The 288,358-nt window shown below is 37.3% G+C and overlaps 10 protein-coding genes, 2 long non-coding RNA genes and 4 pseudogenes across 16 annotated transcripts; 6 read left to right on the forward strand and 10 right to left on the reverse strand.

The window, feature by feature from the left end:
- Positions 1–5,134: 5,134 nt before the first annotated feature.
- On the reverse strand, positions 5,135–8,952 carry LOC147524181 (uncharacterized). Its single transcript, XR_015196898.1, has 4 exons — positions 8,746–8,952; positions 8,022–8,065; positions 6,786–6,922; positions 5,135–5,326 (listed from the first exon to the last, which is right to left on the reverse strand). It is a non-coding gene; the product is annotated as an uncharacterized LOC147524181 (long non-coding RNA).
- Positions 8,953–12,073: 3,121 nt separating this feature from the next.
- Positions 12,074–20,989, forward strand: LOC147524182 (cytochrome P450 78A5 pseudogene; annotated as a pseudogene).
- Positions 20,990–22,972: 1,983 nt separating this feature from the next.
- LOC147524183 (dolichyl pyrophosphate Glc1Man9GlcNAc2 alpha-1,3-glucosyltransferase-like) lies at positions 22,973–70,695 on the reverse strand (annotated as a pseudogene).
- An 8,423-nt stretch (positions 70,696–79,118) lies between these two features.
- LOC147524184 (ATP synthase subunit delta', mitochondrial-like) lies at positions 79,119–81,936 on the forward strand. Its single transcript, XM_086602390.1, has 2 exons — positions 79,119–79,574; positions 81,381–81,936. The coding sequence occupies exons 1-2, from the start codon at positions 79,311–79,313 to the stop codon at positions 81,723–81,725; spliced, it is 609 nt and encodes a 202-aa protein (XP_086458516.1). The 5' UTR covers positions 79,119–79,310; the 3' UTR covers positions 81,726–81,936.
- Positions 81,937–83,665: 1,729 nt separating this feature from the next.
- LOC147524185 (superoxide dismutase [Fe], chloroplastic-like) lies at positions 83,666–100,373 on the reverse strand. 2 transcript variants are annotated; one of them, XM_086602378.1, is made up of 8 exons: positions 100,203–100,373; positions 100,052–100,114; positions 99,791–99,979; positions 86,316–86,487; positions 86,085–86,203; positions 85,645–85,671; positions 85,511–85,534; positions 83,666–84,132 (listed from the first exon to the last, which is right to left on the reverse strand). In XM_086602378.1, the coding sequence occupies exons 1-8, from the start codon at positions 100,299–100,301 to the stop codon at positions 83,890–83,892; spliced, it is 936 nt and encodes a 311-aa protein (XP_086458504.1). In that variant the 5' UTR covers positions 100,302–100,373; the 3' UTR covers positions 83,666–83,889. The 2 variants fall into 2 exon arrangements, with proteins under 2 accessions (XP_086458504.1, XP_086458497.1); XM_086602371.1 differs by having other exon boundaries at positions 100,052–100,129.
- Positions 100,374–102,335: 1,962 nt separating this feature from the next.
- On the reverse strand, positions 102,336–104,389 carry LOC147524186 (SNF2 domain-containing protein CLASSY 3-like). Its single transcript, XM_086573795.1, has 2 exons — positions 104,372–104,389; positions 102,336–104,102 (listed from the first exon to the last, which is right to left on the reverse strand). The coding sequence occupies exons 1-2, from the start codon at positions 104,387–104,389 to the stop codon at positions 102,336–102,338; spliced, it is 1,785 nt and encodes a 594-aa protein (XP_086429921.1).
- On the reverse strand, positions 102,356–108,206 carry LOC147524187 (uncharacterized). The gene is made up of 5 exons (XM_086573800.1): positions 108,185–108,206; positions 107,289–107,515; positions 105,627–107,224; positions 104,882–105,049; positions 102,356–104,102 (listed from the first exon to the last, which is right to left on the reverse strand). The coding sequence occupies exons 1-4, from the start codon at positions 108,204–108,206 to the stop codon at positions 104,962–104,964; spliced, it is 1,935 nt and encodes a 644-aa protein (XP_086429926.1). The 3' UTR covers positions 102,356–104,102; positions 104,882–104,961.
- A 5,378-nt stretch (positions 108,207–113,584) lies between these two features.
- LOC147524188 (uncharacterized) lies at positions 113,585–117,301 on the reverse strand. The gene is made up of 6 exons (XM_086573807.1): positions 116,935–117,301; positions 116,401–116,870; positions 115,608–115,751; positions 114,386–114,901; positions 114,149–114,259; positions 113,585–114,064 (listed from the first exon to the last, which is right to left on the reverse strand). Exons 1-6 carry the CDS (start codon positions 117,299–117,301, stop codon positions 113,585–113,587), a joined length of 2,088 nt encoding a protein of 695 aa, XP_086429933.1.
- A 3,033-nt stretch (positions 117,302–120,334) lies between these two features.
- On the reverse strand, positions 120,335–135,765 carry LON2 (lon protease 2). Its single transcript, XM_086602401.1, has 17 exons — positions 135,499–135,765; positions 135,316–135,428; positions 135,136–135,229; positions 134,879–135,048; positions 133,842–133,933; positions 132,864–133,043; positions 132,646–132,729; positions 131,944–132,071; positions 130,898–131,099; positions 130,612–130,818; positions 127,399–127,529; positions 125,642–125,855; positions 123,959–124,261; positions 123,428–123,622; positions 121,923–122,168; positions 120,988–121,089; positions 120,335–120,839 (listed from the first exon to the last, which is right to left on the reverse strand). The coding sequence occupies exons 1-17, from the start codon at positions 135,603–135,605 to the stop codon at positions 120,756–120,758; spliced, it is 2,652 nt and encodes an 883-aa protein (XP_086458527.1). The 5' UTR covers positions 135,606–135,765; the 3' UTR covers positions 120,335–120,755.
- Positions 135,766–142,735: 6,970 nt separating this feature from the next.
- LOC147524190 (electron carrier/iron ion-binding protein) lies at positions 142,736–148,346 on the forward strand. Its single transcript, XM_086602412.1, has 5 exons — positions 142,736–143,070; positions 143,203–143,264; positions 144,519–144,609; positions 146,898–146,988; positions 147,103–148,346. The coding sequence occupies exons 1-5, from the start codon at positions 142,880–142,882 to the stop codon at positions 147,814–147,816; spliced, it is 1,149 nt and encodes a 382-aa protein (XP_086458538.1). The 5' UTR covers positions 142,736–142,879; the 3' UTR covers positions 147,817–148,346.
- Positions 148,347–149,461: 1,115 nt separating this feature from the next.
- LOC147524191 (uncharacterized) lies at positions 149,462–159,107 on the forward strand. Of its 3 annotated transcripts, none has more exons than XM_086563075.1 (7): positions 149,462–149,660; positions 150,094–150,524; positions 150,681–150,749; positions 150,932–151,219; positions 151,354–151,422; positions 151,863–151,919; positions 158,824–159,107. In XM_086563075.1, the coding sequence occupies exons 3-7, from the start codon at positions 150,692–150,694 to the stop codon at positions 158,847–158,849; spliced, it is 498 nt and encodes a 165-aa protein (XP_086419201.1). In that variant the 5' UTR covers positions 149,462–149,660; positions 150,094–150,524; positions 150,681–150,691; the 3' UTR covers positions 158,850–159,107. The 3 variants fall into 3 exon arrangements, with proteins under 3 accessions (XP_086419201.1, XP_086419196.1, XP_086419205.1); XM_086563070.1 differs by having other exon boundaries at positions 150,094–150,422; XM_086563079.1 differs by having other exon boundaries at positions 150,094–150,401.
- A 778-nt stretch (positions 159,108–159,885) lies between these two features.
- LOC147524192 (E3 ubiquitin-protein ligase RKP-like) lies at positions 159,886–170,414 on the reverse strand (annotated as a pseudogene). Its single transcript, XR_015202772.1, has 7 exons — positions 168,913–170,414; positions 167,107–167,932; positions 165,778–165,938; positions 165,486–165,489; positions 164,780–164,979; positions 161,108–161,312; positions 159,886–160,476 (listed from the first exon to the last, which is right to left on the reverse strand). The product of XR_015202772.1 is annotated as an E3 ubiquitin-protein ligase RKP-like (transcript).
- Positions 170,415–170,652: 238 nt separating this feature from the next.
- On the reverse strand, positions 170,653–173,950 carry LOC147524193 (pentatricopeptide repeat-containing protein At1g34160 pseudogene; annotated as a pseudogene).
- Positions 173,951–255,679: 81,729 nt separating this feature from the next.
- LOC147524194 (uncharacterized) lies at positions 255,680–256,294 on the reverse strand. The gene has a single exon (XM_086573824.1). The coding sequence runs from the start codon at positions 256,292–256,294 to the stop codon at positions 255,680–255,682; it is 615 nt and encodes a 204-aa protein (XP_086429950.1).
- Positions 256,295–267,935: 11,641 nt separating this feature from the next.
- On the forward strand, positions 267,936–269,450 carry LOC147524195 (uncharacterized). The gene is made up of 3 exons (XR_015196900.1): positions 267,936–268,064; positions 268,266–268,340; positions 269,060–269,450. It is a non-coding gene; the product is annotated as an uncharacterized LOC147524195 (long non-coding RNA).
- A 2,297-nt stretch (positions 269,451–271,747) lies between these two features.
- Positions 271,748–272,176, forward strand: LOC147524196 (uncharacterized). The gene has a single exon (XM_086573828.1). The coding sequence runs from the start codon at positions 271,748–271,750 to the stop codon at positions 272,174–272,176; it is 429 nt and encodes a 142-aa protein (XP_086429954.1).
- Positions 272,177–288,358: the final 16,182 nt, after the last annotated feature.

The following is a 288,358-nucleotide window of genomic DNA, read 5'->3' on the forward strand; positions in this document are numbered from 1 at the left end:
TTCCCAAATATCGGGATATTTTGTACTATGGTTGCAAAGACTTTATTCCGATTTCAGTACAAGCCAATGCAAAATTGGCACACAAATGATGTTGCCAACGAACACTTTCGGTCAGTTCGATCAGTTAGGTTATTTGAACTTCCCCAAATACCCTTAGTCCTTCTTGGAGCAGTTTCCTACGTGGATTTACTTGTCCATGTGTGTTAACAACTTGATTCAATCATGACCGTTAATCAAAAGAACATGTGGCTGTCTTCATCCCATTCGATCCATTAGAACCCAATTGCTCTTTGTAGTCTCATGGAAATACAAAATTGCCCTTTCTTAAAGCCCATGCAGGTTTAAACATCAAAGTCATTGTTGTTTTATCTATGGAACCTGCTTACTACCCCATTGAGCATGATTTTTGCTATGTTATGAATTGGGAATGAAGCTTTCATGAAAATGGGTTGGTAGTGTTCGTAACTGCTAATTTCAATGGGGTATTGGGAACTTCATTCTAATTTCGATGGAGTTCATGTGAATAGGTTCTGATATAGAAGCTATAATGGAATTTTCTTATAGCAAGAAAAAGGGGTGAAATTGTTTTTGATTTTTGTGTTAATTTTTATGTTAGTTGTTAGATTTTTGTGGAAAATTTTCCATGAATGATCATATCGTTTAATTTGTTATTTGATTCTAAATCCATTAATGATTTTGGAATTGGTTTTGAGAACTCGGTGATTCTTTGCACAAGATTATCAATGCAGTGTGTCGATTCTAACTATATTGAATAAAGTTTTAATTAATATATAATATTGACGATTTACCTAAAATTGACGACGGACTTTATTTTGATGTGGGTAAGTAGCCACGCTGGACTATTGAATTGAATACTACGCATGAAACTGCTAGAAACAAATGGTAAAGGTAGTTTTGGAAATGCAATCTACTTAACTGATGGAAGGTGTCATAGCATTCTCAATATAGGTGACTTTGAGGGGAAATAACAACTTGTCACCATTAACAAAAATGAAAAAACAGTCCCAATACACGAAATCCGCGTCTTGTGAGTTGCGAAGGCAATCAAGGCATAGATATATTTTACTTAATTAGACAATGTCATTGAGCCAAGAGATAGCAAGGAAAAAAGCTGCACCAAATAGAGTGAAAACAACAATACATTATGGAACCATGTGGGAAGTCGACAATACTGATTACTTAATCCTCCTGGCTTCCAATGAATACTGTTTCCTCTCACTCCCTCTATGAATACCACGTACACTCTTGCTTGTATTATCATATCACTTGACAGCTCCTCGTTCCTTTTTTAGCTTCTCTTTTACAATGGGTTTTAAATTCATGAGAAAGTAAGAAATTTCTCTATCCCTCTTTTTCAAATTTGTACTGATTGCTTCTTGTTTGTAGGTATCTAGTGAGGAATCGTTGTTTGTAGGTATATCTGGTGAGGAATCATAATGTAGATGTCCTCTATCCCACTCCGAAATTAAAACAAATCTCTTTTTCAGATTTGTACGCTGAATTGTTTCCATAACTAAGAAATGTTGTGTTTATTTAACTATAATGAGTTTACTGCTTGATCTTTGTACTTTATTAGACATTTTACACGAAAGCTCCTGTCAAGGCTCCTACACTCCCTGTGAAGCCTCCTGCCAAGGCCCCTGTTAAGGCTCCAAGCCCAGCTCCAATCAAGGCACCTGCTCCATCCATAAAATTGTTGCCTCCAATGAGCATAACAGGTGAAATAAAATGCCTTAATTCGTCTCATTTAATTAAGATCATGTGATCCGAATTCCCAAGTCCACGCTGGACCTAAGTATTACTTCACAGCTCTTAATTGGACCATTTTAAAGAGGTGATCATGGATCAGGTTTCACTTGCTACTTTTGTATTGTGACTGAAAATTTTGTTTAAAAGCCAAAGCCAATGCCAATGATGGCTAGAAATCATCGAAAGGTGTCAATTAACTTTGTAGGATGTTGATGATATTTTTCATGGTTGGCTGCGGCGTGTCCAACACTTTGTGGAGGAAGGTGCAAACTTCATTCCAGAATTAGGCACTGCACAAGAGTTTGTGTTACATGCTATCAGCGTCTCAGCGATGCAAATGTGTTCCACCTGGTACATTTGGCAACAAGGAGATGTGTGGGAAGTGCTATACTGAAATGACTACCCATGGAAATAGGCCTAAGTGCCCTTGAAGGCTGACTGCTGAAGCTTCACCGCTCTTATGCACCCTAGTCTCAATTAGTAGCAAGGACATGTGCCATGATATGTATTATGTAATAGTTCTAAATTTCTAAGTGCCATGATATGTAAAAGTTTTAAGTTTCTAATTAACAATGAAAAGTATTAATTTCATACTTTCAGCTACTTAGGTCTGTGATTTTACAGTTTTTTTTCTTCCAGTTTTTTATGTTTTTTCCATTTGTTTGTCCAAGTGCGTGCACAACCAGATGGAGTTTGGGTTTGGGACTAAAGATGAAGCATTATGCAGAGTGTGTTTAAGACTTAAGTTAGAGGCCTTTTTATTGGTAATGTGAACTTCATGGGCGGAGGTTTCAGCCTTTTATTGATCTCGACATGATTATGAGTATATAACAACTAAATGGGGATCACCAATTTTAATTTTAATTTTAATTATTATTTAATTATTTATTTTTAATGGAAGAAAGCATTCAAGCTATATGGTCCCCGTAATCTCTTATGAGTTACTTGAAAAGTATATATTATGCATCCGTAAATATTATAGTCAAGTTATGTTTTCTGACATCAACAATCTAAGAACACGAGGGGATCTTAGTATCTTCAAGCCATTTAGGCATATAGGCATCACTACTTGCAACTTTGCAAGTTACAACTTATGAGCATGCAATGTTGATTTGGGTAGGTTTTCTTTGGGGCTGAGTTTACATATTGGAAAGATAGCAATATACCCAAAACCGATATATATCGGAAAAATCGGATCGAGTTTAGAGAAATTACATATCGGAAAGATAGCGATATATATATCGGTTTTGGTCCCTATAAAATGGAATGGTGTCTCACAGGTTTTTGATAGAGTGAAGTTCGACGCTTTGCTTAGTTTAGAGAAATGGAAAATTGGGTAAAAAAAATTAAAAAAACATTAAGTCTTGTGCAAGCATACATCATAGTATTATCTGCAATGTGTGCCAAAATAATAAGGTGGTGGGTAGCTACAAAGGGCTACAAGCCCACAGGAAATCAATGCATAATACTATGATGTATGCTTGCACAAGACTTAAGAATTGGGATGACGGAACAAAACGGGCGTGCGGATCTCTGTTTCATACTAAGAAGGAGTTGGATATGCATCGTCTTAACGACTATGCTCACAAGAACAAGAAAGAAGAGTAACAGTCTGTTTTCGTTGTAATAGAGTTGGGGGAGTGGAGGTGTTTTGTTTTATTGTTTTCCTTTTGTAACAGAAGAGTTGGGGGATCAACTCTGAATCCTAGCTTGTTTATTATGTTTATTTGATATATGGTAATAGCTACTTATTAAAATATTTGTCTCTGTTCTGTAAGTTAGCATTTTAATATGAAGAAATTTAGTATCTGCTACTTATATATGCCTTTTATGAGGATCCTGATGAAATTCCAACCATCAAACTCAACATAGAAGACTTTGCATCGAACTTACAGAATTATATGCAAAAGAACATGGAACTCCAAGATGACGTGTCAAAGGCTTTAGTAGCTTTAACTCCAGAAGCTTCTTCTATCCCTACAACGAAGCTGAAGAATGTGAGCCAACTTAGAACTGAGCATCAAGTGTAAGTAGTTTATTGGTTGCACCGTCTTCCTACATGCACGCGATTTACAATTGAGAAGTTGAGAAAATAGTAATATCAGAGTTGGTAGAGAGAAGCTTGTACTCCCAGTAATAACTTACACTATCTTTTGCTGGATGTAGCTATGAACTTCCAGGCTCGCATCCTCTTCTGAAAGGGGTCAGTTATTTCTATCCACTAGTCAATTTGAGGGTAAAACTTGCATGATCTATATGAAAAACTTTTAATTGGTTTCGGTTTCTGGTTTACAGATGGATAAAAGAGTTCCTAGTGAAGTTTGTTCTTATCTTCTTGACTATAAGGAGGCAATACCATTAGATCCAATAAAACAGTTTTCATGTTAGTCACTTGCATAATAAACCATGTGGTATGTCAAACTTACTTAAATAATAAAACAGTTCTTTGTTATTTGGCCATAAATGATTGTGGTTCATTCGTTTGCGTGATGACAAATTCATCAAAGCACAACAACCATTTCATGATATTGCTCACAATGATTTCAGACGGACAACTAATACTTTACCAACCTTTTGCGACTAATTCTGTACAAATTGTCAAGTGAAACTGCTGAATCCATTCAACCACCTGAAAGATGTTGCGGTTCACAAATATCAGGTGACCTATGCAATGAGAATACATGTTTCTCATGCAACGGTATACGAGAAGCAAACGCACAAGGATTGGTTTCATCAAAAGTGTTGTCACCTTCAATCAATAATCAGTAGAATACAACCTCATAAGTTAAAAATAAAAGATGATTAGAAACACCGGCGATCAACTACGAAACAACTTCTCAATTATAAAAGTTACATTAACATCGTAGTTTTTGATGAGATATAAAACTGAGCACTGTGTGACCTACACTTTAGATGTTTCACCTAGTGCATCTTTCTCCAACAAAGTTTTTTCTTTTTTTGCATGACTTCATCATTTCTTCAATGTTCTTTTTCTCTCCCTTACGCTTGATGTGCATGATGTTTGTTAAGTCCATTGTCAATTGGCTTAACGTAGAACATGAATGTCATGGTAGGAATCAAGAAGCATGTATATTGGTGCAAAATGAAGAGGTTCTTAATAAACAAAATAAGAAAAAAGTTTCCAACAAATGAAGACATTGAAGAACTCTGTCCATTCTTTTTAATTAAACCTAGTAAGATAGATCGTCTGGGTATGGTATATAGGCAGCAAACGTACTATTTGACTATGGCTTTACTTTATACCTCCAACCAATGCAACAATTTGAAGTTCCATTACATAAAAAAAAAAAAAAATCTCAGTATAAGAAACTACTGAAATACAACACCTTAACCTTGTTGATCAAGCTAATACATTTTGAGGGAAAGAAAAGAACTTAAATCAAAATATTTAATAACATGAGAATACATTTATACAAAACTTCTACCCCGAGCACACGCAATGGATCCATCGGCACTCGTCAGTCAATTTCATTGCTCTTGACAAAATTTTCGATGGTCTTTTGGTCTACTTGTTATATGCTTGCTAAAAACCAACCTGAAAAATTAAATGAGATCAAGAACATATGTAGTGCTCATAAATATCAGCTATAACATAATAGGATGCCTATAATAGGATGCCTAGCATAGAATTATTAATGAACACAAAATTAAGTTACTTGTGCACATAGAGTGCACATAGTTAGGGTAACATAAGCGGTGAAACAGACAACTAAAATAGCAAATGGGCATCAACGTTTTACTGATGCCGTAAACCGAAAGTTAAGGTTTGCAAATCTGCAATCTATAGGATGATACGGACATTGTTTGTCCAAATTGTAGCAGTACTACAGAAACCAATCCTTTAATAAGCTTTCACCATTCAAGAACAATAGGTCAAAGTGTCAAATTATAAAAACCTTTTTGATAAAGAACTTGATTCACCCCTCAAACTTGATTCTAGAAGTTTCTTACATGCGTTTATTTCTTCCTGACATATTAATTTTATGTGACCTAAATGGAAAATGATAGCATACACACGGCCAAGGTAAATGCATATACTTTTTAGGAAAAATGATCGCTGGAAATAGAAGGTTACTAATGTTCTTTGTTTGTGTGTTTCACCTAGTTACATATAAATAATACATTTGATCAAAAAAGAAATTTCTTGTACTTGTTCAATGCAGTACATAAATAAAAACCAAAAACAAATTTCAGTCAAAGCGCCTTTTACACAAGTGTTATGAAATAGCCATTCAAGTTCCTTTTGAGTTCATTATGAGAATGAACAACAAAGCAAATGATGTTTTCGGCACACTCTTGCATGGTACAAAGATGAACAACAAATAGTTTTTAATGGGATAAAAGTGAACCATGACGCAGAGTTCTAGTGATACATTCTCAAGACTCTTCCTAAAACTAAATTGCATTATATCTTTTTCAAGGGGTAACAGTTGAAAATATAATTAATTTAACATTGATTTAAGGAAAATATATATAGAGTTTAGGGCTAAACCCTGAACCCCTATATATCATAACAAAATGCCACACCCCAATCTAAGATCATCATGCTCCAATGCACTTACAAATACTATTAGCCCAAGAGCTAAAAAGACACAAAGTCACAACAAAAACTGAACACAATCAGGAGCTGAAAATGAAGCCCATATATATAGCAATCAGGAAGTTATGCAAGAGAACACAAACATATTCTAACAAAACATTATTCTGAAAGTAACAATGTAACATGCATAACTAACACGCCACATGCTCCTAACCATTCTAGCACTAAACACTTGTACACTCTTTTTCGATGCATTTTCACAGATGTTTATGGAGCCGTGCATACTATATGGTTAGAAACATTAAAGAAAAAAAAAAGGGAACACACGCACCACATTCCCCAGGGTCATATCCGTATATATTAAAGTCGGACCTTGATATTTTGCAATAAGAGAAAAAAGGGTGGAGTTTTGTATAATCTTTAAACCTCCTTAAACAAATTGAATGAATCTAACCTGTCAAAGCTCTAGGAAAACAGAGAAAACATGATTAGAGTAGCGCGTCTTGGTTTATATGATTTAGCTGTTTATACCCTTTCCAAGTCGAAGTCGAGTTTTGATTGCTGGACTCAGCTGTAAGTTTGTCATTGGACCTGAGTTAAGAACAAACATATTAATGATAAGAATATAAATACTTCAATTAAGCGCTTCAACAAATACTCCGGATAGTTTAATTCTAATTTCATATTCAGTCAAGAAAACAACAAATTAGAAATGAAAAACCAACCCAACCTAATTACTGTCTTCTCATCTCCCACCCCCAAAAAAGCTTTTTACCTTGGATCAAGTGTTGTCCACTATACTTTATCAGGTTCCGAAAGTGTTGTTGGGGCACAGTTAGAAAAACTAACATTTTTTTAGCATTTTCATTGCTATTACGTACGCATTGGTGGCGTTGCTTGGATATTGGAAGGTTATGGAAACTAAAAGAGGATCTACATGTTTAAAACTCTCGTTGATAGTAAGATAGCCTCTAAGCTAAGATAATGGGAAGCACATCACTAAGACATGAAAATACAAAAGAATGAAGTAGATGGGAAGTAAGATGTTATATTTTGTGATTTTTAGAAAAAAAATAACAATGATATGGCCTGGCTAATAATTTGACTAACCTTAAAGACAATATGAGGTGCATGAAACTCATGGAAATCTAGTTGTTACTGCCAGTTCTTGGTATTGTCAAAATGACGCAAAAAGAAAACTAAGTTCTAACCAAGTAAACGTGATTGTTCAATGTTACGTGTAACATTAAAAACATGTAAAAGTAGCTAATTCTCTCACTCAAATTGTTGGAACAAACTTGGCATTGCTGCCAGAAATAGCAGACTGAGCAAAACATCAATGAAGCAACACTACCTATTCATCACAACACTATACTTATGCAATGATTGCTCAATAAATCAAACACGGCAGTTACATTTAACACTCTGAAGTTGCTATTAGTTTCCATTTAACAAAATTAACATAACATGTTCCAGTAAGCATAAGAAATTTGCAAAGCCTTCAAAATTCAAGTAAAAAGAATAATTCCCCACTCAGCCCATAGGAAAGAAAAGAGAAATTAAAAATGGAAGCAATTGGCAACGTTTCGATTCACCCCAGTACCCACTAAAATTCTTGCTAATTCACAAATATATAATGCAAACAATGAGAATTGATTTCAAAACAGGAAAAGAGTTTGGGATTCAGTACCTTTTTCAAGGGATTAGTTTCTCCCCATCAGGGAAGAATAATAACTGCAGCAACAATCCCTATTAAGTCAGAAGAATCAAGGTTTTTTTTTTAAGACAAAAAAACATAATTTTAGAGCTACAAAGAGGAGAAGAAATTTTTTCCGAAAGAGATTTGATCTTACTGAGTTGTTGCGTGCTCTTAGATGCTTACAAGCAAGAACTTTATGTATTAAGACCGAAAGGTCAAAGAGAAAACAGGATAATTAAATGGTTTACACGTGCACCTCCAACACATCCAGTCGATATGCCATTTTAAGTAAGGACATTGCAGACAATCCACAGTTATTGAACTATATCATCCTTTCAAAAATAGTTCAAATGTCATGATAAACTTAGCAAACTACATGTTTCTTACACTTGCAATCCAATCGCAAGAGAACCAACAAACCAGATATAATAACAATAAGTTTCCCAGCCAAGGGAGATTAGAAGTTAAAAATTGGCTAAGCAAGTCTAGGATTAACATTAGCGAGCTGAGTTGATGACCGATGGCATAAGGGAGGTTTGAAGCAGTAAATCAATTACTAACAGAAATAGATCCAGCACCACTGATATCGTTGAAATCTATAGAAATAGATTAAGCACAACTAATAATCATAAAACCCCAAAACACAGGCTTTCATAATTTGAGATGGAAACAAATAATTTCATGGAATTAGTGTAAAAATGATATCATGTTGTACCTTTCCAAAATTGGTTCAGTAAGATCGAGGGAAGTTGAAGCCAAAAATTGGGAGAGAAAAAGAGCTCCGTAGGTTTTATATAGGGAGTTGAGAGAGTTGCATTGAATGTTAGGGAAAACCCATTGTTGCTCAAATGCTAGTCATCAAAGCCCACCGATAAGTTTCTTTTTTGGTAATTATCGGTCAAATGAAGATACTTCAATTGGAAGGGGAGACCGTTTCTTTTAATTAAATGGTTTTCCTTTTAAATTTATTGTGGGCTTGGGCCGAGGCGTTGAACAAATGAGCAGATTTAACGCACGTATTACTGTATTTTAATTGATTTAAAGCCTTTAGACTTCGTTACACATGTCCACCCCAGAACATCAAGAGACCCGTTTCTTTTCTTTTTTCTTTTAAGTGATCGGGATTTGATTTATGTAAAAACCTAATAACTCATTCAATTCATTAAATGAGCATTTTAAATGTGATTGAAAATTAGTTTTAAAGGAGTTTCAAAACGATCTAAGTCATTCATCTGCTTCCATCCAACTCAGATCTCTATGCAATCTCCACCACTCTTTGTCTACCTATTTTGTTTTATTATAATAGATAAATATATTTTTTCTATTTTTTTAGGTTTGCCTAACAAACGGAATTTGCATGTTAGTTTTACACGAATGAATTGGAATAAAATATTACTAATGGATGCATGGACGACCTAGAGATTGTGGGAGACCTAGCTAGCCCTTAAATCGAGCCCTTGTAAAAATCATAAAATCTAGTAAAATTATATGGCGCAGATTGTGCTTAGAACAAATATTAATTTTAATTCAGTATCAGCATTGAAATATGAGGGTCATTAGTGATAACGTTAGATTTTTCATATATCCAGCTAGGGGTGTAATACGGGGCGGGCTGGGTCAACTGCGGGTCAAATAGTGATGGGTCGGGGCGGAGCGGGTCTAGGAGATACAAATCCAGTGGTCCCCGACGGGGCGGGGCGGGTTGAAGTGTCATGTCTTAGTACCATCACCCGACCTGTTGGGTCAGCTTACGGGGCGGATTTTGGGCGGGTCATCCGGGTCGGTGGAAATTATCATTTTAACCCAATTTCACCCAAAAAAAACTTTCTAATTCTGCAAGTAATATATTTTCAATTCACAACATAGAAAAAAAAATGGAATCAATCAATAAAAAATAAACAAAAAAAAAAAAAAAAAAAAAAAAAACTTGAACTTGAACCCAAAACCATATCTGTAAATTTGAAAAAAAAATTCTTGTGATTTACCATTTATAAATTGATTATTTTTCATAGCATGATAAAATGAAGATGGGAGCGAGGATCCAGTACAAAACAATAAAATATAAACTAAAAGAATTCAAAATTAATACAATGATGAATGATTTATCTTCTCCAAAATTCGAAAGTTGAATTTAAACTTTTGATATTTGCCCAATGTTCAAACTTGAATATGTGAAATTGATGTTGAACTCATAAGTTTGTATTCATATCTCTCAAATTCCTACAAAAGTGAAAAGAAAATATAAACAAAATACAAAAATATTAGAGTTAGAGTCTTGAAATTGTGCGGGTCAATGGGGTTGGGTCAACGGCTTTTGACACGGTCCGGGTAGGGCGGCTTGACGGGTTGGGTTTGAGCATAGAACCTACACCCATAGCCTGACCGCGTAAAAACAGTGGCGGGGCGGGGCGAGTCTGTTTTCGGGTTGGTGCGGATTTGGGTGGCGGGTGAAGACCGGGTACCCTACTGGATGATGGGTCAACGGTTTTTTTTTACACTCCTATATCCAGCACAAGTTCAATTCCTTCCAAAGGCCTTAGAGGAGGCCCAGGATGTATGTAATATAATTCTTTTGACTAGATATTTTTCTTGTTCGTGAGCCTAGACAAAATGAAGTTTTACAATATATGCAAGATACAAGACAACCTTCCTAGCAGATTTAGGTATAGACAACAAAGGTAACATAATATCGTATCAATAATCATATTTTACTTTGTGTATTTGATGACATTTATCCTTCTAAATTTAAATTAATTTAGATTTTTTTGTCAAACCTTAATTTTTCTAATATTAATGCAATGAAATAAAAATCTTTCTAATATAATTCAAATCAATTTACTAAGCTTCTTTTTTAATTCTAAATTTCCAAGTCTCAGGCAATATTCAGATTCTTTCCAGCTTAATTCAAGCCAAATAAAAGAATTTCCACATTTAAAATTAACATAAAACCAAACTCTCGCAAATATTAGTGCAGTGTTTCGATCTCTCCCGACTTAATTTTATTTTCCCATTAAATATTTCCAACTTAATCCTAATTAAAATCAATAACTTTTCATTTTTATACAAAAATTAATAAGTTTTCAATTCTTGACACAAAATAATAATATTATTTTCCGATTTGCCTAGTTTTTTGTCAAATCTTCATTTTTATAATATTAATGCAATGAAATAAAAAGCTTTCTAATTCTAATTTTCTTCAAATCAATTTAGTAAGAACATCTCTAGGTGGTAGTATCACCTCCCAAATGTCCAAATTTGCTTCCAAAACACTGAATTTTGCGGAAATCCAACTCTAGGTGGAAACAAATTCGGTCGTATCACCTGTTTAGCCGCATCCTTGGAAGTAAATAAATTTGGGATTTCGGATGTGGATGTGGAGCGACAGTGGTAATGTCGCCCCAAATTTTTTTTTTTTTTACTTTGACCAGCACTTCGCGCCATTGCTAATGTCACGTGAGTTATTTTTTTTTAACTTTTTCAATTTGGCGCGACAAGCAATATTCATATTCTTTCCAACTTAAATCGAGCCAAATAAAAGAATTTCTACTTTTAAAATTAACATAAAAGTTTTCTCAAATATTTGTGTTGGGCAATCACTCCTAACATAACTTGGTTTTCTCATTTAAGTCTTTCCAACTTAATCCTAATTAAAACCAAATAGCTTTTCATTTTTATACACAAATTAATAAGTTTTCTATTCTTGATATAAATTAATTATATTATTTTCTTTTTATTATTTCCTAAAATTGTTATATGTATAAATTAACCTAAATTGTCTTCAAATCCTTTTCTATACCATTTAAACCAAACCAAATCAATATTTTCCTCATTCTGAAACAATCTGATTAATACTTTGCTCATATTTTTGAATTTCCAATTTTATCAATCAACATATTTCTTTTCACCATTAAATGGCTTTACCATAGTTGATATTTCAAACCCCTATTTAACCGCCTTCCACACTCTCTTCATCTCTTGCGCTTCACCAGCACACTCCTCTTTTCTCACTTTCCAACTCTCTCTTTCTCTCCTAGAAACCAACAATGACTCCAGAAAGTCTCTTTTTCTTCTTGCCCATACCCGCTTCCCTTTCCTACTCGTGTTTTCTTGTTCTGCTAGCTGTCTTTGGGTTTTGGTTAACACCAGGTGGTCTTGCATGGGCTATATCCAAAATCCAAACTTCTTCTTCTTCAACAACTATGATTCCGGGTCCATCGGGTTTTCCTTTCTTAGGTTTAGTTTTAACATTCACTAGTTCTAAAACCCACAGAGTACTTGCACACCTTGCTAAAACTTTTAAAGCTTTACCACTAGTGGCATTTTCAGTCGGTTTTACTCGTTTTATTATCTCAAGTAGTGTTGAAACTGCTAAAGAGATTTTAAACAGTTCTGCTTTTGCTGATAGACCTGTTAAAGAATCTGCTTACGAACTTTTGTTTCACAGGGCAATGGGTTTTGCTCCTTTTGGTGATTATTGGAGAAACTTGAGAAGAATCTCAGCTACTCATTTATTTTGTCCAAAAAGAATAGCTAGTTTTGGTTCTTTTAGAAATAAAATTGGTCAAAAAATGATCGGGGACATAAAACATATAATGAGTGTGAATAGGGTGTTAGAACTTTTCTCTTTAAGGTGTACCTACATAGATTATACACATTACACAATTGTTTATTGTCGAACTACGTCCGAGTGACATTGAGAAGACTCACTAAACCGTGATCTTAAAGTAACATGACCGAGTCATTTACATGTCTCAAATCACACATGTCAAGTCATGACACGTGTATAAAGTGAGTATGGGCTTAACAATATGTGCAGATACTTTTTTGGACTTAAGCGTATTTCTATTATCCTGGGACCTCAACTTATATACTATGGGTGTATTTCTATTATCATGCTATAATAGAAATACACCCATAGTATATAAGTTGAGGTCCCACCCCAAACCCTATTCTAATTCTCATAAGTTTTCCATCCACTGTGAGAGAACACAAGAAGGGTTTTGGAGTGGAAGACAACAACGTTCCGCAGCTTCAGGTATGTCCTATTATAATTTAGTTTTCTTTACTCCAATTGGTATCAGTCGCCTAGATGTTAGTCATTAAGAAAACATACGGTTTATTTTCTTATACAGTTAAAATTAAAATTGAGAAAAATCAGTTTTTTTTTCGGTTTCAACGTTATTGAACCGTCGGATTCCGGCGACCGGATTTTTCTGGGGTCGGGATTTGTGGAGTCAGTACTTCATCATCTAAGGATCATATCCAACGGTGGATGATGGGTTTTGATCGCCGGTTATGGTGGGTATCGCCGTCAAAGGTTGAATTCGAAAATTCCCGAAACTGTTTTTCCTGTCAAGTTTGGACTCTTGGATCTCCTTCGGGTTTGGATGTATGATCCTGAGATTTTCAAGTATTGATCTCTTCATACCATATTTTAAATCCGTACGGTGGCTTGTAGTTTTCGATCTCAGATTCATGTAGTTAACTGATGTTAAAAGTGGTTAAAAACTCGTTTTTATATGAATCTGGCGATTTTAAAATCTATGTATCTCGGAGATGCAGTGTCTAATGGGGCTGAAATTTGGTGTGGTGGGTTGTGTGATGGTAGAGATGATATCTGACGGTCGAAACTTGTTTTGTATCGTTCAGTTGATGGGATTAATGGAGGCAGGTTGGGGTCGGAAAAAAACTATAAAGTTTTGTTTGCACTATCTGTTTTATTAGAACGTGACGATGAGTTTTTCTTTTTTTGGTCTCAAATTAGGTCAACTCACCTGGTGCAAGTTTTAGAGTTTTAAAACCGATTCCAAAATAAAACCTTTTTTATTGGTTTTTTTTTTTTTTTCAAAAAGTGTTTTTAAAAAAAATACTAAAAATAGAAATTGTGTTTTATTAAAGAACGTATGCCCCATAGCCCAAAGTCCAACCGATTCCAACCCATAAACTAGAAATAGGGTTTTATTAAAGTCCCCATGGCCCATGTTGGGTTTGCCAGTTCTGACTTTACAAAAACAAAGTTTGACTTGTGCTGACCGGGTCCGACTCATGCTGACTGGACCTAGTTTGACCCTGTTTTGGGCCTATTTGGTTTTTTTTGGGCCCAATTAACTTATTTCAGTTGTATATACCTCGTTTTAAGTCCATTTTGGACGTATGAATAGTCATATTGACGAGTTTTTCGGGCCCAATAAAGTAGATGGACTTAAATTTCAGCTTTATTATGTTTGGATTTCTTAACTTTGCTATTGGAATTTTCTTTTCTACTATTATCATTATGTTAATTAATAGAATTGAATAATAGCATGTTCCAAACATTTGAAAAAATTAGCAATCTAAACCATGAAACTTAGATAAGTTCAACGTGATACGCTGCCTAAGTGGCCTCTTTCATGGAAAATTTATTTGGTTTTAATGGTAAAGTTTATTAGATTGTATATGGTTGCGTCTTAATCCATGCAAGTAATAATCGGCCCAAAGGAAGTTTATTATTTTGGCCGGATTAAAGACGGTATAAGGTAATTAATATACGGAAAATAATTTTAGGAATTACTTATGCGTTCAATAGTCGGCCCTAAGGAAGACTTATTGTTTAGCCAAGCCTAACTTTGTTTTACATATGTCGATTAGCCTTATGTATTTAGAGAGAACCACTTACACGTTAAATGCTTGTCCAAATACTTGAATTATAATGGTATGTTAGGTTTCTCATTAAGGCCCACTACTAAAGTTTTATAAATGTTTTCTATCTTGTCATTTGTCTACTTGATTATTAATTTTCATTTAGACTAATGAATGCATGATAATATTCAAGTTTATTATTGTCAATGCATTATAGTATATGACATATATAGTAATGTGAGATATCTTTTGTGTTATGCTTCAATGAATGCACATTCTATATTTGCCAACAGTTTAGTTCTAAGTTGTTCCAACTTTGCTAATAGCAAGAGCATCTTATAATCGTTTTTTTGGATGTATGGTTTTGGGATTATGCCATGCATGTTGATGTGCCTCCTAAGCTTACTGGTACTAGTTTTGCTGATAAAAGACTACCTAGGAAAAGTGGGCGCGCTATAATAGTCTTAGTCTTATAATAATAAAGTACTATGTTTCTGAATTCTTTGTGTAATGCCCAAGATAGAAAATGCCAAGAAATTCTTAAGCCAAGTTGCATACCGATGTTGCATCGGAAAAGATGGAGGCAAGTATGCGTTTTAGTAAACTTGTCACCTTGCGGTATACTGGAATATGAATTTTTAGAGAGCATGTTATGGAAATGTCTAATCTTGTTGCTAAATTGAGGACACTAAAGTTGGAGTTTCTGATAATCTTCATGTGCACCTCATTCTAGTTTCTCTTTTAGCACAATTTGGTCCCATTGAGATGAAGTATAATACTCAAAGGAATTTAGTGAGTTCATTGCTCAATATGTGCAATAAGAGAAATGTTGAAACAAGATAAGACTAAGAGACTAGTGCTCACTTGGCAACTTTCTGGAATGACAATTAGGGCATTGAGAAAAGAAAATAGATAATAAGGGTAAAAATATTGCAGATAATGTGACTTCTTAAGTAAATGTACGTGAAAGATAAACATGATAAGGTTATCTCTGTTGCTTTCGCAAGAAACATGCAAGTCACATTTTATAAAGAATGTCCAAAATATCATAAGTGAGTCGCAAAGAAAGGTAATGAATTTAAGTTTTGTTTGTTCTAAATTTAATCTAGCTGAAGTACCATCTAAGTCATAGTGGATAGATACAGTTGCAACTATTCACATTAGTGTTTTCATGCAAAGTTGCTCAAGGAGCCGAAAGCGCATTGATACCCAAAGGTTTCATTTTCATAGGAAATGACAATAAAGATTGTGTTGAGGACATCATGGTCTTTAGATTAAAAAGTATGGCTTTTGTTTGGATTTTAATGAGACTATTAAGTAACTTCAATTTCCTCTTAGAACAAATCCAGTTATACTTGTTCTTTTGAAAAAAAAAAAAAATTCTCTAGTCTCAATAAAAAAAAAAAAAAACAAATTTTTTATAGTCCATGCTATACGGATAATCTATGTAAGTTAGACTTGGATGCCTCTCACTTAAGGTCAAAAGAAATTTTGCATGTTATTAACTATGGTATTAAGTGTAGATTAATAAATAAGAACTCCTTTACATTATGACACGAGCATTTGGGTCATATCTCTAAGGTGAGAATTGAAAAGCATGTGTCAAAATGGAGTTCTTGGTCCCCTTGTTTTTTTTCCAAACTTTTAAAGTTTGTATTGAATGAGTAAAAGGGGAAAACAAACAAACATATGGAAGTTTGGTGCCAACAAGAGAATTTTAGGCGTCTTAGATTTGGTACGTATCTACCACTATTTGTGGTTCATTCCCTACGGTTTCATGGAATGGTCAATGGTATTGTATCACTTTTATAGACAAATTTTTCTATGGGTATCCATGCTTAATTCGTGAAAAATCAGTCATTGGATGTGTTTAAGGCTTATAAAGTTAAACCATCAAACCGACCGAAGTGGTAAATACTATAGTGGGTATGATGAATCAGGCCAACATCCAGGACTATTTGCAAGATACTTGATGGAATGTGACATCGTTCTCAAAATGGTGTATTTGAGATGAAATTAGACCTTAAAAGACATGGTTATTAGAATGACAAATCATATTTTTAACCAGAGTCTCTACAGGTGAAACCTTAAAGACTGCAATAGACAACCTTAGTCGAGTACTTAGTAAAGCAGTAACTAAAACCCCATATGATGAACTATGGACTGGAAAGAAACCTAGTATAAAGCATTTACATATTTGGGGTTGTCCAGCTAAGGCTAGGCCATACAAGCCTAATAAAAGGAAACTGGACTCAAGAACTATAGTTACTACTTTATTAGCTATTCGAAAAGGTACAGGGGTTTCATGTTTTATTTCCCCTGTTCAAATACCCTATTTATTTGTGACGGATAATGCCATATTTATTGAAAATGTTGAGAATAGTGGGAGTACACAACCTAGGAATAATGATTTGAAGAAAGAACACAATGTTCCTTTAATGGATTGATCATACCTGTCTTTGGACAGTATGCGGTTGAAAATCAACCAAGTATTCCTAAGTTGCCTCCTACTTTTACAGAAAAACCTCGACAAACTCAATTAGAAGTGTCATTAAAGAATTCACATAAAGGGGAGGAGACTAACTATTTAAGGAAATTATATAGTGTATCTCCAAGAGCATAAATTTGATATAGGAACTGAAAATAATCCCATTATTTTCGTTCAAGCCAAACAACGTGCTCACTCCTTAGATTGGATGAATGCCATGTTAAATGAGTTTAAGTATATGTAAAAGACAATGACGTTTGGGATCTTATCGAATTGCGTAAAGGAGTCAAACCAATTGGTTTGCTAATGGGATTGCAAAACTAATCATGACTCAAAAAGGCAACATCGAAAGATATAAAAGATATCTTTTCTCGAAAGACTTTACTCATAATGAAGGCATTTATTATAAAGAGAAGGCTTATTATGGCACTTGTAGCTCATTATGATTTAGAGTTACACCGGATGGATGTTAAGATGGCTTTTCTGAATGGTGACATTCGTGAGACTATCTATACGTGTAGCAACCTCAGGGTTTTGAGTCCAAAGGCACAGAACATTTGGTTTGCAAGTTGAAGAATCCATCTATGGCTTAAAGCAGACATCTCGTCAGTGGTACTTAAAGTTTGATCACATTATTGCCTCTTTTGGTTTTAAGTTAAATTAACATGGATCAATGTTTATATTATAAGATCAGTGGGAGCAAATTTATTTATTATGGTAATATGTGTTGATGATATTCTACTAGCAAGAAGTGACATACGGTGTAGTAATTTTGTTATATGCATAAAGATCACTGTGATATATCACGTGATATGTTTTGGCTTTCACAAAATGCTTACGTCAATAAAGGTGCTAAGTAGTTCTGGCATGCACAACAATTTACCAGGTAATTCACGTTTTGGTAATGGTGATAAGTTAAATTTGCTTACATATTCAAAGAACGGTTTATAAGAAGATATCCCATATGCGTTAGCAGTAGGGAGTCTCATATATGCTCAAGTTTGTACGCTCCAGTTACTGCGTACGTAGTTGGAATGCTTGGCAAATACTTAATCCAGGAATGGATATGGAAGCGGCTAAAAGTTTTATGCGGTATTTGCAAAGAACAAAAGATTTCACACTCACATGCCGAAGAACCAATCATTTGGTAACCGATTGGATCTTATCGGATTCCGGTATTATGTTGTTAGTTTCATTTAGAAACTGTTAAAGATTTATTGTGATACTAAAGCCGCTAAATTTTTTCTTTGAGAATGACAAGAGTTCATATATTAGCGTCCCGTAGGACACTGATATAAAGTTTCTTGACATGAAGGAAGGGTTCAAAATTATCATTTGACAGTTGATAGTTGAGTATATTAGTACTGATCTCCAAAATATGGATTCACTTACTAAAAGCTTACCACTTAAGGCACTTAAAAGAGCTTCTAGCTTGTACAGGAGTGGTTAATTAGTCTTTGTGATATTTCATTTCAAATGGGAGTTTGTATTACTAAGTAACTCTTGACCCGTACTCAAGAATTGATGATTATTTTGAAATAAAGTTATCTACTTATTCATTTATGGTTGCGCATATACAGTTTGATTAAGTAGAATAAAGAAAATCACTATAAATCATAAGGTTGGACCAGTTGAAAATGAACATGTTCAGGGATCACATTACATGTTATTTTCATGCTACACATCCATACTTAATCTATGTCGTTGGAGATATTAGTATTGTGACCACAGATGGGTCTAGTCATGCTAAATGTGGCAAAGGCCGCTGTGATCCTATATTTTTATTTTCAATGGACCAGATTGTTTTTTTTTTGAGATGTCACTCTTTATTTCGACAGTCTAATTTTAGAGCTCTTAAGGTCAATATTGTTTAATATCAGGTTATGATCTATGTGGTACAAGTGGGAGATTGTTAGAACTTTTCTCTTTAAGGTGTACCTACATAGATTATACACATTACACAATTGTTTATTGTCGAACTACGTCCGAGTGACATTGAGAAGACTCACTAAATCGTGATCTTAAAGTAACATGACCGAGTCATTTACATGTCTCAAATCACACGTGTATAAAGTGAGTATGGGCTTAACGATATGTGCAGATACTTTTATGGGCTTGAGCGTATTTCTATTATCATGATGGGCTATAATAGAAATACACCCATAGTATATAAGTTGAGGTCCCCACCCCAAACCCTATTCTGATTCTCATAAGTTTTCCATCCACTGTGAGAGAACACAATAAGGGTTTTGGAGTGGAAGACAACAACGTTCCGCTGCTGCTTATAGGACTTGCTTGATAACGCTATGGCTTCAGGTATGTCCTATTATAATTTAGTTTTCTTTACTGATTGACATGCGATTCTGGGTATTGGAGAAATCCTCACATAGGGAAGTTGAAGTGAAGAGAGTTTTACATTTTGGGTCTCTGAACAATGTAATGATGAGTGTTTTTGGGAAGAGTTATGATTTTAATGAGGGTTCTGGTGAGGCGTTTATGCTTGAAGAGTTAGTGAGTGAAGGGTATGAGTTACTTGGGATTTTTAACTGGAGTGATCATTTTCCTGTGCTCGGGTGGTTTGATTTTCAAGGGGTTAGGAAAAGATGTAAGAAGTTAGAATGAAGAGGGTTGATGGGAAGCTGAGTGATGAAAGTGCTGGTGACTTTGTTGATGTTTTACTTAACTTGGAAATGGAAAATAGTCTCTCTGATTCTGATATGATTGCGGTTCTCTGGGTAACAAGTTCTTCTCTCTTCATTTAACTTTAGCTCTTTCTTGTTTGTTTCTTTATTAGTTACTTAATTTTTTCTTACCATTATTTGGAAACTAATTAGTACCGGGATTTATATTAATGCCAAACGATAGGCTGCACTAGATTGTTATTTTCCTCTAAGTTTTGTTGGAACTTTAATGTTGTTGCCTGTTTAGATGCTTTTCACTTGTTGTAATTGATTTTACTTCGATATTGATATCAAATGCATATTGATTTACTTGCTTCTTGATATTAAGACCAATATGGTTACGATTTTCAGGAAATGATATTTAGGGGTACTGATACAGTTGCAATCCTCTTGGAATGGATTCTTGCAAGGATGGTCCTACATCCGGATATTCAATCCAAAGCTCAATCAGAAATCGACTCTCTTGTTGGCAACGACCGATTGGTATCAAATTCTGACTTGCCCAACCTTCCTTATCTCCTTGCAATAGTGAAAGAAACCCTCCGTGTACACCCTCCTGGCCCGCTCTTGTCTTGGGCTCGACTCGCCATCCATGATGTACACATTGGAAGGAATTTTATCCCTGCTGGAACCACTGCTATGGTGAATATGTGGGCAATCACCCATGATGAGAATGTTTGGTCTGAGCCTAATGAATTCAAACCTGAGCGATTCATCAACGAGGATGTGAGCATTATGGGTTCTGATCTGAGGTTGGCTCCTTTTGGCTCTGGAAGGAGGATCTGTCCTGGGAAAGCTTTGGGTATGGCTACTGTTCAACTCTGGTTGGCCCAGTTACTTCAGAACTTCAAATGGGTTCCTTCTGATAGTGGTGTGGACTTATCTGAATGCCTTAATTATCTCTGGAGATGAAGAAGCCTCTGGTCTGCAGGGCCATACCTAGGTTTTCCGTGGAGTAACTTCTGGTGCCTGGTGGCGCTGGCTGGTTTTGAAGAATGAATTAAGGCATGGTTTTACGCTCATTTTGGTACTAGAGGAGCGCCGTCTATTTGTATTTCCTATCTAAGTAGTTTTCTGCCTACGATATTCAGTCTTTTCAATAAAAATGTTTGGGTTGAATTTAGATAACCTCTCTCACACCCTCATTCCGCATCCATCCCCTTCGCACTTTGTTATCACTTTTCTTGCTTTTATACTTTTCTCTTTACTGGTTATTTAGATATATTTTGATCGTCACAAGCTTGCTCTAATCGCTCTGCAGAAGTTTTTATTTTGAGTATCATCGAAATGATATGCATGTTTGATCTAGGTCTTCAATATCCTTTTTACAAAATTGGTAGTGGTAGTTTTTGAATCAGAAGTAGTTCAGACCAATATGAGATTTGCATCATAATCAGTTATCATTGTCATGTCTTTATAGTCGCCTTTGGTGATTTTTTGAATGAAGACAAGTTGGTTAGTTTTTGAGTGAAATTATATGTAATAATATTGTGTAACACTTGCCAAGAAGTTGTGACATTTATTTTTGTAAGGTTCCTTTAGAGAGAAAAAAGTGAGGATTGTGGACCTGTGGTATGTATCTAAAATTTTGGACTCTCTGTAGTTCAAATCTTTGGAAGAGTTTGTTCATTAACCCTCTTTATCATGCACTTTAAAATCAATTTCCAGTAACCAGAGTACCAGGCAAGTCACGACTAATTACCAGATGTACTAACTAATGCCAGTGACTGCAACCCATTTCCATTGAAACATTTGGATGTTTGCAGTTACTTTTGATGATTTAGTTGGTATTTTCTCTTCAAATGGTGATTTTTATTCGTGATACACAATATTTGGTGAACTCAGCTCTAATCTTCAAGAAAAGAGTTTGTAAGCCTGTAACATATGGGTGCTATCTGTTCTTTGAGGACGCGAATGGTCATCTTTCACTCTCGAAGCAAACTGAACCTCGTGTAGTCGTGTATGTGTATCTCCTAGCTAGGCCCATTAAACGATGATGGCCTCTCTTTTTAGTTCGGGGATTGAGCTGGGCTGTATTTATGGGCTTGGATTTCACGTATATGCTTTCGACGGCATTTCGGACATGGCATAACCTGAATTCACCAAACTACTCTTAAAGTCTTATAGCTTTCACAAAATTAGGCCCAATCCCACAAATTGAAAAATAATTATGAATTTATGATTGTAGTACTCGTTACTTTTATTTAATGGGCCAGTGTTAGTAATTATGGTTTCAGGACAGTCTTATTTTTTTTTTTCCAATAATAATCTTCTCCTCGTAAGTCCTAACATAATAGAAATTTAATATTTTTTGACTCAACCCAATCTTCATGTGAGCAAACTCTTATTCCCCAAATCTCTATTCCACTTCTATAGATCAATTTCTTTATTCTCTCATGACAAACAACTACTTTCTTCTCCATCTAAAAAAAAACATTCAACTATAAACTTGTAAAAAAATTTGAGATCCAGTTGTTTCCATGTTTTGAGCTAGTTGATTGTGTGTTGTGATTAGGTCATTCTGAATTAAAGTCTTCATTTTGATCCGAGCTTTTGAGTGAGAAAAATTCCCACAAAAATATCAAACTAACCAATAAGATTTCAGCCTATAATTGAGTGGAAAATTTATTTATTGCTAGATATCAAAATTTTCTAATATTCTAATCTTCGGTAATTGAGTAGACCCTCACGGCCTCAGCCACTTAAGATGATAAGTTGATGGTAAGTTTGAAGGAGTAATCTTAGACAAAATGGCAAATCGTATCATTAATCCAGCAATAACACAGTGCTCTACTACTATTTAAGACCCAAGCCTCTTTGGAAGTTCAGATAAAATAAACAATTTGCACAAAAAAAGCAAATAATCAGAGTGGCGCAGCGGAAGCGTGGTGGGCCCATAACCCACAGGTCCTAGGATCGAAACCTGGCTCTAATAGATGAGAAAAGGTTTTTCACACTTTTTTTTTCATTAATTTTTTGTCAATAGTAGAAATGTTTTTGGGACGAACACTAGTAGTGCACATTAGTACATGGGAATTGAACCACATATCTGTTGCGTGTCACTTTCTACATCTATATTGTTATACCAATAAGTAACAGATCCAGACATTTTCATTCCACAATCTTTAGTTGATTAATTGGAATCATCAGATATATATGAGCTTGAACTCTAAAAATACAACTTATCTAGAGCACGGCAGTAGACATGGTAGCTAGTGGCTACTAAGATTTCATGATTCGTTTTAATTTCCATAACCAAGAGTACATGACACCAAATGCACAATATGTGGACATCAACATAAGAGGCAAAAAAGGAAGCATGTCGCCAAGAAAATAGGGTTGTAAAATAAGACCCCATAGTTCAACAACAAACAGACCCACCAGATAACACATCTTAACAACGCCTACAACCGTTGCACCACCTTCCTTTGCAGTCTCTGAAGATTTTCCACTTGTTGCGATCTTTGTGTCACCTTTATCTGTCGATCGTGATGTATTTAATGCTGCAACTTTGCTATATATTGTGAAGTAAAACCTGACCACATGAGAAGTGAGTGAAAAACAAGCAACAACACTTTTATGGGATACTCCTAGGCTTCAAATAGAAAAGGGAACAATGAGTAGCTGGATACTGCATTAAGAAGACAAAATGTAAAGATCAGTCGTCGTAGCAGACTGAAAATAAATACTACTGTTTTCTCTATCATTCACAATCCAATTAATATGAAAAAAAAAGTACCCAGTATACAACTGTCCAAGTAAGAAACACAAAACCAAACAATGAAAAGAACAAACACCTCTTCTGCTAATAGTTACTTAGTAAAGTAATACGAAGCAAAGATGGTTATTAATCTATCAGAATCAACTGAGTAGTGAGTACACGTGGATACATCTCCAGCTTTAAATATAGAGCATCCTAATCTCTAAATCAATCGAAATGGATTCAAGAGTAGGGTCGAACGACGCTGCCTATTCTCGAATAGAGTACCTTCCCACAAGTATAACTGTAACACCCCCATATCTAACACACATCCCGAGGACATGGAGATGTATCTCGAGGCATTACGTCATCCTAATTTTATAAAATTTCGACAGAGTTTCATTTGAAATATCGACATTTCAAATACCTAAACCCTGTCATAACCTGAAAATCAAAATAATATAATCCTCATAGATCAATCCTTCCAAGCTACATATCTAACTTAACTTTATACATGACAGTGATAACATATATATACAAAACTGTTTGAGTGTGAACTGTTATACATATACATTAAGTATTTACAGCAAAATAAGCTAGATCCTCTCTCATCAAGCATAGTGAAAATCACCCAAGTCACCATAACCATCATCACTAGTAGTAGTAATTGTCTCCTCCATAACAGTTTCATCTTAAAGGTATAAATATAGGAATGAGCAAACAACAATGCCCAGTAGAAATGTACCTAACCAATAAATAATCTACTTAAAGCAAAACCATTTAAAACATACAGGGTTTCCATCATAATAATCAAAATATCGTGACTATATAATAAATCACTAACTAGCAGAAATCATATAAGCATACTTCTTTAATACTCAAAATAGATTTTTCACAATCATCATACAACTATTGTGGCCACTGCATCCTATTAGAATGGTGAGGATACGACTGGTACTCAGCCCCAGTCCCAAGCAATATCTCGGTTCAGTACTTCCCATTGTGAACCATGCACCGTTATTTTCCTGATTTTACCGGCAGGGAGCTGAAGTGTCATTAGTTGTGATCTTACACACAAAATCCAAAGCTTTTAGGGCTCATGTGGGCCCTATGACCACGACCCCAATACGGGTTGTCCCCTAATTACGGTGGTCAACCGTTCGACGACTACAGACTGCTCAGGATCCTGACACACGTCCTAAACTCTCACTCCTCGCGTTAAAACTTCCTCGAGGTAATGTGTAACCTCACACAAGCTAATCACGTATGTGTGAGTTCCGGATTTCCAACTAATCAAAAACCACAACAACCTATGACTCCCAATCAGGCCCAGTCATAGTAAATAACATAAAACAAATCCAAATCAATTGAACAATCCAAGAACCTCACACATAGCTTACACACAATCGGGTATCCCATACCCGCATTTCAAAAATCCATCTCCTTTTTTCCTTACTGAAAACGAGAGACGAAAACCCCTTTTCAAGACGAGTTTTTCCCTTTTAAAAAAAAAAAAAATTAATCCCAATAACCCGAATTTCACAAAACTCCTTTTTCACGCAAAAGCTGTCAATATATTTAGTTTATATCAATTTAAAAATAAAATGTGAAACATGAGTATCACATATACATGCATGGTTCGATAATCAAACTATCTTTTATCAATTTAACAAATAAATCATGCATTGAAAATTGCAGGCTATATATTGGTATGTAAGTTCCTACCTTAGCACGCTTCGTTTCCTTAATCCTAACAAGCACATAACCTTATCCAACTCCTATAAAATCATATAAGCATAACCGTAAATCTATATTTCCTTTCAACTTAAGTCAAAAGAAATAATTAACTGTTGATTATATTAACTACTAATGTAATTACTAACGTACTACCCTTCTAGTTACCAAAAGTTTTGTTCTAGACTGCTATAGGCCACCACAAGCCGCTACAAGACACTGACAGGCAGCCCAGGCCACTGCAGGCCTCCCAGGCCATCTAATAGGCCATTTTCAGTTCTTACATATATTTTATCAGTAGCTTAAACAATTCAAATGCTTCATATACAATTTCCTCCCATCCAAACACCAATTCCATTTGATAAACTCTCAATCCAAGTCCAAATTTCAACACTCTCCAAACCATAATAATTTCATCAATGAATAGGTGCGAATTTACTCTAATACATATAAACTTAGAATCATTGCTTTTATGATTCCAAGGCATATGAAACTATGAAAGTATGAAACAAAGTATTGAGCTAGAGGATATAAAAGTTTCTTACCAAATCAATAAGAATTTCTTCCTTTAGCTTTCTTCTCAACTGATTTCATTAAGCCATTACCTCTCCAAATAGCTACTGCCGAAATATAAAACCACCCCATTCAAATATCTTCAGTAATATATCAAATCCATTGAAATGAGTTTAAACTAGCTATTTGGGAAGAAGACTAGACTCACCTTTAAACTAATTAAATGGAAGTCGACGGAACTCAATCTCGCCTTGTCGCGAGAATAAAAGAAACCCCGATAGCCATACCTAAGTCATGTTTTGAAATTTCACACTTAACTTTAGTGTTTACAAGAGATGGGTTGTAGAAAATCTTAAGGTGGATAGATAGGTAAGTGAACTAGAATGGGATAAAAGAAATTTCTCTCTCTTGGTGTTATTTAAGTGTAAAAAAATAGCTATCTTGTTACTCTTTTTAGTTTCTATTAAGTATGGAGGCTAAGCATTATTTTGCCTTTACATGTTAAGTTAGTTAAAGGCCAAGGCCACAATATCTAAACTATCCCTAAGGTCATAACTAAACTTCTACCCACTAACTAATTTGACTTAACATCGTAATTATTTTTCTGCCCATCAAGCTTAATTTAATTTCCTACATCCTATCCCACCGCATGCTATAATAATAACTCACTCATGCATGTAAGTTGTTAAATCGTGCAAGCTTCGAACGCTGAAAAGCCGCTAATTAAATGACATTTTTGTCTAATTTTTGCATGAGTTTCTTACCTAACGTGGCTTATGAGTCGGAGTTAAGTTTCATTAAGTTATGTAAGTTTGAAATATAAACCCGACCGACCAAGTACGTAAATGTCCCTAGGTTTGATATATAATTTATGAAAATACCCTTAACGAGAATTCGAGATTTTACAATAACTTAACACAATAGCAAGAGAAATGTCAATCACTACTACAAAATGACACATATACCACGGTCAATAAGAACGTTTATACCACGGTTCTTCCGAAAACCATGGGAAATACTTATATACCACGGCAGAAATTTCTTTGGTCATTGGTTTACTAGTATATGTCACAGTTACATGAAAACCATGGGATAAGTTGGGCCATATACCATGGTTAGTTTTTTTTTCAGCATGAGAGTACTCCACATCCCCACTACCTTAAACATAAACAGTGGTATATAAATTTTCTACTTTCTACCGTGGTTTATGACTTTATGCCAATTGCCAAATAGTCAAATATGCCAAAAAAAATACGAAACTCATTCAAATTGGATTCCCGCTATTCTCTCGGTCTCTCCCCACAACTTCTACAGTTCTACAACTCTTAGGATTCCCGCAACAGTGAAATTGGTGGGTTTACGATTCTCACAGCCCGTTTGGATAAAAAACTGCTAGAATTGGAATTGTCGTGGACTCCCACAACCTTATCTCGTGAGAAACGGGAATTAGATTTTGGGAGAATTATCGCAAAGTTAGTTGTGGGGGTTGTTACGTGCCTATACAACTACAACTCAACTCGTCTTCTTCACATCAACTCGTCATCGTCCTCACTATTCAATCACTCGAGGTAACCATTTTCATAAAAATAGCAACTTTTTTTTTTTGCTGATTTTAACCATGTCTTCTTCACTTGCTTCTTTTAACATCTTCTTCTTCACATTTGTTTTTGTTGAAGGTGACCAACTAACCAAGTTCAAAGGATTCTGGCAGTCTCTATTTCAGGTATTTTTTTTTATGCATATATTTGTTTTTTGCGATGAGATGTGATACCCTCTAGTTTCAAGTATTTTTTTTGCGATGATTGTATACCCTCTAGTTCAGACAAGCTATATTCACTATAGTAACGACACTAGTTTCCGCTTGGCTACTGAGAACTGAGAATGATTCTCTATAGGAGGAGTGAGCCCATCTCTTGATTACTCAAGGAAACAGAGGTATTTCCTTATAGAACAAATCCTATTCAAGTAAGGTTGTTTCTATTTTATTGTTACCTAAAATCTCAATGAGATTATGATCCTAGTTTACATTCCTCCTTAGCAAAGGTAACTGTATTCTCTAAAACGTTAAACAAAAACCTATGGTTTGATTGAGCAAGGTTTCCTATTATCAACGTGAATCTAAATCAAACCGATGAGGGACAATAGCCGGGCATAGATAGTCGGGAAAAACTAAGAACGCTCCCTCGAAGTCACATCCAAATTTTCCCCTGGAAAGTGGAATGTGATGGTCGGTAGTATATTGTCATTACCCGCGACTTTCATTGCATTCGGGCCGACGCGAGTAGCACAAATCCATTCCATACATTGGTAGGAATGGCTGCTTTAGGGGTAAAAAGTACCATGCCGAGCCATTTTCACGTAATCATAGGCCTCCTGTTCCATAAAAACTAAAGGGCTTCCATCGTCAAGGACAAGTACCACCTTTACCATCACTTCTAACTCCAAATGTCCCAAAGGGTAATCAAGGCGGCGACCTGCAACAATCGATATCGATCAAGTCAACATAGTAGAAACTTTGATATACTGGTCCTTGGATCAATTGAGTAGTAAGTAGTTGTGCATCCGGTTTAAACCGAAAGCATCCGTGCGAATCTTAAAAATGTACTACTTGCTACCGATTGTCTCTATAATGTGGTATGCAAGAAGACATCGACCCTAGACTACTGAATAGGACCTAGTTGATTTAAGTGAATCTCCAATATTTTCATATGGAACATCCGAATGAACGGCTAAAGCTCCTAGGCAACGCCGTCTTTCACTCCTCGGAAGAGAATAACGTAAAAAGTATTAGGGCTATCCGTTAGGGTGAAACAACGAGACCAAAGCCCGCGTCTGAGTCGAATAATAATACCTACAGATAGGAATATTGCTATCATTATACCCAAGCCTATCTGCTCCCATTTTCCCCGTTCAAGGGGATCACCAAATTCGTTAAAGGGGGTCCCTCGAAAGCATCGAAGCCACGTTCTCGGCTACATTCTGAACTTCCACAAAATGTAGACTTTTTAAACCTGGGGCAACATAATCCATCCATAAAAATGAATCATATGAAGAGAAAGGGGCAAAAGGTTGAGCAACACCCGCATCTATGGGAACGAACGAGAACCAAGCGGTACATCCTACACCGAGGATAATAAGAACTATGATGCGACCATAGTTACCAGAATACTCGGTGAGTACCTCCACAAGGATTTTCTTGGGATTACTTGGAACTAGCTCCTTTAGACCTTGTATAGGCATTATACAATGCGTCATTGGGGCTGTATAGTAGGATAACTCCAGCGAGCTACTCAGTAATGAAAGCTTCTCAACCATTTGTGGTAGATGTAATAACTGATAAAGGGTTTCTGGATGTCCAAGTATGAACCAGAAACCAATTCCTATTTTATTGATATTGTCTACTTTATCGCTATTGTACTGAAGCGAGTCCATGAATGAAGCTAGGAGATCCACAAATGGGACCCTCAGGCTCTCAATAAAAGAATGATGCCAGGAGTTGAGATGCGGAAAACCATCAAAAGAACCGGGGTATTTGTGGGACCCATCATGAACGGGTAGAAGTGGAGCAATGGTAGAGGGTATACCTACCTCAGATTTCTCTTTCAAGGAGAGCCTCTCCAAATCCATGTTCAAAGAAAATAATTGGTTCTCGTCAAGGTAGTATAAGAAACGAGACAAAAAATCATGTGATGATTTCATCATAAGCTTTTTATTATTATTCTTCCCTCTTGGATTACACAATCATGAGTACCATGAAAAAGCATTGGTTCGTCTCCTGATTTCATAGTAATCATTTTACCTGTTAAATCTAGTTTTTTCAACAAATTGAGTATTTGGACTTGAAATACTACCTCATCAAAGCCCATTTCGATACTGATTTGAGGGATTATTATGTAAACTTCATGCATATACCTAAGATATGGTATACCTGGATATATTAATTTATATTTTGAATCTAATTCCGTAAATAAATAATTGAGAATAACATCTGTTATATATAATGAGTAAGGGAGTGGAAATTTCAATATTGAAGTCAAATCCCGACCATATGAATCATGGATAGGTAGAGTTATAAAATCTGATAGTAGTGTCATTATATCCTCATTTTTCACTATTCTTTTTAATTTCTCTATAAGATTAGACTGATTTATGGTCATAATGGAAGGTAATAGGTTGATTTTATATATCATTAACACATTATCATAATCTCATAATAAATCAATAAACTCTTGGGATGATATTTTAAAGCTTAATGAGTTAGTATTTTGAAGTATTATTGCGTTAAGCATATGTCCTATACTTAGTTGCACAATACTGTCTTCCGGTTTTGTTTCCATTTGAACATAGAGACTTGCATTTCCTACTAATGGGATTTTAGAGATCATAGGAGACATAGTGTATGTTCTAGCTTTCAATCGTTTGATAATTGATTTCATTGTAGATAACGACACTCAGCTAAAAGATGAATCCAAATTTGGCATTTGGCTATAATAATAGTAACCCACCAGATATAACTCAAGACGATCTAGAGAACAAAATGGTATAACATCATTATTTGAAATATCTTCTTGAGAGCTTTTGATATATTCTAAAATATCTACTATTCGATATTCATTCTCCATATCTGATATAATAGAAGTATCATCACTAGAAGTATCTGAACTAGAAGAATTAGAACTATCAGAATCTGAACTAGAATCATTCTCACTAGAAGTATCATCACTATTAGAACTGAAAAACTTAATACAAAAGACAAATACCAGTTGCGAGGCGGTTTGAAGTTTGTTAATAGGTGGGAGCTTTTCAGTTTGTTACCATGAGGGATGTTTTACTCTAATGTGTGGCATACTTGTAGAGGGTATAAAGAAGCTTACATGTTAGGATTTTACTTTGTTTGATACCGGTAGCTCGGCGGTTTGAAGATCGTTAACATGAGAGCTGTTTTTTTTTTCTCTATACTATGATATAGTTAGTATTGGTATTTCATCTACAATTAGATTTTTTTTTACTCTAAAGTGTGGTATACTTTATAGGGTATAAAGAAGCTTACATGTTAGGATTGACCTTTTGTTTGATACCGGTAGCTCGGCGGTTTGAAGATCGTTAACATGAGAGCTGTTTTATATCTATAGTATGGTATACTTCATTCTATAGGGGATTTTGAGTTGATATTTGAATTCTATTTATGGAATAGTCATCAGTTAGAGTTGTTTATAATTATAGAATAGTATGTTTGAAGTTATAAATACCATGATTATATAATAGTAGTCATTTATAGAATAGTCATAAATACCATTAGTTATAACTCTCTTTTTATCTAAAGTGGTGCATATTGTATAGGGTATTGAGAATAGTAGTCATTTATAAATACCATTATTATAAAATATACTATTAGTTCTATAAAGATATATATATATACTATTATTATAAAATATACCATTATATATATATATATATATATATATATATATATATATATATATATATATATATATATATATATATATATATATATATATATATTATATATCTTTATTTCTCCTAAATTAGTTCTCCGCAATTGGGTGGTAAGGCTTGACAGAGACTTGAGTTGTCTTGTTAGTTCGTTGTGGGTAATTCAAGAGAATATATTCTGCACCTCTATGCAATGATCCTTTCTTTAAAACTGTTTTTAAAAGTTAATAATACAACAGAAATGTATTGCACTCTGTTGCTTGATCAAGAACACTACTGATATATGACGTTTGGATTTTAGCTATAAGCTAGATGCTACCTAAAACTGAATGGTCTAGAGTGATGCACAGATAGATATAGTAAGTGTTAATTTGTATGTGAAGTCACCATGGATATCCATTGCCTACTACTTCCAACAGACTTAAAAAGGATCAAGAAAATGTGGACTTCAAACAAGTAGAAAATTAAGAAAATAGACTGGGAGCTTATGCAGCTTGAACTACCTAAACTCATAGAACCTGACTCCTGACGATTTAATTGTTCCATTTGACACAATGATAAAATACGAGTTTAATAGAAGTTTTTTATCCACCTACAAGAGCGGTGGTTCAAGATGCAAGATTGGTCCTTGGTGTGGCCACTTGGAACACTTCAACCTGCAGAAGGATCATATGGAAACTACTTCCTTTTGCTAGTGTGTTTGTTGTTTGCGTTCGACCATGCCTTCAACAACAAAGCAGTTAATGCTGCGAAACTAGTGATTGGCATGAATGCTACTTTCAGCTGGTACTGGTCATCACAGTAGGTTGAAAGGCATGGATACAGGTTTGACGTTTGAGAACCTTATAAGTAGCTGAACTCTACTGTTAGACCACTTTAAGTCATAAGCTTGATTTAAGATTGCCAAAGTAGTGATTGCAGTAAGTAACTTGAGAGTTATTGTAAACATTCTTCCTTTGTCTTGCAGATTCTTGGGAAAGCTCTTGGAGTTCTTGAGAATAGTACGTGTAAGGACTTGAGTGGAAACCAGTATTCTTGCTAGATATTGTTTTCTGCATTTAGTTCTCTGAACTTTTCTTTGTACTTTCTGTAGCTCCATGTAGTTGCTTGTTTTTATTTTGTGGTTACGGTGTTTAAAATGACTTATCTTTATGGGGTTTTAGGTTTTTGTTTACTTGCAATAGGAATAAGAATGGATAGGTCCTAAATGACTATGGATAGAGTAACGAACGAATTCAAAGTAGGGGTCTTGTACTTTCTTAAATGTGTTGAAAAGAGTGTAGGCCCGAAGATGCTTCATTGGATAAAATGCCCATGCTCTGTTTGTGGGAATAATCAACACCAGACTTTGATGGAGATAAAAAATCATCTATATGAAAACAGTTTTGAAGAAACCTATACAACATGGATATTGCATGGGGAAGATTCTCCTAGTGATCAGCCGCGAAGTGGTAGTACATGTCAACCTCTTTCTCAAGATTTTGATACCCCTGATGATTTTGCAGACACAACTAGAATGGTTGAGGATGTATATGAGCATTTCACTGGGGATCCTGAAAAACTTTGTAAGTTGCTTGAAGATGCGGAGAAGCCTCTGTACAAAGGTTGCACAACATTTACAAAGTTGTCATTCCTTGTCAAAATGTTCAATTTGAAAGCAAGAAGCGGGTGGTCAGACAAAAGTTTTAGCCTTTTATTGAAGTTGTTCGGAAAAGCCCTTCCGGAAATTAATGAGTTGCCAAAATCCATGTCCAACGCTAGAGATATTTTGTCTACGTTTGGAATGTGATCTGAGAAAATACATGCATGTCCCAATGATTGTATACTTTATAGAGGTAAGGAGTACAAGTCTAGAACTACTTGTCCGACTTGTGGAGCATCAAGATACCAAGAAAACAAGGGTAAAGCGCCTGCAAAAGTATTGTGGTACTTTTCACCTATCCCAAGATTTGTAAAGATGTTTCAATCGGCTCGGACAGCAAAAGATTTGGTATGGCATGCAAATGAGAGAGAAGTAATTGATGGTCAAATGTGTCATCCTGCTGATTCTCCTGCGTGGAAAGATATCGATAAGTTGTGGCCAACTTTTGCTTCAGATCCAAGGAATCTACGACTAGCTCTTTCGACAGATGGAATCAATCCACATAGTAACCTTAGCAGTAGGCATAGTTGTTGGCCCGTTATGTTGGTCACTTACAATCTTCCTCCATGGTTGTGTATGAAGAGAAAAATTTTGATGTTGACAATGTTGATATCAGTCCACGACAGCCCGGGTAATGATATTGACATTTACCTCGGACCTTTGATTAAAGATTTACGAGACTCGTGGGGGTCCTGGTGTTGAGGTTTTTGATGCCTACAAGCAGCAATCTTTTACATTGAGGGTTGTACTAATGTGGACAATTAATGATTTTCCCGCGTTAGGAAATTTAGCTGGTTGTAGCGTCAAGGGGTATTTTGCTTGTCCAATTTGCAGTGAAGAAACAGATTCCATTAGATTGAAACATTCGAATAAAAACATATATCAAGCACATCGAAAGTGGCTTCCAAAAAACCATCGGTTTAGGAAGCAAAGAAAGGGGTTTAATGGGCAACAAGAATGTCGATCAAGTCCAGAGTTGTTAACTGGGAAGAAGATTTTGGGAAAGGTCAAGGGGATCCAAGTCAAATGGGGAAAAAAAATTTGGTGATTCCGAAGCCAAAAGCATCAAAAAGGAAGTCAAAGGCATCCAATGAAAAGTCAAATACACAAAAGAGGAAGTGGCTTGCCTCGACTAATGAAAGCGAAAGTAGAACTTGTTGGAAGAAGAAGTCCATATTTTTTGAGCTCGAATATTGGGAATTTCTGCTTGTACGGTACAATTTGGATGTTATGCATATTGAGAAGAATGATTGTGATAGTATTATTGGCACACTCCTCAGCATGAAATATAAAATGAAGGATGACCTTAAAAGTCATCTTGACCTTGTTGAGATGAATATTAGGAAGGAACTGGCACCAGAAGCAAGAGAAAATCGAACTTACCTTCCACCAGCATGCCATACATTAACTAGAGAGGAGAAAGCAAAAGTCTGCAATACTTTGCTTGAGCTGAAAGTGCCAGATGGATATTGTTCAAATTTCAGGCATCGCATGGATTTGAAATTGTACGGTCTCAAGTCTCATGACTGTCATACATTGATGCAACAGCTTCTTCCAGTGGCTATACGATCAGTGTTGCCAAAACATGTGAGATATGCCATCATTAGGCTGTGTTTCTTCTTCAGTTCTCTTTGTGCCAAAGTGGTGGATGTGTCTAAGTTGCAGGAAATCCAAGACAATTTGGCGGTTACATTGTGTTTGCTGGAAATGTACTTTCCACCATCATTTTTTGACATTATGGTGCATCTCACAATTCATCTTGTACATGAGGTCGAGCTTTGTGGTCCAGTATTCTTCCGGTGGATGTATCCATTTGAGAGGCAAGTACAAGCTAATTTCTTATATTTTTCAATAATTCAACGAAGCTTCCCCTTTTTCTCTAACTCTTATAGATATTAAATTTTAGATTCATGAAGATATTGAAGGGATACGCTCAAATCGAAATCGTCCGTATGATGCATTGCAGAAAATTATCTTGTTGAGGAAGCCGTAGAGTTTCTTCTCGAAAGTACTTATCAGTGCTGCAAACCGTGGGAGTTCCTTTAGGAAGAAACATGGATACCAACAACAAAGAAAAAAAAGATACAATATCCAACGGGAAGCCTCTTGGTGGTACGAAGGTTGTTGGAGTCGAACAATACTCTTGGGAGCAAGCGCATCAGTGTGTTTTGCAAAACACAGATGACGTACAACTTTATATTAAGTAAGTTGACATTAATTATACCTAACAATGTCGTCTACAAGAAACTATGAAAGTTTCTTGCTTAATTTGGACAATTTGATGGTTACTGTATTTTCCTAATTATGTCTTTGTAGGAAGCATATGGAGCACCTAAGACGTAGTAATTCCCTTAGGTTAGCGAAATGGCTACAAGATGAGCACCACCGCACCTTTATTTACTGGCTTCGTAAAACGGTATACTAATTGAACTTGCATCACATTTAATACCATATTATAAATGTGACTAACAAGTTCCCAAAACCTGCATAAGCAAGTTGGGGAAGAGGAAATGATTCCCGGGAACGATCTCTCAGACATCTTGAAAGTTGTAGCTCAAGGACCTCGTCGAGACGTTATAAAATGCTCTGGCTATGTTATTGGCGGGTTTCGCTTTCATACAAAGGCTCATGAAGACTAGCAAACCAGAATAGTGGTGTAAGCTTAGTGGCTTCAACAGTGCAAATTGCTAGTGCCAAGGATAAAAACCCAGTCATTTCGGAGATGTGTTATTACGGTGTTATTCAAGAAATATGGTTGCTTGACTATATGACGCTTAAGGTCCCAGTATTCAAGTGTGATTGGGTTGACAGCAGAAATGGCGTCAAAGTGGATGAATTGGGTTTCACATCTGTTGATCTTGGTAGAATAGGCCATAAATCAGACTTTTTTGTTATGGCCTCCCAAGCCAAGCAAGTATTTTATGTACCCGACCAGCTCGACCCAAGATGGTCAATAACATTGAGGGCTCCTGAAAGAGACTACCATGAGGATGAGATCAACGTTGGTTGCTCTATTGACCATACAAACAGTAAAAGTTTGCCAGAAGTTGACTCTTTGGGTTCTTATGCTCGTGCAAATTGTGAAGGGATATGGGTCGATTCGACCTAAAACATATTTTCTTTCCTTCCAAAGGAGTTGGTTTATCTTGTACTAGATATTTTATCATTTTAGTTTATCACTAAGAAAAGTTTGTTTCGTTAATTTTTTTCCTCAATAAAATTTATTTGGGTTTATTTTGATTTGTTATCTTCTGCTTAAGTAAAATTGTGTAATCATTTTAGAAGTTATAGTTGTTATCTTATTTGGCTTCATGTGCTTTTATTCATGTCTACACTCTACATGAATTTAACATGGATCCAGAACAAAACTTCAATCCTAACACGGAAGTTGACGAGACTATTGACTCAGACATGGATCCAGAAGAAAACTTCAATTCTAACACGGAAGTTGACGAGACTCCCGACTCAAACATGGAAGAAAATGTGACACAACGTACTGGAGAGAAAAGGAAAGGTAGAGGAGCAGTTGTATGCTCACGTCTTACAAAGATGAAAGAGAATGAACGTGTGGATGTTATATTCAATCAAAATGGTCAACGTATTGGTGAAGGTGGGAAAGATTTGGCTAGCTACTCAGGTTTGATGGCTGCTTCTCGAGTTTCCATTGCTACTTATGACAATTGGCATGATGTCAAAGGAGAAGCGAGAGACAGATTATGGAAATTTATTAAGGTAAAAAGTTTGAAAATAAAATTACTTAATTAGATAGTCTTAATTCTTTGCTAGTTTCAAAATCTCTTGTATGTGTTTAAGGGGAAATTCAACTTGGAAGACCCCGAAATGAAAGGTACTTTGCTAGATATCGGTGAGAAATTGAGAGAATTCAAGAGCAGGCTGACCAGGTTCTACATCACACCATTTAAAGACCAACTCGAATTGCTTAGAAAACCTCCCAAAATATACGAAAAATATATCAGCCAAGAAGATTGGGACAAGTTTGTTAAATCGAGATTGACTGATGAATTTTAGGTATACTATTTTAACACTAAATTTCTGCTTATAGTTTTTTTTTTTTTTTTCTTTCTTTCTTTCTTTCTACTTGCATGAATACCATTTGGTTGTATATGAGTGTGGAAATTAGAGTCACTACATAAGAATATATGATGCTCTGCTTCAAGCTAGGATGAGTTGTTTCATTTAAGTCATAGAAGAGAAATGATAGGCTTATCTGCTTTTGATCTAGGTGGGGTGTCGGCTTTTGAACTGGAAAGAATGCCAAGTGCTTTAAAACGTATTACTTAGAAAGTCTAACTGGGGCAGGATCATCCCCAACGAGAATAGAAGTGACTCGCTTCCGGCTGGCATGTAGTCGTAGTCTTTTAGTTTCTGTAGTCGGCATTCCCATAGAAGATCTACAATGTTCCCTGACAGCTGTAGTTGTGCCAGAAAACATAGTAACATAGAAAACTTGGAAGGGTGGACAATTAGCTATAGCACCCGCTTCTCTCTGGGCTTTTTCTTTCAGAGGGTCTTGCTCTCCTGCTCTTCCCCAACTCTTATTCATGTCACGCCCCGAGACCCCAGCACACATCCCAAGGACGATGAGTGAATCTCGAGGCCGACACTATCACAGTTCTACCGAAATTTCGGCAGAGTTTCCTTTGTTTAATCGACATTCGTAAACCCTAAAACCTGTCATAAACCTGGACATTTCATAATACCCTTCCAACAACCATATATATACAAAATCTTCACCCTATACACCACTGTGATGCCCATATACATATCCCAAAATGTTTATGATGAAATACACTCCAATACATCAAATAAATACATCAAAATGAGCGGAGCTCTATATATATACAACCAAAATGACTAGACTATCTCTATACAACCAAAAGTATGAACTTGACTCTGTCCTCGTCAAGCATAAGGAAATCCTCCCAAATCACCATAACCGTCATCACTAGGGTTAGGGAAAACCTCCTCCGCAACTGGCTCGTCTGAAATGTTAAGCAGGATGAGCAAACAACTATGCCCAGTAGAAACGCATAGCCAATAAATAGTTACTTATAGAAAACATTTAAAACATGCAGGGTTTCCATAAAAGTATTCAAATATCGTGACTATATATATACATCACTAACTAGCGTAAATCATCTCGACATGCTTCATTGATATACAAAATATAGTTTTTCACAATCATCATACAACTATTGTGGCGGCCGCATCCTATTAGAATGGTGAAGATGCGGTACGACCGTCGGCCCCGATCCACGAGGCAATCTCGGTTCAAGATACTTTCCAATGTGAACCATGCACCGTTGTTTCCCGATTTTACCGGGGGAGCTGAAATGTCGTTGTTGTGTTCATTACACAAAAATCCCCAAAGCTTTTAGGGCTCAGGTGGGCCCTGTGACCACGACCCCCATACGGGCTGTCACCTAACTTACGGTGGTCAACCGTTCGACGACTGCAGACTGCTCAGGATCCTGACACACATCCAAGAGTGGACTAAACTCTCACTCCTCGCGTCTAAACCTCATCGAGGTAGCATGTAACCCCACACAAGCTAATCACCATACAGCGTGACACGTACAAGCATGGTTATCTATAAAAGTAGAAAAGGAATTCTCGGACTACATCCAGTGATGCATCCCTTTAAAGGTGGCCCACCACCTCGAAAGGTGTACACCACAGTTGGAATCCTATAGCGAACTGCCGTCTCCGGAATTGCGACAACAGTTCCTTCTTTATAAGAATTCACAATTCCTTTTCTAAATCCCCTCGTGATAAGCATAGTAATATCTATATATATACTCGTATTACCGATTGTTTTCGAATACTCTAGATACATATTTAGTTTTTCTTTTAAAACTGTTGATCCTGTAGGTGTGAGTTCCTGGATTTCCCACCATCGAGTAAAAACAACCTATGACTCCCAAACGGGCCAGTCATAGTAAATAACAACCGATGATTCCCAAACGGCAAATCATCGTAAATAACACAACCATCCCGGGAACAATCCAGAACCTCCCACCTAGTTACAAACACCCGGGTAATCCTCACCCGCATACAAAATCCATCTCTCTGTCTCCTTACTGAGACAAGAGACGCGAACCCTTCCCAAAACCAGTTTTTCTCTTTTAACAAAGAAAACAAATCTCCGCTACCCCGATTTTACCAAAAAACTCATTTCACACGAAAGCTATCTATATATATAGTTTATATCGAGGAAATACAGTGCAAAACATGAATATCATATATACATGCATGGTTGATACGCAACTATCTATTTTCTATTTAAACAATTTAAATCATGCATGAAAATAAGCAGACCATATATTGGTATGTAGGTTCCTACCTTAGCAAGCTCCGTTCTCCTCAAGCCCACTTAACTGAATCAATCCCGCTTAACCAAATCCACTCGAATTCACTCCTATAACAGCATATACATATACGTCGATTATTAGAATTGATCGAACAACGAGGAATTCTTATCTAGTGTAAGCCGAGAAGAAATCTCGACATTAAGAATTGGGTTTCGGATAAATTTTCATCTAACTACCGTTAACAGAGCTACAGGCCATTTCTGGTACTGTTACTCGGTCTCTACGGCTATTTTGGGCCATTGCAGGCCCTCATATCGACACCAATCCTATCACATCCCAATTCCAAGTCCAAATTTCAACTACAACCAATTCTACACCTCTCAATTCACATTAATTCTATTAATAAAATTGGTGGGTGTTCCTTATCCCTCGATCATTACTCAATCAAATCTTAAACAGTTATAAATTGACATAAATCTCTCAAAATTCACATTATCAGTTATAAATTGACATGAATCTCTCGAAATTGGAGTGAATAACTCAAAAATTCTTACCAAGTCGGCAAAAATCGTTCCTTGCTTTCTCCTCCACCAAAATCGCTCCACTCTATCTCCACCAACAGCTACTGTCGACATTACAAACACCCCTATTCAATTAATTCCATCCATACACCCCTATTAAATCGAAATCAAGTTTACACTATCGATTGGAGAGGAACTAACTCACCTGTCACCGCGATTTGGCTTCGGTATGCTCGAATTTCCAGGAGATTTCGAATTCTCTCGCTTCAGTTTAGTGTTTCTAGGTTTGAGTGTGAAGAATTGAGGGTTGGATCGATGGGAATTGAGAGAATTTAGGTTTCTCTCTCCTATGGTTTTTAAAAGGTGCGAAAATTGGGGAAGAAGAAGAGAATTTGGTTTCGCGATTTTGGTTTGGCCATTTTTTTTTTTTTTTTCTGTTTTTCGCGATTTTCGTTATATTTGGGCCGATATATTTAGGCCCAAGCCCAATATATTCCAATTTAAGCTTAAGGTCCTAATTAACTTCTAACCCCCACTAATTCGACTTAGCGTCTTGATTATTTTTCGGCTCATCCCGCTAAATTTAATCTTCTATATTCTATCTCACCGCAGGCTATAACAATAACCCACTCATGCGTGTAAGCTATTAACTCGTGCCAGCTTCGCACGCAGAAAACCGCTAACCGCCATTTTTGGTCAAATTTTCGTATAAGATTTGCTCATCTAACGGGGCTTAGGAGTCGGAGTTAAGTTTCCTTAAGTTACGTACGTTTGAAATATAAACCCGACGACCAATTTACATAAACGACCCTAGATTTAATATGAAATTTACAAAAATACCCTTAATAATAATTCAAGACTTTACAATTCCTTAGCTAGCTTCGTTTAGCTGACCTTTACCTTACAGGCTTTCTTTCTAATGAAAGGGCAGAAGAAGAAGGGGCGTGCGTGGGTCACATCAGTTTAGTTTGGTCTTAGCTTATCGTTAGGGTACTAAAATAAAAGGCTTGAAAGCCGGCTAGCTCGCACTTGAAATGTGCCAGGCTTCTATAACAAGGGCATTACGGGATTGAGAGCAAGTGGTACGATAAGACCTGCAAGAAGGCCCCGAGCTCACGTATCTATCGCGGCTAAAAATCAACTGAACGGAGCGGAGTTGAAGAGCAAGCTCCTTCTCTTGAAAACTCACTTCTTAAGGTTAGGAGATGCTCGCCCGTATACCGGGATTGGAGAAAGAGAAGATCTCGACTAGGACTGAGAGGGAATCTCTAGCGGATCTTTTCTAAGCCAGGAAGATGCCTCTGCTGAAGTATTGGGGTTTCAAACTGAGATTTTACTTTTTCTAGTAGGTTTACCAGATCGAAAGAATCTTGTAGCAAACGGGATTGATTCCACTTCCTTGCTGTTAAGTATGTCCCTCTTATCTCTTGCTGATTCCAAACTCCATGAGGAGAGCTGCTCAGCCGACTAAAGCTAAAAGCAGAGTTGGAGCTTGGCAATGCAGTTGATCTTCTTGCAGCTGAGAGAAACCTCCGACATTAAAGTGAAAGTCAAATTGACGTAAGAAAAGAAGATTCAATTCAAAGAAAACAAAACCTCCAGATTGATATAATAGAGAAAGAACAATAGAGTACCCTTAGGTAGACTGAACGGTCCTAAAGCAAAGAAAGTCTGGCTTGCTGCAAAAACGAGAGCGGAGCGGGCTTCTACTTGACTAAGGGTATATAATCACAGCTAGGGTAAATAGAGCGCCAAAGCTTTAGAATATGGTTACGACCTGATCAGTGTTTATCAATAGGCCGATCCATCCACTTGCTGGCTCCTAGTAGAGCCACCAGTTCTTATAGATATTGACAGAGGCCGTGGAGTGCGCATATCTTTGGATATGTTGGAAAAATGGCCCCTTAATTCATAAGAGAAAGAATGTTCTCAAGTTCTCGCCCTTGCTCTCGGTCGATGATTGAGATGATCTTCCTTGTAATAGGCTAAAGTGTCCTAACGACACTTGCCGATCGCCTTCCCCTTACGGGTTCTCGCTTTTATTCAAGAGAAGGCCGGCTAATGTTGATCAATCTTTATAGTAGTATTCCCAGCGAGACCCGAGGAAAACGAAGGCCATCCTCCTTTCGACATGAAGAGATCGCTTCCTGTCTTGTTATTAGTAGAAAGTCGGCTTACTACTTACTATTAGTGCCATTTCCTCTATCTCGGTATTGTTCTCGGTAGAGAATGTTCTCCTCTACATCGCAACTATGGCCGGTTTAAGCTTTCAGGTTGTTACTAAAGCATCTCGTAAGTCCTTGCTTCTTGGTCCGCTTTCGTACCTTGATCCTTTTATCAAACCTTGAACTTGAAAATAGCAAGGGCTTTCCCGATCAAGGTCTTCCTCTCTCTCCGCTTCGGACCATTAGGGAGGTGGAAAAGGGAGATTCTTTTTAGTCAAAGAGGCCTTCTCGTGGATTTCACCTTTTTTTGGGGCTATCTCGTGCCTCTCAATTCTGAAACAACAAAGTAGGGAAGGGAAGTGGAAACAAAGTGAAAGAAGAGACTTTTAGGAATAAAGCACCAAAGATACCTTCTGGGGTAGACATGGCGGTTTTAGCTTATAGGGCTAACTTCAAATGGGAACTTGTTCAAGAGCCTCATCGATAATGATAAAATAAAATAAGGTAGGTGCTGATAAGATAAAAATTGATTAAATAACCGGTTTTAGGAGGGGATTTTGGGAAATGATGAACTTCAGAGGAAATAATTGAAAAAAAATAGGAGGAATTGTAGGGGAAATAGAGACTAGAGAGGTCCTACACACATGCCATTGTCTGGAAGGCTGTGATTAGATCAGTTAATGCAAGTCAAATCTACTTAAAATTCTATTTTCATGCCATTGCTTATTTTATAAAATGTAATAAGCCAATGAGCTTAGAAAACTGATTCTCAATGATATGAATATGAAAAAAAGCTCGTGGAATTTTCAGAACGAACCAATCAAAATATTTCAATTAACATTTGTGAATTAATTATGTCAGAAGATAAGCTTCGTTGGCTACTACAAGATTCTTTATTATCATAAGTACAAGTGTAAGAGAGTCGAGGAGTTCGTATCTTAGGCGCATTGTGTTATCTATTTATCTAATAGTATTCGGTTAAGAGAGTTAGACTAATACAGTTTTTTTCTCACGAGCTTTTGTATATATATAATTGCTAGGGTTTGATGAGGAAGTGTATTTTTTTTTAGAGCCTGATATATGAGCATGCATCTTAGATAAACGCATTATATGTCCTTATATAGAAAAAATTTAATGCCATTCAATCAAATTAAATCAGAGAACGAACGTAACAACAATAGGTCTTAGTTATCTACTAGGTGAGACTAACCTATTATAAATTTGTCCATGTACAAGAAGATTAGAACTGTTGAAAAATTTAGCATAATGAAAAATTTGCACACAGAAAAGTAGAGTGTAGTGGAAGAAGACTGAAATTGCATAGTGATTAGCCTGGCCCATGTAAATTGTTATCCTATACATAGTTCATTAAAAACATAGAAGTTGTGTTAGATATGGTTGACAATAGGCTCCAAGGATTATGTGTATGGTTGGCGATAGGCTATACGTGCTTAGTGAAATATCGAGATTAACATGCATGTACTCATGGGCTATATAAGGCTACTGGTCAGTTGTATAAACGAGCGAGTGACATGACCCGGGGAGCTCATAATTGCTCCAGTGGGTTTCTTAGTCTATATTCTTGTTCAAACCAAGCCTTTAGGATTACCTTTAACTAGGCGGTGTACCCGGTTAGTGCTTGGTAGTAGATCTGAGTAATTTGAACCATCTTTTGATAGACACACACGCCATGGGTAAGGATTTACTATATTCCCTTTTCCATTCCGCGACTTGATTTCTGAGTAAGAACGACCTGAACCTTTGTTTTTGAAGGTCCATCTAGGGATGTCCTGTTGTGATTTATGTTGGGGTAGCTCAGTGCAACTCTAAAGTGTTGCTTCAGAGTGTTTTGTTAATTGGAATGTGTGGTAACCCAGTCAGCATCACTAAAACTATAGATTTCTATATTAGGAAATTTAGAATAGATTTTCAAACGTACTAGTCTGTCACAATTATTTCCATTCAACAACTTGCTAGAATGCTAGCTAACATAATGGAGTTTAACCTTTAGGTATGGTTTATAGTTATCTGAAATTGAATTCATTGGTGATCAATATCACACCTTGACATGAAATTTTGTCTCCCCAAGATGTACATGCTACGACTTATGAATTGTTTTATATCAAAGTGACACGATCCCGAGCAATCATCCTTACAAAATATTAACAGACAATTTTCCAAGGATATTTCTATTCATGAAAACTAGCTAGCTAGCTATCAGGAGAATTAATAATAATGAACTACATAAAAATGCATGTTGGAAGAACAAGAAACATGGTTTGTCATGCGTCATGAGTCGTCTCCAGGACCCTACTGTTGAATTGTAATCTGTCTTCTGATTTTCATTTCACTCTAATTCTAGTGGCTGATAGTTGAGAAATAGGTATATTACATTTTTTTGGGGTCATATTATCAGATTTTGAGTTTTATCGGTTGGCTTATAAGGTTTCAGGCATTGTCAGTAATCAACCTGTGTTAGTAAGTTGGTGTAAGCTCTGTATGACCTATTTTATGTTGGGATTCACTTTTTGCATAAAGATGTAATATTGTAATTAGAGTTTGATCCCAAGAAAATGTGTAGACTGAAGAGCATGTATGCAACTCACAACGTGAGTTTTCTGCTAGCATTTCTCAAAATATGGTATTCATAGAAAATACTTAATATTTATTATCAATTTTCTTGTGCGACTATATGTGTCCCTTTTCCTTTCTAAATACATCACTGATTCACTTGGACAATAGGATGTTGCGCTGCTCTCTTTCTTGAGGGCCTTTCTAAAGAAACACAGAGCAGGTGATAAGAGCCCAAAACTGTAGTTTTAACCCCTTAACAATCATACTTTTAGACCAATTATGTGAGTAATAATTAAGAGTTAATACTGATTACGTGTTTTTATGCATTTCAGGCTTCAAAGTCTATTATGTGCAGAAATGTGCCACTTTAGCGAGATAAAGGAGCAAAGGTCGGTTGCTAAGGAGTTCTGTGAATAAAGGCCAAGATTCAAGGAGACAAAGCCTTTGTAAAGCCCGATCAAAAGCTGAAAAGTCAACACACGCGTAAACAAAGATTACACAAGTCGTGAGAACTTCCGAAGGCCGTATCTTTGGACTCAGATCTCGGAATTGGGAGTAGCTTATGTCAAAACGACTGGCTCGAAAAGAGCTTTCCAATGGTCAAAGCCTTGGCCCAATCAGAGGAGCAGAAGTGGACGAAACATCTATCGAAGGCAACTGCAGCTGAAGAGCCCATTTTGGACTAAAGAAATTGGGTTTTGGGCCCGATTTTCCGACCCAAAACATGGCTCCAAGCCCATGCACGATTTTGGATCTGGAAGTATAAAAACAAAAGCTTGACTCTTTATTAATGGCAGTTAGGTTAGGAAGCTAATGTTAATGGAGTTTAGGGTTAGAAAAAGTTAGATCTAGATTAGTTAATTACTTAGTTTTCATTCCATTAATTAGTTTCATTCTTTGTTTTAGCTTAGTTATTTAAATCATTGAATATCATTCATTAGATAAATAAAATAGTTGTTATTCATTCAATCATATCTTGTTATTATTGTTCTATTAGATAAATAAAGTTAATTAGTTCTCCATAATCTAGTTTCATTTTCATTTATTTATTAGCTTAAATCCTTAGATTTACTTATTTGTCATTATTAGTTTAATTCCATTATTGCATGAGTAGTTTCAAATTGAGTTTAAACAAATAAAGTTCAAATCTTTATATTATGTCTTGTTTAGATTCAATTGTTGGGAATGGTAGAATAGAAAATTCACATCAAATCATTACGCTCATCATTGTTCCTTTTGGGTTTGATTAGTTGAATTCAATTTAAGTCTTGAGGGTTTAAGAGTGGAACGAATCTTTACTCATTATATTGCATGATTATGACTTGAGAGTAAGAAGAATTGATTTAAACGTAAGAACGGTAGGATTACGTATTAGTGTTGTTAACATTAATATTTAGGATTCTATTATTTTTACATTTATCAAATGGCGCCGCTGCCATCTTAATCTCGTTCTAGACAAGAATTCAATTGCTTGAATCCAAGGGGCAATCCCCATTCTCTACCCACCCACCCTTTTTAATTTTTCATTCTTATTTCTTGAATTTTCGGAACTGTTCATTGTTTCAGGCAGCATAGGGGCTGGCGGATTCACAGAGAAAAACACTGCAGTGAAGGTATTTCTAAATTTTCGAAAATTCTGAAAATTTTCATACATAATATTTAATGTATTGTTGATTTACTGGAATATTTTCAGATTTTTAAAAGTTGGTTTACCTTGTGAAAAAAATACGATCTTTACAGTGCTGCATTTCAGTTTTCACACCGTATGTTCTTGAAAAACAGACGAGTAAGGTTACTTAGGGAGTTCTAAAAATTCTATAATTTTTACAGGAGTATCTATCCTAAGTCAGTAGTTTGTAGTAAAAATTTGATGAGTTTTTGATTTGTTTTGACTTCTTAAATAGTAGAGTGTTTCCAGTGTGTTTCTGCAGTGTTGCAAACACTTAATATCTGGAACACCAGCCAATAAGGAGAGGTTGTAGAACTCCAATTGCTCTAAATTTTTTACAGGAACAATTAGGATCTGTCAGGAGTCTCCAGTAAACATTTGGCAATTTTTGGATTTGTTTTGATGGGTTAACCATTCGGTTGTTTGTATTGTGTTCGAAAACCGTTTCGCAAACTTTGAAGGGGTGTAGAGGGACTTTAACAGCTCCGATTGATCTGAAATTTTACAGGCTACTTGATAGACGTCTTAGAAAATTACTGTAAAAATTTCAGATGTTTTGGAGTAAGGTAAAAGGCCTAAAACTTGAAAACTCTGGAGCGCGACCCGCGCCCAAACCGAGCGCGACCGCGCCCAAAACACTGGACTTTCGACAAAACAGAGGGCACCCGCGCCCAAACAGAGGGCACTCGCGCCCTCAAGGGAAAATTCAGTGTGAACAGCCCAATTTTCATAGGTAAATGCAAATTTTTATGTCTTCAAGTTACTCAGTGTTTCTAACTTGTTAAATACACTGAGATCGCGTATACAAGACGCTATTCAAACGCGTAGCAAGGAGGCATTCAGGTACTCCTTCTTCCACTCCTCGCCTCTTCTGTCAGAGGAGTTTTAATTCTAGTATAATCAGGCTTGTTTTTCATAGAAATAAATACAACACGCCTATCTAGAATTTCACACACTACACTTGCATCAATGGCTAAAGAACAAGAGACTCCTCTCTCTGATTTTTATAAAGCCCTAAACGATGGCCCTAAGTCGTGCATCGTTCTTGCAGACCTAGTGGGGATTTTTTGAATCCCCTAATATATTTAACTTGTTACCGGTTTTCATGGTTTAGACCACGAGAAGCCTTACCAACACATCGTAGGATAGACCAAGTTCTACTACATTCCATCATCCTAGCGTAAGTCCGGATCAAGTTAAACTTAGGGTGTTTCCTTTCACCCTAATGGCCGACAAAGCGGCGTCTTGGTTAACTGCCCAAACGCGCCAAACTCGTGGACTCATGGGCTCAACTTGTTCAATTGTTCATGAAACAATTTTACCCACCACTAAAGACAGATGAAATGCTTCACAAGATTCATTTCTTCAACCAGAATCCTCATGAATCCTTTTCAGAGGCCTGGAATCGTTTCACTGATCTTCTCATTGAATGCCCGCATCATAATCTTGCGAAAGACACTCTTTTTCGTTCTTTCTTCAAGGGGCTTTCACATTATCATAAGGAGGTTCTAGATATCATGACTGGGGGTAGTTTTCTTAGTAAAGGAGCCTTGGAGGCTTATAAATTCTTAGAAGATCAATCTAAGAAGAACAACAATTGGGGAGGAACCGATTCCTCCCGCTCCTCTCCTTCTTCTCTTGAGGTTAAACATGATCCCGAGCTTAAAACTCTTATCGATGCCCTCACTAAAAAGGTAGATGTCATCTCTGTTCAACAACAACCCACTCCAGTCATGAACATTAACTCCACTCGTTGTAATGTCTGTTGTAGTCTTGAGCATTCCAACTTCTATTGTCCTCTTGTCTATGCACAAACACCACCACAACCATCACACTTCAACCAGTTAACTCAACATCAAGGACAAGGGAACTTAGGTAACCAGAATAGAGGTTTAGTACCCAGAACCCAGAACTATCAACATCAAGACATGAACGCTCAACAAGCTTTAATTCCAATACAACCATCTACAGACAAAGTAGTAGTGACCTTGTTGGAGAAACAAAATCAAATTATGCAACAAAACTCCAACTTGATGAAAGATCAGCATGATCAAAACTCTAATATGATGAAACAAACAATGCAAATGATGCAGTCTTTGTGCCAAAAGGTTATTGACATGTCTTCTAACCAAAATAATAACCAAACCGACGTGTTTCCAAGTCAAGCGATTACCTAATCCTAAGTTAACAAACACCGCCGAAATAAAAGTATTCAGATGTAATGATAATATAAACCAAGGGGACCTACAGGTGATCACTACCCCGCCGCTCGGGGAGAGTAGTTGATAACCAAGTGACTATGCCTAAAGATCACCCAAAAACTATAAATGATACCATACCAAATCACGGTCATAGAAATTGAAGACCCTACACTGTAGAGGTTCCAATATGGAAACCTAGTTGGAAAGTGATAAAAGATAAAGCAATGGTTAACAAATATGTTCCCCTCATATTAGGTATAGGGATAAAACACCGCATGAACAACTAGATTTTCCTGTAGAAGGTGAAGTTAAGTCTATTGAGAGTTTTGTATATCACATTAGTGCTTCCGGCGATGTCGTCCCTACACTAGTACATATCCTCTTATGGAAGAAGACAAAGATCACAATTTTGACTCTTTGAACATAAGCCAACTAGAGAAAGAATTTTCAACCCTACCTTCCTGACCATAGAAGAGATGGACTAAACCTCATAATAGACGAGATAAATGAATTCCTCAAAGATGGAGATGAATACCATAATTATATGGATGCGAACAACCTAGATGGGGAATTCGATGAGTTTCTAAGAGCCTGTGATGATCCACCTTCTCAAGCACTACCTAGAGCACCACCCTACCACCATCCACCTAAGTTAATCCCTCATAAAATCCAATCATTCTTCCCACCCTTTTCTTCTAACACTTATCCACATTCCAAGTATTTTCCAAAACCATTCATTTACTCACGATCATTCACTTGGACACCTTCTTATTCGACTAAGTTGCATCGTAGAAAGTTTTGGAGCTTGATTCTGTTTGGTGGTGCATTCCATGTTAACTATTTATGGAAAGATCCACAATTGTTTAGATTATTGATATATGGGAAACTGCATGTAAATACATATATATCACTTTAAGTCTAGAGAATCTGACTTTAAAAGACCCACGTTTTAAAACAAATTTTTACAAACTTGTTTTCAAAAATTTGTTTAGGGGGGTGTTTTTGTTTTTCCATGCTTGATCACTAAACTTCCTATTCTTATCCCCACCTCGCTCCCTTTAAGAGTAGCTAGATTTCTCCTTGTTTGTTGTTTTGATGTTGTTTTTTATTATCACCTGCCCAACATGAAATTTTGTCTCCCCAAGATGTACATGCTACGACTTATGAATTGTTTTATATCAAAGTGACACAATCCCGAGCAATCATCCTTACAAAATATTAACAGACAATTTTCCAAGGATATTTCTATTCATGAAAACTAGCTAGCTAGCTATTAGGAGAATTAATAATAATGAACTACATAAAAATGCATGTTGGAAGAACAAGAAACATGGTTTGTCATGCGTCATGAGTCATGAGTCGTCTCCAGGACCCTACTGTTGAATTGTAATCTGTCTTCTGATTTTCATTTCACTCTAATTCTAGTGGCTGATAGATGAGAAATAGGTATATTACATTTTTTTTTGGGTCATATTACTGTATTTTGAGTTTTATCAGTTGGCTTAAAAGGTTTCAGGCATTGTCAGTAATCAACCTGTGTTAGTAAGTTGGTGTAAGCTCTGTATGACCTATTTTATGTTGGGATTCACTTTTTGCATAAGGATGTAATATTGTAATTAGAGTTTGATCCCAAGAAAATGTGTAGACTGAAGAGCATGTATGCAACTCACAACGTGAGTTTTCTGCTAGCATTTCTCAAAATATGGTATTCATAGAAAATACTTAATATTTTGCTATCAATTTTACTGTGCAGCTATATGTGTCCCTTTTCCTTTCTAAATACATCACTGATTCACTTGGACAATAGGATGTTGCGCTGCTCTCTTTCTTGAGGGCCTTTCTAAAGAAACACAGAGCAGGCACACATAATAAGGTGGGTTTGGCTAGACTATTACCAGTCCATAAAACTAACATCCAAGTAGCTTAGAATGAAATTTTGTTATCATTCTCATCATATAACCCTGCTGAATACTATGTGATAAAAATGAATTTGAATAGTCTACCTATGAAATGAACGTTGAACTCAAAACGTAAGTAAACTAAAACTAGTCTTATGTGTCTTTATTCTTATCAAAGATTCTACTCTCAATCTTATGAGATATAGTGGAGTAGAGTGATTCGTTCCACTCCTAGTCCTTCCGCATGCTTGTTATCGCGTGTAATTACTCTACTTAAGGTCTAATGAGAGATTTACGAAAAGGCAACTAGACTACGATGCAACTACCCACGAGATGCACTAGTCAACTATTAGGACAACTAAGGGAATGCTACGTTGATTCTATGATAAGGAGTTAGAGGGGATTGAATTCCACCTTAACTCGACTTAATCCTATTAACGACGAATCGTCATAATCCGAATTGAATCTGCCCAACAATTGGTTCTTCCTAATCCCTAATTACACATGGCATTCCTACCAATTCATAACTAGCATGTGAGCGATTAAACCCATTCTCATGGTGAACTAATCGTTTCTAGAGTGGAAAGGAAATTACGACGATTCTACGATATTCGGAATCAAGCTTTCATCAAGGCTTCTCAACCCCCTCTAATGGAGGTTTAGCCGAGAATCATTACGCAATCATTTCTGATTACATTTAAACTAAACATGATATAAAGAATTGAAATTTACTTAATTAAACAATAATGAAATCTAATTTAATGACTAAAATGAAATAAGGACAGGAATTGAAATTAGATCTAGAAATGGAAATGACAAAAATCGAAATTGATAAAAATACTACTTTATTAATCTAATCAAAATGAAGAACAAGATTCAAATGTTTAATCTAATACAATAATTGAAATGGAACTAAACTTAATTAATCTACATGAAAAACTAGATCTAGAATTCATTAATGGAGGCTACTAATCTAATCTATTTCTAGGTCTAACTATCTACCATTAACTATCTACCATTAACTAAGAGCTAAGCTTTTGTTTTTATACTTTCAGATCCAAAAATCGTGCATGGGCTTGGAGCCATGTTTTGGGCCAGAGAATCAGGCCCAAAACCCAATTCTTTCAGTCCAAAAAGGCCTCTTCAGCTGCAGTTGGCTTCAATAGACTTTTCGTCCACTTTTGCTCCTTTGATTGGATCAAGGCTTAGACCATTGGAAAGCTCTTTCCGAGCCGGTCGTTTTGACATAAGATAGGCCCCATTCCGAGGTCTGAGTCCAAAGATACGACGCCGAAGTTCTCTTTGTGTCTTTGTTTACGCCCAGCGTCGACTTTTCAGCTTTTGACCGGGCTTTAGAAAGGGTTTGTCTTCTTGAAACTTGGCATTTAATCACAGAACTCCTTAGTAACCGACCTTTGCTCCTTTATCTCACTAAAGTGGCACATTTCTACACATAATGGACTTTGAAGCCTGAAATGCATAAAAACGTGTCGGTGTTAACTCTTAATTATTACTCACATAATTGGTCTAATAGTATGATTGTTACAGGGTTAAAACTACAGTTTTAGGCTCTTATCAAACCACCCCCAAACAGCATTTTGATTGTCCTCAAGCAAAGATGAGAAATTAGAATAAGTGACCAAAAATGGAGTTCTAACTACTCTCGTTTATTTGAGTCGCGATTGCATTGACCATATATAACAAGGCGCTAAACCACTAGGAATTCCCTAGTGGGCGAGTTATAACCTCGTGAGAGTTTTCCAGATGAAGGTACTCACAAACTTCATCTATACTACAACGACTAAGAAATAAAACTATTGTTTCCTTATTCATGCTCCAAATTATCTATACCTCTCATTAGCAATGTATATAGAGTAATCAAGTCGAAACCTAAGCTAATATATGCATAATAATCAATCATCTACAATAAACATATATACAATGAGTAATACTATGAAATGCAATAGCAGGTCCGTTTTCTCAAAACTTCGAATAGCGTCCTTAAGTAGGTTCTCACAATAATAGTCAAGATACAACACTCGACTTTTTCACTCAAGTTTATTTACTCTAGTCTTGATGGGCACACTTTACCTTACAATCTCAATGACAACAAGGAAGCCGGAGTCGATCAAACACATCTGCCACTTACTATCACACTAACCTATTCCTAATTGAGCTAGAGGTCTTTATTAGGTGTTGCGGGGATTAGGAGATGGTTTAAGAAGGAAGGAAATGGATATTCAAAGGACAAGTCCGAGATAATAGAGTCTTCATATTATGTAACTTAGAAAACCTTGTTATTTTCTTTTTGCTTCTATACTTTGTTTCCATCCTTAGCCATATTTTTTCCTTTTTCTTTACTTTGGCTTTTGACTCCTTTTATTCTTTTTTTTTTTTTTTTGAGTTTTTATTTTATTTCTATTTTTATTTTTCTTTTCTTTGGATGGAAACTTCTTTTCTTTATTTTTCCAAGCAATTAACTAACTTTTGTTTACCGCGAGGTTTTTTCTTCTTCTTCCTTCCTCATTCTATTCTCGGACTTATCTTAATTGGGTAGGTTGAATATTTTTTTTTTTTTTTGTAACAGGGGTAAAGGATTTGTGGTTTATGAAAGGCTAAAGAAAGGCTCGAGGGGCTTACTAGCGGAAAATAATTCATAGGTTTGAATTTCTGGCTATATCGATCCAAAGAGGGCCTAAATTCTCGCTTAGGATATGGTTTAGTGATCAAGCAAGTGGGCGTGTGATATCTCTATCCGAATTTACTTCTCCCTTGTGTCATTTCTCAAATGTTTAAATTATATAAGGCTTTTAGGCTATATTCTCACAGGATTTGTAGAATAAGTACTCTAGCCTAGATTTCCGAAACTTACTGCTAACAATCATAGATACTCATGTAATATATTTATAGATAGATGCAAAGATTATTACCTAAATATTAACCTAAGTTTCTAAAAATTATTCTGATGCAAAAGCTACATGAGATTTCTAGATTGTTAAGAGCATAGAGAAAGAAAACAATACCACTATTCCTAAGTGTATAGCATGAACTTATTTATTTATATTTTTGAATTTTTAAAATTTTAACTAGAAAACAAATGTATATTAACTCTATCTATATCCTAACAGACGCCTTAATTACATGTTTTTCTATGCCCCCAACAAGAAGCATGCGTTGTCCTCAAAGCATTTAAATAAAGAGGGTAGGAAAAATACCATTGAAACGCGTGAAATTCAGGGATATCTGCAAAACAAAGTTAGAACGTACTAATATAGGAAATAAAAACTGACGCAACTCTATACGAGTTCTACCCATTATGGGGTTAACAAGAATGAAATTGCTTGGGACATAAGCAGACACTAACTAGAATGAAAACTTACCTTATCTCCCGCATTACTCATCATCTTACTCATCCTCTTCTTCCATAAAGAAGTGAGGTTCCTTTGCGTCCTGCCATGCCATGATAATTTGCCAGGCTTCCCGCCATTTATCATCTATTATTGCTAACCTATTAAGAGCCACTTGGTCTGATGGGGTGTAGGGTGTAACCTGATGGGGTTGTATCCTCCACCCTTACCAAGTCATTGTATGGAAGGATGGAATAATACTATTGGTGGGTCGTACCGTGTCGACCATAATCCAATCCGTGAAACGTGTACAAAAAATAGGAAAGAAACATAGCATAATACGGGAAACTAGAACGGGCATAAGAAGGAACTTATGCCTCATGCTATGGGCTCGAGCTAAACTAGACATCAAGGTTCGGGGAAGGTCATGACACATACGTCCCGTGGCTAAAGCAAGGAAAACGCTGCAAGTGGCATCATTCACAGAAGAAAAATGTCATTCCCCTAAAATGTTTAGCATGATCCAAAACATAACAGTTCCTATGTTCATGGACAAGGCTACCAAAAGCGGCGTTATAGTCCCTTTGGTCCTCGATCACGAAAAATGCCTGCGCCCGTCATTTACTCATGCAAGAACTTCGTAAGTGTAGACATACATATTATCTACCCAATAGCACCATGGGTCTTGTATTTCAGCGGGCATAGCAAGTCCAAGAACAAATGCTAGCAAGAACCTGGTAATTTCCATTGGTTCATTATCAATGTTGATGGGGTGTTCTCCATCTGGTCTTTCAAAGAAAATGCAGTTATCGTAAAAATAAGATGCTAGTGTTGGAGAATAAAGCGCATCAGGTCTTACCATAAGCGGCTCCCAGCCAACGTATGTGATTGCCTCGCGAAATCAAGCACCATAAGTAGTGCTTTGGAACAAATCTTCGAAAGATTGTTCCGGTATCAATGTTGGAGATGTCATCTCAAACTTACGCTCTGAATAGCTGCGAATGATCCGGATACTTCCCCGCAGAAAAACGGAAATTTTTCTCGTCCACGAAGTCGGTAGCGAGCGCTCGATAGAAGCGAGAGTCGCGAAATAGTTGGAATTTCCAGTGTTTGGCGGGTCGCTTTCAGCTTGAAGCGCGAAAAGGCCTCGACAAAAATTCAGAAAAAAATATATGCAAAAAGCACGAAAAGCGCCGAGTTGCTAAAACTCGGAAAATGAGCCGAAACGTGAGAATCGTGGGAGTGAAAGGTGAGTGATGGAATTTAGGTGTAGTGTGAGTTGTGAGTGTAGAATGTATGAAGTTTATATAGGTTTTAAGTTGCTAAAACGGATCGGAAAGTTGCCAAAACTAATTACGGCAGTTTCCGGAAATCCTAAAATTTCCAAACCCGAAAACGAAAACAACTCATTATCTTGATTCTAATTCAAACCTAGTATCTTTTAGGTTGAATTTATGATAGAATCTACCTATTTAATCTAGATTTCATCCTACCCTTATACTTATTCCTGGATATGCCTAAACGGCCATATTTTCACTTTGACTCATAATAAATTCTAACACGAGGGTTATATAAAAAAATCATCTTTGGAATAGATAAAACCACCCCCAAACAATTTGGGAAGGTGGGATCAATATGAGACAACCACGCATAATAAAAATAACCGCATTATATTAAAATTTTCATTCGGAGTACATTTCACTACAAAATTCAAATTACGGAAATAAAACTTACATTAAAATAAATAACAATAATGAAACTACAAATAAACATAAAACATCAAACGATGCTATCCCTAACTACTCCGGGTAATCGGTAGCGGAGGGCACACGGTCCGGATCGCTCTGGGCTCTGATGGGCCAAGACCATTAGATCGCCCTTCGGCGACGACGCTCGTGCCTCGATGGTGTGTCCTCAGAAGGAGAGTCCCCGTGAGGTGGGAATAGTGTAAGCATCTCTTCCCGGAACTGGCGCTGAGCTTCTAGCTCGGCCCTCATCTGTTCCCACCTCTCATCCTCTCTCTGTGTACGGATCTCAAAGTTATGATGCATCGTTGCCTGTCGAGTCCGGAGGTCTTCGCAGATGGTGTTGAGCGAACGCATGCCACGATGAATCACAGCCATGCGTTTTGCGTCTGACCAACACCTCTCCAAGGCATCCGCATCAAAACAAGTCAAATCCTCCTCATCCTCCGAGGCATTCTGATTTCCCCCAGCCTCCTCGGCATTCTGATCTCCACCATCCTCTTCTTCTTCTCTATCCCCAGCCAACCTCCAAACTCGTTGGACGCACTCCTTATAGATGCGAGGGTTACGGTGTAGGGTGATGTAAGTCCTATCAGTCGCCTGAGCTGCTCTCAACTTCAACATGATCTTGGTTATCAACACGGGGAGAGGGCAAATGACTTCCCTACTCCCCTAATCATGCTAAGTAAAACTCCAAGATGCGTAACTCATACTTCAATTCTGCTCTCCCCGAGTATCCATAAGATGTGGAGGCGATTCAGGCGATGTCGCCGACCTTCTCCTTCCCCAGGACGTTCCGACCAATCCACTAAGGGAAGCCTAACGAACACAATGCGACCTCGCATTGTAGTTCCCTTCAGTAACTGTCTCGTTCATCAATGGCTCTACCCCATTATGTTGGGACTCCTACAACGTGACATCCAAATGGATTTTAGGCGGGATGCCTAGAATCTCAGCCAACAACCCAGTCGTCACTTCCTTCCTCCTCTTCGCCACCACAACAAAAATCCTCGTCCCTTCTAACTCCCTCGTATTATAGAACCGTCGGACTAAGTCCTTGTGGTAATAGGCTTCAGTCGAGTACCACAAGCTATTCCAGTCTCGACTGATCATTTCGTCACCGTAAAACGGCGCGAAGTGGTCGCCTATAAAAGCTTGCTCCGGGAAAATTCGGCGTTGTTGAGCCATTGGTGTTTGGAATGTAGTGGGGGTTTAAATGGGATATGGTGGTGGGTTGTTAATCGACCAACTGAAGCAAACAGTGGTGGTGGTGGAGTGGTGGTGCGGCAGCAACAAAATTTGGAATTTTCGGTGGTTTTTGCTTATTTAATTTGGTGGAGGTGGTGGTAGGGCGTGTTTGCAGTCGATTTGGGTTAGGTATTGATTGTGGGCGTGGGTTAATTTAGGTTTTCTTTTATTTTTATTTTTTTTAGGTTTTGTTTTAAGCTTTGGGCATTAATGGCGGATTTGGGGAAGATGATCGCGACTGTTGGTGAAGGTAAGGGCGCGGGTGCGCTGTCGGTGGGCGCGGGTTGGGCCCAAGCCCAAATTGAAATTTGTGATTTTTTTCGATTTTTTGCGAAACTTCAAATCAAAATTGCCGCTTCGTTACCGGTCCGATTTTTGCGAATGAGTTATGGAAATGATCAGGAGAGAATTTCCAATCCAATGATCTATAAAACACTCTATTCCGACCGTGGATGACATATAAGATAGTGGAAAATGCCTCAAAGTGCGTGCATAACGTACGTTATGCGAACAATTGGACTCTAAAATCATGGATTATGTCAACCCGAATCGTAATACAATTAAACGGCCTAAGCAACTATAATGGGACATAAACATTCTAGGACGGAAACACGAACACCCCACCCCCAAACAAATTTTTTTACAACGGAGCTTAGAAAATTTGTTTTTAGCGATAAGGTCTTTTAAAGTCTTTTCCAAATTACTATGTTTATTCTTTAATATATATATATATATATATATATATATATATATATTATTATTATATATATATATATATATATATATATATATTTATTTATTTATTTATTTTTAATTTTAAAAAGAAAACAATAAACAAGAAAGACATAATTCACCCCATAGAGAAACATGACTCAAAAAATCCGAGAAAACATGCAAGAGTGGAAAACGTGAATTATGTTTAAACGTGGACTTAGGATCTGGTACTTACAGCCACACACTCCATAGGGAGGGCCCGGTTATCTTAATGGTGCACTCACCAATATATGGAAATGAAAGGAAATGCACCAAACACAAAAGTTGAGTCATTTATAGTCAGATACTCGAGACTTTATCTAAACATATGTATGAACATGCAGTTTATCATATATCAACAACCGAAATAATTGTGGATCATTCCATAAATAAATATCACAGAAAACATATCCAAACACAATCAAGCACCAAGATTTCCTATGACGACCACCCTAGTGAAATGAAAGCGAAAGTCGGATAACCCTATTACGTAACCTAAGCGTGCACCTTCTTTTTCATTTTTTGATGAGTGGGTGTTCTAGTAAATAAGTGTGGTAAAGTGAATGGTTGTGGAGAATATGGTGGATATGGATAAGTTGTAGAAAGACACACATGTAAACAATGAGGATGTGGTTTTAGCACAAAACTCATTCATTGTGTGTGTAGGGACTGTCTTAAGTCTGAAAATGAAGGTGTCCAATGGGTTGTCCTTCTGAAGTATTTGTTTACTAGGTGGATTTAAAAAATTATGGAGCACAGGAGAAACAAAAGGATCGAGTGCAAACTCGAGATTCCTTTCAAAGGGTGGAAGGAGGGGAGTCGAGGTGGTTGTTATGCAAAGTAGTTCTTGATAAGGTGAATCATCACCTGCTCTAAGAAACTCATCGAATTGCTCATCTAGATTGGTCATATCCACGTTACTATGATAGTCCTCTATATCTCTGAGAAAGTCATCTATCTCCTCCTCATCCGTAATATGTGTATTGACTAGTGTAGGGATAGAAATGTTGGAGTCTGATCTTCCAAGGGAAAGAAATTTGGGCATACGATTATCAGGGAACGTGTTGTTGAAATAATCTCGAGCAAAGCTCTCGATCATGCTAACCTCTCCATCCATAGACGAATCGGGTAATGGCGTGTCTTTGTTTTTTAAAACATTGACTTCAACAAAGATGGCCAAAAGACATGGACATTGAACCATCGCGGCAATTAATGAGCGCGTTGGCGGTTGCGAAAAAAGATGCCCTAAGATGATCGGGAGAGTCGTTAATCGACTTACGTGGTCGAGGATGACAAAATCAGCCGGATAGTAAAAATCCTGAATTTTTACGAGAACATTTTCGACGACACCCTTAGGATACTTAATAGACCGATCGCCTAATTACAACGTCATTTTAGTGGTTTGCATCTCGCCTAGACCTATTTGTCTATACAAATAAAACGGGAGTAAGTTAACACTAGCCCCAAGTCTAATAACACGGTTAGATCGATAAGAATCTCCTAAGGTGCATTGCAAGAGGGCTGACCGTGGTCCTTGTACTTAACAATTCCATTATGTTCGATAGAGTTGGGAATTGTTCTCATAAAAAGGCGTCTTTTGGTATATTGGTCTTACGCCTAGTAGTACACAATTCCTTAAGAAACTTAGCATGGTGTGGTAGCTTTTAATAGCTTCGAGGAAGGGAAGGTTTATAGTTAGATTCTTGAAAACATCCCTAATCTCCTCATAATTTGTATCCCTAGTTAACACGGCTAATTTTTGTGGAAACGGCGGTTTCTGTTTATATTTAGCAATGGTATTACCTGGATGTTTAACCGTGGCTTCCTGTTTCTTAGGTTGTGTTGTAACTGGTACCTCTACAGTGGTAGGCTCTTCAGTTTCATTTCGGTATCTAGTAATATAGCGGTGTAGAGCTATGGTGGGGGGTAACTATAGGCATAGTTACTTTGTTATCAACCACTCTGCCAGAACGGAGAGTGGTGATGGCCTTTAGCTCACCTACATTTTCATGTTCCTTACTAGTATTATCGGTTACCTCAAAGGCTGTATTTGTTGTTTTAGGATTAGGTATTTCGTGACTTGGAAACACACCTTTGGGTTGGGCTTTATTTTGAGCCAACTGTTGGGTTAAATTATTAACGGATTGTAGAAGCTGTTGGTTAGATTGAGCCATGGTTTGGAAAAGTTTTTGGCTCACTTGTATGAAGGTGTCAAGACGATCCGGTTGTGTGGGTGTAGTAGTCACGGGTGGTGTGACTGGAACTATTTAACATGAATTATTTATGGGTGGATTTTGATAGTTATTATTTACCTAACGATACCTCTATTAGCATTATAATTATTATAACTACCTTGACTTTGTGTTTGACCTTGTCGAGGTTGCACTTGGTTGTTATAATTATTAAAATTCCCCGACCACAATCCTTGTCGTAGTGGGGCTTGGTTAAAGCCGCAGTCGTAGGCCTAACATATTGATTATTGTACCCTTGAGGTGTGAGGTTGGTTATTTCTCCAACCGGTTGGTTTTTTCTCCAACAAGCTAGGTTCACTATTTTAAAACAAGCATGTTCATTCCAATGGGAGTCGGGATGGGATGCTCGGGGGCTCCAACATAAACTACATGGATTTGAATTTACATTCATGACGGGGATTGGCTTTTTGTTGTACGAAATGGCCTCTACCTTTTTGTGAGGGATTCAATTAGAGTTTTAAGCTCGGGATCCGATTTAACCTCAAACATACTTGGTAGCCTTAATCGTTGAAGAAGAACTAGCGAGCGGGAGTAATCGTCACTACCCCCCAATTATTATTACGCTTTAGTCCGATCTTCCAAAAATTTATATGCCTCCTCGGGCTCCTTTACTTAAGAAACTACCCCCATTCATTATGTCTAGGACTTCTTTATGGTGGTGTAGAAGTCCTTTGAAAAGGCACGAACTAACGTGTCTTTGCTAAATTATGATGTGGACACTCTATAAGGAGATCGGTGAAACGATTCCAAGCCTCCTGAAAATGATTCATGAGGATTTTGTCGAAAAGAAATGAATCTTTGAAAGCATCTCATCCGTCTTTAGGGGTGGGTAAAAATGTTCCATAAACAACAACAAGTTTAGCCCACGAGTCCACGTAATTAGGCGTTTGGGCAGTTAACCAAGACGCCTTTATCGGCTAAGGTGAAAGGGAATACCACGAGTTTAATTTGTTCCGCACCAACCGTAGGATGGTGGAATGTTGTTAGGACTTGTTCAATCCCACGTGATGTATAAGGTTTTTCATGGTCTAATCCATGAAAACGGGTAACAAATTAAAAATATTTGGGGGATTCGAAATCACCCAATCGGTCCGCTATAACGATGCAAGATTTGGGGCTATCGCCAAGGCTTTGTAGAAGTCGGAGAGAGAGTCTCTTCTTCGTCGGGCATTGTGTTAGGTGATGTGTGTGAAATAGTAGCTAGAGGTGTAGTTGGTGGTATACTAGATAGACTTGTTTGTTGGCGTTGTTGTGTAATTACGTTACGTGTTTTGTTCGCCGGACCTTAATCTCATACAAGGCTAAAACCAAACTTAGCTAAACACATCAACACTCCAAACAATTCGATATACTAGTATAAACCTCTAACGAGAGAGATGGTGTGGAAGAAAGGAATACGATTAGGCCCTTGCTTTCGCTTATGAATAGCGTCTTGTTTACGTGTTCGGTGTATATAACAAGTTAGAACACTGAAAAAATTGAAAAAAACAACGTTCAATCAAACCGCCGAAATCCGAAAAAAATTAACAAGGCGCTGGGCGCCGCGATAGGCGCGGTCGCGCCCGGGTAATTTTCAAATTACAGTGTTTTAGGGTGGTCGCTCCACATGGGGCGGTCGCTCTTGTTCCAGTATAGAGGTGGGTCGCTTCGGTGTAATTTTCCCGAATTTTCCAACGTTGAAACGGATAACCACAGTATGAATCAAACACGGGTGGGTAGGTGAAATGGGACTTTAAGAAAAGTACTAACACTACGAAAACAATGCGAAAGTGAAACTAAGATGGCAGCGGCGCCATTTGATAAAAATGGAATTGAATAGCTTTACCTACGAAATAAAGATAAAACTCTAAAAGTAAGTAAAACTAAACGCTAGCTTATGATCCCCGACAGCGGCGCCATTTGATAAAAATGAATTTGAATAGTCTACTTACGAAATGAACGTTGAACTCAAAACGTAAGTAAACTAAAACTAGTCTTATGTGTCTTTATTCTTATCAAAGATTCTACTCTCAATCCTATGAGATATAGTGGAGTAGAGTGATTTGTTCCACTCCTAGTCCTTCCGCATGCTTGTTATCGCGTGTAATTACTCTACTTAAGGTCTAATGAGAGATTTACGAAAAGGCAACTAGACTACGATGCAACTACCCACGAGATGCACTAGTCAACTATTAGGACAACTAAGGGAATGCTACGTTGATTCTATGATAAGGAGTTAGAGGGGGATTGATTCCACCTTAACTCGACTTAATCCTATTAACGACGAATCGTCATAATCCGAATTGAACTGCTTCGCAGAACAATTGGTTCTTCCTAATCCCTAATTACACATGGCATTCCTACCAATTCATAACTAGCATGTGAACGATTAAACCCATTCTCATGGTGAACTAATCGTTTCTAGAGTGGAAAGGAAATTACGACGATTCTACGATATTCGGAATCAAGCTTTCATCAAGGCTTCTCAACCCCCTCTAATGGAGGTTTAGCCGAGAATCATTACGCAATCATTTCCGATTACATTTAAACTAAACATGATATAAAGAATTGAAATTTACTTAATTAAACAATAATAAAATCTAATTTAATGACTAAAATGAAATAAGGACAGGAATTGAAATTAGATCTAGAAATGGAAATGACAAAAATCGAAATTGATAAAAATACTACTTTATTGATCTAATCAAAATGAAGAACAAGATTCAAAGGTTTAATCTAATACAATAATTGAAATGGAACTAAACTTAATTAATCTACATGAAAAACTAGATCTAGAATTCATTAATGGAGGCTACTAATCTAATCTATTTCTAGGTCTAACTATCTACCATTAACTAAGAGATAAGCTTTTGTTTTTATACTTTCAGATCCAAAAATCGTGCATGGGCTTGGAGCCATGTTTTGGGCCAGAGAATCAGGCCCAAAACCCAATTCTTTCAGTCCAAAAAGGCCTCTTCAGCTGCAGTTGGCTTCAACAGACTTTTCGTCCACTTCTACTCCTCTTATTGGATCAAAGCTTAGACCATTGGAAAGCTCTTTCCGAGCCGGTCATTTTGATATAAGATAGGCCCCATTCCGAGGTCTGAGTCCAAAGATACGACCTTCGGAAGTTCTGCTGACTTGTGTGTTGTTTCTGCCCGCGTCGACTTTTCAGCTTTTGACCGGGCTTTAGAAAGGCTTTGTCTTCTTGAAACTTGGCATTTAATCACGGAACTCCTTAGTAACTGACCTTTGCTCCTTTATCTCGCTAAAGTGGCACATTTCTGCACATAATGGACTTTGAAGCCTGAAATGCATAAAAACACGTAATCAGTGTTAACTCTTAATTATTACTCACATAATTGGTCTAATAGTATGATTGTTACAGGGTTAAAACTACAGTTTTGGGCTCTTATCACTATGAAATCAATAGCTCTAAGCCTCTAACTGATTGATGTTTTTCTTTTTATAATGAAAGAATTAAAAGAACTTCAGGACATTAGAGTTAGCATAATTTTAGTGCGGCTAGCACATTAGAGTAGCATAAGAGTGCTAAGAGTAGCATAAGAGCAGCTTGTTTTTCAGCACATTAGAGTAGCATAAGAGTGCTAAGAGTAGCTTGTTTTTCAGCACATTAGAGTAGCATAATTTCAGCACTCTTATTCTACTGTTTTATTTTTTCCATCTAGATGATAATCACTGATATAGATGATTCGAGTCTAGTTGCGTGTGGGGATTGTATTGTCAGTTTTAGCAGGCTTCTGTCCTCACCCAAATGAGATGATAAGTGTAGAATTGTTTTGCAGGAAATTAGCAAGCTCAATTCACAGCGGCGGGCAGCAAAAAAATATAACCACCAGACGGGAAAGATGAGTTTGGCTAATCTTGGCGAAAATTTAGTACGTGCATTGTTAACATTTGTCTAGATTCCACAGACACGTATACACCATGCAAATATGTTCTGACTAAGTTGTTTGCATGGTTATTGCTTAACCATAGAAAAAAGAGTTGGGACCAGCTTTTGATCCATCTGATAGGACTAATATGGAAAAGATCGCACCAAACGAAAAAAGGAACATACAAAGACAATGATGCTAAAGAAGTAGATGAAAAAATCGTAAGATCCTATTAACTTTTTGTCAATACTTTTTGTGGTCCTTATCAATGCTTGTGTTCTAATATATTCCAATTCCTTTTTTATTTCAAAAAATATATATTAAGGATGTGCTGAAAAAGCAAGTTACATAGGGGAAGGTATCTACTCAAGGAAGCAAAGACGTCTTAACTTTAGCATTAGGCACACCCGAACATTCTGGTCGTGTGATATCTGCAGGGAAGGGGGTTATACCCACCACGTACTTCAGCCTCATGAAACGTGGCTCACGGAAACACATCGCTAACCTTGAGTCAACAATTCAAGAGGACCAAGAAAGAATACAAGAATTACAGACCCAAAATTTGTTCGAACAAAACCAGAACTCAGGACTTCAAAAAGAATTAAGGATGGTGTTAGAAAGAGTCCAAAGGTTGGAGAATGGAGGCTCCAAAAAGATCTCTTCAAACAACGTTACTAGTGTCAGTAGAGATCATATGGTACGCTCTTCTACTGAACATCAAGGGCATAAAGTAGTGAGAAAATTTCAGCAAGTAAGTATTTTTGTTTATCATGATCCACAGCTTTCTTTTTTGTTCCATGCGTAATAATTTGTTTTTTTTTGACATATAGTCCAAAGACAAGGCCAAAACAACCCAACCATCATCAAAGCTGAAACCTAATCATGTAAAGAGAGTAGATAAGAAAGGAATAGGTCAATCACCTTCTTTGGGTCCCAAATCTGGTCTAGGGAAGGTAAATTTTAATTAACTTTTTGCAATATAGAAATAATTTGATTTGGTTCCAATATGATTTGCTTGGTCAATTCACAGAACAAGAGTGTAGTTTAGCTGTGAATTCTAGAACAAATATTGTTGCTAAAGGATTGGTCTATGAGGAGTGTGGACCAAACGATAAAATTCACGGTCATCTTTTGGGATCTGGGAATTTTCGTGTGGCGGTTAAGTCACTTGTTTCTAAGGATGCTGGTCGTTGCCATCTTCCTATACAAGTGAATGATGAGATCATGTATGTGGAAGATGCAGTTGGCACACAAGTTCCATGGCCAAAAGACTTTGTTCTGCTTAAGGACGACATTGAGGTAAATTGAGAAAGCTTTTTATATGCAATTATTCATTTTTCCATGCATAATAATTTGTTTTTTTTTTACATGTAGTCCAAAGACAAGGCCAAAACAACACAACCATCATCAAAGCTGAAATCTGATCATGTAAAGAGAGTAAATAAGAAAGGAACAGGCCAATCACCTTCTTTGGGTCCCAAATCTGGTCTAGGGAAGGTAAATTTTAATTAACTTTTTGCAATATAGAAATAATTTTCTTTGGTTCCAATATGATTTGCTTGGCTGGTTACAGGAGCAAGAGTGTAGTTTAGCTGTGAATTCTAGAACAAATATTGTTGCTAAAGGATTGGTCTATGAGGAGTGTGGACCAAACGATAAAATTCACGGTCATCTTTTGGGATCTGGGAATTTTCGTGTGGTAGTTAAATCACTTGTTTCTAAGGATGTTGGTCGTTACCATCTTCATATACAAGTGAATGATGAGATCATGTATGTGGAAGATGCAGTTGGCACACAAGTTCCGTGGCCAAAAGACATTGTTCTGCTTAAGGACGACATTGAGGTAAATTAAGAGAGCCTTTTATATGCAATTATTCATTTTTCCATGCATAATAATTTGTTTTTTTTTACATGTAGTCCAAAGACAAGGCCAAAACAACACAACCATCATCAAAGCTGAAATCTGATCATGTAAAGAGAGTGAATAAGAAAGGAACAGGCCAATCACCTCCTTTGGGTCCCAAATCTGGTCTAGGGAAGGTAAATTTTAATTAACTTTTTACAATATAGAAATAATTTGCTTTGGTTCCAATAGGATTTGCTTGGCCGGTTACAGGAGCAAGAGTGTAGTTTAGCTGTGAATTCTAGAACAAATATTGTTGCTAAAGGATTGGTCTATGAGGAGTGTGGACCAAACGATAAAGTTCACGGTCATCTTTTGGGATTTGGGAATTTTCATGTGGCGGTTAAGTCACTTGTTTCTATGGATGCTGGTCGTTACTATCTTCCTATACAAGTGAATTACGAGTTCGTGCATGTGGAAGATGCAGTTGGCACACAAGTTCCATGGCCAAAAGACCGTGTTCTTTTTAAGGACGACATTGAGGTAAAAGAGCCTTTTATATGCAAATTTTTAATTTCCGATTTGCTATGATTTTAACGCCTGGTTGGTTTGAATTTTCAATAATTTAGGAAGAGACAAGTAAAAGTAGTGCTAGTCGTCATCAAGGTCCAATTGATTCTTTCAAGGGATTGCTCAATATCATGCTTCCCGGAACCCATGGTGTGGTATTTTTTCCAGTTGGAAAAGAGTTGTTTGGAGAAGATATAGAAAAATTTGTTATCGAGAAATGTGATTTGTTGGATGTGTGTAATATGGATAGCTTAGAAGTTGTTTGTTTAATTGCATACATGAGGTAAGCATATCTTGAAGGTTTTATTATTGGTGATTTTAATCAAATATTAGTTATTTAAATTTATTTATGACAGTGATTTTTTCCTTTTAGAATCCTTTATAGTGAATTTGTGAGCTGCTGCCGTGACATCGTTGGATTTGTTAATCCTTTATCCTTTACAAGAGCAGATGGAACTGCTAAAACTGAAATCATTGTAGAAACATTGCGGAATGCAAGTGGAAAGAAAATTGTTCTCATTCCTTACAATCGGAAGGTAAGAACATAAACGATCCTATCACAGTGTATTGTTTAAATTGATAAAACTATCAATTATACTGATTGTTTTCCATTCTCTTTTTTCCCCCTTCTTTTCTTTCATAGCGGCCATTGGATTTTAATTGTCATTGATCTATCACGTATGTCTTTCATTTGGTTGGATTCGAAGCATGGTGAACCAAGCTCAGATATAGCAATATATTTTAGGAGGTGAGCATAGCTATATTTTTTGACATATCTTAACTTTTTGAGGTACTACCATAGTGAAGGTACATAAAGGATTAAATTAAATGAAGTACTAAAAATGTCTCCAATTAGACTTCCCACTAGTGATTGTGAATTAAATGTTTTGCATTTATCTTATTGTGAAGTGCGGTCCTCACATTGCAAAGGGTTGATGGGAAACGAGTTCCGCTGAAGTGGGACAAGATCAAGGTAAACAAATTCTACACATTATTGTCTTTTTCTTTGAAAAGTATATGTTTACATATGTTGTGAGTCTATATGTTAGGGCCCATATCAACCAGGTGGCACAAAGTGTGGGTATTATACAATGAAGTTTATGAGGGAATTAGTAGATCGAAGCTTGTTCAACTGGATCATTTGAAAATAAGGTATTCGAAAGTTTTGACAAACACTTTATTTGGCTCAATTCAACGACTTCGCCTTATTCTTATATAGTAACTCTACATGTTGTGCTTTGACTCATCCAGATAACAAATTTAGAACTGAAAGAGACATACACGCAAGATGAACTTGACGGTGTTCGGCTCGATATTATTCAGTTCATCTAGGAAAATGGGGTGTTTCAAATTCGAGGTTTAATGAGGATGAGTTTTAGCTATGTTCGACCCTCCAATTTAATTTATGAGTCTTACCTTTTTAATTTATGAAAAGGAATTTGAAGTTTGTTTTCTTAGTGCACTCAAAAATTTAATGGAAGTTTTTTTTTTATTATTATTATCTTTTTTTGCAATGTTTGATAGTTTATTGTACATTTTGGAATTTGTTGGGAAGATGGAAATGTTGTATGTAGGCCTTTGTAAATTTTGTTATGCATTTTGGTTTTAAGTGGAAGACTGTTATTAGCATTATTTTATTTATATATATATATATATATATATATATATATATATATATATATATATATATATATATACCATGGTTTGGCATAAACCGTAGTGTTTAGTATAACTATATACCACGGTGTTATAACACATACACTAATATAAACCACGGTTTCAATAGCTTATATGCCACGGTTCTATTGACAACCGTGGTATATAATGGGCATACAAACCACGGTTCTTTGAAAAACCGTGGTATCCATTAAATATATATACCACAGTTTTGCTATTATTATATACCACACCACCTATTGTCACGGTTGTATAACAGTGGTAAATATATTTATACCACACTTAAAAACAGTGGTATAAGTGTCATTCTGTAGTAGTGAATAGTCATAAAGTCCTACCTATTGACACCAAAAAATAGTGTCTCACATCTTCCAGGCTTTGTACTGCAACAACCGCAAGGGGAACCACAAAATGAAGGGAGGCCTTCTCATGAACATGCCAACCGAAAACAAAACCATAGGTATAAGCATAGGCTACCCATCTCGTGATAAGTTCTCGACAGGGCTCTTTCCATGCCTTAATGAGAGATAGAGACAATGCAACTAGCACTGATATGAATGTTATCAATGGAGTCACCTGTCATTCAACAACATTCAGATGTGAGAGATTAGCTTGTGACACTTGCATACCTGAAAGACGTAAAAAAAAACTATATTATAGATCACATGTGAACCCTTCACCAGCCTATCAATCCCATGTGTAAATGTGAAACACATTACGGAGGGTTGTAGCCTTATATAAGATCTAAACTCGTCTTACCATTAAACACAACATATATGATTTGACCATTCAAGACAAAATGGATCAAGCTCTGGGATGATCAAAGACAGTTAGATAGATTAGCAGGATTTCATGTTATGGTTTCAGACCAAGCTCCAATGGAAGGCTCATCATCTAAATAGCATATTACAAAACTCAAGATTTGGTACAAACAAGTATTGTCGTATACCATGGAGGCCAAGTTCATCAAGTATGATTGATCATTTTTGCATAAGATCTGATGAATATAAGTAATCCATATGGGAACAGCATTACCTGAGGAAGCACAAGAAATGGTGAGGAGTCCCCAACTAGCCCCCCGGTGAATGAAGCCACTGGTGCCTTGATGTTGAGACCCAGTTTTCTGAGCATGAATGCAAGGCCTTTATCAATAATAATGTAAAATACCCAAAAATTTGGCGCCCAGTATGCATGGCAGAGTCCCCTACCAAAGGGAAACAGGCGATGTAGCACTTGTTCAATCTGCAAAAAAAAAGGTTAAAAAATCAATACATAGTGGGAAAATGTCCAAAAGAACATTACGACTAATTAGTTGTTTTCATCATAGTCTGAACAAACAATAGGTATTCATGTTAATATATAGTTCATAATGTGTAACCCATCATTGTGGACTAGGATAGGAGCATGTTTATAACAACACAACATGAGAATTACAAGAGATAGAACATATAAAACATATCAGTGTATATAATTCCCATTTCGTAGAGGCTGTTTTCCGCCATATCGGTTTAGTGTTTAAACCACCACAGGGTCACAAAGCAAATGTCAGCAGTTGTCTATATCTACGTGTTTGGCTGGTGCAACATACATATTTTTTTGTGATCAACCACCATCACAACTTATACACACTAGCATTACCACCATGTACCAAAGCAAAAATGAGTACGAGTATATCAATTATCTATTTGGTGTTATTACTGCTAAGTTGGTCATAGTAAAGCAACTATAATTCTCTCCGAGGTATAATCATTTCACTTTATCTTATGTTTTTTGAAACACTTCCTACTTACAAAGCAAACACTCTAAAGAGTAGTAACCAATAAATTGAAAAATAAAATACTCCGAGATCAATGAAACAATCTGTCCTTCTCTTCAAATACAAGTTCCAATAATAAGTTTTTTTTTTATGAATTTTTAATGTTTGGAAGATGGCACCCTGCAATGCATGTACAGTCCTACATGCAAAAGGTCCATGAAGTCACAAGGACACCTCAATAAGCAGAATCAATGGTGCTAAATTCAAAACAGTCTTTCACAAATGTGTAAGTTGTTCAACATCTATTAGAAAGACAAATGGATTAAACAAGTGAAGTATATGGGCTCTAAAACATGTAAACGGACGCAATAACTGGACTTTGACAGTAATTACCATAATCTCACTATTTAGCTTGAAAAATCATTGCCTATTCCATACATAGTGTAGCATTAGCCCATTTCGTTGAGCAAATGCAAGTAGGCAACTGATGTAGTACATCAATTCATAACAATTGATAACTAAGTTTCACACATATCCGACCAAATGAACCAAATTGCATCTTCGAAGATAATATCCACACAAATTTATGATGAACAATGATATACATCTCAATCATATTGCGAAAAAATAAACAAACTTGAGAGCATTAGTGTTGAGTAACATGTCAATAATTCCCAAAGATGATAATCAGAAGAGTGACGGTGTGAATAGCCCATAGTACAAAAATGGAGCAAAAGCAAGAACGAAAACCATCCCAACCACTCCCATCATCAAAAACCTCCCAAAACCTCTAAAAAAATCCTCCTCTACAATAATGTCTCAACAAATACACAAAGTACACTGGTGCCGCCACGGCAAACAAATGCTTCAAACACAACAACAATGCAAAAACAAAACCAACCCAACAAATCTCTTCCTTCCTCCAAAAACGAAAGTGATATCAACAAAAAACCAAGAAGAAACCCATTATACTGAAAATGCATGTGATCTACAATAAATAAAGCCAGAGACCACACAATCAAAACCAAAAGCATTCTCCTTGTCCAAACCCCAAAATTTCTACTCAATCTATAAACTCCATAGTAGAGACACAGATCGGAAACAATAACACTAAGTCTCTGAAAGTAAATGACTGAGTTTGCACTGTAGTTCAAACCCTAATGAAGATTTACAATCTTGGGATCAACAAAATAGGTGAAAATGGAGAGAAACCATTCGAAAAAAGCAAATAGTGGTCGGTAATCGAGAGTCCATGGACTTGTTTCGTCCGAGTACCATTGAGAGAGAGGAAAAGAAGAAGTGAGAGGTAGCCAATGATGATGGACTTTGAAATCAGTACTTCGGTATGAGGGAATAAGAAGAAGTTTTATACAGGTAGAAATGCCCGCAAACCAGAATAGATCCTCCATGATATGTTAAAAAGTTAGGGATAGAATTAAGGTTTGTGGTTCGATATTCTTCATGCTATCTCCTTATCCAGTCACAGCTCCATGCACGAAGCCTGCAAAGATCACATATCTATTATGAGTTACTGATATCGCTTAAAAACAGGCTTGCCAATCAAAAACAAAAAAAATATAGCTTGTACTACTAAATGGTTAGATTGCAGGATGGGTATACATAGATCACAAGTAAAATTATTCCGAATAGGAATCTAAAACGAATAAACATACCTTCTCTTCAGAGTTTCAACAGCAAAAATTAGTTTCTTTTGGTTGGGTGTTGAACTCACCTAGTTAATTTAGTCACTAAAACTCACTACTACATGGGCCGGGTACGTTGGCCTTGCTTTTGCCTATGAAAGTTACTATTCTCGACCCAAAGGCACACAATTTTCAACTCTTGAGAAATTTCTACTTGTAACGCCTCCAGAACCACGAGATGCATCCCAAGGCATTACGTCAACACTATAGGGTGCAACTTATATGTTGTATCCATTCTAACATGTTAAAAACTTATATCCATTGCCACCCCTATTTTACACTTATGGGCTATGTAAAATGAGGAGGCCCAGCACATTTGACACCCATAAAAAAAGAAAAAAATGTTGCGTCAGGTTACCCCTAGAGCCTAGAGTTGGAAAGTCACGAAATTAAGACGCAAATTTGAAAATCTGCAGGTGATGCGGCCACCTAGAGATGTTCTTATATCAGCACCATAGGATGCAACTTATATCCATTCTAAAAGCATCTCTAGGTGGAAGTCTCACTTGCAAATTTGCTTTCACAATTTGGAATTTCGCGAAAACCCATCTCTAGGTGGAGGCAAATGTGGAGGTATCACCTATCTAACCGCGTCCATAGATAGAAATTTGTGGTTTTGGATTGGAATACGGCACGACAGTGGCCATTGTGACAAAATGTCGCATGGGGTTTTTTTTTTTTTTAACTTTTTCAATTTGGTCGCGACAATGGAAATGTCGTGTGGGCTATTTTTTTTTTTTTTACTTTTTTCAACTTGGGGCGACATTGGGAGTGTCGTGCGACAGTAGTAGTGTCGCGGGTGCTAGATCCTACTCCAAATTTGCGGCTGTTATTTGTCTCCATCTAGAGTTAGTCAAAATTTGCGACTCATCTAGTTATTTAGTTATGTATTTGTGAAGAAGATGAAAAAAATAAAAAAAAATAAAAACATATAAAAGATGACATAGGGTGCTTTTGCGGATACTTGTCAAAATTTGTGGATACTTGCCTCAAATTTTAGTCTCATATGGTTATTTAGTTATGTATTTGTGAAGAAGATGAAAAAAAATTAATAAATTAATAAATAAAAACATATAAAAGATGACGTAGTGTGCTTTTGCACTACTCTAACCAAACAGGTGAAGTGAATTGTCATTGCAATTCTTTGTCGTGGCATTACGATGTAATTGCCCATTCGCTACTTTTTTTTTTTGGTAGAAACATGCCATATTTTATAACATCAAAGGTATTGTACTACATTTCAACATATGTTCAGGCAGCAGGCTCTCATCAAGGTTTTTTGATGCCCACCTAGCTAAATCATGAGCTTCAACATTTGAGCCTCTGCTAATCCAGTTAAACTTACAAAAGGTGAAAAGCTGACACAAGTCCAAAATCATACACCGAATAGAGTCTAATTTCCAGTTTAGGTAGTCTAAGTTACAGGAGTTCTGTAGACTTTGTACAACCTGCCTACAGTCTCCTTCAAAAAGGAACGAGGTTCTGCCTGTGGTCCTTGCTAGCTTTGCTGCCACTTCCATTGCCACCAACTCAGCCTCCTCAGCACTACCAGCCCCAAATCTATGAGTGCCTCCACCAGCTTGCCTTCCCCATCCCAAGCCAAAGCCCCAGCAGCAGCAGCTCTCGTTTCCCTACAGTAGGCAGCATCAAATCTGATTACTAAAGTTGTTTCTTCTACTTTAGGGAATATAGACTTGTAATCCATATCATGACAAACAACAGATGAGTTAAAAGGATGTGTGTTCACTCCCTAAGCATCAAAAAATGCTTTGTTGTATCTGCTCCTCTTTGCATATGCCCTACGCAGTAGTCCATCTCTGTTGGGTGTTTTACCCTCAAACTTAGCTTTATTCCTCATCTCCCATATCTATTGTAAGAGAATACATGCTATCAGACCCTTTTCAGCCCTACCAGGATCCTTGTCCTTTGTCCACTCTAGAAACTCTTTCATCCAATCCCTTATAGACAGATCTTCCCTCTCATCCACTCTTGCTCCCAATTTAGAGGCAAACCAAGTCACCTTTATCCAGCTACTTTGGAAAAAGAGGTGCTTTGGATCCTCTTGATCATTCCAGCATAAAGGACAAACATAATCTCCTTTGAGGTTGTGCCTGGTCAGAACATCCCCTGTGGGTAGAATGCCCATATAGAGCTTCCATAAGAACAACTGGGTACTTGCTGGAAATTTGGTTTTCCATAGAGTCTTGATGCTCCTAGTGTTAAAGGAGGATGTACCTCCTTGCCAGCCATGGTTATTCAAGAAATGGTAAGCAGACTTAACTGAGAGTCTGCCATTTCTGGTTCCCCCCCCACTTGGGTGAGTCACTTGCCAAAAGTGATGGTCTTATCACCACCTGTTGGATGAGAATAGCTATCTCAGATGGGAACAATCTGGCAATCTTGTGATTGTCCCATCCATAATCATATTCCTCAGCATCAGATCCCTTACCTTCAGGCTCTCAAGGTCTAGTCTGTCAGGCAACATCTCTACCAGTTTGATGGGGGCCTCATTGATTAGGATCCAAGGGTGCTTCATGACATTGACCTTGTCCCCTTTGCCAATGCTCCAGACCATCCCTGGTAGGATGTCCCTAGTAGTCCTATGGACTCCCTTCCAGAACCAAGAGGCCGAAGGTGGGGGTTTTGTTTTAACATCCACCCAGGCCTTCCCATAGGCAGCCAGAAAGGTTTTAGCCCATATGGAAGTATTATCTATAAGAGCTTTCCATGCCAACTTGGCCAGCATAGCCCTATTCATGTCCCCAGCTTTTCTCAACCCTAGGCCTCCCAAGGCCTTAGGTTTGCATATATTATCCCACCCTATGGTGTGGATACTTTTTCTTTCTTCTTTACCATGCCACCAGAAACTTCTACAAGCTTTATCAATCTTTTGACAAGTAGATCGAGGTAGTTTATAAGTGGCCATAGCAAAAAGAGGTGTAGCCTGTGCTACAGCTTGTATAAGGGTTGTCCTCCCAGCTTGAGAGAGGACCTTTGTCCTCCAACCTTTTATCTTATTATGAACTTTGTCCACCAGGAAGTCAAAGTCCTCTTTTTTCTTATGGGAGAGGACAATAGGAACCCTTAAATACTTATCTTTTTTCTCAAAGAGTCTCATCTTCCAAAATCTTTTTAAAAGCTTGCTATGCATCCTGTGCACATTTTTGCTACAGAAGATGCTAGACTTATCAAAATTTATTTTCTGTCCAGAGGCTTTGCAATAATCCTCAAGGATGATCTTAAGCTTTCCACTCTCAGCTAAATTAGCCTTAGTGAAAAGAATAAGATCATCAGCATACAGCAGATGAGTTATAGGAGGAGCATTTCTTCTGATTTTAATGTCATGGATATCTACACTACTCTCTGCCTTTGCTATCATCCTTGACAAGGCTTCTGACACCAGAATAAACAGATAAAGGGAGAAAGGGTCTCCCTGTCTTAGGCCTCTATCTGGATTGAACTGCTTTAGAGGAGACCCATTCAGCAAAACCCTATAGGAGACAGTTGTGATACATTGAGAGATGAAGAGTCTCCACTTATCACTGAACCCCAATTTTTTAAAGATACTATCAATAAAAGACCATTCTACTCTGTCATAAACTTTGGCCATGTCCATCTTGAGGGCCAAAAACCCTTTCTTAGTTTTCATATGATTCATAATATGAAAGATTTCACTAGCTAAGCCAATATTGTCTCCAATACTCCTTCCTTTAATGAAGGCCCCTTGGAAAAGGGAGACAATCTTATTGATATGTGCTTTGAGCCTATTAGCCAGAATCTTTGCTATAATCTTGTAGCAGAAGTTACAAAGGCTAATAGGTCTGAACTTAGCCATATGATCCGGATTAGAGATCTTGGGAATGAGAGCAATGAAAGTCCCATTGAAGCTAGGGTTCAGGTTCCCTTGAGTAAAAAAATTCTTTACACAACCAATAATCAAAGGCCCAATAATGTCTCAACACTGTTGATAGAAGCAACCCTGGAACCCATCAAGTCCAGGTGCTTTAAGAGCCCCCATCTTCTTTACCACATTCCAGATGTCCTCCTCAGTAGGACAGGCCGTGAGAATCTCATTCTCTCTGTCAGTAATGCATGGGGAAAACAGAGATAAGATATCTTCATTGGTTTTAGGTTCATCAGAGGAATAGATACCATCAAAGTAATCTTTTACTGCCTGTCCCACTTCCTGCCTTCCTTCCCTCCATCTACCCTCATTGTCTTTTATTTTGTCAATGTGGTTTTTCATCCTTCTATACACAGTGGATAGGTGGAAAAACTTGGTGTTCCTACCACCTTCTTTAATCCAGTGTTGGCTAACTAGAAGTCTGCTTCCTTTTCATACCATTCAAACAAGCTAGCTTTCAGCTGTTTAGCTTTTTCATGATTTGTAGGATTGAAGGCTTTTTGAAGGACTCTATCCAGATCCTTTTGTGTTTTCTTTATATTCTGAAAGATGTTACCAAAGACTTTTTTATTCCAATCTGACAGCTTTTTTTCAGTATTTTTAAGTCTGATTATAACCCTCCTGTCTAGCAGGTCATGAGTTACCTCATTCCATGCCTTATCAATAACAAGTTTACAAGAACATCCTTAAGCCACATATCAAAAAATCTGAAAGGCCTCTCCGTATTTTCACTGTTGGGTTGAGATGGATCATAAGAGCTAGGTGATCCGATGTGGCATTAGCCACATTCCTAACCACCATGTTAGGGAACAAATCCATCCAGTCAGTAGTGGCAAAAGCTCTATCAAGCCTTTCCAGAATGTTATCTTTCACCTTTCTATTATTATTCTAGGTAAACTTGGGGCCTTTATACCCCAAGTCAATCAAGCTCAGATCATTTATAAGAGAATTAAAATCAAGCATGCAATTGGTAAAAACAGTTCTAACCCCCCCCCCCCCCTCCACTTTTTCATCCAGGGATTTTATGGCATTAAAGTCTCCAAAAAGAATCTAAGGGCCAGGTATAGCATGGCAGTGTCTTTGAGCTCAGCCCAGAACATATGCCTCAAATGTGCATTTGGTTCTCCATAGACAAAACTAAAGTACCAATCTGAGGAACTGTAATAATTTGAAAGTTTACATGTAATCTGATGTGTCGTAGCTCCAAGGACCTCCAGCTTCACTCCTTTCCAAAACATAGCTAGACCACCTTTCTTCCCATTAGCCGGAACACAAAAGGAATTATCGTACTTGATCTCCTTACTTAACTGACTAATCCTTTTTTCTCCTATTTTTGTTTCAAACAAGCAAATAATCTCTAGTTGATGTTGCCTTATCAGATCCTTTAGATTTTGAATTGCCGTGGAGGAACCTATTCCCCAACAATTCCAGGCTTGTATCATTTCTGTCGAGGCAGCTGTTTGGGGACAGCCGCCGCAAACCCTGGGGGAGGACTACACAGACCCCCACTACTGTTTGAATCACTGCTGAGACCTCTTACTCTAGCTCTTCCACCATAGCCACTGCACACATCCTTTGATTTTTTAGGTTTCTTACTTTTCCATCTCTTTTGAAAGCTAGGATTTAGAAAATTCCCCACCGTTGAATCGTCAAAAGCCAGAGGCTGGGGTTGTGTGATACTTTCCTCTGACTCATAAAACCAAATCACGAGGGGCATTACCAGTGGAGACCTCCTCTTGATGGCTCCCATTGAACACCACCATACCTTGCTCTTCTTCATTGTAGGGGTCCACTTTATCATCTTCACTTGTTGAACACCCATCTTCTTCATCTGTAAAAGCATCTGAAGGAATGTCTTCTTCAAGGATATCCCCTCCTTCATCCACAGAGGGCTCACTAGAATCCAGCGACCCTTCAGATGGTACACTGGACTCCATCGACCCACTCGATATTGGGTATACTGGGGCATTCTCCGGTATCAGCAAGTTCCCCATACCCCTAGACCTGAGGTCATCCGCTTCCAGTTTTTCCCTCTTAGACTTCTGTACTGCTAGCCTCCAACTGGTCCTTCGCCATCCATTATCACCCATCCTTTCTGTTTCTTGGTCGTTTCCTGAACCACTAAACTCTTTCCTTTTCTTTCCCACACCAACCTCTTTTGACTCCTTTCTAATACATCTGAAAAAACCTCTTTTATGCTTTCCTCCTCGAGCCACCACAGCTCTACCCCTTTTACCTCGTGTTGGTTGCCCAATGAAGTAAAAACCTGGTTTATCAGGTCCAGGCTGGCTGAGAGCACGCTTAGTCCCATCTGAGTTCTGGTAATCAAGATGAGAGATGATTGCCTCGGTAAGGTAAGAAACACTATTTTTCGGCGAGCTATAATCATTCCCTATAGTTTTTCCATTTCCTAAGCTAGTATCCTCCAAGCCTAGGTATCCTGTTTCCACCATGACATACTCCGAATCTGGGTTTTTTGTCTTGTTTCCCGAAGCTGGATCATACCCAAGACCCATCTTGACATCTATCGAACCGTTCTTTTTACCCATGACCTCATCCACATTCATGCCCGATTCAAAACTATCTGGGCTCCATATCACCAAGGCCCCCTCACTTGGTCCTCTCATACTTGTAAAGCCCATGTGTCCCGCTCGTGCCTCTTGGGTTGGGCCTTGTAGGTCTGGCCCATGTCCTGACTTGTTTATTATTGGGCCCCCTTGCCCATAACCAACAACGGTCACTGACACATCCTTTTCAAAAAGAGCCGTTCTGTTTACTGCCAAACCTCGTACTATCTTCTCAGCTGTCACTGTGTTGTTGTCAGTGGATTGTTCCACGTGTGTTCTTCGTCTTGGTGGTGTCGCCAGGATCCCTGTCCCATTCCAATTCCGTTTCACCGGTGAGCCTCTGTTCCTTGATGGCATCTAATCATATCTCAGTTTTTGTGGCATTCCTGAGATCGTAACAGACACAGGGCATGGGCTTGCTACCCCATTGTAGAATACATTTGCTCGCAACATGAAGGAAAAGTTATTTTTTACATCCCTAGGGGATCCCCCATGTTTCCTCATGTTCATACTGTACTTTTCACACTGGTAACAATAGTGTATATCATGCCCTATGCAACCACAGAAGTAACAGAAGATATCCAATTTTTCATACTTGAAGGTGACTGGAAAGATTTCTCCCAATTCTATTCTGAGATCTATGCCTTTCATCAGCCTTTCCTTGCTATCCATCCTCACTCTGACCCTAGCTACCGATTTGTTGAACTCCGGTGAGCATTGAAAATCCATTGCCTTGACTTTTCCCAAGCTTTGCCCCACCTTGTATACATTTTCCTCATTGATCCGATTACTAGGAAGCCCGTATATTTGAACCCAGAAATCCACCATATCAAACTTCTAGTTCTCAACTGCTAGTTCCGATGCCTTCCATTTTTTCAAAGAGAGGACAAACCCTTGAACCGTCCAAGGCCCATTTTGCCTTACATGGGCAAATTCCTCAGGCTTTTCAAACTCTATCTTGAACAACCCTTTTGCTACAGATTGTATCTTGGTGTTGCCCCTTGTTTGCCAGCATCTATGGAGCTCCTCCGCAAGTTCTTGGAGGGGTATATTTTTTCCTCCAAACAGCTTCCCCAGCAGGGTGTACTGTCCCCTTTCACTAGTCTCCATATTCTTACATTCAATATCAATTACTCATTTTTCTTTGTTGCAAAAAAAGGTTTTGCATCTCATCTTGTAGTACTTCAATTTTGGATTTGGATGATTCGCCTGTCTCTATCCTTGTTGGTGGCTCCCCGGTGGGGGAATCCATGCTGAGGTGCCAATCTGGCCAAACCTTATACCTGTAAACACTAGAAGGAGAAAAGGAAACAAAAAACAGAGAAGAATAGAGAAAACAAAACAAACAATGATAAAGGGGACCAAGACTAAAAGAGAAATAGAGTGGGAGAGATGTTATTCTGAGTAGAATAAGAGTTGTGAGCAAATATGAAATTTGAAATTTAAAATTCAAGAAAGCTAGAGAGGAAGAGAGAGAGAGCTAGTTTGAGCCGTAGGAGAGCTTTTTTTTAATTAGAAAACATTTTTTTGGATAAGAGCTTTTTTGGAATTAGTATTGCCCATTCGCTACGATGGAAGTGAATTGCATCGAACAAAACAGAGCATAATAAGGTGTTAAAAACATCATCATTTATATACGACCCATTGCTTACACCTATGGGCTATTTAAAATAACGAGGCCCAGCTAAATGTCCGGTACACAATACCGAAGCTCAACTTCATCCCCCTTTTTCCAATTTCCTTTCACTAGTCCACATTTCTCCTCCCATTTTCAGTCGGAGACAAAAGAGTTTTTATTATCCGACCCAAATTAATCCAAGCGAATATAAAAAAAAAAAAAAAAAAAAAAAATGTTGCGTCAGGTGAGCCGAAACCTTGTATCCCGAGCCACCAGCAGCACAATAAGGAGTAGATCATTTGCGACTGATTTAGAAGCGAATCCACCAACGGACTCGGCTTTTATTGAGGCATGGAAGAAAATTATTCCAAATATCGATCCACCCAAAACACCTCTTTCTTTTATGAAATCTCGCCCCCCTACTCCAAACACTATCCCATCTAAACTTACTGTCAATTTCGTCCTTCCTTATCACTCTGAGCTCTCCACCAAGGAGGTATTATTATTTTTTTGATAGGTGTTTTGGTCTTTTTGTGGATCTGATTGTCTTTTTTTTTTTTTTTTAGGGTTAGGGTTAGGGTTATAATTGGAATTGATCAACTATTGAATATCTAGGAAAAGACCAGGAAACTTTGGTATTCGTAGGAAATGGTCATTTAGTCGTTGATTCACAGAGGGTTTTTGTTTTTCCTTACTCTTGTTCGCCTGATTTTGTTATTCAAAGCCTTTTTTTGAGCTACCTGAGATACACTTAGATCATGTCTCATTAGTTATATCCCCTGGCCGAGCAAGTTCGTTGCTCTAAAGACACTAATATAGCATGTCCGTCTGTCTGTCCCGCTTATCCTCCTCAGATTACCTTGTTCGATTTGTAGTTTTTCATTCTGCAAGACAAGCCCATTGTATAAATGCAAGCCCTTATGTACCTCAAGGGCCTTTTATCTGTATTTATGCAAGGACTTCAAAAAAAAAAGAGGGGGGAGGGGGGATATTTCTTCTCTTGTTTTTATTTACTAAAGAAACTGAGGATTATACAAAATAAGTGGTTGGGACTTGGGACAACAAGTGCGAAGAATTTTTGGAGTGTTACGCCGCAGCAGTGTAATCAAGGCATAAAATGGGATGGATGTAATGATAAATCCAATTTGAAGGAAAAATGCAAATTCAGTGCTAGAATGTGGGGGAGCTTTGAGTTGCAAATCAGCAAGGACACTGGAATGTTCTTGAGTTCCACTTACATGTGTTTTTCTTTTTTAAAAAAAGTTCCCTTGGTTGAGATAATCTCTCAGTATTCCTGGGTAAGGCAATGCATTATAACTGTCCTGAAGAGTGTACTTTGTTGGGATGTCTTAGTGTTGAATAGAATATGTATAAGACTAAAAAGCAGAGGATGACCAAATCAGATTTGAAGAAACTTGAGTTATCAGAAGCTATGACTTCGGATAGCACCATCGAAAGAGATAAATGCTTTGTTCAGTGTCTGCTTAACATTTGGTAGTCTCTCTCATACTACTTATATATGTTGATCACCATATTCATTTCTTTGTTGGCTTTCTCCTCATCTCTAATGGTTGCATCTGTGTAATCTGTATTTACCAATATTCCTTTGAAAACCTCGCTGATTCCATCTGCGGGTGTGGCTTCTGGGTTTACTAAGCCACTTTAAATTGTGGAATGTGTTCCACTTTGAGCAGTTTGAATTTAGGTGGGATTCTATCATGGATCGAGTATGGGTTGTTGTCACATCGTTGAGGTTGGGATTGAGCGCTCTTGCGGTTAATTGAGCATTTTTCTTTTGTCTTCCCCTTCACCCACCCACCACCTTTGTGGGGCGCAAACTTTTGAAAAGGTTTTTTTACCTCCATGACATGAGCCACATTGAGTTGATTAGTATGCTACTGTTTGATTGCTTAATTCCTATCTGTGTTCTTTGCTTTTGTTGTACTTGCATTGTAGGATTTGTCATCCTACAGTCCTCTTTTCCTTGACTACTACTTGGTGTAAATCTACTACTTAACAAACAAAAATTGAAAAACAGAAAGTTTAATCTATGAGTCTCTAAATGGAGAGAAATTAGTTGTCTGCTTTTGATGCTCATACAAAATATTTCCACCCTCATTCTAAACCCTCCCCATTCTGCTTCAGTAAGTTTTTACTATTAATAGATTTTCAAGTATAGCATTATGGCAATCCCATTCCTAGTCCAGCGCTCACTTCTGCTCCACGCTCTACTTACTAGTATTTTAAACCATGTATTGTTAGAACATTGAAATATAAGCATTAATGTTAATGGTGATTTCAGGTAGAAATGGTCATAATACCTGCAACAACTGGACAGATGGGTGTTCTGCCTGGACATGTTGCCACCATTGCTGAGCTTAAGCCCGGGGTACTTTCAGTTCACGATGGAAATGATGTAAGCAAATACTTTGTTAGCAGTGGGTTTGCGTTTATCCATGCAAACTCTTTTGCAGATATAGTTGCTGTTGAGGCAGTGCCACTTGACCAAATTGACGCAAGCCAGGTTCAGAAAGGGCTGGCGGAATTCAACCAGAAGCTGAGCTCAGCCTCAACTGATTTAGAGAAAGCTGAAGCTCAAATTGGTGTGGATGTTCATAGTGCACTCAACTTTGCACTATCAGGCTAGTGTTAGTCATGTTACACATTCCCCGGCAGTCTTATTTTATTTTCTGTGTTTCAGTTTTTTCCTGCATACCTGAACTATAATGGTTCTTCCGACTCTTGAGCCGAAAACCGAGTCTTTTCTTCTTTCATTGATGTGAGGGCTATGTATCCTCTTTCTTTTTTTAGACTGTCATACAGATTTTGAAAATAAATACCTAAAAATGTCAGACTCAGTAGCAATTCTTTCATGTTCAGCTTGTCTTATTAAAAGTATTATTTTCTAGGAATGAGCTTGTTTCAGTGAACGCACATTTGAGTATGTCCCCATGAATACGGTTTGGTTCTGTGTCTCATTTATGAATCCAAAGGGATTGTAGCGAAGATTTGGTTAGCATGATTGTGCCTGGTACACGAGGTCATTGATTTGGATAGTTTGGTTGGGAAATGGTTGACACATCACAAGCTGGCAAAATCATTGTCTCTGACATTTTGTTGGATAACTAATTATAAGCTCCGGTGTTGCTTATATATGTTAAGCATGTATCATGTTTTGGTTAAACAACATTGACAAATGGTATTTTTATTATTTTTTGCTGGGTAAGAAAGAACATATATATTAATAGACGAAAAAAGCAAAAAATACAGGGGGACACTATCCCAGCAGATAAAGCAAATCTGAAGGAGGCAGTTCAGTTCAGGAACCACCCCGCTTATACAAATGGTAAAAGAGAGAATAGTGCAGAAGAAAATGTTGGGAAATAGGAGGTGACTCCTGGAAATCACAAGGTTGTTCAGAAAGCCTCTTTTCCAGTGGGGGGTAATATTCGTTAACCCTTGATCCTAATCATCCTAATCGTTCCACCTCTTTGTTGCAAGGGGATTGCGGCATTGCGCTATTAAATGTTCTCTGAAGCTTTTGAGAGGGGGTTTCCATATGGACGTATTTGTATCTTTATATATTTTTTTCATATAGAGGTTAAACAACATCTTCAAATTGCAGAGACAAGAGACAGTTATCATGGCAACAAATTATCATCCGCTGGGATTTATATGCCATTCATTAAACAACTTTCCAAGCTAGCAAAGTTGTGATGAGGCATCAAACTAAGGTTCATCCACGACTGAGCATCTGACACTTCATTACTAAAACTTGAGAGTCAGAACAGATTCAACTTCTTAACTAGAGCTTTTTGCGGGAGTACCTATCTTCATTCTTGACACGCTACTGCTCCTTCAAAATGTTAAAAGGCTTCCCAAATAATTAGAAATTGCCAGTTTTCTCGTCTAATAGGGCTCTCGGCTTCTGCCCAAAGGTCACGGCGTCCCCTCTGTTACACAGACGAAAAATGCATAATAAAAAAAATTATAATATAAAGAAAAAAAAAATCTAATAATAATAATAACGAGTTTAATTAAGTGGAAATTTTATTGATAATTAATAACGAATTTTACAAATGATTAGGACCAATAAGCAAGTCTTTTCTAAATAGCAAATCATATCCTCAAAATTAAATAAATTTCCTTGCCGCGAGTGTGGATCGAACATGTGACTTTCAGATTGAACAAACGATTTTTATTTTTTTATTTTATTTTTATTGTGTGAAACTGTGAGCTGATTGAAAATCGGGAAAATTATGTGAGGAACAGAAGATCTATACCATGATCGGTTAAAACACCCTATTGATTTTTATTTTTTTGGAAAAGTTGTTAAGAAACCACCGTCCGCTGGATAAGACTAGCAGCACTAGCAGCACCATGAGACGCTGATGCTGCTCTTGGAGATATAAGCCGTCGACTTTAAAAAACTGCTGCCACCGCCCATGAGGCCATTGTTATGGTTCGATACTTCGATTAATCAAAGAAAATAAATTGATCCTATCGTAAGATACGTAGTAGGCCCTTAAGTCATTAATCACGTGCTACGGCCAATTGGCCATTGGGCCGCCAAACCAACCAAATGAGTTCGCTAATTCCTCATATTTTAGAAGCAAAGAAGAAAAATTGAGGTTCACAGCTACACAGAACAGCACAATTGCATACATAACTTACATTAACCTCATTTGCTAATCTTGCAAGAATTGTGAAATGTGACACTGAAACAACAGAAGCATCTACAACAACAAACAACTCAATTATTTACTCTTACAAAAAAAATTGACCTCCAAAGTCGTGAACATAGAAGTCAGTCATTCAATCTCTGATTCCTCGCTTTCACTATCCAAATACATCCCTACAACTTCATCTTCATTGTCTGACATACTCTCTCCATCTACATTGTCCGATATATTATCTCCTTCTTCTCTTCTTTTCAGTTTTATTTCTCTCTCTCTTTCAACTTCTCGAGCCTTTGCCATCTCAAGTCTCAAACTAACCATTTCCCATGAAACGAACTTCTCCATAAAAGTCAATATATAATCCGCCTTTCGGTTCTGCAGAAAAGAAATGTATTACCTATAGGATAGAACTAACCCACATGGTCCAGCACAGAAAAAACCTCCGAAGTCAATTCTGATTGGTGTATTGTAGTAAAATAATGTGTTAAATTTAATTCTCCTCCTCTCTCCTCAAAATCACAGCTAATTCTGAAGTCTTTTTCTGGCTGGGCCAATGTGACAGGGACCTATAAGTCTCTAGTATAGTGATAAGACATGACAAAATCAGCATAGCATGCCTAGGAAGACAGACTAGCATTTAATGCCTTCTAAAAAGCAAATCTAATCTGACTTTTTGGGATCAAATAGTGGGACCAGCACCAACATGTGCTATCCGTATGTCATACTTAATTCTTTCAAATCTAACTACTTTAAAGAGAACTAGCAACGCCATGATCCTGCACACACGGTTACACTCTTATTTGGTGCTCATTGTATTGAAAATAAAATAATAATATGGGGCAGTTTTGTAATTTATAGTATAAAAGCAGTTTCATAATTTAAAATAAAATATAGAGACTGTTATGTAATTTATACAAAGTATAGGGACTGTTATATAGGTTATCGTAAAGTACAGAGACTGTTCAATAATTACCATAAAGATATTGACTGTTTTGTAATTTACGTAAAGCATAAGAGTTGTTTCGGAATTTAAAGTATAATTTCATAATTTTGTCCATGAGAGTCACTCAATCTTGATAACATAGGGGCAATGTGCTAAATCAAAAGAAAACCGTATAAATTTTACCGGTCAAATGCCAATTGTACTCTCCCATCACATATTATGACATACCTCATTTTTAACTATGATTGTAATAATTGGAACTACACATGGGTATAATGGGAAAAGACTACTATTTATCGAACCATCCTCTTTAGAGTAGTAAGGTGGTTCGGTGAACAGTGCCTATTTCCCATTATACCCCTATCGGATTTCAAATATTACAACATTGTTAAAAACAGAATTGTTCAATAATATAGGTGAGGGAGGGGTATAATTGGTATTTAACCAGTAAAATTCATACAGCTCTACCTTGATTTAACACATTGCCCCTATAATATCAATTAATTACAAAACTGCCATATACTTTATGTAAATTATATAACAGTCCCTATCTTTACTGAAATAACTAGACAGTCCCTATATTTTACAATAAACTATATAACAAAACAGTCTCTATACTTTGTGTAAATTACAGAACAGTCCCTACATTTTATTTTAAATTACAAAATTGTCCCATGTTTTTTTTTTTTTTTTTTTTTAATGAGCACCAAATAAGAATGTAATTGGTGCAGGCACATGCCCCGTGCCGGAATGCTAGCATACGTAAAACACTTAATTTTTTCAATACTGCATTTCTACGGATGGACTCACCTCGTAGTCGATGTAGTAAGCGTGCTGTTCAGACAAATCAAATTCATTAGTGAATTAGCAAGCAGAAAAACTCATGGTGGTGACAAATAAAAGGTTATTATACTGGATATAGAAAAAAAAAAAAAAGGCAGTACCTCCCAAACATCTATCGTGAGGAGTGGCTGCAAAAAAAAAATCACATGCGTACATGAGAATCCAATGGAAGATATGACTTGAGAAATCCAAATTAGACTATCTTTGCATTTGAATTCTCCCTGATTGAATAGTTGGAAGAATATCCTGATTTTATAAATCAAATCAGAAGATAAATTTGTGTTAATTTACAATCCGAAGTTGCCATGTAACAAACAAACTAAAGAAGAATGTCTCCACCAATGTTGTAATTCACATATTTTTCCAATAGAATTATTATATACATATTTCTCGCTACCAACTTTTACATCCCTTTAAATAATTTGGCATACAATAAGGAGATCATTGGAGCATTAACCAAAGGCTTTGCATTTACCAACAGGAAACATCTAAGGATTCAGGCTTTACATAATGAATATGGAGGAACAATTAGTTTACTCACAGAGTAATCCCACACCAGGGGATTCACGGAATTAGGACTCTTCACTATGACAAGCTTTTTGTCCTCTTCCGATGGACGGGGATTAATCGCATTTCCCACATCAAGTCTATTTGCCTTGTCTGCATAGTGAAAGAAATGTCTAAATATCAAATAATTCCACTTCCCAAAAGTGTCAGTCACTAACCATCACACGCCAAAAAAGGAGAAATAAAATAGCTGTGAGCCACTCACAAGCAAGCCAAGCCCAACCAGAACCAAATTGTGTCGATGCTGCTAAGGTGAACTGTTTAATGAATCCTTCATAAGAGCCAAAATCTCTTTGAATCAGTTCTAGAAGATCTCCAGATGGCTTTCCTCCTCCGCCTGGTTTCATGGACTCCCAGAAAAATTCATGATTCCATACCTGCCAATGAAGAAAGATGTATGTGTGATGATTTTTCCTAATCTAGAAACACAAATATTTTGTTGATGATCAAAGAACAATGAGAAGTATTGGATCAAGAAGAAGAAGAGATGTAGAAGATAATGAGTTGAACCACGTTTTTTAATGGCTGCCTACATATCCTGTAAAAATAGGAATCAAACCCAAAGCGTAGTTCAACTATTCTATTTATAAGAATAGATGAGGTTTCCCAATTAGTGTTTAACTAGGAGACTGTCTCTTGTTAAGTCTCATCTTGACTCTTCTAGAAGCCCATGTTTCCCAAGTCAAATAGGTCTCCTTTATTGACTTAAACAACAGAAAAACATGTTTAGGTTTGGAGTAGTAGTTAGAGCTCCGAGCCTAGTAGTTGAGTTCCGGATTTGGAGTTCATAGTTAGGAGTTGGTTATATGAACCTACTACTCCAACTAGTTCCAAAGCCCATGAACCTACTCCGAACCTAGTAGTTGAGTTCCGGATTTGGAGTTCATAGTTAGGAGTTGGTTATACGAACCTACAACTCCAACTAGTTCCAAAGCCCACGAACCTGTTCCGGACCTAGTAGTTGAGTTCCGGATTTGGAGTTCATAGTTAGGAGTTGGTTATACGAACCTACTACTCCAACTAGTTCCAAAGCCCACGAACCTCCTCTTCTTATCTCACTTCCGAACCTAGGAAGTAAGAGGATTTGGACTTGAGATATGTTCTGGTACTTTCTACCCATACTAAGACCATATCCGAGACTTAAGAAGATACTGCCACGTGTTGCATATCTATTTGCTAAAATATACACACACAGATGCCCCCCTTTTTTTATTCATGGGTTGTAAATCAAACCCTTAAGGAAAAAAGGCCCGGTAAAAATGGACGCGACGTCTTATGCCTCGACTTTCTCTGTGGAATGTATCGGCAAAATTTCGCATTACTTCTGTACATGGAATTGTAAATTTGGACCTGCCCTGACCATGCCCCGAACCTTGCATAGTAAGCCGAACTTGCTGAAAACTGGTCCTGCCATGCATTGTGATGATCCGGACGTGGTCAGATCAACCCGACCCATGTTTCACAAAGATCGGGACTTCTTGGTAGTACATTCCGAAACTAAATTCTGTGAAAGCCGGACTTGACATCACCATGCCCCGAACCTTGTATATTAGGCCGAACCTAGTATATGAGGAGCTAAGCAAAAGGAATCGAAATATGTCAAGTCCGGACATCCCAGGTATTATAAAGATCCGGACTTAGATAGATTTTAACCAAATCACCTAGACTCGGAAGTGCAACCCGGAACTGTAAGTGCAATCCGGAATTGGGCCTGGCGGAACTTGAAATGGGCCTTGCGAAATTGAGCTGTTGAAGATAACCCAAAAAGATACCCTTCGCTACCTAATTGCTTGAAACCCTGTCTTCTTCCTTCTTCCAAAATTGTTCCAACAGCTCCAACAGCTCCAACAGCACCCACAGATTCAAGATTCATATTTTCTTTCGGGTTCATGGAATTGAACACAGAATTCACATCTTCAAAACCAACAAAGCATTGATCAGTTTAACAAATTTGTTTCTCAAACATTGAACGCCATTGACAAGATTGAAGAGTTGTGAGATATCAAAAGAAGGTAAGTAAACCGTCGGTTCTTTTTATTTTCTTTGATTGAAACCCAAAATTTACTTTCAACTGTTTGCTTAGTTTAAATTCTCTTATTTTATTTTCAGCAGTCAATTCCGATTTCCATCAGTTCTGGTGTTGGTTGTTAGTTGGTATTGTTGTATCGGGTTTTCTAGCAAGGCTACACGTCTAGGTTGATCAAGTCAGTATCGCGTGTTGCAACTGCGTATACTATGTCTCATCAATCACTGCTGAGTTCCATAAGTAGTGAGGCAGTGTCGGATACAGTACCCACCACTATAGTTCCGGATGATTCAGTTGTTGAAGCAATAAGATCTTGAGGTTTCTGAGCGATTATATATGCTACACCTCCGGTTGTGCCCAAAGCTAAAATTCCCACAATAGATTGGAACGCTATTCCTTTTGGGGATATATCTGACTTAGAAAAGATCCGTAATGCATTTTCAATTCCGGAGGAAATCAACATCGTATATCCACAAACTACTAACCTTGGGACTGATGAACATCCCTTAATATATCTTGGATTATTGAAAGCTGGACTCCGTCTCCCGTTGCCTTCGTTTATGGCAGATGCCCTCGAGTATTTCCAAGTCTCAATCAACAGAGTAATGCCGTGGTTCGTTCGTAATGTCACGTATATGCACATATTGGGCCGAAAACACAATATAGCTGTGACTTGTGGGGTTATTGCCCACTTTTTTAAACTGTTGAGTTATAATAACGGAGATGCTACTCTTTCTGCTAAACCCGGAGGTGAACGTATCATATGTTACGAAGGTAAAAATAATGATGACCACTGTCGAAAATATGCTATCCGCGTGACTTGAGGCGAGTGGAGTAATGTTACCTTTGATGATAGTCGGAAGATAATCCGGTCTGGCTTTACATTATCAAAAGATAGAGTCGATGTTGAACTGCCGTCTCTAACTACTGAAGAGCTAAATGCCGTGACAGCTCTTATCGCACTCCCAATCTCTATGAAACGTCCTGCTTCCATAGTTCCAGATCCGTTGTTAATCTCTGAGTACCTTACTATGTCCCCAACGGAGTTGCGAACGTTGGAACCCGGAGTTGGGTATATGGGAGGGAATCCCGGAACTGCTATTACTTTGTACCCAAAGGAGGCCCTTGTGCCAAAGGAGGTCCTTGCTCTTATGTCCAAGCCCGATCCGAACTTGAAGAAGAGAGCTCTGAAAAAAACTAATAAACCCCCTCTCGAAGTTGTCATGTATGCAAGAGTTAGTAAGCCGAAGGTGACTGAGGCTACGAAAAAGCGTCTCACTGCAAGAGAAAGGGTAGGAGAAGTTCCAGGAACTGGGGGTTCTTCCGATGCGATCATTATATACAAAGGTGAAGACCTCAATGGGACTAAAAGTCTAGACGGTATTCCATCCTCAAGAACCAAGATTACGATGGAGACACCCAATTTGCAACTTCCTCTTCATGAGCCTGATGTGGAAACGGGCATTGACACCACGGGGGAAGAGAATAATGATATTTTTTCCTTGACCGATATTGAGAATTTGGACCTCGTGCAATCCGATCCAGTTGAAAGTATGATATCTAATGCCAATCAAGGTCCGTCCACGAAGTCAAACAAAAGGAGGGATCCAATTACTCAAGATGTGGACGTTCGGGTGGGGAAAAAGAGCAAAACAACATCTTCCAACACTGGAACAGGTCCAAAACCATTTGTTCCAGTTCCTAGAGTACTGGGATTATCAGATCATCCATTGATTACTGACCAAGATACGCTTAAGGATCCGGGGTTGCTATAGGATTGATTGAATCGATGACGCTACCCAAAGAGAAAGCTAAACATAAAAGAGTACTCCGCATACGGGGCACGGAACGAATGTGTGTCGGCATATGATGAAGGTAATTCACAATAACTCTTCATTGTGCGTTTTACGCATCCATATCGCGAAGTTCCGATACTAACTATAGTATTCTCAACACTGCGCAGCTAGCATGGATGTATCTACAACTTATGCTCAGTGCGTAAGAACCAAGATGAAATGGATAAATTCACAAAGAAAGAAAGTCGACCAAGGAACTCCTCGTTTCTAAACAAACGATTAAAAGATTGGAGTGTGATAATAATATTATAAAGAGCAAGAATGAGAGTCAAGATGAAATTGCACGTCGAGCCGTCGAAAAGAGCTTAGGAAGACCGGATATAAGAACAAGAGTCTCGCTAAGACCCTCGAATTTACTAAACTTCGAACACCGGGAGGTCCTTAAAGTAAAAACAATCGATTGAGCGAGTGCCCATTTTGATGGTCTCCGCGAGGCATGGCAATCGACCCGAAGTCGTTTGAACGGTGAGATTGCTACGTTGAAGAATCTAAAGATGCATTATGAGGACAAAGCCACGGCCTTGCAAGGAGAAATGAACCTCCGAAGGTCGAACTATCCGAAGCTTGTAAAAGGCGACATTGGCGAGACTGAGTGGGTGACCAGCTCTCGGTTGGTGAATACGGAGTTAGGAGAATCACTTAATCAAGCGAATCGGAGTTGAGCCGCTGTTGAGCTCGACTTCCCTCATCCTCTAAATCTGCGGATCGCCTCTCAGTCATAGAAGTCCCGGCTCCCCGGCGGAGTCGCGAAGGAGATAACCGAGTTTTACACCGAACTAGTTGATGTAGTAAGTACCGAAGCATACAAGAATGGCATCTCTTCCGCCTGTCGCGTGCTTGACATTCCTAAATCAGAATATGACAAGCGGTATGATGAAAAACTTGGAAAAGCTTGGGCATCCGGAACCATCTCTCCTGATGATGACGTTTTGTATCCCGATCTGGAGGTAGATGTCGACGTATTGCAGGTGAAGTTGGAGAACGATCTAGCCTTGCAAAAGTATCAACAAGGGGGAAGTGGAAGGTTCGGAAGGGAAGGTCCCAAGAGGAACATGGTGTTGAAGCATATGGAGAGGAGGAATTGGCGAGAGGTATCGAACCGTAGTGCCGCCCTTGGCAACACTCGGATCAACACCCGAAGGAGTAGCTCCTGAAGACACGTGATTCGTTCCTTGTAACTCCTTAAAATGCCATTTGAGTTGTAATCAGCTTATCTGTCAGGACTAGACCTTTGATTAGCTATACTTGAGTGTTTATTTTTTAATCAAATTATGCTAAATTCGATGAAAAAACAATCAAGTATGTGTGCCACGAGTTTTTTTTTTATTATTTTTTTTTTTTTTTTTTTTTCAAACGTAACTCATAACTCTAATGCCCCAAGTTTAAATGGGACAACAAAGAAAAATCGTGTAGGAAAGTAGGGTATACCCCTGTATCTATTCCTGTGAAGACTGTAATGTTTGCAAAACTAATGCATAAATCGACACTTATAGAAATAAGGCATTAGAACTACGCTTAGCTAGATAAAATCTAAGCTAAGTGTAAACTTTCATAAGCACATACATGGAGCAACATATGAGATCTTTCACTCATTATCCAAAGAAAGCTTTCTTAAGGTTCTAATACAAGTTTGGCCAACATGTGGGATCTTGCACCCAACATCCAAAAAGTACCCCAGTATAAGCTAAGTGTAAACTTTCATAAGCACATACATGGAGCAACATATGAGATCTTTCACTCATTATCCAAAGAAAGCTGTCTTAAAGTTCTGATACAAGTTTGGCCAACATGTGGGATCTTGCACCCAACATCCAAAAAGTATCCCAGTATAAAAATGATAAAAGAAACAACACTCTAAAAAGAGAAAAATAATTTCTATTAAAAATACTTGCGGAAATTCGCAATGTTCCATGGGTAACACTCTAAAAAAATATATATATATATATAACTACTATTGAAAATACTTGCGCAAGTTTGCAGTATTCCAAGGTTTAACAAAAACTTCACCATCCATGGATTTAAGATAGTAACTACTATTGCCAACTATCCTATCAACGATATACGGACCTTCCCAATTAGTACCTAACTTCTTAGGTGCGGGGTCCATACGGAGGACCAAATCCCCTTCCTTGAAAGATCGAGGTCGTACTCTTTTATCAAAAGACCTTTTCAGCTGGTGCTGATAAGATGTCAGTCGTAAGGTCGCAAATTCTCTTTTCATCCAACAAGTCCATTCCCCGACAAAGAATTTCCTCATTGTCGAGGGGGAAAGTACTAAATCGACTTACGGGTAGTGACCCTCATCTCGATGGGAAGGACGACGATTACCATAAGTGAGAGTGAAAGGTGATTCTCGGTCGAATAACGCGTCGAGGAGTTGTTCGGTAGCCCCAAAGTACTTTAAAGGCAACTCCTTAACCCACAATCCGCTTCTCTCCACAAGTTTTTCGTTTTAAATTATCCAAAATAACGCGGTTAGAGGCTTCCCGACCGTTACCTTGAGGATATCCGGAGAAAGAAAAAGTTGCACAATGCCCCAATCTCGGCAAAAGCGTGTGTTTTGTGCCCCGAAATTGTGTCCCATTATCGAAAAGAATGACTTTAGGTAATCCGAACACGCAAATGATATTGTTCCGGATGAACCCGTGACATCAACCTCCCCCCGATATTAAGCTAAAGGAACGCCTCTATCCACTTAATAAAATAATCATTTGCAACTAAAAGGAACTTCATGTTACCGGGAGCTATAGGTAGAGGACCAACAATGTCCATTCCCGTTGAAGCGAATGGCCCACGGAGATGCCGGAGGATGGAGTTCTTCGGCCCGAACATGGATGGAGTTAGCATGTCTTTGGCAAGCATCACACTTCCGCATAAAGCGTCCGTCTCTTTAAGCATATAAGGCCAAAAGTACCCTGCCTTGGAATTATCTTGAGTACCAAAGATCTGCCCCAACATGATTTCCACATTAAGCCCGAGTGTATCTCTTCAAGTAAAGTATGAGCCTCGGCATGAGTAACACATCGCAGGGTGAGGTCTAAGTAAGACTTCTTATACAAGTTCTCACCAACAAGTAAATAACGTCCCACTTTGGCTAACAACTTCATTATTTCGTTTTCTACCGGAAGAAGAGTGCCATCTAAAAGATAAGAACGATCTGGGATCCATCCAGTCCCCAATCGGAGCTTGCAAAATTGGAGCCACAAGACAAACTAATTCTTTTTCAATACTAAGCGTTGATCGATATTCGACGGGAATGGAACGAGCTTCAATATCCCCAAGCAAAGAAAGAAAGTAAGTAAGTGAATCGGAATCGCGGCACGTTGTCGATCTAGGCAAATTAATGAAATTTAGATCTTCAAAATGAGAAGTAAGAGATCTAACCAACTCCAAGTATTGAGCCATCACGGGGTCTCGAAGCCAGTAACCACCCCTCAATCTGTTGCCTGACTAATTGAGAGTCACTGACAATCTTGTGAGATGTCGTACTCTAAGTTTAATGTCATAGACAAGCCCGCTTAGCATAGCTTTGTACTCGGTTTATTGTTAGATGCCTTGAACCCCAAATGCACCGATTTTTCTAACTTAGTGTTATCACGGAGTCAAGAGTACCGCGACCAATACCGCTCCTTGGTCATTGGAAGATCCATCTACGAAACAACTTCCAACCCGGGATATGACTCCAAGGTCGGACGACTATGAGGAAGTGAGTTAGGTTCGTCCATAAAAGCGGGAGGTGACTTTTCCGAATCGCTACCGCTTCGCGAAATTTGAGGTATCTAGAGGAAAATCGATCAAGAACTCAGCCAAAGCTTGCCCCTTCTCGAAATTCTCGACACATAAATAATGTCAAATTCCCCTAATTGAATGGACCATTTCAAGAGGCGTCCGATACTATCCGGTCTTGCCAAGACCGACTTCAAAGGATACTTCGGTGATGACTCGATGGTGTGTGCTTGGAAGTATGGTCGTAAATTTCCGGCAAAGAAAGATTAGAGCTAGAGTTATTCTCTCAATCTTCGGATATCGTGTTTTAAGATCCGGAGGGCTCTACTAACAAAGTAGACGAGGCTTTTCGATATTCCTCTCATCATTAAATACTAATACAAAGACGATGCCATGCTCGGAAGAGGCTAAGTATAACCCTAAAACGCCTCCTTTGCTTCGGTAATGAGCAGCGGGAGGGAGGACAAATAATTTTTAAGTCCTTAAAAGCCATCTCACATTCGTCGGTCCATCAAAGCGTATATTCTTCCTTAGTAACTTGTACGTAACCCGACACTTATCCGAACTTCTACTAATGAACACATTAAGTGCGGCAAGAAGCACCCCGACCAACCGTACCTCTTTCGGAGACCTTGGAGAAGGCATATCAAGAATAGCTTTGATCCGGTCCGGTTAGCTTCAATTCCACGTTTAGTAACCCGATGTCCTAAGAATTTCCGGAGGTAACACCGAAGGTACATTTAATCGGGTTAAGTTTCATCCGATACTTCCTCGGGATCCGGAAAGACACACGGCGGTGTACAAGATGATCGGACTTCGCTTTACTTTTGATCGAGGTCGTCAACATAGACTTCGACAAAATCACCGATATGATCTTTGAACATCGTTGTGACCAAGCGTTGATGCGTTGCCCTGCATTTTTTAAACCAAAAGGTATAACCCAATAACAATATGTTCCCTGTGCCGTGATGAAAGTAGTATGCTCTTGATCAGGAGGGTACATGAGTATCTGATTGTAACCCGAAAAGCCGTCACAAAAAGAGAAGATCTCATGTCCTGCAGTGGCATCGACCAATGTGTCAATACGAGGAAGAGGAAAACAATCCTTCTTACGGTGCTTGTTCACATCCATTATAATCGACACCGCGTTAGCCCGGTTCCCATTCTTTTTCTTGACGGCTACAACGCGTTAGAGATTCAAGTAGGGTATGTGATCTTTCAGTATGTACTTAGCCTTAAGCAATTTATCCACCTCTTTGTCGATAGCCTCAGTACGTTCGGGACCCATCTTTCTCGAAGTTTACGCTTAACTGGCACGACGTTCGGATCCAAATTGAGCTTATGGCGGCGATGGAGGGATCAATTCGGGCATATCCTCATAACTCCAAGCAAATACATCTCGAATTCTTGTAAGAAATTTATCAACTCTTCTAGTCTTGGGTCCAACATGGTGCCAATTGAGACTTCGTCGAGGTTCGAACCATCTCCTATGTCGACTTCGTCAACCGGTTCTAATGTTGGGGAGTCCTCCTCTCATCCGACCCTATAGAATCTAATGGAATGACATCCAAAGGTGCCAATACTATGTCTTGGAGGGGAGACTGGCTTACGTAATTGCTATTTGGCGGTCTTGAACACGCCCCCCTTGTTATTGGAGCAATTCACGAACCATTTTTAGAAGAGTCGCGATAGCATCGCTTGGAAGCTTGTTGATCTCCTTTGATCACCACGATATTGCCTTGGTGAGGGAACTTCAAGGTTTGGTGATAAGTACTTGGAACCGCTTTCGCGATGAAACCCAACTCCTACCAAGAATAGCATTATATTCGCGTAACTCCCCTCGACAATCGCGGAAGTTGACATTTAGAGCGGCGTCGGCGCCAGCTTTTGATTTGTCGATTCAATCTCTCCTCTTGATCGGCCATGTCACCATTAAATCCATACAAAGAAGATTTCACGGGACGAAGTTCCGTTTCTAGAATCGGCATTTGTTTGAAAGCATGATAGTAAAGTATATCTGCCGAGAACCCGTGGTCGATGAGGATCCTATGCATATCACACCCAAAGAACTTCTAAGGACGTAACCAACGATCCGGAAGTGGAAAGAAAACCCGCACTTTAAGTGCGCCATCGCTGAAAACAAGCTGCGGAGTTAGATTCCTTGGTCGGTTTGGAAGTGACATTGTTAATACTTCCGCCGTGCTTCGCTGTCTTTCCGGTACCTTTGCCTCTACTCAACTCTTCAAACGGGCGTTTAGAATTGCCCCGGCCCGATCGTGTGAATCACTACCTTATCCGCTCCTCGTCTGCATTGTGTGCATTGGTACATCGGGTGTCGAATTGCGGTAGTATTCTCGAATCGAGTACCCTTTATATTCATCTAGTAACCCTGGATTACGAGATCCCGAATTCCATGTTTAAAGAGACCTACAATTCTTAGTTCCATGACCGCCCGCTTATGGAACTTACAATTATCGTTGTATTCCTAGCTCCAATAGCACCGGGTTTCATCTTTGGAGGGTTCTTTAACATGTTCTTGTTCTTGATGGCATCGAAGATGTCCTCGTAGAGATGAGTTAAAGTGGTAAAGTCCCTATCCAAATGGGGGTAGTTGCTTCACTTCCTGACGTGTCACTAACCTTTTGCCTCTTGGACTTATCTTGATAGAATTCTGTCCGACCGACTTGTGGTCCGACGCGGTTCCTCGGACTTCCTATCATCATAATGACTATCGAACTCTACCAACAGAGCGGAGGTGAGGTGACGGTTATCACTCTTTTATGAAAGAGTCCCCGCCCAATAGGTCTTCTTCTAGTTCCGCGATACTTATCAATCCGAGCCCGCAACTCGTCATGTTAAGTAGGCTTTTTTTTTCAAAGACGTGTATAGACCCGTAAGGGGATCTAATCCTTTTCTAAAGGCCACAATGGCGAAGGTCTCATCAACGTTGTCAACATGCAATTGAACCTCGTTAAATCTTTTGGTGAAATCCCCGATACGCTTCGTCCTTTTCGGTTTCATATCAAACGATTGCATCGGTGGTTTTAATGTAGGGTTGTTTGCGAACCGAATTTCGCGAATAAAATTTATGGATAGCACCTTAAACTCGTGAATGCGCCCTCGGTAGCCGTGTACCGGATGAGTGCCGAAATCCGTCAAACTTGAAGCAAAATACCGGCACAAATAATGATCTTTCGTAGAAAGACCCACCATTGCTTGACGATAACCGAAAGCACACGAGAGACCGGATCTCCTTTGCCATTAAATTTAGAGAACTTCGGTGGTTTATAATCATGGGGATGTATCCACTCATAACATGTCGTGAAAAAGGAGTTCCAATGTCACCCTCGATTCTTGACCGAACAACCGACTCATCCATCTTGGTTGGTTTCAACCTCGTAGTTCCTCCAAAGTTTTCGCGCCTTGAAACTTGGGTAGTCGGTTCATTAATTGGAGTTCTCTCGTTGTTGTACCTCGGACTGGACTCTCATAGTTCTCATCATCTTGATGATAACGTGGTTCCGGTTCGAGATCGAGTGGAGGAGTTTGCAAAACTAGATCGGGAACGGAGGGATTCCGAGGCAATGAAGGTTCCCTTGAAACGAAAGTCTTCTTCGTGCGTGGGTTGACCTCAATAGTTGTGGATTCCGGGCAAACACATTCGGACGCCCATCCTCGTACCTTGAGAACTTGAATACCAAGAGAAGTCGGTTCCGGTGCGAGCTCGAGTGTTGGGTTGGATCCATTCGGATTATAATCCGAATCGGTTGGTCGCTATGATACCCGACCAAAGAAAGTAAGGTATATAAAGGTGTAGGGGCGTAACCCTCACCAGTGGTCGAGACTTGGTGGCGGGCCGCCCCCTGGTGTTTTCATCGGTCAAGCGAACACTCTTGGAGGTGAACGACCACCCTCTGCGTCGCGGTAGTAGTCTTGTAAAAACGCAAACGAGCCTCCCGTCGACCACGTTAAGCCATCACAAAGATCCATGATGGCTTGGTTGGTTATGGCGATTAGGGAATACCCGTTGTTAGGCTCATTTTTCTTCACGACTGTCCAAAAACGACGATCTCCTCTACGTTCGATTGTCTTTGAAAGTAACATGTGAGTTATTGATCTCGTTATTCCCCTCGTTACTTTGATTCGCATTGGCTCTTGTAGTAACCATGATTTTGATTTAAAGTGAAGAAAATATATATATTTTTTAAAGAACAACAAACCCAAGAAAAATTGGTAGGTAGGAGAACTTAGAACCGAAAAAATTTCGACCAAAAATCAAATCAATTACAGATAGTTTCCTACGGCATCGCCAATTGTGTGATGATTTTTCCTAATCTAGAAACACAAATATTTTGTTGATGATCAAAGAACAATGAGAAGTATTGGATCAAGAAGAAGAAGAGATGTAGAAGATAATGAGTTGAACCACGTTTTTAATGGTCACTCATTATCCTGTAAAAATAGGAATCAAACCCAAAGCGTAGTTCAACTATTCTATTTATAAGAATAGATGAGGTTTCCCAATTAGTGTTTAACTAGAGAGACTGTCTCTTTGTTAAGTCTCATCTTGACTCTTCTAGAAGCCCATGTTTCCCAAGTCAAATAGGTCTCCTTTATTGACTTAAACAATAGAAAAACATGTTTAGGTTCGGAGTAGTAGTTAGAGCTCCGAGCCTAGTAGTTGAGTTCCGGATTTGGAGTTCATAGTTAGGAGTTGGTTATACGAACCTACTACTCCAACTAGTTCCAAAGCCCACCTAACCTCGAACCTAGTAGTTGAGTTCGGTTTGGAGTTCATAGTTAGGAGTTGGTTATACGAACCTACAACTCCAACTAGTTCCAAAGCCCACGAACCTGTTCCGGACCTAGTAGTTGAGTTCCGGATTTGGAGTTCATAGTTAGGAGTTGGTCTCCAACTAGTTCCAAAGCCCATGAACCTCCTCTTCTTATCTCACTTCCGAACCTAGGAAGTGTCTTACTTCCGAACCTAGAAAGTAAGAGGATTTGGACTTGAGATATGTTCTGGTACTTTCTACCCATACTAAGACCATATCCGAGACTTAAGAAGATACTGCCACGTGTTGCATATCTATTTGCTAAAATATGCACACACAATGTACATTACTGAATAGGCACATATTTGGAATCAGAAAATATAGCTATCTTAACTTGGCCGTCTTTGTAGGATGTCACCAACCAAATTACATATCAGTTCCAAATCTGATATGCTCAACTGTTGTCCAAATCAATGAAAGTTTCTCTACATCTTCAAATTATATAGTTACTGGAAGATAGTCCAAATCCCTATTCAGAATTTTAATTAAAGGCCACATCAAATGACACACCTTACTTTCTTTTCTTTTCTTTTTGGTTTGTACCTAACCAGCAGGAAAGTTTTGGATTTCAAACTCACATTGAAGACAATTGGAGAGAAACCTGATGGATCCCAATGTACAAAAGGTTTAGCCATCAATTACATGTGTTCAACTCTAAGAAACCTGATGGATCCCAATGTACAGAATTCTGTGTGGGACACACGGACGCGTTGTGCATGCAATTTCAAACTAGAGTTTCTTCTATACCCTGAAAGGCTAAGAAAATTATCTATTAGCATAGTTACAACTCCATAATATGCCATTTCATAGTTATTTATTTGTAACGACAAACAAGGCACTTTGAATGGTCTTTAGCCCAAAAATTGACTGTGTAACTAAAGAGTAGTAATAATTTTATTTTTAATTAGATGGGTGCCCGACTACCCGTGTCCTACTTCATATAGACCACTGCGTCGGACAATGACATGCATATCCGTGTCAATGTGACTTAGGTTCACCTTGTTAGGTCTGTTATCCAATTAGTATAAGGTTCTTGCTTGAAAATTCATTTTCTCAGTTACTTATATAATTTGTCAGTAAACAAAATATTTATCAATGACAGCTAGATACTATTACTTGCGTATGTGTAATAGTTATATCAAAGACTATGCTTTAACATTTTCCTGTTTAGATCTTTCTACAGAACAAGAATAAATAAAGATCTGATAAACAACGCTGAAGTGGATAATAAGCTTACCTGTGCAGCATTGTTAAATGCCGGAAGAGGATCACCCCTGTTGTATGTGAGCAATATAATGTCTTCTAGTGTCATGCCATCCAGCTCAGTTCCCACTACCTGCCTATTCAGGTTCTCAACATAAGCTCTATGGTGCTTTCCCCAATGGTATTCCAGTGTTTCACTGCTCATATGTGGCTCTAAAGAATTCTACAACATAATAATAATAGACAAATTAGCCACTACCAATAATAAAGGAAATGTAAAGAGAATTCCAATTACCAGTGGGTACGGAGGAGGCCTCAGTTCAAATTGTGCAGTAATAACAGAGTCACATGTCTTCTTCTGTGAACATTTTCTCTGCATCATAAAAACACAACGACAATAAAAAGAATCCATGACACAAGCAACTGAAAGAAAATGAGTCACACACCCTGGGTTTTGCCCATTGTAAGAAACGCGTTGATGAAGAAGAATCAAGAGTTCGTTGGAACGGAAAAAGTGAGCATGTTAGTGTTGTTGTTGCTTGCATTTCTCCAAATTTTGTTAATTTCCGTTTTTTCGGTTCGAGGAGATAGAAATGGTGTAGAGTTCAAAAGTTAGCGCAGCACTAAGCAACATATAACTAATAAAGAGTTGCTTCGGTGCAACTCAGGCACCCAAACTCTAACATATATGACTTGTTTAATTTTCTGCTAAATGAACTGGATTTATATTTTTTAGTATCAAGTATGAACTGAAGTGGGGGTTGATTTCGGGTGAAGATAAAAGTTGTTTTGATATTAAAAAAATCACAACATTCTAAACATTTTTTTTTTTCTGAGGACTGACAATTTGCCAATCAGACTCACTGAAATGTTCTTATCGAAACAACTTGAAGAGTATAGAAAATGCAATAGTCGCTTCAGCTTGTTCCAGTCATGAATAGTGAAACCAAAGACGCATAGGGTCCATCTTTTGGTACAGCCCCTGCGAGTTACCTTTGTCTGCTCAGGGTTCATCTGTTGTAGTTGAGTCAACTTTTCCAGGAGGCTAGCTGTGGAGCAAGCGAATTCAAAGACTAGCTCATAGGTGCACCAACAATCCTCCTAAACACAAGACAAAACCCCCTCTCTGAGGATGCTAAGAAAAGGACCTGAGATACACATTGTCATGCCAGCTACAGATCCTAACTGTCCAAATACATCAAACTTCTATTTGATCATAAAAGTCGTACAAAGTGAAAGGAGAAAGTGACAGAGAAGTGGAGAACATGACCTCCCGCAAGCTCTGGGTGAATGAATACTCTATATTGGGTGGTATTAAATATTTCAACTGAAGTAACTTTACTAACAGGTGGAGTAGATTGTTGTTAATTAGCTCTTCTAGCATCAACTTGGATCAACCTTAATTTCAGGGAAATAGCTAGGAAATGTTATGTAACCATCTTAGTTAGTAGCTCCTACCATCCTAAACAACTCAAACTGACTGCATATGAGCATCATCTCATATCATTGCTTCGTAAAACAATATTTCCTAGTAAATGAAAAATGGAGATATACCTTCCAAATACCAACCTATGGTTATGGCTTTGAAATCCAAATCAATATTAAAAATGCAAATCTTAAACAGATTACTAAAATAATTTCTACTAACTAAAGATCAGTTTTCATAAAGATAGACCAGCAACTAAACATTCAAGATCAAGCAGCAGACGCCTTATGCCACATGTAGACATTTCTAGGAGAAGGATAAACACGAACAAATAAAAACGTAACCTCGCCAACTAAAAACTACTGCATACACTACATAGTAGATATTCCAACTTGAGAGAACTGGAAATGTCTAATTACTGATAATGTTGATGTTCACCACAAGGTCTCACCAACTGATTAAGTAAAGACGTATATAATCACTTAATACACAATAAATTAGACAGGTTTTCTAATAGAGTTCAGACTACGTAAACGAATACCAATTTCCCTGTTATATATAATAGAACTAACAAAGACACAATAGTTCTTTGAAGAACTTACTCACTTGTTTGCATATTGCTTTATGAACTTGCGAACAATTCTGTTGACTGCAGAACTTTATGGGAGCATTTCTACTGGGTGTTTCTGGGAACTGATCCAGAAGGTTCAGTCATGTCTTTTCCCGCAGGTACATAAATTCTGTTGAACACATCTCTGAGTTTTCTGTTACCAACCATCTCTTCCAAAATTCTGTCATCTTGGATGCTCAATGTATCTTTTTCTTTATTTCCAGTACCTTCAGTAGATTTGAAAGAAAGAAAGGAACATGAGGAGAACATAAAGAGAAGGGTACGCATAAGCTAGTAGAGGAGATCAAGGAGCTTCTTTTTTATTGAGCATGTGCTACATCATTGTTTAAGGCTGTAAGATTTGTTGATTCCATGTGCAATTGGGATGGGATGGTGAGATGAGCGCACTTTTGTAAAGGGTATTGGGAGAGTGTGAATTTGGTCGAGTAGCTCCTTGCTACTTGGGCCGAAATGATTGTAATCTTTAATATCATTATTATATATACAAAGTGAATTTTACTGATCAAAAAACAAAGTAGAGTTTTACTGATAAAAAAATAAAATACCTTCAGCAGATGAAAAAACCAACTCTGATAAATGATCCTTTTCAACCTGTCTGTCATACTTGCTTTCCTCCATTGTTCCCGATGTTAGTAGACGGTAAGTGTACACAACTTTCTTCTGTCCAAGCCTATATGCTCGGCTAATGGCTTGCCTTTCGACTGATGGATTCCAAACAACATCAAGAAGAACGACCCGTGAAGCCCCAATGAGACTTATTCCCTCGCGACAAGTCTTAGTTGAAGCAAGTAATACTTTAGCTTTGCTACACGGATCGTTGAAAAGATTGATCAGTGATTGACGACTCTTCATATCAAGGTTACCATCCATCTTTAGAACTTCCTCGCCCTCAGTCCAATTGAAATGGTGATTTAATTGGTCTTTTATGATGCAAAACGGAGCTTTGAATTGACTGAAAACCAAAACCTTCTCCTTTAGTACTTCACATAGCCGGATGAGCTCCATAAGAAATCTTGTTTTAGCTCCTTGCGCAGGCTCCAATCTTAATTCAGCTGATGAAACCTTGTCCATGAAAGGATTCTCACTTTTAGAACATCGGCAATCTAAAAACAATGATGGGTGGACAGAAGCCAAAGAAACAGAATGTTCTAGCTCAAGTGGGTTTTGTATCTTCCCAAGTTCTTCAAGGAGCTCTCTTTGCAAAGGAGTAGGAACCAAAACAATAACACGATCTCTCAATCCCGGGAGATTCTCCTTTAGTATACTTCCTCTATGAACATGAACAAATGGATCAATCAGTGATCTTAACGGATCCAATAAACTTTGATCATCATCTTTACCAATAGAGTTGGTCAGTGAAGCCCATAGCCTTCTTGCATCTTGACTACGTAGATCAGATTTTGCCTGGCGGATATTTGGGGTTTTGGGAAAGAACTTCTCTGCAAATTTTGGCCTTACAAGACAAAGAGTATTGTAAAGCTCGTCGAAGTTATTCTGAAAAGGAGTTCCAGACAGAATTATACGTTTATCGGTTTTAACATTCCCCAAAGCCTTCCAGATAAGACTATGCTTGTTACGTGGTGTATGACCTTCATCAAAGACCAACAAACCAGGTTTCTCAAGTAGTATTCGCCTCATCTCCACTTTTTCTTTGTTTCTACCATTGACAAATCTGTCCCCGGCATGCTTCTCAAACAAATTATAGCTAATTCCTAGGACGCTCTTCTCTTTACTCCATGAGAGAAGCTTCACCAAACGGGTCCATTTATTATTCCGGTTTTTCCCCTGTATTAGTTTATGAGCCATCCTATCTTCCCTGCCTGTAAAGTCCCAAGAGTTTAGATTGTGGAATGGAATATCAATCTTCCATTTCTTGAATTCTTCTTCCCAAGTAAGTAGCATACTGGCTGGAACCATGATTACTGCTCTGCTCTCCTTGAATATTTCCATGTAGGACCGGAGGAAAGCAATGGTGAGAAAGGTCTTCCCAGTTCCAGGGGCATGGGATATCACACACCCACCGATGTGATCAGGAGGAGGGGAGTTCCTCAAATTTTCAATATTAAGTCCTCCAGCTATGTTTTTCCATAAAAATTCAAAACCTTCTTGCTGGTGATGGTACATGCTCTCTCTGATTCGTGGAAATATGTTCCACACTGTGCCTTTACCAGGATCAGAGGAAACTTGAGAATCCCCACTAGCATCATCAAAATGAAGATCTTCCCACATTGACAAATCTCTTTCATCGGCAGAGTTCTTCTTCAACAATCTTTCATAATGCTGTGTCTCCTATAAAATCCAGAACCCAGATGGATAATCACTAAGAGAATGCAACTTTATTCAACAACATCTACATTAGGCAGAGTATGTTGATATAAAAACATTAATGAAATAGAAGCCAAAAGAAGTTTAAAAATTATGTTTTAATAAAAAAAAGTATATCAGCATCACTTTGTCCATTCCTTTCATCTTCAAAACAGATAGAGATGCATACTCTGTTCACTCAATGTGAAATCATCATCAAACTAACATGGAAATCCAAAAACCATGCCCATCACCTGTCCTAATGTAGTCATGTTCTCATGTGGAGCATTTCACAATAAGCTGACATCCTTATATACACTCTTGGTACAATGATTAAGTGATCTTTTGATCGATAGTAGAAGCCATTAAGTAAGAACAAAGAGAGTGTAACAAGGACATGTCCCCGGCTGCATTAACGATTTGTAGGCCTTTAGATTGATCTAGGTCTGGTTGTTTCGGGTCTTCTTTTATCTTGTATGGGCTGGGGAGCTATCATAATCAGATTTCTGATCATAATGTGGCACTGGCTGATGTAATAGTTCTCATGTTCAATTGTAATTTTTCTCTATCAATAACAAAATTCCAATAAAAAGGTACAAACGGTTAGTCATTTAATGAAGTTCGGGATATACTTAATACACAAAATCTTGACGAGGATGAATTCCCTCTTGAATGTAAGTGTTCTAATCTCTTGTTTAGATTTGTTGCTAAGTTTGCGAACTTCCAAAAAGTCGATGTGAAGTAAGAGAAGAGGAAAAACTTACAAGAGGTGGTAATACATATTTCATCTCCAAATGCACAAAAGAGCAAAATCTGCATTTGATTCCGACTTCATCATCAATGACTAAGTCATGCTTCCCTTGCTTCCCATAACAACAAGTTGTAGATGGATCCAGTTCCACACTTGATTCATCAGCATCTTCAGTGTCAACCTGCAGAAGATCATGAAAGCTTGTAAGCTTCATGGGCAAAATCTGACTTATTCACATGTACTTGACTTATACTAGCAAAAACAATGTGATTACAAAGCTTAACAAAACCACATAACAGAGCTAATAACAAACACACTAGGATCAACATAACATTGTTTCTTTTTCTTGTACTTCTACATGAATACCAAACTTAATGCAGAAAAATCAATTAAGGAACAAACCGCACAGAATGTAAGAGCAAAACAATAATCAGCCATAAGATATGAACTAGTTCTCATCATTTTTTCACAGGCTTGGGTGTTTACCAAATGCAGAGGAAGTTCCTTGCCTTTATTTGGTTTAGTTTGGTCCTTATGCTGAACATTTATATCCTTCCAAAATGGCACTCGTAGGAAATAGAAGAACAAAGGTGGACATTTACATCCTTCATGTTAAACATTTATACTATTGTTCTCATAGGATATGATTCATGACAAAAGGTATGCAGGTGAATCGACGCTAAAGATTAAGATTCAATTTTAATAACGAAGTGTAAATTATAAAGATCAAGAAAACTTGAAATAAGTCAGAAACTTACAGCAGGAGTTTCAGAGGAGCCAACGTCACCGGATGCAACGGCAACAGCAAAATCATATTCAGACCAGAGCATTTCAAGGTATTTTTCTTCTTCTGTTTTCTCCACAAGCTTGGGCGTTTCAACTCCAAAGTTGAACTTATAATTAATTTGTTTATGCCGCCATTTGGTAAAACTGATTCTTCATTCTGATGGTTTCCATCCTTCTCCCAAATAGTATTCAAAAAGAAACCGAAGAGGGATTTGACTGGCGGAACACCTACAGACTGTACTTCTTCTTTTCCCCCTACTTCATCAGCACCATCTTCACCTTTATTATTATCTTCATCACTGTCCTCATAATCCTCTTCATCATCAGGTTCCACATAATCATCAATACCATAAACATCCTTATCATTAGCATCATTGAGTACATTCTTTTCTCTCTCAAAAAAGCCTTTTTCCAACTCAGCATTACTTCTGTCATCCCTCTCTTTCCAATCACTAACTGCAGATTTTACTTTCTCCAGACATCTCTTTTTCAGTTCTGGACCCCTTTCATGCCTCTTCCCCTGCTCTCCATCATTCCGAAACCAAGACTTTGAGCTACTCCTCAAAGTAACTTTATCACTTGACGTCCCCAAATTTCTTCTCTTTCTGGACATACCCAAATGCACTTCCTTTGTTACGCCGATTTCACCATGATCATTATCAATATCAATATCACCACCGTTATCAACAGCAACATGATCGCTATGAATACCCTCACCTATATCAGCATCGTCACAACCACCAACCTTGTCACTATCAAGTTTATCACCAACAGCATCTTCAGCACCACAATCCTCGATAATATCCATATCCTCACCAGCATCAGACAAGTCGCTTGTGGAGACAGATTTGTTAACACCATTACCGTCATCAATATCAACAATATCAACAACATCATCAGAACCACCAATATCACCAATATCAACAGCGTCAGACAAATCACTTGTGGAGACAGATTTGTTAACACCATCAATCCCGTTCATATCAACAACATCCTCATCACGATCCTCACCAATATCAACATTATCACCACTACTACCCTCCTCAATATCTACATTATCACCAGCGCAAGACAAGTCAGTATATTCAATTTCAACAACAAAAATTTTACCTCTTCTAAAGCATCTCCTTCGGAAACCAGCAGCATCATCATAATCCTTCTCTCTGTCATTTTCTCCACCTGTGAAATGAAGTTTCCTTCTTAAACTACAACCTGTATCGTGACTTGGAGAACCGACAGTTTTTGTATTTGCAAAATTGCTCAAAGGCCCTTGCTTTATACTCACATCATTACCTTTGGAGAACCAATCATTGTTCTTAAAAGCCTTTCTCTCTTTGTATGCTTCCCTAAACCCTTTCTTTCTACCCTGGACATTTTTCCTACCAATTCTACTCCAAATAGTACCTTCATCGCTATCGACCACATACCTCTCGACATCCTCTTCATCATCATCACGATCATCACTACAAGCCCGATACTCTTCATCGTTGCTGTCATCATTATCCTCCTCATCAGAATCATCACCACCAGATTCATAGTCAGAAACATTTACAGCAACATCTTTACCCAGCTGCCAGAGTTGACCATTTCTTTACCTCCATTTCTTCACTCTCATCATTACTGTCTCCACCAACAACGTAAGGAAACTCATCATCCTTAATCACGTACACATCTTCAGAAGAAGAAGAAGGAATCACTTTCCCATTCAACCTTCCAAATTTCTTCCCATTGTCGAACCCTCTCTTTCCTCTACCCCCACCACCTTTTTTCTTCTTCCAAACTTCCTCGTCATCATCCGACAACTCAATAACACCAGCACGTGATGATCCAGCAGGAGTACCACCTTGTTTCTTCTTAATTGCTTTTTACAGCTCACTATAATAGTGATCTAACCCAAGTCTTGTTCTCTCTGCTATATGCTTCGGAAACTCGACCATTGTTTGCTCTCTCTTTTTTGGGTTTTGAAAATGAAAAACTGAAAGAATAAGAGAAAATGAAGTGAAACTGATATTTTTGTGTTGTGTTGGAGGAGGGTGAAAAATAAATGGGATGAAGGGTGGTGGTTGAGTAAAAGGGATCGGAGGAGTAAATGAATGAGTGGGTCAAAAGAGACAAGTAAGAGAAAGGAGTTTCCATATATGGTAAAGTTGCAGAAGAAATGGAGAGCAAGAATGAGGAAACAAGAAAATGAAGAAAACCGTACCATATTAAGTAAAAGGCGCCAAGACCAAGTTCTTTTGCTTGACTCTCAACTATGGTAAATAAGATACATATTGATTGCAACATTTATGTCTTTATCACTTACACCCCATAGATGAGTTATTTCACCCTTGTTATCAGTTTTTTTTTGGTAAAACCACTTTATATATAGGGTAATTTCCCAATTAGTAACCCATAATGTCAATATGTTCCCAAATAGTAACCACTCTTCAATTTTGACTTTTCAACCTCACTTTTGACACTTTTGCCCTTCTCCTTATTTTCAAACAATGCCCACGTGGACATGCAACACTCTCTCTCCCCTCTTTACCTACTGCGCATAACTCTGTCATATTGTACCTGATGAGTTTGACTTTACAGTGATGGACAACCGTTGGATCTTGATCAAGAAAACACGTTAATCAAAACATGTTGTAGTATCGTGTTTTACTATAATGAAGAAACAACCCGACTAATAAACTATCGGCAACTCTCCGGTGATTTTGGTTGTCGATTACATTTACAACTTTTACCTCATATTTTGAGCCAACCCTAAAAAATAAGGACAAAAGCTCAAAGTTTCGCTTTTTCTTGGTTGTTTCTTCTTCTTCCTCGTCATTGTCCCTCTGCTTTTTGTATTTTTTAAGGTTTGACATGGAAAACATGACACATTCACATGATAAAGGTATAGTTTGTTGTTTTTTAAGCTATCTAGGGCCTTGGGTCTACGGTTTTGTTCCACGTAGTTTAGTGTTTTGTTTGTTTGATGTTTCATCTTTCAAGGAAGAGGGTTTTGAAGACAGCTATGACGTCTCCATGCATAAATGCTTGTTGATTATATAGTTGTGGTAGAATGTTGGTGGTTTCCATGTTGATTCTATATTTAATGTTGGGTTTAATATTAAGGCATTTAAGATAGATTTTGTCATAAATGTCCTAAAAGTGTTAGTTTAACTAGTTTGTGCTTAAATGTTTGAATTTACTTTTCAATTTTTATGGTTTATGGTTAGGTACTTCTTTGTAACCATCTCTTTTTGTTGTTGTTTTATACTTCTTGGTTAGGTACTTCTTTGGATGTTCTTATTCACTACAATGGGGAGATGAAAGCGGACAAGTATGGCCGGATGAAGTATGTTGGTGGCGAGGTGAAATTGAGAGTTTGTGATGGGGGTATTTCATTTGAAGGATTCATGAGTACCGTGGAAGGTGTGTTGTCGAAAGAGATCTACTTTTTCTATAAGATACTTGACGAAGAAGTCCCCGTGTCGAATTGATGAAGAAACAGTTATTTGAACATGATTATGAAACAAAGAAAGTCTCCAAAAAAAACAATGATGGTTTGGGTTATCAACGGTAGAAGTGGTAAGCAATGGGACGACCCTAATGTTAAAAAAGAAAGAAGTTGCTCTTGAAGTTGTTTAAGAAAGACGCGACTCCAAGCATTGTTTCTCCCGTGAAACACTCTTTTCACGAAACGAAAGGAGCTAGCTCGTCGAAGCATCCTATTAACCAATTTAAACTTGTCGATGAAGCAATTGGTAAGTAATGCGCCCATTTGGTTAGGTCATTATTAGTGAGGGTGGGTACATGTTTTATTTCCGATAGTTATGAATCTTTGGTTTTCCCAGAAAGTCCCCTTGACCAACCCTGGAGTGGGAGAGTGGGGACTCATCAATGGGAAGATGTGGAGATTCACGGCGTCCGAAGAACACATTCAACCTCCACGGCTTGTCATCGTTCGAAAAGGTGATGGCGGGTAAGTCTTCGATATCAATGGGATATGTTGATAGATGATAGCTTACCTGTCGCTGATAGTGGTGTGGAACTTACTGAGTGTTCATTGAAATATAGATATTTGTCCAAAGGGTGTTTCCTCTGAAGTTACACCTGAACCTTCATTACAGAAAAGAGAAACGGTCACACCGCCTTCTCTGTTTGTGGAAGGTACACTCTATAGCCTTGCAAGGTAACATATAGTTCGATTTTTGATAGTGGGGAGCTAATTCGATATATAAATACAGGGACGGTCAATGATGGTGATGAGCAAGATGGTGTACGGATCTTGATCAACCTCGATTATGATGACTTTGATTCCCAAAATCCATATGGTGATATGGAGGGGCGTCCACGAGGAATATAGAATTTCCATGAATCAAAATATTGACAATAATGAGGGTGATGATGATGAAGTTGAAATACTACATGAAGTTAATTTTGAAGAAGAACAAGTAGTACAAGTAAAGGATGGAGTCGATGATGATGAAGTTAGAGTAGTAAATGGTGGTAATCAAGATGATGATGATGAAGTTCAATTATTGGATGATGATTGTGATGTATGGTCTACTCCTAACCGTAGTCAAGAGTTTTTTTGGGGAGGCACGCCTATGACTGTTAATGATGAGGAAGGCCAAAGTGAACTTGATATGACTGTTAATGATGAGGAAGGCCAAAGTGAACCTGATATTGAAACAAATGGAATGGTTGATGCTTCTGCTATTCGGTCGCGCGAAGATCTCAATTCGAAGACTTACATCAAGGATATGATCATCTTCGCTCTCCCATAGTCCAGAAACACCAACTAAAGTGGATGTAACTCCTCCTCATGTGAACCTGAAGTTTGTTCCTCCTAAAGTAGGACAACACTATCCTACTCGGGATGATCTTATAAAAGACATGAAGTCATACGCAATAGCAAACATGTTTGATTTGCATCGTGCGAGCACTTCTCCTGAGAGGATTTATATGAAGTGTAAGTCTCCTGGTTGCACATTTCATTTGTTTGCAAAACCGACCACTGGTTCTGATATATGGGTTATTATAACCTTCAGAGAAGCACATACATGTTCACAAGATAAAGCAATTGCAACTAATAAACAAGCTGATGCAAAATGGGTTTCAGAAGTTGTGAAATCGAAACTTAGGGACAATATTGATATGGCTCGAAACAGTTGCAGTTGGAGGTTAAGGGCGCACACCAGACAAATGTGTCGTATAAAGTTGCTTGGAAAGCAAAAGAAATTGCAATGCAAAAGGTAACTGCCTTGGTTATATCAGCAACTAATGAACGCAATAGTAGCAACAACTAACTTATGTTTGTTCCGCTTTTTGCTTTGCGATAAGGGGGAAGCTTTAGTCGACCGTACCAAATGTTGCCAAATTATTGTAAAGAACTTAAAAGAGTGGATTCAGATTGTTTCACCGAAATGCAAACGCCATCGCCCCCCCTGAGCACAAGTTTGAACGTTTGTTTGTGAGCTCTCGGCGTCCACTGTCCGAAGCTTAAAAAGATGTCTTCGTCCATTGATTATGATTGATGGCACTTTCATGACGGTAGGTACAACTCAATCATACTAACTGCTATTGCGGCTGATGGCGATAGCCACGTGTTTCCAATTGCATTTGTCATAGTCCCAAAGGAAAATAATGACCACTGGGATTGGTTTCTTGAAAAGTTAAGAGACCTTGTTGTTGGGACGGAGCAAAACTTTGTTCTTCTCTCGATAGGCATCTAAGCATTCTTCAAGCCGTGCCTAAAATACTTCCCTAATGCAGTCCATTGCTTTTGTGCACAACACATTTCAAATTGTATGACTAAGCAAGAGACAAAAGGGAAGGTGAAGAGAGTTCTTTGAAACTTATGAACAGGCAGAATTTGTAAGACTTATGAGCCAAATTTATTGTGGTCGACAAAGAAAGGTTATGCAAAGATTGTAAAGATTCGAAAGAGTCGTGGTGTTGTGCTTTTGCTCCAATGAGAAGGTATGGCATTTGCTACACAAATCACATAAAGAGAGCGGAACAAGATGATACTTCGAGGAGAGCTATGCCGTGACATCTCTTGTCAATGGTATCGGGTTGAACATAATGAAACATTTTATGACTACCGGGTGATTGCGTCAAAGTGAAGACAAAACCCGACCAAATCAACCGAGGAAGTGCTCATCTCGTCGAGATATTCGAGTAGACGTTTCACAGCAACAAAAGGCAAGTGAGCACGCGTTTACTCAGTGCAATCACTAGACCGTCTTGACACCGTAGACCTTTTGGAGAGGACTTGCACACGGGTTTCTTTCAACAGGTTGGTCTTCCTTGTAGCCATGCTATGAAGGCAATCGATCACCGTAAGCTATGTGCATATGACTTTTGCTTGCATTGGTACACAAAAAGAAACGATGATGGATACATATAGAGAGAACTGGACACCATTAAGAGGAAAAGAACAATGGGTTTGGGTTTATGATGGCATCATCGTCCGTCCACCGTTGATGAGGTGATGCCCGAAGACCACAGAAAAAAGAGAAAGCTCTAAAGGAGAGGGAGTCCCAAAGCAAAGAAGAAGGTGTATGCAGCGTTGTGGTGGTCTTGGACACAATAAGGCAACTTGCACGATTGCCCGATGATGATCTTTGAGTGGATTGATTTTTCAGCCGGGATTCCACCAGATTTTGCATATGAAGAGTACATATGATCTTTCTTTTAACCAATCACCAATAGTGGCAGCTTTGGTTTGTTTGTTTGAAATTGGCACTTTCAGTTGCATATATGTTAGTGGTAAATTGGATAGTTTACTTCGGGCCTTTACCTCGGGGTTGATATTTTGGATAGTTTTGGTTGGCAATTTTGGTTTCAGTAATTAATTTGGTTTGAACGGACATCTTCTTGTACTATTAATATCGGAACTATAACAATGACATGGTCATCAACACCGATAACTATTAATATCGATCTCTAATGGATAGTTTCTTTACAAGTAGGCTAACATCATCAACATTGCCTCTATTTTCATTTTAATAGGACCATCAATGGTGATTTGCAACCGGTTTTCCTTTGTCACCTTTGCTTCACTAGCGAGGTGCTTTAGCCTTATGTGTCCCTTCACCTTCTAGATCTATCCATTTAAAACCCTTGCATGGATCGGCCCTGCGCATGAGAGAAACCTTCTTCCCGGACTATGTGGCTTTGTACTTACACCATACCTCATATTAGTATTTGAGCATAGCGGACCGTATGCGTAGTTGCCCATGGACGGTTGATCTTCCAAAGGCCCAATTTCCCCACACTCAAAACATTTGCTATAGTTGGTTGATGATGAACCAACATTTGTATTATTCTTGGTAGAATCCTCACCCCACCCATTTTGAGCGAGAAAAAAAGAAAGAGAAATGGGATGGACCAAGAAAGGCAACCCAATTTGTACTTATAAAGGAAACACACTATTTTCCCGCCTAAGTGGTGTTGGCCAAACTATTCCCCCAAAAAAACATTTCCGCCTAAACTATACACAAATGTTTGATGAAACATTATATTCCAATAACCATATTGCATTGCAGGACCTATCAGCAACTAATTCCATAAAAAATGCTTCACTAAAAACTTAACTCATCACTCCATGAAAGCATGAAGCAATGAATGACAAATTCCATCATCACAAATTCGTAGCTGATGATATTAACGGCACCACAAAATGATATTACCATACTAAAATTAGACAACTAAACACAAAATAGAAGAAGTTATTTGTTTCACTAAACACAAAATAGAAGAAGTAGCATCCACCAAGCTGTTTCATAGTGATTCCCCGCTCGCATCTGACTTCTTTAGCATCCTCCAAACTCTTCTCCAATTGCTCTTGTGCCGCTTTTTTTGAACAAATTATCTGGATTCAACCCACAATTAATTATATCCATTCCAATCCTCTTCCTCATTCGATGGGGTTGCATATCTATTTTGTTTACTTCCTCGTACACCCCTCGGAAAAGCCTAGATAGGCTAGGCAAAATAGGCCACAACTATTTGTATCTGGTTGTTGAGTAACAGGCACAAACTCATGAGCCCAAGGGGCTCCCAAATCATGAGGTGACGATGGATCAGCACACCTCATGACATAAGTAAGACAAGTCTCTATAGCAAGTTGCTCATCAGAAACTTTCTTGAGACCAAGAGAATCATAGTTGTAGATTTTTCTCTTTCCAAAATTGTAGACTTCAAGAACCCAGTGGCTACCTTCAACTTGAAGAGGAATGATAAGACCCATTGCCCTGGATGGGTGTGCTTGATCTCTAATTCTTCCTTCATAAGGGTCTAAGTACTCTTTAACAACTTCATGTGGATGATACGCACCACTATCTACTCTGTCATCAGGAGTTGCACCACTGAAGGTTTGGTCTTCCATCTTCTTCTTAAAGTTTGTATACTCTCTATTCATGAATTTCTACATCAACAAAATCATAAAGTACTTCATCAGTAAGGTGAACTATACAAAACAAATTCCATCAACCAATGAGATACAACTTACAGAAAAGTATACATCCTCAATGATAGTATATGTTTCTTCTTCTGGAATGCCATTTTCCTTACAATGTTGGATGTACCACCTGATCAACAGCTTCACATATATGGTGATCACCTGAGTCATAGAATTTTAAACATTATTATGCAGAAGTTGTTGATGGTTAATATGTTAGTTGCTGATGGTTAATATGTTAGTTGATGCTAGTTAATATGTAAGATAATATGTTAGTTGTGTACTGACCTCCCCATCTACCCACTCTCTTCCATGCAATGAATGGAAACTTTGCACTGAAATAGACTGGTTGTATCCAAACACTCTAGCATCTAAACAGTTTTGTGGACTGTACAACCTTGTGAACATCTTCCAATAGTACTGTAGTACGAGGAGGTCACCTTTGGTGGTGGTTTTCTTGATAAATGTTTTGGCCAGAGCAGACTTGATCAGTTCATCACATTCCTGTCCAATGTTTTCTTCCCATGACTGACCTTGCATCCCTTCCCTTCTCTTCTTTCTTCTTTGGTGTGTTTCTTCAGTTTTCTTTTCCATTTCACTTGCCATTTGACTCTGTATGCGCACCACATCAGGGACCACCATTTCCCCCTCCACAGCATCATCATCATCTACATCATTATCACGTTCTCCCAACATCACATTATCATTTTTAGATTTCATAACAACAATAGATTTTAGCTGACTATCTACCTCAAAGGTTTGAGCGGTTGTGGGTGACAATACAGGCAAGTCAGTTATGTCGATCTTCAAGAAAGTAAAGCGAAAATGTGACCTTCTCCATTTCGAGTTCGGGACTTCTTCCCCATCAATATCAACATCATCATTGGAGGGAACATCAACATTAGGTGTAGGCGGGGACCATCACCGGGGAGCAATGTCCAAGGGACTAATAAATGGCACATGCTCAACAACATCCATATTATAGACTTCCACTAGGGAACTTTGGCCAACCACATTCTCATCAACGGGCTTTTTCACACCCTCTTCCCCCGCACTTCATTGCTCAAAGACTCCTCAAACCACATTCTCTTGACATTTGTAGGTATTTACAACCCTCTCTTCAACCTCCTCAACTAAAAACTCGGAGCACCCTCATCATTATCATATAAGGGCCTTCATGTTCATGTTCAGTTCTTGGAAAAAAACCATGTACATGGTCTTCACTAATATCTCTCAAAACATCTGGCATCAGCTTGCTGAACAAGATCGGTTCACTACCCTCTCCCTCTCCATCTTCTTCTTCCTCACCTAAACTAATCAAATTTCTTCTTCTTTTTTGGTTTGTTAGCTTCCTTGCTCTTAGCCTCCATGTCTTTTTTTTTTCTCACGACTTGACTTCTTTTCAAAATTGTTTGCCTTTTGCTAGCCTTTTTAGCCTCTACTTTACTTAACCTTGGTGGTCGGACTCTCACTTGTCGCATACTATGTTTCTCTTCACCCTCCTCCTTACCATTTTAAACCCCGCATTCACTCCTCTTTTTCTATTTTCTTCAACCTCATGTGAAAGATCAAATGTTACTTTCTTAGAGGATGATGACTTCCTCTTAGAAGGTGGGGATGATGACTTCCTCTTAGAAGGTGGGGTAGACCGCGGCTTCTTCCACAACAGCTTTTAACCTTATTCTTAACAAACCGTGTAGTAGGTTTTTTGACAACAAAGATCGGCATTGGTGTAGACCACAGCTTCTTCCCCTTGTTTTCTTTGTTCTTGGTCCCTTCACAACCCCCGGGATGATGATGGTTCACCCAATCCACTTTTCTTCCCACCCTCGTAAAAACCCTTTGCGGTATTGTCTCCATACCTATCCTAATTTCAGACTTGATGTCATTCCGAGCCACCCTAACCTCAGATTCAAAAGTTAGTTGAAGTAAGCATTGTCGGTGTATCATAGAGTCCTATCTTATGAGTCCTATCTACCTTATGAGCACTAACATAAAGTTCCTGATATATCCAGTTTACGAACCTATCTTATCAGTTAACATAAAACTACCATAGAGTTTCTGATATATCAAGTTTAAGAACCTATCCTGTGAGTCAACACAAATGTAATATATACTTCCTGATATTTTCAGTTTAAGAACCTTTCTTATAAATGCAACAGATGTCAAATGCATTGCTGATGTATCCAGTTCGCGGAATATAATTAACAATGCAGAGTTTATAATCAACAATGCAATGCGAGTTTATAATCAACAATGTAGAGTTTATAATCAACAATGCAGAGTTTCAATCATATGCTTACAAGGCCTTTCAAGTGGGTGTGTGCCTGTCTCTGAAGCATCTCCTTTGAAACCGAAGCAGCGCTTTGTGTGGCCTGTTGGTTGAAAGCCACCTTCATTACATCTTCATTCATTTCTTCTTCTTCAATATCCAAAGTGTCAAAGGCAACAACCTTACCCTTAAGAGGCTCGAGCTTCTTCTTCCAGGTCTGGAGATGTAAGTTCTTAGGAGGCAACTGAACCCAATCTAGTATTCTTGGGAATTTACCATTCAATGCCCTACGAGCCCCAAGAGAGGGGATGTGAAGGTATGCCCAAATATCAAAACAAATAACACAACCATAAACTGCAAAGGAGTCCTTCTCAGCTAACACATTTTTGTAAATATCATCCAAACAGTATTCCAACATCTCAAAGCAAGGTGTGCCCCATGGAAACTGATCAAAAGCAGCTAGGTCCTCTGCAAGATCAACATACCTTCCATCTACAAATTCTAGAAGATCCAGAAGCACAACTTGGAGCAGCAACATACAACCTATTGAGCCTAAATATATCACTTTTATCTTCACTACCACTGGATTTTGCCACCACTAAAGCATCTAATATTTCTGTCTCACTAACAGTGCTTCCTTTAAAAAACCTAGCACGAAATTCTGATGTGTTGTTCTTCACGTCAGTGGTGTAGAATGAGTTAGCAACAGAGTTTACACTAAGACCCATAATCAATGCAACATCACTCTTCTTGAATACCAAATCTTTGTTACCAATCCGATAGCAAAGTCTACCAACTTTATGGCTAACTATGGCACAAACTAGAGTAGTTGTTGCGTGCATATTTTTTTGGATTTGCAAAAAGCTTCGAAAACAGGAATTCTCAAAATCCTCCATTTCTTCCTTACTAAATCCACCAAATAATTTCTGCATTTTATCTAATGACATTCTACATGTCAGGTTAAGCTTCCTCATTTCTCCACCAATAATTCGAACCGTAAAGATAAAATGAGGGTGGGGTTATAATATGGAGATTGAAGTGAAACTAAAAATTAGGGTTTCCAAATTTAATTGAGCTTCACTAGGACAGTTTTTCCCCCTAATTCCCAATTGATTTCTTTAAGTTTCGGTTAATGTGACACGTACGTTCCAAGGTCATTTCCCTCCACGTGTCAGACTTCATTGGGTACCCAACTTCATTTCCCGCCAAAATACTGATGTCCATGTTGATTCCTCTATCAAATGAACAAACATATTCCTACCCTAGAACTATCAGCAACTTTACTATACATTGTCTAAATAATTAATTCTAATAAGGTTAAAAAAAATTCAGTAAATTCAGTATAAAGATTAACATTCTACATGAAGCTTTTTAACATGCCGAAGCATGCTTGCCACTAGATATCATGAAATAAACATGGGTATTTGAAAAAAGAAAAAAAAGGGTTTGATTGCCTTTAAATTGGGGACACATGTCAATCCTCAAATTTCCTGCCAAAATAATGATATTCATATTCGTCTGTCCAATGAATAACTATATTGTGGCCTTAAGACTATCAGTAACTTTCTTGTACATTGATAATTATTTATGGGTACCCAAATTATTCATTCAATCCATTTAGGGTCCATTTATGGGTTAATTTCGGGGTAATTTAGTCGAGTTGCATACTTGCATGTCCTCTAATATGGCAACAAACGAATTACATTGGGTTTGACAAAGGGTCAAAATTCACTTCATTTTCTAAATTAATTTTGGTCTTGCCTATCCCTTCATTGTTTGTGTGTCATGATGACCATTTACGGTAAGGTGAAAAGAAAACTAACCACCCCACATAATTACAACGCCTCGTTTCCATAAACATTTATCTTTGAAATAGTCATCTAAAATTTGATCTCTCACATTCTAATATTCTTTCTGTTAGCAACAATCTACCAAAGCAACAACCAAAGTTAAATCTACCAAAGTTATCAACATGCCTCTTCCTGGATGTTCAAGCGGTGAAACCACTGATTACTCAAGTGACGAGTACGAGAAAATGTGGGATAGTTATTCTACTGATGACTACACTGATGAAGAAGAAGACGATGAAGAAGAAGAGATGCTTGATCCTTATTTTGTTGAAGACCCTACTGATTACATGTGGGAAGACCAACATGATGATGATAGTTCCAGTTCTGGGGATGATGGCGATGATGAAGACGAGGAAGATGAAGACGAGGAGGAAGATGAAGACGAGGAGGAAGATGAAGATTAAGGGTTGTTATGTTCTGTTGTTATGTTCTGTTCAGTTTTTATGTTGGGGTTTATGTTTTGTCTTAGTTTCTGGTGCTTTTGCAATTTTTGTTGATGATAGTGGTAGAACCATAACATGTCCTGTGAATGCTGTGTAGATTTTGCTTAGTTTTAAGGGTTTAATACATGGGTTGGTTTAATTCATGATTTTTATCTTGTTATTTTTACAAGAATCTTATCCATTATTCATGTTTTTTATCATTATTCTTGTTATTTTTACAAGAATCTTATTATTTCTACATTTTTCTTATTAAAAATAATTTTTTTTATAATAAAAATAGTATATGAACAGTGTTAATGTCAATAACCGTCCATCTTAATGTTTACTTAATCTCGAGGCTTTTAAAACCACGATGCGATCGTTAAGGACCGCTCATTTGCATCTCTTCATCTCTAAGATAATCTGTGGTTTAAATCCACACACCCATCAAATCACTTCAAATCACTTCAAATAAGGAGAGAGAGTGTTGCAGTAGAGAGAGAGTGTTGCATGTCCACGTGGGCATTGTTTGAAAATAAGGAGAAGGGCAAAAGTGTCAAAAGTGAGGTTGAAAAGTCAAAATTGAAGAGTGGTTACTACTTGGGAACAGATTGACATTATGGGTTACTAATTGGGAAATTACCCTTATATATATATAAATATGCACTAAAGTGTCAGGCACCTGAATATTACATGTTATAATTTCCTCCTGCAATAGTCCTAGTAACCAAGTGGGTGCTTCCATCTCCCAAAAACAGTCTCTGAGATGATGAGCACTGGTCGCTAACAGATGGGCGACCTTATTACACCCTCTTGTTGTCAGTTACAGCATTAGTTGGAAACCAATTTTTCTTGGTTAACAACATAGGACATAACACATGCTATGAAACTTTTTAAAATTCCAACACTGAACGTAGTTCAATTTCTGTATTTTTCAAGGGCTTTTGGTTCAAGTTGTGTTGGTATTTCAATTTTCAAGTGATTCTCTAATTGAGTTTTCACTTATAAATGTCTCATCTCTAAGCAGAAAGCTACATGTTCCAATTTTTCTTATGAAGCTTTTCAGAACAACGGACCCTTTCAGAACATGCAAGTGAACTAAAAGTGTTCAAAGTTGGAACAAAACCAAAAGTCCTCACGTAACAGACAAACTACATCAAGTATGCAATACAACCAAACATGACTTGAACTTAAGTCATTTTAAGCTCAGTGCACACAGAATATTGCATTGCGTGTGCAACGCCTTTAATGTTGCCTAATTCTCATGAATTGGATTGGATAGTAACTCAAAAGTTGGTGTGAATCTTTGTACCATGATCTCCTCAATTTAGTAGAAGTGTAAGGCACTAAGGCATACGTCTCAAAAAAAAGGGTTACGCCTCTAAAAATTTATCCACATCAGGCTGTATTTCTTAATCTTTCATTTTTGAAGTCCTTGGTAGATCCATTATTCATAGTACTCCACTTTCTTTTCTGATTTAAAACTGAGATGGCCAAAACTGACAAATGACTCGTGAAAACACACATAACAAACAGGTACCACAGAATATATATAAGGGTACCCTATATATAAAGAACAGATGCAAAAACTGTCGGGAACAAACGCAAAACTGAATGAGTTGCGGGCAAGAGAGCAGAAACAAGTTACAAAAGTTTCAAATTGTTGCAGTTTGTCAGCAATTGCAAGCAAAAATATTTGGAAGAGTTTTTTATTAGTTTCTGAAAATCTTGTAATCCCCTCATTGGTATGACTGAAAATACCATTAGGGCATCAGAATCTATTATGACACAACATAAGAATTTAATTGATGGAATAGATACACTGGATATACATAATTACATTAAGGCTGGGATTATAAGGAAGACAGTGCCACCCAACCTTACAAATAATACAATGGAAAAAAAATACACATATACCATCAATACTCATTCAAGACTGGATCACCGGGTTGTTTCTGACTATCTGGATCCAATTAATAAATGATTTCCCGCATTGTGATCAATAGAGAGCACTTTGAATGATTTAAGCTCTATAAGATGATGCCGCCTGGAATGAGAGTACCGGTTTCATTGCCTTTTGAAGTATGTTAGTCTAGTACAACATAGGTTTTATGTCATAACTTTGCATGCAATCTCCAAGGACATCCACCTTCAAATGCCTCCTCCAACACATCTTCCATCCTTTTTGCAAGCAGTATCTGTTTGGAAAAAGGATATGACTTATGAGAAAACCCATTGATGGATGCACACATGCACCCTAAGTAACATCTATATCTCCCTGTCATTTGCAAGATTTCATGGATATACGTATTAGAAAATGTCAAAAAACACTAAACAGGAAAATACCTCCAGGCTGGCAAGAACGTGTGATGGTACTTCAACTAAATCTTTTACATTCCTCTCGGGCAGGATAACTCTTTTGATACCATAACGATGAGCAGCCAATATCTGCATATTCATACAAATAGTAAACATTTTCTCCAATAAGAGTCAAAGTGCGCATAAATACCATATGCATCCAAGTCCATTTTATACAGTTCCTATCTTAAGCCGTTGAGGCCTGAGAGACAGTTTTTTGACATCATTGATACTAATTACTTCCCATATTCTTTATAAATCACTGAATTCAAAACGCTATATAAAAGAAGCTTAGTTTGCTCCTTTAACAGCATAGTCAACTAGAGGGTGGAAAAGGCGACAAACTAAATGTTCCACAGGTATAAGGCAAAATAACAAATGGACTATGACACGAAGTTTTTGAAATCGAGACTCAACGATGTATCTTGAAGTTGTAGTCCAGCACTACTGTCACAGTGCGATTTCTTTACAACATTTTCTGTTTTTCACCATCCTATGTATAGTAGCTTATTGATCCAATAAGGTGCTCTTTGTCCTAATTGAATACTCATTAAGAGAAGTACGAAGCATTTTTAATGATAATGAATGACTTTCTAAATAGTTTCTTTTCCAAGGACTATCATGACTTTCTAAATAGTTTCTAAACTCGTAGAAATCAGAACTGCGCTGCATACTCCACCTATCAAATACTATACAGGGGGTACCTCATTGGATCACCACTAGAAAGGAATTTCGCAGAATACAGAAATCGGAAAGGTCGCTCAACTTGTTCAGCATACTTTGATAGGAGAGATTTCAAACTTACACAAAACTGAAGGATTCATGAAACAACATTTTTATTGATGAACGTGAATCATTCATATCAGAATCCCAAAGAAGTATTGTGTTGCTTAGGTAAATAGAAACATGCGAACAGAACACACCTTATCCTTGATACCTCCAACAGGTAATATGAGACCCCTTAGAGTCATTTCTCCAGTCATTGCTGTGTCTGCTCTTACTTTTCTCTGACTGAATAGTGAAACCAAAGATGTTACCAAGGTCACACCTGCTGAGGGTCCATCTTTTGGTACAGCCCCTGCAGGAAAATGTATGTGAACATCACGGCCCTCCATCAGGTTTAGTTGTCCAGCAGCTGCTAATTGAAGATCTGCTGCCCTAGCTCTTACCTAACAAAATTAGAGAAACCTTTTACTTAAAATAAGTTATCTCAGGCTATACATGAAAATAAAAGTGCATACCAGTTGCTTCAAAAATTAAAGAACAAACAAAGGAAGTTTGAGTATAGTCTTACTGTAAAGCCACAAAACTTGTGGTGTATGCCTCTATATCAATTACTCAAAATATCTACTTTTGGGTCCAATTACGTGTCGTATATTCATTCTTCACCAGAATTTTGTATGTTTGTATGCAAAGAGTAGGCACAGTTGTGTCGTAGGCATACACGTCTACATGCGCATATGGACATGTTCTTGCACAGACAACACACAGCCATACCCATAAGGAGCATTTCATGCAAGTTTGAGGATATAAAAGAGTATGATATATGGTAAAACATGACATTCTGAGGTAATAAAATTTGATACAATGATGCACGACTTCATCAAAGGCTTTTGAAAGAGTAAAACCACAAAATATACATGTATACTTGGGCAGCTGGAAACTATCTTGGTAGTATTACAGACTTTCGAAAACTGGTGCTAGTCTGCTAGGTGTTGACAAATGGCATTCATGGAATTGGTCCATCATGTGCAAATAAACAATAAAACATTTCCACCTTTCATCAATCAAATTTTTGTTAAGGTTGAGCTTGGGTCTTCTTAAAGAACAGAAAGTTTTACTTTATTTTTTATTTAGATTTGAATGAGAAGTAAGAAATCAAATGTCTCTCAAGTCTCAACTCCATGAATTAAAAAGTTGAATCCTCTCATCTTTTTAATTAAAAGTTGAACTCCAGAAAAAAAGGGTGGTGAAGAGTAGTACATCGTTAAAACTCTTCGATTTCCTTCAATAAGTTAAAAGTTGGACAACCATAACTTCTAAAAGCTAGATGTTCTTATTTATACAAATGGAAATTAAAATGAGATACTACCCGCAGAGAGAGATACATCTATCACCCTCTGTAGTTGTGCACGTGTGCCAAGTTTTGCACGAGAAAGATTTAGCTGTGAAGCAGGCAAAAGCCTATCACATAGGTGTGAAGCCCTCAAGACACAAGACAAAACCCCCTTGGAAGATGCTAAGAAGGATTTAAGAAAGTGTTGTACATTTTGGGTGTTATTGGTACACAAAGAAAGATTTAATAAACAAGAAAGCTGCAGAACTAGCAGGTACTATTTTTCACAACAAGCATATGCAAAAATAGATTGTCAATGTTGTGAGCACATGAGCCGAATCAAAACATTATCAGTGGAGCGATAAAGAATACCCAAGTTAGTGCTATTTGGGCTGATTCTTTGATAACATCGCCAAGTTGACCAGTGAGATGCAAATCACCCTTTCCGATTGTTGACGTGGCCTCAACAAACTGAACCTCTCCTCCGAAGGTAGTCCACACAAGCCCAACTGATACTCCTGGAGTTGTAACTCGTTCTGCAGTCTCTTTGTCATCATACCTGGGAGGCTGCATGCCAGTATAACAAATGAGAACGCTTAACCGAGTAAATAAAAGATAAAATCAGAAATGAGCACGGAAAGGTGGCAAGACAGACAAGGAGCAGTTAATGGGGTGTAATTTGGAGTGAGATTAGGTGCATTGGGGTATAATTAAGGCAGGAGCCTTAACAGTAACACACCAACACTTGGACAAGCTTAATTGTTGAGATTGTATTTTTCACAAATTAGCCACCTACATGTACAGCTAAACCACAACTAAATACTCATATTCCCTCCAAGAACAATGCTTCAAGCAAAAGTATAGAAAAGTATAGATTGCTGTAAACAAGAAGAAATAAATTACCCCCAATACTTTCTCAAGCATAGCCTCATCCACAACCAAAGCCGAGGTACTCCTGAAAGCATTTGATATCTCATGATTGTTTACGCCCATTGGAAGAACTTCCATTTCTACTTCAGCCCCTTCGGCAAGTCTGGTGTCCAGCAGCGGTGCATCCATAGGATGCACATCCTTGCTGACCGAAATTGTACTTTCTTGTTCAGCAACTCTAACCGCTGCTGCACGAGCCAAGGCAGCTAAGTTCCTCTCCAAGTTTCTCACACCAGCTTCTCTAGTATATCTTTGAATTAGAAGTTTCACTGTGCCCTACAACAACCAAAGCCATCACATACTGTAAGATCAAGTGATATACATTGTCTCTTAATCATAGAATATGTTTTTTTTAACCAAATTACGCCACAAGAAAAAAACATAGTACAAAGAACTGACACTCGCATGATGTGAAGGTGCAAAGTTTGAGTAATAATTCAACAAAGATGCATGTTGAGATGTTTAGTATAGTCCCATATGGGATGTTTAAAGCATTGCAGAATAGTATGGAAGTTCCCAGGCCTCTCCATTCCTAGCCAATTGGTTTGAGTTGGGTGCCCCAAAAGTTCAATGTGGTTTCATAGCAGACTATTGTATTTAGCCCAAAGGAGCCGTTTACCATGTCACCCAAGTATGTTGTCCAAGTGTTAGGATCAAGTAACACCACGCGTGAAAGAAAGCCATCAGGACCCAAGCATCCATCACTTTCCAAAAAAAATTTATGGCTTCCCAAACCTCCTGCTATCCTCTAAAGGACCTCTTTCCTCATCCAAAATACGAACCACATCAAGTTATCAACAAGAAGTCTAGCGGACTGATGAGGTTTGGTTCGGCATACAATTTCGAATTATAATCAACAACCGTAGATCATTTTCCCCGATCACCTCCTCTGCCTCTATAACCAGTCTATCAAGATAAATTTCTCTCTGACTGGCTTTGGCACAAAGATGAAAAGATTTAGTGTTATATTGTCGCTCCCTAAGCCATCTGTACAAAGGTTTGATTGAACATGTATGTGATGGGCTCCACACAAGCAAAGATTGAGAACAAAGGGACTGAGAAAGATCATTGAGTGTGATTGTGTGAATGCCTGGGATCATGAATGTCTAGTTGAACATAAGTGATTAGTTGGAAGATGCATGGAGAATTGTATCTAAGGATCCTTGGTAAGCCTTAGTTCCATACTTTCATTAATGCATGTGTAGTTCTTGAGGGTTTGATGTAAGTGTAGTAACTTTGATTGTTTGCACGTAATAACAATAAAATTCTTTTTCCCTATGGTGCTAAATCTATAAATTAATATATTTGGATACACTCACATGAATACAGCTATGTGGACTGTAAATGATTCCAGTAGGCTGCCCTACATACATACGGAGATCAAAGACGTGAAGCACTTTAAAATGTCCAAAATAAGCATGATACCTCAGGAATCTTAAAGTCGGACCATATTATCCAGAGCACATTAGTTGGATACATCAGACAGCAATAATACAAGAGCACATTGTTTTCGATACTGCAAGTACATATTAACGTTCTATATGTTTGCATACAGCCAATTGACTATTATTGAGTTGAGTTGAGTACGCTTTCCTACGTGAATATGGAAACCAAAGTCAATAATCAGTTGAAAATTTCAAAAATTTAGTAACATACCTCAGGAATCTCAAGATTATTAGAGCTCAGTCCATGTTGATCCAGAACTCTTGGAATAAGATGCTTCATGGCTATTTTTAACTTTTCTTCGGGTGTATATCCAGGTAGTTCAATGACCTCCATACGATCTAAAAGTGGTGGAGGAATAGGCTGGATCCTGTTTGCAGTCGCAACAAAAATCACCTTTGAAAGGTCGAATGGAACATTCAAATAGCTGGTGGTCTTTAGTCAAGGCATCCAGTTTATGTTGCATATGCTCAATTAGAGTAGTCTAAATGTCTAATGCATGCACACCAACAGGTTTCTCATATTACTAAAAGCATAGAATCAACCAAATTAGCCTAGTAAAAGAATGCACGCCACATTAACATCAGAACATCCACCACAATCTATAAGAAAAACTAGACCTTTCCCTTATGTAAATGTTTCTGTTAGTTTAATACCTCATCCAAATGTTAATACAACTCATTCAAATATTACACTAAAGGTTATGATCAAATTATCTAACACCACGTTAAATAAATGAATTTGATGGTATAGCCATAAAACAATCAAGTTCGCAAGAGCAACATACTTTCACATCATAGGACATAACTAAGTATAATCTCATATATACGATTTGTAACCTCATATTCATGTGAGCCCAAAGAAAAATAATCTAACACCGCATTAATGTGAGTGTAAATGTGTAATACCTCATCCAAATAATAATATTTTCCAAAAAGGTTGTGATCAAAGGATCTAACACTGCGCTAAACAAAAATGAAATTGGATGGTTTAGCCTTCCAACACAATCAAGCTTGCAAGAACAACAAATTTTCACATCATAGGACACGACTGAGCATTATATCATTTATTTAAGTTGCGACCTGAAAAACTGGGATTTAGATTTGATATTCAGTGCAAAACCACTTTTGGTTGTAATACTAGACATAAGAATGGTCATGAATTGAAGAGGATGTTACCAATAGGCTAATATATTAGTGCTGGGCGGCAATAATTGAAGTGAAGGTGTTTTGGTAGAATACTATTTAACTGAGATTGTCTAATCAAACTGAATAAGTTACAGAAAACTGAAGTGTAATATTATACTATTGCTAGAATACCCAACAACTCGGAAAAAAATCAATACATTATGGCTGAGATAAAGATGGTAGGATGGGTGGTAGGACCATAGGACTAAGGATATAATATGAATGAACACATGGATCTTTAACTAAATTGGTGAGAAACTAAAAGTGAGTTGATTGAGACGCCAAAAATATTAATACATCAAAATGGTTTAATCATGTAAGCAATGTCCAATAGGAGACATGGATGAACAGTTTAGGAAGATGGGGCCACCAATAACGATGTGTGTAAAGGTTGTGAGAATTGCTTAATGGTAACATAAATCTTCGATAATCATATTGGACAGTTTCAGTCAAGGAATAAGATCCCTGCATTGCTCCCAAAACATTGAGATTTTAATTAAGTCAATTACCAACCACCAGAACTCCATTTTATGTGGAAGTTCTTGTGTTAGATAATTGCACTAACCAAACAGAGAAAACCAAGCAAATAGCAGAAAATTTTAAGGTAATACCTATGTGTATAAGTGTACATGCATCTTTGTTTGTTGGTCATCTGTGTTTGTTTGTTTGTTTGTGTGTGTGTGTGTGTCTTTGTGAGTTCATTTTCTAAATTTCTGTCCATATACACAATTTTGAAAAACACAACCATGGGATCTGGAATAAACTGTGGAGGGGAATGGATACTGATCATTAAATGTTTTGTTCTGCTCAGGATCAAGGACTTCCAAAAGTGCTGAAGCAGGATCTCCACGCACATCAGAACCAGTCTTGTCAATCTCATCAAGCAGCATGACTGGATTGTTCACTGCTACTCGCTACAATTCAAACATGAAAATATGTTACGTTTATCCTAATGAAACCTAGTCAAAAGTCAGAATGGCACAAGAAGATCGCTATATTCCTAAAATATTTGGGATGGGGGCCGCTGCCCCCAAACCCCCAATGGACCACCCGCAGTTCTTAAATCCCCTTGGGAGATGTCCTCTTAGAACTTTAACAGACATCTTATATGCCAAACGTTTTAAGGATTACAATCAAGGTTGGGGTTTAACAATAATAGAAGTTTAAGAATACCATTTTTAAGATATTTTTACAGCTCCTCACATCTACATGGTATAAACTGAAAATCAATGTGATGTAAATAGCAGTTGCTATTTATAGTAGCTCACGGACATGCTATTTATAGTAATTCGGGTTTTACTATTTTTAGTAATTCTAGGTTTTAGTTTGTTCAATTGTTGTTAGAAGTTCCATTAGTTTTAGGAGGTTCTTCCTAGTTTCCTTATTGGCTTAGGATTTATGTTAGTTGCCAATTAGAGTTATATTCTTATTTGGATTTGGAAACCATTGGTTATTATAAATAGGGCCTTACGCCATAGAATTCATTAGTGTTGATGTGAGTACAAACTTGAGTGTTCGAGGGTTGAATTCCCGTTTCTCCCCTATTGAGATGATTCTAGGGTTGATTTATTTAAATTGAGTTATTTAATTATGTTTGTTGAATGTTATTCTTTAACTTAAAGTTTAGTCTTATGTTAATTTTAATTGGTGTTCATCTTACTTCCCGCTTCCGTGAGTAGGTTTCATCACAATGTTCGGTGCAAATTGAAGTAACTAGATATGTTTTAAGCTGCTGCATGAGAAGGGAGAAGGCGCTGCAAATGGTGATACTGATTGATAAGGCTATAAAACTTCTATATGTTAAGAAACTTTCCTAGATTCTACATTCATTTCTAATAGCAATTAGGATGCATTTTCTTCACAGGTTTGAGCACAATTGTATCGAAAAAATATATATCTTATTCCAAAACGAGTAAAGTACCAGAAAATGGCACCAACCAGTCAACCACCCTTTTAGACAATAGATCAGGGAGATGCTAATGATGACTACAACTCACATGATACAAAAAATGAAAAATCTATCCGCCCCACAAATTTCTCCCTGTTACAAATGAAATATTTGAAGTACACATTTCTAATCCCCAATACATCTATCAACGAGTCAAATGACACCTCTTTTATCTCAAGAAATATCATATCCATAAGTGACTCCTTAGTTTTGTGTTAGAAAAACCTCCGGTTCGCTTTCCATAGGACCACATTAAACTCCTTTGGTAAGTGCCATGTAGACCATTCTACCTCAAAACCCAATGGAGATGAGATGATGTCCCTTCCCAAAGCCTCATTTACATTGCAAAGAAAGGCCCATGGTTTGTCGAAAGTCAAGAAGTAATCGTTCCATATTCCACACAATCAAGAACCAAATGGTCCCCATCCTCCTCGATATCGTTGCATAGCAAGACACTGTGCATCCCCAATCCTGTCCATTTCAAATTATGTAGCGTTTGGATCCTCTCCAGGTATCCTCCCCCAAGAAAAACAGCCACTCTATATCGCATTGAATTCATCCAAATCTTTTAATGCGAAAACACCTTATCCATTTCACCTTATTTGAGCCTAACTTTTCACCGTATTTCTGTAAGAACCTCACATACGGTTTCACAGCGAATTTTCCTAGTTGCTTGTCCCAAACCACTTTACCCACTCACCTGCTTGATATATGAATATGATATTTAATATATTGCGAAGCTCTTCTACCTCCCAATCATTGAGAATTTTCCTAAAGGAATCATTCCAAACAAGGCCACTCCACTCTTTTTAGATAGTCCGCTATCATGGCTTCTTTGTTGGAATCAAACACATCCAAAACGCCAAATAGCTTATAATGCCTTGTCACTAGAACACAATGTTTTCTTTGAATTTACTCCACTATTTTAAGGGACTTACCTATAGTCGCCCACTCCTTGCATAGAAATATGTCCCATGGTTGGTTTTGTTCTTCTCCATGCCACCATAAACCAAAATGAAACTTCTAAAAACTTTTTCTAATTGATTGTGCACACCATTAGGAATAGTTTTGTAAATAAGATACAATTTGGACTTCGACTTAGAGTAGTCTTGAAACAATACAGGCCTTTCTCCTCTCAATAAGCATTTAGCTTTCCACCCCCACTTAAATCGAGACTGGATATCTTGTCCAACTTCCCTCAATTTTGCCTTGGATTTGCTTTTTGCACCCAATGAAAATCCCAAGTAAGACAACGACAGTCTCATACGTTTGCAAGTTCTACTAGATTATACCACCCCGACACCTTTGGAGTTGGCCAAATTAATTTTCATCCGAAGACCATCTCAAACCATATTAAAAGATTCTTGATAGCACGAGACTTCCCCAATGTAGCACTAAGAAAAATACATAGTGACGTAACATCCAAAAATTGCGAAGGAGATTCCCCATGAAGTGTCGTGGCCTCTGCAAACTTGAAGTCATTTTGTTAAGGACCTCGGTCACAATACTATAACAGAAAGGTAGAAGAGGATCACCTTGTCGAAGCCCCATTGGAGATTTAGTTCCCCCTTAAGTTCCCCCTTAATAAGTATTGAAAACCCTGCACGAGAAATACACTTCTTGATCCATCTTCTCCACAACCCAAATCCCACCCTCCATCACACAACTAAGGAAACTTCAAAGATAAATTACCATATGCTTTCATCGTATCCACTTTGATCATCATACCCCACCCTCTCCTCTTTAGCACCTATATGCTCATTGTGAATAAGACAATAATTGTTAATGCTACATTTAAATTGTAATTGTTAATGCTATATTACCGCTATTACATTTTAAGATCCTAAATCTGACCATTTATTCTGGACAAGATAAGACCTCAACTACACATTAGAACATTGTGGATAATGTGACCAAATCTAAAGATCATAGGGATAATGATAGATGTCGACAATGTGGAGATTCTGACCTAACAAATCTCAATATGTAAAGGCCATGAAATGAATATAGAGTGGTTTAGTAAAGAGATTCTATATTGAACTTCAAACCTTAAGTCCTTCTACAAGACGCCCTGGCATGCTTCCTATGTATGTCCTCCGATGCCCTCTAATATCAGCCTCATCCTTGACACCACCAAGAGATATCCTCACAAATTTTCTGTCAAGAGCGGCTGCAATAGATGACGCCAAAGATGTCTTTCCAACGCCTGGTGGACCCACAAAGCATAGTACTGGACCTCTGGCATCTGGTTTAAGCTGCAATCCAACTTCCACAAATAAGCACTACTAGTTTCAAAAAAATATTAAATGTAGGAAGATGTTTACAGTAGTCAACCTTGCGAACAGCCAGATATTCAATAATGCGTTGTTTAATTTTGACTAAACCATAATGATCATTGTCAAGACGCTCCTTTGCAGCTCTCAAGTCTAGCTCATGTTCTTCACTAGCGTTCTGCCAAGGAAGATCAGCAAGAAGCTCCAGGTAGACACGCGAACTACTATATCCAGGTTGCTGAGGTTGCATTTTTCTCAAACGCCTAAAGTTATTAGTTGGCAGGAAAAACTATAAGAAATTGCCTCATTATGCATTTCTAAAGTTCAGCAGATCGTATATTTTAAAAAATAAGGAATAAAAAATGGTTGACATCTTTAACGAGCAAAATTCAGCAAAATTCAAGCTATGTCAAAGAACATTTTAATCAAATTTTTATTTAATTTTTTTGATCGATAAATAGATGTTTTGTTGATATTATAATATAGAAACAATCAAAAGTTGGAAGAAGCATGCCCTTAAATTAAAAACAGCCAAAAAGAAAAAATAACAACAAATGTACAAAAGTTGTGAAACACAAAAGACTCGCGTCAAAATGTCTTCTCATGTACAAATGAAGTGCTCGAAAGGAATATTACTAGTTTCCTCGTGACAATGTATAACTTCGTGGAGGTAACGGCCCCATTTGACATTGCTTATTTTCAAAATAAAGCAGATTTCAAGAAACATCAGAATTACTGCTTTTAAAAAGTGCTTTTGTCCATTTCAGTGCATTACTTACAAAAACGCTTTTTCTAAAAAGTTCAAAATTAGATAGAAAAAAGCATCAAAATGGTGCTTTGAGTTATCTTCTTTTGAATTAGTTTTTTTTTTTTTAATCTGCTTTTTTAAATTGCTAAACAACATTGCAATAAAATATCTGCTTTTAAAACACCCTAAAGCTGCTTTTAAGCAATACCAAATGGCCCAACGTCTTGGAGGAAGAGTTAAACATAACAAAGTAAAAGAATGCAAACAACTGAATACTGACAAACTGCCCTTTTGAGTTTCCCATAAAACTATTTGTAGATAAAGCAATGGACAACTGTAATGATAAGAACATAGCGTACCGTAACTCCCTCTGTGCATGCTTCCAAACATTTGGAGGCATGCCTGCACTCTGCATCTTTCTTTCCAGGGCAGCCACATCATCCTCATCATCATCATTATCACCGAGCTCCTCTTTTATGGCCCTCATCTAGATAATGTATTTACACGAAAGCCAAAAGATAAAAAGACAATTTTGATTCCAACCAAAGAAGAAAGGGAAGAAACTGAACATATCTATTTGTTTCAAGAATAGACATAGCTTGACCAAATACAAGTTCAAATATAATTCAAAGTGAACAATCGCATTATATGCAGACACTAGATTGAAGTGAAGCAAAGAGTTATCTGGAGTAAGGAACTTTAATAAAATAACCGTGAAGCATCGTATTACATTTTCATTTCTTTTTCGTTTTTACCGTTGTATGTTTATCAGAATGAGGTAAACACTAAACATTAGAAATACCTTAACTTTGATGTTCCGTGTAAATAAAGTTTCTGTTTTCTCAATTTATGTCATTTTTTTCACATTTTTTACTCTGTCGTACTTATAGGCTCTAGTGCTGTATAGTCTGCATGCTACAATATTAACCATAGAGCAACATGATCCTACAAATACTTTTTCCCCCTCTCCAGGATACTACAAACTCATATTAACCATGCGTATGAAATGCCTGCTAATTGAAGAAAATGGAAATAGCTAATAAGTACGCAAAACGGCATACCTGCTGACGCAGAAGAAATTCCTTCTGTGACTTTGACAACTGTCCTTCGACTTTTTGTGTTATCTTCTCTGCTACACGAATTGACTGTTGCAAGGAAACGATTACGTGTATGTAAAGTGTCTCCATCCATGAATAGACAATAGACATAGAATAGTTGGATGCAAACATACAGGTGAGTTGATTCACCACTGGCTGCAAAGTTATTCCAAAAAGCTTACCTGTAAATGTCTGTCAACTAACTCAGTAGCTTTTAACAGCCTTACTTTCAAGTCAACTGAATCTAGCATAGACAGCTGCTCCTCAAAGCTTATTTCAAAGCTGGCAACAAAAATATCAGCAAGTCTGTGTACAGGAACAGTTTCCAGAAGCACCTTGGTCCTTCCCACTGTTTTTTGTTTCTGTGACCACCATAGAAATGATGAAGTTACTACTGATAAAAAGTGGTAAATGTTCTGGCGAAAGATGCAGAGAGGAAGAAATTGAAGGACAGAAACATGCAAATGGAAATTGAAGAGCATAGTTTCAAGGTAAAAAGTGAATAGAGAGTAAATCTACCAATATTATGGGACAGTATAGCCACTGTCGATGAATAAATTTCATTAGTGCCCATCATGTCCAAGAATGTTCAGCCCATATTTCAGTTTCAAAAAGATATTTGACTACTGACACGAAGTATCCGTCAAGATTTACTTCTATATGTATTTCGCAATTTTAAAATTAATTCAACCAATCTTTGGGTTAACCACAATTTCTAATCAAACCGTTTTTCATCCTTAATCAATCTCATTTCAAGTTGCAAAGAGCCAAAAGACCATTAGTTTGATCCAATTGAATGAAGATATCAATTTCTGATCTAGAAAACCTACTTTTTTCTTGAAGGGAAAGAAACAATTATAACATTTTATTGCTAATAGTCCAAAACTGTATCTGGTATTTTTCTTTTTTTGCTAAATTTTTACCTAAATTACACTGACACGGATACATCCGTATCCGAGATACACGGATACGTAGTGTCTGACATGGTGACATATCAAATATTGAAGTATATCACATATAATGACATGGCCACGTGGATACATATGCGACACGGATAATTTTTAAAATATGGAGTGTCCATGTAACATAGATTTTCACTAACTTCAAACCTAACAGAAAAGGAAGCACCAAACTACACATTTTCAAAACAAACATTTCACCTGCTCGAGAACAGATATAAGCTCCATGGCAGTAGCTTTGAATTGGCGAGATAATGCAATAAGATCTGGGTCTTGCTCTGCATGCTCCATCTCTAATTAGGATAAAATGAAAAACCATTTCAGCATTTTACAAACGGAGACTTGAAGTAAAGTTCCAGATTTATATTTTTCATCCATTACATTTTATTTATTGGTAAAGGGGCGTGTCCATTCAAAAATCAAAACAGAGGAGAGTACAAGTCATGGGGATGCAAATACAAAGCAAATTCCCATTTAGCAAGAGGCTAAGGAAGCATTGAAACCAAAAAGAAAAAAAAAAAAAAAAAAAAAAAAAAAAAAAGACTTTGCAATACTGACGAATCCCACCATATAACAAAAACAGTATGGGTATGAGAAGTAAACATTCTATTTCCAGTTGTATTGTTTTTATCAACATGAAGATATGATTAAAACGTTCTTCACAAGCTTAAGAAAATTTAAATCTTTCTAGTTGGTCCAACTCGGAAAAAATGGTATTTTGGCGCCGCATGGCTACAAAAGTTCCAGGAGACAAATTTAAGCTAAATATCTCTTCCATGGAGGGGAAAACTGAAACTGTTTGTTTCCTACTTTGTTCTCTATACCAAAAACAAATTAAAAAAATAAAAAATAATGCATTGGCTGGTAATTAAAGAACTAAGCTATACCGTTGCCCTACAAGGAGTACTACAAAAAACTATATAAAAGTAATCGCTCGCATTACCACAGATCCTTATCCACACTCTACCCTTATAACAAACAATTTCTTTGAGTGACGCCACAAAAGGCTTCTCCTCTAGTATATGTAACTCTATCATATTGTATACCAGAAGTTTTTCAATACATTTAACACGAAAGACAAGGGAAAGGGGGAAAAAAAAGCCACCAAGTGTTATTTAACGTGTCGCAAAATATACTAGAGCATTGAACTTTCTTTTAAGTAGTGAGGACATAGTGTTTACTTTTGGGACTTCACTAAAACAGAGTTTGTACTGAAAATAATTAATAAAAACTCTGACCAGTTTTTGTCATGTCAAGGCGAGCAACACGAGCAGTGTAGTAAGTCCCCCTGACACTAAGTTCTTGAACACTGAACCTGCATAATCCTTCAAGGACAACAATATATGTAACCCTCCCACTTGGTTTTTCCACTCCTCGAGAGAGATGCAACGCCCTTGCAGCAACGCCCCTGTATTATTTTAAACATCACCCCATCAATTCAAACTTCACTTGCCACTACCACATAACAAATTGTTACTTATTTGCAAAAATGCACCTCGTATGCCATTGAATTAATTCCTGCTGATTTTTCCCATCAGACGTAGAAACAGGAATTTTCGCACTCCGCTCTCCTGATTCACCGGCTACTCCTATACACCATAAAAAAAAAAAAAACCATCACATTTCAAACACGTAAACAAACAACTACAAAAAAATAAAAGTCGTAAAAATTCACCTGGAGATAACATAGGACTAACAGACGCAGTTTCTGCTGCATCTCGAACCGGTAAAACACCAATCAAACCCTTTTCTTCTCTTTGCCACAACTCTTGCTCAACCAATTTCACACTGCACCACACATACATAAATAAACAAAATTTCAATTTCAACAACATAATTAATTGAACAAAATTATTACCTGCTGGGGGAAGTGCAACGAATACGAATAATAGCTCCAGGTAACAAAACTTTGTTCCTGAATGGTAAAATCGCTAAACGACTCGGTAACTCAACCGATTCCGCCATCTCTTATTTTTCAACCGCCCCCTCAGATATATACTCAAAATTATACAAAATTTTTCTTCACCAAAATTATACAAAGTTTCGTTCCGAATTTAATTGCCCAAACCAATCATTGAGACCACGTGTTTCTATTTTTTTAAGTTAATTAACGTTTTTTTTATGTATATTTTTTAAGATTTTATTTAATTATGTACCGTTGATTTGGAGATAAGGTGAGCACGTGGAGATAGATGCGACAGAATAAGTAAGCCGAGTAGGGAGTAGGGACCCGTGTATACCATTATTACCATAGGATAGAAAAAGGGTGGTCTAAAAGATATTGGTCTTCATTTTTGTTTGGTACTTGGTATTTGGTAGGGCAAGTGGGGACTAGAACATGCTCATGAATCCATCCAAATCAATTGAATGTTCTATGGTGTGCCAAAATTCAGTGGGGAGACGAAGAAAAAACTCATTTTCTTTTTAAAACAGAAAAAAAACCCAAAATGTGGTTAATATTTTCATTTTTCTTTTCCATTTGTTTATCACAAAAAAAAATTAATTCATAGAAATTTTCAGTTAGGGGGACTAGAGCAGTAGCCTTCCATTGTCATTCTTCCCTCTTTCTTTTTTTAAATCTCACACGTTGAGAGAATATCATAATAAGATTTTCCTAATCTATTTCTAATCTATAATGTTTTCTCGCTTATCTATATATGTATACTAGTATGATGTAGGAGTGCTAGGCACTTCTGGCCCATTCTATAAAATAATCTACAAAAATTAAATTATTTATTTATCCTTTTTGTATGTAGTATTTATTTTTTTTATTTTGCTTTGGGTGTAGAGGTATATTTGTAATTGTTACATAATTATAAGAGTAAAACAATCATAAAAAAAATGACCTAAAGTCACACATTTTTTAATATTAAATTACTATTGCAACACTGGGGGTTAGGATTTTTAAAATAGTACAAAATATACAAATATCGTACCATTATGCATACATATATACATGTATCTATAATGTTTTCTTTAAAATCGTATACATACATATGTCACACCATCAGACATTGCACGTATGTCGATGTGTCTACACAGACATTTTAGACACTGAAGTATTGATGTTACATACATGCACTATATATTTGAGGTTGTTGGTTAGCACAATTGGGTTAATTTCTCAAAGATCCATGACAAAAACCTCAAGATCAATTTAATACATATATTATTTTAAGGGATTGTGACCATTTTTCATAATCTAGAAACACAAAATAATTCTTAGTGATTAAAGAATTGAAGTAGAGAAGTATTGAATTAAGAAGAGTCGTAGCAAATGATAATTAGATGATGAGTTGAACCACATTTTAAGATTTGACAACATTCGAGTTATCAAGATTTCACCTTCGGCCATTATTTCATCAACCAGAGTGCGCATTTAATCTAAAACGTTATTTAAAAGTTCATTTTTATAAATACTAATTTAATGAAATAGAACCACCATTAATAACCACCAACATTAATCAAACTTTCCCCAAACTGAAGATTTTTGTTGCCATATCTAGTACGTTAAGGAGTATTTAAAGATAAAGTGAGTGAACATATATTTTTTCTCGCTGATTAAGTGTTAACCGTTTTCTTGGGTATAAATCATCTTTGTTATACTTAATTTGGGTCACCCGCTCTTAAAGTTTTGAGAAAGAGAATTGTAACTTTGGGTTCTTAATAGGCTTAATAGGAGAGTTATTTCGGAGCTGATCAGCCACATGTTCGACGTTATTGATCGAGCAATAACTTCCAATTTGTGCACCCAATCTATCAATTCCAAAATCTTCGTTGCCCAAGTAAGTTTCGGATCCATCATGTTACCAAGCAGTTTCGAGTTCCTCAAATAAAATGGGGGTTCCAAGTGCGTAACATCCGACCTTGCCAAAGACTAAAATCCCCACCTCAAATTGGAATACCATTCTTTTTGTGATATTTCAAACTTTACAATCCCCACCATTGTCAATGTCAATTAATTCGCACTCTTAGCACATAACTTATTAACTCTATATAACTATACTACTAGCAATTAATATAAAGAAAAACATTCAGTTAATTAAACCTTACGTAAAAGAACATGAGTCAGAAGTCACCACTCAACACCACATCCAATATGACTAATATATCAAACCATGCAATATAATCTACATAGAGACCATACTACTAGAGAGCATTTCCTAATGGGGTATACTAATCATACAATACCAACTTAAAATAATCCACACTCACCCTACAAAGTTCTATCTATCGACCTATGGATTATATGAAAACTTGCCTAACTCCCAAGCAAAATCGATTTCCAAACATGTCCTTAATTATTATGCAAATAAAAAACATTAGAATGTCGTGCGCTTTTTCTTCATATTTGAAGGAAAAGTTTGGAATTTATCGGAATTATTCCATCTCTAGGTGCCCTCAAATCCGGTTGCATCACCTGCTTGTTCGTAAATTTGGCAATTTGGATGCGGATGCGGATGCAGAGCGACATTGGTAATGTCGTGCGCCGTTGCAAATGTCGCCCCAATTTTTATTTTTTTTACTTTGACCAACACCACGCGGCAGTGGTACTGTCGCGCGCCACTCCTAATGTCGCGTGGGTTGTTTTGGAATTGTACATGGGCGACACTCCAACTGTCGCACGCCAGTACTAATGTCGCGCAGAGTGGGGTCTACAATGAATTTTGCGGTCGAAATTTGCGACCACCTAGAGTTGGTCAAAATTTGCGATCAGTTTCTTCAAAACATTTATTCAAATATAAATAGTATACTACCACCACCTAAAGATGTTTTTACAATTTACCACAATGTATGAATTCTTAATAACAATTATTATTATTATTATTAGTATATTTTATTTTATTTTTATGCACGTCGGTAAGGAGTTGTATTTATACTATAAATAAAAGAAGGTTTAGATAAATATACCTTCACCATGGAACCAGTTGCCAGGTATGCGCGCACATTGTTTGCTTGCAAAGTTAAGAAAAATATACTCAAATCTACCGATCATGTACAAAATCAAGATATTTTTGTTTCATTGCAATTCCGGATGCGTAACTTCCGACCTTACCAAAGACTAAAATGTCCACCTCAGATTGGAATACCATCATTTTTGTGATATTTAAAACTTTTACAATTCACGAGGAAAATCACCATTTGATGATCTTGGAACTGATGAGCAACCACTAATATATATATTAGAAATAACGATTTTCTTTTTTACTTTTACTATCTTGAGTATCTTTCGATCCTTCATGACAGATGTTTTTGAGTGTTTTCAAGTATTTATCAATAGAGTGATGCCTTGGTTCATTCGTAACGTTATTTACTTATTTATCTTGGTCCGAAAACACAAAATATTGGTTACTACCATATCGGAGTTATAACTTACTTCTTTAAATTAGCAATTTGTAAGGATGAGTACGTATGTCACTCTCTCTTTCAAACCCGGAGTTGCTCGTGTCATACATGTTGAAGGTAAAAACAATTATGACTATGGGTAATCCTAGTTAATCCATTTTGCTTAAAAGTGTATGTACACTCATGTCCACTACCTTGGACAATTGTTTTAAGAGATATAATAATTTTGTAGTTTTCCATGAGCAAAATATTATTATGGAACCTATACATAAAATCTAAGTCAAACATAATAATATTTAAAAATCATCTTTAAACTTTGATAAAAAAAAATGTAAAAAAAACTAATAACATACTCCCCCAAAATGAAAGTCTAACCCAACATTTGTTGTGGAGATGGGGGATCTCCATACCTAGCAATATAGTCGATCATAAATATCATAATAGTCCTCTTGATATCTTTGGCAATGCCACTACCGTTATAAAAAAAACACTGATATTTTCTATAAAAGTTTTGACCGAGTTCTGACATTACATTTCAAGTTCAAGTTGATCCCATTTCCATGGTTGCTAATGCCTTCATGCCCATTATTGTTTCTAGAATATATACTAACATAAATAAAATGATTGTTGTCAATAGTTGAAAGTTGATTCTTCGACACTATGTTATAGGCTCTTTTGCATTCTATGAAATGTAGGGTTGATTTTGTGGCAATAGTAAGAACCATCTTGGTAATATGTGTAATACCCCAATTTAAATAATATATGTCAAACTGATAGTTACATAATTAGGGTATGAAAAAAGATAGAAAAATAAAATAATATTATTAATAATAAAATTAATCGATGAAAAATGTGATCCCACGTCCATGTGCATCGGCTATCCAAAACTATGAACTTTGTGTGCCACTTCACTAAGATCATAATCACACTATATTCATAGCACACAATATTGAGACATACCGGATTTTATTCCACCTAAGGGTATGTTTGGCAACAAGGATTTTAGGGTGAATTCATAATATATTTCCAAAAATTAAGAGTCAACCTATTTGGTAACATTTTCTGCATTGGAATGGAAACCACAAATCCCCACAACAAAAGAATTGTAATTTTCTATAGGGGCAGAAACTTTCCATATATTCAAGAATTTTAACTACTTGAAATTGTAAGTCTTAAAATTATATTTCCAATTCCAATTCCAAAGGAAAACTTCAAAACATACCCTGAGATTAAAAAGTCAAAAAACTATTATATCATATTTATACAATTCCATCTTTGAATAACATTGCCACATAATTAACTATGTATAATTGAGTTTGTGGATGGGAAGATGTGCGGTTGTGGACCAGGGAGGTTAACTTTTTCGGACCTATATACGGTCATATAAAGGTTAGATGATATTGAGTACTTCGTTAAAATCTAGGTAAATAGAATAACGGTTTGCTACAAAAGTTATAATCCCTCTATGGATCAAGGACTTAACAATAGTAGACATGAATTTCTTTGGCATGGTGTATTCTCTAGGTGCAAATATAGCAATCTCCACCAAGTTCAATTTGATTATCTTGGCAGAATGCTCTAGTAGTCATGCGGGATGGAGAATAGCTTATTGCCCATGCGTTGGAATATCTGGTGTCTAAAGCTCAATTTTACAACATGCAGTTAACCAACAAACTTCCCTAGGCTCATTTTGTTAGGGTTTTCTTGACGATGATCAACGCCTCCTCTTTAAGTTCTCCCCATCGATCAATGCCCTTCACTATATTTTTATGCGGTAGCGAACGTTTTTGAGTTGAGTTTGGAAAGTTGGGAAAAATGTTGTCTGTCTTTTGTCCCCCCCTTCTTCTCTCTCTCTCTCCAAATGACCTCTTCCCCCGCCACTACTCCCCCATTCACGCACACCCCTCTTCAATTGGGGGGGGGGGGCAGAGTACACCCTGGCGCACCTTCACTTTCTCAAACAAAAAAAAAAAAAACTATTCATCATATTCCCATAACTAAAACCCAAGCAAATCTAGGATAAGAGAAAAAGGAAAAAGGAAACCGAACCCACCCAAAAACATATACCCACTACTGGGCTATTAAATCGTTGAGTACTCGCCGAGTAATCGGTGAGTACTTGCTACTCGCTGCTTAGCCAACCCGACTAACAATTTAATCCCCGATCATAATCGGGCTTGAAAACTCCCCGAGTACTTGGCCGATTAGGCCAGATTAGCCAAGTAATTATGTTCACTATTTCAACTATTTCATTGTTAAACACTGAACTCGACATTTCGCCAATTCAACCAACTCTCGATTCTGTAAAGTTCTACATTTTAATTATAATTATTTTAGTTGATTGAGTGTTTTAATTGTTTATTGATTGATTGGATTCTTAATTGACTTAATTATGTTGGTATTTCAAAGTTAAATATATTTAATAAGTATATGTAAAGAAATATAGTGTTATGAAAGATCGCCTGATTAATGCCGATATATCCCCGACCGATTACACATACTCGCTACTCGCTCTTCAAACGAGTAGCGATCGAGTAAATTCAATCCAACACTCTTATTCTTACTAGTACCTTCAGCGTTGGACTGACCACCTCTAGAGACACAAGGCAATGACTATTCTGGTTGACTTTCCATGTTTTTTAATTATTTGAAATGTGTCGTCACTACAAGGCAAACGAACACATGGATAGCATCCTTGTTCATTCTCAATATTTTTTTGTTAAATACATGTTGATCCAATTCTAGAACTGGATTCCTCCAAATCAAAAAAAATCACTATCTCATATAACAACATTAAACAAATTAAGAATTCTCATCACATTTAAAAACCAAAAAATACCAAGCACATATATAATTACACTCTACGAAAGCATCCCACCTTTTTTTCCTTTTTATAATACATTTATTGCTATCATTTTATATGAATTTTGATATTTATTTTATGATTATGTTTGAAATATTAGTGAAAAAAAATGAGTTTTTTTTTTGGTATGTTTGGTTGTTTGGGTGGCTCACCCTCACTTAATTTCCTAGCTCTGCCACTGCCCCTCTTCACTTGCTCCCTCTCCCATGACTCTCCTTCGCCCATAACCCTTCTCAACCAAACCCAGCTCTCCTTTTCTCTTTCTTCTCCACCCTCCGCTTACACCCCCACTGCATCGCAGTTATTCTAGTATATATGATCATTTTATTTTTTTTTTTTCTAGGAAGAAGATGGATTCAAAGTAGGAGTGCAAATGGATAGGTTCGGATTTGGATATGAATGTATCCAAATCCGAATATGAAAATTTATACCGATATCTGAATCTGAATCTGACGGATATTAAATTTTTTATCCGAATCGGATATCAGATAATATTCGATCTGAAAATTAATATTAATTAAAAATTTATTTTATTTGAATAATTCATTTCACCACTATAAAAACTATTATATATATTTTTGTTATTTATTATTATTATTATTATTTTATTATTATAGTTTTATATTATTAGTTTATGATTTTATATAATAATAAATAAATAAATTATATATAATAACTATTACTTTTTTAAATCAGATCAGATATTTTCGGATAGCAATATCCGAAACCAATTTGGACATAAAAAATTATCCGAATCCGAAATTTTTAGATAATATCCACTTGCACTCTAATTATTGGAAAATATTGGCCGCGTGAAGAAGCTTAAACTTTTAAGAGACTCTTTCAAATGGGCCGGCGGTCCGCCCCTAATTTTTCAATCCCGACATTTCCTTGGTATTTTGCAAATCCCAAACTATTGAACCCCGTAATACCGAGTGTGAGGAGAAAAAAAGAAAGAAAGAGGATAGTACTTAAAAATAAAAGTAATAATAAGGGCACGGCGACACTAACACCGGCCCCAAGCAATACTATGGACAACCCAAATACTCCCTCCACCTCCACTCCACCTCCCATCACAACAACGAAAATAAGTCCCACGTCAGCAGCCGTCACCAAATCATCTTTTCCACCTCAGCAGCATCGTGACCAACAAACAGGCAAGAATTTGCGTGGTCTGAATAAACCAAAGTGTTCACAATGTGGAAACGTCGCTCGTTCCAGGTTATTATTTAGCCTTTTAATAATTAGAAGAAACCCTAGTTTTTAATAGAGAAAAATTTATTAAATTTGTTATTTTTATTTATTTGAATGGATTAATTGACATCTCGATGAACTAACAATTTCCTATTGCAGGTGTCCATTCCTAGCGTGCAAGAATTGCTGTTTTAAAGCTCAAAATCCATGCCCCATTCATGGTACATATTAATTTTAATTTCAATTCATCAACATCTGGAATTTCTTTGGTACTCACAACTTGAATGGAAACTAGATGAAGGTGTTTATACATTTGTGTCATTATGTAAATAGTTATCGACTTCAAATTTCTGAATTGATCTCAATCGTGTAGTGACACCACATACATCTTGAAATCATTTAAACTACACAAAGGTTATGAAATACATTTGGAATGGCTTGGCGGAGAAAACCAACTCACTCAGTTGTCAGTTATGATACTTTTTGCTCCTTTTTTTGGTTGTAATTCTACTATTTCATTCAGCATTATGTTCTAATGCAATGTAGTCGCCTTGTCCTGGTAAGACTTAGGTAATTATATGAACTGGATGGGTTGGTTGGGTAATAGAGGTGTACGGTATGACCATTTATGTGAGTCACGATTGGTGAGTGTAGTGGTTGGTTCTGACTTCTGTATGAAGTCGACAGGTGTTTGCGTCCCAATTATTAAGGATGTTCTTTTTACGGCTAATTACAGTTACAAGTTGTTTTAAGAACAAAGAGATGGAGCTGTGAATCTTTGATGAGGACCTGGAGAAAGAGATTTAGGAGTTTCTTGGAGGAAATTTATTTAATCTAAATAAAAATCTGAAACCTGTTTAGTTTTAAATGTATTTTATCACGATATCAAATTCTCTCCCTTTATTCCATCCGTGACCTTTCTCTTTGTTTCCTATCTGTATTTTCTTTTCCTGTATATGCCAATCCAAATTTCCCCCTATCCTCTTGGCTGAGTTTGAATCTACGAAAGAAAAGGTTTGTAAGGAGTGTCCACCGATTCTTCTAGGTTTCGTACCACACGTGCATCGACTATTATGGGATGGTCCAAGAGTTGGTGCATTGGTTGCATGATAATTGTGGGTTGAGTACCCCTCTGGCCCTCTAAAGTGCTTTTGATTGTTTGATGTTGAGTATTAGTTCCTTGCTTCCTGCCTCCTAGCAAGGTTTATTTACTTTAATACATAATGAACCAAGTCTATCGCAATTATGAACATATCTAAGCTTCCAAGTCTTTAGCAATTATGAACATATCTAAGCTAACAACTCCTGAAAGTAAATATACTAAAGTATAATTAATTCTATCGTCAGTGAATTAATATTTCGTTTTAGATAAGAAAGAAATTTTAGTTAACTAATCATGTCGTTTCATGTCTATAAACTTTATTCTTTCTTATGAGGTGACAGCAATTTATGTGTTTTCTGGTTTGTTAATGCAGTTTTGAAACAGAATGGAAACTTGCCTGACAAGATACCAGCTCAAACATCTCCTTCGGTTGACCAAAAATCTACTGATGCATCTCCACCAGGGTAAGCCTTATACCTGCCTCGTCAGACCAGTACATTTATTTTCATATTTGGTGGACAATTTCATCCATTGCCTAAGACTAGCGTGTATTGTTGTATGCCTGCATTCTTGCACATAGATAACTGCTTCTTGAAATAGTCATCAAAGCCTGTTTAGGGTATACGAGAATCCTTTGCCATTATTCTATAATGTTAGTGCTCCAGTACATGAGAAAGACAAATACTTTGTTTATAGTGATTTTAGTAAATAAAGTTGAGTTGTGTTTAAGGGTTTAGTTGTTGAAGGGACAAAGTGGAGATCCGATTAAATTTCGTTCTTAGACGGAAGGGGAAAAAATAGTCTATTTGGTGCAAGCCGTTGGCATTTTTGACTTTAAAATCATAGTCCATTTGTTTTGACTGATAAGTTTAATCTGTAACTCCTACCAAAATTTTTAGTTTTTTTTTTGGGGTTCGAGACTCTATAATCCTTAATTAGTAGTAAAACTTTCTGGTGTCGTGTTGTTAAGTTATGTTTTGTTTTGTTTTATTTGTTGGTTGTTGGTTGTTGTTGGGTGATGGCTACTGCTGCTGCTGTGGCTGCCAGATCAAATTATAAGACCCTTAACCTTCCAAAACATTTGGTTTTTCTTCATTCCTTGGTCTATACTTCAGTAAATAACTAAATAGGATCATCCTTTAGCAAAAATGCAAGTTACACAAAGTAGTTTTGTTGTCCAGCATCATCATCCTAATTGGAGTCTAGGAGATCAATGTAATTAGCACTCCACCGTCGGTTCTTTAATTATAGTCGATATGAAAAAAACTAAAAACAAAGAAGGGATGACATTTTATCTGCATAAAGTCTTACGCATTCCCGGATTTTTTCCACGGAAAGTTTTGACGCAATCATTATATGAAAAAAAGAAGTTATGCGCTTTCAGCAGCACATCAGTCTGCTGGATACAAGTATGAACCCTCATCTTTTGGCAGCAATATCAGTTGCCGCATAGGTTACATGGACACGCCATACATTTTTTTTAAAATAATTCGTGTGGGATATGTATCCCTGTGACACATATTGTATGTGATAGTGTACATCAATTTTGATATTTCGCTGTCAGACACTTCGTATCCGTGTCAGATACAGACACATGTCTCCGTGTAATTGTAACTTAGGTTGCTGATTATGTCTCAATTTCCATATGGTTTGTATGTTGTCAGGTGAGGCGTTAGACTTCTCAACAGGCGCCTTTGGCAACAGCCTATGATGATTTTCGCTATCATTTGCTCCTTTGGGCACCTTGGTGGCGCCTTTGACATTATAGGGCGTTGCCTCGAGGCTCGCTAGTGCCTTAGATAATTTAGAGTCAGTTCTAGGTAGAGGCTGCTAGGTCTAGGCAGACTAAGCAGATGAGGGTAAAACTGAAGAGAATAAAACCCCAATCGAGAGTCCAAAAAGAGCTACAAAACCAAAGAGCTCAGAAGAAGAAAACTATAAAGGCCCGAACTCAGACGCTCTGAATCAGTTCGTTATCGTTCTTGAAGAAAACCCAAGGACTAATTTTTTATGGTTGTGATGATTAAGAAGTTGAGCTTGCTTTGGGACTTACCTGGAGAATTGCTTGAGAAGCGTCCGGAACGGATTATCTCTCAGAGCCTAGGAAGCGCTAGAAATATTAAAGTAAGAGATCTTCATGAAGAAGATTTTTGATTTGGGTGAGGACATGGAAGAGGAGGGAGATATAGGGTATAGGTTTGAGTCCAATGGAGAGAGAGAGTGAGGACCTGTTGTACCTTTCAATAAGAGTTTTTGTTTGTGTTTGTTTTGAGCATTGAGTAATGGGAAATGTTTGTTTGGAAAATTCTTATCATTTTTAACGAGTAATGTCGTATTTGCTCATTTCTAGTAGTATTTGTGTGGCTTGTCTGCCTTTCGTCGAACGCTTTTAAGAACACTGCTTACCAGAGCATCTTAGTTATCCATACTCTTATTAATATTACTACTGTTGCAAATGGTTCATACAATCACATGCTCTCCCTACTCCCTAGTCTATATGGTTTGAGTCTTTCTTTTGTTTTTTTTTTGTGCACCAAATTCCTGCTGTACTTTAACTATGGTTATTATTATTTTTCGTTTTATTAAACGTTTCGTTACCCTTGAGACTGTTATAGTCAGTTAGTTTTCTGATTTCCTGTCGTCTTAGCTGAACATTATCCATTTCACAAGTGAAGAAGATGCTGTCAGTGACTTCTGAGTTGTTATTTGGCTTTGAGTATTTACTTCTTACATGTGGTGGGAATGGTTTCAGGACCTCAATAAGAGCTTCTTCTCTTCGACAGCTTTCTCAGTTCAATGGACCCCAAGTTTCACTCCGTGCAAGGAGACCACTGACCAGAAAGGTAAGCAGTTTGAGTTTTTATTTCATCTTGTGTTTTGGCTGATCTTTATGGCTGTTGTAATTCTAATTGATATGACAATTTAAGTTCTAGAGTTAACCTTAGTATCATGTTCAGGATGCTGCTGCTATAAATCAGTGGAGATTTTCTAAATTAAAGGAGTACAAGGAAAGAAATATAGAAGCTGAAAATGAAGCTTTTGACCGATATATGCAGAATGTTAATTTGTTGGAGGAAGCATTTCTGGTCAATTCTTCACCTGAGAGGTCCATTGCGGACGAATTATCTGTACCGGACCCTATTTCTGCTAACAAGGAAGAGGACACTAGGAGAATACTGTTGGGGCTTAAAGCACAGCTGAGATCAAACCCTAGGAGAGTAGAAACTTTTAGGAAGAGAGTACAAGACATTGTGGATCAGGGATTGAGAAAGTTGGGAAGATCGGTTAATGATGACGAAGAGACTGGGAATGCCAGTGATTTGGATGGCCTGAAGGAGGCTAAAAGGCTGAAGAGCACAACAAGTTTGCGTGCTGAACGGGTTTCAGCGATAGATGAACTGATTGATAAATTAAATAAAGCTCGAAATGAGGATGATTTACAGTCTTGTTTGCAGATGAAGTCACAGTTGTTTAACCATCACGAGAAAGCCTACCTTACTGAAGCGGAGGTAGTTGACATATCAAAGGAGGAGATTTCTGAGGGTGATCTTACACGGATGCAGGAATCAATTTTGCCTCCTAGATTATGGAGCAGAGTTGAAATCAATCAGGAATCTCTCGAAAACATTGAAAAACATTTTTCTTCCCTCGATCAGATAGAAGATCTATAAGAAACATTGGGTATCTGAGTGCAGTGGAGAGTCATTAAAGATGAGAAGGCATCTGTATTTTACTCAGAAAGATACTCTCACATGGGGCAAGCGATTCCAACTTCTCCTTTGCAGAGATGTACTTCACAAGTCTGATACAGTAATGCTGACAGAGGCCATAGGGACCTGGGTATTATTTAATGACGCTACAGGTTAAATTTTCTCAGGGAGCAATCTGAAATCTACCAAAGTCGCAACCTTCCTGATAGAATTTTGAAGACTATGTAGACCCAGAGTACTGTACCAGAAAAGCAACTGAGCAAGCCTTCATCTATTTAGTGAGAAAATGTGGATTAGATCCGCTTGTCATGTTTGGACTGACGGAACATAGTTACATGTCTAATCCAGTTTGACCCAGATGGCTTCTAGTTCTATAGATGGCGGGGCTGCAGATTCAGCAATGTTTGTAATTGCAAATTATTTGAAATTGTTTATGGAATTTCTCATCTCTAGTACCATCAATTTAATGAAGTAGAGATTTTTCTGTGCAATCTTTTCTTTCTCCAAAAGTCTACAGTCTCTCCCGGATAAAAAGAAAAGGGTTAACTAGTATTACCCCCTACTAGATGAGCCAATTAGGATTTCCCCCAACTAGATGGGGAAATTAGGGTCTCCCCCCTGAGTACATACAAAAAAAAAGTCAACTTAATTCTTATTGGCTCATCTAGGAGGGGTAATACTAAAAGATCCAAAAAAAATTAGAAATCGTTTATTTTTTGGGTATTTGGTGCGGGAGTATTGGGACTTCAGAAGAGCCTACAAATTATTTCACGAGATATTTCAGAATATCACGAACACAATTTCACACTATCTAACGATGAAATATTTCAGTATATCGATTTTTATTGAAGGCGAGATACATCTCAAGTAGGCACTCCAAAATATACAACACTCCTTACTAAAAGGTTTTACCAACTAAGCTAGAACACACTTACCTTACCATTCATATTCACCTTTACAATCCATCAAATTTTAGTTACAGGAAGAGCTTTACATAAGCCAATCCCAATTAGATACGTTGATTAATATATATATCTAATTTTTGGATACTTGTTTGATGAAATGTATTCAGAAGCAGTTGAATTGTTTGATATCCATATGTGCTGGCAATTGGCAAACATCCAAAGGAACAAAAAATACATTTCTACTTGAAAAGGGTATACAAGTCATTTTACCACCATATAAATCCAGCAAGGCAGCAGTAGTAGTATATAAAGTCAAAACGAAAAACAAACTTGGTGACAAAGTTATCATTACTAGATCAAAATCTTGGCGGGTTCTTACACTGTTCGTTCTTCTTTCTTTTTCTTACTGTAATAATACTTGTCTCTTCTGCATGGCATTTCCTTTATAATCTTTATAGCTTGTTGGTTGATGCATGCATGGTTTATATTCTACTTCACTTTCGTTTTTTTTAATATGTTATGTTAGATTCTTTTTTGTTGAACCTTCAAGAATTAATGTTAGTATAGCTCTTCTTCTGGCATTTAACACGATTCTTGAAAAGTTTCATGTTACAGTTGACTTCCTTTTGCAATTTTATTCATTTTCTTGAAAAGTTTCTTAAACAACTTAAGTTAATTTTATCAGAATTGTTATATACATTTCTAACAACGGGTATTTTGTTGAATTGATCTTTGACGTTCACACTTTTAAGCTGAATCCGAAAAACTTTGATATCCAGATTTCTTGGAGATTTTCTGCTTAGAATCTTATGAATCCCAATTTTTCTTGATGACTAGTACGTATTTGTAAGAGAATGGATCTTTTGCTGTTGTATTGGAAGTTCTTGATGATTAAAGTTGGTACGTTTGCATTATTTCTTCTGAGAATCTTGATAATTTTTTACCCCTTGTTCTAGGAAAGTTTCCCCTAATTGTAATAGATTCAAGAAATTTTTATGTCTCTGGTTGTCCTTGTTTTGTGTTGTTTGGTTGAGAATTCTGCGTTTTTTGTTGGTACTTATTTGCATTATAAGAATCATTCAGTTGAGTAGTTCACACTTTCAGCCTTTTGGCTAGTGATATATGTGACAGATGCGCATCAGTACCTGTTGGGGCTTAGCAAAGGTTTTTTAATATGAAAAATACTTCTGCAATTTATCATTCAATTTGAAAGTTACAGGAGCAATTATCTCTTTAGTACAACACCCGATCTACATATTCATGTGCTAGATTCCATTACAATTGTTTTTTTTTTTAAAACTTTTCTTTTTCTTTCAAATGTCTCTGATTGCAGATTTCTCCTTACGATTCGAAGCAGATTCTCCTGTCTGGAAGAAGTGCTGAGAGGCTCTTGAATTTCTGTGTTTTTAAGATGGATAGACCAGAAGAATCCACAACTGGAGATGCAACTAATAACGCCACGTTATCTTCTCATGGGGCTGGTGGACCTATACGTACTAGAGATGCAAGAAGGGGTCGTAATGTAGCACCTTATAGGTCAAGTCCTTATGTAACGCATATTGCTCCACAACAAAGAGAAACTGATGAAGTAGCTAGGACGACAATTAGAACCCGGATCTAGGCCGTCCAATTCTGCAGACGGTACTTTCCACATCATAGAAGGTGGTACTTTCAACGTAAACCCAAATGTCACTGCGAGTCAAGGAACTCCATTACTAAACGCTACTATTGCTGCAATTGCACTCATTCTGGCATTCCCTGGCAGTAGCATACTTTCCCTTTACCTGCATTCTACTCTTCATTTTATTTTCATTGGAAATTGTCTGTTATTACTAAATCTGAACAGATGCAGAAGCATCTCTTCACACAGATATTTACACAATGCTTTTTTGGCTTATATATATATTGCTTAAATTGCAGGTCATTCTGTCATGGCTGAGGATCACGTCGACTTGAGCAATAATGCCACTGCACAATTAGGCCATGCAGGTATAATTCATTGCTAGTGAGCATTTACACTATCCTTTCCTCCACACCCATTCTTATAAAATGCACTGCTTAGTATGAATGTGTCATAGCAGCTGAAGCAGCAGCTCTTCTTTCGCTTTCTTTATATGCACCATTAGTATCATGCCTATTGTTATCAAATTGACTCCCTCCTGTTACTGCAGATCCAGGGGCGGACGGAACTCCACATACTATAGATGCAAGAGGGGTTCGTGGAATAGAACCTACCAGTTCACATCATTATGACAGACACAACGCTCCACATCACAGAGAGGTTATTGAAGTAGGACGACACTTAGAACCCGGGTCCAGCAGTCATCTTTACGGTTCTGCAGGTGGTACTTATCACGCCTTAGAAAGTAGTAGTGGCCCGAATGTAATTCCAAATGTCGCCGTGGGTCAACGAATTGCACCACAAAACGCTACTACTGTTACAACTGTACAGCTGAGAGGTATTCTGTGATAGTAATATAGATTTTTTAAAAGGAAATTCTCTATTATTACTCTATCAGAACAACTGCAGCAGCAGCTCTTCACTCAGTGATATACATAATGCGTGGGCTTTTATATGTTGCTATCCTTGCAGGTCGTTTTGTCGTTACTGAGGAACAACGTTTATGCGACTTAAGGAATCCCTCTGCACAGGTCCCTACAGGTATATTTCATGGCTAGTGACACTATTCTTTCCCCCATGCACGTTCTGATAAAAGGCAAAGCGTAGTATGGATGTGTCAGAGCAGTAGCTCTTAGTTCACTCTAAACCAATAACCAAATTATAAAAGGCATTTGCCGATGTTAGCCAAATTGAGTCCCTCTTGTCACATCAAAGGATGTTTTCTTCGGTCAACTTGGTAAATCCGATGACACAAGGTATTGAAGGCATTCTATAACTGGAGGCACTGGCTTTTCCTGCATTCTAATTTCAGTTGTTGAAATGGAAATATGACCATTGAGTATCGAACATATAAACAGTATTCATTCATTTCCATTTGCATAGGTAGAGTAGACTAGTTTGCATATGTTTATGACATTGTAGATCCTAATGGAGTACATATATCAATGTTGCTAATACCGTCGTTCGTCTACCCACTACAGGTCAAAGGATTTCCAATCCAGTCTGCTTAAACCATGCTTCTGCAAATCCTGTTCCAGGTAATCCGTAACCAGTACCAGCAGTTTTCCTGCAATCTCATTTCAGCTTTTAAAATGGAATGTATGACCGATCTCTTTGAATATAGAGAAAAAGACCAAAAAATACATCAAACTTTGCATTTGGTTTCAAAACAGACAAACGTACTTTTTTTTTATTCAAATAAACATTATACTTTCAAAACATTTCAATTTAGTCATACCGTCAAATTAATTGGATGGTGTGCTGACATGGGTCGTTAAAAATTTCCCCAAATCTAATTTGCCCATCTGGCATTAGTTTCAACATTGAGGTGGCATCCACATAATATTTTGACTCACTAATTTTTGAAATATCAATTGAAAATCCGATATTATAGTGAAATCGAAATTTAAAACCCGGCACTTAACCAGAGAAACTCTCTTAGAATTACTTAGTCTACTATCTATATACTAAAACAGAGACCTCTAATAGAGGATTTTCTCTCTCCTATGTGGCACTCTAATATGAGAGTTAGTTTTTTTTTCTCTCTTATGTGAAATTCTAATATGAAAAATAATATTTTCTAATAGCCTACAATCTCACGTACATAGAACCTCTTTGGAGAGTTTTAGTTTATTTTTAATTCTTATATTTGGAGAGTTGGAGTGTATTTCCACTTCTTATATATTTGATCAGATAAACAAAATTGCTAACAAATAGGTGATTTATAAAAAGTTACGAATCAAACATTTTTAGTGTTCCAATTCTTATATATTTAATTATATAAAAAAATTTGCTAAAAATATGTGATTTGTAGAAACTAATTCCCTATTACAAATCATACAATTTTAATAAAGCGCCGACTTATTTCGAATATATCCTTAACACGGCCTCAAAACATACTTAAAAATAATTATACAAAAAATAACATCACAAAATATATAATAGAAAATTAAAAAAAAAATAACGGTAAAGTAATAATGACAAGTATTTAAAAAAAATATATAATAATGAATGAAACTAACGTAAAAAACAATTAATGGGGAACCGGAAACTGGATGCAAATGCATCAAACTATAACCTCAAATAATATTTAACAAAAAATCGAAAACTGGATGCAAATGCAAGTATTAAACTAATCTTAAAAAGTAATATATAGAAAATTGGAATATTGATACAACTGCATTAAACTAACCTCAAAGAATAATTAACGGAAAATCAAAACTTTGATACAAATACATCAAACTAACATAAAAAACTAATTGTCGGAAAATCGGAAACTTGATGCAAATGCATTGAACTAACCCTCAAAGATTAAATTAACGGAAAATCGGAAACTTGATGCAAATGCATTGAACTAACCTCAAAGAAAAATTAATTATAAATTAGAAACATGATGCAAATGCGTGAAACTAATATTAAAAATTAATTGTGTGAAAAATCGAAAACGGATGCAAACCGCGACCAACTAATCTCAAAAATAAACCTGGATGCAAATGCATTGAACTAACCTCAATAAATAATTAACGGGAAATCAAAAATTGGATGCAAATTCATTGAACTAACCTCAAACAATAATTAACAGGAAATCGGAAACTAGATGCAAATGCAATTTTATCAAATAATAAGCGAGAAAACAGAAACTGGATGAAATGCATTAAACTAATCTCATGAAATAATTAATGGGAAATCAGAAACTGGATGCAAATGCATTGAACTGACCTCAAATAACAATTAACAGGAAATTGGAAATTGGATACAAATGTATTGAACTAATCGAAAAGAATAATTAACGATAAATCATAAACTGGATGCAACTACATTGAACTGATCTCAAAAAATAAATAACAGGAATTGAAAATTGGATGCAACTGCATTGAACTAACCTCAAAATATAAATAACGACAAATCAAAAACTATATGCAAATGCATTGAACTAATCTCAAAACATAGTTGGGTTATATTGTGGTAATATCTCGATAAGTATAATTTTGCATTTAAAATGGTGTTTATCTTATCTCTTTCCGTATGATTGGAAACTCCTTGCTATTCAAGTAGCTTCAATATATATGAACTTCACCTTATTAGACAACCTTACAAAACTTCAATCAAACTTCTATTATTAAACAACAAAATAAAGTTGAAGGGTTTTATCAAATGTGAGTTATTTTTTTTTAATGGAGAGTGAAGTTTTCATGTTATAAGAAATTTGGTTGAGTGATTAATATAATATTAATATATAATAGTTATGCATATTTGCAAATATTTTTCAGAATAATTAATATAACAACACCCGTTCATAGATAATCTTTGAATATTCCACATAGTGAGAACACACGTTCATAGATAATATTTGAATATTCCACATAGTGAGTCATGCATAATTTAAATAATAATTAATGGGAAATCGGAAACTGGATAATCTTCGATGATCCCACATAGTAAATCAAGCATAATTTACTTTTTATGTCATGTTTGCAAAGACACTACAGATGAATCAGTAGAAGTTGGTATTACACACCACATTGAATTATTAAAAGGAAATCGGAAACTGGATTCAAATACATAATAGAACTCAAAGAGTGATTAACGGGAAATCGGAAACTTTATACAAATGCAATAAACTAAACTCAAAAAGTAATTAACTAGAAATCGGAAACTGGGTGCAATTGCATTAAACTGACGTCAGATAATAGCTAACGGGAAATTAGAAATTGGATGCAAATCCCTGAAAAATAATTAACGGGAAATCGGAAATAGTATGCAAATACATCAAACAAACCTCATATAATAATTAATGGGAAACCGGAAACTGGATGCAATTCAAATGCATTGAATTAAACTCAAAAAATAATTAACAGAAAATCAAAAACCGAATGCAACTGTATTGAACTAACCTCATAGAATAATTTGTGGCAAATCGGAAACTAAATGCAAATACATTAAAATAATCTCAAAGAATAATTAATGGAAAATCAGAAACCGGATATAATTGCATCGAACTAACCTCAAAGCATAAATAAGTAGAAATTAAATGCAGATGCATTGAACTAACCTTAAAGAGTTATTAAGGGGAAATCGAAAATTGAATCCAAATGCAATGAACTAATCTCAAAGACTAATTAATGAAACATTGAAAAATGGATGAAACTGCACTGAACTAATCTAAATGAATAATTAATGGGAAATTATAAATTTGATGTAACTACATTGAACTAACCTTAAAAAATAATTAACAGAAAATCGGAAACTTGATGCAAATGCATTGAACTAACCTCAAAGAACAATTAACATAAAATCAAAAATTGGATGCAACTGCATTGAACTAACCTCAAAGAATAATTAACGGAAAACTAAAAACTGGATGCAACTGCATAAAACTAAAATCAGAGATCAATTAATGGGAAATCATAAATTGGATACAAATGCATTGAAATAGCCTAAAAAATAGTTAACTAGAAATCAGGAGTCGAATGTAACTGCATCGTGCTGACCTCAAAGCATAAATGTCTGCTTTTTTAGCCTTCTCACATGAGTAATTAGGAACCCAAAACGAAAGTGAGTTTATAAAAATAGAGTCTTACATGTATGCAAACTGTATAGAAATTGTAAACTATCGAACTAACCTAGAAAAACAATTAACGGAAATCGGCCGGATCTGCGATGCATTGAACTAACCTCTCAAAGAGTAATTAATGGGAGATTGGAACACGGATGCAAATGCAATAAACTAATCTCAAATACTAATTAACTAAACATCGAAAACCGGATACAAATCTGTCTTGAATTAACCTTAATGAATAACTAACGGGAAATCATAAAGTGGATGCAATTGCACTGAACTAACCTCAAATAATAATTAACGGGAAATCGGAAACTTGATGCAACTGCATTTAACTAACCTCAAAGAATAATTAATGAGAATTTGGAAACTAGATGCAACGTACTACATTAAACTAATCTCAAAGAATAATTAATAGAAAATCAGAAACTTGATGCAAATGCATTGAACTAATAACTCTAAAACATATTTGTATTATATGTAGGAGGAATAAATATCTCCACAAATATAGTTTTACAATTTAAGTAGTGTTTATCATAATTCTTTTATTGTGATTGGGAATGTCTTGCTATTCAAGTAGCTTCAATATTATCTTCGCCACATTAGGCATTCTTACAAAACTTCAATCAAACTTCTATTGTTAAACCTAACAATAAAAAGAAGTCGATGAGTTTTATCAAGGTTTGATGCTTCCTTTTTATAGAGCTATGCATAGTGGTGCAAGAAATTTAAATGAGTTATTAATATAATTTTCATATCTCATAGCTATGCATAGTTGCTAATATTTTTTAGAATAATTTAATATAACGGCACCCGTTCGTAAGACACGTTCATGTGACAAATCTTTTCAAGTGGGAGTAGTGTATTCTTTGAGGATATGGAAACAATCAATCTGTTTTAGTGATTTGTACACATTAGTACGTAAGCTGAGCGGTGATGATTTAATGCTAAATCACCATAAATCTAATAAAACTATTATACAAGCTAGATCGAGTTTAAGATAATTCCATTTAAAAATTACAAATTAATATCCTAAACCACAAAGTGAAGATGCTATCTCAATTAGTTTCCAAATACTTATGCACCATAATCACTGCTCATTAACGTATTTCGGTTTATTTTTAATAAAAATATATTGTGATTCAAAAATTTGCCGCTAAATCACCATAAATCTAATAAAACTATTATACAAGCTAGATCGAGTTTAAGATAATTATATTTAAAAATTACAGATTAATATCCTAAACCACAAAGTGAAGTGGCTATCTTAATTTGATCCCTTAGTTTCCAAGTACTTATGCACCATGCATTATCGCTGCTCATTAATGTATTTCGGTTTATTTTCAATAAAAATATATTCTGATTCGAAAATTTGCCGCTAAATCACCATAAATCTAAGAAAACTATTGTACATAAATCTAAGAAAACTATTATACAAGCTAGATCGAATTTAAGATAATTATATTTGAAAATTATGGATTAATATCATAAACCACAAACCAAAGAGGTTATCTCAATTTGATCCCTGGCATTAGTTTCAACATTTATGTATGGCATCCACAATAATATTAACTTCTTTCGGTTTTTTTTTGATAAAATATATTGAATTCCGAAATTTGTGTAAAACATTTTGTAAAACCTTTTTCAAGCACTATTTAATAGATCCCGAAATGCCCTTAGTCCAAATCTAGTAATCTAAATAAAACTGAGTCATTTAAAACAATGAGGAGGGAAGAGTTGGGGCTGTTCATTGAATCACTCAAAGAGGCTTCAAGAGATCATGTCGAGGTGGATCTAAGTGCAAAGGTGCTAACTCTTAGCATAGATATGTCATGCCTTATGGTGTTTGGGAAGAGGCGTATACACAATGAACATGAGCAGAAGGGTTTCCATGCTGTTGTTCACGAAGGGATGCAATTGGCTGCAGTGTTCAATATAGCTGGTTATATTCCTTATGTAGGGGCAATCTTCAAGGTTTGGCTAAACGAATGAAGGTAGTGAGTAAAGTCTTTGATGACATATTTGAGCAGATCATTGATGAGCATGTTGACGCTGGTGATAAGGGTCAGCATCGAGACTTCGTTGATGTTATGTTGTCCTTCATGGAATCCAAAGATAATGAGTTTCAGATTGAACGATCCAATATCAAAGCAATCATCTTGGTAAATAATCAGATTATTCATATTTACATATCTAAGAATAATGCTTAAAACTAATAACCTTCTTGAGAGAAATATGGTCACAGACATGCTTAGCCATTGGCTCAGCTCATTTTGTGTGACTCAGTTTCTTTAAAAAAGAGGGAAGATGAGTTTCTCTGGTTAAGTGGTGGGTTTTATTTTTATCTCGCCTTTTATTTCGAATCTCAATTTCAAACATCTTAAATTTTGATTTTACTACAATATCGGATGTTCAGTTGATATTTCTGAAATTAGTGAGTCGAAATATTATGTGGATGCCACTCAAGGTTGAAACTAATGCCAATGGGCAAATTAGATTTGGGGAAATTTTTAACGACCCACATCAGCACGCCATCCAATTAATTTGGGAATTTGAGGATATGACTAAATTGAAATGTTTTGAAAGTACAATATTTATTTGAATAAAAAAAAAATAAGTTGTTGTCTGTTTTGAAATGTATTTTTTAGTCTTTTTCTCTTGAATATATCACATAATAAGCTGAAAACTAGTATTCGTTTATTGGATGTCTACAGTCAATGAAATAAAATGAACATATAGTAGCTCGATCATTGTGCTGTCACATCTGGCCTTGTTTGCAGCAATATTGCTTCTTCTTTTTCCAGATGAAAATAGGGCATACACTTGGATTGTAATGGGGGGAGATAAAGAGCTAACCCCTCAATAAGATACAATTAATGCATGAAACCCGTGTGACAAACACACACTGTATTATTTCTTCTGTCATGTTGCTGAAACTTCTATTCCTCCTTGATTTGTTTCAAAAATGCTTTTGCAAGGTTGTCAGACCTGATGTACTAATTACGTCTGTGTCTTTCTGGAGTTCGAATGGTTTAGACACAATTTGATTTCTTTAAGGCGTTTTTTATTTTTTTTTACTTTTTGTATTAACCATGAAAAATGAACATGAACTCTTGGTTTAACTAGATTATGTGGTTATAAGATGAGCTACAGCTGAAAACAAGAGAGTTACATAATGTCAACATGTATCTAAAGCATGGATCACCATAGGGGCAATGTTACTACATCTGTAGAAAACTTACAAGTTTATGACCCCTCAGCAATACCTGAAGAATGTTTGAACTGTATTATCTTGCCTGGCCCTTGAATATTCTTTTGTGGATTTACCTTCAAAAGTCCCTTTTAGATTATTTCTCTCTTAATGCTTGATTGGCTATTTGCAGATCCTCGAGCAAGGAGTCCATTGTGATACAAAGTCTTATACTTCAAATCCGTATAGGTTATTCAACATAGGTCCCCATCTTTACATTTTTTTGGTCATTCTCTTTGACATATTTAGAGTTACTGGTTTATTGATTGAGAAACAAGTAAAATCGAGGAGGATCCATGTTGTTTAGGATGATCTGTACATAACAAGAAGAGATATGTCCAGAATCAATGACTCTGGTACTGACTCTAGTACAAAATGCTAGCGATATATCAGAGCATATAACTCTGAAGTTTGATTCACCAAACGGTATCAATTTCCTGAATAGAGTCAAGTTTTGGATTGCTACTGGGAGTGGAAATGATTGACACGTCCAATTGCCTTGGCTTGGGAAGTATGTTTTCCTATGGGAATTTTCAAAGTCATGAAGAATCAACACATAATCAGCGTGTCAGCGATTAACCAAATTAAGCCAAGTAATCATACCAGAAAATCATCATCTAAAAACCACCCAATTTAGCATCTCAGTCCACAATCAAGCAATCATAATTCCAGATCTTGTGAGAGAAAACTAAAAATCAATTCAAGAAAGTGCAATCGCAAAGAGAAAATTTGTTGATATTGAAGTTTATAACTACTAATCCGAGTAGGCAGTAATGGCAGTATTGTAGTATCCATTATCACTCTTTATTTAGTAGCTTTATTTGTTGTTTTATTGCTATTAACAAAAGAGGTCAAAATCGTAAAATGCAGTCCAAAATTAGAGACACATGTCAACTTTCAGTTTTCTTTGTTCTTTCCTATGACCGGAAGAATAGTGTGTGTGAGTCAGTGAGTGTATCTACACCCAATTTTCTTCTGTGGCGGGAAATTACGACTTACAAACCTCACTCCATGTTGTTGTTGTCGTCGTCGTCTTGTTGACTTCTTGTTGTTACTAAATTATAAATGTCGTTAAATTTCCAAATATTTGCCAAATTTTTTTACAGATCAATCTCTAGTCCTCTAGTATATCTTGTGAATCAATCAGGAAAACAAAAAACAAAAAACAAAAAATGACAATTGTCCTGAGCTCGGATTGAACAAAAAGAAATTCCTTCCATTTACACCTCATATTTACAGAATAATGCCCTCATTCTCTCTACAAAATTCTTTAACACCAATACAAAGTATATCCTCCCCTGCCCCATGACTTTTAAACTTACAAAGGCGTACACGTATATACTCAAACTACCGCTATCAACTAGAATTGACTAACTACATCTGAGACAGTCTTCGCCCAGACCAATGCCTCATCCTGTAATAAATAATTAGTTGCGACTTCACAACAGGAACAAAAAAAGGTGGCAAATGACACCACCTCTAAGCTGTCTTCCAGCCAATCCTTAGCACCCCCATGACTGTTGTGCATTGCAAAAAAAACACCTCTGGCAATTCAGAAGGTGCCTGTTTATGCAGCCAAAGCATGATCTATGGGAACAAGGCTCAAACTGTGCATCGGCCTCACAGGCATAACAGATGCAGCTTTGGTTATCCTCCTCACTCTCAACAGTAAATCTCATAGTAACCGATTCCCTTGAATCTGTACTGCTCTTAAGGAGGCTCAAGAATTGCTCAAGCTGCCTCTGACTCTTTCAAAAGAAGCATCCCCAGGTTTTAAGAACCCACCCTGCAAATCGATGAACAATGGCTCGTTAGTTCCTAAAAGATGGTCATGCAAATGTGTGATCGTGAGGCGCTTGTACTGTGCTGTACATAAACGGGTGCCAATATAATAGGTCACTGCAAACGTAGACAACTGGAGAGAGCAGATATCAACAAAAAGCTGATATATACTACACTCTTGTATCCACAAGTAATATTCTATACAAATAATGGATGAGTCCAGAGGATTCTTACAGGTCTATGTGTACAACTATTTATCAGAAATTTGTGGAAAAACATTTAGGGACATCCTCTATTTCTCTTGGCAGGAAAAATTTATGTTCTTGCTAAATTTTCCTGCAACTTCAAAATAAATAAATAAACATGAAGTTTTATTCCCAATATAAAATGTTTTGTCAAACCCAAGTGTATTAATTAAGTATTTTCAAAGTCTATGCACAAAAGTGTACCAATAAACAATCAATTTCTACCAATGCTAAATTCAACTTCCAACGAAATATTTAAACCAAACAGATGTAGACAGCTGACATAAATGAATTATCAAAGGCTGTCCAACATGCTTTGAGTAGGGTTTCATTTCGCCTAGACCAAACACATACCAAAGTGAGAGTGAGGTTTAAAGTATGCGAACTAACCCAATTGTACTCCAACAGGTACTGGATCCCACAATGAACAGTAACAGCGCATTCCATGCTGGCAAAAACCCACACAACATCATTTTGCTCCCCATATTCCAGATCGATACTAGTATCTATCAAATTCAAGATGATTCCAACAAGGGGGGATAAGATCATTGCTCAGTTAATTTTATCTAGAGATTGACCCTGTCTTCTAATTGGCCTGCAGGAAGGAGACAAGTCAAACGTAAATTAAAATGAGATTAAGTACAATAAACAAAAGGAAACTAGGAAACGAGTGTCGTGCAAGGTTGTCCAAGATTATGTAATAGAGTTGCAGATTATCTTGCAGGCCTATGCCTTAGGAATTGTAATTTCTTAGTTTCTAGTCTTCCACCTCTTGACCATAACTTGTAATGGTGGAAGAGGATGTTTCTGAAGAATCTATGTAAGACATTAATTCATATCTATAAACAAAAAAACCCTAGCTTTTTTAGTATAAAAAAAAATGCGAAAATTGCAGTTGGCTACATGCCTTAAAAACAGTTAAATTTTCGTTCTTAAATGTGTAACTTGTTGATAGCAATAAATAAGTATCAGCTCCCATGTCATGTACGAGCTTCAGCACAGCTGTTAAAGCCTCATCTATGAGGATGTAATATGAACGAATTATGAATAAGCATCATTCCCATGGTGTTGCTCGTTAAAAGGAGATGATGTAATGAAAGGAGCCCTATCATGAGGGCCAAAAGTCATTTTGGAAGGGAAGCCTAGTCTTAAACACCAAAATGCCTCCAGTAATATTTGAATGATTTACTAACACACAAAGCATGTATAATCTGAATGGGTGTAAAATTTTGAAACCAATTTCGTCCTTTTAGAAAATTGAAAATGTAACAGAGGTATGGAGTTGTGACAACTGATGCGAGTTCTTACTTTTTTTTGCAGGCAAAATGTGTATATATTAATATTAATATAAAGTTACATAGATAGGATTCCACCATAAGTAACAAAAGGAGATCTTTCTACACTCTAGGGGGATCTAAAGTATAACTGATCCGGTTTTTCCAATTTTGCAACAAAAGTAATAGGATATTCATTTCTTATGTGGTGGAGGTTTTTGTGCCCTTGTGGATGGCGGAGAGTGGTCTTGCAGCATCCATTGTGGTTTGTATTTTTTCTTGGGTGTCGTCTGCCATGGTTCATCACCATCCTCCGATATATCCTCATCATCAGCAAAGTCTGCCCAATTGACCGCTCTCGAAATAAAGTTGGTTTCGTTCAATACATTGGAGAATGAGGACTCTGCTCTTGTTGTCGATGAGGAATATGAATCTAGAACTCTATTTATCCTGGCCTGAGCTCCAACAGCCTCTTCATTTGTAGAGATGAAGTTAGGTGCTATGCTGGGTGAAGTCCTATGTGCCACTGGGGAAACGAATGTTTCACCGACTGTAGATACATTCAGGACCTGTAAACCCACCGCCTCTTTGTTAGGGGATCAGAAGTTAGTCACTATGTTCGGTGTAGAGTCATTTGAAACTAGAGAGACTGGGATCCCCTTTACTGGATAGTTTGTCGATGTTGTTTGAGTCACTTTCTGCACCGTATCCTCATCAAATAAAGCCACTGTTTCAGTCGCTGCTGGACTCACAGGCGCTGCTGGACTCACCTGCTCTGCTGGACTCACATGTACTGCTGGACTCACAGACGCTGCTGGATTCCCATGCCCTGCTGGGCTCACATGTACTGCTGGACTCACTGTTCCTGTCGCTGCTGGACTCACTTTCTGTACCCCAACTAGTGTAGCTTGAGGGTCCATCACTTTCTCCACTACTGTACTCACAGGCCTTCGAATTTCCTGAATTTCCATATCCTGACTTTCCTCAACTTCTAGCCCTTCGAATCTATTTTGAACTTGAGTTTCTTTGTGCTGATCAGTGGGTTTAGGAATCCAGATTGCTTCGCCTTGTCTACTGGTTTCACCTTGCTTTTGTTTTCGTCCTCTCTTCTTTTGAGTTTTCTCCGCCAAATTTTCCGTTGGTGGAGTGGAATCAATTGCCACCTCTTTGTCCTTGTTCATTGCTCCTTTTAACTTCCTGCATTCTGTAACCAGGTGTCCCACTATTTTGCAATGTGTGCACATCTTGGGCAGCTTTCCAACCTCCACAGTTTGCCAGAATTGCACCTTCTTAGTCTTGACATAAATTTGCTCCGGTATTACTTCCGAGAGATCAACATCCACCAGTATACGGGCATAATACCCATAATCCCTATTCAGAGTTCTCTCATCTATTCGCATCGGGGAGCCTACTCCTCTAGCAATGGTCATAAGCGCTTCAGGCTCTCAGTATTCCTGACTTAGTCCTGGGAGTCTTATCCATACCAAGGCATGGGATTGAAGTTGGCTTTCTGGACAGAAGTTAGGCGTCCATTGACTGATGCGCATAATATTTTCCTCAAAATCCCAAGCTCCTTTCGACCATACCCTGTTAAGGTCCTCTGCAGTGGAAAATTTCAGGAAGAGATATCCTTTGCCGATAGGAGTGATAAGCCATTCACCCTTTGGCCGCCAGATTTTTTCTGCTATAATTCGAACTCTCTCTATTGGGACCTTCTGCAAATCAATTCTGCCCACCAAACAGTGTTTACAATAGATCAACCCTTGTTCATACACCTTTTCAGGAATGGTGATGGCACTCCATTCACCCATCTTTTCCGGCATAGGAAGTTCATAGAATTCCACCGGCTGTTGGTTTTGTTGCTTGGTTGCCTCTGCATAAGAAAGTTGTTTTCTTTGTGCGGCCTCCTCCTTTTCTAAATCCCCGACCACCACTTGTGTCAGCTGAGTAGCGGCTGTGATATGTCGTTAACTTTGGTTTTTCGAACTCAGAGATATCCATTTGGTGTCTTCTGTTTCAGAGCTTGCGCTGTTGCTTGATGAAGATTTTTACCCGAAACAGAGTTGAACTCGAAGAAGAAATAAGATAAGGGTTTCTCGCCAAACGAATTTTGCTATATTTGGTGCGAAAAAGAGTACTGGATCACGGAGACTACTTACGTTATTTCACAACCTATCTCCCAAAAATTGGTCCCCATTACCAAGTTAGTGGCTACCATTTACCAAGTTAGTGACACTTCTTACACGAGTCTATAGCTCTAAAAAACTAGGACACTTGCAAGATTACTGGTATACAGATACATTACATATCCAACTAAGTGACTGGTTATAAAGTGATCAAGTGACAGAAAAAACAGCTCATATCTTATAACAAAATCTGAAAACAGATATCAAAAATAAGAAAGTGACTGTCCTCACTGCTCAAACAGGATTACTGATACCAATTCAATGAAATGGTGACATGTCATCTTACATAAAGACAATGAAAGTAGAACTACAGGAAATAATAGTAACACAATCAGAAAGCAAGAATTGTGTGTAGGCATATGTATCTGTGTATGCATGTCAGTTTGTATAATCTCCGCGGGTGTGGGACAACGGCTAGCGACATTACAGAGACACAAGCTCACACATCCCATCCTCCTGTGTCCAAAATGAACTTAAACGGTAATTTTTGGAGATGATGATATCTCTATCAAACATCTCATACTGCATAATATATTATGTGGATCTACACATTAATATGGGCATTTGCCTGCTCAAAGATTAACATGCGACAAGAAACTTACATGTAGAAAAACTCAGTGTCTGCAGCTGAAGTGATGTGGTTTAGAATAAAGACAATCAACTCGGTGAGTCTACGAAGGTTTGTATCAGATCCTGATGGGAAAGCTTGAGGGATCTCCCTTGTACAGAATATTAGTACTCTAGCAAGATTGCATAAGAGATAAAAAACGACACTACATTTTCTCTGCTGCAACTCCAAGCCCTGCAACACCATAACCAAAGACAGAACAAAGTCAGAATTAATAAACAAAGTAATAAGTCCAAAAATCTTTTCCACAATATTCATAGGTCTGAATAGGCGGAACTGATCAGACCTGAGAAATCTTTGATAAATGAAATTTACTTTTGGGTTTTCACCAGTGTCATTGTCTCATATGTGTGTCACCATATTGTGTTGTCTTATCATCAAGTTAATATACCAGAAGTAACAAAGCTACATGCCTAAAGTCATCTAATGAAGATGGAGGATCTTGGGGGTTAATTAAGAGCAATCGGATCATCTGCTAACTATGGCAACAATATGATGTATCTTGTTGGCGGAAGCTTCAACAATAGATGAACATCAATTATGATTAATGGACAAACACCTAAATCTAGGGTTTAAACCTTCAAACATGAAGAAAGAAATAATATTCATAAACAACCAACCAACAATGAAGGCCTAAATGCCTTTATATAAGAAAACAACTACTAAATCTAATAGGAAACCATCCTAAATCATATTCCTAATTCAATTAGGAAACCAAATAAAATAGAAACTAATAATTAATTAATTAATTTAGAAACTTCCATGCTCGTGCATCAATCTCCCCCACTTGAAAGAAACTCGTCCTCGAGTTTGTTCTCTTGAAAATCTTCAAACCCGCAAAAGTTCTTCATAATCGAATACTATTCATATATATATAATATATTTAAAGAAAGGGAAGCAGTTTAGGATGGAACAATAAAGAAGGAAATTACTAAACAGCACAAAATAAAAACACTTGTCTAATCGTCTCACCATGCACACTATCTCACGCAGTCAACCATTTCTTCTCGGTACACATTTCTAGCTTCTTTCAAACGCCTAACCTGCTCACTGCTAGATTTATCCTTTATTTGTTTATTGGTTTCCTCCAACAAAGATATTGACTGAGACTGATGAGAGACATAATATGACGCCTGCATTCAAAAAAATTGAAGTCATTCTTTTTTCTTTCAGTAGGAGACAATACAAAATGATGACAGAAAAGTATCTTTAGTATTGACATTTTTGGCCAAACATTTTAGTAGCTTTTAAGGCTAGTAGGGCACATTCAAATTAGTTTTGTAAGAATACAAGATGATTATGGATCAAGTATCGGTATTATGAACATTTTTTGGTCAAAACATCTTAGGATACATTCCAAACTTCCGTATTTACGGAAAACTAAAAACCAGTGAAACTGATATAGAACTAATTCTATGTATGCTTTTTGGTGCATAAAACCTTTGTATACTAGATATGTCAGAACAAAATTTCTTGATTAAGAGATATACTAAATGGTTAAGGAATAACAATAAAAAAAAAATGAAGACTATAGAAAAACAATTCGTGTAGAAACTAGAATGTACAACCATGAGGGCAATAACATATCTATGGTCGTTAGAACTGATTAATTAGACTTTACTCATCTCAGGCAGCACAAATCACTTAACTTGTCCCACGGAAAAAGTATTTTTACTGGACAGAAAATACCAATAATGCTGAATTTCTATATTGTACTCCACCAAGAAGTGACTAAATTTCATGTATAAGTGTATAACAGTAAATGTGGACCCCAATGAGTTCGATGTGCAGGTACAATAGTATGGGAGTTGGTAGATACATAACTACATGGATGACTTCTGAGAACTTTCTCGATGCTATATTAATGTTGCATTGGACTTTCAGTACTGTGACTCATGTTTCATTCAAGATCTGGATCCGGCTGGAACACAAATTGTGGACGCGTGGCATGCTTCTGCTTGGCCAACCCAACTTCATAAAATAAGTACCCCCGTATTATGTGCTCAAATCAAGCGGGAAGGGGGGTTGCCTAAATCTTGTTAACTAAATTACTTCACAACTAGGCATTAAACAACACAGGTTTATTGTGATCAAGTGTTCCACTAGCCTTCAACACAAATATTGGTGACCAAAAACTTACCCCTTTAATATAAAAAGTAAAAATACACTATCAACTCCAGATTAGCGGAGCACCTGTACATAGATAATATGCATCGATGTTCTACAAGGGGACCAACACAAGATATGATACAATATGTGACTGCTAAATGGTTTGAAATAGAGATAGTTTGATCTCCTCACCTGCTTCAAGTTTGGAGCAAGACCTAAATGATACAATAAGAGCATAGCATCCAAAAGTTCCTCCTCTACAAGTGTTTCTGAAGTTAAGTGGCTTGCCCTTGGAACACTCCTCAGGTGCTGCACCAGTCGATAATTAAATTCAGAATCTGCTTGGTCACTAGAACTGGGTTTATCAACTATTTCATCATTCAAGCTTCCGTTACTGCAATCAGTGGAAACATGGGCAGATCTTTCTGGAATAGAGTTTTTATGGACTCTTGATCCTTTGGCACTGTATCTAATCTGATTGCTTGAGATGCTTAGAAAATCAACATCGGAGCTTGAACAACAGCATGGCTTCTGCCGTGAAGAGTGGGTTACATGTGCTTCTTCATTATCCACACAGCCTTCCTCCCACCGAATCACTTCTCTTTCCTCATCATCCAGAGGGTGAGCTTTCAATAGATGTGTAAATGATCCTCCCAGTCTAGCAATGTCAGACCTCTGAGGATCATTTTTAGCAAACAAGCTTAAAGGGAAGCTCTGCTCTCCAACCTTATGCAGAAAACCTACATCAGCTCTAGCTCTTTTGCAAGTCTTTAATCCATCCACATATGTCACTCCTACCGAATCCTTCAGATAGGAAATGAAGGATAACCGTGTACAAAGACACAATAACTGAGTTGCTTGAAATTCCTGAATGAGCCAGATTGTGGTTTACACCTCTGTTCTTTAGTAAGAAGTTCTGTAAAAAAGTCCTAAATACTGAACCTGGTAACTGAGGAGGTGCTATGGGTGGTATGAACTGTATGACCAAGCGACAGAGTTCCCTATGCATCTCTTCAATCTGCACAGAAATGGCCAGCTAATCAGTGACATACTAATATCTTTTAGTTCAAGATTCAAACCATCCTCATTTTTCATTTTAGTGTTTTCAGTTAAAAGCAAAAACTAATTAACCAGAAAACAAGGAAGAATATGCTCATCCAAAGACAGTTCCCACAAATCAATAAATGGGACAGTTTTCTTCGTGAGAAAAGTAGATAAAAAATATGGCAGTAATCTTTCTTCTTCAATCTCTTGCAACATGGAAATACATAAGGCAAGAGATACCTAGGTGACTGGCATTATCTTTTTCTGCACGTTTTTGAAAATATAAGAAGCAACTATTTCCATGTTGCCTAGAAATGGATAAAAGTAAGGTTTCTTCTTATGTAAAAGCCTAATTCAAAAACTTCACTTTACGTGCATGAAACAGTAATGTACCACAGTTGAATACATGAATATATGATACCATAACAAATTAAAACAAAATTAAATAGAATAAAGGGTGAACTAGTATTACCCCCCCACTAGATGAGCCAATTAGGATTTCCCCCCCACTAGATGGGAAATTAGGGTCTCCCCCCTAAATACACACAAAAAAATTTCGGTCAACCCACTTTGACTTTTTTTTTGTATGTATTTAGGGGGGAGACCCTAATTTCCCATCTAGTGGGGGGGAAATCCTAATTGGCTCATCTAGTAGGGGGGTAATACTAGTTAACCCTAGAATAAAATAAAGTACAATATTCAATATGAACCCCGCCATTATACTGTTAACTTCACCCAAACCCACTTGTTCTATTCCTTGTCATCAATATAAGGTTTATCATCTAAAACATTTTTTCACATTCCTTGTCATCAATGTAAGGTTTATCATCTAAAGAATTTATTCTCGTTTGTTACTGATAATACAATCATACACCTAATGCACAAAATACTGCTTTACTAATATTGCGAGAAACCAAATCCTGTATTTACAAAAAGGAACAAGCACGTAGATACCTTAGTGACAGCCTCAGATAAAGCTGTAGTTGTCATCATCACACTACCTTCATGTGACACATCCTCACAAGAACCAGGCCACCAAACGGATGGTATCAAGTACTGCAAATCCTGTTTGTTTGGGCCTTTTCTTGAGAGAACCCTTCCAATAAGAACTCAAAATCTGATGAATTCCAACAAAGCACCATCAGTTCCTCTTGCCTCAGAATGTGGCCTGTCAACGCAAGGTAAGAATAAGATCCGGAAAATGGACAGTCCATCAGAACCAGCGGGGATGTTTTGCAGCTGCAGGAAAGAGCATTGATTGCATGCTGGAATACCCCATGAGAACCCCTATATTCTAAGGACTCTGTCTAACCTCTCATAGTCATGTGGTGCCCGCTTTCCAAAAATTTCCATTAAGAACGATACAAATGGCCCCCACCCAATATATTCACTGTGTCCAGCTTCCATGTCAATAGCAGAGAAAAGTTCCTCACATATCACATGTGAGATTGGATGAAAAAGATCATCAAGTGGCGAAAATCTTTTTAATCTTCTCAATTTCTCAACAGAAGTTGAAGCAGCTTCTCGACAAATTGAAGCTCCAACAGCCGTGATAAACATTGCAACAAGTGGCAAGGGACTTGGACGCCGGAGGAGCTTGAAGAGGAAGAAACCCTCCAATAGGATACTTAAAGGGACGAGAACCAAAGTTCAGATCATAACGCTCGCCTTGAGAAAGAGAAACTGTTGGATAATACCCAAGTCCAGGCTCCATTTTATGAACCACATCAAATGCCACCCCTAGAGAGACACCATTTCTGTAGAACGAGATCTCATCATGGTCCAAATTGATACAACATCCTATCACATGCCCAATAACCCAGGACTGACCATATGTCTCTGCATCTTTGTTCCATTTGGTGACCCTTCTCCCATCGAACGTATATGAATCTTCAGCATCTCCTACACCCTTGTGATCAGTGAAGGGACAGGAAAAGGTGGCCCACCCAAGCTGCTGTACTCCAGAAGTTTCTAAAATCACTTCATACATCCATTTTCCTTTCCAAACACAACTATTCACTCTGGCGCTACTAAACATGGAAAGGCTCTCGACAAGCAGAGGTTGCTTCAAAATCCGAATATCTCCACATATACTGGCTTCGTCAATCGCAACAGTGTGGGGTCCAAATCCATTATTAAGAATGCATATTCCATCTCTAGTGCTATACATGCAATTCAAATCCCGGAATCTCAAAACCTCATTCTTCACAATAGACCAAACAAAATCATCATCAATTCGACAAATTGATGGATCAATTGTTTTGTAAGGGAGATCAAATTATGTGCTCAAGAGTTCTCTCAACAGGCTGCTGTCCTATTTCGTTGCAGTTAGAAACAAGATGGGCTTTCTGATTCTTGGCTCTTCGATCTTCCCCAGCTAAAATCACAGCCAAACCCGACGACATCCCACCAATACGTGGCGAAAACCCACCAATCCTTAGACCCTCTTCAGCCATAAATTGGGGAGGATGGGGTTGCCTCCCCCAATTATCAAACACTTCTAAACAAACTCAAATTCCAACTCCCAACTACTTAATCAACTTAACATTCCCATCAAATTCACACTCTACAAAACTCAAATACCAATTCCAGCACTAATAATCTCTAATCCCTCAAACTACAGAAAACCCACATCAGCAAAATATATAATAACAGACATATACTCATTCACAAATCTCAATTTAGCCAACTCTGTCACCAATAATCCCCACAAGAACAAGAACCCTCTTTGAATCGATGAAATCGGGATCGATCCCTCACAATAATCTCTCGTTCATAGATCTTAGAAATAAGCTTAAACACAGCATGACAATCGCCACATATCCTAAGGTTCTTAATCACTTGAATTGAGGTCCCAGCACCAGTATTAATTAAACCAAAAGCTATGGCCAACTTCTCACTGTGATGACATAATGCAATTTCCTTTTCCTCCTCTCCAATATCATGCAAAACATAACAAGTTTCAGGCACATAACCATATTCTTAAACTCTAAAACCAATCTCATCTAATTTTCTGTAAATCTCTCTCCAACCTGGGTGGCTTTGATCACCATTAAAGAACTTGTGTATCGCACCTTCCACTTCAATGAAGCTGAACCCTGGGACCTTTTTCACATCACGACTTCTCATGGCCTCTCTAACTCTCCCAACATCGTCCCATCTCTCATGGGCAGCATATGTATTGGACAATAACACAAAGTCACCATCACTATTTGATCCCATTTCTAGTAATGCTCTAGATGCACGTTCTGCCATCTCAACATTCCCAAATGTCTTTGAAGTTCCAAGTAAGGTCTGCCAGAGAACCACATCAGGGACCATAGGCATAGATGTTATCATTTGGTAAGCCTCTTCGAGACACCATGCTCGACCCAAAAGGTCGACCACACTCCCAAAATGCTTTACGTTTGGTCTCACCCCAAAATCCACCATGGATCTAAATAGACTAGCCCTGCATGGTTACACGCACAAAGTGCGGCAAGGTACGTAATTCCATCTGGTACCACACCAACGCGTCCCATTTCATTAAAAAGTTCAAGTGCATCTACTCCATGTCCATGCATAGCAAACCCCATGATCATGGCATTCCACGAAACAAGACTCTTCGAACAATTCATCGAATTGAAAACATTCCTAGCCTTCTCCACCAAACCACACTTTGCATACATATCAATGACTGCATTACACACTTGCACATTCCCATCTAAACCATTTTCCTTGACAAAACTATAAACAGCTTCACCTTCACCTAAAGCACCTAAGTGTGAACACGCAGAAGGCGCCCCAAGTACCGTAACCTCATTCCGCTTCAACCCTTGAAACCCCATTCTCTTAAACAACTCCAAAGCATCTCTAGCTCTACTACCTTGAGCTAAACCAGAAATCAAAGCATTCCAAGTAGCAATATCTCTGACACCCATTTCATCAAACAATCTCTCGGCATTATTGAAATCTCCCATTTTGGCATAAACATCCAACAATGCATCAGCTTGAAACACAAATCTAATAACATGACAATGTATCTGTCTAGCTTGAAAAATAGCTAAAATTCTTGCACAAGCTTTTAAAACAAATGAACAAGTAAGTGCATCAGGTCTATTTTCACTAAAAAACTAGACTTGTAATACTTAATTTCGAGGAGTTTTGTACGTGAAAATGGCCAGTTGTTATGGGGTGAGATTGGAATTGTCTTATTTGTTGAAAAGATTTGAATTTTGAGAGGAGAGATTCAAATGGCAGTGCCATATTGGAGGGAACGAGGTGGACTAGTTATATTCGACTAGCAGCGGTATTGACACCCAATTTATGGGACTACCACCCCTTTGGATGTTTCTAACTTTCTAAAGGTAAAAATGATAATATATGACATATATATATCATTTACCAATGGCTCTCCCTTTGGATGTTTAAAGGTAAAATGATAATATATGACATATATATATCATTTAAAAGTAGAGAGCCATTGGACTCCATTTAAAAAGTCTGCTTAGTCCCATAAAGTGGGGTGCCAATACCACGCCCCTTTCGAGTAAAGGGTTCCTAGTTCCTATCCAAAATTTATTTTTATTGTACATAAAAATAATTATTTTAAATTTATTGGGTCAAAATATGTAAATTCCGAATTTCGTAATGTGTAATCAAGATGGTAAAATGCATTTCCACATATACCCTTTTAATCGAACTTTGTTTTCTGAATGTTTGTAATATAATGGAACCCAAGAAGGTAAAATTGGAAGGGTCACGATATTTACACCCTACTTTATGGGATTGGCACCCCTTTCACAAAAGGGTACATTGATCTTCGTTCTTTGCGTATATATATGATTTCATTCACACACTCAAACACGACTAATTCAAGTTATCTTGCTCACGTACACGTTGCAATACACTTCAAGCAAGAGAATCGTCCCAAACCTAAAAACTATAACACTTGATTTACTTCACTAGAATTAACTTTCAAAGGAATCTATGTGAGAAGGATTTTGATTAGGATTTATTTGACTACTTACTAGGTTACTTGATAAAGGAATCTATGCAAGTTACTAAAGACAAATTTTCGCTAATTAACTTACTACAAGAGAGAAATAGAGAGGGATGGGTGGAGAGTTAATCTATTCAAGCAAAATTAGCTACCTTAGCTTAGAATGCCAATTCACAGTTGTCTCTAATCCATTTTTAGTTCATAGACAAACACCGAAACGGATGAGAGTGTTGATCCCTAGCAAAAATACACCTATCTCTAAGTGCATCCTGCTAGCATAAGGAATTGAACTAGTAACCAGTAACTGATGTTTCATCTTTGAAATACCATTCCAATTCCTGGTTTTATTCTACACTAGCAGTTCAATTTTTACAGTCTAATTCTTCTTCCAGTTAGCGCTACGACTAGCCCTTGATGTCACACATTCACGACGCGACCTTATCTAGAGCTCCAGACTCAAAATTTGGATCACTGTCATTTTGTGACAGAATATAAAATATAACCTATGTTCCTAAGAAATGATTTAGGTCTCCTAAAACGGAGTCTGATCTTTACATGAGCGTCATTAACCCTCCACTAGGGAGGGCTTTAGCTCATGATCATGAGAATCAAAATCTAAACAAAATTTCAAGAAAGATGAAGGAGAAAAAGAAAAAGAAAGAAAGAAGTCCTAAATTATACTAGAAGAAAATCTTGACGAGGATGAATTCTCTCTTGAATGTAAATGTTCTAATCTCTTGTTTAGATTTGTTGCTAAGTTTGCGAACTTCCAAAAAGTCGATGTGGAGCAAGAGAAGAGAAAAAACTTACAAGAGGTGGTAATACATATTTCATCTCCAAATGCACAAAAGAGCAAAATCTGCATTTGATTTTGACTTCATCATCAATGACAAAGTCATGCTTCCCTTGCTTCCCATAACAACAAGTTGTAGATGGATCTAGTTCCACACTTGATTCATCATCATCTTTAATGTCCACCCGCAGAAGATCATAAAAGGTTGTAAGCTTCATGAGCAAAATCTGACTTATTCACATGTACTCGACTTATACTAGCAAAAACAATGTGATTACAAAGCTTAACAAAAACACATAACAGAGCTAATAACAAACACACTAGGATCAACATAACATTATTTCTTTTGCTTGTACTTCTACATGAATACCAAACTTAATGCAGAAAAATCAATCAAGGAACTAATCGCACAGGATGTAAGGATGTAAGAGCAAAACAATAATTAGCCATAAGATATGAACTAATAATTCTCATCATTTTTTCACAAGCTTGGGTTTCTCAATGCCATAGTTTACCCAATGCAGACAAAGTTCCTTGTCTTTATTTGGTTTAGCTTGTTCCTTATGCTGAACATTTATATCCTTCCAAAATGGCACTCGTAGGACATAGAAGAACAGAGGTGGACATTTACATCCTTCATGTTAAACATTTATATTATTGTTCTAATAGTATTGGATTAATGCCAAAAGGTAGGCAGGTGAATCAACGTTAAAGATTAAGATTCAATTTTAATAATGAAGTGTAAATGATAAAGATCCAGAAAACTTCAAATAAGTCAGAAACTTACAGCAGGAGTTTTAGAGGAGCCAACGTCACCGGATGCAACAACAACAACAAAATCATATTCAGACTAGAGCATTTCAAGGTGTTTTTCTTCTTTTGTTTTCTCCAACGGCTTGGGCGTTTCAACTCCAAAGTTGAACTCAAAATTAATTTGTTTCTTTCCGCCATTTGGTAAAGCTGATTCTTCATTCTAATGGTTTCCATTCTTCTCCCAAATAGTATTCAAAAAGAAACCGGAGAGAGATTTAACTGGCAGAACACCTACAGACTGTACTTCTTCCTTTCCCCCTACTTCATTAGCACCATGTTCACCTTTATTATTACCTTCATCACTGTCCTCATAATCCTCTTCATCGTCAGGTTTGACATAATCATCAATACCATCGACATCCTTATCATTAGCATCATCGAGTACATTCTTTCCTCTCTCAGAAAAGCCCTTTTCCAACTCAGCATTACTTCTTTCATCCCTCCCTTTCCAATCACTAACTACAGATTTTACTTTCTCCAGACATCTCTTTTTTAGTTCTAGACCCCTTTCATGCCTCTCCCTCTGCTCTCCATCGTTCTGAAAACAAGACTTTGAGCTACTCCTTCTCAAAGTAACTTTATCACTTGACGTCCCCAAATTTCTTCTCTTTCTGGACATACCCAAATGCACTTCCTTTGTTACGCTCATTTCACCATGATCATTACCCTTGTCAATATCAATATCATATCACCACCGTTATCAATAGCAACATGATCGCTATGAATACCCTCACCTATATCAGCATCGTCACAACCACCAACCTTGTCACTATCAAGTTTATCACCAACAACATCTTCAGCACCACAATCCTCGATAATATCCATATCCTCACCAGCATCAGACAAGTCGCTTGTGGAGACAGATTTGTTAACACCATTACCGACGCTAATATCAACAACATCATCAAAACCACCACCATCGCTAATATCAAAAGCGTTAGACAAATTACTTGTGGAGACAGATTTGTTAACACCATCAATCTCGTTCATATCAACAACATGCTCATCACGATCCTCACCAATATTGACATTATAACCACTAGTCCACTACTACCCTCCTCAATATCTACATTATCACCAGCATAAGAAAAGTCAGTATATTCAATTTTAACAACCAGCAACATCATCATAATCCTTCTCTCCGTTATTTTCTCCACATGCGAAATGAAGTTTTCTTCTTAAACTCCAACCTGTATCATGACTAGAAGAACCGACAGTTTTTGTATTTGCAAGATTGCCCAAAGGCCCTTGCTTTATTATACTCACACCATTCTGAGTTTCATCTTGTACATCATAACCGTTGTTGTTGACATCTTCCTCCTCCTTGTCACTTTCATCATCATCAGTATTTGAAACAACCTTTTTTCTGTTTGTAGATGTACCCAAAATCCCTTTCTTTCCACTTAGAACATGTTTCTGAACCATTTTAGTCTTCCTACCACCTTCATCGGTATTAGAAACAACATATTTTCTGCCGGTAGACTTTCCCAAAATCTTTTTCTTTGCACTCGTAATAGGTTTCTAAATTGTTTCAGCCTTCCTATGACCTTTATTAGTATGGGTGGCACCATCATCAGTATCACTTAACGAACTAATAATTTTTTCCTTTGCAGATTTCCCAAAATTCCTTTTCCTTCCACTTTGAGCATTTTTCTAAACAGCTTTACCCCTCTTATTACCCACATAATTATCTTGGTTAGGATAATCATCAATATCATTTGGAGTACGAAACCTTTTTCTCTTTGCAAATTTCCCCAAAACCCTTTTCTTTCCACTCTAGTCATTTTTCTGAACAACTTTACCCCTCCTACTACCCAAACCATTATCGTCGTCGGCATCATCATCAATATCACGTGGTGTACTGATAAGCACCCAAAACTGTAATATGAAACCCCATTAAGACATATAAATTTGGTTAATTATGCGTTTAATAATCATGAAATAAATATATTTTCGTACTTTTGCGCAGTAAACATAAAAATATTGGTTAAACCTGCGTTAAAAGCACGGGGAACGACGTATATATGAATTTTTCCAAATCAGCCATGTAAAGCCCAACAAATCCGCACAGAAGCATCAAACTTCCGAAGCTCCTACCTTTTGAACCAGAACTCCGAATGCGACAAGTGAGCTGCTCAGACAATCAGGGCGATGAACTCTACGCATAGCCGGGAAGTTGTAAAATTGCCAAAAGACCGGACCACCACTGGACTGCACGTGGACCCACTATACGGGCCTGTAAGATTTGATGAGTCATCAATCATGGAGTATGTCAAGACAAAAAATGCCAAATTATTGGTGCAAAGTTGATACCTTGCATGTAATTAATTAGATTAGGTGTTAATAGTGAAAAAAAGGCAAAGTGTCACTTTGTTTTAATGTGGTGGGTAAAAATGAAGTAAATGTGGTTTGGTGTTTCACGTGGGAGGAAATGAGATTTCTCTCAAATGGAGAAGAAAACAAAACAAGGGGGACAATCCATTTACTCCCTTGACTTCTTTTCCTTTACCTTGTATTATTTTCGTTCCTTAGTTTTAGATAGCTTTTAGTTTTGGTTTTGGAACAAAAGCTTATATAGTTTTAATGGAGGAAACTTTGTTTTCTTCTAGTGGATATAAAATCTAAATGCAAGTGAGTTTTTATAGTTAGTTTTCTCTTTTTGTTCTCTCCCCCTCTTTTTACATTATATATTAGTCATCTTTTAACCCAAGGACCATGAGCTAAACCTCCCCTTTGTGGGGAGTTAATAATACTCATGTGAGGGAAAATCTTTGTTATTTGGTTTAGTGAGTTGTTTAGGAAGAACAACTAGACCTACATCCTATCCCAAAATGATAGTTGGTGTAGTGTTTAGTTAGGGATCAAAGTGATAAGCTTAGAGATAAGTCATTGCTTTGGTTCTACATGCTAGTATGTATGAGCTTAGAGATGAGTCACATATGTTAGGGATCAAGTTTTCTTTTATTAGGACTTGTCTAAGAGTTCTAGGAAGATTAGATGCACTTACTAAAATCAAATAACAAAAGTTATCTTCACATGAGGAGAATTAACTCTCCACTTTTGTTTTATTAAAATTTTATCTTGTCTTAGTTGCATGTTTACATAACTTAATGTTTTAAATTTTTGTATAGTAAAGAAACCAAGTATTTAGTATTTATAAAATCATAGCTAAACTTACTCATTAGTTTTCTAAAAGAGTAAAACCAAGTTGTAAGTGGTCCTAGAATTTAGGTTGGTTCGAATCCCTACTCCAAACAATATGAACACGAAGATCGTAAGGAAAAATATCTTTGAATTCGCACTTTGGCCAAAGAAGAGATTCAAATCTCTAATACAGCAAAAAGGTGAATATCAAAATGGCGCCGCTGCCATTCTAAAGACCCAAGGACCTGGGCTTGCAAACTGGAATTGCTCCAAGGGGAAGCCCCCACGCTCATCCTTTCATATATTTCTTTTTCTTATGTTTTCTTCGTTTTTTTTGAAATTTCCCGCGTTTTTGCTACTGATCCGCATACTGGTTTTGGTTGTATTGACAGGTTCCAAATACTAGGACCTGGAAACTAGGCTACAACAACCACTAAGCTTACTGTAAAATATTTGGTCTGCTGTGCACGTTTCTTTTATTTGGTGGACTTGCGGGAAGCTTGCAGGTTCCAAATTTTCAATATTTTTGCATGCTTCACATGTATGTAGTTATTATGTCGTAGTTAATGGACTATATTTTGCGTATTAGTTTAGTAATATGCATGAATCATGTGAATACGCCTGTGAATATATATATGCGGTTAAGTGGTCATGAATTACATATTAATGTATATATACATACAAATGGTACTGTTTTGCATGGTTATCTATATATATAAGTCACATGTTTAGCATATATATTACCGAGGTTGTATGAATCAGTATATCACTTAGCCGGATGTATCCAGAGGGATATAGGTTCAACTCAGCTGTCTCTCCCCCCCCACCCACACACACACACACACACCCACCAAAACTTTGACTGTATGAGTGGTTATTTTCATGTTGGCATATATAACTTAGGAGTTATACATAGTAATTAGGGTGTGTTTTGGTATTTTGGCCATAACTTTGGTTACGGTTCTCTGAATCACGCGTGTGAGCTCAATTCGGAATCTCAATTCGGTGGAGGTCATTTTCGAGGTCAAAATCAACTGTTTTCCCCTCCAAAATCATCATTTTAGAAAATTGTGTTGTTTAATAAGTCGATTTTGTCATGAAAGAGGAGAACATTCCAATGAGGGTTAAAATCTGAGTTGGGTAAGTTGTTTCTAAATCCTAAGGGGTGAAGCTGCTCTCTATATGACACTTGCAATCTCAATGAGTATTGATGAAATCGAATTATTATGCAATACAAGAGTCGTATTTTAGTCTAGGTAAAATACGCCGCCTGTTTAGTTTACGTTTTCACATATTAGTATATATATATGCGTCGCGATAATATTTTCACATGCTACCGTATCTAAATCACGTATGAGTAATTCAAATTTGCTCAGAATCGTAGATATACATCTACGCAATATCGATTTACAAATTAGCGCATATATCATTATTATCGATATATATTTGCCTGTACGTATGGAAATAATTATCGATGATACAACCTTGCCTATTCGTATAGCTATACGTATGAGTAGAGTATCTTCACATGCTACTGCATCTAGTATTGTATGAGTATATCGTATTTGTATGCTTGTATTTTCATCCTTGCATAAATCTTAAAAAAAAAAAAAAAAAAAATTAAGAACGACCTTGCATAAATTTTAATTCCATAAATCTTAATCATATTCCAACGGTGTCTAGGAAACTTGACAGATTGAGGTTACTTAATTAGAACCGTGCTTGCACGGAAAGCCTCCCTCATATCTCTCTTGTAACCTAGCCGTTGGTTTATGCACACGTATTCCTCGCTTCACTGCTACATTAGCAGCAGCTTAGGCTTACGTTGTCCAACTCTAATACTTCAAGAGAATCATAGAACTCAAGTAATAATAAATTCCTTCTGTAAATTAGATCTAATTTTATGCTTGCATGAGATTAAGGTCTGGTTCCACTAAAGAATTTGAACATACCTATCGTCGAAAAAAATACGATAAACAATTGCGCAAGTTCTCACCTAAATTTTTTTCTTCTTCTGTTAATTACCTTCATCAAGATCCTTCGTCGCCATTACCTTCTGTCATAATGGCTGACGATCCTCCACCAACTGAGAAGCCCCTGTCGGATTTCTATACTGCATTACAGGAAGGACCTTCTTCCTGAATCAAACTTGAGGACATTGTCGGTGATTTTCGTATCCCGCCAAAAGTTTTTAGTTTGTTACCTGTGTATCATGGTTTAGATCACGAAAAACCGTACAATCATCTTCGTAGGCTTCAACAAGTGGCCACAACATTTCACCATCCAGCTGTCTCTAAGGAACAACTCTTGCTTCGGCTATTTCCATTCACTTTAGCAGAAAAACGTCAATTTGGCTTGCAGGACAACAGCCACAATCCATAGACACATGGAATAAACTTGTTCAAGCTTTCATGCTTCAATTTTACACTCAAAAGAAAACTACTGAAATGCTTCAGAAAATTCAATTCTTTCGTCAAAATCCTCATGAATCCTTTACGGAAGCATGGAGTCGCTTTACTGATATTCTTTTAGAATGTCCTCATCACCAACTAGACAAAGCCGTCCTTGTTCATTCATTCTTTAATGGACTTTCTGATCACCAAAAAGAAACTCTTGATATAATGAACGGTGGTTGTTTCATGGGCAAAGGAGCTACTGAAGCATATACTTTTCTTGAAAAACAAACGAAAAAAGGTACACACTGGGGTAACACTGAGTCGTCTAGATCATCAAAGGATACTGTAACAAAGGCTACATCTATTTTTGAGGTAAAACCCGATCCCGAATTAAAAAATTTGATAGAATCCCTAACTAAAAAAGTAGATGCCCTTGCAGTTCAAGTAAACGATCAACTCCCAAAACAGGTCATGAACGTTGACACATCCCCATGTGTTCTTTGTCTCAGTCCTGACCATCCTGATGCTTATTGTCCCTTGTTATATGCCTCCCCTTCTCAACTATCAGAAGAGGCATGTGCATTCAACATTCCTAATGCACCTTGGCGACATCATCCGAATTTTGCTTGGCGCCAGAATAACCAATAGCTGGGGGCTCCTCCAGGTTTCGCTAATCCACCTGTTCGACCAACCAACAACTTTATTCCATACCACCAAGGAAATAATCAACAATACCAACAAAGTCAGAATCAATTTCAAAATACTTCGGATGCTAACTATCAAACCAACCACGCCTTTGTTCGGTAATCCAAATCCTATCTATAATCAACAACTTCTCAGCAATAATCATGATCTAGTACCTGTTGCACAACCTGCGCCACTCGTTACGGATAGGACAAGTGAGACTTTTTTAGCTTACATGAACCAACAATCTCAAATTTTAACGCCTATCCAACAATCACTTCAACAATTGGCGCTTAAAAAGAGTCGAAAAGGTGTGTTTCTGGACAAGCGGTTTCCAAACCCTAAGCCCGAACAAACACGCCTTTGAACTCACCAATGCACTGGTACAAGTACTCTAACCAAGGTGAGGTGCACGCAATCACTACTCTTCGATCCGGAAAATCAGACAAATCAAATCATTATGCGGATGATCAACCAAAGAAATCCGGCGGTTCATATGAATCTATTTCCAATAATGAACCTACGGAGGATTCACCAAATACAACAAAGTCAACATCTCAGAATTTAGGAAACAAGCAAGTGGACCCCTTTGTCAAATTCCGCCCTAAGGCACCGTTTCCTGCACGCTTGGCAAAGAATAAACCTGATGAGAATTTTGCTGAAATTCGGGAGACTTTTCAGAATTTGACAATCAACTTACCTTTTCTCGACGCCTTAAAGCTATTGCCAAAACATGTAAAATTTCTGACAGATATGTGCACCACAAAAAGGAGAACTAATGTTCCTCAACAAGCGTTCCTCACTGAACAATTTCCATTCATCACCGAACACAATGGTATAGTCAAATACAATGACCCTGGTAGACCAACGGTTCCATGCACCTTAGGTGACAAATATACAGCTACTGCGCTACTAGACCTAGGAGTTAGTGTGAACTTACTTCCATATTACTTATTTAAACAACTAGGTCTTCATGAGCTGAAACCTACCACCATGACTCTACAGTTAGCCGATCGTTCCATTAAGTATCCAAAAGGAATTATGGAAAACGTCCTTGTAAAAGTCCAAGACTTTTTCTATCCTGTAGATTTTGTTATTTTGGATACAGAAGCTGCATGTGATTCTATTCCTATCATCTTAGGACGTCCGTTCCTAGCAACTGCTAATGCTCTTATTAACTATAGGGATGGTTCCATGACCATGTCATTCGGAAATCTTTCGGTCAAGGTAAATGTGTTCAAGATGATGAAACAAATTCCGTCAGGCGACATTGATGGTGAGGTGAACGGGGTTGATAGTATTGTGCAAGAGTATTTAACAAACACTTTTCACGAAGATGAAGTATACCAATTTCTTTCCTTTAGCGATTCTGAATTTGAGGACGATGATTATACACAAGAAGTAAACGAGTTATTAGAGTCAATACCATTATTTAACCCTACGACCATGATGTCCAGCGATTTGGATGAACATCAATCTGTTTACTCTATGGATGAAGACTTTCCTCAATAATATTTAATACCCACTCCACCCACCCCTGACTTAAAACCTTTTCCTTCGGAATTAAAATATGTACATCTTGATCCAGATAGTAGTCATCCAATTATTATATCATCTCAATTGACTGATGATCAAGAATCCAGTTTAATAGATGTCATTCAATAACACCGTTCTGTTATTGGATGGTCCCTTGATGACATTAAGGGCATTGACCCTGATGTATGCACCCATCGCATACATCTTGAAGAAAATGCTAAGACGTCGCGTGAACCGTAGCGTCGTCTAAATCCAACCATGAAAGATGTGGTACAGGAGGAAGTTTTAAGATTACTCGATGTAGGTATTATTTACCCTATATCCGATAGTATTTGGGTGAGTCCAGTACACGTTGTTCCAAAGAAATCTGGCATTACAGTTGTGTGCAATGATAAAGATGAATGCATCTCCGCTCGTATTCCAATGAAATGGCGAATATGCATTGACTATCGCAAACTTAATGTAGCAACTCGTAAGGATCACTTTCCACTGCCCTTCATCGATCACATGCTTGAACGGTTAGCCGGTCATGCGTATTACTGTTTTCTTGATGATTATTCAGGATATTTTCAGATAGTCATAGATCCTGCTGATCAAGAAAATACTACGTTCACCTGTCTTTTTGGTATATTTGCATATAAATGAATGCCTTTCGGCCTTTGCAATGCACCTGGTACTTTCCAACGCTGCATGGTTCACATTTTCAGTGATATGGTTGAACGTTTTATGGAAGTATTCATGGACGACTTCTCAATATATGAAGATTCTTTCGATAGCTGTCTATCAAATCTTGAAAGGGTCTTTACACGTTGTGAAGAGAAAAACCTTATTCTTAATTGGGAAAAATGCCATTTCATGGTTAAAAAAGGAATAGTTTTAGGACATATTGTTTCAAACGACAGAATCGAAGTCGACAAAGCTAAGATAGAAAAAATTGCTTCACTTCTTATACCAAAAATAGTTCGCAACATTTGCGCATTTTTAGGACACGCAGGTTTCTATAGGAGATTTATTCAAGATTTCTCAAAGGTTGCTCGACCTTTAACCAATCTCTTGCTTAAAGATGCCGTTTTTGACTTCAGTTTCAATTGCAAACAAGCTTTTGAGACTTCAAAATCCGCCTTTAACTACCGCTCGATAATTCAACCACCGATTGGTCTAAACTTTCTGAATTAATGTGTGGCCAGTGACTATGCTATTGGAGCTGTATCTAGGGCAACACCGAAGATAATCCAATTGTCATTTACTACGCCAGTAAAACCCTTAATAAAGCTCAACGTAACTATACAACCACTAAGAAAGAGTTTCTCGCCGTTGTATATGCCTTGGATAAGTTTCGTCCTTACCTAGTGGGTTCTTCCACAATTGTCTACACTGACCATGCGGCACTTCGTTACCTATTAGCGAAAAAAATGCAAAACAGAGGTTGATCCGCTGGATTCTCCTCTTGCAAGAATTTACTCTAGAAATTAGAGATAAAAAAGGTTGCGAAAATATGGTTGCCGACCATTTATCAAGACTTGTCAGTGATATTGATACTGATACCGAACCTATCTGTGATTCCTTTCCGGATGAACACTTATATTCCATTTTTTCGTCCCCCTGGTACGCTGACATAGTAAATTACTTAGTTACCGAGGAAGTACCTTCATCTTGGTCTCGTAATGACCGAAAAAAATTCTTATCCACTGTGAAAATTTATTTATGGGATGATCCCTACCTCTTCAAGTATTATTCCGACCAACTAATCCGTCGTTGCATTCCCGACTAGGAACACAATGATGTGTTATCCTTCTGCCATGAACAATCTTGTGGTGGTCATTTTAGTGGTAAGAAAACAGCGGCTAAGCTTCTACAATGTGGATTTTATTGGTTAACACTGTTTAGAGATGCACATGTGCATGCGCTGCCAGCAGCTAGGACGCATTACTCAACGCAATATGATGTCCTTAAATCCCATTTTAATTGTGGAAATCTTTGATGTATGGGGCATCGACTTCATGGATCCCTTTCCAAATTCTCATGGTTTCCTTTACATACTGGTAGCAGTTGACTACGTGTCAAAATGGATTGAGGCATTGACATATCGTGCTAATGATCATAAAAATGTCATTTTTTTCGTAAAAGAAAATACTTTCTCTTGATTTGGCGTTCCAAAAGCTATTATTAGTGATGGAGGAAAACATTTCTGTAATAAATTTTTTGAATCATTAGTAAAGAAATATGGAGTCACGCACAAAGTGGCAACTCTGTATCATCCTCAAACCAGTGGCCAAGTAGAAGTCTCTAATAGAGAGATCAAATCCATTTTGGAAAAAACTGTTAATCTATCTAGAAAAGACTAGTCTCTACGATTATCTGATGCCTTGTGGGCATACAAAACAGCTTTTAAGACACCTATAGGGATGTCTCCTTATCGCCTCGTTTTTGGAAAACCTTGTCACCTGCCGGTTGAACTTGAGCATCGTGCTCTATGAGCCATCAAAAGCCTCAATAATAATACTAATCGCGGCAAAAAAAAGAAAATTGCAGTTAAATGAGCTCGAGGAAATTCGGAGTGATGCCTATGATCTCTCAAAATCTTATAAAGCCAACATGAAAAGAGTGCATGACAAGCACATATTGATAAAAGATTTCAAAGTTGGTCAAAAAGTTTTGTTGTACAACTCAAGATTACACATTTTTCCAGAAAAATTAAAAACTCGATGGTCTGGTTCTTTCATTGTCTCTGCTATCACCCCTTATGGGGCTATTTCTTTGAAAAACGTAAATGATGACAACGAATTTCAAGTAAATGGCCAACGCGTTAAACATTATCATGAGTTGCGCTCTCCAGATGTCGAAGAGACTCCTCTCAAAGATCCAGTCTACACAGACTAATAAATTCACTGGTGTACTTCTTCCCATGTGATATAAACAGGGAAAGTATGCCATTAGGGTAGCCGGGCACTCTTCTATTTCTTCTCTAAAAATCCCTAGAGTGTGTGGTTGCAAGCGTCGGAACCTTAGTCCACAAAAACTCTACTTCAGAACTGAGTATAAATGTCTTCTGTTAATCGAGCAAACGTGCCTTATGGTAAACAATGGTGTAAATCTCTATTCTCTTCCTCGCGAACTTCAGCTCATCATTTGGTGTAAATCTCACCCATCTCGAATAGGTAATGGTCGTAGTACTTTTGCTTGAAAGCGACGGGCGAAAAGGATGGGGTGGTGTATGAATTGTCAAACACCTTTCTGTCCAGGTCTTGATCTACTATCCGATATGAGCCGGTATAAGGTATATTATTGTCTGACACCAGCTCAGCAGGATAAACTTTGTCGTCATCCCGTTGCTCCCACAGGTTGGGATTCGTCTTGAGGATCTGACGTTAAAAGACTCACATTCGTCTTGAGGATCTGACGTAAAAAGACTCAACATGTATATACTCGTTTTTTTTTATCTTTCCCTTAGCACTAAGCATGGTGCCTAAAGAGAGTCGTGATATGCAACATCAGACATTTCCTAGTTCGTGAGGGCAATGGATTCCACCCAGGCCAACCCCGACCGGTTTTCTATGTGACTGTATTTCGGGGCGGTTTGAGGCTATACCATATGTACTAAGGGTATTATTATTATTAGACCATTGCATATTGGTCAGGGATGGTACCGTCCTGAATCCTAGGCCCCCAAAACATAAAGGTTAAGCCACAGTCTGGCTGGATAGAGCCGATATGAAAGTTGCCTGATTTAAGCTGTTTGTGGTGTTTTGTTTTTTTTGACTGCCGGTGTTGTCGACACGTTCCTCTCGACTTGTACATTTGTATATAAAATTTTTAAATAAATAAAAACTTCTTAAAAAAAAAAAAAAAAAAAAATAGGGGGTTGCGTTCTGTTTTTACAAGATTCAACCCCCCCAAATAAAAATAAAAAGGTTTGAATATGCCTTAGCCATACTCCATTGGATGGCATTTTTAATGCCGATCATTTTCACATCTCATTCGTTCAATTTGGAGTTAAAACGAAGTGAAATTTCACGTTTGAAATTTCGGGACACTTTAGGACATAAGGGGAATTTTTGGAAATTATTTGGGCTTGGGCCGAAAATTAGAACCCGACCCAAATCACGAGTCAAAACCCAACAGACTGATCTCAACGGTCAAATACCAACGATCAGATGCCTAACGGTTAGATTTTCCATTATAAATCCAACTCTCCTATTCCACTTTCACTCATCCCCTTCTCTCACTCTTCACAAATTCTCATTTTCTTAAACATAATGAATCCAATCGAGCGATGGGAAAAGGAGCAACGCGAATGGGCTGTAATAATATTCGTGATAACCGTGTTTATCATTGTTCTACTGTCACTCATGCATAACATGCTCCAGAATATCTAGATCTATGTAACCGACATCTTTCTTTCCTTTTGTCGCTTTGTATATTACTATGGTGTGTTAAATAATTCTCCACCATTTGTACGGGTTAAGTATTAAATGGAGAAGTTCCGTAATAAATATTTGTGTGTATTAGTTGTATTTTTACCTATTAAAAAAAATAAATAAAAAATCAACAACTAAGAAAACCATAACAAAGAAATTACCATCTAAATATCACCAAAATAATTCTATCTCTACTCATGGTGTTTAGAGAAGATCGCGCACGCTACACGGTACGCATAACACTTGTCACACACGCAGCTCGATTATTCTATCCATATTCTATTACTGAGGTATGATCATAAATTCTGAAATTATAGGTAGGTCTAACTGCCATGTGAAACCTTCCCCCATACTTTCTATCATTTTAACATCTCATTAATTGTTTGTGGAAATCGACATGAAAAGAGTTACTATGGATACCAATTGTTCTTTGTTCATAAAGGTCGGTGTCATAACAACACATGAGTCACTTGTGTTTTCATATATTAATTTTGGATTTAACTAAACTTGGAATCCTGTTTGGTACAGACTCATAGATTGCCTATAAATATTTTCTTTTCAGCCATTCTCTTTCAAGCGTTCTTCACTATACTTCCCTCCATAATACTTCCAAATGGATCAACCAAGAAAAATAATGCCTGAGAAAGACTACCTGAATTTTTTTGAAGATGGCCGATTTTCTCCTTATTTTGACACTGAAATTGTATGTCGAGGATGGACGCCTCTTCTATATCATTCAGCAGCTGGTTATTCCCAAGAATTGGTTATGATGTTCTACCAATTTAGCAGAACTGAAAATGGAAAATGCTATTTCAATGCCTATGAACGATGATTGGAATTGACTAGGGAAATTATCTCTGACATACTTCAAATCCCAATGAATACCTAGGAGTTCCTTTTTCCAGAGTCATCATTTGATTCCGTCAAAACTTTACTACGAGCTACCATATCCCATGGCGAAGTCGGAAGTAGACATCACGTTGTTCTTCAACGCTCTTTGAAACAGAATCAACGAGTTGTGCTCCACTGGTTGGGACACAATGTGGTAGGTACATTGATAAGCACCCAAAAGTGTATTATGAAACCCCGTTGAGACATATAAATTTGGTTAACTATGTGTTTAATAATCATGAAATAAATATGTTTTCATACTTTTGCAGGTATTCAAAGTAAACATGGAAATATGGTTTAAACCTGCAATAAAGCACGAGGAACGACATGTATATGAATTCTTCCAAATCCGCACAGAGGCATCAAACTTCCGAAGCTCCTACCTCTTGAACTAGGACTCCAAATGCGACAAGTGAGCTGCTCAGACAATCAGGGCGATGAACTCTACGCATAGGCGGGAAGTTGTAAAATTGCCTAAAGACCGGACCGCCACTGGACTGCACATAGGACCCACTATACAGTCCCCATAAGATTGGATGAGTCATTAATCATGGAGCATGTCAAGACAAAAATGACAAATTATTGGTGCAAAGTTGACACCTTGCATGTAATTAATTAGATTAGGTGTTAATAGTGAAAAAAATGCAAGGTGTCACTTTGTTTTAATGTGGTGGATAAAAATGAAGTAAATGTGGTTTGATGTTTCAGATGGGAGGAAATGAGATGTCTCTCAAATGAAGAAGAAAACAAAACAAGGGGGGGGACACTCCATTTACTCCCTTGACTTTTTTTCCTTACCTTGTATTATTTTAGTTCCTTAGTCATTCTTATTATTTAGTTTTTAGTTTTGTAAGAAAGCTTGTAATAGTTTTAATGGAGGAAACCTTGGTTTTCTTCTAGAAAATAAATAAAAAGCAAGTGAGTTTAGTTAGTTTATCTTCTTCCTCTTTCTCTCTCTCTCTTTTGTTCTTCTAGTTTGTAATCCTTTATCCCAAGGATCATGAGCTAACTTCCCTTTTGGGGAGTTAATCCAACTCATGTGAGGGAAAATAATTGTTGTTGGTTTGGTAGGTTGTTAGGAAGAACAACTAGACCTACATCCTATCCCAAAATGATAGTTGGTGTAGTGTCTAGTTAGGAATCAAGGAATGAGCTTAGAGATAAGTCATTGCTTGATTCCAATTGCTAACATGTATGAGTTTAGAAATGAGCCATACATGTTAGGGATCAAGTTTTCTTCCATTAGGGCTTGTCTATGAGTCTAGGAAGAATCAAATGAACCTTTTCAAATCAACAACTAAATGTTATTTTCACATGAGGAGGATTAGCTCTCCACCTTTTCTTTAGTAAATTGTATTTTGTCTTAGTTGCATATTTCGAATCTTAATGTTTTTATTTAATGTTTGTGTAGGAAAGAAACATAGTATTAATATAAACTTACTCACTAGTTCCCTAAGAGTAACAACCAAGTTGTAGTTGTCCTAACCTTTAGGTTGGTTTGATCCTTACTTCAACTTTACGAACACGAAGATCGTGAGTAAGGAACTTTGAGTTCGCTTTTGCATCAAATTAGAGAGTCAAATCTCTAACGTAGTAAAAAAAAATTAATATCAAAATGGCGCTGCTGCTGTTTTAAAGGCATAAGACTTGTTCTACAGATTGGAAGTTGCATCAAGGGGGAACCCCCACTCTCTTCCTTTCTTCCCTTTCGTTTTTTTTTTTACGTTTTTTTTTTAATTTTTTCACTCGTAAACAACCTGTTCGCTCACGGATTTTTTTCTCTACTTCCAGGTACAAAAAGTTAGGACTGGGAACGTAAACTACATCCACATATAAGGTTGCTCTGAAAATTTGAGCTTACTATGGGATAATCATCCGGCGTCTTGGCGATAATGCGGACTTCGCGTCCGCTAGTATAACCCGCGTCCGCGGGTGCAATTGTTCTGTTGGTGCTAATAATTTACCTCCAGCATCCCCTGATCTACCTTGATCCATATCCATGCCTAAATCTCTGGACCTGTACCTGAAATTTCAAATATCTATTGGGATTAATCACGTCGACGATTGAAACGTTTGTTTCACTCTTTGGCGGACTAGCGGGAAGCTATAGGTTCCAACGTTTTACTGTTTTTTTTTTTTTTTGAATGCCATGTACGTAGTTATTATAAATTAGTTTATGGATTATTATTTACGTCTTAGGCTAGAAATATGCATGAATCATATTAATACGCCCGTAAATATTTATATGCGATTAAGTGGGTATGAATTGCATATTAATGTATATGTACATACCAATGGTATTGTTTTGCATGGGTATCTATATTTATATGTATAAGTGTCTATTATTGCATGTTTAGTATTTCTCTACGTATATGTACACGATATTGTCTAATAAGTCGATTTTGTCAAGAAAGATGAGAACATTCCAACGAGGGTTAAAATCTGAGTTGGGTAAGTTGTTTCTAAACCCTACGGGGTAAAGCTGCTCTCTATATGACACTCGCAATCTCAATGAGTATTGTCGAAATCGAATTATTATGCAATAAAAGAGTCGTATTTTAGTTTATGTATAATACTTTGCATGTTTAGTTTTGTCGTATTTATCTGCGTATGTATACTATATTCACATGCTAATGTATTTAGATACGTATGAGTGATTCAAATTTGTCTGTTACTGTTGATATACGTTTATGTAATATCGATTTACAAATTAGCGTACATATACGTATTACTGATGTATATTTGCCTGTACGTATGGAAGTATTTATCGATGACACAAGCTTGCCTATTCGTATAGCTATACGTATGAGTAGAGTATCTTCACATGCTACTGCACCTAGTATTGTATGAGTAGATTGTATTTGTATGTTTGTATTTTAACCCTTGCATAAAAGTTAGTTAAAAAAAAAAAAAATTAATTAAAAACAAATTAAATTAAAATTAATACCGCCTTTGCATAAATTTTAATTCCATAAATCTTAATCATATTCCAATGGTGTCTAGGAAACTTGAAAAATTGAGGTTACTTAATTAGAACCGTACTTGCACGGAAAGCCTCCCTCATATCTCTCTTGTGACCTGACTGTTGGTTTATGCACACGTATTCCTAGCTTCACTGCTACGTTAGCAGCAGTTTAGGCCTATGTTGTTAAACTCTAATGTTTAAGATAATAATAAAATTCTAGTCCTACTAAATTCCTTCTGTAAGTTAGATCTAATTTTATGCTTGCATGAGATTAAAGTCTGGTTTCACTAAATAAATTGAACATACCTATCGTCGAAAAAAATACGATAAGACATTGCGTAAGTTCTCACCTAAAAATTGTTCTTCTTCTGCTAATTACCTTCATCACGATCCTTCGTCGCCATCAACTTCTCATTATGGCCGACGATCCTCTAACCCAGCTGAGAAGCCTTCTCGGACTTCTATAATCGCATTCTGGAGAAGGACCTTCTTCCTACATCAAACTTGAGGACATTGTCGGCGATTTTCGTATCCCACCAAACGTTTTCAGTTTGTTACCTATATATCATGGTTTGGAGCACGAAAAACCTTACAATCATCTTCATAGGCTTCAACAAGTGGCAACAACATTTCACCATCCAACAGTCTCTAAGGAACAACTCTTGCTTCGACTGTTTCCATTCACTTTAGCGGAAAAAGCGTCAATTTGGCTTGCAGGACAACAGCCACAGTCCATAGACACATGGAATAAACTAGTTCAAGCTTTCATGCTTCAGTTTTACACTCAGAAAAAAACAACTGAAATGCTTCAGAAGATTCAATTCTTTCGTCAAAATCCTCATGAATTCTTTACAGAAGCATGGAGTCGTTTTACTGATCTTCTGTTAGAATGTCCTCATCACCAATTGGACAAAGCTGTCCTTGTTCGTTCATTCTTTAATGGTCTTTCTGATCATCAAAAAGAAACTCTTGATATAATGAACGACGGTTGCTTCATGGACAAAGGAGCTACTGAAGCTTATACTTTTCTTGAAAAACAAGCGAAAAAAGGTACACATTGGGGTAACACTGAGTCGTCTAGGTCATCAAAGGACAATGTTACAAAGGCCACATCTATTTTTGAGGTAAAACCCGATCCCGAAATAAAAAATTTGATAGAATCCCTAACTAAAAAAGTAGATGCCCTTGCAGTTCAAGTAAACAACAATCAACTACCAAAACCAGTCATGAACGTTGACACCGCCCCATGTGTCCTTTGTCTTAGTCCTGACCATCCTGATGCATATTGTCCCTTGTTATATGCTTCCCCTACTCAACCATCGGAGGAGGCATGTGCATTCAACATTCCCAATGCACCGTGGAGACAACATCCGAATTTTGCTTGGCGCCAAAATAACCAACAAATGGGGGCTCTTTCAGGTTTCGCTAATCCACCTGTTCGACCTACCAACAATTTTATTCCATACCGCCAATAAAATAATCAACAATACCAACAAGGTCAATTTCAAAATAATTCCAATGCTAACTATCAAACCAACCGCAGCCTTATTCCAGCTAATCCAGATCCCAACTATAATCAACAACTTCTCAGCAATAGTCGTGAACTACTACCTGTTGCACAACCTGCACAACCAGTTTCGGATAGGACAAACGAGACTTTCTTAGCTTACATGAACCAACAGTTTCAAATTTTAACGTCTATCCAACAATCACTTCAACAATTAGCGCAAGAAAAGAGTCAGAAAGGCGTGTTTCCTGGACAAACAGTTCCAAACCCTAAACTAGCAAACACAACCTTTGAACTTACTAATGCACCTGGTACAAGCACCTCCAATCAAGGTGAGGTGCATGCAATCACTACTCTACGATCTAGAAAAACGTTAGACAATCAAATACGTATGCCAGATGATCAACCAAAGGAATCCGAAGGTTCCAATGAACCTATTTCTAATAATGAACCTACGGACGATTCACCAGATCAAACAAAGTCAACATCTCAGAATTTAGGAAATAAGCAAGAAGACCCCTTTTCCAAATTCTGTCCCTAAGGCACCATTTCCTACACGCTTTGGCAAAGAATAAACCCGATGAGAATTTGCTGAAATTTGAGAGACTTTCAAAAATTTGACGATCAACTTGCCTTTTCTCGACGCCTTAAAACTATTACCAAAACATGCAAAATTTCTGAAGGATATGTGCACCACAAAAAGGAGAACTAATGTTCCTCAACAAGCGTTCCTCACCGAACAGTTTCCATCCATCACAGAACACAATGGTATAGTAAAATACAAAGACCCTGGTAGACCAACGGTTCCATGCACCTTAGGTGACAAATATACGGCTATTTACTATTTACTAGACCTCTGAGCTAGTGTGAACTTACTTCCATATTACTTATTTAAACAACTAGGTCTTCATGAGCTGAAACCTACCACCATGACTCTACAGTTAGCAGATCGTTCCATAAAGTATCCAAAAGGAATTGTGGAAAACGTCCTCGTAAAAGTCTAAGACTTCTTCTATCCTATAGACTTTGTTATTTTGGATACGAAGTTGCATGTGATTCCATTCCTATCATCTTAGGACGTCCGTTCCTAGCAATTGCTAATGATCTTATTAACTGTAGGGATGGTTCAATGACCATGTCCTTCAAAAATCTATCGGTAGAGGTAAATGTGTTCAAATTGATGAAACAAATTCCAGAGCCTGACATTGATGGTGAGGTGAGGTTATTGACATTCCGCTAGAGTATTTAACAAACTCGTTTCCGAAAATGAAGTGTACCAATTTCTTTCCTTTAGCAAATCCGAAGTTTGAGGGCGATGATTATACACAAGAAGTAAATGAGTTATTAGAGTCAATACCATTATTTGACCCTACGACCGCGGATGTCCAAGAACTTGGATGAACATCAATCTGTTTACTTGCATGGATGATGACTTTCATCAAGAATCTTTAATACCCACCGCCCCACCCTGATTTAAAACCTCTTCCTTCGAATTAAAATACGCATGACTTTGATCCAAATGGTCGCCACCCGCTTATCATTTCTTCACAATTAATCGATGATCAGGAAGCTCGTTTAATTAATGTCATTCAACAACATCGTTCTGCTATTGGATGGTCCCTCACAGACATTAAAGTCATTGCACCCACCGTGGTGCAGCCATCGATACACCTTGAAGAAAATGCTAAGACGTCATTGAACCGCGCAATGGCGTCGACTAACCCTACCATGAAAGATGTGGTAATGATGAAGTTTTAAAATTACTCGATGCAGGTATTATTTACCCTATCTCTGATAGTGTTTGGGTGAGTCCAATACACGTTGTTCCCAAGAAATCTGGCATTACAGTTGTGAAAAATGATAAAGATGAATGCATTTCCGCCAGATTCCGTTGAAATGGCTTAATATGCATTGACTATCGTGAAACTTAATGCCGCCACTCGTAAGGATCACTTTCCACTCCCATTCATCGATAAGATGCTCGAACGCGTTTAGCCGGTCATGCATATTATTGTTTTCTTGGTTATTCGTGTTATTTTCAGATAGTCATAGACCTCACGATGAAGACAAGACCACGCTCACTGTCCATTTGGTACATTTGCATATAAACGAATGCCTTTTCGCCTTTGCAATGCACCTCGTACTTTCAACGCTGCATGCTTCACATTTTCAGATATGGTTGAACGCTTTATGGAAGTGTTCATGGACGACTTCTCCATCTATGGAGATTCTTTCGATAGTTGTCTATCAAATCTTGAAAAGTCTTTACACGCTGTGAAGAGAAAACCTTGTTCTTAATTGGGAAAAATGTCATTTCATGGTTACAAAAGGAATAGTTTTAGGACATATCGCTTCAAAGGACGGAATCGAAGTCGACAAAAGCTAAGATAGAAAAAAATTGCTTTACTTCCTATACCAAAATCAGTTTGAGACATTCGCATTTTTAGGACACGCAGTTTTCTATAGGAGATTTATTCAAGATTTCTCAAAGGTTGCTCGACCTTTAACCAATCTCCCCGCTTAAAGATGCCGCTTTTTGATTTCAGTTTTCAATTGCAAACAAGCTTTTGAGATTTTAAAACCGCGATTAACTATCGCTCCCATAATTCAACCACCGATTGGTCCGAACCTTTTGAATTAATGTGTAACTCGAAATTACTATGCTATTGAGCCGTATCTTACTAGGGTAACCGAGAAGATAAGCCAGGTTGTCATTTACTATGCGAGTAAAACCCTTAATGAAGCTCAACGTAACTATACCACCACCGGTGAAAGAGTTTCGCCCGTTGTATATGCTTTGGATAAGTTTCGGCCTTACCTAGTGGGTTCTCCAACTATTGTCTACACCGACCATGCGGCACTTCGCTATCTATTAGCTTAAAAAGATGCAAAACAAAGGTTGATCCGATGGATTCTCCTTTTGCAAGAGTTTACACTAGAAATTAGAGATAAAAAGGTTGCAAAAATGTGGTTGCGCACCATTTATCACGACTTTGTCGTTGATGTTGATACTAATACCGAACCTATCTCGTGATTCCTTTCCGGATGAACACTTGTACTCTATTTTTCGGCCCCTTGGTAATACTGACATAGTAAATTACTTAGTTACCGAAGAAGTCCCTTCATCTTGGTCTCGTAATGATCGGAAAAAGTTCTTCTCCACTGTGAAATTTTATTTCTAGGATGATCCTTACCTCTTCAAGTATTGTTAAGACCAACTAATCCGCCGTTGCATCCCTGATTGGGAACACAATGATGTGTTATCCTTCTGTCATGAACAATCTTGTGGTGGTCATTTTAGTGGTAAGAAAATTGCGGACAAGGTCCTACAATGTGGATTCTATTGGCCAACTCGCTTTAGAGATGCACATGAGCATTGCAAAGCATGCAATCGCTGCCAGCAGCTAGGACGCATTACTCAACGAAATATGATGCCCTTAAATCCCATTTTAATTATGGAAATCTTTGATGTATAGGGCATCGACTTCATGGGTCCGTTTCCAAATTCACATGACTTCTTATACATTCTAGTAGCAGTTGACTATGTATCAAAATGGATTGAGGCATTGGCATGTCGTGCTAACGATCATAAAATAGTCGCTTTTGTTAGAAAAAAAGAAAATATTTTCTCTCGATTTGGTGTTCCAAAAGCTATAATTAGTCATGGGGAAAACATTTCGCAATAATTTTTGAATCATTAGTAAAGAAATATGGAGTCACGCACAAAGTGGCAACTCAGATCATCCTCAAACCAAATGGTCAAGTAGAAGTCTCTAATAGAGAGATCAAATCCATTTTGGAAAAAAGCGCCAATCCATCTAGAAAAGATCGGTTCTACGATTATCCGATGCCTTGTGGGCATACGTAATGCAGCTTTTAAGACACATATATGGATGTCTCCTTATCGCCTCGCTTTTGGAAAACCTTGTCATCCGTCGGTTGAACTTGAGCACCGTGCTCTATGGGCCATCAAAAGCCTCAATTATAATACTAACGCTGCAGCGCAGCGCCAAGAAAATTTGCGCTTTAAATGAGCTTGAGGAAATTCGAGTTGATGCCTATGATCTCTCAAATCCTATAAAGCCAACATGAAAAAAGTGCATGACAAGCACATATTGAGAAAAGAATTCAAAGTGGGTCAAAAAGTTTTGTTGTACAAATCAAGATTACACATTTTTCCAGGAAAATTAAAGACTCGATGGTCTGGTCCTTTCACCGTCTCTGCTGTCACCCCTTATGGGGCTATTTCTTTGAAAAACGTAAATAATGACAACGAATTTCAAGTAAATGGCCAACGCCTTAAACATTATCATGAGTTGCGCTCTCCAGATATCGAAGAGACTCTTCTAAATGATCCAGTCTACATAGACTAATAGATTTGATGGTGTACTTCTTTCCATGTGTTTAAACAGAGAAAGTACGCCATTTGGGTAGCCAGGCCCTCTTCTATTTTCTTTTCTAAAAATCCCTAAAGTGTGTGGTTGCAAGCGCCAGAACCATAGTCCACAAAAACTCTACTTCAGAACTGAATATAAATGTCTTATGATAATCGAGCAAATGTGCCTCCCGGAAAACAATGGGTACCAAAAATTTCAACTCCTTCTTTCTCCTCCTTTTCTATTCTCTTCCTCGCGAACTCCAACTCATCATTTGGTCCAAATCTCACCCATCTCGAATAGGTAATGGTCGTAGTACTTTTGCTCGAAAGCGACGGGCGAAAAGGATGGGGTGGTGTATGAACTGGCCAAACTCCTTTCTGTCTCGAGCTTGATCTTCTATCCGAGAGATGAGCGGTATAAGGTATATTATTGTCTGACACCACCTCGCCAGATAAATTTCATCATCGTCCCATTGTTCCCACAGGTTGGGATTCGTCTTGAGGATCCGACGTTAAAAGACTCACATTCGTCTTGAGGATCCGGACGTTAAAAGACTCAACTGTATTTACCCGTTTTTCCTTTAGCACCAAGCATGGTGCCCAAAGAGAGTCGTGATATGCAACATCGACATTTCCTAGTTCGTGCGGGCAATGGATTCCACCAGGCCAACCCCGATCGGTTTTCTATGTGACTGTATCAAGGGGTAGTTTGAGGCTATACCATATGTACTAAGGGTAATATTATTACTAGACCATTGCACATTGGTCAGAGATGGTACCGTCTTGAACCCTAGGCCCCCATAACATAAAGGTTAAGCCACGGCCCTGGCAGATTTGGTTCAGCCTTTGAGCCGACATGAAAGTTGCCCGAAGTTAAGCTGTTGTGATGTGTTGTTTTATTTGGACTTCCGGTGTTGTTGACACGTTCCTTTCGTCTTGTACATTTGTATATAAAAGTGTAAATAAATAAAATAAAAATAAAATAAAAAATAATAATTATTATTATTATTATTATTATTATTATTTTTTTTTTTTTTTTTGAATGTGATTATGTCATATTCCAGTGAATGGAATTTTTAATGCCGATCGTTTTGATATATCATTGGTTCAATTTGGAGTTACAATGAATTGAAATTCCAAGTTTGAAATTTCGGAACAATTCGGGACATAAGGGGAATTTCTGGAATTCACGTGGGAGGAAATGAGATTTCTCTCAAATGGAGAAGAAAACAAAACAAGGGGACAATCCATTTACTCCCTTGACTTCTTTTCCTTTACCTTGTATTATTTTCGTTCCTTAGTTTTAGATAGCTTTTAGTTTTGGTTTTGGAACAAAAGCTTATATAGTTTTAATGGAGGAAACTTTGTTTTCTTCTAGTGGATATAAAATCTAAATGCAAGTGAGTTTTTATAGTTAGTTTTCTTTTTGTTCTCTCCCCTCTTTTACATTATATATTAGTCATCTTTTTTAACCCAAGGACCATGAGCTAAACCTCCCCTTTGTGGGGAGTTAATAATACTCATGTGAGGGAAAATCTTTGTTATTTGGTTTAGTGAGTTGTTTAGGAAGAACAACTAGACCTACATCCTATCCCAAAATGATAGTTGGTGTAGTGTTTAGTTAGGGATCAAAGTGATAAGCTTAGAGATAAGTCATTGCTTTGGTTCTACATGCTAGTATGTATGAGCTTAGAGATGAGTCACATATGTTAGGGATCAAGTTTTCTTTTATTAGGACTTGTCTAAGAGTTCTAGGAAGATTAGATGCACTTACTAAAATCAAATAACAAAAGTTATCTTCACATGAGGAGAATTAACTCTCCACTTTTGTTTTATTAAAATTTTATCTTGTCTTAGTTGCATGTTTACATAACTTAATGTTTTAAATTTTTGTATAGTAAAGAAACCAAGTATTTAGTATTTATAAAATCATAGCTAAACTTACTCATTAGTTTTCTAAAAGAGTAAAACCAAGTTGTAAGTGGTCCTAGAATTTAGGTTGGTTCGAATCCCTACTCCAAACAATATGAACACGAAGATCGTAAGGAAAAATATCTTTGAATTCGCACTTTGGCCAAAGAAGAGATTCAAATCTCTAATACAACAAAAAGGTGAATATCAAAATGCCACGCATTCTAAAGACCCAAGGACTGGGCTTGCAAACTGAATTGCTCCAAGGGGAAGCCCCCACGCCATCCTTTCATATATTTCTTTTTCTTATGTTTTCTTCGCTTTTTTTGAAATTTCCCCGTTTTTGCTAATCGATCCAAGATAATCGGTTTTGGTTGTATTGACAGTTCCAAATACTAGGACTGGAAACTAGGCTACAACAACCACTAAGCTTATCAGAAAATATTTGGTCTCACACTGACGCTTTTATTTGGTGGACTTAAGGGAAGCTTGCGGTTCCAAATTTTCAATATTTTTGCATGCTTCACATGTATGTAGTTATTATGTCGAAGTTAATGGACTATATTTTTTATGCATTAGTTTAGTAATATGCATGAATCATGTGAATACGCCTGTGAATATATATATGCGGTTAAGTGGTCATGAATTACATATTAATGTATATATACATACAAATGGTACTGTTTTGCATGGTTATCTATATATATAAGTCACATGTTTAGCATATATATTACCGAGGTCGTATGAATCAGTATATCACTTAGCCGGATGTATCCAGAGGGATATAGGTTCAACTCACTGCTCTCCCACCCACACACACACACACACACACCCACCAAAACTTTGATCAGATGAGTGGTTATTTGCATGTTGGCATATATAACTTAGGAGTTATACATAGTAATTAGGGTGTGTTTTGGTATTTTGGCCATAACTTTGGTTACGGTTCTCTGAATCACGCGTGTGAGCTCAATTCGGAATCTCAATTCGGTGGAGGTCATTTTCGAGGTCAAAATCAACTGTTTTCCCCTCCAAAATCATCATTTTAGAAAATTGTGTTGTTTAATAAGTCGATTTTGTCATGAAAGAGGAGAACATTCCAATGAGGGTTAAAATCTGAGTTGGGTAAGTTGTTTCTAAATCCTAAGGGGTGAAGCTGCTCTCTATATGACACTTGCAATCTCAATGAGTATTGATGAAATCGAATTATTATGCAATACAAGAGTCGTATTTTAGTCTAGGTAAAATACGCCGCTTAGTTTACGTTTTCACATATTAGTATATATATGCATTTATAATATTTTTCACATGCTACCGTATCTAAATAATGCATGAGTAATTCAAATTTGCTCAGAATCGTAGATATACATCTACGCAATATCGATTTACAAATTAGCGCATATATATACGATATCGATATATATTTGCCCTGCATCGTATGGAAATAATTATCGATGATACAACCTTGCCTATTCGTGATAGCTATAATTATGATGAGTAGAGTATCTTCACATGCTACTGCATCTAGTATTGTATGAGTATATCGTATTTGTATGCTTGTATTTTCATCCTTGCATAAATCTTAAAAAAAAAAAAAAAAAAAAAAAAATTAAGAACGACCTTTGCATAAATTTTAATTCCATAAATCTTAATCATATTCCAACGGTGTCTAGGAAACTTGGATGATTGAGGTTACTTTAATTAGAACCGTGCTTGCACGAAAGCCTCCCTCATATCTCTCTTGTAACCTAGCCGTTGGTTTATGCACACATATTCTCGCTTCAATCGCTACATTAGCAAAGAAATTAGCTTACGTTGTCCAACTCTAATACTTCAAGAGAATCATAGAACTCAAGTAATAATAAATTCCTTCAGAATTAGATCTAATTTTATGCTTGCATGAGATTAAGGTCCGGTTCCACTAAAGAATTTGAACATACCTATCGTCGAAAAAATAATGATAAAAACATTGCGCAAGTTCTCACCTAAATTTTTTCTTCTTCTTCGTTAATTACCTTCATCAAGATCCTTCGCCGCCATTACCTTCATCATAATGGCTGACGATCCTCCACCAACCGAGAAGCCCCCTCCGGATTTATATATCGCATTATGGAAGGACCTTCTTCCGAATCAAACTTGAGGACATTGTCGGTGATTTTCAGATCCCGCCAAAAGTTTTAGTTTGTTACCCGTGTATCATGGTTTAGATCACGAAAACCGTGACAATCATCTTCGTGAAGGCTTCAACAAGTGGCCAAACATTTCACCATCCAAATTGTCTCTAAGGAACAACTCTTGCTTCGCTATTTCCATTCACTTTAGCAGAAAACGCCAATTTGGCTTGCGGGACAACAGCCCACAATCCATAGACACATGGAATAAACTTGTTCAAGCTTTCATGCTTCAATTTTACACTCAAAAGAAAACTACTGAAATGCTTCAGAAAATTCAATTCTTTCGTCAAAATCCTCATGAATCCTTTACGGAAGCATGGAGTCGCTTTTATCGATATTCTTTTAGAATGTCCTCATCACCAACTAGACAAAGCCGCCCTTGTTCATTCATTCTTTAATGGACTTTCGATCACCAAAAGAAACTCTTGATATAATGAACGGTGGTTGTTTCACGGGCAAAGGAGCTATCAAGATATACTTTTCTTGAAAAACAAACGAAAAAAGGTACACACCGGGTAACACCGAAGTCGCCTAGATCATCAAAGGATATCAGAACAAAGGCTACATCTATTTTTGAGGTAAAACCCGATCCCTAATTAAAAAATTTGATAGAATCCCTAACTAAAAAGTAGATGCCCTTGCAGTTCAAGTAAACGATCAACTCCCAAAACAGGTCATGAACGCCGACACATCCCCATGTGTTCTTTTGTCTCATTCCGACCATCCCGATGCTTATTGTCCCTTGTTATATGCCTCCCCTTCTCAACTATCAGAAGAGGCATGTGCATTCAACATTCCTAATGCACCTTGGCGACATCATCCGAATTTTGCTTGGCGCCAGAATAACCAATAGCTGGGGGCTCCTCCAGGTTTCGCTAATCCACCTGTTCGACCAACCAACAACTTTATTCCATACCACCAAGGAAATAATCAACAATACCAACAAAGTCAGAATCAATTTCAAAATACTTCGGATGCTAACTATCAAACCAACCACAGCCTTGTTCCAGCCAATCCAAATCCTATCTATAATCAACAACTTCTCAGCAATAATCATGATCTAGTACCTGTTGCACAACCTGCGCCACTCGTTACGGATAGGACAAGTGAGACTTTTTTAGCTTACATGAACCAACAATCTCAAATTTTAACGTCTATCCAACAATCACTTCAACAATTGACGCAAGAAAAGAGTCGAAGGTGTGTTTCCCCCGACAAGCAGTTCCAAACCCTAAGCCAGCAAACACTGCCTTTGAACTCACCAATGCACCTGGTACAAGTACTCCTAACCAAGGTGAGGTGCACGCAATCACTACTCTTCGATCTGGAAAACTGTAGACAATCAAATACGTATGCCAGATGATCAACCAAAGAAATCCGACGGTTCATATGAATCTATTTCCAATAATGAACCTACGGAGGATTCACCAAATACAACAAAGTCAACATCTCAGAATTTAGGAAACAAGCAAGTGGACCCCTTTGTCAAATTCCGCCCTAAGGCACCGTTTCCTGCACGCTTGGCAAAGAATAAACCTGATGAGAATTTTGCTTGAAATTCGAGACTTTTCAAATTTGACAATCAACTTACCTTTTCTCGACGCCTTTAAAGCTATTGCCAAAACATGTAAAATTTCCGATGATATGTGCACCACAAAAGGAGAACTAATGTTCCTCAACAAGCCGCCCTCATCACAACAATTTCCATTCATCACCAACACAATGGTATAGTCAAATACAATGACCCGGTAGACCAACGGTTCCATGCACCTTAGGTGACAAATATACAGCTACTGCGCTACTAGACCTAGGAGTTAGTGTGAACTTACTTCCATATTACTTATTTAAACAACTAGGTCTTCATGAGCTGAAACCTACCACCATGACTCTACAGTTAGCCGATCGTTCCATTAAGTATCCAAAAGGAATTATGGAAAACGTCCTTGTAAAAGTCCAAGACTTTTTCTATCCTGTAGATTTTGTTATTTTGGATACAGAAGCTGCATGTGATTCTATTCCTATCATCTTAGGACGTCCGTTCCTAGCAACTGCTAATGCTCTTATTAACTATAGGGATGGTTCCATGACCATGTCATTCGGAAATCTTTCGGTCGAGGTAAATGTGTTCAAGATGATGAAACAAATTCCAGAGCCTGACATTGATGGTGAGGTGAACAGGGTTGATAGTATTGTGCAAGAGTATTTAACAAACACTTTTCCTGAAGATGAAGTATACCAATTTCTTTCCTTTAGCGATTCTGAATTTGAGGACGATGATTATACACAAGAAGTAAACGAGTTATTAGAGTCAATACCATTATTTAACCCTACGACCATGATGTCCAGCGATTTGGATGAACATCAATCTGTTTACTCTATGGATGAAGACTTTCCTCAATAATATTTAATACCCACTCCACCCACCCCTGACTTAAAACCTTTTCCTTCGGAATTAAAATATGTACATCTTGATCCAGATAGTAGTCATCCAATTATTATATCATCTCAATTGACTGATGATCAAGAATCCAGCTTTAATAGATGTCATTCAATAACACCGCTCATTATTGGATGGTCCCTTGATGACATTAAGGGCATTGACCCTGATGTATGCACCCATCGCGATACATCTTGAAGAAAATGCTAAGACGTCGCGTGAACCGTGAAGGCCGCCTAAATCCAACCATGAAAGATGTGGTACGGAGGAAGTTTTAAGATTACTCGATGTAGGTATTATTTACCCTATATCCGATAGTATTTGGGTGAGTCCAAGACACGTTGTTCCAAAGAAATCCGCATTACAGCTTGTGTGCAATGATAAAGATGAATGCATCTCCGCCAGATTCCAAATGAAATGGCGAATATGCATTGACTATCGCGAACTTAATGTAGCAACTCGTAAGGATCACTTTCCACTGCCCTTCATCGATCACATGCTTGAACGGTTAGCGGTCATGCGATATTCATTTTCTTGATGATTATTCAGGATATTTTCAGATAGTCATAGATCCTGGCCGATCAAGAAAATACTACGCTCAATTGCCTTTTGGTATATTTGCATATAAATGAATGCCTTTCGCCTTTGCAATGCACCCGTACTTTCCAACGCTTTGCATGGTTCACATTTTCGATATATGGTTGAACGCTTTATGGAAGTATTCATGGATCGACTTCTCAATATATGAAGATTCTTTCGATAGTCTATCAAATCTTGAAAGGGTCTTTACACGCCAGGAAGAGAAAAACCTTATTCTTAATTGGGAAAAATGCCATTTCATGGTTAAAAAAGGAATAGTTTTAGGACATATTGTTTCAAACGACAGAATCGAAGTCGACAAAGCTAAGATAGAAAAAATTGCTTCACTTCTTATACCAAAAATAGTTCGCAACATTTGCGCATTTTTAGGACACGCAGGTTTCTATAGGAGATTTATTCAAGATTTCTCAAAGGTTGCTCGACCTTTAACCAATCTCTTGCTTAAAGATGCCGTTTTTGACTTCAGTTTCAATTGCAAACAAGCTTTTGAGACTTCAAAATCCGCCTTAACTACCGCTCCGATAATTCAACCACCTGATTGGTCTAAACTTTCTGAATTAATGTGTGACGCGAGTGACTATGCTATTGGAGCTGTACTAGGGCAACACCGAGAAGATAATCCAATTGTCATTTACTACGCCAGTAAAACCCTTAATAAAGCTCAACGTAACTATACAACCACTAAGAAAGAGTTTCTCGCCGTTGTATATGCCTTGGATAAGTTTCGTCCTTACCTAGTGGGTTCTTCCACAATTGTCTACACTGACCATGCGGCACTTCGCTACCTATTAGCTTAAAATGCAAAATGTAGGTTGATCCACCGATTCTCCTCTTGCAAGAATTTACTCTAGAAATTAGAGATAAAAAGGTTGCGAAAATATGGTTGCCGACCATTTATCAAGACTTGTCGCTGATATTGATAATCGATACCGAACCTATCCGTGATTCCTTTCCTGGATGAACACTTATATTCCATTTTTCGTCCCCGGTGCCGACATAGTAAATTACTTAGTTACCGAGGAAGTACCTTCATCTTGGTCTCAGAATGACCGAAAAAATTCTTATCCACTGTGAAAAATTTATTTATGGGATGATCCCTACCTCTTCAAGTATTATTCCGACCAACTAATCCGTCGTTGCATTCCCGACTAGGAACACAATGATGTGTTATCCTTCTGCCATGAACAATCTTGTGGTGGTCATTTTAGTGGTAAGAAAACAGCGGCTAAGCTTCTACAATGTGGATTTTATTGGTTAACATCGCTTAGAGATGCACATGTGCATCTTTTGCCAAAGAGACTAGGACGCATTACTCAACGCAATATGATGTCCTTAAATCCCATTTTAATTGTGGAAATCTTTGATGTATGGGGCATCGACTTCATGGATCCCTTTCCAAATTCTCATGGTTTCCTTTACATACCGGTAGCAGTTGACTACGGTCAAAATGGATTGAGGCATTGACATATCGTGCTAATGATCATAAAAATGTCATTTTTTCGTGTAAAAGAAAATACTTTCTCTTGATTTGGCGCCCCAAAAGCTATTATTAGTGATGGAGGAAAACATTTCTCAGAATAAATTTTTGAATCATTAGTAAAGAAATATGGAGTCACGCACAAAGTGGCAACTCAGATCATCCTCAAACCAAAGGGCCAAGTAGAAGTCTCTAATAGAGAGATCAAATCCATTTTGGAAAAACTGTTAATCTATCTAGAAAAGACTAGTCTCTACGATTATCGATGCCTTGTGGGCATACAAAACAGCTTTTAAGACACCTATAGGGATGTCTCCTTATCGCCTTTTTGAAAACCTTGTCACCTCGCCGGTTGAACTTGAGCATCGTGCTCTATGAGCCATCAAAAGCCTCAATAATAATACTAATGCGGCAGGCGCAAAGAGAAAATTGCAGTTAAATGAGCTCGAGGAAATTCGGAGTGATGCCTATGATCTCTCAAAATCTTATAAAGCCAACATGAAAAGAGTGCATGACAAGCACATATTGATAAAAGATTTCAAAGTTGGTCAAAAAGTTTTGTTGTACAACTCAAGATTACACATTTTTCCAGAAAAATTAAAAACTCGATGGTCTGGTTCTTTCATTGTCTCTGCTATCACCCCTTATGGGGCTATTTCTTTGAAAAACGTAAATGATGACAACGAATTTCAAGTAAATGGCCAACGCTAAGTAAACATTATCATGAGTTGCGCTCTCCGGATGTCGAAGAGACTCCTCTCAAAGATCCAGTCTACACAGACTAATAAATTCACTGGTGTACTTCTTCCCATGTGATATAAACAGGGAAAGTATGCCATTAGGGTAGCCGGGCACTCTTCTATTTCTTCTCTAAAAATCCCTAGAGTGTGTGGTTGCAAGCGTCTGAACCTTAGTCCACAAAAACTCTACTTCAGAACTGAGTATAAATGTCTTCTGTTAATCGAGCAAACGTGCCTTATGGTAAACAATGGTGTAAATCTCTATTCTCTTCCTCGCGAACTTCAGCTCATCATTTGGTGTAAATCTCACCCATCTCGAATAGGTAATGGTCGTAGTACTTTTGCTTTGAAAGCGACGGGCGAAAAGGATGGGGTGGTGTATGAATTGTCAAACACCTTTCGTCCAGGTCTTGATCTACTATCCGATATGAGCCGGTATAAGGTATATTATTGTCTGACACCAGCTCAGCAGGATAAACTTTGTCGTCATCCCGTTGCTCCCACAGGTTGGGATTCGTCTTGAGGATCTGACGTTAAAAGACTCACATTCGTCTTGAGGATCTGACGTAAAAAGACTCAACATGTATATACTCGTTTTTTTTTATCTTTCCCTTAGCACTAAGCATGGTGCCTAAAGAGAGTCGTGATATGCAACATCAGACATTTCCTAGTTCGTGAGGGCAATGGATTCCACCCAGGCCAACCCCGACCGGTTTTCTATGTGACTGTATTTCGGGGCGGTTTGAGGCTATACCATATGTACTAAGGGTAATATTATTATTAGACCATTGCATATTGGTCAGGGATGGTACCGTCCTGAATCCTAGGCCCCCAAAACATAAAGGTTAAGCCACAGTCTGGCTGGATAGAGCCGATATGAAAGTTGCCTGATTTAAGCTGCTTTTGTGGTGTTTTGTTTTTTTGATCGCGGTGTTGTCGACACGCTCCTCTCGACTTGTACATTTGTATATAAAATTTTTAAATAAATAAAAACTTCTTAAAAAAAAAAAAAAAAAATAGGGGGTTATGCTCGCTTTTACAAGATTCAACCCCCAAATAAAAATAAAAGGTTTGAATATGCCTTAGCCATACTCCATTGGATGGCATTTTTAATGCCGATCATTTTCACATCTCATTCGCTCAATTTGAGTTAAAGCGAAGTGAAATTTCACGCTTGAAATTTCGGGACACTTAGGACATAAGGGGAATTTTTGAAATTATTTGGGCTTGGGCGAAAAATTAGAACCCGACCCAAATCACGAGTCAAAACCCAACAGACTGATCTCAACGGTCAGATACCAACGATCAGATGCCTAACGGTTAGATTTTCCATTATAAATCCAACTCTCCTATTCCACTTTCACTCATCCCCTTCTCTCACTCTTCACAAATTCTCATTTTCTTAAACATAATGAATCCAATCGAGCGATGGGAAAAGGAGCAACGCGAATGGGTCAGAATAATATTCGTGATAACCGTGTTTATCATTGTTCTACTGTCACTCATGCATAACATGCTCGAGAATATCTAGATCTATGTAACCGACATCTTTCTTTCCTTTTGTCGCTTTGTATATTACTATGGTGTGTTAAATAATTCTCCACCATTTGTACGGGTTAAGTATTAAATGGAGAAGTTCCGTAATAAATATTTGTGTGTATTAGTTGTATTTTTACCTATTAAAAAAAAAAAAATAAAAATCAACAACTAAGAAAACCATAACAAAGAAATTACCATCTAAATATCACCAAAATAATTCTATCTCTACTCATGGTGTTTAGAGAAGATCGCGCACGCTACACGGTACGCATAACACTTGTCACACACGCAGCTCGATTATTCTATCCATATTCTATTACTGAGGTATGATCATAAATTCTGAAATTATAGGTAGGTCTAACTGCCATGTGAAACCTTCCCCCATACTTTCTATCATTTTAACATCTCATTAATTGTTTGTGGAAATCTGACATGAAAAGAGTTACTATGGATACCAATTGTTGCTGTTCATAAAGGTCGGTGTCATAACAACACATGAGTCACTTGTGTTTTCATATATTAATTTTGGATTTAACTAAACTTGGAATCCTGTTTGGTACAGACTCATAGATTGCCTATAAATATTTTCTTTTCAGCCATTCTCTTTCAAGCGTTCTTCACTATACTTCCCTCCATAATACTTCCAAATGGATCAACCAAGAAAAATAATGCCTGAGAAAGACTACCTGAATTTTTTTGAAGATGGCCGATTTTCTCCTTATTTTGACACTGAAATTGTATGTCGAGGATGGACGCCTCTTCTATATCATTCAGCAGCTGGTTATTCCCAAGAATTGGTTATGATGTTCTACCAATTTAGCAGAACTGAAAAAATGGAAAATGCTATTTCAATGCCTATGAACGATGATTGAATTGACTAGGGAAATTATCTCGACATACTTCAAATCCCAATGAATACCTAGGAGTTCCTTTTTCCAGAGTCATCATTTGATTCCGTCAAAACTTTACTACGAGCTACCATATCCCATGGCTAAGTCGGAAGTAGACATCACGCTGTTCTTCAACGCCTTTGAAACAGAATCAACGAAGTTGTGCTCCACTCGGGTTGGGACACAATGTGGTAGGTACATTGATAAGCACCCAAAAGTGTATTATGAAACCCCGTTGAGACATATAAATTTGGTTAACTATGTGTTTAATAATCATGAAATAAATATGTTTTCATACTTTTGCAGGTATTCAAAGTAAACATGGAAATATGGTTTAAACCTGCAATAAAGCACGAGGAACGACATGTATATGAATTCTTCCAAATCCGCATTGCAGGCATCAAACTTCCGAAGCTCCTACCTCTTGAACTAGGACTCCAAATGCGACAAGTGAGCTGCTCAGACAATCAGGGCGATGAACTCTACGCATAGGCGGGAAGTTGTAAAATTGCCTAAAGACCGGACCGCCACTGGACTGCACATAGGACCCACTATACAGGCCCGCAAGATTGGATGAGTCATTAATCATGGAGCATGTCAAGACAAAAATGACAAATTATTGGTGCAAAGTTGACACCTTGCATGTAATTAATTAGATTAGGTGTTAATAGTGAAAAAATGCAAGGTGTCACTTTGTTTTAATGTGGTGGATAAAAATGAAGTAAATGTGGTTTGATGTTTCACATGGGAGGAAATGAGATGTCTCTCAAATGAAGAAGAAAACAAAACAAGGGGGGGGACACTCCATTTACTCCCTTGACTTTTTTTCCTTACCTTGTATTATTTTAGTTCCTTAGTCATTCTTATTATTTAGTTTTTAGTTTTGTAAGAAAGCTTGTAATAGTTTTAATGGAGGAAACCTTGGTTTTCTTCTAGAAAATAAATAAAAAGCAAGTGAGTTTAGTTAGTTTATCTTCTTCCTCTTTCTCTCTCTCTCTTTTGTTCTTCTAGTTTGTAATCCTTTATCCCAAGGATCATGAGCTAACTTCCCTTTTGGGGAGTTAATCCAACTCATGTGAGGGAAAATAATTGTTGTTGGTTTGGTAGGTTGTTAGGAAGAACAACTAGACCTACATCCTATCCCAAAATGATAGTTGGTGTAGTGTCTAGTTAGGAATCAAGGAATGAGCTTAGAGATAAGTCATTGCTTGATTCCAATTGCTAACATGTATGAGTTTAGAAATGAGCCATACATGTTAGGGATCAAGTTTTCTTCCATTAGGGCTTGTCTATGAGTCTAGGAAGAATCAAATGAACCTTTTCAAATCAACAACTAAATGTTATTTTCACATGAGGAGGATTAGCTCTCCACCTTTTCTTTAGTAAATTGTATTTTGTCTTAGTTGCATATTTCGAATCTTAATGTTTTTATTTAATGTTTGTGTAGGAAAGAAACATAGTATTAATATAAACTTACTCACTAGTTCCCTAAGAGTAACAACCAAGTTGTAGTTGTCCTAACCTTTAGGTTGGTTTGATCCTTACTTCAACTTTACGAACACGAAGATCGTGAGTAAGGAACTTTGAGTTCGCTTTTGCATCAAATTAGAGAGTCAAATCTCTAACGTAGTAAAAAAAAATTAATATCAAAATGGCGCTGCTGCTGTTTTAAAGGCATAAGACTTGTTCTACAGATTGGAAGTTGCATCAAGGGGAACCCCACTCTCTTCCTTTCTTCCCTTTCATTTTTTTTTTTACGTTTTTTTTTTAATTTTTTCACTCGTAAACAACCTGTTCGGCCACGGATTTTTTCTCTACTTCCGTGTACAAAAGTTAGGACTGGGAACGTAAAATACATCCACATATAAGGTTGCTCTGAAAATTTGAGCTTACTATGGGATAATCATCCGCGTCTTGGCGATGAACCGACTCAAGGTCCGCTTAGTATAACCAGCGTCCGCTGGTGCAATTGTTCTTGGTGCTAATAATTTACCTCCAAAGATCCCCTCGATCTACCTTGATCCATATCCATGCCTAAATCTCTCGGACCTGTACATGACCTGAAATTTCAAATATCTATTGGGATTAATCACGCCGACGATTGAAACGCTTGTTTCACTCTTTGGCGGACTAGCGGAAGCTATAGGTTCCAACGCTTTTTTTTTTTTTTTTGCATGAATGCCATGTAATGAAGTTATTATAAATTAGTTTATGGATTATTATTTACGCCTTAGGCTAGAAATATGCATGAATCATATTAATACTCCAGAAATATTTATATGCGATTAAGTGGGTATGAATTGCATATTAATGTATATGTACATACCAATGGTATTGTTTTGCATGGGTATCTATATTTATATGTATAAGTGTCTATTATTGCATGTTTAGTATTTCTCTACGTATATGTACACGATATTGTCTAATAAGTCGATTTTGTCAAGAAAGATGAGAACATTCCAACGAGGGTTAAAATCTGAGTTGGGTAAGTTGTTTCTAAACCCCCACGGGGGTAAAGTCGCTCTCTATATGACACTCGCAATCTCAATGAGTATTGTCGAAATCGAATTATTATGCAATAAAAGAGTCAGATTTTTAGTTTATGTATAATACTTTGCATGTTTAGTTTTGTCGATTTATCTGCATGTATACTATATTCACATGCTAATGTATTTAGATAATGTATGAGTGATTCAAATTTGTCTCATTCTCGTTGATATACGCTTATGTAATATCGATTTACAAATTAGCGTATATATAATGATATTATCGATGTATATTTGCCCCAGTGACGTATGGAAGTATTTATCGATGACACAAGCTTGCCTATTCAGATAGCTATCATGCATTTAGTAGTAGAGTATCTTCACATGCTACTGCACCTAGTATTGTATGAGTAGATTGTATTTGTATGTTTGTATTTTAACCCTTGCATAAAAGTTAGTTAAAAAAAAAAAAATTAATTAAAAACAAATTAAATTAAAATTAATACCGCCTTTGCATAAATTTTAATTCCATAAATCTTAATCATATTCCAATGGTGTCTAGGAAACTTGAAAAATTGAGGTTACTTAATTAGAACCGTACTTGCACGGAAAGCCTCCCTCATATCTCTCTTGTGACCTGACTGTTGGTTTATGCACACGTATTCCTAGCTTCACTGCTACGTTAGCAGCAGTTTAGGCCTATGTTGTTAAACTCTAATGTTTAAGATAATAATAAAATTCTAGTCCTACTAAATTCCTTCTGTAAGTTAGATCTAATTTTATGCTTGCATGAGATTAAAGTCTGGTTTCACTAAATAAATTGAACATACCTATCGTCGAAAAAAATACGATAAGACATTGCGTAAGTTCTCACCTAAAAATTGTTCTTCTTCTGCTAATTACCTTCATCACGATCCTTCGTCGCCATCAACTTCTGTCATTATGGCCGACGATCCTCTACCAGCTGAGAAGCCCTTCTCGGACTTCTATACTGCATTACAGGAAGGACCTTCTTCCTACATCAAACTTGAGGACATTGTCGGCGATTTTCGTATCCCACCAAACGTTTTCAGTTTGTTACCTATATATCATGGTTTGGAGCACGAAAAACCTTACAATCATCTTCATAGGCTTCAACAAGTGGCAACAACATTTCACCATCCAACAGTCTCTAAGGAACAACTCTTGCTTCGACTGTTTCCATTCACTTTAGCGAAAAGCGTCAATTTGGCTTGCAGGGACAACACCCACAAATCCATAGACACATGGAATAAACTAGTTCAAGCTTTCATGCTTCAGTTTTACACTCAAAAAAAAAACCTAAATGCTTCGAAGATTCAATTCTTTCGTCAAAATCCTCATGAATTCTTTTTACGTAAGCATGGAGTCGCTTTTATCGATCTTCATAGAATGTCCTCATCACCAATTGGACAAAGCCGTCCTTGTTCGCTCATTCTTTAATGGTCTTTCGATCATCAAAAAGAAACTCTTGATATAATGAACGACGGTTGCTTCATGGACAAAGGAGCTACCGGCTTATACTTTTCTTGAAAAACAAGCCAAAAAAGGTACACATTGGGGTAACACTGAGTCGCCTAGGTCATCAAAGGACAATGTTACAAAGGCCACATCTATTTTTGAGGTAAAACCCGATCCCTAAATAAAAATTTGATAGAATCCCTAACTAAAAAGTAGATGCCCTTGCAGTTCAAGTAAACAACAATCAACTACCAAAACCCAGTCATGAACGCCGACACCACCCATGTGTGTCCTTTGTCTTAGTCCTGACCATCCTGATGCATATTGTCCCTTGTTATATGCTTCCCCTACTCAACCATCGGAGGAGGCATGTGCATTCAACATTCCCAATGCACCGTGGAGACAACATCCGAATTTTGCTTGGCGCCAAAATAACCAACAAATGGGGGCTCTTTCAGGTTTCGCTAATCCACCTGTTCGACCTACCAACAATTTTATTCCATACCGCCAATAAAATAATCAACAATACCAACAAGGTCAATTTCAAAATAATTCCAATGCTAACTATCAAACCAACCGCAGCCTTATTCCAGCTAATCCAGATCCCAACTATAATCAACAACTTCTCAAAGAATAGTCGAACTACTACTACCGTTGCACAACCCGCACAACCCAGTTTCGATAGGACAAACGAGAGACTTTCTTAGCTTACATGAACCAACAGCTTCAAATTTTAACGCCTATCCAACAATCACTTCAACAATTAGCGCAAGAAAAGAGTCGAAAAGGCGTGTGTTTCGACAAACAAGCCCAAACCCTAAACTAGCAAACACAACCTTTGAACTTACTAATGCACCTGGTACAAGCACCTCCAATCAAGGTGAGGTGCATGCAATCACTACTCTACGATCTAGAAAAACGTTAGACAATCAAATACGTATGCCAGATGATCAACCAAAGGAATCCGAAGGTTCCAATGAACCTATTTCTAATAATGAACCTACGGACGATTCACCAGATCAAACAAAGTCAACATCTCAGAATTTAGGAAATAAGCAAGAAGACCCCTTTTCCAAATTCTGTCCTAAGGCACCATTTCCTACACGCTTGGCAAAGAATAAACCTGATGAGAATTTTGCTGAAATTTGAGAGACTTTCAAAAATTTGACGATCAACTTGCCTTTTCTCGACGCCTTAAAACTATTACCAAAACATGCAAAATTTCTGAAGGATATGTGCACCACAAAAAGGAGAACTAATGTTCCTCAACAAGCGTTCCTCACCGAACAGTTTCCATCCATCACAGAACACAATGGTATAGTAAAATACAAAGACCCTGGTAGACCAACGGTTCCATGCACCTTAGGTGACAAATATACGGCTACTGCGCTACTAGACCTCGGAGCTAGTGTGAACTTACTTCCATATTACTTATTTAAACAACTAGGTCTTCATGAGCTGAAACCTACCACCATGACTCTACAGTTAGCAGATCGTTCCATAAAGTATCCAAAAGGAATTGTGGAAAACGTCCTCGTAAAAGTCTAAGACTTCTTCTATCCTATAGACTTTGTTATTTTGGATACAGAAGTTGCATGTGATTCCATTCCTATCATCTTAGGACGTCCGTTCCTAGCAATTGCTAATGATCTTATTAACTGTAGGGATGGTTCAATGACCATGTCCTTCAAAAATCTATCGGTAGAGGTAAATGTGTTCAAATTGATGAAACAAATTCCAGAGCCTGACATTGATGGTGAGGTGAGCAGGGTTGACAGCATTCCGCAAGAGTATTTAACAAACTCGTTTCCAGAAAATGAAGTGTACCAATTTCTTTCCTTTAGCAAATCCGAGTTTGAGGACGATGATTATACACAAGAAGTAAATGAGTTATTAGAGTCAATACCATTATTTGACCCTACGACTGTGATGTCCAGTAACTTGGATGAACATCAATCTGTTTACTGCATGGATGATGACTTTCATCAAGAATCTTTAATACCCACTCCGCCCACCCCTGATTTAAAACCTCTTCCTTCGGAATTAAAATACGCATGGCTTTGATCCAAATGGTCGCCACCCAGTTATCATTTCTTCACAATTAACTGATGATCAGGAAGCTCGTTTAATTAATGTCATTCAACAACATCGTTCTGCTATTGGATGGTCCCTCACAGACATTAAAGTCATTGCACCTACTGTGTGCAGCCATCGTATACACCTTGAAGAAAATGCTAAGACGTCGCTGCGGAACCGCAAAAATAATGACTAACCCTACCATGAAAGATGTGGTACGAGATGAAGTTTTAAAATTACTCGATGCAGGTATTATTTACCCTATCTCTGATAGTGTTTGGGTGAGTCCAATACACGTTGTTCCCAAGAAATCTGGCATTACAGTTGTGAAAAATGATAAAGATGAATGCATTTCCGCCAGATTCCAGTGCTGAAATGGCTTAATATGCATTGACTATCGTAAACTTAATGCCGTCACTCGTAAGGATCACTTTCCACTCCCATTCATCGATAAGATGCTCGAACGTTTAGCCGGTCATGCATATTATTGTTTTCTTGATGGTTATTCAGGTTATTTTCAGATAGTCATAGACCCTGCTGATGAAGACAAGACCACGTTCACCTGTCCATTTGGTACATTTGCATATAAACGAATGCCTTTTCGGCCTTTGCAATGCACCCGGGTACTTTCCAACGCTGCATGCTTCACATTTTCAGTGATATGGTTGAACGCTTTATGGAAGTGTTCATGGACGACTTCTCCATCTATGGAGATTCTTTCGATAGTTGTCTATCAAATCTTGAAAAAGTCTTTACACGCCAGTGAAGAGAAAACCTTTGTTCTTAATTGGGAAAAATGTCATTTCATGGTTACAAAAGGAATAGTTTTAGGACATATCGCTTTCAAAGGACTAATCGAAGTCGACAAAGCTAAGATAGAAAAAATTGCTTTACTTCCTATACCAAAATCAGTTTGAGACATTCGCATTTTTAGGACACGCAGTTTCTATAGGAGATTTATTCAAGATTTCTCAAAGGTTGCTCGACCTTTAACCAATCTCCTGCTTAAAGATGCCGTTTTTGATTTCAGTTTCAATTGCAAACAAGCTTTTGAGATTTTAAAAACCGCATTAACTACTGCTCCCATAATTCAACCACCTGATTGGTCTGAACCTTTTGAATTAATGTGTAACTCGAGCGACTATGCTATTGGAGCTGTACTAGGGTAACGCCGAGAAGATAAGCCAGTTGTCATTTACTATGCGAGTAAAACCCTTAATGAAGCTCAACGTAACTATACCACCACTGAGAAAGAGTTTCTCGCCGTTGTATATGCTTTGGATAAGTTTCGTCCTTACCTAGTGGGTTCTCCAACTATTGTCTACACTGACCATGCGGCACTTCGTTATCTATTAGCGAAAAAAGATGCAAAACAAAGGTTGATCCGATGGATTCTCCTTTTGCAAGAGTTTACACTAGAAATTAGAGATAAAAAAGGTTGCAAAAATGTGGTTGCAGACCATTTATCACGACTTGTCAGTGATGTTGATACTAATACCGAACCTATCTATGATTCCTTTCCAGATGAACACTTGTACTCTATTTTTTCGTCCCCTTGGTACGCTGACATAGTAAATTACTTAGTTACCGAAGAAGTCCCTTCATCTTGGTCTCGTAATGATCGGAAAAAGTTCTTCTCCACTGTGAAATTTTATTTCTAGGATGATCCTTACCTCTTCAAGTATTGTTAAGACCAACTAATCCGCCGTTGCATCCCTGATTGGGAACACAATGATGTGTTATCCTTCTGTCATGAACAATCTTGTGGTGGTCATTTTAGTGGTAAGAAAATTGCGGACAAGGTCCTACAATGTGGATTCTATTGGCCAACTCTGTTTAGAGATGCACATGAGCATTGCAAAGCATGCAATCGCTGCCAGCAGCTAGGACGCATTACTCAACGAAATATGATGCCCTTAAATCCCATTTTAATTATGGAAATCTTTGATGTATAGGGCATCGACTTCATGGGTCCGTTTCCAAATTCACATGACTTCTTATACATTCTAGTAGCAGTTGACTATGTATCAAAATGGATTGAGGCATTGGCATGTCGTGCTAACGATCATAAAATAGTCGTTTTGTTCGTAAAAGAAAATATTTTCTCTCGATTTGGTGTTCCAAAAGCTATAATTAGTCATGGGGGAAAACATTTCTGCAATAAATTTTTTGAATCATTAGTAAAGAAATATGGAGTCACGCACAAAGTGGCAACTCTGTATCATCCTCAAACCAGTGGTCAAGTAGAAGTCTCTAATAGAGAGATCAAATCCATTTTGGAAAAAACTGTCAATCCATCTAGAAAAGACTGGTCTCTACGATTATCTGATGCCTTGTGGGCATACAGAACAGCTTTTAAGACACATATATGGATGTCTCCTTATCGCCTCGTTTTTGGAAAACCTTGTCATCTGTCGGTTGAACTTGAGCACCGTGCTCTATGGGCCATCAAAAGCCTCAATTATAATACTAACGCGGCAGCGCAAGAGAAAATTGCGCTTAAATGAGCTTGAGGAAATTCGAGTGATGCCTATGATCTCTCGAAATCCTATAAAGCCAACATGAAAAAGTGCATGACAAGCACATATTGAGAAAAGAATTCAAAGTGGGTCAAAAGTTTTGTTGTACAAATCAAGATTACACATTTTTCCAGAAAATTAAAGACTTCGATGGTCCGGTCCTTTCACCGCCTCTCGTCACCCCCTTATGGGGCTATTTCTTTGAAAAACGTAAATAATGACAACGAATTTCAAGTAAATGGCCAACGCCTTAAACATTATCATGAGTTGCGCTCTCCAGATATCGAAGAGACTCTTCTAAATGATCCAGTCTACATAGACTAATAGATTTGATGGTGTACTTCTTTCCATGTGTTTAAACAGAGAAAGTACGCCATTTGGGTAGCCAGGCCCTCTTCTATTTTCTTTTCTAAAAATCCCTAAAGTGTGTGGTTGCAAGCGCCAGAACCATAGTCCACAAAAACTCTACTTCAGAACTGAATATAAATGTCTTATGATAATCGAGCAAATGTGCCTCCCGGAAAACAATGGGTACCAAAAATTTCAACTCCTTCTTTCTCCTCCTTTTCTATTCTCTTCCTCGCGAACTCCAACTCATCATTTGGTCCAAATCTCACCCATCTCGAATAGGTAATGGTCGTAGTACTTTTGCTCGAAAGCGACGGGCGAAAAGGATGGGGTGGTGTATGAACTGTCAAACTCCTTTCTGTCTAGGTCTTGATCTTCTATCCGAGATGAGCCGGTATAAGGTATATTATTGTCTGACACCAGCTCAGCAGGATAAATTTCATCATCGTCCCATTGTTCCCACAGGTTGGGATTCGTCTTGAGGATCTGACGTTAAAAGACTCACATTCGTCTTGAGGATCTGACGTTAAAAGACTCAACATGTATATACTCGTTTTTCCTTTAGCACCAAGCATGGTGCCCAAAGAGAGTCGTGATATGCAACATCGGACATTTCCTAGTTCGTGCGGGCAATGGATTCCACCAGGCCAACCCCGATCGGTTTTCTATGTGACTGTATCAAGGGGTAGTTTGAGGCTATACCATATGTACTAAGGGTAATATTATTACTAGACCATTGCACATTGGTCAGAGATGGTACCGTCTTGAACCCTAGGCCCCCATAACATAAAGGTTAAGCCACACCGGGCAGATTTGGTTAAGCCCCAGTTTTCATGAAAGTTGCCCGAAAGTTAAGTGTTGTGATGTGTTGTTTTATTTGGACTTCCGGTGTTGTTGACACGTTCCTTTCGTCTTGTACATTTGTATATAAAAGTGTAAATAAATAAAATAAAAATAAAATAAAAAATAATAATAATAATAATAATAATAATAATATTAATAATAATTATTATTATTTTTTTTTTTTGAGTTTGAATGTGATTATGTCATATTCCAGTGAATGGAATTTTTAATGCCGATCGTTTTGATATATCATTGGTTCAATTTGGAGTTACAACGAATTGAAATTCCAAGTTTGAAATTTCGGAACAATTCGGGACATAAGGGGAATTTCTGGAATTCATTTGGGCTTGGGCAAAAAATTGGACCTAACCCAAAATCACTGACCCGCTACAAAAACCCACACGCGGGGCACCCACGCATCCAACCCTCTCATTTCTTCCCCCTTAAAATCCGGATCTTGGTCTCCCTCACACTCCCTTCGCGCACGCGACTCTACGACAGTGAATTCAACCCGCGCACGCGGGCCAAACTCTACCAAATTGAAAATCCTTCCTCCAGCACCATCTCCTCCACCAATCCTAGCTATTTCAACCCTCAAAATATCATCTACACTGCGCTATGGCAGCACGAAGGAGAATCATAGTTGAGAGGAATTTCGAAAACCTCTACAATTCCGGGATGTTTCACCCATTTTTCGATGAGGAAGTTGCTAGTAGAGGTGGGAATATCTATTGCATCAAATTCCAGCTCAGTACTCTGAAAATTTAGTGTTGAAATTTTACAACAATGGAGGTTTCCGGGGTGATGAATTTTGGATTACGGCGGATGGGTTGGAACGTGAACTCACGCAGGAGTTAATATCGAATCACAAACATTCGATAAACTCTGATAGTCCGACCCTGTTATTGTCAGAGTATCCGACTACGAGGGATTTGATGTTTGACACGCTTCTCGAGGGAGAGTACAATGATGGCTCGAACTGCGTGTACCAGCACTTGCTCAGACGAAACCAACTAGCCATCACTCAATGGCTGGCTTGCAACGTCATTGGAACTTCAAAGACGTCTGACGTGAACAAGACATTCTTGCACCTGCTGTGGATCCTCCAGGAGAAGAAGCACACTTTCTGTATGGTCCATTTTCTGGGCCATATTCTTACGACCGCGTCAAACAGGTCAGCTCCTCTTGCTGTACTTGTTACTTAGCTTATGCTTAATTTAGGGTTCCAGTCCGCTACTCCTTTCATTCCAACAAGGTCTTTCGAGAATTTTGGAATTTTCGAGACTTGTGTTCTGGACCACTGGGACCCAGTAGCTAGAGATGACATTGAGCGTGATAACGTACCTCCTCCTCCCCCTTCACCACCCGACTGTTTTAATGAGGCTACCATGCACCGAATCAACACTCCCATGGAAGCCTTGAGACACATGAACACTAGTATGCGCAGGATGTTTCTTCGTCAGGAAGAGATGATTACTTCCCAAAATGACTTCCAGCAAGAAATGCGCAATCGCCAAGGCCGTTTCCAGAGAATGATGTTGGCAAATCAGCTGCAATTCCAAGATCAATTGCTACAGTCTATAGGCCACATTCCAGACCAGTCAGCTCAGCCAGAAGTTCGTCGTGGCCGACGACGTAGAAACCCGGGTTCATCTTCTGCTAACCCGGAGGATTCCCAGTAGCTGTTTATTTTCCATATGCATTGCATTTTTAGTTTTCTTGTGATAAAAATATTATATATCGGTTGATTTCTCATAATTTTGTATCTCCGGATGGTTTGAATGAGAAATTATTTAAGTTATGCAATTATTGTAATTCCTACTATATTAGTTGTCCCTTGATGCATTGGGCCTACTCTCAAAGCCCAACGGTCAAAACCAAACGGACTGATTCCAACGGTCAGATGCCCAACGGTCAGAAATCAAGTTATAAATACAACCCTCCTTTTCCACTTTCACTCATTCCCTTCTCTCCCTCTTCACAAATTCTTTTTCACATATTCTCAATTTCTTGAACATAATGAATCAAATAGAGCGATGGGAAAAGGAGCAACGCGAATGGGCTATCACAGTATTCGTGATAACAGTGTTTATCATTATTCTCCTGTCACTCATGCATAACATGATCCAGAACATCTAGATCTATGTAACCATCTCTTTTTCTGATTTTCATTTTGTATATTAGTATGGTGTGTTAAATAATTCTCACACATTTGTACGGGTTACGTATTAAATGGAGAAGTTCTGTATTAAATATTTGTGTATATTAGTTGTCTTTTCCTCTCTAAAAAAATAAAAATAAAAAACAATAATAAAAAAATAAAAATAAATAAAAAATAAAATAAAATAAAAATAAAAATAAAAATAATCATAAAATAAATAAGTAAATAAATAAACAAACCATAATAACAATGAAAGGCCATCCAAAACTCACCAAAATAATTAATTGATACATATGGTGTTCAGAGAAGATGGCGCACGCTACAAGGTATGCATAACACTTGTCACACATGCAACTCGATTATTCTATCCATATTCTATTACTGAGTTATGATCATCATTTCTGAAATTACGTGTAAGTCTAACTACCCTGTGAAACTTTCCTCCGTATTTTCTAACATTGAGCCATCTCATTAATTGTATTTGGATATCTGACATGACAAGACTTACTGTGGATCCCCTTTGATGCTGTTCATAATCACATGGGTCATTAACTACACTTGGAATCCAGATTGGTACAGACTCATAGATTGGCTATAAATCTCTTCTTTTTCAGCCATTCTTATTCAAACAATTTTCACTATCCTTCCCTCAGTAATACTACCAATGGATCAACCAAGAAAAATAACGGCAGAGAAAGACTACCTGAAAACTTTCGAAGATGGCCGGTTTTCTCCTTATTTTGACACCGAAATCATACATCGCGGATGGACTCCTCTTCTATATCATTCAGCAGCTGGTTATTCCCGAGAATTGGTTTTGATGTTCTACCAATTTAGCGGATCTAAAAATGGAAAATTCTACTTCAATGCCTATGGACAACGTTCGGAATTGACTAAGGAAATGATCTCTGACATACTTCAAATCCCAGTGAATACCCAGGGGTCCCTTTTTCAAGAGTCATCATTTGATTCCGCCAAAACTTTACTACGAGCTACCGTATCTCATGACGAAGTCGGAAATACACATCACATTGTTCTTCAACGCTCTTTGAAATGTGGTACACAATGTGAAGTCACACCAATCAGAAGTCACAAAGCCTCAACTTCACCTACTTTGGATTTTGCAGACTCAAAGAGATGACTTTTGTCTAATCCAACACCTCTGGAACGTAATCACAAAGAAAACAAGAAGGTCAGCACCCCTACCCACTTTAGTAACGTAGATTATGATGCGTTGGGGTTATCCAGTAATTTCTCCAGAGACACCCCTTCAAAGAGTACAAATAAAAGTACTCCAAACAGATTACTCCGTTGGTTTTTGGACTCCTGATACTCTGATAGAGGAACAGAACGACCCAAGCTCAAATTCTGACCATTTATTTGATGAAAATGCCATGCTGAACATTATTAATCCCATGGAAGGCATTAAACTTCTTCATCATGGTTTGAGGGAACTACACGCTCGTCAGAATATCATCATCACAACTCTTTAGGATTTCCAAGATCGTCAAGTAATGCATGATGTTGAACAGGAGGAGATCTTGGAAAATCATTCTCAGTCCTTGCAAAATCACGCCTCCTAATGGAAAATCAAACCGTACATACTCTTTGCCCCAAGGGGACATTCAGATGCAACTCGGCCAACAAATGGAAGACCTAAACAGTCTGGTGCACGATATACGTCTCCAAGATCAACATAACAATCCATAATTTTCTACTATTACTAAGTCCATAAATAAATACTCATATATGTTATTACATTTTTCGGCGTATTATGAATTTTGTCTTACTTTTGTGTCTTCTTTTGTATGAAATGCTTAATAGGATTGTCATTATATGCGTTGTGACTAATATAATTTAACATGTGCTTACATGAGGGTCTATTCTCTTACATACTCATTTATCCATCCAGTTTGCCTTTGTCGTTACCTATTTCTTTACTTCATCCACTATGGCGTTTTCATCAATTGCATCTTCATCAAACATGGTACTTCCCAAACTCATTTCTGAGCAATCCTTTCAGTTTATGATGGATTCCAATACCTATGGCCATCTCTTCCGTGACTACATTACAAACATCGGATGGTCTTTCCTAATTCTTCAACCTGACCAAACTTATTCTCCGAGTTTGGCTGCATACTTTTATGCTAATATGGAAGACACACCAGCATTCAACCATGCGCATGGTTTCTACTTAGACGGGTTCACAATCCAAGTTGGTGACACACCTCATATCTTTTCTGAACAACAACTTGCACTAACTTTGGATCTTCCATATCACGATCTTGTTGCATCATGGCATTACATCTATTATAATTCTTACCGTGCCTTTCAGTGGCAAGCGTTTCGTGAAACTTACGGTGATGGTCTAGAGATTAAACGAGAAGGAAATGGCCATGTGGCATGGCGTGACGTCACCATTCCCTTAGCAAGCATGACCATGAACATGGGGACTGTGATATTATTTGTACTCCTGAATATTATGGGAGATTGACATTTTTCTACTGCCAATGAGGCTGCTTGCGTTGTATTCGGTGCCCTAGCTCAAGGTCATACATTGTTTAACATCATAGGTTGTGTTATCTCCAACCTGAAATGAGCTCGCACTTTTCAGGATCAGTATATACTTTTACCGGTCACCGCTTGCCGAATCATGAAGACACATTTCCCACAATTTGCAGCTACTTTTCATGACTGGGTCAAGGTAGATTCTATGTGCCCAAAGAAACGAATCATTCGTTCATTGAGGTTTCGGCAATGGAAGCGTCCCGCTCAGTACCTGAGGCATGTTTGTTGTTACCCAAAGGATGAAAATATGAAGACACATTTGAGGAAATCTGGAAACGAAGAATGGGCAGAAATTTGGCAGACTATTATCTTTTGGCGCGATGCTAAGGAAATGCATTTCCTTCAAGAGGACGGTAGAACTTCACATCCTGCTGGATGGTAAACTTGAGCTTACCATTGTACATATATCTAGCTAAACCTTATGTTTGGTGTGCTATTGTTTTTCATGTTTCGTATGCTATTGTTTTTATTTCATGTGCTATGTTTAGTGTGCTATTGAACATTTTCTTGTTTTTTCTGAATAATATATTATGTTCTCCAACCTTTCTGTTCCAGCAATCTAGCCCTAATTTTGCTCACGGTTCTCAGGTACTTTCTCTCTTTAATTATTGATACTTCGAGGACTAAGCATCATACTTTTTTGGGGGTGCTTTAACCCCAGAGAAAATATTAGGCAAATTGTAACTTCAGATATAGTTTTTATTTTCATGTTAATAATTGTACTTAGTGACAAAGTCTTGTTTCCTTTTCAATGATGAAAATTGTCTAGAAATCTCACATTAGTATCCGAATTAGAAGTTGTTTTTAAAAAACTTAAGATAATATGTATGCAATAGTTTATACATCTTTTCATGAACATTCATGTACTGAGTATCATCGATTGTACATAGCAGTAAGTTTCTGGAACCAACGGTTAGTTACTTAAACTATAAACCCTGTGAGAATCTAACCAAAAACCTTGACATGAGTGATTTGTGTGTGATGACACAGAGGAGTAGTTTTTCCGATTAGAGAAAATCACGTATCTACTTACTTGATCACCACTCGAACCCTAGGCGAGAATTTAGGCCATCTTTGGATCGACATAGCTAAAAATTCTTACATGTTACAAATTTTACCGCTAGTCACTCCACTGAACCTTTCATCAAACCTTTCACTTTCACTAAAAAAAAAAAAAAAAAAAAATTCTTACCCATCTATTAAACCAAATAAAAGAACCTACCTAAGTGATGAGTATGAGAAATAGGATGAAATGTGGAAAGAATAAAGAGAAAGACTTGTCCCAAATAAAAGTCAGTTACTTGCTTCAGGAAAGAAAAATATAATCATGTTTTTAAGCCATCTAAAAAAAAAATAATAAATATATATATATATATATATATATATATATATATATATATATATATATATATATATATATATATATATAGAAGGAAAGAAAACAAAGATTTCTCTAGTGTAAATATATGAAGACCCTATTCTCTCATACTCGTAAATTTTAATTATCCATTTCCATTTTCTTGTACACTATCACCTAATCCCCACAATACCTAATAAAGACCTCTAGCTCAATTAGGAGTAGGGTGGTGTGATAATAAGTAGTAGACGTGATTGATCGACATCGGCTCCTCTGACTGTCATTGAGATGTGAGGAAACGTGTGCCCACTGCACACTGGAGTTAACAAAACCTGAGTGGAATTTTTTTTTTTGTGAAATTGTGTTTTGACACATACCGCGGAGAACCCATTTAGGTACACTTTCCAAAGGATTCAAAACAACCCCGCTAGTACATTTCAATGAAAAGTTCACGCATGCATGATCATATGTAGATGTTTTAATTATTGAATACATATTAACTTGAGTTTAAAAAGAAATCAATCCTCGCTCCCTCGCTAAGGAGATGTATGGATATCTGAGATTAATTTAGGAAACGAAGCTACATCACCGAAGTCGTTGTAGTATAAATGAAGTTTGTGAGTATCTTCTCTGAAAAACTCTCACGAGACTATAACTCATCCACTAGGGAATTCCTAGTGGTTTAAGGCCTTGTTGCATATGGTCAATGCAACCGCACTCTGCGAAATGAGAATTAGTTAGGACTACACATTTTTTGGCCACTTATCTGTTTCAATGTCTCTTCTTTGCTTGAGGACAATCAAAGTGCTTTTTTGGGGTAGTGTGATAAGCACCCAAAAGTGTATTATGAAATCCCGTTGAGACATATAAATTTGGTTAACTATGTGTTTAATAATCATGAAATAAATATGTTTTCATACTTTTGCAGGTATTCGCAGTAAACATGGAAATATGGTTTAAACCTGCAATAAAGCACGAGGAACGACATGTATATGAATTCTTCAAAATCCACACAGAAGCATCAAACTTCCGAAGCTCCTACCTCTTGAACCAGGACTCGAATCGACAAGTGAAGTGAGCTTTCGGACAATCGTATGCGATGAACTCTACGATAGGCGGGGAAGTTGTAAAATTGCCCAAAGACCGGACCGCCATCGGACTACATATAGGACCCACTATACGGGCCCGCAAGATTGGATGAGTCATCAATCATGGAGCATGTCAAGACAAAAATGACAAATTATTGGTGCAAAGTTGACACCTTGCATGTAATTAATTAGATTAGGTGTTAATAGTGAAAAAAAGGCAAGGTGTCACTTTGTTTTAATGTGGTGGATAAAAATGAAGTAAATGTGGTTTGATGTTTCACATGGGAGGAAATGAGATGTCTCTCAAATGAAGAAGAAAACAAAACAAGGGGGGACACTCCATTTACTCCCTTGACTTTTTTTTCTTACCTTGTATTATTTTAGTTCCTTAGGGTGTGTTTGTTAACTGGCAAATGGGGATGGCTAATTGTATTTTCCCACTAGAAGTACCATTTGTCAGTGTTTGGGTGTATTTAAGGGCCCTGGCAAATACTATTTAGAATTAGCCGGCAAATCAAATTATCCCACTAGAAGTGGGAAAATAGAAAACACCTCCCCCCAAAGTTAAATTAGTCACCCGGTGAAAATAGAAACAACTCTCCCTCTCCCTCTCTCTCTCGATCTCTCCTCTCTTTCTCACTGCCCCTCTCATCAACTCATCAACTTGCTCTCTTCTCATGTATTTTCTCTTATCTCTCTTCTCTCTTTCTCTCAATCTCTCTTTCTCTCTCAAACTCTAGGTTTCTCAATCTCTCTGTCTCACATTTTTTTTTTTTTTTTTTTTTTTTTTTTTATGTTTTTCTCTCTGTGACCAAAAATTTTTAATTTTCAAATGTTTAATTAATTAATTTTAACTGTTTTCATGGTTATACAATTTGACCAGTGACCACAACGGTTAATACAAAGATGGAGAGACTGTGTAGTTAGTTCATTGGTGCTATCACCAAATCTACTTAATTTAGTCCAAGTAGGTAGCTAGGTGTATTGGTTCATGAAGTTGTTTTCAATGTTTTGATTTTTGACAACGTTAGTTAGCCAAATAAATACAGCTTTTAGACTATGAGAGCTTTTAGACAAGTAGTTACCAGTAGGTTTTGTACTCATATTTTTCCTTTCTTTTATTTGATAAACAGGTTTGTCATTGGGGTGTTCCACGAATTGGTGAAACACTTCGTTATCATTAAGTCATATCTCTCACGACCAAGAAAAATAGTTCTTTGGGGTTGAGATATATAGAACAGTATTAGTAATTCACGTTTGATGTATGTTTACCATGAGACATTGTTACATGTACATAATAATTTTTCTTGGTTGCTTTTTAATTATATAAAATGAGAGAATTGTAATATTAATCCCAAACTAACAAATTTACACATAAACCGCCAACAAGATAACACACTAAGTAATAGCTTTTAACTATTTTAAAATGGTTCTCATGAAGTGGATGTGTTAAGACATAGAAATTAGTAGGCTGAATTTGATTGCAAACATAGAAAGATGGCCTTAATCTGAATCCTTCCGCACGGCTTTGTATGTCATGTTGTCATGTAAGCAATAAGCATAGTAGCATACTTTGTTTAACATTTTGTCCTATATGCCGTTCATTGGTGCTCCCTCGATCTTTGGTGGGGATACTTCTCAAACCGAGAGGGTCCTAGAAGCACTACACCTACTGCTAAGAAGACTAGGAAGTCTCGATTCTTTGAGGATATATCCAACCCCTTCGCTTTAGGGTTTAACCGCGGTGGCGAAAATTGCCGAGGCCCTCAAACTAAAACCACGAAGAAAAAGTAGACCAAATAGATTTGTTGAGTCTCCGTGTGTGTGTGTAGTGGGCTGGTGGTGTGTGGTGTGTGTGGTGGTGGTGGTGGTGGTGTGCTTGCGATCTTTCGCTTTGCCATGCGCTATCTATCTTTCTTCGATGTTTATTGTTCTTCTTTGTGGTCTTTGAGACCTGTAGCAAGTCAAATCCTGAAAATACAATCAGAAATTACTTTTTGCTAACATGATAACATTGCTATCACAGAATGCATTTAACTTTGGAGTTCAGCCGTGGTTGCCACAAATTATACCATTGTGGAAGAACAGGAACTGTGTTTATTTCAAACAAGGAATGCAACATATTCAGTTTTGCAAACACTTATTCAAAGGCAGGTGCATCACACAAGTATCTTGAGCAAGGGGTGCAACATTAGTTCGAATGCAGTTCCTGTAACCTTGAGGAGTTGGGGATAACAGCCCAACTAAATTGTGCTCTAACAGTAGAAGAATGAGATTGGAGTCCTCTAGGCTCTAAACATAGTGTGGTGAAACTAAATGTGCGAGGGGGGCTTGAGAGGAAATATCAAGTCCTTCTGGGGTAGATTTTATATAAATGATTACATGGACAGCTGCCGCGCTGGTGCCCACTAACTTCACTTGTAGATTGTTGAGCATATAATAAATGGTATTGAGGAGGTAACAACAAGAGCATTGGTGGAAACAAATTCTTCAGCGGCTGTAGCATTTGGTTCTGAACATCTGGCTTTGTAAATTTTAGCGAGGTGGAGAAGAGTTATTATGCTCAAGCTAAGCTGGTTTTCTCCAAGGCACAATGACATTTTATATGTCTTCGGATAATAATAGTTGTTATGGTTCATTGCACTTTCACTTTATTTTATGGTTATTTGATAAGGCATTTTATGGATACTATTAAAGTTGAGTTGTATTGTCTTTAATTTTATTTTTTGTTATACTTTATTGAGTTTGAAAACAAAAAAAAAAAATTATCTCCAAAAAGTTAAAATATCATTTGCCATTGGAGAAAAACCATGTAAACAAACACTGGCAAAAATGATAAATCTTATATTTTTCCACTATAAATTTTAGCAAACAAACACTGGCAAACTGAAATTTTCCCACTAGAAATTTGCCTGGCAAATCTATAGTGGGAAAATACTGGCAAATCTTATATTTTCCCACTAGAAGTTTGCCAGTTAACAAACACACCCTTAGTCATTCTTATTATTTAGTTTTTAGTTTTGTAAGAAAGCTTGTAATAGTTTTAATGGAGGAAACCTTGGTTTTCTTCTAGAAAATAAATAAAAAGCAAGTGAGTTTAGTTAGTTTATCTTCTTCCTCTTTCTCTCTCTCTTTTGTTCTTCTAGTTTGTAATCCTTTATCCCAAGGATCATGAGCTAACTTCCCTTTTGGGGAGTTAATCCAACTCATGTGAGGGAAAATAATTGTTGTTGGTTTGGTAGGTTGTTAGGAAGAACAACTAGACCTACATCCTATCCCAAAATGATAGTTGGTGTAGTGTCTAGTTAGGAATCAAGGAATGAGCTCAGAGATAAGTCATTGCTTGATTCCAATTGCTAACATGTATGAGTTTAGAAATGAGCCATACATGTTAGGGATCAAGTTTTCTTCCATTAGGGCTTGTCTATGAGTCTAGGAAGAATCAAATGAACCTTTTCAAATCAACAACTAAATATTATTTTCACATGAGGAGGATTAGCTCTCCACCTTTTCTTTAGTAAATTGTATTTTGTCTTAGTTGCATATTTCGAATCTTAATGTTTTTCTTTAATGTTTGTGTAGGAAAGAAACCTAGTATTAATATAAACTTACTCACTAGTTCCCTAAGAGTAACAACCAAGTTGTAGTTGTCCTAACCTTTAGGTTGGTTCGATCCTTACTTCAACTTTACGAACGCGAAGATCGTGAGTAAGGAACTTTGAGTTCGCTTTTGCATCAAATTAGAGAGTCAAATCTCTAACGTAGTAAAAAAAAGCTAATATCATACATCATACCAATCAGAAGTCACAAAGTCTCAACTTCACCTACTTTGGGTTTTGCAGACTCAAAGGGATGATTTTTGTCTAATCCAACACCTCTGGAACGCGATCACCAGGAAAACAAAAAGGTTAGCACCTCTACCTACTTTAGTCATGCAGATTATGATGTTTTGGGGTTATCCAATAATTTCTCTAGAGACACCCCTTCAAAGAGTAAATATTAGTGTGCTCCAAACAGACTACTCCGTTGGTTTTTGGACTCCTGACACTCTGACAGATGAACAGAACGACCCAAGCTCAAACTCTGAACTTTTCTTTGATGAAAATGCCATGATAAACATTTTTAATCCCATGGAAGGCATTCAATTTCTTCATCACGGCATGCGGGAACTATATGCTCGTCAGAATATCATCATTACAACTCTTAAGGAATTCCAAGAACGTCAAGCAATGCATGATGTTGAACAGGAGGAAATCTTGAAAAATCATTCTCAGTCCTTGCAAAATCACGTTCTCCTAATGGAGAATCAAACTACACTCTCTCTCCGAGGGGGACATTCAGATCAGCTTCGGACAACAAATTGAAGAACTAAACACTGTGGTGCACGATATGCGTCTCCAGTAGCATCATAATAATCCATGATTTTCTTATTGAATAAAAATGGAATAATAATACTAGGTGAATAAATAAATAATCGTATATATTATTACATTTTTCGTCGTATTATTAATTTTGTTCTTATCTTTGTGTCTTCTTTTGTAAGAAATGCTTGCTAGAATTATTTATGTTGTGACTAACTAATTTTAACATGTGATTTTCAATGTCATTACAGGAGGGCTTATTTTCTTCTATACTCATTTATCCATCCAGTTGCCTTTCTCATTGCCCATTTCTTTACTTCATCCACCATGGCATCTTCATCAAACATTGCATCTTCATCAAACATGACACCTCAAAAACTCATTCCTGAGCAATCCTTTCAGTCTATGATGGATTCCAATACTTATGGCCATATCTTCTGTGACTACATCACTAACATTGGGTGGTCTTCCCTAGTTCTTCAACCTGACCAAACTTATTCTCTGAGTTTGGCCGCATACTTTTATGCTAATATGGAGGACACACCAGCTTTCAATCATGTGCATTGCTTCTACTTAGATGGGTTCACAATCCTAGTTGGTGACACATATCATATTTTTTTTGAACAACAACTTGCCCTAACTTTGGATCTTCCATATCACGAACCGGCCACATCATGGCACTACATCTATTATAATTCTTACTGTTCCTTTCAGTGGCAAGTGTTTTCGCGAAACTTATGGTGATGGTCTTGAGATTAAACGAGAAGGAGACAGCCATGTACCATGGCGCGACATCACCATTCCTTTAGCAAGCATGACCATGAACATGGGGACTGCGATGTTGTTTATACTCCTGAACATCATGGGAGATTGGCATTTTTCTACTGCCAATGAGGCTGCCTGCGTAGTATTCAGTGCACTAGCTCAAGGTCATACATTATTTAACATCTTAGGTTGTGTTATTTCCAACCTGAAACGAGCTCGCACTTTTTCGGGATCGGATATTCTTTTACCTCAGAATCGCTTGTCGAATCATGAAGACACATTTCCCACAGTTTGCAGCTACTTTTCATGATCAGGTCAAGGTAGATTCTATGTGCCCAAAGCAAACAAAATCATTCGCTCATTAAGGTTTAGGCAATGGAAACGTCCCCGCTTCGGGTACTTTTGAGGCATGTTCGTTGTTACTCGAAGGATGAAAATATGAAGAAACATTTGAACAAATCCGGAGACAAAGAATGGGTAGAAATTTGGCAGACTATTATCTTTTGGCGCGATGCTAAGGAAATACATTTCCTTATTGAGGACGCCAGACCTACACATCCTGCTGGATGGTAAATTTGAGCTTGTCATTGTACATATATCTAGCTAAAAATTATGTTCCGTGTGCTATGTTTCGTGTGCTATTATACATTTCATTATTCCTTTTGGTATAATATATTATGTTCTCCAACCTTTCTGTTCCAGTATTCTAGCCCTAATTTTGCTCACGGTTCTCAGGTAATTTCTCTCTTTATTTATTGATGCTTCGAGGACTAAACATCATTCTGTTTGGGGGTGCTTTTAAACCTGTAGCAAAAATTAGGCATATTGTAACATGTATATAGTTTTTTTTCTTGTTAATAATTGTACTTAGTGACAAAGTTTGGTTTCCTTTTCAATGATGAAAATTGTCTAGAAATCTCACATTAGTATCTGAATTAGGATTTGTTTTAAGAAACTTAAGATAATACGTATGCAATAATTTATACATCTTTTCATGAACATTAATGCACTGAGTATCATTGATTGTACATAGCAGTAAGTTTATGGAACCAACGGTTAGTTACTTAAACTATAAATCCTGTGAGAATCTAACTAAAAGCCTTGACATGAGTGATTTGTATGTGATGACACAGAGGAGTAGTTTTTCCGATTAGAGAAAATCACGCGTCTACTTACTTGATCACCACCAGAACCCTAGGCGAGAATTTAGGCCTTCTTTGGATCGATATAGCTAAAAATTCTTACCTGTTACAAATTTTACCGCTAGTCACTTTACTGAACCTTTCATCAAACCTTTCACTTTCACAAAAAATTCCTTACCCATCTATTAAACCAAATAAAAGAACTTACCTAAGTGAGGAGTATGAGAAATATGATGAAATGTGGAAAAATAAAGAGAAAGACTTGTCCCAAATAAAAGCTTTAGGAAAGAAAAATAGAGATGTTTTAAATAAAAAATCATCGTATCCGAGGCTGCAAAGTTCTTTTTAGGAGTAGGGTGGTGTGAAATAAGTCCGGAGTTAACAATACCCAAAGTGGTAAAATTTTGGCCCATGTGAGAACCTATTTAGGTATGCTAAAGTACATTTTTAATGCAAAGTTCATTGTATGTATTATCATATGTAGATGTTTTAATTATTGGATGCATATTAACTTGAGTTTCAAAGAAATCAATCCTCATTCCTTGCTAAGGAGATGTATGGATATCTGAGATTAATTTAGAAAACGAGTTTTTGTCACAAAGTCGTTGTAGTATAAATGAAGTTTGTGAGTATCTTCTCTGAAAAACTCTCACGAGGCTATAACTCGTCCACTAGGGAATTCCTAGTGGTTGAAGGCCTTGTTGCATATGGTCAATGCAACCGCACTCTGTGAAACGAGAGTTAGTTAGAACAACACATTTTGGTCACTTATCTGTTTTAATGTCTCTTCTTTGCTTGAGGACAAACAAAGTGCTGTTTGGGGGTAGTGTGATAAGCACCCAAAATTGTAATATAAAACCCCATTGAGACATATAAATTTGGTTAATTATGTGTTTAATAATCATGAAATAAATATATTTTCGTACTTTTGCAGGTATTCGCAGTAAACATGAAAATATTGGTTAAACCTGCGATAAAGCACGGGGAACGACGTATATATGAATTCTTCCAAATCAGCCATGTAAAGCTCAACAAATCCGCACAAAAGCATCAAACTTCCGAAGCTCCTACCTTTTGAACCAGGACTCCGAATGCGACAAGTGAGTTGCTCAGACAATCAGGGCGATGAACTCTACACATAGGCGGGAAGTTGTAAAATTGCTAAAAGACCGGACCGCCACTGGACTGCACGTGGATCCACTATACGGGCCTGCAAGATTTGATGAGTCATCAATCATGGAGCATGTCAAGACAAAAAATGCCAAATTATTGGTGCAAAGTTGACACCTTGAATGTAATTAATTAGATTAGGTGTTAATAGTGAAAAAAAGGCAAGGTGTCACTTTGTTTTAATGTGGTGGGTAAAAATGAAGTAAATGTGGTTTGGTGTTTCACGTGGGAGGAAATGAGATTTCTCTCAAATGGAGAAGAAAACAAAACAAGGGGGACAATCCATTTACTCCCTTGACTTCTTTTCCTTTACCTTGTATTATTTTAGTTCCTTAGTTTTAGATAGTTTTAGTTTTGGTTTTGGAACAAAAGCTTGTATAGTTTTAATGGAGGAAACTTTGTTTTCTTCTAGTGGAAATAAAATCTAAATGCAAGTGAGTTTTTATAGTTAGTTTTCTCTTTTTGTTCTCTCCCCCTCTTTTTACATTCTACATTAGTCATCTTTTAGCCCTAGGACCATGAGCTAAACCTCCCCTTTGTGGGGAGTTAATAATACTCATGTGAGGGAAAATCTTTGTTATTTGGTTTAGTGAGTTGTTTAGGAAGAACAACTAGACCTACATCCTATCCCAAAATGATAGTTGGTGTAGTGTCTAGTTAGGGATCAAAGTGATGAGCTTAGAGATAAGTCATTGCTTTGGTTCTACATGCTAGCATGTCTGAGCTTAGAGATGAGTCATATATGTTAGGGATCAAGAGTTCTAGGAAGATTAGATGCACTTACTAAAATCAAATAACAAAAGTTATCTTCACATGAGGAGAATTAACTCTCCACTTTTGTTTTATTAAAATTTTATCTTGTCTTAGTTGCATGTTTACGTAACTTAATGTTTTAAATTTTTGTGTAGTAAAGAAACCAAGTATTTAGTATTTATAAAATCATAGCTAAACTTACTCATTAGTTTCCTAAAAGAGTAAAACCAAGTTGTAAGTGGTCCTAGAATTTAGGTTGGTTCGAATCCCTACTCCAAATAATATGAACATGAAGATCGTGAGTAAGAAAAAATATCTTTGAATTCGCACTTTGGCCAAAGAAGAGATTCAAATCTCTAATATAGCAAAAAGGTGAATATCATGTACCAACCCTTTTTCTCTTTACATATTTCCCTAAAACCCATTTCTTTCCACTCTGGTCATTTTTTCGAGCAGCTTTACCCTTCCTACTACCCAAATCATTATCGTCATCGACATCATCACTAGTATCACTTGGAGTACTGACCCTGTCTCTATTTGCAAATTTCCCCAAAACCCCTTTCTTTCCACTTTGGTCATTTTTCTGAATCCTACTACCCAAATCACTATCGTTGTCGGTATCATCGTCAATATCACTTGGAGTACCGACCCTTTTTCTCTTTCCAAATTTCCCCAAAACTCCTTTCTTTCCACTCTGGTCATTTTTCTGAACAGCTTTACCCGTCCTACTACCCACATCATTATATTGGTCGACATCATCATCGGTATCACTTGGAGTACCAACCCTTTTTCTCTGCAAATTTCCCTAAAACCCATTTCTTTCCACTTTGGTCATTTTTCTAAACAACTTTACCCCTCCCACTACCCACATCATTATCTTCATCGGCATCATCATCAGTATCACTTGGAGTACCAACCCTTTTTCTCTCTGCAAATTTCCCCAAAACCCCTTTCTTTCCACTCTAGTCATCTTTCTTAATAGCTTTACCCCTCCTATTACCCAAATCATTATCATCGTCGACATCATCGACAATATCACTTGAAGAACCAACCCTTTCTCTCTTCGTATCCTTCCCCAAAAACCATTTCCTTCTACTCTGATCTTTCAAGCAATATTAGCTACCCTAGCTTAGAAGGGTAATTCAATGTTGTCTCTTGATAAACATAAAAAGATAAAGTTTACCTACGAAATGAACGATAGAAATCAAAACGTAAGTAAACTAAAACTTAATTACATGCCTAAATTTATCAAAGATTGTTCTACTCTCGATCTATTGAACCGATATAGTGGAGTAGGAAGTTCATTCTACTCCTAGTCCTTCCGCATGCTGTGTTTTCTAGTCTAATTACTCTACTCTAAGTCTAATGAGAGATTTACGAAATGATAACTAGACTACGATGCAACTACCCACAAGATGCAACTAGTCGACTATTTAAACAACTATGGGAATACTACGTCGATTCTATGATAAGGAGTTAGAGGGGGATTGATTCCACCTTAGCTCAACTTAATCCACTAACAACGAATCATCATAATCCGAATTGAATTGCTTCCCAGAACAATCTGGTTATTCCTAATACACATGGCATTTCTACCAATTCATAACTAGCATGTGAACGATTACACCCATTCTCATGGTGAACTAATCATTTCTAGAGTGGAAAGGAAATTATGACTATTCAACATTAACACGAATCAAGCCTTCATCAAGGCTTCGTAACCCCCTCTAATGGAGGTTTAGCCGAGAATCATCACGCTATCATTCCTAATCAAATTCGAACAAGACATGATATAAAGATTGAAACTTTGCTTATTTAAACTCAAATGGAAACTACTCATGCAAAAATCTATTCAATCTAATAAAGACAAATAATTGAATCTAAGAATTGAACTAAATAAGTAAATGGAAAATGAAACTAGATTACCAAGAACACTATTTTATTAATCTAATGAATAATAAAATAATGATTCAAATACTAAATTAATAATCTACTTTGTTTTAAAGTAATTAATTAAACATGAAACTAGATCTAAAACAAGATATGAAAAACTAATTAATTAACTAATTGAAATTCTAAAACTAAGTTCTAAAACTAATTAATGGAGGCTAACAAATCAAATTTTTAATCTAGGTCCAACTATCTACCATTAACAAAGATCTAAGCTTTTGTTTTTATACTTTCAGATCCAAAAATCATGCATGGGCTTGGAGCCATGTTTTGGGCCGGAAAATCGGGCCCAAAACCCAATTCTTTCAGTCCGTAAAGGGCTCTTCAGCTGGATTTGGCTTCAACAGACTTTTCATCCACTTTTGATCCTCTGATTGGGTCAAGGCTAAATCATTGGAAAGCTCTTTCCGAGCCGGTCGTTTTGACATAAGGTAGGCCCAATTCCGAGGTCTGAGTCCAAAGATACGGCCTTCGAAGTTCTCACGACTTTGTGTCTTTGTTTTACGCCAAGGCCGACTTTTCAGCTTTTGACCGGGCTTTACAAAGGCTTTGTCTTCTTGAATCTTGGCCTTTAATCACAGAACTCCTTAGCAACCGACCTTTGCTCCTTTATCTCGCTAAAGTGGCATATTTCTACACATCATGGACTTTGAAGCCTGAAATGCATAAAAAACACGTAATCAGTATTAACTCTTAATTATTACTTACATAATTGGCCTAAAAGTATGATGGTTAAGGGGTTAAAACTACAGTTTTGGGCTCTTATCAAACCACCCCCAAACAACATTTTGTTTGTCCTAAAGCAAAGATGAGAAATTAGAATAAGTGACCAAAAATGGAGTTCAATCTACTCTCGTTTCGCTGAGTGCGATTGCATTGACTATATGCAACAAGGTCTTAAACCACTAGGAATTCCCTAGTGGACGAGTTATAGCCTCGTGAGAGTTTTTCAGTGAAGGTACTCACAAACTTCATCTATACTACAACGACTAAGAAATAAAACTATTGTTTCCTTATTCATGCTCTAAATTAACTATACCTCTCACTAGCAATGCATATAGAGTAATCAAGTCGAAACCTAAGCTAATATATGCATAATAATCAATCATCTACAATAAACATATATACAATGAGTAATACTATGAAATGCCTAGCAGGTTCGTTTCTGAAACTCGGAATAGTGTCCTTAAGTAGGTTCTCACAATAATAGTCAAGATACAACACTCGATTTTTCCACTCAAGTTTTCATCTCTCCGATGCGGTGGGCACACTTTACCTTACAATCTCAATGACAACAAGGAAGCCAGAGTCGATCAAACACATCTGCCACTTACTATCACACTAACCTATTCCTAATTGAGCTAGAGGTCTTTATTAGGTGTTGCGGGGATTAGGAGATGGTTTAAGAAGGAAGAAAATGGATATTCAAAAAGGACAAGTCTGAGATAATAGAGTCTTCATATTATGTAACTAGAGAAAACCTTGTTATTTACTTTTGCTTCTACACTTTGTTTCCATCCTTAGCCATATATATTTTTTTCTTTTTCCTTTGGCTTTTGATTCCTTTTATTCTATATTTTTTTGGAGTTTTTATTTTATTTATATTTATATTTTTCTTTTCTTTGGATGGAAACTTCTTTTCGTTATTTTCTGAAGCAATTAACTAACTTTTGTTTACACGTGTTTTTCTTCTTCTTCTTCCTCATTTTATTCTCGGACTTATCTAAATTGGGTAGGTTGAATTTTTATTTTGTTTTTTGTTTTGTAACAGGGTAAAGGATTTGTGGTTTATGAAAGGCTAAAGAAAGGCTCGAGGGGGCTTACTTAGCGGAAAATAATTCATAGGTTTGAATTTCTGGCTATATCGATCCAAAGAGGGCCTAAATTTCTTTTAGGATATGGCATAGTGATCAAGCAAGTGGACGGTGTGATTTCTCTATCCAGATTTTACTTCTCCCTTGTGTCATTTCTCAAATGTTCCACTCATATAAGGCTTTAGGCTATATTCTTACAGGATTTGTAGAATAAGTACTCTAGCCTAGAGTTCAGAAACTTGCTGCTAACAATCATAGATAGTCATGTAATATATTTATAGATAGATGCAAAGATTATTACCTACATCTTAACCTAAGTTTCTAACAATTATTCTAATGCAAAAGCTACGTGAGACTTCTAGATTATTAAGAGCATAGAGAAAGAAAACAATACCAATATTCCTAAGTGTATAACATAACTTATTTATTTATATTTTTGAATTTTTGAAATTTTAACTAGAAAACAAGTGCATAGTATACCTATTTATATCCTAACAGATGCCTTAATTACACTTGTTTCTATGTCCTCCCCCCCAAAGAAGAAGCATGCTTTGTCCTCAAAGCATTTAAATAAAGAGGGTAGAAAAATACCATGGAAACGCGTGAAATTCTGGAACATCTGCAAAACAAGATTAAAACATACTAATATAAAAACTGACGCAACTCTATAAGAGTTCCACCCATTATGGGGTTAACAAGAATCAAATTGCTAGGGATATAAGCAGACACTAACTAGAATTAAAACTTACCTTATCTCCCGCTTTATTCATCATCCTCCTCACCCTCTTCTTCTATAAAGAAGTGAGGTTCCTTCGCGTCCTGCCATGCCATGATAATTTGCCAGGCTTCCCACCATTTATCATCTATTATTGCTAACCTATTAAACGCCACTTGGTCTGACGGGGTGTAGGGTGCAACCTGATGAGGTTGTATCCTCCACCCTTGCCAAGTCATTGTACGGAAAGATCAAATAATACTATTGGTGGGTCGCACAGTGTCGACCGTAATCCAATCCGTGAAACGTGTACAAAAAACAGGAAAGAAACATAGCATAATACGGGAAATTAGAACAGGCATAAGAAGGTACTTATGCCTCATGCTATGGGCTCGAGCTAAACTAGACATCAAGGTTCTGGGAAGGTCATGGCACATACGTCCCGTGGCTAAAGCAAGGAAGACGCTGCAAGTGGCATCATTCACAGAAGAAAAACGCCGTTCCCCTAAAATGATTAGCATGATCCAAAACATAACAGTTCCTATGTTCATGGACATGCTACCAAAAGTGACGTTATAGTCCCCTTGGTCCTCGATACGGAAAATGCCTGCCCCATACGACTCATGCAAAAACTCATAAGTGTAGACATGCATATTATCTACCCAATAACACCATGGGTATTGTATTTCAGCGGGCATAGCAAGTCCAAGAACAAATGCTAGCAAGAACCTGGTAATTTCCATTGGTTCATCATTAATGTTGATGGAGAACACTTCCGGTCTCTCAAAGAAAATGTAGTTATCGTAAAAATAAGATGCTAGTGTTGGAGAATAAAGTTCAGCAGGTTTTACCACAAGCGGTTCCCAGCCTACGTATGTGATCGCCTCGCGAAACCAAGCACCATAAGTAGTGCTTTGGATCAAATCTTCGAAAGACTGTTCCGGTATTATTGTAGGAGATGTCATCTTAACAATGCTCTGGAACAGCTGCAAATGATCCGGGAACAACCCGCAAAAAACTGGAAATTTTTGTGTTTACGGAGGTCGTATGCCAGTGCGCTCCACTTGAAGCGCGAGCGCCTCGATGATTTTAAGTTCCAGTGTTTGGGCGAGAGTCGCGCTCACCTTGGGCGCAGGTGCGCTCAGTGCAAAATTTCTGACAGAGACTAGGGCGCAGGTGCGCTCCACTGGGGCGTAGGTGCGCTCCGAGGTGTTGATTTTTGAAAATGGTGAAGAACAACCGGAAACGTGGGAGTGAAAGGTGAGTGATGGAAGTTAGGTGTAGTGTGGGTTGTGAGTGTAGAATGAATGAAGTTTTTATAGGTTTTAAGTTGCTAAAATGGATCGGAAAGTTGCCAAAAAGTTTTTACGGTAATTTCAGAAAAATACTAAAATTTTCAAACCCGAAACAGAAACAACTCATATTCTTGATTCTAAAACAACCCTAGTATCTTTTAGGTTAAATTTAGGATAAAACTACCTAACTTATCTAGATTTCATCCTACCATGATATTTATTCATAGATATGCCTAATCGGCAATATTCTCACCCTGACTCCGAAATAACTTCTAAAAACGAGGGTCATATAAAAATCATGCTGGAATAGATAATACCACCCCCAAACAATTTAGGAAGGTGGGATCAATATTAAACAAACCACGCATTAATGAAAAAATAACCGCATTATATTAAAATTTTCATTCAAAGTACATTTCACTACAAAATTCAAATTACCGAATTAAAATTGACATTAAAATAACTAACAATAATAAAACTACAAATAAAAATCATCAAGCTATACTATCCCTAAACACGTCAATACTGGTAGCGGAGGGCACACGCTCAGGAGATGGCTCTTGAGCTCCCGATGGGCCAGCACCATTCGTCTTTCGGCGACGAACGCTCGTGCCTCGATGATGTATCCTCGGAAGGAGAATCCCCGTGAGGTGGAAAGCATGCAAGCATATCGGCCCGGAACTGGTGCTGAGCTTCTAGCTCAGTCCTCATCTGTTCCCACTGCTCATCCTCTCGCTGGGTACGAATCTTGAAGTTATAGGGGATAATAGCCTGTCAAGTCCGGAGGTCTTCGCAAATAGTATTGAGTGAACGCATGCCACGATGAATCACAGCCATGCGTTCTGCATCTGACCAACACCTCTCCAAGGCATCAGCATCAAAACATGTCAAGTCCTCCTCGTCCTCCAAGTCATTCTCATTTCCAACGTCCTCCTCGTCGACTACCCTATCCTCAGGCAACCTCTAAACTTGTTGGATACACTCCTTATAAATCCGAGGATTTCGGTGTAGTATGAGGTAAATCCTATCAGACGTCGGAGTCGCTCTCAACTTCAGCATGATCTTGGTTATCAAAACAGGGAGAGGTGCAATAGACTTCCCTACTCCCCTAATCATGTTAAGCAAAAACTCCAAGATACATAACTCATACTTCTACTCCTGGAGTATCCATAGAATGTGAAGGCAGTTCAGACCGATATAGCTGACCTTCTCCTTCCCTATGACATTTCTACCAATCCACTGAGCTGCAGCTAGCTGGTTGGTTATGAGGGATGCCTGGCGAACACAATGCGAACTCCCATTGTAGTTCCCTTCGGTAACAGTCGCGTTCATCAACGGCTCGACCCCAGTATATTGGGACTCCTGTAACGTGGCATCAAGATGGATTCTAGGCGGAATGCCTAGAATCTCAGCCAACAACCCAGCAGTTACTTCCTTCCTCCTCTTTGCCACTGTAACGAAAATTCTATTCCCCTCCAACTCCCTCGTGTTGTAAAACTGTCGGACGAACTCTTCGTGGTAAAAGGCATTGGAAGTTTGAACTGATTTGGGGTTTGTAGAAGGTGTAGGAAGCAATGAGGAACAACATCACTGGAACAACAATGGTGGTGGTGCGGTGGTGGATCGGCAGTTCCAATCTTTGGATTTTTTGGTGGTTTTTGGTTTTGCAAAAGGATGGAGGTGGTGGTGGAAAGGTTTTTGAGAAGATTTGAAATTGATTTGGATGTGTGGCGTGGTGTAGTTAGGTTTCTTTTTAATTTTATTTATTTTTTAGTTAGGGTTTGAAGCTTTGTTGGTTGTTAATGGCGGTTTGGAGAAGAAAACGCACGACTGTTGGTGGACACATAGGGGCGCAGGTGCGCTGCCGGTGCGCGCGAGTTGGGCCCAAGCCCAATTTTCGATATTTCGACTTTTGTCGATTTTTAGCGCAACTTCAAACTAAATTTGCCGCTTCGTTACCGGTCCGATTTTTGCGAATGAGATATGGAAATGATCAGGAGAGAATTTCCAATCCAATGATCCATACAACACTCAATTCTGACCATGGATGACATATAAGATAGTGGAAAATGCCTCGAAGTGCGTGCATGACGTAAGTTATGCGAACGAATGAACTCTAAATTCATAGATTATGTCAACCGGAATCGGAATACAATTAAATGGCCTAAGCAACTCTAATGGGACATAAAACATTCTAGGACGGAAACACGAACACCCCACCCCAAACAATTTTTTTACAACAGAGTTTAGAAAATTTGTTTTTTAAAAGTGGGTCTTTTAAAGTCAGATTCCTAAGACTTCCTAGATTACTATGTTTATTATTTAATATTTTTTTTTTTTTTATAAGGAAAAACAATAAGCAATAAGGACATAATTCACCCCATAGAGAAACATGACTAAAAAATCCGAGAAAACATGCAAGAGTGGAAAACGTGAATTATGTTAAACGTGGACTTACGATCCGGTACTTACAGCCACACACTCCATAGGGAGGGTCCGGTTACCTTAATGGTGCACTCACCAATATCTGGAAATGAAAGGAAATGCACCAAACACAAAAAACCGAAGTCGCTTATAGTCGATACTTTCGACTTTATCTAAACATATGTATGAACATGCAGTTTATCATATATCAACAACCAAAATAGTTGTGGATCATTCCATAAATAAATATCACAAACAACATACCCAAACACAATCAAGCACCAAGATTTCCTATGACGCAACCTAGTGAAATGAAAGTGAAGTCGGATAAACCTATAACGTAACCTAGCATGCACCTTCTTTTTCATCTTTGAACGAGAGGGTGTCCTAATGAATAAGTGTGGAAAAGTGAATGGTTGTGGAAGATATGGTGGATATGGATAAGTTGTAGAAGGAAAGCATGTAAACAATGAGGATGTGGGTTTAGCACAAAACTCATTCATGGTGTAGGTAGGGACTGTCTCAAGTCTGAAAATGAAGGTGTCAAATGGTTTGTCCTTCTGAAGTATTTGTTTACTAGGTGAATTTAAAAAATTATGAAGCATAGGAGAAACAAAAGGATCGAGTGCAAACTCGAGATTCCTTTGAAAGGGTGGAAGGATGTTGTGCAAAGTAGTTCTTGATAGGGTGAATCATCACCTACTCTAAGAAACTCATCAAATTCCTCATCTAGATTGGTCATATCCACATTACTATGGTAGTCCTCTATATCTTTGAGAAAGTCATCTATCTCGTCCTCATCCATAATATGTGTATCGACTAGTGTAGGGATGAAAATGTTGGAGTCTGAACTTCCAAAGGAAAGAAATTTGGGCATATGATTATCAGGGAACGTGTTGTTGAAATAATCTTGAGCGAAGCTCTCGATCATGCTAACCTCTCCATCCATAGACGAATCGGGTAAATGTGTCTTTGTTTTAAAAACATTTACTTCAACAAAGAAGATGGCCAAAAGACATGGACATCGAACCATCATGGCAATTAATGACCGCGATTGGCAGTTACCGGAAAGGACGCCCTAAGATGATCGACAGAGTCGTTAGCGACTTCAGTATCGAGGATGACAAAATCAGGTCGGATAGTAGAAATCCCCGAACTTTTACCAAAGACATTTTCGACCACACCCTTAGGATACTTAATAGACCGATTAGCTAATTGCAACGTCATTTTAGTGGGTTGCATCTCGTCTAGACCTATTTGTCTATACAAATAAAACGGGAGTAAGTTAACACTAGCCCCCAGGTCTAATAATGCGGTCGTCGTATAGGAATCTCCTAAGGTGCATTGTACAATAGGACGACCAGGGTCCTTGTACTTAACAATTCCATTATGTTCAGATATAGTTGGGAATTGTTATGTTAAAAAGGCGTCTTTTGGTATATTGGTCTTACGCCTAGTAGTACACAACTCCTTAAGAAACTTAGCATGGTGTGGTAGCTTTTTAATAGCTTCGAGGAAGGGAAGGTTTATAGTTAGATTCTTGAAAACGTCCCTAATCTCCTCATAATTTGTATCCCTAGTTAACATGGCTAATTTTTATGGAAACGGTGGTTTCTCTCTATATTTAGCATATGTATCACCTGGATGTTTAACCTTGGCTTTCTGTTTCTTAGGTTGTGTTGTAACTGGTACCTCTACAGTGGTAGGCTCTTCAATTTCTATTTTGGTATCTAGTAAAATAGCAGGTGTAGGGGCTACTGGTGGGGTAACTATAGGCATAGTTACTTTGTTATCAACCACTCTGTAAGAACGGAGAGTGGTGATGGCATTTAGCTCACGTACATTTTCATATTCATTACTAGTATTATCGGTTACCTCAAACGCCGTGTTTGTTGTTTTAGGATTAGGTATTGTGTGACTTGGAAACACACCTTTGGGTTGGGCTTTATCTTGGGCCAACTGTTGGCTTAAATTATTAACGGATTGTAGAAGCTGTTGGTTAGATTGAGCCATGGTTTGGAAAAGTTTTTGGCTCATTTGTATGAAGGTGTCAAGACGATCCGGTTGTGTGGGTGTAGTAGTCACGGGTGGTGTGACTGGAACTATCTCACGTGAATTATTTATGGGCGGATTTTGATAGTTATTATTTACCGGAACGATACCTCTATTAGCATTATAATTATTATAACTACCTTGACCTTGTGCTTGACCTTGTCGAGGTTGCACTTGGTTGTTATAATTATTGTAATTACCCTAACCCTGTCCTTGTCGTGGTGGAGCTTGGTTATAACTGTACGTTGGCCTAACATATTGATTATTGTACCCTGGAGGTGTGACGTGTTGGTTATTTCTCCAACCGAAGTTGAGATTTTGTCTCCAAGGGGCGTTAGGTTCACTATTAATGGAACAAGCCTGTTCATAGGCTATAGGACAGTAGGAGTCGGGATGCTCAGGACTCCAACCGAAACTATATGGATTTGAATTTACATTCATGACGGGGATAGGCTTTTGTTGAACGTAAATGGCCTCTACCTTTTAGTGAGTGATTCGATTAGAGTTTTAAGCTCGGGATCGTGTTTAATTTCAAACATACCGGGCGCCTTAATCAGTATTAGAAGAACTAGCGGAGCGGTGGATATCGCCACTACCCCCAGCTTGTTATTTCGCTTAGTTTGATCCTCTAAAAATTTATAAGCCTCGAGGCTCCTTTACTTAAGAAACTACCCCCATTCATTATGTCAAGGACTTTTTATGGTGGTGTAGAAGTCCTTTGAAAAGGCACCGAACTAACGTCTCTTTCGCTAGGTTATAATATGGACACTCTATAAGGAGATCGGTGAAACGATTCCAAGCCTCTCGAAATGATTCATGAAAATTTTGTCGAAAGAAATGAATCTTGGAAAGCATCTCATCCGTCTTTAGGGGGGGTAAAATGTTCCATAAACAAATGAACAAGTTTAGCCCACGAGTCCACGTAATTAGGCGCTTTGGGCGCTAACCAAGACGCCTTTATCGGGTTAAGGTGAAAGGGAACACCCTCGTTTAATTTGTTCCGCACCAACCGTAGGATGGTGGAATGTTGTTAGGACTTGTTCAATCCTACGATGTAGCCGATAAGGTTTTTCATGGTCTAAACCATGAAAAACGGTAACAAATTAAAATATTTGGGGATTCGAAATCCCCCACCGGGTTTGCTAGAACGTTGCAAGATTTGGGGCTATCGCTCAAGGCTTTGTAGAAGTCAGAGAGAGGAGTCTCTCCTTCTTCAGGCATTATATCAGGTGGTGTGTGTGAAATAGTAGTTAGAGGTGTAGTGGGTGGTATACTAGATAGACTTGTTTGTTGACGTTGTCGTGTAATACGTTCGGTGTTTTTGTTCGACCAGACCTTAATCTTATACAAGGCTAAGACCAAACTTAGCTAAACACGTCAACACTCCAAACAATCCTGATATACTAGTATAAACCTCTAACAGGAGATACGAGGTGTGGAAGAAAGGAATACCTGATTGCGTCCTTGCTTCGCTTATGAATAGCGTCTTGTTTACGCGTGTTCAGTGTATATAACAAGTTAGAACACTGAAAAACTTGAAAAATTGAAGTTCGAATCAAACCTGTGGAAATCCGGCAAAATTCAGCCGTATGCTGGTGCGCCACTTTGGCTTTGGGGTGCGCCGCCAAAACTTCGAAGTTACATGTTTTTTGAGCGCGGGTCGCGCTCAACTTCTAGTAACTTTAGCACAGGTGGGCTCCTTTGGGGCGCAGGTGCGCTCCGTGCAATTTTTTTTTTCGAGGAAGTTTAATGCTGAAAAAGACAACCACAGTTAGAATCGAACAAGGGTGGGTGGGTTTAATGGGACTTAAAAATGACTAATTATAGTAAGAAAACAATGCTAAAGGTAACTAAGATGGCAGCGGCGCCATTTGATAAAACATAAAAAGATAAAGTTTGCTACGAAATGAACGATAAAACTCAAAACGTAAGTAAACTAAAACTTAATTACGTGCCTAAATTTATCAAAGATTGTTCTACTCTCGATCTATTGAACCGATATAGTGGAGTAGGAAGTTCGTTCCACTCCTAGTCCTTCCGCATGCTGTGTTTTCTAGTCTAATTACTCTACTCTAAGTCTAATGAGAGATTTACGAAATGATAAGTAGACTACGATGCAACTACCCACAAGATGCAACTAGTCGACTATTTAAACAACTATGGGAATACTACGTCGATTCTATGATAAGGAGTTAGAGGGGGATTGATTCCACCTTAGCTCAACTTAATCCACTAACGACGAATCGTCAGAAATCCGAATTGAATCGCTTCAAGAAAACAATCTGGTTATTCCTAATCCCTAATTACACATGGCATTTCTACCAATTCATAACTAGCATGTGAACGATTACACCCATTCTCATGGTGAACTAATTATTTCTAGAGTGGAAAGGAAATTACGACTATTCAACATTAACACGAATCAAGCTTTCATCAAGGCTTCGCAACCCCCTCTAATGGAGGTTTAGCCGAGAATCATCACGCTATCATTCCCAATCAAATTCGAACAAGACATGATATAAAGATTGAAACTTTGCTTATTTAAACTCAAATGGAAACTAGTCATGCAAAAATCTATTCAATCTAATAAAGACAAATAATTGAATCTAAGAATTGAACTAAATAAGTAAATGGAAAATGAAACTAGATTACCAAGAACACTATTTTATTAATCTAATGAATAATAAAACAATGATTCAAATACTAAATTAATAATCTATTTTGTTCTAAAGTAATTAATTAAACATGAAACTAGATCTAAAACAAGATATGAAAAACTAATTAATTAACTAATTGAAATTCTAAAACTAAGTTCTAAAACTAATTAATGGAGGCTAACTAATCAAATTTTTAATCTAGGTTTAACTATCTACCATTAACAAAGAGCTAAGCTTTTGTTTTTATACTTTCAGATCCAAAAATCGTGCATGGGCTTGGAGCCATGTTTTGGGCCGGAAAATCGGGCCTAAAACCCAATTCTTTCAATCCGTAAAGGGCTCTTCAGTTGGATTTGGCTTCAACAGACTTTTCATCCACTTCTGCTCCTCTGATTGGGTCAATACTTAGACCATTGGAAATCTCTTTTTGAGCCGGTCGTTTTGACATAAGGTAGGCCCAATTTCGAGGTCTGAGTCCAAAGATACGGCCTTCGAAGTTCTGCTGACTTTGTGTGCTGTTTCTGCCCGCGTCGACTTTTCAGCTTTTGACCGGGCTTTACAAAGGCTTTGTCTTCTTGAATCTTGGCCTTTAATCACGAAACTCCTTAGCAACCGACCTTTGCTCCTTTATCTCGCTAAAGTGGCACATTTATGCACATCATGGACTTTGAAGCCTGAAATGCATAAAAAACATGTAATCAGTATTAATTCTTAATTATTACTCACATAATTGGTCTAAAAGTATGATGGTCAAGGGGTTAAAACTACAGTTTTGGGCTCTTATCATCTCTAATCATTTTTTAGTTCATAGACAAACACCGAAATGGATGCAATCATTGATCCATAGCAAAAATACACCTATCTCTAATTGCATCCTGCTAGCATGAGGAATTGAACTTGTAACTGGTGTTTCATCTTTGAAATACCATTCCAATTTCTAGTTTTATTCTACACTAGCCGTTCAATTTTTACAGTCTAATTCCTCCAGAGGGTCGCGTGCGTGACTAGCTCCCGTGTCATCTGGGTCGCGCACGCGACCTTATCTAGAGCTCCAGACTCAAAATTTGGTCGATCACTGTCATTTTGTGACATGATGTAAAATATAACCTATGTTCCTAAGCAATGATTCAGGCCTCCTAAAACGGAGTCTGATATTCACATGAGCGTCATTAACCCTTCACCAGGGAGGGTTTTAGCTCATGATTATGAGAATAAAAATCTAAACAAAATTTCAAGAAAGAAAGAAAAAAGTCCTAAATTATACTAGAAGAAAAGATTTTATTATAACTTAGAGTTGGAAACTAATGCAAATTCTTACAAAACCTAGAACTAACAATGATGGAAATTTGCTTGAAAAAAAATTGGAAAAATGCTAAGTTCTAAAACATGAAGTAAAGTAAAACTACTGGAGTGTGTTTCTACCTAGCTCCCTCCTAAACGAAGACTCTCACTCTCTTAAGCACAAGAGAGTGCTTCATTTTTTCTTTCTCCACGTGAATCAACCGCATCATTAAACCAACCATCTCATTGAATGCTCCATTTTGATTTTTTTTGATCAAGACTTTTGCTTGCCACCTAATCTATACTTTTAATTTCCACCTAATCAAGACTTAGGTGAGCACAAAAGTCTTAATTGAGAGTTGTTCACAAAAGTCTTAAGTGACCACAAAAGTTTTAAGTGCAATAATGAATATTTGACTTGAGAGCTTGATTTGATAATGAAGTTTGAATTTAAGAGTTTGATTCACGTGGGCACACATGATGATAGCTTGACGTGTGAGCTTTGTCATGAGCAACCAAATTCTGTGGGTCCGTGATATGTCTGTAAAATAGCCATTGATCTGTCTATAAAACAGCGACCTGGTTTGTTATTTCGTTGACATTTCAATAAAATTGCAAAATGTTATTTATAAACAAAACTAATCTGATCACGTGAATTTGTGAAAGTGAAATTTGGTGAGAAAATGATGAAAATAAAAGAAAATAGACTTTGATTACGGGGATAGAAAATCTGTTTGAGCGAATCATATCTCCATTAAAAGAGTTAGTCTAGATTTTTGATCTATAATAACGACTCTTCATCTCTGAATGAACGTTATTAGCACGTGGAATCGATTCAGAACCCCATCTCTGGGTGAACTTACTCAATTCCTAATCGTTACAATTATCGAAACACCCTCCTTAATGGAGAAAATCCTCACTCGGGCAGAGTTTCTACTCTGAGATCACAGAACTAAAGTGTTATTCTAATTAACATAAAATAAAACTGAATTAAAAATATTTTAATTAAAAATTGAAAATTAAATTCTTCATTACACTGGAAAAGCAGTAAACTACTCTAAATCCTATGATTGAATGCAAACCATTCAATGAGAAAAACTAAAACTAGACAATTTTATTTATAGTTGAATGGACGGTCGTGATCGAATCTCAGAAATCTGGTCCAACGACTGAGATTTAATCACTATTCAACTTTTTGACTTTAAAGAATAGTAATCACTATCTGACACTATTCAACACTATTTGGAACTATTCATCTTTTGACTTTATAAAAAGTTAAATGATAAAAAATCTAAAATATCTAGTCGTCTTTGATAAATAGTGGCGTGCTTGGCTTTATCTATGATTTTACACCGTACGTCCATTTTGTAGAAGTAATATACCATTGCGTAGAGTTTTCCACGCTGATCATTTTGACAGGTCATATGCTTCAATCATAGTTAGGAGATGGAAGATGTCGCCGTTTAAACTTTCTTCTGATTCTCGGGCTGTTTTAGGTCAGTTTGACCAAGTCTTGTCCTGAAAATGACTCTTTTGGCTGGCTCAAGGGATTAGGTTTGTTCTTTCGACTTGTTTCATGACTCTTTCCATGGTAAGGCCCATTCATGTGGTGGGACTTGTAGCTTTTACCAGTGAGACTCGAAAGTTGACTTTTTGCAAAATCTGGTATTGGATAGAGCATGTTGCACTGATCTTCTGGGTAGGTCACCTGTTCTGGCCCATTGAGTCCATGAGCTTTATTTTGGCAAATGTGAGCTTTGAACGGCTGAGACAAAAGATTTCAAGACCAAGCTTTATTCAACCGTATTATGTTCTAAAGCGCAGGTTTTGAGTGTATTTTATCGTTGATTGTCGAAACCTGTGAAAACATGAAAATACAATTAATTTACATTTATTAAGCACATAATTGACCAAAATGTAATGTGTGATAAACACCCAAAATTGTACTATAAAACCCCGTAGAGACATGACATTTCGGTTAATTTTGTGCTTAATAATCATGAAATAATCGCATTTTCGTGTTTTTGCAGGTTTGAGCAACTAACGTACAAATAATGATAAAGCCAGCATATAAGCACGAAATAAAGAGTATACATAAGCTTTCAGATCAAGCCCATGTGAAGCCCAACAAATCCAGACTAAAGCCCAAAGACTCAAACAGTATAGAATCCAGTCAGAAACGGGATTACGTGCACAGAAGCATCAAACTGTCGAAACTCATATCTCTTAAACCAGGACTTCGATTGTGACGAGTGAGATGCCTAGACGATCAGTGCAATGAACTCTACATATAGGCGGAAAGTTGTAAAAATGCCAAAAGACCGGACCGCCACTGGACATGCACATGGACCCACTAGGCGGGCCCGTAAAATTTGATGAGTCTGATAGGGTTATATACTAAAAGCATTACTTTTGTATTAACTCTAATTCTTTATATTTTGAATGAGAATCATATGGGCAAATGTTATGCATACTATATATGTTATTAGTTATATGCATGTGTCTAATACTTTATGTTGTAGATGATATGGTGAACACACGTAAGATCATATCATCGCATCCTTATAAAGTATAAGTAATCGTTCACAATCTAGATGGATTTGGACAAACCATTCGTACGGTTGTAGTATAATCTGGTATTAGTCTATCTTGACTATATGATTACACTAGTACACTTTGTGTGTATTGAACAGGACCAAGTGAGGTTGTTTCTCCTTATACTGACTATATAAGAGAACAAATGCCTCTGTTATTATGGATGCTTGTCCTCCTAATCCGGATATAATAATGGGCACTTACATGCATTGTACATTACTTTAAATCATCAATGAGTGAGATTCATTTGTGAATCAACAAACTCGATGGATTGGGTAATGACATTGTATGTAAGGTATGCTATTGATTATAGAAGGAATCCGTGTCGCGCAAGAAGTCGGGTTGATGATGTCCCCTTGAGGAGCTCAAAAAGATTGTCATGTAAAACCCCGCAGTGGATTTATTCCGACATGACAATGAGGTTGAGTGGTACTACTCAAGGACATAAGAAATTGATTAATGTAGTTGTCGATGCTTGACTTAATCAACTAACATTCGATATCTTAAACACGGGGAGATCAACGAGCATATAATATGGAGCCCATAAACGCTGACACGTAATTTGGGATTAGGGCGGTAGTGCAACAATGGCCTTTAGTGGAATAAGCCATTTATTGACGGACTTGGGCCGTGTGTTCTGGGCGAACATGGGAAGCCCAAGCCCTTCAGGAGGCCCAACCCTAATTTCTCCTCATGGTCCATGTTGTAGCCTATAAATAGAATACTCTCTCTCTGGCTGAAATTCACTATTCATCTAAACAGAAAAAGAGGCAAGGAAAGATAGATCCAAAATTGGATCTAGTTTTGTGAGAAAGAAGGGGATTGGTAGATCGTTGTCCACACAACGTCCAATCTATTCTAAAGGAATACAATAGAAGATCAAGGGGTTGATTGTTGATTCGGATCCATAAAGCTTGGATTCTTAGAGTTATCAAAACCGGATTCTCAAAGGTATGTTTTCCAATCACAAATCGTGGACACCCATTAATTCCGCTGCGCGTGGTGTTCGCGGTTTGTAGAAATAGTCATTCTGAAATAACTGTTCTTACAGAGTCATCATGAAAGGCAAGACAAAGGTGCAAATAATTGGTGCAAATTTGACACCTTGCATGAAATTAATAAAGTTGTTGGATTTAGGTGATGATTATTTAAAAAAAGGATAGGTGTCAAATGGGGGTTAGTTTTGGATAAGAGGAAAGTAAATGAGGGGGGAGTGTTTCACGTGGGAAAAGAGAAAAATGCTCTCTTATGTAAATGGGGGCTGATTTTGGGAGGAGTTAACATTTACTTCTTTGACTTTTATTTCTTTTACATGCCTTGTCTTTACTTTTTGTTTTTTTAAGCTTTAGTTGTTTTTAGAGAAAAGCTTGTAATACTTTAATGGTGGACAACACTTCTAGTTCTAAATAAAAACTTCTATTTTCCTTAGGTAATTAGTTTGTTTTGTATTCATTTCTTCTTTCTTTCTTTTTTTACTTATCTATCTTGTAACTTTCATTTTAACCCATGATCATGAGCTAGACTCTTCCTTTGTGGAGGGTTAATGATGCTCATGTGAGGAATAACCTTTTTAATTTAATTCTAGTAGTTGTTTAGAACCATAAGCTAGCCTCTACATCCTACCCCAAAATGGTAGTTGGTGTGGAGTTTAGTTAGGAACTAAGGTGATGACTTAGAGATAAGTCATTGTTTTAGTTTCTCATGCTAGCAATATAATCTTAGAGATGAGTTATGTTGTTAGGGATCAAAATATAATCTTATTTAAAATTTGTCTAGGAATTTTAAGGAAGATTAATATGCAATAACTAGAGTCAAGCAAGAAGGGTGTTTCAAAACATGAGTGGATTTACTCCCTCCACACTTTTATAAATCAATTTTCATTTTATTGTAGTTTGCATGTTAAGTAAACTTAAAAATCTAGAAGGAACCCAAGTAGTTTAGTATAACTAACCATGTTTGTCATAAAGTAAAATAAAAACTTACTCACTATGTTTCCTAACTTAGAGCATTAGAAATTTGTATGCTGTCATAGAATTTAGATTGGTTCGAAACCCTTACTTAAACTATATGCACGAATATGTGAGTAAGGATTTGAAATCTACACCGAAACGAGTTATTCGTATCTTTAGACATTAGAAGTGTAGAGATCAATGTCTCTCTGGGGTTTAAAACACAGTTTTGGGTACTTATCAGTTCGCATAGTGGGCACACGTACTCTGACTAGTGGCGGGTCTGACAGCTGGTTTTCTGCAAAATCTGACATTGGATAGAGCTCGTTGCACTGATCGTTCTGATGGTTCACTTAGTTTGCTGAAGTTGGAGTCCAGGTTCAGAAGATATGTTTGTTGGAAGTTTGATACGTTTTGGCACGTTAACCCTATTCTGACTTGGAAATGTCTTGTTTGAGTCCCAGGCTTTGGTCAGACTTCATGGAGCTTCACATGGGCTAAATCGGAATACTTCATGTAGAGACACTATTCCATGCTTAAATACTAGCTTTATCATCATTTTTGCGTTCATTGCGAAAACCTGTAAAAACACGAAAATACAATTAATTCATGATTATTAAACAGATAATTAACAAAAATGTTGTGTCTCTACGAGGTTTTATATTACAGTTTTTGGTGCTTGTCAGTAGGATCACTACATAAAACAAATGGAGACTTTTAGCACAAATTTACACAATTCTATGCCCTCAAAATGGTAATACTTGTAAGACATTAGAGAGGGGGCGCGACCATTTACCCCAAATAAACAGGTTGGCACCCATTTGGTAAAAGAATAGTGCCATAATGGTTATTCCACCAATTTCCTTTCTTACTATAAGTTTACAACCCCGTCCAGGCATATTCCTTTTTTTGTTGTCCAACAAGAATGAAACATGTTATCTATCATTCATTATTTATGGGAGAATGTTTCTGAAGTCTGAAATATTCATGACAATTTCTTCTTAGAAGGCAAATGGATAGAATGCACCCCTCCTTTTTTGGGAGAATGTTGTCCAACAAGGATGATACTTGCTATCTATCATTCATCTATTTTTGGGAGAATGTTTTTGAACTATCCACTAGAATGATATATTATATGTACCATTCATTCTCAGAAGGCATATACATAGAATATATCATACGTCATTTATGGGATGAGAATAAATCTCCAAAATTAAGAAACCCTAACAACTCAACACATTATAACACAAATTGAATTGCAAACACTTTTCAAAAATCTTTCTTTCAGTTGAGGAACCAGTAGTTTACTAACCTTATTGTTACTGTAAAGTTTGATAGTGTGTAATAATATAAAATGAACTTTTGACCAGTAACCGCGAACTCCTACAATTGAAACCAACGGATGTTTTGCCTATGTCCCCCCTAATTGAAATTGATTCAATTAACAAGAAAATACGATCGACGGTCAATGGTTGTATTAAATGAAGTTAGGGGACGAGAAAGACTGATAATAATTTTGTTATGTTGAAATGGTTAATGTAAATGTAAACCGAAATCTAATCTAAAGTAAAATTTATGTTGTAAATTATGTTTTCGCCCTTTTAACTAAATGTCACTAAACTTACATAGCCGGTTACCAAAAAAAATACCAAAAAAAAACAAGTGGACCAGAAGCCTGTTCACCGATGCACCCTGCGCAGAGTAGAAACTCTATTTTTCTACTGCCAGACTCCAATTTGTGTTGGGCAGACCCCGAGTTGGGCCGGGGTCTGCCCATTGTGTTGGGCACAACTTGGACTCGTACACCCCCCAACCAAATATCCAAGAAACCGAAAACCGGCTACCACCTTTATCCTTCAAACCCTCTTCGTGATTTCTCTCACCAAAATCAAATTTCTCTCACCAAAATTAAACCCACGATCTCGATCAAGCTCGATCTCGATCTCGATCAAACCCACCATTAGTGAGTTTCAATTACTGATCAAACCCACCAATTAGCTGATCAAACCCACCAATTAGCTATCTTTCAATTACTATTGGTAAGCTCGATCTTTTTATTGGTATCCTTCAAACCCACCAATTAGCTATCCTTCAAACCCACCAATTAGCTCGATCTTTTTATTGGTAAGCTGATCAAACCCACCAATTAGGTATCTTTCAATTACTGCTTGATCTCGATCATTGCTCGATCTCGATCAATTGGTGGTTTTAATTACTGCTCGATCTCGATCAATTAGTGGTTTCAAATCAATTGGTGGTTTCAATTACTGCTCGATCTCGATCTCGATCACAAGCTCTTCTATCAATACCAATTTCAAAGTGAGTTTTTTGCTTTCAAAGTGAGTTTTTTCATACATTGTAGTTTGTTCATACATTGTAGTTTGTTCATACATTGTAGTTTGAGTGTTCAAGGTGTTTGTTTATACATTGTACATTGTATTTGGTTGGTTCATACAAGTCAAAAAACAATGCCGTAGTTCATACCTATTAGATATATTTTTGCAAGAACCGTTACTGGAAGACTATAGTTGGTGAGACTGTTGATGAGTCTGGAGGGTCGTCTGTTAGTTCTGATAATCCGAGCTGGATTGAATCTTGTTCTGAATCTACTAGGTTTATAGATGATGATGATGATGAGAGAGTTGAGTTGAGAAGGAAGGTTTCTACTAAGTTTTGGTCTGATTCCAGTAGCGATGAGTCAACTGTTATCATGTCTTTTAATAATCTGTACCTTGGCAGCTACTTGTTTGAAAACTGCTCTTAAGTTTCACATGTTTGGATATGTTCAATTTGTTCCAGTAATTTTTGGTTATATGCGTGCCCGTTTGTTTGTGTACAGTTATGAGATATTATAAGATATTAAGACTATGCTAAGATATTAAGATAGTAGATTATAAGATATTAAGATAGTAGACTATGCTAAGAAGAGCTATGCTTCTTGGAGGAACTTTAGTTGTAGGTTATAACTTAATATCAGTGAGGTTCTTAGAGTGTTTTACTACCTTGCTTGATTGAACCACCGATGCGGATGATTGTTGAGTACGCTTATATGTCAAGTTACGTGGACCATTTGGTTTTGAAACCGAAAAAAAAAGTAGCGATTTAGATTTTAGAGCATATTATATGTAGTTGAAAATGTAGACTATGGGGTTGCGTCTCTCACCTTCTTACTATTAGAAAACTGAGATTTGATTCTATTGTAACTTAATGGGAAGTTGCTGTACAATAACATCTGGTTTGTGGTATGGTTTGTTACACTATCTTTGACTTCCTAAACGGAGAAGAAAAGTTGAGGCTTTGTTGTTGACTTTAAATTTGATTATGTTCACTCATTTATATGATTGTTATTATTGTTTCTCATGATTTTGTCAAACACAAAACTTTATAGAGCTTGTTCTTCTAGTCCATAAGTTAGAATGTATATATGTCCAATTTTGATTTTGACTCCTGTAAGTTTTACCTTTCACAAAATATTTTTGTTTAATAGTGGCATTGTAAACTTGATATTGGCTTTCATACCTCCTTTTTCTAACCATTCCATTCGACATCTCCTATCTTCTCTTGTTCCTTGTTAACTAAGCAATTTCTTCGATAAACACTTACAAGTTTATCACTTCCTTGGCCACTATGGGTTCCTCTACTTTCTTGATCACTGCTATGGGTTCCTTCACTTCCTTGGCTACTATGGGATCCTTCACTTCCTTGGCTACCATAGCTTCCTTTACTTCCTCGGCTACCTCGACATTGTCAATTATCTTGGGTGGTAACTTATACTCGAGTTGTATCTTGACTTCAGGGTTGTCGAATGCTGAAAATGGATAAGTCCGGTAAAGACCGGCCAATCCCTTGAAATCAATCCTTCCATCGACAGGATTGTCGATAAACATTTCATTCAAACTAACCCAGATTAACATCTCCTTTATCTTGACACCAGTCAATTTCCTGATCTTATACTTATCAACATAGGCAGTGATCTCTGTACCATATATGGCATGTCTTCCAATCTTCTCAAACTTGTGTTCTATTTTATTCTTTTGCTTTAGCCATACAAAGCCAGTATCTTCCATGTAACCATATTCTAGTATGTCTCTCAATGGAAGGAGGCCAGTGGGTAGTCCCACTTCCTTGAGCAAGAACTTGCTTCTCTCTTTTCCTTCCTCATCTCCAAAGCAAAGGTCAGCCTTGGCTCTCATTTCTTCTGTGATCACAACCATTTTCTCTCTCTTTTCTCTGCTGAGTGTGTTTAGAATGAAAAGGAGATGTTGTTTGTGGGGGCACCAAGGGGGTGTTAATATAGTGGAGAAGTTGCAAGTTTGGACTACTTTCTCAAAAGAACTACCAGTCTACCACATCAAACTTTCTTTGTTAATTGTTGGTGATGAAGCAAACAAGTAAAATTAAAAGAGAAGACTATGTTTGGCCATAGAATTAGAGGAAGCTATGGATATGCATGTTTTAGACTTTAGTTAGTGAACTCCAAAGTTAATAAACACTTACAAGTTGAATGTCTTAGTATTAGAAGTTGTGCATTTGCTTGTTAGTATTAGAAGTTGTGAATTTGCTTGTTAATAAACAATTTGAATTAGTTGAATGTCTTACTTTTAACTCCTATTTATTTTGTAGTAATGCCTCGAACAAAGAATGTGAATGTGAAGAATGTAGCAAAAAGTGTTTTCACGGGTGCTAAGAAGTTGTTAGGTGGGGGGAGTAGTAGTTCGTCATGAGGAGCCCGAGAAAAAAGAGAGAAAGGGCAACAACCACCTCGCATCAGTCCATAGAGGGGATTGGAAAGCGGATGATCCCAGTAATGTAGTAAGTGGTGTAGAGTTAGGAAATCAAAAGAGAAGAAAGCAGACAGTTCTGAGTGATGTAGATGTAGATGTAGAGGTAGATTTAGATTTAGATTTAGATGAAGATGAAGATGTAGATGTAGATGTAGATGATGTAAATATGGATCGTGGGAAGAGTGTAGCTGTAGGTGATGGTGAAGAAGATGACGAAGAGGGTGTTGATGATGCAGAAGAGGAGGACGCGGAGGATGAGGAGGACGCGGAGGATGAGGAGGAGGAGGATGAGGAGGACGAGGAAGTCCCTGAAGTCCCTGTACCTATACCTCCAGTGAATATTGTGAGAAAGTCCAACAATGACTTGGAGTTCCAGAGAGGTGTTTATGGAGGTGGCCCTCGTGTGTCACATCTGTTATATGACTATGCGATGCACGTGGCTCGCGATATTTGGGAGGGGCAGGTAATATTATTATATATTGTCTATTAGTATTTAAATTTTGTATTACGAAACCTTGTGCATACATTAATACTAAGTTTTTGTTGTTTTAGGCGGAGCGAGGGGTGTTGAAGTGTCATGGGCACCTGAACAAGTTGGTACAATGGGATATCGCCGGAGAGTGTTCGACCGTTTCTAATTTTCATGTGGAGCTTCAAAGGACCGGCTTATGTGCTCGTCTTAGGTGTATATAGGCATCGATCCCGTGTTGGTCTCGTGTTTGTGGAGAGGTGGCATCTAGAGACCAACACGTTTCATATGCCGTGGGGTGAGATGACAATCACGTTGGACGATGTTTCCCAACTTTTAGGAGTTCCGATCGAGGAGGCAAAGCGCTGGATCGGGGACACCGATTTGACCACGAACAGCACAAAAAAGACTCCTCCACCAAGGTCTTGGCATACCCATGGACAAGATAGATGCGGAGATGAAATCCAATAAGTTCACTTCCAAAGTTAGGATGTATTTCTTGATGAAGCAGTTTGCTAAGAAGGTGACGGATGAAGATTTACGGGATGAAAATGGGGTTGTTGTGAAGAAGGCGTCAACCCAAAAAGAGTTGCGGTTTGCTGTGAGAGCTTATTTGTTGTTTTTCTTTGGATGTACCGCCTTCACCGACACGTCTGGAATTGCAGTTCCCGTTTGTTATCTGAGACTTCTTATGAAATTTGCCGAGATCAGAGACTACGCGTGGGGTGCAGCCTTACTGGCTTACTTGTACAGGGGTCTTGGGACTGCCACAAGTGCCAAGGTGAAGGGTGTTTCAGGCTATTTCACTCTCCTACATGTATTAGTTTTTTTGTTTTTTTTTTCTTTTCAATGTCAATTTTATCTATCTATTACAATATTAACTGGGTGTCTATATTAATCTAGGCATGGATTTATGAGTACTTCCCGGTGTTCAGGCCATTCCCAAACGATGACTATCAGTTGAGCATGTCGCGTACTCATAAGTACTCGAGCCTTTCGATCTTTTATGCTAGCACAATAGCTGCATCAAGCATACCCGCGATGATTTGATAATATGACTTGTACCGATGTAAGCATTTTTGTATATAAATAGTTTTATTTATTAATTGATATTATTAGTATGTGGTTAATGGTTAATTTCCTCGATCATATGCTATTTGATAGGTTGAATGGTATCCCTATGCTGAAGTTCGAGCTATACGGCCGGTGGATGAAATAGCATTTTTCGAGGGATTTATATGCTTTCTTGATAATATCGAGCAGTACAATGTTTCGAGGATTGTGCGTCAGTTGGGTCATATGCAGTTTGTACCTTCAGATCCCCCAAGACCAAAGACCTCGACGCGAACTACTTCCGGACGCGGGTACGATGTGAAATTTAATGTTGTGTCTTCCTATTGGAGTAAATGGCAGAATCACTTGATACAACTTGAACATTGAGGACCCATTCCGTCTTATCCATGGGAGTGTGTTAGTAGATACATGAGTTGGTACGAAAACAATAGTCATATTCGAATGATAAACCCTGATCATCTTAATCTCTACTCCCTACAGAGTCTTCCATATCATAATCTGGTGAGTTAATACTTTACAACGTTAGTTTTTTTTGTTTTGTTTTGTTTTGGTATTTTATAAATGTAAATGTATATACTAATGTAGTTTTTCGTTTTAATTTTGACAGCACCTCGTCGTTGATGAAATTTCTCGTTTGCTCAATCAAGGCCTGCAATTGGGTGGGACTGCGATTCCGGCGATGCACGGAACGAGTTCATGGAGGCATACAATTTGACCCGGTGCAAGTTCATTGGCGGACGATATCGTTAAGGAGCATTGGATTTAGCAATGTTGAATTTGGTTAGTTTAGGGTTTACTGTGTTGAGCATTGGCAGTCTTGTTGGAAGTCTTGTTGGAAATGTGTTATAGAGCGTTGGCAGTCTTGTGTTGGAAGATAACTTACTCCAGAGGAAGAGGAGTAAGGTTCTAATTTTTGAGTCTGGGGTTGGTTAAGAGATTGAATGTCTTTCTTGACACCATTTTCTGAAGTTTTAATTATGTTATTGTTATGTTTACTTATGCTTTTGTAACAAAGATGCTTATAGAGAAAAATCAAGTGATAACATTTTATTGTTGTTGAAACTCAGAGATTTTTGTGGGATATGTGGAATACTTGTTGAATCTAAGTTTTGTAACTTAGAACTGCAGTACTATTTCTAATAAGATTTTGTTCATTAAATGCTTCTTTTACTCACATTCTAAGGATTTTACTGACTTCTGTGCATCTTCCTGACGTTGTATGTGAGAAGTTCAAATCAATTATGTTATTCTATGCTTTCATTGTTTGATTATACGACAATCACTATGGAGTTACATTGCCAACCAAATAGAAGTTATTTTTTTCATATTCGACTTCGCAGGTTTTGTTAGTCCGTTTACAGAGATTACCAGATATGACATTTCTTGTGTTGAGTCCTCCGTCTTTGTTATTGTCAAATTTTTGGAATATCTTCTTCACTTTCTCCACTCTCATTTCTCTTATGCCATGTATAAAACATTGATCAATTGCCAAAACACGAAACATCTATTTTTTTGCCAAAACACGAAACAACACGCAACATCTGTTTTTTTGCCAAAAAATGACTTTGCTGTTTTTTTGAAACAGCAAAGTCATTTTTTTTTCCAAGTTTTAGTCTCAAACGACATGGCCACACCGTTCAAATGCCAAAAAAACAGAGAAATCTTTTTGCTAAGTTCAAATATCAAACGACATGGCCACACCGTTTGGGGCCTAGTCCAAACGGTGTGGCCATGTCGTTTCAGACTAATTACAAACGACATGGCCACACCGTTTGGGACCTAGTTCAAACGGTTTGGCCACACCGTTCAAGAGGCAAAAAAACAGCAAAGTCATTTTTTTTCCAAGTTTTAGTCTCAAACGACATGGCCACACCGTTCAAGTGCCAAAAAAACAGAGAATTTTTTTTGCCAAAAGTCATTTTTTCCAAAAGTCATTTTTTCCAAAATCAAACAAACATACATACATCCATACAATTAATTCGAGAAAAAAATACCATCAAATTTAAGAAAATTGTATCAAAAACCAAATTACAATTCCAATCACATGAACATTAATTACATAGACTTATTCCTAGTCAACATCTATTATTGGTATTTCGGACCCATCATTAGTGTGCTCGTCTTCCAATACTAAATTGGGAATGTTCAATGCTGTAAATTGCGCTTGTCTTGCTTGTAATGCAGTATCCCAACTATCTGCAATTAAGTGTCGAGCTCTACGCCATCTTCGCATCGGTTTTGGAACCGGACAATCATCAACAAGTTCAACATGGACAAAATGACATCCCTGTACGTAAGTGGTACCCAACACTTTCTTTACTCTCTCAGGATTTGCTTGGGTTCTCAGTGGGAAAATAAGATGGCAGTACATACTTCCTAAATGTACGAGGATGACATTAAATCTCGAAGCAAATAGATATCCAACAAAGGGCATGCTCATCCACTTACGAGGGGGTGCCCAACCGCATTCATGGGAAATTGTAGGTTTCACGTATCTAATCTCACTGTGAGTGTACAATGTACAATATAGGGGGAGGTTGTCATTAAATTCTTGTAACAACTCATTTCTCATCCACGACCACTCTTCCTGACTTCTTCCTAATGCAATGCACATTGCTCTATACCTGCAATTGCCATCACCCACAGGGTCATCCACTTTAACAATATATTTGTGCGTTCTTTTTGGAATGTCCAAACCGTAATGTCTCGGCTCCCTCAGGATGCCAATGTCTAACTTTTGAGGTGATTTTTGAGAAGAGTTATTCCGTGGTGTGGTTGTTTTAGGTGGTAAAGGTGATTTTTGAGAAGAGTTATTCCGTGGTGTGGTTGTTTTAGGTGGTAAATGTGACTTTTGAGAAGAGTTATTTCGTGGTGTGGTTTTTTTTGGTGGCAAAGGTGGTTTCGGAGAAGACTTCTCTGCAGGTGGGTTTAGAGTAGCTTGGAATTTATGAGAAGGCTTGGAATTTGGTGTACATTCCGATTGTTGCGACGAGACCCACTCTTCATGCTCACGTTGGGAATGTTCAAAACCAGATGAATCTAGCTTTGAAGAGTTCTCATCCTCAGTTGGAAGCTTTTTCTTGCAGCTACCCTTAGGCCGACCTTTGGTTTTCGCCTCCTCATGAGGTGGTTTTAGCCATGTAGTTTCTGGCACAGCAATCTCCATAAGTTTTCTAACCATAACCCTCTGCTCTTCTTCAGAAGCCATTTCATACCTTTTCATAAACATATCCATCGAAGGTCTACAATCGGGACCAACACCCACCGACATACTTGGAAAAATGCATGAGTTTTCCAAAAGGGATCGATAGCACTCAAAGATATGGAACGTTCTTGCTTTTGAAGTTCAATGATTTCGGAGCACATGACAATCCATGATCAAAAGCCAAATAACACCCACAAATGAACTCGAGTCTTTAGCGGCCGGCTTACACGGGTGTCTAGTTCTTCATAAAGCAAGTCCAAACATTTTCTTGAGACCGGGTTTTACGAAGTTCACGAAATAAAGGAATCCGGTGGTGGTGTCTTTGGGTTACAATCGGACTCTTCTCGAGCGCATACCTCTAATCTCGCATACCGGATCTCTAAAATCGGGTGGATCAAGTAAAACATACTTAGAAAATCATGTCCGTTTGTGTTTCCTAGAACACGTTTCACCTGAGCATGAGACCCTTCGACTCTATTGGTCGTTGTACTCCCAAAGTGAATGTGTTGATTTGTCTAACAACATACGAATCGATCCTTGTAAGGCAACCAAGTCTCTCACATATAACTAACAAAATTAGAGTACTTAACCCTATAGTGTTTTTCCAAAGCAGCAATTCTACGGTTGAAGATATCCTCAGTCCTCGATTTCACTACGTTGTTCCACGAACCGGCCTTTATCTACTAGTTACGTGGTGGGAAAAAATCATTGCATTTCTAAGGGACGACATAGAGATATGCCATCTACGAGATGCTTGTGGCGTCGGAAAACACAATATCAGCAGCACTCATCAAGGCCAAGTCCCTGTCAGACACGATCACAGATGGCCTTTCTTCACCCAGCAAACCGTTAAACTGACGCAAAGCACACTCATAGTCTATCGCTGTTTCGGATTAGAGCAACACTTGACAGACAGTGAAACACTTCCAGGTTGAAGTCACCCCCACAAACTGTACAAAAGGCCACCGATACTTATTGGTTTTGTAGGTCGTGTCTATGATGAAAACTTTTGGAAAAGTCCGAGCCATTTTAACACCGTCCGGATGGGCCCATAACAATCCCGTTATCTCATCCATATTCATATCCTCTCTCACCTCCTCGAAATAATGGTTTTCTGCTAACAACTCACGCAATCTCTGCTTTTGCGAGCGACCGTTCATATCCAATGTCCTCACCTTGTGCCTGGCATTGTAGACTTGATATATGCTAGATAGGTTATCAGGAAACCTATGTCTGATGGACTTCAAAACTTCTTTAGGCTTAACTCCATTTTGAGTCATCATCTCGACAAGAACTTCGAATTGTGGAACGGTCGGTCGAGTAGCAAATGCATGTCCTTCAAGGGTGTTAAGCTAATGGATGGTTGTGAACACCATTAAGAATGACAATTTTCCAACTATCGACAAATGCCGCGTTGGAAAATACATCTTAACTTAAATGGACATCCACGCTTCATGGTTCCCGTATTTCTCTTATTAACTTTCTCTGCTTTTTTGTGAAACGATACACCCGAACTCGCAATCTAAATCTAGCCTTGGTACTCGGTTCCCGTTAGCATTCTGCGACTTCCCAATTACCACAACCACATTACATTGTTTTTCCCGAGCAGTTGCCCAACCAATTACGTCACTACGTGTATGAAATACCTAAAGATATGAAAGAAAACAACAATCAATAAACTAATATAATTTCATTTAGAAAATAAAAACAAGTGAAAACAATGCCTACTATGTATTCTTCCGTAGTAAATATTTTTGTTGTATCCATTGAAAGCGGTTGAACATCATCCACGTCATTCGAGTTTCCAGAGTTCTCGGAACGCACCGAAGGATCCTAAATAAAGAACAGTTGTTAATTGATATTTGGCTTAAGTACCAAATGTCCCAAACGGTGTGGCCATGTCGTTTTAGACTAACTTCAAATGGTGTGGCCACACCGTTTAAGTCGCAAAAAAACTGACAAATCGTTTTTTCCAAATTCAAATCCCAAACGACATGACCACATCGTTTTGGACACAGTCCAGACGGTGTGACGAGACCGTTTGGTGTGAAATACAAACGACCTAGCCGCGTCGTTTAATTACTACATGCATAATTATTACATGCATAATTATTACATGTATAATCACTGTACACATCAATAATTCCTACATGCATAATTATTACATGTATAATCACTGTACACATCAATAATTCCTACATGCAAAATTATTACATGCATAATTACTACATGCATAATTATTACATGTATAATCACTGTACACATCAATAATTCCTACATGCATAATTATTACATGCATAATTACTACATTTATAATTACGTTTAATTTAGATTTACCTTATTCTTATTAAATGCATCATCATCCATTCCTCTATTTTCTTCACTTTGAACTTGTTCTACATTTTCTTCTTGAATGGGGTCACTTGGAACTTGTTCTATATTTTCTTCTTGAATGGGGTCATGATGCATTACATTTTCTTCGTCATCTTCATGTTCTAAAATGGGGTTGGGCTCTTCCATTAGTGTTTAGTGTTAGGGTTTAAGGGTTTAAGGGTTTATGGTTTTTTATGGTGGAAGAGAAGAGAATAGAAGAGAGCGCTGAAAATGTTACAACAAGTCAAATTCACTTTGGTTTGAGGTCTGCCCAACACAAAACAACTTTTGGGACGAATGACACATTTGTAATAAGTGTTTTAGTTTTTGGGGTCTGCCCAACACAATATGGGGTCGGGCAGTAACAAGTACCTTTCTATATAGTAAAGATTTAGTACTTTTATTTGCTTTTTATTGCTATTAACAAAAGAGGTCAGAATCGTAAAATGCAGTCCAAAATAAGAGACACATGCCAACTAAAGTTTTCTTTGTTCTTTCCTATGACCGGAAGAATAGTGTGTATGTGTAGCTACACCCAATTTTCTGATTAATCTTATAACAAATTTTTGTTTGTGGTGTCAAGCTTTTATACTTCACTTGACAAACTGGACAATTCTACAAATCAATTGCATGTTTACAAATAAAAATACTTTTAGAGTACAAAGCAACTAGAAAATCCCAGAAAAGAACTGTACCGAATTAAGAGAGCTAAAACTGAGTAAGGTCAACTTGCTGGTCATAGCACCAAAACTTCTGGTAGGACAAAAAATGCTTTCAGTAAAACTTTTTCACAACAAGCACTTCAACACCCCTTAACATTCTCTTCATCCATAAAATGTTGCACCCAATCCCTATCCGACCATCCGAACCAAAAGGAAATTATCAGCGGTTTAGTTACAGGAAAAGCTTTACATGCATTTTGTCTCAGCCCCAATCCCATTTCTATAGGTTGATTAAATTTGGATACTTGTTTGATGAAGTAAGTCGTGGTGGAGTACTACTATGCTCTGGCTTATGTTCGAGCTGAATTGTATCCAAATAAGCAAATATAAAATAAATATATTCTTACTTAAAAGGGTATACTAGTAATTTTACCACCATATAATTCCAGCAAGGCAGCACTGTTCTCGAGTATATAAACCAAAACAAACAACAAACTTGGTGACAAAGTTATCATTACTCGATCAAAGTCTTGGCGGGGCTTCTTAGTTCTTACAACCCGAAACGATACCAAAGCTAGGCGCGCATCATCAAACCGAAACACTTCGACACCATTCCACTGTAATTATATTTCTCTTCTCTGCATGCATTTCATTTAATCGTTCTTGCTGGTTTCTTTTTGATGCATGGTTTATTGTATTCTAGCTCAGTTTCTTGCAATTATATTCTTTTTTTCGATATGCTTCTTGAATTTCCAACAATTAATGTTAGTATAGCTCTGTTTCTTGAAAAGTTTCATGTTAGAGTTGAGTTTTTTCTTGCAATTTGATTCATTTTCTTGAAAAGTTTCTTAAAGAGCTTAAGATATTTTGATCAGAATTGTGTTCTACATACATTTCCAACAATGGGTTTTTTGTTAAATTGTTCACTCTTTTATGCTGAAGCCTGAATCCAAAAAGCTTTAATATCTTTTATGTTCACTCTTGGTGATTTTCTGCTTAGAATCCAATTTTCTTGATGAATCTGATTTTTTCTTGATGAGTAGTATTTGTAAGAGAATGGTTGTTGTTTGGTTTATAGGAAATAGGTTTTTTAATACTGTGATCCGAATGCCATGAATCTTCTGTTGTTGTATTAGGATTTTTAAGAATATTGGTAGTTCTTGATGATTAAAGTTGGTACGCTTGCATTTCTTCTTCTGAGAGTCTTGAACATTTTTTTGTTTGTTCTAGGAAAGTTTCCCTGATTGTAATAGTATCAAGAAAATTTTTATGGCTCTGGTTGTCCCCCTTTTTATTTGTTTTGTTTGGTTGAAAATCTGATTGTTCTGCGCATTTCGTTGGATATTGTTCTAGGTACTAATTTGCATTATAAGAACATTTCAGCTGAGTAGTTCACATATTCGGCCTTTTCGCTAGTCATCTATGTGACAGATGTGCATCCATACGTGTTGGGGCTTAGTAAAGTTTTTAATAAGAAAAATATTCTAGGAATTTATCCTATCTCTTTATGAAAACACCCAATCTACATATTAATATGAAAGAATTAAGATTGTTTTTTAACTTTTCATTTTCTTTCAAATGCCACTGACAGCAGAATTCACCCTACAATTTGGAGTTGAATATCCAACTGTCTGGAAAGAGGTGCAGAGAGGCTCTTGAACTTCTGTGTCCTTAAGGATGGGTAGACCAGAAGAATCCGGAACTGGAGATGCAACTAATAACAACACGTCATCTGCTCATGGGGCTGGTGGACCTATACATACTAGAGATGCAAGAGGGGGTCATAATGTAGCATCTGCCAGGTCAAGTCCTTATGGAACGCCCAATGCTCCACAACAGAGAGAGGCTAATGAAGTGGGACGGCGCTTAGAATCCGGGTCTAGCAGTCATCCTTACAGTTCTGCAAGTGGTACTTTCCCCATCTTACAAAGTTGTAGTTCCAACGTAATTTCAAATGTCACTGCGGGTCAAGAAGCTCCACCACTGAACACTACTACTGTTGCAACTGCACCAGTTCCTTCAGGTATTTCTTGGCAGTAGTGTACTTTCCTTCACCTGCATTCTCATCTTCGTTTTTTTCAAGTGGAAATTGTCTGTTATTACTATATCGGAACTGATGCAGCAGCAGCTCTTTTCTCAGTTATGTACACAGCTTTTTGGCTCATATGTGTTGCTAAACTTGCAGGTCCTTTGGTCATGACTGAGGAGTATGTCAACTTAGGCAATGACGCTGAACATTTATGCATTACAGGTATATGTCATGGCTAGTGACACTATCCTCTCCCTCACGCAATCCTTGTAAAAGGCACTGCTTGAATGTGTCATAGCAGCTGAAGCAGTAGCTCTTCTTTTGCTTTCTATCTAGGTTACATTGACACGGGCACGCGTGTCGGTGTCCGACACGGATACGGGGTGTCGGATACGGGGAGTAGTTGAAGATCGACACGGGGACACAGATAGGAATAATTAATTAATTTTTTAATAATTATAAATTTATTAAATTAGATGGTAAATCAGAAATTCGAGGTAAATTAAATACAATATGTGTCCGTGTGTGTCCGACACGGATACGGACACGGACACGTGGATACGTATTTGACACAGATTTTTTTCAAAATATAGCGTGTCCATATAACCTAGCTTTCTATATATGTGCCATTAATATTTTTCCTATGGTTATGAAATTGACTCCCTCCTTTTACTGCAGATCTAGGGGCTGATGGAACTCCACATACTATAGATGCAAGAGGGGTTCGTGGAGTAGAACCTACCAGTTCACATCATTATGAAACACACAATGCTCTACAACAAAGAGAGGTTAATGAAGTAGGGCGACACTTAGAACCCGGGTCCAGCAGTCATCCTCACGGTTCTGAAGGTGGTAATTCCCACGTCACAGAAGTTACAAGTGACCCCAACGTAATTCCAAATGTCACTACGGGTGAAGGAATTCCACCACTAAACGCTACTACTGTTACAATGCATTGTGCAGGTATTCTGTGGCAGTAAAATAGTTTTTCCAAAGGAAAATGTCAGTTATTGTATTATTACTATATCAGAACAGATGCAGCAGCAGTTCTCCACTCAGTATTGTACACAATGCTTTTTGGGCTTATATATGTTGCAATTCTTGTAGGTCGTTTTACCGTTATTGATGAACAACCTTCATTCAACTTTGGAAATGCCGCTGCACATGGCCCTACAGGTATATTTCATGGCTAGTGACACTATCCTTTTCCCCATGTCCTTTCTTATAAAAGGTATTACTCAGAATGAATGTGTCAGAGCAGCAGCTCTTCGTTCGTTCTATACATACACCATCAACATTTTGCCTATGTTAACCAAATTGAGGCCCTCCTGTCACTGCAGAGCTAAGGATGTTTTCTTCAATCAACTCCACCAATCCAATGACACAAGGTATTGAAGGAATTCTATGACTAGAGCCACTGGTGTATTTCTGGATTCTAGTTTTAAGCTGTTGAAGTGGAAATATAACAAAATATATAACAGTATTCGTTCATTCATTCATTTTTCTTAAATACAGTAGACTTGTTTGCGTATGTTCTGGACATTGTAGATCCTACTGGATTATATATACTAATGTTGCTAACATTGTAGTGCCTGTATCCGCCATTGGTCAAAGGATGCTCAATCCAGTGTACTTAAACCGTGCTTCTGCAGATCCTATTTCAGGTAATCCACAACAAGTACCAACGATTTTTCCTGCATTCTCATTCTAGTTTTTAATTGGCATATATGATGTATCTCTTTGAATATATATCACATAAGAAGCGATCTTGTGTAGCTCGATCCAAGAAATAATATAAATATATATGACTAATAAGATAAACATATAGTACTACATATGTAGCTCAATCATGTTCCTTGTTCACTGCAATATTTCTTTTTTTGCCTTCCTCAGATGATAATAGGGCATACACTTGGATTGTGGTGGGGAGATAAAGAGCTAACACCTCAATAAGATATAATTAATGCATAAAACTCATGTGCTAAACTCATAACGTATTATGTCGCCTCCTATGTGTGCTTAAAGTCAATTCATCCTTGCTTTGTTTCAAAAATGCTTTTGCACGCAAGGGACGTCAGACCTGATGTCTTTCTGGTGTTCACACGGATTAGACATAATTTGATGTCATTATTGCATTTTTTGTTAACTTCTTTTCGTATTAATTTACATGGGTAGTAGCCTGCAAATTAAGGCTGTTAGTTGCCATAGGCACAATGTTACGACATCTGTAGCAAACTTAATTACAAGTTTACGATCCTTCAGCAATACCTGCAGATTATTTGAACCGTGTTATGTTTATCTTCTCTGTGGATTTTACAAGCAAACTCCCCTTTTACATTGTTTATCTCTTAATAATTACTTATACTTGATATGGCATTTGCAGACCCGAGTGCAAGGTGCGTTGTCTGTAACAGTGTTCTGTTACAAGATTTCTCGCACGTGGGGTGTAATACAGGAGTTGGTGCTATTTGGTTTTGCTCTTCATGCAACCGGGGATGGGAAGACCGTGGCGACCATCAGTAATTGATTACGCAACCGATTGTGGAGGTTAAAAGAGTCGAATAGTAATTGATGTCCCGTATTCTTTTCCAATTTGAGGTTTACGACAGAGATTTGAATGCTGAGTTTGTGGAGGATGTAGTCAGGCAATTAGAATTCATGAGCATGTCTAAAATCTGTACTAGTAAAGGCAAGTCTATAGATGTATGATCATGCATATAAATAATTTTCTCTTCAAAATTGAATAGAAACAGCAGAGGAGAAATTGTGCCCAGAATTGATTGTTCCTAATTAATTTTCCCTTTAGCCGGAAGTCCATGTCTTCTAAGTTGTAACATATGGAGCTACAGATTTACTAAAGCTCCTATAGCAGTGGCTCTGAAACAGAATCTCAACGCATGCATTTTGCTTCATTCTAAATCAAATCAAATAATATCGGGGAAAAAAAAAAAAATCAAATCAAATGAGAAAAATGCTGAATAAAGTCGACATACATTCCTTCTTCAAGGTAACCAATAAAATCATTAACAATTGCAGTCTTTAATGTAAGTATTTGGAGAAATGCAGCTGTTCTTGTTTTATATCTCATATTATTATTCTTTTTATGCCTCGTCTATCCTTCACGGGCACAGGTTTAGGAACTTTTTTTGTTTGCTAAGTAGGATTATTGTATTATATATGAGAAGTGTACATCCCGTTTATGTTAAAATGAGGGTGGGTTTTTTGGTTTGTTATTTCCGAATTTTGTCATTTTCAGTTTTGTCCCATTTCAAAAATACTCTCAAAGACAATAATTGATTTTTTTTTTTTTTTTTTTTTTTCCGAAAAAGACAATAGTACTGTGGTATGCACAGGTGTCGGTGCATACCAAACATCACAAAAAAATGGTATGCACAAGTGTCAGTGCATACCAAGCATCACAAAGAAAATGGTATGTACAAGTGTTAGTGGATACCACCTCTTGGTATGCGAGGTATGCACAGACATTTGTGCATACCAAACATCACAAAGAAAATGGTATGCATAAGTGTAAGTGCATACCACCTCTTCATATGTGAAGTATGCATAGACGTCAGTGTATACCAAACATCACAAAGAAAATGGTATGCACAAGTGTCAGGGCATACCACCTCTGGGCATGCGAAGTATAAACAGATGTCAATGCATACCAACCCTTGGTAAGCGAGGTATGCACAGACGTCAATGCATACCAATCATCATAAAGAAAATGGTATGCACAAGTGTCAGTGCATACCACCTCTTGGTATGCGAGGTATCCACAGACGTCTGTGCATACCAAACATCATAGAGAAAATGGTATGCACAAGTGTTAGTGTATACCACCTCTTGGTATGCGAAGTATGCCCAGACGTTAGTGCATACCAAACATAGAAGCGTAAAATTGGAAAGTGTAAAAAATTAAAAAGTCAAGTCTGTCCTTATTAATAATTAAAACGTGAAGTATGATTTTTCTAGTAGTTATAAGCCAAAAAATGTCCTTATCAATGGTTTCAAAACCCAGCTGTCCTAGATTATTATTAAAATTAGAAATTGGGCGGCTTATTTCTTGTTGTTTCTATTGTAATCTCCTCCCACTTTAATAAATATGGCCTCATCTAAAAAAAATAAAAAAAATATGGCCTCTGTTAATTATGAAGACAAGCCTTTACACAAAACTAGTGTCAGTCAGCTAGATCCCCATCTTTACATTTGGTCATTCTCCTTGACATAAGAGCTACTCACTACATCATTATGGCTTAAAAACGACATTTGCCTCGGGAAAAAAACTCGGTGGCGGTGACCTTGGTGATCCACTCTCTTATTGTTATTTGAGTATTTGAAGGTTTATATGAAGACAAGCCTTACACAAAACTAGCTAGTTGGTATCGGAGCCAACTCCATCTCCTTCCCATCACCATCACCACCACCACCACCATCCCCTTCCCATCTCTTTCCACCACCACAACCTCCACCATCATCCCCCTAATGATATATATATATATATATATATATATATATATATATAGATGATCAGTTTTGGTTCTTCGGTTTCTGGGTTAGTAATTTTCTTTCATTCCACCTAATGTGTAGACGAGTTTTTCTATTTAAACTCGTTTCCCTTTTTTTAGGCTACTTTGGTGATCAAGTAGCCATTTTTTTTGTTTGTTGTTGCTGTTTCTCAGCCTTTTTTTAGTGCAACAATCTTTTTATTCGGTGTCTTGTTTTATCAAGACTTTCTACGGATTTGGGGCTCAGTCCTCCTTTTTTGCTGCTGCCATTGTTTGCACTTGGTGATTTATGATGACAACCAATATGACAATATCTAAGACATTTGCACTATCCAATTTTGATGGATTTTCTAGTTCATCTATTCATCGTATTACTAATTCATTGCTTAATAGCAATAACTTTCCAGCTTGGTCACGCTTAGTTAACTTGTTTCTTGGTGCTCGAGGGAAGGTAGGCTGGTTACAGGGGACGGTGCCAAAATCAGCTGCAGCAGAGACTGTCAAGTTAGAAGAATGGAACTAACACTGAACGATGTGAGATCTTAACATGGTTGTTTAATTCTATGGAGCCTGATGTTTATGAGTTGTTTATGTTCTATGATACTGTAGATGGCTTATGGGGTGGGTTAAATGAGATGTATGCACATTCTCGAAACCAAATCCGTAAGTATGAGATTTATGGGCATGTTACTCATGCTAGCCAAAAGACCAATTCGGTGAAAGTTTATCATGGTAATCTAAAGAAAGGATGGGACGAGTTAGCTCATTATAAGTCTCAATTTCTGGCCAGTATTAGTGGTATGACTCCAACTATTGCCAGTGAACTTAACAAAGCATCACAAGATGACCAGGTATACCAGTTTCTTTTGGGTCTTCGAGTCGAGTATAAGACCCTTCGATGTCAGATTTTGGGTACTTTTCCACTACCCTATCCGGGTGAGGCTTATGCTATGGTAGAAAGTGATGAACCTCTACTGATCACTGCCTTGTAAGGCTCTATGTTGCCAGCTTCTGGCTCTTATGTTTTCTTTTTACAATCTTTGAACTTATGGCATACTCGCTTAGGACATGTTAACTTCCAATATCTTTGTTTGTTATTTCCTGAATTAATAAAAGCTTGCAAGTCTCATAAGTTTCATTGTCACATTTATGCATTGTCTAAGCATACTCGTTTTAGTTATATTTCTAGAATGCATCATATCGTATTCCATGTGCATTTGATCTTTTTCATTCTGATGTTTGGGGACCGTCTCCGGTAACATCCCGGTCATGACATTGCTACTGTGTTGATAAGCACCCAAAAATGTAGTTTAAACCCCTTAATAATATTCTACTTAGGCCAATTATATTTATAATAAATAAGAGTTAGTATTGTTTATGTGTTTTGTGTATTTCAGGTCTTGAAGCGGTTTATGTGCTTAAAGACGCCATTTTGCATAGAAAATGAGTCAAGATGATTGCTATAATAGTTCTATGTTTAAAGCCCAAGAATCAAGAAGAAAAAACTTTTTCAAGCCCAGTCAAAGCTTCCGGAAGTCAAAGTTAATTCGCGTAGAAAAAGGGCAAAAAGTCATCAGAACTTAAAAAATGCGTATCTTTGGACTCAGACTTCAGAATTGGGCCTACTTTATGTCAAAACGACCAACTCGGAATAAGCTATCCAATGGATCCAACTTTACCCAAATCAAAGCTGTAAAAGTATACTAAAAGGGTACTGAAGTAATTTTCAGCAGAATTAGCCCTTTTAGACTTAACCTAATGGACTTTGGGATCACTTTAGAGGCCTAAAGTCTAGCCTCTAGGCCTAAGCACAAAAATATAACCCTAATTCTCTCCTATATAAATAGGATTAAGGCTAAACCTAACTTGGCTACTCCCTCATTAGTTTAGTTTTAGTTAGGTCTCTCTCTCCCTCCCCCTTTCTTTAGTTTAGTATAGTTTAGAATTAGGGTTTGTAGCCACCATTAAAACTTTCAATAAAAGCTTTAGTTATATTCAATTCTTCTTTACATTTTGTCTTTACTTTATTGTTTTAGTTTAATTAATCCGATGACACAAGGTTAAAACCTCCATTAGAGGGGGTTAATTAAGCCATGTGAGGATAATTGATTAATTAGAATAGTTGTTGTTTAGAATAGCGTTTAAAGTTTGATTCTCATGATTTCTTAGCGATAAAAATCATAAGAGTTGAACTAGAGTTTAGAGCCACCATCAAAGAGATTTGTGGGGGAGCTAAACTCTTATGCTAGTGAAGCCATGATTAGAGATGACTTGGTGTTCACTAGGGATCAACAAACAATTCGATAACTAACCTAATAGTAGTTTATTCTAGATTCATTTACAAGTACGCACAAACAAGAGTGGATCGAAAACGATTACTCTCCTCTTTATCACATATATGATATTGAGAGTATAATATATTGATTGATTAGAATGACTTTAGCATATCATGTAGAAACACTGTTTTTACATCTAATTAAATTCACTTATCAAATGGCGCCGCTTGCCATCTTGCTTCTTTACGTATTGCGTGTTTAAATTAAAACTACGCAAAACTGTTTTCACTATTCTCTACTGTTTTTACTATTTGTATTTTTCCAATTTATTTCTGCTATTGTTTGAGTGCATACCGAGTTGAGAAACCAACTCCTTGCACCCCCGTGACTTGACCCTAAAAAATTCAACCTTCACTATTTACTTGAGAGCGAGCCCGCGCCCTCATTTTGCCTGTTTACAGCGTGCTCCACGCTCTTTCTCCTAAGTGCGACCTACGCCCAATTTAGCCTATTTTCGAGCGCGCCTGCTCCCTAGTTTAAATAGAATAAATTAATTTCTTTACAATAACTACAATATTACGTCATGAGTACAATACAATACTCATATGCCCACCAACTACTCATATTTTATAATTAATTTTTCATACTAGACGGTGTCTAAAAAACTCAAAGAATTGGGGTTATTTAATTAAGGAACGTGCACGCATGAACAACCTCCCTCAATTCTTAAGAGGCCTGGTCGTTGGTTTGATAAAAATATAAAAAAAATTAATATTACTTAAATTAGTAAGCCCACCCACTACCAAAGCCGGTTCCATAGGCCTGACATCCAGGCCTAACACGAAGCCCATAGTAATAAGCATGAACCTTATTCTTAAACTCTAACACTAATCAGGTTAAACTTTTTACAGGACTTCACAATCCACCTCGTGAACCTGGACCAGTACTCGTATAATTGTTCAAGTAACAATAAGACGTGCTTTGGCGCTATTTATACTCGTAGCAAGGACGGTTCAAGTAACACCTCTTTACATCCTCGCATCTACTGTAAGAGGATTCTATTTCTAGTAATAATCAGGTTATTTTTGCATGCTCGTTAGGAATTGCCTATTAGACTTAAAACTTGCATGAGATTAAAATTTGGTACACATAAACCTGCCATATTAGTTTCTCGTAGACGCAGAAATAATCGCCTATTTAGAAATTCACATATCACCACACACACAACATCCCACCAACACTACATCTGTAGTAATGGGTGAAGAAATAGCAGAGTGACCCCTCTCTGATTTTTATAAGACTTTAAATGATAGACCTGACTCCTGCATCATTCTTGTAGATACTACGGGAGATTTTAGAATCCCCCCCAATATATTTAATATGCTACTTATTTTCCATGAGTTAGACCATGAGAAGCCTTATCAACACTTACATAGGATCGATACAAAAAGTTCTTAGCACATTTCATCATCCTAACGTAAGTCTTAAACAAATAACGCTAAGGGTGTTTCCTTTCACCTTAGCTGACAAAGCGACTGCTTGGCTAACAACACAAAAGCCGAACTTTGTCGGCACATGGGAAAAACTAGTTGAATTATTTGTGGAACAATTCTACCCACCACAGAAGACTGACAAAATGCTTCAAAATATTCATTTCTTTCACCAAAAGCCTCATGAATCTTTTTCTGAGGCTTGAAATCGTTTCACTGATCTTCTAGTAGAATGTCGTCCCCATCATAATCTTAGTAAAGACACATTAGTTTGTGCCTTTTTCAAAGGCCTATCCCAACACCATAAGGAGACTTTAGATATCATAAACGGAGGTAATTTCCTAGGTAAAGGAGCCACAGATGCATATAACTTCTTAGATAATCAATCCAAGAAAAGTAACAACTGAGGAGGTAACAATTACTCCCGCTCCACCCCTTCTTTGTCTATAGCTAAGGCAGCCAGTATGTTTGAGGTAAACCAAGATCCTAAACTTAAAACTTTAATTGAGTCCTTTACTCGAAAGGTCGATGCCCTCTCTGTGCATAAACAAGAAGCGAAATCCACTCCAGTCATGAACATCAACTTTCCTCATTGTAATTTTTGTTTTAGTCTTGAGCATTCTGACTTCTATTGTCCTCCTGTCTATGAACATCCACCACCACAGCCAGACAATGTCTGCGCTTTTAATAACAACCCTAACACACAATGAAGGCAGAACACTAATTATAATCAACTACAACAAAATACACCTCTAGGTTTTAATAATCATAATGTTAGACCTACTACTGATAGGGTTATATACTAAAAACATTACTTTTGTATTAACTCTAATTCTTTATATTTTGAATGAGAATCATATGGGCAAATGTTATGCATCTTATATATGTTATTAGTTATATGCATGTGTCTAATACTTTATGTCGTAGATGATATGGTGTGAACACACAGAAGATCATATCATCAGTACTTTATAAAGTATAAGTAATCGTTCACAACCTAGATGGATTTGGACAAACCATTGGTACGGTTGTAGTATAATTTGGTATTAGTCTATCTTGACTATAGGATTACACTAGTACACTTTGTGTGTATTGAATATGACCAAGTGAGGTTGTTTCTCCTTATACTGACTATATAAGAGAACAAACGCCTCTATTATTATGGATGCTTGTCCTCATAATCCGGATATAATAACGGGCACTTACATGCATTGTACATTACTTTAAATCATCAATGAGTGAGATTCATTTGTGAATCAACAAACCCAATGGATTGGGTAATGATATTGTATGTAAGGTGTGCTGTTGATTATAGAAAGAATCCGTGTCCCGCAAGAAGTCAGGTTGATGATGTCCCCTTGAGGAGCTCAAAAAGATTGTCATGTAAACCCTGCAGGTGGATTTATTTCGACATGACAATGAGGTTGAGTGGTACTACTCAAGGATATAAGAAGTTGATTAATGTAGTTGTCAGTAACTTGACTTAATCAATGAACATTCGATATCTTAAACACGGGGAGATCAACGAGCATATAATATGGAGCCCATAAACGCTGACATGTAATTTGGGATTAGGGTGGTAGTGCAACAATGGCCTTTAGTGGAATAAGCCATTTGTTGACGGACTTGGGCCGTGTGTTCTGGGCGAACATGGGAAGCCCAAGCCCTTCAAGAGGCCCAACCCTAATTTCTCCTCATGGTCCCTGTTGTAGCCTATAAATAGAATACTCTCTCTCTGGCCGAAATTCACTATTCATCTAAACAAAAAAAGAGGCAAGGAAGGATAGATCCAAAATTGGATCTAGCTTTGTGAGAAAGAAGGGGATTGGTAGATCATTGTCCACACAACGTCCAATCTATTCTAAAGGAATACAACAGAAGATCAAGGGGTTGATTGTTGATTCGGATTCATAAAGCTTGGATTCTCAGAGTTATCAAAACCGGATTCTCAAAGGTATGTTTTCCAATCACAAATCATGGACACCTATTAATTCCGCTGCGCGTGGTGTTCGCGGTTTGTAGAAATAGTCATTCTGAAATAACGATTCCTACAACTACAAACTTCAACCTATTTAATCAACATCAAGGACAAGGACATCTAGGTAACCAAAATAGAAGTTTAGTGCCCGTGACCCATAACTATCAACATCAAGACATGAACACTCAATAAGCCTTAGTTTCAGGATCTACTCCAGTTAAACCATCTACATATGAACTAGAAGTGACTTTGCTACAACATTAAAATCAAATTATGCAACAAAACTCCAACTTGATGAATGAACGAAATGAACAAAACTCTAGATTTATGAAAGATCAGCATGATCAAAACTCTAACATGCTATAACAAATGATGCAAATGATGCAGTATTTGTGCCAAAAGGTTATTGATCTGCCTCCTAACCAAAATAATAACCAAAAAGGCGTGTTTCCAGGTCAAGCAGTGCCTAATCCTAAGTCAACAAACACTGTGTTCGAAGTAAACAGTATTCAATGTAATGGTAATATAAACCCAGGGGAACTACATGCCGTCATTACCCTTCGTTCAGGGAGAGTAGTTGACAATAAAGTAACTATGCCTGAAGATTGCCCATAAAAGGAAGCTGAAAATGAAACCATACCAAATGTTGTCATAGAAACTGAAGACCCTACAATTGTAGAAGTACCAGTTAAACCACGACCAAAAGGGAATCCACCAAAAGATAAAATAATGGTTCATAAATATGTTCACCCTCATGCTAAAGATAAAGACAAGGTTAATAATATTGTTGACCCTTATGCTAAATATAGAGAAAAACCACTATTTCCCCAAAGACTAGTTGTGTCTAAAAAGGACGAGAATTTTGATGAGATTAGGAAAGTGTTTAAAAATCTGACTATAAACCTACCTTTTCTAGATGCTTATAAAAAGTCTACCTGAACACGCTAAGTTTCTAAAGGAGTTATGCACCACGAAGAGGAAAACCAACATACCCCAAGAAGCTTTATTAACTGAACAATATCCCTCTTTATCTGAACATAACATAATTATTAAGTACAAGGACCCTAGTAGTTCGACTGTACAATACTCCTTGGGAGATTACTTCATAACAACTATACTATTAGACCTAGGGGTAAGTGTTAACTTACTCCATTTTTATTTATATAAACAGCTAGGTCTCCATGAACTTAAACCAACCAAAATCACTTTGCAATTAGCCGATCGTTCTATTAAGTATCCCAAGGGTGTAGTTGAAAATATTATCGTTAAAGTTTAGGATTTTTACTACCCGGTTGATTTTGTTATTCTTGACATAGAAGTTGATCATGACTTTGTTCCTATCATCTTAGGGCGTCCTTTCTTAGCAACTGCCAATGCCTAAATTGATTGTCGGGATGGATCAATGACTCTTTTCTTTGGAAATCTTTTTGTGGAAGTTAACATGTTTAGACTCAAGCAAGGACAACTAGGTTTGCCTGTAGAAGGAGAAGTGAAGTCCATTGAGGGTTATGTATCTCACATTAGTGCAGCCGACCTCATCCCCACACTAGTAGATACCCCAATTAGGGAATAAGACAAAGATCATAATTTCAACTCCATGAACATAGATGAAATCGAGGAAGATTTCCTTCGACTCTTTTGCAACCTTTCTTTTCCACCTCGCGAGTCCCCTCCTATTAACATCCATTCATTCCTTGACGCCATGATAGAAGAAGAATTTTTCACCCTTTATCCTAGTGATTCTTCTGACCCACCTATTGAGGAATGTCATGCATATCTCAAGGCCTCTGATGATATAGAACTAAGAACACTAGCTGAACACTATTTACCTACCTCATATCTTCATGTCACTCATTCACCTTCCATCACCAATGTTTCCCGCCCTCCACTTTTTCAAAGGAACCTTGAGTTTGCACTTGACTTTCTTGTCTCTCCTGTGCTTCATGATTTTCTAAACCCATATGGTAAGGAAATAATACCCAAGGACAAGCCACCTGACACCTTTATTTTCAGATATGAGACAATTCAGACCTACACCATGAATAATTTTTGTGATAAACCCACGTTCTCATTCTTTCCACCCCTTCCTTCTTACACTTATCTACATTCCAAGTATTTTCCACAACCATCCATTTTCTCACAATCATTCATTTGGACACCCTTTCGTTTAAGGAAAAAGAAGAAAATGCATGCTCGATTACATTCTAGGTCCATTAGACTTCATTCTCATTCAACTAAGTTACGTCGTAGAAAATCTTAGTACTTAATACTGTTTGGGGGTACTTTCTGTGTTAACTATTTATGGAAAGATCCACAACCATTTAGGTTGTTGATATATGGTAAACTGCATGTTAATATATATTAGATAAAATCTCGAGTATCTGACTATAAAAGACTCATTGTACTCTTCGGTGTACTTTATTCTAATCTTATATTATAGGAGTGCACCATTAAGGTAACCGGACCCTCCTTTTAGAGTGTGTGGCTGTAAGTGTCGGATCCTTAGTCCACATTTCATGTGACTTATGCATTCATCTATTGCATTTTTTCTCGTTATTTGAGTAATGTTTCTCTATGGAGTGAGTTTCACTTTTATTTCTTCCTCATAATTTTGTTTTTCCAAAAATCAAACATATAATTTTTTTTTAAAAACATAAACATGTATTATTAAGTCTAGGGAATCTGACTTTAAACGACAATTGTTTTTGTAAAATACCACCTTTCTGGAGTATAGGCCAAACAAAAAATTTCAAACTTAAAAAGTGTTTTCAAATTTTGTTTGGGGGTGGCGTATTTTGGTTTTTCATTTCAAAACTTTTTGCTACCCTTTGCTTATCATGTTTACTCCAGTAGAGTTTATGTTAGTTAGTTACGTAATTTAATTATGGCATTGAATTATTTCATGAACCCCCTTCTCCCAAATTGGTCGGGAGTGGTATATTTAATTTTAGCACATTATACTTTCACGTATTAAAATTGCATGTATAAATATTGAAATATAGAACCCATGGGCCTTGTTGATTTAATTAGGATGCATAATGTAATTAGGCCATGCAGATTTCTACAGACGTTTCATAAAAGATATTTCAAAAATAGCTAAGCCTTTAACACAATTGCTTTTAAAAGATGCCATTTATGATTTTAATCATGACTGCAAACAGGCTTTTGAAATTTTGAAAGCCGCTTTAACCTCTGCACCTATCATATAACCACCAGACTGGTCAAAACCTTTTGAACTTATGTGTGATGCTAGTGATTATGCCATTGGTGCTGTGCTATGACAGAAGTTAGATAATAAATCCACAGTTATTTTTTATGCTAGTAATACCTTAAATGATGCTCAACGTAATTACACTACTACTGAAAAGGAATTTCTAGCCGTTATCTATGCTTTAGATAAGTTCCGTCCCTACTTAGTTGGTTCCACGACTATCGTCTATACAGACCATGTCGCGCTTAGGTACCTTCTCGCAAAGAAGGATGCTAAACAGAGATTGATCTTTTGGATTCTTCTTTTAACTGAATTTACCTTAGAAATTAAGGATAAAAAAGAGCTGAAAATATAGTTGCAGATCATTTATCTAGGTTAATTAATGAGGATGACAGTGATTCCGAATCGATATCTAACTCTTTTCCGGATGAGCATATTTATTCAATTTTTTCTGCACCTTGGTATGCAGACATTGTTAATTTTTTAGTGTTTGAGATTATTCCTGAGATATGGACTAGGAATGAACACAAGAGATTTTTGGCCAAAGTTAAGTTTTACTACTAGGATGAACCCTGCATTTTTAAATATTGTGCGGATCAGATAATTCGTCGTTGCATTCCCCAGTGGGAGCACAATGAAGTTTTATCCTTCTGCCATGAACAATCATGCGGGGCTCATTTTAGTGGAAAGAAAACTACCGCCAAAGTTCTTCAATGCAGTTTTTATTGGCCGACCCTGTTTCATGATGCCCATGCACACTGTAAAGCGTGTATTAGATGTCAACAACTTGGGTGTATTACTCAACATAATATGATGCCCCTAAATCCCATTCTTATAGTGGAGATTTTTGATGTTTGGGGTATTGATTTCATGGGCCCATTTCCTGTTTTGCATGGTTTCATTTATATTCTTGTAGCTGTAAACTACGTTTCTAAATGGATTGAAGCCATGACTTGTCGAAATAATGGCCATAAAACTGTAGTATTATTTATGAAGGAGTATATCTTCTCACGTTTCGGCGTACCTAAGGCCATCATCAGCGATGGAGGAAAACATTTTTGTAATAGAGTTATTGAAGCTTTAGTCAAGAAATATGGAGTTACCCATAAGGTGGCAACTCCGTATCATCCTCAAACTAGTGGTCAAGTAGATGTGTCCAATAGAGAAATTAAAAAGATTTTAGAAATGACAGTTAATCCTGATAGGAAAGACTGGTCTAGACGTCTAACAGATGCTTTATGGGCATATAGAACGACTTTTAAAACACCTATTGGTATGTCCCCTTACCGCTTAGTTTTTGGTAAACCTTGTCACTTGCCTGTTGAGTTGGAATACTGTGTCTTGTGGGTTATTAAAAGTTTAAATTTTAACATTAACGCTGCTGGTGTAAAGCGCAAATTACAATTAAATGAGCTTGAAGAAATCCGTAGCGATTCTTACGATTTAGCGAGGGATTATAAAGCTAACATGAAACGTATTCATGATAAACATATTTTGCATAAAGAGTTTGATCTTGGTCAAAATATTTTGCTATATAACTCATGTTTGCATATTTTTCTTGATAAATTAAAAACACGTTGGTCCATACCTTTTTGGGTTACTGATGTCACTCCTCAAGGGGTAATTAGCTTGGTAAATCCCAAGGACAACATTACCTTTCAAGTAAATTGCCAACGCTTAAAACATTTCCACAAATTACATTCGCCCGCTGTAGAAGAAACTCTTATACAGGACCCTGTTTATAAGGACTGACCCTTTATGTTTGGTGTACTTCCTATCCATATTCTATATTTTAGGAGTACTCCATTAAGGTAACCGGACCATCCTTTCGGAGTGTGTGGTTGTAAGTGCCGGATCCTTAGTTCACGATCATGTAATTCACGTATTCCTTTCTTGCACTTTTTCTTGTTTATTTTGAGTAGTGTTTCTTTATGGAGTGATTTACATTTTTATTTGCTTTGTTTGTTTTCTGCTTTTCAAAAATCTTTTTCATAAAAATTAGAAAATATAAAACCCATAAATATTAGATAGATTAGAAAGTCTAGGGTATTTGACTTTAAAATACCTTCTTTTTCACCACAACAAAATTTTTTCATCATATTCTAAAATTTTGTTTGGGGGTGGGTAATCACCCCACCTTGTTCTCTCAACTTCATATCTTTGTTTATGCTGCTTTAAGTCGTATAGATTCGTGTGACACAATCTAGTTTTCTAGATTTCCTTCGCCCTCATAACTTATGCCATTTACACATTTCAAGGAATTCTTCTACCATTTCATATGTCACCCACTATTAGATTTGAGTTTTTCCTAGATCATTAAATAACATTTTTCATGCTGATCATTTTTATAGCTCATTCGCAAAAATTGAACCGCTAACGAATCGGGAATTTTAGTTTTAAGTTTACGAGGCAGCATGACAGGGTGGGTACTTTATAAAAGATTTGGGCTTGGGCCAAAATTCATTTTTCCACCCAACCCACGATATTTACACCCCACTGACCATCCCATTTAAAATCCAACACCGGCCCATTCACTTCATCTTTTCAAACAAAATTCAATCTAACCTAAATCACCCCGGTACAAGATCAGCTTTCCATCGAAATCCAGAATCCAAGCGCCTCCATCTTCCAAAACATACCTTCTCCAACTTTTTACAGCAGCTTCCCCTAATCATCCCTTATTTAAACCCCTACCCATATTCAAAATCCAACCTACCAATGGCTTGACCAGCAAAAATCATGCTAGAATTCGCATTTAACGCGGATCTTTTCCAGCCATTCTATGGTACAGAGATCTGTGCTAGAGGGTGGGATAGAATGTGGTACTCTACTGAGGAGTACTACCATGAGGATTTGGTGTTGTGTTTTTATCGGAATATGAGGATACTTCCTTTAGGGAGGATGTTTGTGGATTTGGACTGCGTTCAGATGGATGTGACGCATGATTTGATTGCTACCATCACTGGGATACCCGTTAAACAGTTCACCTTGACCTTACAAAGATCCCATTTTGATGGAGTGCATCAGTTGATGCTAGAGACGCTGCTTGAGGGTCGTTACAACGATCGTTCTCACTATGCCAGGCAACAGTCGCTTAGGATTAACCAGCTGGCTGTGACGCAGTGGCTAGAAAAGAACCTCTGTAGCCCCTCGAAGCCAAGTGACATCAGCTTGTCATTCCTGCACTTTCTTTGGGTTTTGCAGAACAGGAGGTATGGTTTTTGCCTCATTGATTTTCTGCGTGAAGGGCTTATGGCTGTAGGCCTGAGCACTGCATCCTACCTGTTTTAGTTACTAAGATTATGTTATCTTGGGGTTGCGTGGCTGAGTCACCTATGACTCATATTAAGCTTCACTCAAACGCAAAGGTGTATAGTGACTGTGTTCAAAGGCATTGGACATTGCTTGAAGAGAGAGCTGATGGGATAGATTAGGATGAGGATGAAGATGAATATCCTGTTTGTTGTGCTGAGAATGCTATGGATCGTGCTACTTCTGATTTTGCTCATTTTTCACTACTCTGCGGGATGCGTACTCTTTATGATCATCAGCGAACCCTATCTATGCTCTATGAATCGATACAGAGGCGTCTGAGTTCCATTCAACGTGATCATAACAGCTTAGAGCATAACATTCGAACCATAGCCGATAACCACGTTGACATGCTTAATTCTATAGAGAATATGGAAGAGGCGCAAGCAACTTTTCAGGCCGAGGTCTTGAGACAGTTGCCCCAGTTAGGAGGTTCGCCTTCTTCTTCTAACTCTAGATGTGAGCATCGTCGTCGTCGTCGTCGTCCTTCTGATGGTTCTGGACCTTCTTCTTCCCAGGGACAACTTATTTACTTTCGATTTGTTGTGATAAATTTGATTTAGATTTATTTTTGTTTTGTAATAACTAATTAATTTCTGTACTTGTTTTAATTTCAATAACTTTAGTTTAATTAATTTTTAATTTCATTTTTAGTTAAGTAGTTAGTATTTATTTGTTTATGTGATTGCTCATCTATGCACGTATTGTTAAATTTAATACGTGATTAATCACATATTCTTATTTTACCATATAGTTTTTAAGTTGATATTTAGCATGTTTAGATAATTTAATTGATCAATGTCATGAACCCCCCCTCTCAAATTGTTTGGGGGTGGTATATATTTTAATATATGCGCACGTATGAAATTGCATGCCTTAATCACATTTATATAAGTTTTGGGCCAAAATATAAGAACCCTTGGGCCTTGTTTAATTTAATTGGGATCCACAATGTAATTAGGTACCTGATATTACGAGGAATTTCAAAGTTTCACAGAATTTCAGAAGCTAATCTAATAGAGAAACCCATTATATGCAACCCATGAGCCTTGTTTTATTCAATTGGGATCCATAATGTAATTAGGAACCTTAAATTCGTGGAATGTCAAAATTTCAAGGAATTTTGGAAGCTAATCATATATAGAAATTCCAAAAATTGAAATAGAATTCATGTGTAGGAAACTATTCTAAAAATATGTTTTTCCACATCTTTTTATTTTAGCAACAATTTGGCCTTAGATTATTTTAGCAACAATATGACAACAAAACACTATAAAAACAATCTCTAAGCATGTAGTTTCATAACTAAAAACCCTAAACACATCGCTGTATCTCAGAGCGCGCACGTGCCTCACACAAGAACAAACTTAGTGCGCACAGCGTTCGTATTAATTTGGTATCAGCATTCTTACTCGCGCACTGCGCTCTCTGAAGGGTTATTCCAAGCGCGCGCGCCCTCACTACAAGCTTCCAGGCTCGGATTTCCAGGTTCTTCTTCTAACACTTCCAGTATTTAAGTTCATTACTTGTTTGCTATGTCTTTTCCAAAAATTATACTGGAACAGTCTTTTGAGGACCTATTTCTCAATGATAAGTACGGTGCATACTTTGATGATATGATTATGGAGCAAGAATTTGAAACCCTACTGGTAAGACCTGATCCAATTTATTCTCTTGCACTTACTAAATATTTTTATGAGCATGTTGAATTCTTTACACGCTCCCATAGAGAACAAGCCCTCAGAGTCATGTTAGATAATGAACCTTTTGAATTGACTAAGTACTTAATTGCTTTTTCATTAGGAATTCCTACCATTGCCCAAACCACCCATATTGATTATATAGTTGATAATGACAACAATTATGATTGAGTAAACTTCCACGAAGCCTATGGTGTTGGTATATTTCGAGTAGAACACCAAGGCCAACATAATGTATCCTTAGGAAGCATGTCCTTTAACACGGGCCTTGCTATGCTTTTCCTTAAGCTTAATGTCCTAGGAGATTGACACTTCAAATCTTCGGATTCCCGCGCATGCAATGCCTTATTTGCTTTAGCAGAAGGGCGTTGATATTATGATATATTCAAAACCATAGTGGATGGTCTTGCAAGAGCACAGACTATAAGGCATCAATACCTTCTTATGCTAATCACAGTCACACATATAATGAAATTCTTTTTCCTAGAATTCTGTACCCGTTTCACTGATTGGGTCAAGGTTGATACAATGCGCACGACCAATGCTATAGTCTGTTTTTTATGTGCTATGGTTTGGCCTGGCTGGCGCCTACAACCTCACCTAGTAGCCTCATACACCTCATCCGACCAAATTGCACTAAATAGGTTGGTTAGGGTAGATGAAAATAGAATGAAGGCATGGAAAGTAGTCATAGATATGCAAGACATAAAGGAGCCTCATTTCACAAGTGAGGAGCATACGGAGGAAAATGCATGATTACCTCACCTATATATGGTAATATTTATAATTTCTTGTTAGAGTCCGCTTATGTCCAAAGATAATTTTATTTTCTTTTATCTCCATAATGGATGGAACTCATATAGGATTTGCGTCTGCATTTTATTCCTTTATATTTGTATCATTTTAACTTTCTTTTACAGGTGCTCCCATTTCCAAGCACATTTCTATGGTACTCTTTATCCTTTATTTTCATTCCATACTTTGGGGACAAAACATGATTTTGTTTAGGGGTGGTATAGAAATACACTATAAATATTTAAGCACATACTAGGTTGTTTATTACGTATTATTTGTCGTATAAAAATAGAAAAAACATAAAAATAGTTTATACTATGCACTTAGGATAATGGTATTATTTCCTTTTCCATGATTATATTAGTCTATAAATCTCAAGTAGTAATAGAATTAAGCGTAATTCTTAGAAACTCAGGTTAATACGTAGGTAATAGTCATTGCATCTTTTCATTAACATCTTGCATTAGCATGTATGAGTGTACTTGTCAATATTTTTCTGAGACCTAGGTTAGACTACTTAATTTTACATATCTTGTGAGATTCTAGCCTAAAAACCTCATATGAGTGAGTATCTAAGTGATGACACAAATAAGACATATAATATGAGTAGAGAAATCACACATCCACTTGCTTGATCACCATACCATATCTTAAGCGAGAATTTAGGCCCTATTTGGATCGATATAGCTAAAAATTCATACCTATAAGTAATTATCCGCTAGTCGCCCCACTGAGCCTTTCATTTAGCCTTTTTACAACCACAAATCCTTTACCCATCTTGTAAACCAATAAAAATAAAAATAAGCCTACCCATCTTTGAATGAGTCTGAGAATAGGATGAGTAAGGAAAATAAAGAGAAAGACCTGTGGAAAACCAAAATTAGTTAGCTGCTTCAGAAAAGAAAAAGAAAAGAAGTTTCCATCCAAAAAAAAGAAAAAAAAAGAAAAAGAAGAAAGAAAAATAGAAATAAAACAAAAAACTCCAAAAATAGAATAAAATGAGTCAGAAAGCCAAAATAAAAAGGCTAAGGATGGAAACTAAGTCTAGAAGCAAAGTAAGAACAAGACTTTCTCTAGTTACATGTAATTGAAGACCCTATTATCTCAGACTTGTTTATTTGAATATCCATTCTGTTTTTTCTTAAACCATCACCTCAGCTCTGTATCACCTAATAAATACCTTTAACTCAATTAGGATTAATTTGGTGTGGTAGTAAGTGGTAGATGTGATTGATCGACCTTGGTTCCTTTGGACATCATTGAGATTATGAGGAAATGTGTGCCCACTGCACACTGGAGTGAGTAAAACTTGAGTGGAAAAATCAGAGTATTTTTATCTTGACAAATTGTGAAGACCTACTTAAGGACGCTATTCCAAAAGTTTTAGAAATAGACCTACCATTGAATTTCATAATATAGTTCATAGTATGCATGTGTATCTTTAGATGATTTGATTATTATGCGTGTATTAGCTTAGGTTTCAAAAGCATTGTTCTTATTATATTGTTATTGAGATGTATAGATATCTGAGATTAATTAGGAAATTTTACTTTTATCTCTTAGTCGTTGTAGTATAAATGAAGTTTGTGAGTACCTTCTCTAGAAAGCTCTCACAAGGTTATAACTCATCCACTAGGGAATTCCTAGTGGTTTAAGGCCGCATATGGTCAATGCAATCGCACTCTGTGAAACGAGATTAGTTAGGATCACATTTTTGGCCACTTATACATTTTTATTTCTCATCTTTGCTTGAGGACAAGTAAAATGCTATTTGGGGGTGGTGTGATAAGTACCCAAAAATATATTTTAAACCCCTTAATAGTATTCTACTTAAGCCAATTATGTTTATAATAAATAAGAGTTAGTACTGTTTACGTGTTTTTATGCATTCCAGGACTTGAAGTTGATTAGGTGACTAAAGACACCACTTTTGTATGGAAAACGAGTCAAGATGATTGTCGAGGAAGTTCTACATTTAAAGCCCAAGAATTATGGAGAAAATCATTTTTCAAGCCCAATCAAAGCTGGAAAGTCAAAGTCAATCCGGGTAGAAAAAGGATATAAAAGTCAATAGAACTTCAATAGGCTGTATCTTTGGACTTGGGCCTCCAAATTGAGCCTACTTTATGTTAAAACGACCGTCTCGGAATAAGCTTTCTAATGGACATGGTATTTCCCCAATCAGATCTATAAAAAAGAACAAAAATAGTATAAAAGTAATTTCCAACAGCTGTGGCCTCTTTAGACTTAACCTAATGGACTTTGGGTTCACTTTAGAGTCCCAAAGTCCCTTTTTTTGGCCCATGCACAAAAATGTACCACTAACCCCATCCTATATAAAGAGGGTTAAGGCTAAACACTTTCACTCCTCTTCTAACTTCCCCTCCTTAGTTAATAATTAGTTTAGTTTAG

This window comes from Coptis chinensis, chromosome 1 (genome assembly GCF_015680905.1).
Source record: "Coptis chinensis isolate HL-2020 chromosome 1, ASM1568090v1, whole genome shotgun sequence".
NCBI lineage: Eukaryota > Viridiplantae > Streptophyta > Magnoliopsida > Ranunculales > Ranunculaceae > Coptis > Coptis chinensis.

What these genes read in the sequence shown, in the direction of transcription:
- LOC147524185 (XM_086602371.1), bottom strand. Translation starts at nt 100,301, where the DNA reads ATGCAAGCAACAACAACACTAACATGCTCACTTTTTCCGTTCCAACGA. An exon ending in GGCCTCCTCCGTACCCACTG is followed by an intron (nt 99,980 to 100,051) that starts GTAATTGGAATT and finishes ATTATGTTGTAG; the next exon opens with AATTCTTTAGAGCCACATAT. An exon ending in CTTACTACATCGACTACGAG is followed by an intron (nt 84,133 to 85,510) that starts GTGAGTCCATCC and finishes TCTTTTCTGCAG; the next exon opens with AACCGAAAGGCGGATTATAT.
- LOC147524184 (XM_086602390.1), top strand. Translation starts at nt 79,311, where the DNA reads ATGTTGCGTCAGGTGAGCCGAAACCTTGTATCCCGAGCCACCAGCAGC. An exon ending in CTGAGCTCTCCACCAAGGAG is followed by an intron (nt 79,575 to 81,380) that starts GTATTATTATTT and finishes TGGTGATTTCAG; the next exon opens with GTAGAAATGGTCATAATACC.
- LOC147524187 (XM_086573800.1), bottom strand. Translation starts at nt 108,206, where the DNA reads ATGACAGAGTTATGCGCAGTAG. An exon ending in GACAGAGTTATGCGCAGTAG is followed by an intron (nt 107,516 to 108,184) that starts GTAAAGAGGGGA and finishes AGCTGTAAAAAG; the next exon opens with CAATTAAGAAGAAACAAGGT. An exon ending in ATGATGAGTTTCCTTACGTT is followed by an intron (nt 107,225 to 107,288) that starts GTTGGTGGAGAC and finishes CAACTCTGGCAG; the next exon opens with CTGGGTAAAGATGTTGCTGT.
- LOC147524190 (XM_086602412.1), top strand. Translation starts at nt 142,880, where the DNA reads ATGGACAACCCAAATACTCCCTCCACCTCCACTCCACCTCCCATCACA. An exon ending in GGAAACGTCGCTCGTTCCAG is followed by an intron (nt 143,071 to 143,202) that starts GTTATTATTTAG and finishes TTCCTATTGCAG; the next exon opens with GTGTCCATTCCTAGCGTGCA. An exon ending in GGAGACCACTGACCAGAAAG is followed by an intron (nt 146,989 to 147,102) that starts GTAAGCAGTTTG and finishes TATCATGTTCAG; the next exon opens with GATGCTGCTGCTATAAATCA.
- LOC147524194 (XM_086573824.1), bottom strand. Translation starts at nt 256,294, where the DNA reads ATGGTTGTGATCACAGAAGAAATGAGAGCCAAGGCTGACCTTTGCTTT.
- LOC147524196 (XM_086573828.1), top strand. Translation starts at nt 271,748, where the DNA reads ATGGAGCCTGATGTTTATGAGTTGTTTATGTTCTATGATACTGTAGAT.
- LOC147524191 (XM_086563075.1), top strand. Translation starts at nt 150,692, where the DNA reads ATGGCTGAGGATCACGTCGACTTGAGCAATAATGCCACTGCACAATTA. An exon ending in TGCACAATTAGGCCATGCAG is followed by an intron (nt 150,750 to 150,931) that starts GTATAATTCATT and finishes CTGTTACTGCAG; the next exon opens with ATCCAGGGGCGGACGGAACT. An exon ending in TTCTGCAAATCCTGTTCCAG is followed by an intron (nt 151,920 to 158,823) that starts GTAATCCGTAAC and finishes GGCTATTTGCAG; the next exon opens with ATCCTCGAGCAAGGAGTCCA.
- LON2 (XM_086602401.1), bottom strand. Translation starts at nt 135,605, where the DNA reads ATGGCGGAATCGGTTGAGTTACCGAGTCGTTTAGCGATTTTACCATTC. An exon ending in AATTTCTTCTGCGTCAGCAG is followed by an intron (nt 132,072 to 132,645) that starts GTATGCCGTTTT and finishes TACATTATCTAG; the next exon opens with ATGAGGGCCATAAAAGAGGA. An exon ending in TTGGAGGTATCAAGGATAAG is followed by an intron (nt 121,090 to 121,922) that starts GTGTGTTCTGTT and finishes ATGAATATGCAG; the next exon opens with ATATTGGCTGCTCATCGTTA.
- LOC147524188 (XM_086573807.1), bottom strand. Translation starts at nt 117,301, where the DNA reads ATGCAGAAATTATTTGGTGGATTTAGTAAGGAAGAAATGGAGGATTTT. An exon ending in TGAATGCGGGGTTTAAAATG is followed by an intron (nt 114,902 to 115,607) that starts GTAAGGAGGAGG and finishes ACTTTCTTGAAG; the next exon opens with ATCGACATAACTGACTTGCC. An exon ending in TTGAGGATGTATACTTTTCT is followed by an intron (nt 114,065 to 114,148) that starts GTAAGTTGTATC and finishes TTGTTGATGTAG; the next exon opens with AAATTCATGAATAGAGAGTA.